Here is a 288358-nt window from a genome sequence, read left to right as displayed (position 1 = left end):
CACACTCCGCCTTCACACAGGAGAGTAACGTGTGGACTGACAATGACACGCATTATCCAGGTCACTTTCACATACCTGTCTACATTAGTCGGGTCGACAAGGATGGATTGATACCCAGGTGTTGTTTTGATCCAGAATCCCCATCATGATTAACCAATAAAGAAGAAATACCGAAATTCGTCAAAAGTTACGGGAACGGCACACGTATTTAAAATACAAACATGTCAACAATGGGCGGTTGACGATGGTCCGCTGTACGTTGTGATAATCAGGACCGCCTATAACGCCATTGCGCCATGCTGGATCAGCGAGGCTGTGCAGTGTGTATTATGGGCTTTTCGTTTTTGTAAGTATTGTAATAGTTTGTACAATATACAGTTAAATACTGTTTACACCACAAGGTGTTTTACCGACAAGTTGACTGATACAGCTTCTACAAGCAAACCTATGTTAGATCAGATGTACTTAACATTTGGTGTACTGTTTTTGTTTGGGTGTGGTATGTTAAGTGTCAATAGTAAATGGTACGTTTTTTCTCTCGCAAATTTGGCTTTGAGAACAAAAAGACACTTATGAAGAAAAGTACTCTTACGTAATGAAAAGAAGATTTCCAGGCTGGAGAACATTAAAAACCGACCTGATTGCAGCATTCATTTCCATTTATTTCATAATGCAGACCAAACGCGGAAACGTACTAAGTGCAAAGCGGAAGGGGTGCAATATAACATAGAGCACATTAACCTGAAAAATCACCACCAAGTCATTTTGTTATTTCCATTTACGTGCACATGTTTAGAATGCATAACACCGTACACACCGCACATCCCCTAATCCACACACATGAGAGTAATCCAGGTCACTTTCACAGCCCTTTTTCTACATCAGTCGGCTCGACAAGGATGGGTTGATACCCGTGTGTTGTTTGATCCAGAATCCCCAAATGGTTTTAAACCAAAACAGGAGAAATACCTAAATTCCTGTAATCGGTTTCTTTTTGCTGATGTACGCTCACTTAAGGACGATCTCCAAATGGATACCGTGGATTATACTTGCGCAAATGTACGGCTAATGAAGGGAATACAGCATTTGCCAAGTAGGTACTTCAAGTAAATGATAGTAAAAAAGTTTTAAACGTAGTGACAGAGGCAGCACCTTGAAAAAGTATACAATCTTGAATTGCAGCATGTGGCACACGGAATAACATTTAACCTGTTTAATTTTCACACAGAGTGGATGCATAATAAATAGAAACTTCGGTAACCTATTTATCTCACCTAAACATATTCATCTCAGCATCCACTTGACGATGAAGCTGAAACTTAAAGTCCCTGCCCCCACTACCGATAACACCTGAATTTTTTCAGGGTGTTGGCCATTACTTGGTCATTCTATGCTCAAAATGTAATGAAGGTTGGCACATGTGTAGGCAATAGTGGGTCTCAAAACATTATGTTCCGTTTTTGTGATATTTTCAGTTATGACCTTGATCAGAACTTTGAACCTCAACCATGCTGAAACGCATGGCCCTTACTCGGTCATTGTTGTACAAAATATAAGTTAAATGAAATTTGGCATTTAGTTTGTTGTGTTGTATTGCCACATTCTGAAACTGTCAATATTTAATATATGCTGTTTACTATGCATATTGAGAAAATAACACTTCAGCAACGAGATGGTTTTAATTGTCACCCCAAAAATCTTTTAAGGCCCTTAAAGGATGACACTTTAGGATCAAGAAACGATATGACTGCCAAAGTAGAACTTAAGTACTCTATCATTCATCTACTCAAATGCGTGATCGTATTTACCAATATCTTCATCAACGGTCATATGTGCCTTCAAATCAAACCTTAAAATAGCAGTTTTCAATCAACACCTTCGCCATTAATCATCTCGTATATTAAACGTTTCGACTGTTTCTCACATTTTCATTTGTATTACATATGTGTATCCTTGTTAAAGGGGATTAAATTAAATCCTGTGAGGCATCAATACCAAAACAATTGAAAGTTCTAATTTGCAGTATTCGTGAGTTTGCTGATTTCTGTTACATTTTGATTTGCAGATTGGAAGCTGATCATACCACTGCTGCTGCTTACCTCATACACAGCGTGCGACATTAGCAATCATTCGTCAGTTCAAGGTGTGCAATATTTTGTAGCTGAATTTTAGCAGCAAAGCATTTTCGCTGTTTATCAAAACGACGATATATTTGTGACTGTTTCGACTGTTAGTATGGGATTTATGTTCAAATTCCATCCCTCTTTTCTGAAAACTAAAAACCATGAGTCGAAACGGTAACGATATTCGTTAATTTAAGCCCAAAAGACATAATAAAATTCCTTTCGATACTATACCAAGAGTTGAAACATGTATTAAAGTAATTACCTTATCACCGATTTAATATATTCGAGTCCTTATTAAACTCTCATTATATGATATTGTGTTGCGGACAGTTTAATCCATTTGCCATATTTACAAACATTTTATTAACAGGTCAAGATGGCTAATGCTTAAGTGAAGACAATACAAAGCATTAGTAATTTTCATACTTTAGATTAATAAAATGGTGAACTGTAATATTACAATTTGTAAAGTGGACGTGTAACTGTAGAGACTGTTGAACTTGCTCAGGTTATTCATACTTTGTGATGGTACACAACATCTATGTCAGCTTAGCTGGATTTAGACACGTTTCAAAATGATAGCTTTATTTAAAAGAGAATATCAGGTAGACTGCAGAAGTTGGATCCCCAAACCAGGAGTTTATAGTATTAACGTTTATCGTATTTACGGAAGTTCACGTATCAAAAACGTTCCACGCATGCATTCTTTGTTATTTACAATCGAAGCGAGAGGATACTACGGGCGCTATTTTGTTGCCAAACGCTGTCGTCATATAATTATATCAGTTTGAAAAACTGGGAGTAAGAATAAGAAAAAAGAAAAACGAGGGGATAAAGGGGTGTGGAACCCTCCTTTTTTAATAAAATTGACCAGTGAACACTGCTGTAATTTTTATGGACCATGGATACTGACGTCAAACGCGAGAGAAAGCTTCCTCGACATTGCATTTTAACATGGTCATTCTATGTAAATTTAAACCGTTTATATCGCTAAACTCTTCAGGTGGCAAAACGACAAGATTACAGCTGTTCATGTTCCAACTCTTTCGCTTCTGTGAAATGAATCACCGTCCAATGCTTTAGTACCGTCATCGGCTGCTGACTGTGACCTATCAAACAATCTGAAGCAATAGAGTTGGTGCGTTTGGTTCTCACTGCTACGTCTTGACTCCATTGCCACATTTAGTTCGTTGGTTTGTTTGTAGTTTAACGCCGCGCTCAGCAATATTCCAGCTATATGACAGCGGTCTGTAAATTATCGTGTCTGGACCAGACAATCAAGTGATTGACATCATGAGCATCGATACACGCAATTGGGATCACTGACATACATCAACCAAGTCAACGAGCCTGACCACCCGATCCCGTTAGTCGCCTCTTACGACAAGCGTAGTCACCTTTTACAGCAAGCATGGGTTGCTGAAGATCTATTCTACCCCGGATCTTCACGGATCAATTATCACAATGAGACAGGGCTCTATAGTAGTAGATCCTTTATATAGAAACAACACCAAAACAACAAACATAAATATAGGCGAACACGAGCACAGTTTTAATCGTAAAACTCTTGGCTGCTCATGGCAGCCTAATCATTACGGAAACCGCCGAAATGGGGACCAACATACTGCAGTCGACACAAGAATATATGTAGATATGACTTTGTAAGACATTGCCCTGGGGTATAAAGATAATGTATACCATAGTCACGACAGCTAGCACTGACGTGTCCACTTTTCCATAACTATAGTGCTTTAACAATTATGTTCAACTTTGCTTTATTAACATATTGACGGGTGGGTTTTGTGTGAATGGATTATATATATTAAAAATAGGACAGTGTTAAGTAAAACATATTTAACCGGATTTAATTGCTGTAATTATTATAAACTGACGTCCAAAAGAAACTTTACCAGAGTTTGAAATCACTCTTGCTCAAAAACAACAAAACATACATGCATGAAGTAAAGTGTATTAAGAAGATCAATATATCAACATAATCAACACTGAAACTCGAGCTTTCAGAATCATGGACAATAGGCAGAGTACATAAACAATCGCTCACGTTCAATAACAAGTCATTAGTAGCGTGTGTGACCACCAAATGCCTCAATACACCCAAAAACTCTTCGACGCACAGAAAAAGTCAGTCATCTGATGAGGTCACGTGGGATTTGACGCAATTCTTCTTGGAGGGCTAAGATCAGTTCCTGCCGGTTGGCTGGAGAGTCTGGTCGTTGTCGAACACGACGATCCATCAAGTCCCAGAGGTGTTGGGGTACATGTCGGGTGAGCGTGCAGGCCACGGCAGGTCGTTGACGTTGTTGGCTGCGAGGAGGTTAGTGACAATTCTGGCTGTATGGGCTCTAGCGTTGTCATGCTGATAAATGACACCACGTGGCTGCTGTTGGAGAAATGATAGGACAACTGGACGAAGAATGTTATCCATGTACCGCTGAGCTGTCAAGTTGCCGTCAACGATGACCAGCGGTGTCCTCTCCTGCCCACAGATCCCTCCCCACACCATGACACTTCCTCCACCATATGGTACGACTTCCTACACGCAACACGCCACCGTTCGTTCACCCCTTCGGCTGTAAACACGTTGTCTTCCATCAGCCCTAAACATACAGAATCGACTTTCGTCAGTGAAGACAACCCACTGCCAGTCACGTCGTTGCCAACGTCGTACAGTCCGGGCCCATCTCAATCGCAGACGACGATGTTGCGCTGTCAATAATTCCATTAGCCCTGAGTCTCCTGGCCCCAGTATGTCGACTAACCCTGTGACCTAAGGCATTTGTCGCCGATGACGTCACTGTCATCATGGGGCGTGGTCACCCTGGGTCTGCCTGTTCTTGGCCTGTCAGCAGTCCCCATATGTGTCTGTAACGTTGCATCAAGTTGGTAACGGCAACACGGGAGCAACCGAGGTTCGTGCATTATGGGCGTGGGTGGCTTCCATCTGTACCATACCCAAGGCTCGTTCACGTTGTTCGAATGTGAGTCGTGGCGTTTCTTTTGTGTTTTTTTTATCACTGTGGATGTCTGACTTGCCCTTGCAATCGTTTTATACCCTTATCCGCACGTGCATTTGCAGTGGTCAGTTGTGCTCGTGTTTTTTCACTTTTTCGCGTGTTATCTCGCAAACATGTAACAGACGATTAACATTTTCTGCATACACTATGGTTGTATTTAGGTTATGTGTTTTAGATAGGCTTCATCGAAAAAAAAATATACTTTGTCTGAAATTTATATTTTCAGTTGGTAAAGTTTCTTTTGGACGTCAGTTTATATAGATATGATGTGATTGTAACTCTAAGACTGAACATACTCGAGTCGCCACATACGTGAACTGCTCAAGAATGATGGACTGTTATCTTTCAAAAATACATAATGAATTAACATAAAAATTGCTTCGTAGTTGTATTGTCTGATTTGATAGTAATGTGTTTAATCATCGAGATGCAACCAGTTATAGTTAATCCCCATTACCAATTGTTAGAAGAAGCATAGACAACATTGCTGTTCTTCATCGCATAGGACTAAACCACGCAAGCTGTCAGTTATAGGGCAACACGACATGTATCTATGGACATATAATTGCCTTTGCAAATGCAAGCAGAAATTCCTATTCACATGCACATGCAACAAGAAGGAGAGCACAGTTGATGCCCATGGGGATGCCAATTTTTGCCTTATTGTCTTATTCCCAAACTTTACATATGCCTTGCGTTACACAACAAACAAACAAGACATATATATGTTATCAATGATGAAGTCCAGCATTTCACACATTGTTTTCCCCCGTAAAGTTCAGAGGGCATTTGCTTTTATTTTTTACAAATGAATCTGATACGCTGAAATAAGATATGTAACTATATGTATGGTCACCACGTTTTGTAACCAAAGCCTCATGGGTCAATGAATGAAGTTTTTCGTCAAGTTTGTCATGTGGGACAGTGGTGTAGAGAGTTAAAAAAACAATTGTTTTGACGGAATCAATTCTTAAGCAAATCCATTGCGTTTTTGAGAATCCACATGGTATTTATTCCTGTAGAGGAAGCTGAAGGGTGGATAGACGTGTGGATGTGGATCTGTGCCCTGACATTAGGTGGCATCTGTTACAGTGGACGTCTGTGGAGGCAACTGAAGGGTTGAGACAGGTGTACATGGGGAACTGTTCCCTCACATTAGGTGGCATCTGTTACATTTGACATCTGTAGAGGAAGCTGAAGGGTTGAGACACGTGTAGATGTGGAATTGTTCCCTCACATCAGGCTGCACCTGGTACAGTGGACGTCTGTAGAGGCAACTGAAGGGTTGAGACACATGTAGATTGGAAACTGTTCTCTCACATTAGGCTGCACCTGGTACGTCGGTCCTCTGTGGAGGAAGCTGAAGGGTGGAGGCACGTGTAGATGTGGAACTGTTCCCTCAGTAGCCGCTCATAATCATGCAAGGATAAGGCATCCTCGTCATTGATGGCAGCACAAGGTGCATCACTGATGTCACAGGATAGTCTCTCGCCCACCACAGTGAGATATTCAGCAAATCTATAATTACAAGGTAAAACGTATATCACAAATTGTACCTTACATATGAAATTGACTTGCACAGACAGTGGAGGATACATGTATGTTGTTTAAATGCGGCTGGTAATACAACCTATTTTATATGAAGGGAAACCTTTTTGTTCATCTCCGACTTAAAACAAACACAACTTTAACTACATTTTCCCATCGTTCTGTAAAAAGCATACATGGCATACATTCATTTGATTAATTAGTGAGTGAGTGCGTGAGTGAGTGTGGTTTTACGCCGCTTTTACAAATATTCCAGCAATATCACGGCGGGGGACACCAGAAATGGGCTTCACACATTGTACCCATGTTGGGAATCGAACCCGGGTCTTCGGCGTGACGAACCAACGCTTTAACCACTAGGCTACCCGACCGCCCCCATTTGAGTAATTACCATCACAAGATACACATGGAAATACAGCCATTGTTTTATTTAACTATTGTATTATCATTGTCTCAGGTAACTCAAATTATGTTGCTTCACATTAAATAGAAACAGGAGAAATATCGGTGGGATTTTTCCAACGATATGAAGTTACCCCGAGACCTAATTATAACATACAACTCAAGTATTTCACCTGCAACAATACAAAATGTATGTACCTTCTGCTGTGACCATCTGAAAGTAAAGAAACGTTGTACGTGTCAAATTCTTTAATGAATGAAACTTCGCGCAAAACATATATTTTAACCAAAAAGACAACACTGGCGAAACAAGACTTCAGCGTTTCTAGATACTTGACAAAAGGTGAACATAAGGTTGATTGAATTGTAAGAGAGTAATTTGTTCCCTTACCTTTCACGTTCTTGCAGACAAGAATAGCAACTGCTGCCACCACAACCGCCACAGCCGTGAGCATGACAGAGTAGACAGCTACAAGAGGGGCGATGTCGTCTACGTTCACCGCTTCTGGTGTAAGACAAAAGTTACACACATGTATAGTTAATATGATACTTCACAGGAAAATGTCTACCGTGCAGTGACATGTCTCAAACATTAGGGATTAATGTCGTATGAAATGACAATGCGTATGACCAAAACACATATCCGTTCCTCGAACATGGCGTATGTTTAAAGGTGTCATCAAGGGATCAAATTATAGCTTTTAAAATAACATGATATGACTTCGGGATATCTGCTGATATTTGAAGACTATTTAACGTATTTTATGATAGTTATTGTATAATTGTTATTGTTTTATCTAAATATCCAAATGAATAATCAAGGGATTTGTGTGCATTTTAGGTAATCAGATAATCATTTCGCATAAAAGTATAATAAAACATTTGTTTAAGTATATTTACCTAAAATGCGGAACAGTTACATCAAAAACACCCTTTCACAAATAGATCAGAACGTTCGCATATATGTATACTAACGGGGGGAAATAACTGTGCTTCCTATGAAGTGATGTAAATGTTACGTAATTAAAAATTTAATATGGTTTGGACATTCGTCTGACCAATTTTTTAACATAACAAATTCATTCACAAAACCCATAATTGGGAAAAGGAGACAGAGAAACACGCCTTAAAAGAGGGGTGCTGTAACCACTCAATTAACAATGGGCTGTGACCACCATTTGCGTTGATGCATGCGAGGCAGCGACGACGCCTTAAAGAAGCAAGATGATTGAATACAACCTTGGGATATTGTTCCAAATGTCCAGCAAAGATTGTGTTCCCTGAACCGACTGGGCACGAATTTGTCTCAACCAAAGAATTGTCCGAGCAGTTCATGTGGCAGTTTGGTATCGATTCCGTCGATACACAAACCGAATTGCTTGTTTCGTTGACGTGAAGTCACACGTGGCATTACTGTTGCGCTGCTGCAGACAACGTCTCAATAGAAACAATATTGTGTTTCAGTGAACATTAAAGTGTCTTCAAACTTTTTTTGAGCACTTGACAGCTTAACATTCATTGTGAACTGTTTACATTAAAAACACGTGTGTGAGTATCATGCTCCCAACAAATATCCCAATTGTGCGCCGTGTATGAAATTTCATGTGCAATTGTGAATCACGACATTAAAGTCGATGATATGTCTTCATGGATATGTATTGAAAGATGTATTATTTAAATTCAGAATAAATTAATTTTTAGTGAACTTTATATGAAGCAAAGGTATTTTATACCCGTTAATGTGTTTCTCTCATGATTTAATATCCAGTGTCATTCCATGAATGCCGGTAAGCAAATGGTAATTATTTTCCTCTCGTCTTATACAGTATACCATCTTTGATGATTTGACTCCAGGGCCCACTTGCACAAAACGATCTTAATGCTACGACCATTGTAAGCCTATGTTAAAGTATGGTAGTTACGATCATCTCAGCTCTAAGATCGCTTTGAGCAAGTGGGCCCTGATCTAACGACTTATTGTAAGTCAACCTATCTCCCGTCTAAAGCCGAAAGGCTAAGACCAGGGCCCATTTGCACAAAGGAATCTTAGCGCTAAGATGATCGTAACTCCCATACTTTAACAAAGGCTCACAATAGTCTTAGCGCTAAGATCGCTTTGTGCAAGTGAACCCTGGTCATTACACAATCAAACCGGTAGACAACCTAAAGACACCAACCTTCTATCTCCTGGTAGCTCCCATCTTTGTCCTCATCCCGGACATATGAGACCACGCTGGTGACAATGAAAATTAAAAAGATTGAAATAAGAGATAAGTTAGCCTACAGATAAGCTGTGATACATTTTCAAGTTACATTGTGTTAAACAGCTTGTATATAGTTTCGCCGTTATATCCACGCAAGGCCATATCATTGCGTAGAGAGTAACTTTTTATTCATTTCACTTGAAGATCGATGGCAGATACTCACCAATTTTGAATGGATCCCCCCTCTGAAAGTTACAACGTTGGGCAGGTAATTATGTATACAAAATACAACATGAATAACAGATGACTCATTGTCATTGCATATCTTGAACCTAATGGTATATAGGTTGAAGTATGCTGTGATATGTGACTCGTTTCCTCTTTCGGGATTAAGAAGTTTAAATAAAGCTGCACTGAGGTAAAAGAGCCAGTGTGACTCGTGATTTTAAAAGGTGAATCAGTGCTAAACGTTTCTCAGAAGTCAGAAACAAATTAATGTTATATTAGTGATAAGTTATGACTTAACATAATGTCAATTTAAAGTTATCCAAATCAAAGAATATGAACTGTTTTCAAGAAAGGATTGATTACATTTTCATTCGCGATTACCCTGTGAAATTTAGGAAACGTCATCCTGTATAATTGACATGGCGTTGCAATGATTTTATTATTATTAATTTTGACACCAACCTTCTATTTCCTGGTAGCTTCCGTCTGTTTCCTCGTCCCAGGTATATGCGACCACGCTAAGGGAGAGGAACGTTTAAAATGATTGAAGCAGAAGGAACTAACCAAGGCAAATTAACTGTATAGATACAGTGTTATTGAAATCACTGTTTTTTACATGAACTTTTTACCCTTTTGACTTGATGAATAGCAGATACTCACCGGTTATGAAGGTATCCACTCTCTGAAAGTTATAATTGTGTGTAGATAATTACGGATACATATTTCAAGATAAATAACAGATAAATTAAATAATCATATCATTGCATACAATTGATATGTTAATAAATAATTTGAACTTTGGACTACACTATCTGCCTGTTTATCCTAGTTTTAGAAAAAGTGACAAAAGAAGTAGTACTAATATCATAAAGGCACTATATATAAATATATATACTGGCAGAAGGCCCAGCTGTGCTATACATTTGTTCGAAGTAACAACATGACATTGCATTGCAAATTAAACTGAGGTTTTCTATCATACCTACAAAGAATTCCCTGGTAACATGGATATAACTCAACGTCCCCTGCCGATCGTTAGATGTTCACAGCAAAGTCACACAGAACACAAATGTTCAGAAATATGGAACTGACAAAAGTGCCAGACCAAACATCGTCTAAATTACTAAAATAAATTCAAATAGCTTTGCATCATAAATGAAAAAAGTCAGACTATCTCGATTACTCTTTCGTTAGGTCATTTGGGTATATAGACATTGACTAAATGTATACATGCAATATTTATTTATGTTCCATTGTCGTGCTGTTTATGAACAGTTCATGCAGTCATGACAGTCATGTAAGAGAAATGATGAGATGCTATATTGGGTTGATTGACACTGTCAAGTACATATCATCCCAGTTGCCTTTTAATTCATCTCATCACCTGATCTAACTTTTCAAGTGAGCTTTTTATTCCATTCTTAACATCTTCTCTGACATACAGTAAACTACGTTTATAACGAATACGCTTATAACGAACTGACGGATATAACGAACTATTTTTTTAGTCCTGTCCTTTTGCTGTGTATATTCCATACATTTGCTTAACTACGGTTATAACGAATTAAAATAGTTCGTTATAACCGTATTTTACTGTACTGTATTTATTAGAGTGAAAGGTTATGTAACCTCATTAGTAATACTGTTCCTAAAACGCCTCTCTTAGATTCCCCTTCCTCAAACAGACTCGCTTTTGATCCATGATGATTACTGATAATGGCCATCAAGGACAGGGAAACATTGCCGTCTCTTCGTTTATTCAAAGTCAACTATAGGGAAGAAACCTAAACAACTGATTATTAATAATAAAGATGATCATTACAACCCCTCCTCTCCCGACCCACACACACACACGACCCTCATCAAGACCGTCAATTTCATGTTGTTTTATTGGTATGACACGGAGGTTAACAACAACCTAAAAAAAGCTGTTCATCCAAATAAATACTTAAGACCACAGTGTCGTCCTTGTTGCGCGTATTTCGTATTTATAATAATATATTTTTCATTTGTTGCCTTTACTCTAATATTGAGACTCGAATGAAGCATTTCCGCGTGACGACACACACCCTTAGCTGTACACGCCACATAACGTGATTGACGGCAGGAAGACTTTGAACCCAGAATATCTTGTGTACAATTTGAGGTCAGGAAAGATAATTGTTTCGTTGACATGATTCGATGAGAAAAATACACGACTCATTCGTAGTCAACGTAAGTGATGGGCGGTTTCTGATATCTTGATCTATGGTCACTTATGCCGGCCTACACTGTCTGTTGCATGTGGAAACAACCAATTTCTTCACATGCTGTAAATCTTGAAATTAACGCAAGCGTATAATAAATGCGAGTGGTGTCTCCAAATGTGCATCCAACAATAAGACCACCTCACTGCATACTTTGGATAGCGGAAATACCAACCTGAATACAAGCAGAAACACGGTTTATTGAGCAGCAGTTGTAACAAGTATATAACAATGTCAGTCAAAGAATAGGAATTACACAATAGGCATCCCGTGAGTTATCACTGCTGTGGTCAAAAGTTCTACCCGCTCGTGTCAAGCTTGTCCAGTCGCATTGATATTGAGTTGCATTTTTGGTTAGGGTGCAGCAGTCCCATTTATTTGGAGACGCATTAATTTCCAGATTTACAGTATTCATTTTGAAAATAAACCTAGAGTAATTGATATAGAGCTTACGAACGTTGATTGGATACTTGTAATACGCAATCGGATCCGAACGCGTTAACTCTTTACACTCTCTAAATATTTGTTCTTAACGTTTTCCGCTTGTAATATTCTGCCACACTTGCTGGTAATAATGTAGAAACCGCGACACGTTTTTCAGCAACGTTAAAGAAGTAAGATCAATATTTGATATTGCCAAACGGGCGGCTTTCCGAAAGAAGTGTTTCTAAATATTTCGTTCGTGGTAATGTGGTCATATGCAAAGTTATGGCCTAAAGTAGATTCGATACCGTCGGTGGACAAATCAGAATACAGGATTCTAAAATATTATGGTAAAACAGTTAATATGACTCTCACGTTGTGCGCATTCACTCTCACACAACTTAGTATTACCTTCACGTGTCTGTTTTCTACGAACAACACATATGACGACCACAGCGATGGCGACGATCAGGACAGAACAGACAGCAGCCACAGCCACGACCCATGCTCCAGTTACAGCTGGTGCTGATGCTGGAAATTGCAAAATGGTAAACGTGCAGTTTTTATGTTTCTAATCTTGTTTTCCCTTGCAAATACAACTTCTAGGAATGAGTGTGTGTGTCTGTGTGTGCGTCTGTGTGTGTGTCTGTGTGTGTAAGAGTGTGTATGTGTGTGTATGTTTGTGTGTGAGCGTGTGCAGGGCTTAGCAAGATTGGGTGAATGAACATGGAATCAATCATGATATGTTTTTCCAAATAAATGCTTTCATGCTACGGATTCTGTTACTACAGTCTATCACAAGATAAGTTGTGAAATTCTTACAGAAAACCCCCAGCGTCAGGTCGCGGGATGTACTTCCATGTGTATTGTTGACGTGACACGTGTACTGTCCAGACACAGACATGTCTACAGCTGGTATATACAACACAGCCTCCCTCTGTCCCGTGATCACCCTCTGTCTGGATGTGTCCCACCAGGTCACAGTGCAAGCGGGGTTACAGTCAGCAGAACATCTCACTGTGAGAGGGTGACCGTCTACTGCAGACACGTTGTCTCTGTTGCCACTAAATTGTACTGTGTCGGGTCCATCTGAATAACATAAATAATTTGATTTTTTGGCCTACCACAGCAGATACCTGTTATTGGTGTTGCCATTGTAATTATTTTGCAGTGATTTGTGTTGATGTGCATACCAAGTTAATCCTATAACGCAATATTATATCATTTCTTTGATATTTGTTGGTTACACACTGAATTCTGAATTTACTTATTGTTTCAATTTGGAAGTCAACACGTTACAATATTATATATGTATATAATATGTATATGTATATGTGATTTAACGGGAATCATGGAATTATGCTTTGTAAGTAATAGGTAAGATGTAATTACTATTAAGTTTATGTAGTTTAATTTCAATATAGTCTTACGCTGTATATCCAGCGTCAGGTTCCATGATGTATTCCCATGTGTATTGTTGACGTGACAGATGTACTCCCCAGACACAGATCTGTCTACAGCTGGTATATACAACACAGCCTCCCTCTGTCCCGTGATCACCTTCTGTCTGGATGTGTCCCACCAGGTCACAGTGCAGGCGGGGTTACAGTCAGCAAAACATCTTACTGTGAGAGGGTCACCTTGTACTGCAGACACGTTGTCTCTGTTGCCATTAAATTGTACTGTGTCTGGTCCATCTGAAAAACATAAATGATTTGATTTTTTGGCCTACCATAGCTGTTACCTGTGATCGTGTACTTTACCATGGCTGTACATCCCTTTCCATATTCATTAGCGATCTCTGCCAAAAGCAGAGTCAATTGTACGATTCCGACTATATCATGAACATGTTTATAAGAATAAATATCAAATAGTGAAGGTACCGGCCTTAAACACTATCACGTGTTTTGACAAAACAGCTTCTCTACTCACACAGAACAGTCAGAGTGTATCCCTGACTCCAGTCTGACAGGACGCCCTCTTCTTCCGACTGACATGTGTAGACACCCTTGTCCTCCTTGGTGACGTTGTCTATAGTCAGGACTGCCCCCTTCACGTGTACTCCGCTCTCCACCCTCCTGTTGTTTCTCCTCCAGATGTAGGACGTGTTCAGGGTATACGGGTACAGAGACCGGTCTAGAGGAAGACTCCGGGAGGTGGAGGAGCAGGTCAGCGTCACAGGACTACCTGATACAGGGTCGGCCGATGTCGTCCTGATGTTCGGTTGTGATGGTTTCTCTGAGAGCAACGTGACAAAAGAACTGTCTGATATCTGTCGGCATTACTGCATGGCATAATAATGAAACGCTAGGTAAATAATGTACATATACACTTGTCAGAATGTTTGTTGGATTCGAATATTAATTCAAATCAGTCAGTGTGTCTAAAAACTTCTATGTGATCTTTGACCTGTTTCCTATTCATTCCCGCGAAAGCCAACAGATATTAAACGAATGAATAGGGAATTTACAAAGCATTGTCAAACTACTGTTTTGTTGACAGAGCATCTGCCTGGATATTCGTTCCCATGCCACGTGATAACAAAAGACGTTAAAATATGGTATTTGATGTTACCCTGCCTGAAGCTCGGCATTAAGGGTATAAGACAAGGACTGGTCGGCTCTGAGTGAGTATATATATCTGAGTGAGAATACTGTATCTGAGTGGAGTATACATGTTAATCTGTGACATGGTATTTCCCCGACTAGCACTATTTAACCAGATTCAGTCCTGACTTAAGAAAGCAAGCACGCACGCACGCACACACGCACGCACATCTCAAATGGATGTGACTGATCCATCCTCCATTATCCAGTGTATTATATCTCTATTCTATCACCAGAAAAATCGTAATAGTTGCCCCACAAATGTTTACTAAGTACAAATACCCAATAATCCATTGTTGGTGCTAATACCCTCGCTGTCTTAATCTCCACAACGACTTCTTTTAAAATAACATTGCCTTTAACTAAACTTCTAAACTGACAGAAAATATCTCTTCAGTTGATATATGTCTCCTAAGATCATTTACATGTCTCGTACAATATTCTTTTTATCGTGTCTCAAAAACGAGCGTTCAATATGGAATTGTCTATTTGGGCGATAAACTGATCATACTCAGATTATCTCGATACTTACGCAGTACAATGAGAAGCTGAGTCCACGTGTTAGCAGACCTGTCCTTGTTGTAGGCAACACACTGGTACACTCCGGCGTCCTGCACGTCAACACTGTGGAACGTGAGACTGACTAGCGTCCTTCCTTGCAGGGGTGGAGTGACACTCAGCTGAATCCTTGTCCCGTTCTCTGTATGTGTGTTGATAGTTGGAAACACATGTGTATAGTCACCCACTAAGAATAGGACCTTGGATTCATTAGGCCTGATCTTCCCATTAGAAGGTGTGATAGACTTGATCTTAAACTCCGGGACTTCTTGATGTACATTCCAGGACATGTGGACTCTTTCCCCGACACGGGCAACAGTGTTGTTCTGGGAGGCTGAAACAACACATTAGAAACATCACTGTACAGTTAGTGAAGGGAAATGTAACTTCAGAACTATAGGTCAATGATTTACCTGACGTCCAGAGCAGGTTTAACATTACTGACTATAAACATTTCCATTAATATTTTCTCCTATTTACCTTCTTGCATTTACGCACGAACATAAATTATTGTGTGCAGTGAGGCTAAGGCTATAGTATTCTATCAAGTCCTGATTCCATCTTATCACCCCAGCGATAATATATGCGATACGTCCACAACCTGTAAAGGGCCTGAAATTATTATCATTAAACGTGTGCTTTGTATTTATGAGTGTTTACTAGTCTATTTTGAACATTACGAAATTTACGGGACTTAGTAATGACAGGTTCAGAGTGTTCCATATGTTTTGGTTACAGGGGAGAGGTGGGTGAGGTGAAATGGGGTTTAACGTCGCGTCCAAGATTATTGCACTTATATAGCGACGTGCATGCACGTGTGTGTGTGTGTGACTGCTTGTACTAGACCGGACTGATGCCGATTTATAGTGCTAGCCCACTGATATACCATGCCGCAGTTTAACATGAATACCCTACTCAGACACAGTATACTTACTCCGAGCCGACCAGTCCTCGTTTTAGCCCCTTAATGCCGAGCGCCAGACAGGGTAACAACAAGTACCTTCTGTTAACGTCTTTGGGTATGATCCGGCCGGGGATCGAACCCCGGACCTTTCGCTCTCCGGGCGGACGCTCTACCACTAGACCACGGAGGCGGTCGTTACAGGGCAGAAGAGGTTTCTGTCAGATATAACTGTCAGCTCTGACACTGAAGGGTTGTTCTTTTGTTTACAGAGTTTCCAGGAATATTGAATTGCGCAACCTCGTACTGGACCTGAGATGTCTTTACATTTTAATTCAGCTTTGAACTTTATTTTAGTTTTAGTTTAGTTTAGGCGTGTCAGCTTCCGATGGGAGGTAACCCCTATGTGATGCATGTCCAATATCTGTGGTGAGCAGCATGGATATGGTGCCGACAAATATATGCTGACGGATATGATAGCGAAAATGAGATTCGAACACACATTTGTCTGATTATTGAACGACCAAGGGACGGATTTCTACACAGCTACTGCAGTGCCGGAGACTACTGGTTCAACAATATCCACCTCTTTATAAACAACTAATGTGTGCGTCATTATAACCCTACGCCGAAATCCAACAACATACAACAACGTTTTCTGACATAGTTGTGGTCTAGTTGTAGAGCCAGGGACCGGAAGGCCCTTGGTTCCATAACCGTCCAAATCATAGCAAAATACGTCAAAAGAAGGTTATTGTTGTTTCTCTGTTGGTAGCTAAAACAAGGTGGAAAAGTGAAGAAAACCATTCACCTACATGCTGCCGTGCTAGAGCAACGGAAAATAAGATGCACACTGACGAAACTAAGCATGTCAAAGGAATTCCGTACACTCCCTACGGGTGACGATGTTAAAACAGTGTTTCAAGTGGTCATTTAAATACTGTTATACATGGTATATATGTTCTAGATGTATCTGGGATTCAAACTGAATGCGAAGGGAAATTTTGTAGTGGGAAATATGCAAATAGGACCGTCTCACTATATGCCCGAGACACATTATGAGCTGATACAGGCGATGAGTAAAAGGTAAAAGTACTTACTGACAAATGGAAATAATCCTCCGTACAAGATCACTGCTTCAATAACATACATATATGTCATAATTATGTCAGATAATTAAGGGTTGAGAGAGATTGCAGAACGTGTTCACATGCAAACAGCTGAATTTCCACACTGTCGGGATGTTATGAAATATTTCCGTGTTAACGGGTGTGATTTCCATGCGTGTAATTTGCATTAACACACATTTAATATTTTGCGAGCTGACGTATGCGCATTGATTAAACGTCTCAACACCAGCAATTCATAGCTACGTTATTAACACCATAGTTTCAACTTATAACAAGAAGTTCTCTTAAAAATGATATATTCTATGCAAAAAAAGTAGAGGATATTTATTGTGTACCCAACCTGAACACGAAAATACGAGAAACAAATTTTGCTGGGGACCTAATGTAGATTCGGGAAAAGAGTGAATGAGTTAGGTTTTCAGTTATATGACTTGTCAGCGGATGCGGGTGAGGAGGGAAAGACATACATGTAAGTGATGCAGGTCTTAGGCGTTTACAACGATTGCAAGTATTGTGCTCAAACGATAGGTTCCTGGCACGCTTAAGGGACGTAATTTGGCGAATTGTCCCCACACTTTTGTCATGGAGCCCACTGACCTACAATCAGGGGATAACAATACGTGTTACACCAGCTTGGTGCCGTTTCGTGACAACAGTGGTAAACAGAGAGACACACAAGATGTGTTCTGTATCCACCGGGCTGTCGTTATACACTGAACAACAAAACTTTCTGTGACATCAGATAAGATAAGATTTAATACAAAGTTATGTTTTTTACCAAATCTGAAACAATTTCGGTTTACAACAGATAAAAGACTCCTGTAAGTGTTCAAATGGATTAAATTGCCTTACTGACTTAAGAAAATTGCGTGATTTCATAAAAAAAAAACATGAACATGCCAAAATGTCAATTTACAAATCAATAGTATGTGTGTCCACCTCTGGTTGCGATGCAAGCAACACATCTTCGACTCATGGAATAGTCCAGGCGTCGCACAAAGTCCTGTGGGATATCTGTCCATATCTGCTGGAGCATGTTTCGAAGTTCCTGGAGTGTCTGTGGAGCATGTGGTTGACGTCGAAGGCGCGATCCATCTCATACCACATGTGCTCGATTGGTGAGAGATCAGGGGAGCGAGCCGACCAGGGGATGACATTCACTTTGTTTTGTTGAAGAGAACCCTGAACAAGTCGAGCAATATGACGCCGGGCGTTGTCATGTTGAAAGGTAATGCCTGGGCCATGACGACGCAAAAACGGTTGAACAACAGGGACAATGTTCCCGTCGCGGTAGCTCTGTCCATTGAGATTTCCCTCTACCACCATCAAACGGGTCCTCTGTCTTGCTGTAATCCCCAACCATACCATAACGCTGCCGCTCCCGAACCGATCTTCTTCCATGACACAATGATTGACGTAACGTTCACCTCGACGTCGGTACACTCGAATCCGTCCATCGCTGTGGTTAAGGTGAAACGAGACTCCTCAGTGATTAGAACATGTCCCCACTGCATGGCCGTCCAGCGTAGACGCTGTCTGCACCACTGGTGACGTGGTTGACGGTGGTTTCCTGTCAAAATGGGACGTCTGGCGGGTCTTCTGTCGACAATCCCTGCAAATCTGAGGCGGCGACGTACGGTTTGTAAAGATATTCGTTTAAGGCCAGGGATACTTCTTGCAGTCACTGTTGCTGGCTGGAATCGATTTCGTAGGAGTGTTGCTCGAATCCAGTTGTCTTGTCAATTATTGGTTACGCGGGGGCCTGCCACTCCGAGGATGGCCTCTGACTGCATTCGTTTGTTGCCAACGTTGCCATAAACACCAAATGGTGTTTCTGTGGACGTTAAATTGTCTTGCAACTTCACGTTGACTCGATCGTGCTTCAAGCATTCCAATGGCTCGCAGACGCTCATTTTCGGACAGGCGTGGCATATAGTAATGTTAAATAATTTGTTGTTTTTCTGACAGGTTGTCAGCACGATGCTAAACAATGCATTTGGAATCCCGTTAACGCACATGTTTTTATACCGGTTCTTGGGTAGTGAAATGAATGGAGCTTGCATAAAAGTCAACTTTTGCATGGAATGCATGCTTTTCTGTAGCAGTTGCGTTTTGATTCCATACATGTACTACAATATTGAAAACCAAACTTTACTTGTTTGAAAAATACACGTAAATATTGGTGTCACAGGAACTTTTGTTGTTGAGTATATTAATATATAATGTATAATTGTATAGCGCGCAGTTTCCAATTTATAACAGTGGTAGACGGTTAACTGTTAGTTAACTGTCACATTAACATCTTCTACCGGGTACCCATTCAACTGATGGGTAAACAGAGTTCACTTGCCTAAGGCGACTCCAGAGGGGACGTGGCAAACACGATAAATCATTAGACTACTCTCCGTCACTCTCTTTCTGAACGTCACCTGATGACAAGTTGCCACCACATGCACAATTAACAAGGCATTTCGTCCAAATAATGTATGTCTTTGAAACATTTAGACCCATGCTGATTAAAAGCCAGAAAGCTTAGAGGAGCCATCTTCAACTCAAATATTTACATGAGATTCCCCACATCAAACATGTATGCTTCATTAATTACATATACCGTTGCTTGTCTGAAACAAATATATGGATCACGAGATTCGTATGCAAGAAGAAGGAAAGAGAAACACATATGATCAAAACGTTATCTTTCTGATTGAATAACTATACATTGTTTTATATCAACCGAATGTTACGGAATGTAAGCAATATCAATATTTTCTTGTCATTTTGTTGTGAGATATGTTAATGGTACATGTAGGCATTCCTCGAGATACATCCATCCCAGGAACTGTCCATTTTCTCTGCGTCATCATCAGTTGTCCGTTTTGTGAGTGTATATTTGAAACAGGAGGTTTTAATGAAACCAGTTGCCTGTTCAACACTCGGATTAATTTTAAATACAAAGTTTCACTGATATGTGATGTGTAAACTTAATCATTATATTTAAGTTGGTTGGTTGATTTGTTGTTTAACACCGCACTCAACAATATTCCAGCTATATGACGGCGGTCTGTAAATAATCGAGTCTGGACCAGACAATCCAGTGATTAATATCATGTGCATCGATCCACGCAATTGGGATCGATGACATGCATCAACCAAGTCAGCGAGCCTGACCACCCGATCCCGTTAGTTGCCTTTTACGGCAAGCATAGGTTGTTGAAGACCTATTCTAACCCAGATCTTCATGGGTCTATATTAAAGTTACCATTCACACTGGAATTATAGAGAGTTCACATGGAGAATCAATACAGTAAGTTTATCTGTATATGAGGCGACCATCAGTACAGTACACGTAGCGTCGTGCAAGGTCATTAGAATGGAATGCTTTTGACTTTGAAAATTGAAAGTGTAACTTCCTCATTTTCTCATCTTATTTGACCCTATGGGTATGACGTTAAACCTGGGAAAATCCGCTCTACTCTCCCTCTAGTTTCCTGGTTGAAGCCTTATTCATTCGGTAATCAATGTCAAGCGTACATACGTTAAACTTTCAGCTTCCTTATTCATTTTAGTATGAATGATATGAACATTTTGTTCAGGGGCATTTAGCCTGGGCGAAATATTTCCGGTGAAACAGTGACGCCAGACACCAACTGGGGTAAAACGAGAGCAATGAAACAAACACCACATATTTTCATATATTCATACATTTACACTTATCAAAGGGGTACACAATCTGGACTACCAGTTGTTGGACTTCCATTGTTTTGTGAAGGCCTCGATGGCTGAGTGGGTTAGATCGCAGAGTTTGTGTGCTGGCGATTAAACCAACCAAGAAACTACCAAGAAAGTGTTATCCAAAATATAACATTTGTTACCAGATAATTGTTCTTGATTTTTGAGGCATTTGCCAATACTATTAGGTATTAACGTGTTAACGTTCTTTCAGAGAACTTGACAAGAGTAATTAACATTAAGCTGATTCCACTGTTCACTAAATACGATTAGTGTCAAAACATAAATTCAATGGGGAAAGAAAAAGAAAAGAAAAAAGTGTTCCTAGTTGAAGACCATCAAGATGGATAAGGGGAGACGACCCTGCCACGGCTAATTAACCCGAAGCAACATCTAACTACCTCAAGTGCCTCTGTGAGTGAAATATTGATGGCTGATTTTAACATCTTCAGTTTGAAATCATCAATGGGGATGAGGTGCTAAAAAATACTTGTTTGGTTTAGTCATCTCTTGATTACTACATTCTTGTACTCATTTTCATAACCGCTTTTTGAACAACCTCTATGTTTTCTTGCCTGAAATTGACATTGAAGTAGATGTTGTCTGTCGGTCCTTCAGGGTGGTCTGTTTCAAAGCGTGGCATGTCGATGTACAGAGGTCATGCTGTGCAACTACAAAATGGGGATTTTCCTCTGACGTTTATGACGGTGAACTTCCCCAGTTGGAGTAAATGAGTGAGTGAGTGAGTTTGGTTTTACGCCGCTTTTAGCAAAATTACAGCAATATCACGGCGGGGGACACCAGACGTGGGCTTCACACATTGTAGCCATGTCGGGAATTGAACCCTGGTCTTCGGCGTGACGAGCAAACGCTTTAACCTCTAGGCTACCCGACCGCCCCTTGGAGTAAATGATCATCCTTCATAAAGTTAGTGTGTGCCACTGCTGAAAGTTCAACCATTACTGTTAACTGTTCGAGTATCTACTGGTTGTAGGTTTGAATCCCAGATTTGCTTTCATTAAGATCCTTGGTTTCTCGGGTACAACACCGTGCTCGTGGGTTTCCTGAAAGTAGGAAACACCTACAGCCAGCATAACTTGGGGCCTCCCTCACACAATAAGTTAATAATGTTCCGACTTGTTCTGAATTATATATTTTAAAGTGGAGTATCACGTTTTGAAAAAAATATACTTTTTGTGCAGTTGACAGCATCTCTCTCACGCGAGTACTGCTACTGTAATTGTCCCAGAGTGCTGCCTTTGCTCAGGTTTCTGTGTACTGGTGAATCACAACATGATAAACACAATGCAGACACATTTACACAAAATCACAAAGTACAGCACTATAATCAAAATATGTGATAATAGCTGTCACCTTACTACAACAATAGGGGCACCAGTCGTCTAAGGCGCCGTGATTCGCTGTGCAGAGTTGCGTCCCTTAGGCACGCCAGAAACCGATGATTGTGGGTTTTGAATGCCCGATTATGTTTCTAGGTTTGTCAGCACCATACCCGTGCTCGTGGGTTTCACCGAAGTGGTAAACGTCTGAGACCTGCATCACTTCAGGCTTTCCTCCCACATAAAGCTGACACGCCGTGATATAACTGGAATACTGTTAAAAGCGGCGTTAAACCCAACTCACTCACTCAACAACGATGTTTAATATTTGGTAAGACATAAAGGAGAGACGCACAATATGGCAATCTCTCTCTCTCTCTCTTTGTATATAAACTGACATCCAAAAGAAACTTTACCAGAGTTTGAAATCACTCTTGCTCAAAAACAACAAAATATACATGCATGAAGTAAAGTGTATTGAGAAGATCAATATATAAACATAATCAACACTGAAAATGACAATCCTACCGACCCCCCAAAGTTTGGTGTGGTACAAAACTCGAGCTTTCAGAATCATGCACAATAGGCAGAGTACATAAACAATCGCTCACGTTCAATAACAAGTCATTTGTAGCGTGTGTGACCACAAAATGCCTCAATACACGCAAAAACTCTTCGACGCACAGAAAAAGTCAGTCGTCTGATGAGGTGACGTGGGATTTGACGCCATTCTTCTTCCAAGGTCAGTTCTTGCCGGTTGGCTGGAGAGTGTGATCGTTGTCAAACACGACGATCCATCAAGTCCCAGGGGTGTTCTATGGGGGACATGTCGGGTGAGCGTGGTAGGAGAAATGGTAGGACAACTGGTCTAAGAATGTTATCCATGTAACGTTGAGCTGTCAAGTTTCCGTCAACGATAACCAGTGGTGTCCTCTCCTGCCAATAGATCTCTCCACCATATGGTACGACCTCCTGCACGCAACACGCCGCCGTTCGCCGTGGGTGACTCCCATCTGTACCATAACCAAGGCTCGTTCACGTTGTTCGACTGTGAGTCGTGGCATTTCTTTTGTGTTTTTTTGTTACTGTGGACGTCTGACTTGCCGTTGCAATCGTTTTATACCCTTACCTGCACGTGCATTTGCAGTTGTCCGTGGTGCTCGTGTTTTTCACTTTTTCGCGTGTTATCTCGCAAACATGTAACAGACGATTAACATTTTCTGCATACACTATTGTTGTATTTAGGTTATGTGTTTTAGATAGACTTCATCGAAAAAAACATTATACTTTGTCTGAAATTTATATTTTCAGTTGGTAAAGTTTCTTTTGGACGTCAGTTTATATAGATATTAACATAAACATTGCTTCGTAGTTGTATTGTCTGATTTGATAGTAATGTGTTTAATCATCGAGATGCAACCAGTTATAGTTAATCCCCATTATTAATTGTACGAAGAAGCATAGAAAACATTGTTCTTATTCATCGCATAGGACTAAACCACGCAAACTGTCAGTTATAGAGCAACACGTCATGTATCTATGGACATATAATTGCCTTTGCAAATGCAAGCAGAAATTCCTATTCATATGCATAAAGAAATAGATGAACAAGAAGGAGAGCACAGGTGATGCCCATGGGGATGCCAATTTTTTGCCTCAATGTCTTATTCCCAAACATTACATATGTGTTGCGTTACACAACAAACAAACAAGACATATATGTTATCAATGAGGAAGTCCAGCATTTCACACATTGTTTTCCCCTGTAAAGTTCAGCTGGCATTTGCTTTCATTTTTGACAAATGAACCTGATCCGCTGAAGTAAGATATGTAACAATATGAATGGTCACCACGTTTTGTAACAAAAGCCTCATGGGTCAATGAATGAAGTTTTTCGTCAAGTTTCTCATGTGTGACAGTGGTGAAGAGAGTTAAAAAAACAAATTTTTGACGGAATCAATTCTGAAGCAAATTCTTTGCGTTTTTGAGAATCCCTATGGGTATTAATTCCTGTAGAGGAAGGTGAAGGGTGGACAGACGTGTGGATGTGGAACTGTTCCCTCACATAAGGTGGCATCTGTTACACTGGACGTCTGTAGCGGCAACTGAAGGGTTGAGACACGTGTGGATGTGGAACTGTTCCCTCACATTAGGCTGCATCTGTTACAGTGGACATCTGTAGAGGAAGCTGAAGGGTTGAGACACGTGTAGATGAGAAACTGTTCCCTCACACCAGGCTGCATCTGTTACAGTGGACGTCTGTAGAGGAAGCTGAAGGGTTGAGACACGTGTAGATGAGAAACTGTTCCCTCACATTAGTGTGTACCTGGTACAGTGGACGTCTGTAGAGGAAGCTGAAGGGTTGAGACACGTGTATATGTGGAACTGTTCCCTCACATTAGGCTGCACCTGGTACGTTGGTCCTCTGTGGAGGAAGCTGAAGGGTGGAGGCGCGTGTAGATGTGGAACTGTTCCCTCAGTAGTCGCTCATAATCATGCAAGGATAAGGCATCCTCGTCATTGATGGCAGCACAAGGTGCATCACTGATGTCACAGGATAGTCTCTCGCCCACCACAGTGAGATATTCACCAAATCTATAATTACAAGGTAAAACGTACACACAAATTGTACCTTACATATGAAATTGACAGTGGAGGATACATGTATGTTGTTTAAATGCGGCTGGTAATACAACCTATTATATGAAGGGAAACCTTTTTGTTCATCTCCGACTAAAACAAACACAACTTTAACCACATTTTCCCATCGTTCTGTAAAAAGCATACATTCAGTGAGTAATTACCATCACAAGATACAAATGGAAATACAGCCATTGTTTTATTTAACTATTGTATTATCATTGTCTCAGGTACCTCAAATTATGTTGCATCACATTAAATAGAAACAGGAGAAATATCGGTGGTTTTTTTCCAACGATATGAAGTTACCCCGAGACCTAATTATAACATACAAATCAAGTATTTCACCTGCAACAATACAAAATGTATGTACCTTCTGCTGTGACCATCTGAAAGTAAAGAAACGTTGTACGTGTCAAATTCTTTAACGAATTAAACGTCGCGCAAAACATATCATTTCACCAAAAAAGACAATACTGACAAAACAAGACTTCAGCATTTCTAGATACTTGACAAAAGATGAACCTAAGGTTGATTGAATTGTAAGAGAGTAATTTGTTTCATTACCTTTTACGTCCTTGCAGACAAGAATAGCAACTGCTGCCACCACAACCGCCACAGCTGTGAGCATAACAGAGTAGACAGCTACAAGAGGGGCGATGTCGTCTACGTTCACCGCTTCTGGTGTAAGACAAAAGTTACACACATGTATAGTCAATATGATACTTCAAAGGAAAATGTCTACCGTGCAGTGACAAAACTCAAACATTACGGATTAATGTCGTATGAAATGATAATGCGTATGACCAATACAACTATCCGTTTCTCGAACATGGCGTATTACATAACCCAGGTAATGATTCACGATGGCTAATATCTTTAAAGGTGTCATCAACAGATCATATTATGGCTTAAATAACACGATATGACTTCGGGATGTCTGCTAATATATGAAGACTATTGAACATATTTTATGATAGTTATTGTATAATTGTTACTGTTTACCTATATTTACCTAAAATGGGGAACAGTTACATCTATAAAACCCTTTCACAAATAGACAAGAACGTTCGCATACGTGTATTCTAACGGGAAAAGTAACTGTGCTTCATGTGAAGTGATGTAAATGTTACGTAATTAAAAACTGAATATGGTTTTGACATTCGTCTGACCAATTTGTTATCATAACAAATTCATTCACAAAACCCAAATTTGGGAAAAGGAGACAGAGAAACACGCCCTAAAAGAGGGGTGCTGTAAACACACAATTAACAACGGGGTGTGACCACCATTTACGTTGATGCATGCGAGGCAGCGACGACGCCTTGAAGACGCCAGATGATTGAATACAGCCTGGCGATGTTGTTCCAGTTTGAAATGTCAAGCAAATATTGTGCTTACTGAACCTGCTGCGCACTAATTGGTCTCAACCAAAGAATTGTCCGAGCTGTTTAAGTGGCAGTTTGGTATCGATTCCTTCGATACACAAACCAAATTGCTTTTTTTGTTGACGCGAAGTCACACGTGGCATTAGTGTTGCGCTGCTGCAGACAACGTCTCAATAGAAACAATATTGTGCTTCAGTGAACATTAAAGTGTCTTCCAACTTTTTTTGAGCACCTGAGCGCTAAACTCTCATTGTGAACTGTTTACACTAAAAGACACCTGTGTGAGTATCATGCTCCCAACAAATATCCCAATTGTGCGCCGTGTATGAAAATTCATGTGCAATTGTGAATCACGACATTAAAGTCGATGAGATGTTTTCAGGATATGTATTGAAAGATGCATTATCTAAATTCAGAATAATTAATTTTTAGTGAACTTTATATGAAGCAAAGGTATTTTGTACCCGTTAATGTGTTTCTCTCATTATTTAATGTCCAGTGACATTCCATAAATGCCGTTAAGCAAATGGTAATTATTTTCCTCTCGTCTTATACAGTATGCCATCCTTGACGATTTGACTCCTGGTCCTAGCCTTTCGGCTTTAGACGGGAGATAGGTTGACTTACAATACGTCGTTGGATCAGGTCATTACACAATCAAACCGGCAGAAAACCGAAAGACACCAACCTTCTATCTCCTGGTAGCTCCCATCATTGTCCTCATCCTGGGCATATGAGACCACGCTGGGGACAATGAATATTAAAAAGAGATTGATATGAGAGACAAGTTAGCCTAAATATAAGCTGTGATACATTTTCAAGTTACATTGTGTTAAACAGCTTGTATATAGTTTCGCCGTTATAGCCACGCAAGGCCATATCATTGCGTAGAGAGTAACTTTTTATTCATTTCACTTGAAGATCGATTGCAGATACTCACCGATTTTGAAAGGATCCCCCCTCTGAAAGATACAACGTTGGGCAGGTAATTATGTATACAAAATACAAGATGAATAACAGATGACTCCTTGTCATTGCATACCTTTAACCTAATGGTAAATAGGTTGAAGTATGCTGTGATATGTGACTCGTTTCCTCTTTCGCGATTAAGAAGTTCAAATAAAGCTGCACTGAGGTAAAAGAGCCAGTGTGACTCGTGATTTTAAAAGGTGAATCAGTGCTAAACGTTTCTCAGAAGTCAGAAACAAATTAATGTTATATTAGTGATAAGTTATGACTTAACAGAATGTCCATTTAAAGTTATCCAGCTCAAAGAATTCGAACTTTTTTCAAGAAAAGGTTGCTTACATTTTCATTCGCGATTACCCTGTAAAATTTAAGAAACGTCATCCTATATAATTGACATGGCGTTGCAATGTCTAATTATTATTTACGACACCGACCTTCTATTTCCTGGTTGCTTCCGTCTGTTTCCTCGTCCCGGGTATATGTGACCACGCTAAGGGAGAGGAACGTTTAAAATGTTTGAAGCAGAATGAACTAATCAAGGCAACTTAACTGTATAGATACAGTGTTATTCAAATCACTGTTTTTTACATGAACTTTTTACCCTTTTGACTTGATGAATAGCAGATACTCACCGGTTATGAAGGTATCCCCTCTCTGAAAGTTATAATTGTGTGTAGATAATTAGGGATACATATTTCAAGATAAATTACAGATAAACTAAATAATCGTATCATTGCATACATTTGATATAAAAATAAATGATTTGAACTTCGGACAACACTATCTGCCTGTTTATCCTAGTTGTAGAAAAAGTGTCAAAGAAGTAGTACTAATATCATTAAGCCAGTGTAAATATATACTGGCAGAAGGCCCAGCTGTGCTATACATTTGTTCGAAGTAACAACATGACATTGCATTGCATATTTAACTGAGGTTTTCTTTCATACCTACAAAGAATTCCTGGTAACTTGGATATAACTCAACGTCCCCTGCCGATCGTTAGATGTTCTCAGCAAAGTCATACAGAACACAAATGTTCAGAAATATGGAACTGACAAAAGTGCAAGACCTAACATCGTCTAAATTAATACAATCAATTCAAATCGCTTTGCATCATAATGACAAAAGTCAGACTATCTCGATTACTCTTTCGTTAGGCCATTTGGGTATTATGACATTGACTAAATGTATACATGCAATATTTATTTATATTCCATTTGTCGTGCTGTTTATGAACAGTTCATGCAGTCATGACAGTCATGTAAGAGAAATGATGAGATGCTATATTGGGTGACATATCATCCCAGTTGCCTTTTAATTATTCGCATAACCTGATCTAACTTTTCAAGTGAGCTTTTTATTCCATTCTTAACATCTTCTCAGACATACAGTAAACTACGTTTATAACGAACACGCTTATAACGAACTGGCGGATATAACGAACTATTGTTTTGGTCCTGTCCTTTTGCTGTGTATATTCCGTACATTTGCTTACAACGAACTACGGTTATAACGAATTAAAATAAGTGGTCCCTTTGAGTTCGTTATAACCGTATTTTACTGTACTGTATTTATTAGAGTGAAAGGTTATGCATGTAACCTCATTAGTAATACGGTCCCTTAAACGCCGGTCTCAGATTCCCCTTCCTCAAACGGACTCGGTTTTGATCCATGATGATTACTGATAATGGCCATCAAGGACAGGGACACATTGCCGTCTCTTAGTTTATTCAAAGTCATTTACAAGGAAGAAACCTAAACAACCAGTAATATTAATAATAAAGATGATCATTACTACCCCCTCTCCCGACCCACACACACGACCCTCACGAAGACCGTCATTTTCATGTTGTTTTATTGGTATGACACGGAGGTTAACAACAACCTCAAAAAAGCTGTTCATCCAAATAAATACATAAGACCACAATGTCGTCGTTGTTGCGCATATTTCGTATTTATAATAATATCTTTTTCATTTGACTGCCTTTACTTTAATATTGAGATTCGGATGAACCATTTCCGCGTGACGACACACACCCTTAGCTGTACACACCACATAACGTGATTGACTTCAGGAAGAATTTTAAACCCAGAATATCTTGTAAAAAATTTGCGGTCAGAAAAGATAATTGTTTCGTTGACATAATTCGATCAGAAAAATACACGACTCATTCGTAGTCAAGGTAACTGAAGGGCGGTTTCTGATATCTTGACCTGTAGTCACTTATGCCGGCCTACACTGCCTGGTGCATGTGCAAACAACCAATTTCTTCACATGCTGTAAATCTTGAAATTAACGCGAGTGTGAATCAAATGCGAGTGGTGTTTGCTCGTATTAATTAACTTCGCATTGATGTCTCCAAATGCGCATCCAACAAAAAGACACTGCACACTTTGAATAGCGGAAATACCAACTTGAATATAAACACAAACATGGTTTATTGATCAGCAGTTGTAACAAGTATATAACAATGTCATTCAAAGAATAGGAATTACACAATAGGCATCCGGTTAATTATCACTGCTGTGGTCAAAAGTTCTACCTGCTCGTGTCAAGCTTGAGTCGCATTGATATTGAGTCGCATTTTTAGCTAGGGGCCGGCAGTCGCATTTATTTGGAGACGCATTAATTTCCAGATTTATAGTATTCATTTTGAAAATAAACCTAGAGTAATTGATATAGAGCTTACAAACGTAGAGTTGATACTTGTAATACGTATTCGGAACCGAACGCGTTAACTCTTTACACTCTCTAAATATTTGTTCTTAACGTTTTCTGCTTGTAATATTCCGCCACACTTGCTGGCAATAATGTGGAAACCGCGACACGTTTTTCAGCAAAGTTAATGAGGTAAGATCAATATTTGATATTGCCAAACGGGCGGGTTTCCGAAAGAAGTGCTTCTAAATATGTCGTTCGTGGTAATGTGGTCATCTGCAAAATTATGGCCTAAAGTAGATTCGATACCGTCGGCGGACCAATCAGAATGCAGGATTCTAAAATATTATGATAGAATAGTTAATGTGACTCTCACGTTGTACACAATCCCTCTCACACCACACAGTATAACCTTCACCTGTGTGTTTTCTACGAACAACAAATATGACGACCACGGCGATGACGACGATCAGCACAGAACAGATAGCAGCCATGTAGACGATGGAAGCGACGCCAGCTTCAGTAACCTCACGTGCTGGAACATTAAATAAATTAACAAAAGCATTGTTTATGATTCTAATGTTTCCGATATATAACATATGGAATAAACAGTCACTTAAATGTGTGTGTGTGTCTGTGTCTTTGTGTGTATGTTTGTGTGTGCGCGCGTGAATTAACATGGAATCAATCATGATATGTTTTTCCAAATAAATGCTTTCATGCTACTGATTCTGTTACTACAGTCTATCAGAAGCAAAGTTGTGAAATTCTTACAGAAAACGTCCAGCGTCAGGCCCCGTGATGTATTCCCATCTGTATTGTTGACTTGACACGTGTACTGTCCAGACACAGATCTGTCTACAGCTGGTATATACAACACAGCCTCCCTCTGTCCCATGATCACCCTCTCTCTGGATGTGTCCCACCAGGTCACAGTGCAGGCGGGGTTACAGTCAGCAGAACATCTCACTGTGAGAGGGTCACCTTCTGCTGCAGACACGTTGTCTCTGTTACCATTAAATTGTACTGTGTCCGGTCCATCTGAATAACATAAATAATTTGATTTTTTGCCTATCATAGGTGATACCTGTGATCATGAACTTTACCATGGCTGTACATCCCTTTCTATATTCATTAGCGATCTCTGCCAAAAGCAGAGTCAATTGTACGATTCCGACTATATCATGAACATGTTTATCAAATAGTAATGATACCAGACTCAATCACTAACACGTGTTTTGACAAAACAGCTTCTCTACTCACACAGAACAGTCAGAGTGTATCCCTGACTCCAGTCTGACAGGACGCCCTCTTCTTCAGACTGACACCTGTAGACACCCTTGTCCCCCTTGGTGACGTTATCTATAGTCAGGACTGGTCCCTCCATTTGTACTCCGCTCTCCACCCTCCTGTTGTTTCTCCTCCAGGTGAAGGACGTGTTCAGGGTATACGGGTACAGAGACCGGTCTAGAGGAAGACTCCGGGAGGTGGAGGAGCAGGTCAGCGTCACAGGACCACCTGATACAAGGTCGGCCGATGTCGTGCTGATGTTCGGTTGTGATGGTTTCTCTGAGAGCAACGTGACAAAAGAACTGTCTGATATCTGTCGGCATTACTGTATGGCATAAAATTGAACTTCTAGCTAAATAATGTACATACACACTTGTTAGAATGTTTGTTGGATTCGAATATTTATTCAAATCAGTGAATGTGTCTAAGAACTTCCATGTGATCTTTGACCTGTTTTCTATTCATTCCCGCGAAAGCCAACATATATTTAATTGATGAATAGGGAATTTACAAAGCATTGTCAAACTACTGTTTTGTTGACAGAGCATCTGCCTCGATATTCGTTCGCATGCCGCGTGATAACAAAAGACGTTAAAATATGGTATTTGATGTTACCCTGCCTGAAGCTCGGCATTAAGGGTATAAGACAACGACTGGTCGGCTCTGAGTGAGTACTAGTATATATATCTGAGTGAGAATACTGTATCTGAGTGGAATATTCATGTGACTCAGTGACATGGTATATCCACCGACTTGCACTATTACACCAGATTCAGTCCTGGTTTATGAAAGCACGCACGCACGCACGTACGCACGGACGCACGCACGCACGCACGCACATCTCAAATAGATATAACTGATCCATCCTCCATTATCCAGTGTATTATATCTCTATGCTATCACCAGAAATGGGGCACGGGTGGCCCAGTCGTCTAAGGCGCTACAGAAATCTATGGTTGTGGGTTCGAATCCCGGTTCGCCCCGATTATGTTTCTAGGTTTGTCAGCACCATACCCGTGCTCGTGGGTTTCACCGAAATGGTAAAGGTCTGAGACCTGCATCACTACGGGCTTTCCTCCCACATTAAGCTGACACGCCGTGATATAACTGGAGTACTGTTAAAAGCGGCGTTAAACCCAACTCACTCACCCACTCACTCACTGAATCGTAGTAGTTGCCCCTCAAATGTGTACTAAGTACAAATACCCAATCACCAATTGTTGGTGCTAATACCCTCGCTGTCTTAATCTCCACAACGACTTCTTGCAAAAGAACATTGCCTTCAACAAAACTAAACTGATAGAATATATCTCTTCAGTTGATATATGTCTCCTCAGATCATTTCCATGTCTCGTACACTATTCCTTTTATCGTGTCTCAAAACCGAGCGTGTCTATCGTGTTCAATATGGAATTGTCTATTTGGGAGATAAACTGATCATACTCAGGTCATCTGGTTACGTACGCAGTACAATGAGAAGCTGACTCCACGTGTTAGCAGGCCTGTCACTGTTGTAGGTAACACACTGGTACACTCCGGCGTCCTGCACGTCAACACTGTGGAATGTGAGACTGACCAGCGTCCTTCCTTGCAGGGATGTGACACTCAGCTGAATCCTTGTCCCATTCTCTGTATGTGTGTTGATATATGTAAACACATGTGTATTGTCCTCCACATCGAACAGGAACTTGGAATGATGAGGCCTGAGCTTCCCATTAGGTCTGACAGACACAATATCAAACTCCCGGACAGCTAGAAGTACATTCCAGGACATGTGGACTCTTTCCCCGACACGGGCAACAGTGTTGTTCTGGGAGGCTGAAACAACACATTGGAAACATCACTATACAGTTGGTGAAGTCAAATGTAACTTCAGAACTGTAGGACAATGCTTACTATGACTGCATCAGATTTACCTGACGTTCAGATCAGGTTTAACATTACTGACTATAAACATTTCCTTTAATATTTTCTCCTATTTGCCTCCTTGCATTTACGCACGAACATAAATTCTTACACAGCATTAGTTAAAATGTTGGTATCAGACATATAACAAACAACAATTATCAAGTTATTTTTGGTCCACGAGACCCCGGACTTTGATTCTTCATTGAAACGAGTACGGAACTACATGGGATGTACTCTACCGTGTGTGAGTAATGTGACATACTGACGGTGCATCGTCACATTTCGCTTTCCACAAACTTAAATCTGAAAAAATGTGGACTGAGTTGACCTGAATGTGTACGTTGAGGCTGAGGGTACGACTCACTTATATTATTCTATCAAGTCCTGATTCCATCTTATCATTCACGCGATAATATATGCGATACGTCCACAAGAGCCTGAAATTATTATTAAACGTGTGCTTTGTATTTATGAGTGTTTACTAGTCTATTTTGAACATTACGAAATTGGACTTAGTAATGCAAGATCCACAGTGTTCCCTATGTTTTGGTTACAGGGGAGAAGAGGTTTCTGTCAGATATAACTGTCAGCTTTTACACTGAAGGGCTGTTCTTTTGTTTACAGGGTTTCCAGTAATATTGATGTGCGCAACCTCGTACTGGACCTGAGGTGTCTTTACATTTTAAATTTTAACATTTTAGCTATGAACGCTATTTTAGTTTTAGTTTAGTTTAGGCGTGTCAGCTTCCGATGGGAGGTAACCCCTATGTGATGCATGTCCTATATTTGTGGTGAGCCGACAAATATATGCCGAAGGATATGATAGCGAAAATGAGATTCGAACCCACATTTATCTGATTATTGAACGACCAAGGGACGCATTTCGACACAGAGAATTGCAGTGCTGGAGACTACTGGTTCAACAATATCAACCTCTTTATAAACAACTAATGTGTGCGTCATTATAACCCTAAAAGAAGGTAAGTGTTGTTTCTCTGTTGGTAGCTAAAGGTGGAAAAGTGAAGAAAACCATTCACCTACACGCTGTCGTACTAGAGCAACGTAAAATAAGATGCACACTTACGAAACTAAGCATGTCAAAGGAATTCCTTACACACCCTACGGGTGATGAAATTAGTCCAGTGTTTCAAGTGGTCATTTTAATACTGTTTTGCATGGTATATATGTTCTAGATGTATCTGGGGTTCAGACTGAACGCAAAGGGACATTTTGTAGAGGTAAAATATGCAAATAGGACCGTCTCAATATGGGCCCGAGACACATTATGAGCTGATACAGGCGATGAGTAAAAGGTAAAAGTACTTACTGACAAATGGAAATAATCCTCCGTACAAGATCACTGCTTCAATAACATACATATATGTCATAATTACGTCAGATAATTAAGGGTTGAGAGAGAACGTGTTCACATGCAACAGCTGAATTTCCACACTGTCGGGATGTAATGAAATATTTCCGTGTTAACAGGTGTGATTTCGATGCGTGTAATTTGCATTTACACACATTTAACATTTTGCGAGCTGACGTGTGAGCATTGATTAAACGTCTCCACACCAGCAACTCATATCTACGTTATTAACACAAGAGTTTCAACTAATAACAAGAAGTTCTCTTACATATGATATATTCTATGCAAAATGGTAGAGGATATGTATTGTGTTCCCAACCTGAACACGAAAATACGAGAAACGAATTTTTTTCTGGGGACCTAATGTAGATTCGGGAAAAGAGGGAATGAGTTAGGTTTTCAATTATATGACGTGTCAGCGGATGCGGATGAGGAGGGAAAGACATACATGTAAGTGATGCAAGTCTTAGACGTGTACAACGAGTGCAAGTATTGTGCTCAGATGATAGGTTCCTGGCACGCATAAGGGACGTAACTTGGCGAATTGTCCCCACACTTTTGTCATGGAGCCCACTGACCTACAATCAGGGGATCACAATACGTGTTACACCAGCTTGGGGCCGTTTCGTGACTACAGGGGTAAACAGAGTGAGTGAATGAGTTGTGTTTAACACCGCTTTTAAAAGTATTAAGTTATATGACAGTGTGTCAGCTTAATGTGGGAGGAAAGCCCGTAGTGATGCAGGTCTCAGACGTTTACCACTTCGGTGAAACCCACGAGCACGGGTACAGTGCTGACACATCTAGAAACATAATCGGGGCGAACCGGGATTCGAACCCACAATCATAGGTTTCGTGCTCGCCTAAGGGACGCAACTCAGAGAGACACACAAGATGTGTTCTTTATCCACCGGGCTGTCGTTATATACTGATTTAAGCAAAGTTATGTTTTTTACCAAATCTGAAACAATTTCGGTTTGCAACAGATAAAAGACTCCTGTAAGTGTTTAAATGGATTAATTTGCCATACTGACTTCAGAAAATGCGTGATTTCATAAAAAGCATGAACATGCCAAAATGTCAATTTACAAATCAAGAGCGCGTGTGTCCACCTCTTCGTCTCATGGAATGGACTAGGCGTCGCACAAAGTCCTGTGGGACATATGTCCATATCTGCTGGAGCATGTTTCGAAGTTCCTGGAGTGACTGACGAACACGTGTTTGACGTCGAAGGCGCCGATCCATCTCGTACCACATGTGCTCGATAGATGAGAGATCAGGGGAGCGAGCGGGCCAGGGGATGACATTCACGTTGTTTTGTTGAAGAGTATCCTGAACAAGTCGAGCAATATGGCGCCGGGCGTTGTCATGTTGAAATGTAATGCCTGCGCCATGACGACGCAAAAACGGTAGAACAACAGGGACGATGATCTCGTCGCGGTAGTGCTGTCCATTGAGATTTCCCTCTACTAATATCAACCGAGTCCTCTGTCTTGCTGTAATCCCACCCATTACCATAATGCTGCCGCCCCTGAACCGATTTTCTTCCATGACACAATGATCACCTCGAATCCGTCCATCGCTGTGGCTGAGGTGAAAACGAGACTCTTCAGTGAATAGAACATGTCCCCACTGCATGGCCGTCCAGCGTAGACGCTGTCTGCACCACTGTAGACGTGCTTGACGGTGGTTTCCTGTCAAAATGGGACATCTGGCGGGTCTTCTGGCGATAATCTCTGCACATCTGAGGCGGCGAAGTACGATTTGTGAAGATATTCGTTTAAGGCCAGGGAAGCTTCTTGCAGTCACTGTTGCTGGCTGGAATTGATTTCGTAGGTGTGTTGTTCGAATCCAGTTACGCTTTATTTGTATTGGTTACGCTTGGCCGGCCACTCCGATGGTCTCTGACTGCATTCGTATGTTGCCAACGTTGCCATAAACACCAACTGGTGTTTCTGTGGACGTTAAATTGTCTTGCAACATCACCTTGACTCGATCCTGCTTCAAGCATACCAATGGCTCGCAGACGCTCATTTTCGGACAGGCGTGGCATTTCGTAACGTTGAATAAATGCGTAATTTTGTTGTTTTTCTGAGTGGTTGTTGTGAGCACGATGCTAAACAATGCTTATGAAATCCCGTTCACTCACATGTTGTAATACCCATTCTTGGGTAGTGAAATGCATGGAGCTTCCATAAAAGTCAACTTTTGCATGGCATGCATGCTTTTCTGTAGCAGTTGCGTTTTTGTGACTTGATTCCATACATGTACTACAATATTGAAAACCAAACTTTACTTGTTTGAAAAAATACACTAAAATATAGGTGTCACAGGAACTTTTGTTCTTGAGTATATTAATTTATAATGTATAATTGTACAGCGCGCAGTTTCCAATTTGCAACAGCGGTAGACGGTTAACTGTTAGTTAACTGTCACATTAACATCTTCTACCAGGTACCCATTCAACTGATGGGTAGACAGAGTTCACTTGCCTAAGGCGACTCCAGAGGGGACGTGGCAAACACGATTAATCATTCGACTACTCTCCGTCACTCTCTTGCTGAACGTCACCTGATGACAAGCTGCCACCACATGCATAATTAACAAGGCATTTCGTCCAAATAATGTATGTCTTTGAAATATTTAGACCCATCCTGATTAAAAGCCAGAAAGCTTAGAGGAGCCATCTTCAACCCAAATATGTACATGAGATTCCCACATCAAACACGTATGCGTCATTAATTCCACATACAGTTGCTTGTCTGAAACAAATATATGGATCACGAGATTCGTATGCAAGAAGAAGGAAAGAGAAACACATATAATCAAAACGTTATGTTTCTGATTGAATAACTATACATTGTTTTATATCAACCGATTGTAACGGAATGTAAACAATATCAATATTTTCTTGTCATTTTGTTGTGGAATATATTAATGGTACATTTCCTCTGCGCCATCATCAGTTGTCCGTTTTGTTGTGAGTGTATATTTGAAACAGGAGGTTTTAATGAAACCAGTTGCCTGTTCAACACTCGGATTAATGTTAGATACAAAGTTTCACTGATATGTGATGTGTACTTAGCAATATTCCAGCTATATGACGGCGGTCTGTAGATAATCGAGTCTGGACCAGACAATCCAGGATTAATATCATGAGCATCGATCTACGCAATTCGGAAACAATGACATGCATCAACGAAGTCAGCTAGCCTGACCACCCGATCCCGTTAGTCGCCTTTTCGACAAGCATAATCGCCTTTTACAGCAAGCATGGGTTGCTGAAGACCTATTCTACCCCGGATCTTCACGGGTCTATATTTAAGTTACCATTCACACTGGAGAGATCACATGGAGAATCAATAAAGTAAGTTTATCTGTATATGAGGCGACCATCAGTACAGAACACGTGGTGTCGTGCAAAGTCATTAAAATGGAATGCTTTTGACTTTAAAAATTGAAACCGTAACTTCCTCATTTTCTCATCTTATTTGACCCTATGGGTATGACGTTAAACTTGGTAAAATCAGCCCTACTCTCCCTCTAGTTTCTTGGTTGAAACCCTATTCATTCGGTAATAAAGGTCACGCGTACACACGTAAAACTTTCAGCTTCCCTGTTCATTATAGTATGAATGATATGAGCATTTTGTTCAGGGGCATTTAGCCTCGGCGAAATATTTCCGGTGAAACAGTGACACATGACACACACTGGGTAAAACGAGAGTAATGGAACAAACACCACATACTTTCATATAGTCATACATTTACACTTATCAAAGGGCTAAACAGAGTACGCAATCTGGACTACCAGTCGTTGGACTTCCATTGTTTTGTGAAGGCCTCGATGGCTGAGTGGGTTAGATCGCAGAGTTTGTGTGCTGGCGATTAAACCAACCAAGAAACTACCATGAAAGTGTTATCCCAAATATAACATTTGTTACCAGATAATTGATCCTGGTTATTGAGGCATTTGCCCATACTATGCGGTATTAACGTGTTAACGTTCTTTCAAAGAATTTGACAAGAGTAATTAACATTAAGCTGATTCCATTATTTACCAAATACGATTAGTGTCAAAACATCAATTCAACCGCTTTCATTTTCATAACCGCTTTTTGAACAACCTCTTGTCTTTCTTGTCTGAAATTGACATTGAAGTAGATGCCGTCTGTCATTCCTTCAGGGTGGTCTGTTTCAAAGTGTGGCAAGTCGATGTACAGAGGTCATGCTGTGCAACTACAAAATGGGGATTTTCCTCTGACGTTTATGACGGGGAACTTCCCCAGTTGGATTAAATTATCATCCTTCATAAAGCTAGTGTGTGCCATTACTAAAAGTTCAACCAAGACAGCTAACTATTCGAGTATCTACTGGTTGTAGGTTTGAATCCCAGGTTTGCTTTCATTAAGATCCTTGGTGTCTCGGGTTTCAACACCGTGCTCGTGGGTTTCATGAAAGTGGGAAACACCTACAACCTGCTTAACCTGGGGCCTCCCTCACACAATAAGTTAAATAATGTTCCGACTCGTTCCCACGTATATTATAAAGTGGATTATCACGTTTTGAAAAAATATACTTTTTTGTGCAGGTGACAGCATCTTTCTCACGCGAGTACTGTACTCATTGTCTCAGAGTGCTTTCTTTGCTCAGGTTTCAGAGTACTGGTGAATCACAACATGATAAACACAATGCAGACACATTTACACAAAGTCACACAGTACAACACTTTAATCAAAATATGTGATAATAGCTGTCACCTTACTTCAACAATAGGGGCACCGGTGGCCCAGTCGTCTAACGCGCCGCGATTTGCTGTGCAGAGTTGCGTCCCTTAGGCACGCCAGAAACCTTTGATTGTGGGTTCGAATGCTGGTTCGCCCCGATTACGTTTTTTAGGTTTGTCAGCCACCTATCCGTGCTCGTGGGTTTCACCGAAGTGACAAACCTCTGAGACCTGCACCACTTCGGGCTTTCCTCACACAATTACCTGGCATGCTGTGATATGACGAGAATACTGTTACATGTCGAGCAATATTCCTGCAGCTCCAGCCTTTGGTGATGACATTTCACAACTTTTGTGGTACATTTGAGCATGCCCTTTCTACCAAGAGTTAAAGATTTTACTTAGAAGTGGTTTTTTCTAGGTCACAACATTCAAAGCAAAGTTTTTCATAAATGTTTTATGGCCGATAGCTGGAGGACGCTTCCAAATTTGACGCATCGGACACATCTGATGCAATGCCCTATTTTGACTTGTACCATATGCTCCAGTGATTTTTCAGGTGAACAGTTACTGAATACTGTTACTGTCAAAACATCACTTTAATGGGGAAGAAATACAAAAAGTGTTCCTGGTTTAACATGATAGAGATCGGTGAGGGGAGACAAATCTTCCACGACTAACAACGACTCGAATCAACACCTGACCCATCATTCCGAGGCAAGGCAGTTAAAGGGGCATCGGGGGTAGGAACTACCGCATTCTGAGTGGGCAGAGCTTATACGATTGTTCTGACAGGTCAATATAACATCAGGCTATATATACTTACTTTTTTATGCAAATATAAGTGGTAGTTAGAAGTCAATTCTGTACTCTACTGGGAGACAATGAAGATATTGTAAGATGAGGTATGTTTCGGAGACATTAACGGCCGCTCCCAGTAGTGATCCAAGATGCTGACAAAGGATGAATTGCAGTAATCTTGTTTTGAAATAACGAGCATAAGAAGTCTGATTGTCTTTCTGTAACGGATCCTGCAACAATATCTGGTGAAAATCTGCACAAACATCAAAATAAATGAGAAATACAAAATTTTGCCCTCAATAATAACAAATTAAGGAGACTAAAGAAAACAAGCGACAGCATCCATAATCGTGAGGAATCCATCATACAATCAGTGTCCTTTGTACAATTCCGACTGTATCATAAGTATGTGTTTATACAAACTATCAAATAGTCATGATATCATGTGTTCGCGAATAGTGGAAGATATTCTATGGCACCCATCACAAAGACATGAACGCCTCATGACAATGTACAAAAAGTCCATTGTTCACCGAAACAAACACATGAACATGTGGTAAATTCAGAATAGGTAATTGCATTACAAATCATTTTGACACTAATGCGTCAGTTTGCTTAAATCACATGAATGCCTCAGTTTGCTTTTATCTGGAAAGGCTTTTGTCGCTTTGTATATGTATTTGGATCTACAAGTATTGCACAGTAATTTCACCTGAATGTGTCTTACTTCCATCTCTCGGTTGACAAGACACCAAGATGATTGATGTTGTCATTAGGTATATGGACGTTTCTCCAAATGCCTTATATGAGAAGGTAAAATCCATTTGAAAACAATTTTATATCGATGAAAGGAAATATTTTACATTGATAAGGAAATGAAAAAGCGATACAAAGTGCAATAAATTTGTTATAATTGTTATTATTGTTACATTTTCCTTCTTTAAAATAGCATTTCACTTGAAACTTTGATAATCAAATTTCCCTGCCATGAACTATATCTATACATGTACCTGCATAACACATTATATCCTTTGCAAAAGCAAATAATTTGGGAGATAACAAGCTTGCACAATAAAATTATATATACATAATCAATGATATAACAAGCTAACTATATGAAACAATTTACAGCAAGACATACGAGTCAGGTAATAGAAACGTGTGTAAAAGGTTTTGTAGTTGAGAAGGACATTATAACAAACTGTTCAACTTGAACACAGTGCCAAAATGTAAATGACCACAAACACAGAAATGGTCATGTTGTGAGTCCTGTGATGGCATTCGAACCACGGACCTTTTGATTACATGACCAAAGAGTCGAAAAATATAGAAATTAATTCAACAGGATTATTGGCCGATAATACTTTTCTGACATTTTTTACACCTTGCAGATAATATTGAAAACTACATGGCAACACACAGAGCAATGATCAAAATGAACAAAAAGGGCATTACAGCGAAGAAGGCAGTCGTTGTAAAGTGGAGGATACGATACAGAGCTGTCTAGATGTAGAAGCGTTCATCTGGCTGGAGAGCATCGTAGTCAACTGTAGCATCACCAGTCGTAGCATGCCTGTTTTTTTTGGGGAAAAGTCCAATTGTCTGTTTTTAAACTCGTCAATACGAGGTAATTCCATTGGAGATGTTTCAGTGTAACCTACATTTAATGGGAGAAAACTCCGGTTGGACTAGCCCTCTATTTTTTGCTTGCTAAATGGGGCACTGTCATTTTTTATGTTTGTTGTGGATGGCATCGTGTTGATAACCGCAATGTTTGCAGTTGTGTTTTGTTTTTAAATAAAATGGATAATAATTATTGGTAAAAGAAAATAAGCCAAAAAGATGCGTCTCCTTCAATCTTGGGGCAAATCTAGATCTTTCTTCAGATCTTTCTTTATACTTTGAAATGGAATAAGCATTAAAAACATTCTTTATTAAATTTATGTCTCTGTCAAATTTGGAGCCCAAACAAATAAACCCCAAAACATTCATGGATCGTTGTTAACGCTTAAGGATTTATCATTTTCACTTGTTAATTTAAGCAAGACACGTGTTCTTGAATGTTAACCCGGTGTATAGCTATAGGGTGGCAGTTATACAGATTCATTCAATGCCAAAAGGTTATATCATTTTGTCCCAGTTTTAACATTTTTTCCGATTTTCCGAGAGACGAAGAAAACTTAGAAATGACAAAGTAGAAATAGTATATGAGAGCACAGAAATAATAGCATTACTTCCGTTTAGAATGAACTTTTTTATCAAATGTCTTTACCTTTTACAATGTCTAAAGTAGAACTTCTTCCAAATTGAAAGTGCGTTTTATAATGTTCGAAACAACATATTCTTTTCTAAATGATACTGAATGTTTTCACGTTTGTTAGATAAAATGTACAGAGATCTGATGACCCCTACGATATGCGCTTTCATTATTTTCTGTTTTGATGTTTTATGTACCCTAAATTCCGATCTCTGAAAAGTACAATCGAGACTTGTTATTCTCCGTCGTTGACGTTTTATAATTAATTAAAAAACAAGAATATCCATGTGATTTCAGATGTGTTTTGCCATGGGTCTGTGGCTTGTAGTTAGATATACTCAACAACAAAAGTTCCTGTGACACCAATATTTTAGTGTATTTTTCAAACAAGTAAAGTTTGGTTTTCAATATTGTAGTACATGTATGGAATTAAGTCACAAAACCGCAACTGCTTCAGAAAAACATGCATTTTATGCAAAGTTGACTTTAATGCAAGCCCCATGAATTTCACTACCCAAGAATGGATATAAAAACATGTGAGTTAACGGGATTCCATATGCATTGTTTAGCATCGTGCTGACAACAACCACTCAGAAAAACAACAAAATAACGCAATTATTCAACATTACGAAATGCCACGCCTGTCCGAAATCGATTGCAACAGTGTCTGCAAGAAGCATCCCTAGCCTTAAACGAATATCTTCACAAACCGTACGTCGCCGCCTCAGATGTGCAGGCATTGTCGCCAGAAGACCCGCCAGACGTTCTCTTTTGACAGGAAACCACCGTCAAGCACGTCTACAGTGGTGCAGACAGCGTCTACGCTGGACGGCCATACAGTGGGGACAAGTTCTATTCACTGACGAGTCTCGTTTTCACCTCAGCGACAGCGATGGACGGATTCGAGTGTACCGACGTCAATGTGAACATTACGTCAATCATTGCATCATGGAAGAAGATCGGTTCGGGGGCGGCAACGTTATGGTACAGGGTGGGGTTACAGCAAGACAGAGAAACTGTTTGATAGTGGTAGAGGGAAATCGCAATGAACAGCGCTACCGCGACGAGATCATCGGCCCTATTGTTCTACCGTTTTTGCGTCGTCATGGCCCAGACATTACATTTCAACATGACAACGCCCGGCCTCATATTGCTCGACTTGTTCAGGATTCTCTTCAACAAAACAACGTGAATGTCTTCCCCTGGCCACCTCGCTCCCCTGATCTCTCACCAATCGAGCACATGTAGGATGAGATGGATCGGCGCCTTCGACGTCAACTACGTGTTCCACAGACACTCCAGGAACTTTGAAACATGCTCCAGCAGATATGGACAGATATTCCACAGGACTTTGTGCGACGCCTAGTCCATGCCATGAGACGAAGATGTGTTGCTTGCATCGCAACAAGAGGTGGACACACGCGCTATTGATTTGTAAATTGACATTTTGGCATGTTCATGGTTTTTGTTATGAAATCACGCATTTTCTGAAGTCAGTATGGCAAATTAGACCATGTGAACACTAAGGGAGTCTTTTATCTGTTGCAAACCGAAATTGTTTCAGATTTGGTAAAAAACATAACCATGCATTAAATCTTATTCAATGTCACAGGAACTTTTGTTGTTCAGTATAGTATTGCTTGTGTGGATTGGTGCTGTATTGTTAAGTATCGTAATTATTATTATCAGGCAAATATAAGTTCAAAAGATATTTGTATGTGACTTCTGCTTGGGAGCAACATAATATATATATAACTTTTTAAGCCAGTTTCGTTTTGTAACATCAGGTGCACCTATACAATTGTACAAGTTTTTGTGTGGCAAATAACTTAATTGCTAAAAGCTACACATTGACTTTGATTTTAAATAGAAAAAAATGTTTGTGATATTCTTTCGTGAGTGAGTGAATGACGGCACCGATAAATTAAGTAAGTGTATTTCAGTTCTGTCATGGCTTTATAACTGACCATAGTCCGCAGTGTTGCAGGACCCTCACCACTTTATTAAAACCCTCGATCACAGGTTGAGTGTTGATAAACCTAGAAACATAAGCAGTGCGAATCTAGGAAACGAAACTCAGGTTCATATGATTCTTGCATGCTCAAGGAAGCAACTCTGTGAATTAGACACCACCCACTTCCCGTAACCTGCAAAAAGACCCGTTCCCCTATCGATCAAATGATATATGCGACAATGCGACAAACAAGTCAGAATGCACGTAAAGATTGAGGTACTGTGAAAGACAATAATCCAGAGTTCTTAATCAGTTATGGCAATATGTGATCATATTGAAATGTATATTGTCATTTCGACTTTAGAAAACACATGGATAACAGAATTGTGTCGTGTGAGTTGTAGTTGTTAAAATCAGATAATCTGTATTACACTATCAACTTAACTGTAAATATAGACCCGTGAAGATCCGGGGTAGAATAGGTCTTATGCAACCCATGCTTGACATAAAAGACGACCATGCTTGTCGTAAGAGGCGACTAACGGGATTGGTTGGTCAGGCTCGCTGACTTGGTTGATGCATGTCATCGATCCTAATTGCGTGGATTGATGTTCATGATGTCAATCACTGGATTGTCTGGTCCAGACTCGATTTTTTACTGATCGCCGTCATGTAGCTGGAATATTGCTGAGTGAGGTGTAAAACAGCAAACACATAATGAAGTGAAGAACAGCAGTAACTCACCAGTTATGAATGTATTCCCTCTCTGAAAGTAATTGTCTCCAGATAATTATGGATACATATTTCAAGATAAATAAGAGATAAACTAATTAATAATTTCAGTGCATACTTGTGAAATGATATAAATTGAACTTTGCACAAAAATATAGCCCTTGATATCCTTGTTTAAGAAAAAGTGTCAAAAAAGTAGTACTGGTATGATAAAGCCAGTATAAATACTAGTATCTACTGGCAGAAGGCCCAGCAGTGCCATACATTTGTTCGAAGTAACACCATAACAGACAGAAAAGAGATCAATGGCATTGTATATAAACTGTTTTTTCTATCACCACAAAGAAGGGTTGGCTGATGTGCATACTCTTGTAACATGGATATGACTCAACGTCCCCTGCCGGTCGTTACATGAACACAGCAAATTCATACAGAACACAAATGGTCAGAAATATGGAACTGACAAAAGTGCCAGACCAAACATCGTCTAAATCACTAAAAAAAACATTCAAATTGCTTAGCATCATAAATGAAAAAAATCAGACTATATGGATTACTCTTCCGTTTAATAGAGTGAAAGGTTATGCATATAACCTCAGTAATATACTGTTCCTAAAACGCCGGTCATAGATTCTCCTTCCTCACACAGACTCGGTTTTGATCCATGATGAATACTTATAATGGCCATCAAGGACAGGGAAACATTGCCGTCTCTCCATTTATTCAAAGTCAACTACAAGGAAGAAACCTAAACAACTGATTAGACCCAGAAATATTAATTATAAAGATGATCATTACAACCCCCCTGCCGACCCATACACACACGACCCTCATCAAGACCGTCATTTTCATGTTGTTTTATTGGTATGACACGGAGGTTAACAACAACCTCAAAAAAGCTGTTCATCCAAATAAATACTTAAGACCACAGTGTCGTCCTTGTTTGCGCGTATTTCGTATTTATAATAATATCTTTTTCATTTGATTGCCTTTACTTTAATATTGAGACTCGGATGAACTATTTCCGCGTGACGACACACACCCTTAGTTGTACACAACACATAACGTGATGACTTGAGGAAGAGTTTTAAACCCAGAATATCTTGTGTACAATTTGAGGTCAGAAAAGATAATTGTTTCGTTGACATGAGTCCATCAGAAAAATACACGACTCATTCGTAGTCAACGTAACTGAAGGGCGCTTTCTGATATCTTGACCTGTGGTCACTTATGCCGGCCTACACTGCCAGGTGCATGTGCAAACAACCGATTTCCTCACATAGGGATGAGATCATCATGACAGATCACCACATCATCCACAGGAGGGTCACAGAAAAGTACTACCGTGAAAACATACTTGCGACTATCGTGCTGCCAACTGCACGGTTCGCCTTCAAATTTGATAAGACCATAGTCGGATTGTAACAGCGTCCTTGCCTCAACAGAACATTGCTATATGACAACGACCAGCACTATATGACACATTAGCCTTCACTGGGCCTTGTGCTTCAAGGGATAAGGATAGGAAACCCAAAATGACAACTGGTTTAACAAGGGCGTACCACGTCAATCAACGAATGTTTGTTGAATCGTGGTTGGTATTCCCGTTATATAGACGCACATGTAGCAAATGCATTCTGGCGACTGGCATGCACCTCTGTTTTACTCCAGGACATGATCATGAACTCGTGATAATCGTGATTTGTAAAATTCTTCCTCGTTATAATTTATTCATAACCAACATTTGTATAGTTACTGTATATTTGTCCACAGGAGCTCATGTACACTCAATGTTATGGGACAATAAAAGTATAATGTTCAATGTATTATAATTAAATTTTCGTTGTGTTCATTGAAATTCCTGCATTCTGATTAGCTGAATTGGTCATGTGTTATTGCATTCATTTCCAAATGAATGTAAAAAATTAAGCCACGCCAACCGCGGCGCAACACTTTTATTACTGCGGAATGTCGGGGAATCCCAATATTGCAGTCGAGAGAATTCCCTTTCTGCTCACGTGTATCGTCATGCACAGGACATTTAGCGACTTTCATGCATATTCATTGTCCAAACTACCCTTTGAAACCAAAGGCCGAGAATGAATGAAACAGCAACCGTGCAGTCTCGCTCGCCTGTTTTTTTCCCGGTCGCCTCGGTTCAACTTTTATGTCTTCGGGTTTAATTTCTAACTAGCATTTCTCCAACTGTGTTTTACCGTAATCAGGGAAGTAATGTTCGAATCACACAGTAAATGACTATGTTGTTTGAAACAGCGACCTTCTCTCAGACATATTTCTTCCGGTTCGTTACAGTCTGACTGTTGCAGTTCTTTTCGCCTCTTGCCTTAATTGACAGGTCCAATGACCTCTCCGTTGATTGGCTACTGACTGTGTAGGCGTGTCAAGTTATGTGCATAAATTAAACGATCACCTGATTCATGTTACGCCACTGTATGTATTCCTTCACCTGGAATGTTTATTAATGTCGTCACTTTTGTCTGTTTTGATATACATGTATGCAACTGTTTTGGGTTAAACTATTGTAGATAAAACATGTTTTACGTTGTCGAATTTAATTATAAGGATTGACTGTATAAAAAATACACAGTCAATCCTTAAATGTATTTCCTTCCTGTAGGAACGTGTAATGACATAGCTAGTGAAATAACAATTATATACATTTAGGTAAATATAGTATTTCATCATTAAATAGGACATATAACATAAACAAACTGTTGTTTTTTCTATATTTTATTTCTAAATTGCTTCAAACATATATATATATATATACATATAATAGTTGATTGAAAGAACCATCAACCTTTCAAGATATGATAGAAACGAAGCATTCGACATGACTCGTGTACTGTAACAGGAATAACATAACTAAACATAATTTGAAACACATAGCGAGACGGATATATATATTCGAAAATAACAGAGCATGTCGAGTTATGGTAATTGATGAAAAAGAAACAGGAAGAAACTAGGTTAAATATGACAACTTGACAGAACATGTTGGCGGTGCAAGACGGTTTCATGATCCCCTACTTTTGAGAGGTGAGGTGAAATTAGGTTTAATGTCGCGTCCAAGATTATTGCACTTATATAGCGACGTGCATGCACGTGTATGTGTGTGTGTGGCTCCTTGTACTAGTCCGGACTGATGCCGATTTATAGTGCTACCTCACTGAGATACCATGCCGCAGTTTAACATGAATACCCCGCTCAGACACAGTATACTGACTCCGAGCCGACCAGTCCTTGTTTTAGCCCCTGCCGAGCGCCAGACAGGGTAACAACAAATACAATCTGTTAACATCTTTTTGTATGACGCGGCCGGGGATCGAACCCCGGACCTTCCGCTCTCCGGGCGGACGCTCTACAACAAGACCACGGAGACGGTCACTTTTTGAGAGAGTATATAAACCCAAATCCTACAAAGCAGCTAACTCAAATTACATCAATTTTACTATGTTTCCTTAAACCACTGACAACCCTCTCCCCCAGATGACACATATTGTTCTAGTAGCACCCATCACGTAGTTTATTATGGGTACTCTGCTGTCTACATTCATCCTCATCATCTCTCAGGTTATCGGGGGTGCCCGGAGGTAGGAATTACTAGAAGCGCTCGTAAAATCGTTAACACATCGCCAACACTAAACTACAAGCTAACGAAGAGTAAGCTGTAACCTACCACTTGTTATGTTGTGGTAACAATATGCAGAAAGTTTCTACAGATATGAACGATACAATACAGATAGCTAGAAGCATGCTTAAGTTTTTAACATGGTTGCAGGTGTCATTTGTAGTATCACTTGATCTGTAAACAAAATAAATAAACAACTTTTGATACAATAAACCACATATATAGATATCCTGTAGGTTATAACGGTGTTATTCATGACAAATGCGTAATGTGTTCATCAAATACATTGCTTGTTTTTGTTGTAGTTAGTGACTAGTGATTTGTTTGTCTGTTTGTTATTTATCGCCGCACTCATCAATATTCCAGCTGTATGACGGCAGTCTGTAAATAATCGAGTCGGGACCAGTCAATCCTGTGATTGATATCATGAGCATCGATCCACGTATTTGGGATACGATGACATGCATCAACCAAGTCAGCTAGCCTGGCCACCACTTACGACAAGCACAGTCGCCTTTTATGGCAAGTATGGGTTTCTGAAGACCCAGGATCGTCACGGGTCTAGTGACTCGTGACATGTTGTTCATATAAATCACATGCTACTTCTCTATAGTTGACAAGAACAACATGCGGAAATTCTTCAAATATGGCCCACAATATCGTGAACAGCCTGCTTTCAGTTGGGATCACAAATTTAAAATAATTTTAATGCTGTCGAAGCGCATGCCCTAAAATGGACTATTAGAGAGGATGAACCTGTTGAATGTCTTTCAGTCAGTGCGTGATGTTGTCATTGGAGAATGCATACTCTGAAAAGGGGCAAATAGAATTGGAATGCATCCAGTCTGTTCCAGTCAGCTGTGATGCCCTACATGAACAGTTTGTAGCTGTTCCAACTGACAAATAACATAATCATTATATGTAAGCCTAAGAACATGAATTGTTTTATCAAAGACCTTGATATAGGTGACAGATCAAATATTGCCAAATATCTGCCGAAACCATGCATCAATACTGTCAACTTTTAGCTTAACCCTAAAACCTTATGACATCTCCTTTCCTCTCTAGTTCTGGATTCCAAAGCACCATAAATATCATCACAAAGAGAGATATTGCAGGGTCCAGCAAATAATAATAGTCCACTTGTAGAGAGCCACACACGCAAGGTATGCTCGAGGCGCTACATTAGTATTATCTTGATAAATGGATCAATGTGCACTCGATTTGCATTCTCAGCTCCCTTGGGAGTAAACAAGAAGGTTAACAGTCACGTTAACATCTCATCCTACCGGGTATCCATTCCCTGCTGGGTGAACAGAGGCATATTTTGAACAAAGTCACTTGCCCAAGGACACACTGCATTTTGCTACATATGCTTCAGTCTGTGGCAGGACTTGATTTGTCAAAAATAAATGCAAATGTCATCTGAAATCTACCGTGAAAAAAGAGATTTATAGCCGAATGTGTTTCCGTATTGTAAATATCATATCATGATGACGTCACAATCAAATGACATAACTAACGTCTCTGCTACTAAAGCTGGTTAGCAGTACTTTCCACAGTACAGTACACTGGTCATTACTGTTAAGGACTGTCACGCGAGATGGCATCTAGGTTAGGCACGTAGGGCAACAGGGAAATGTTTGTGTCTTTTAGCCGAGGTCACATGTAGTGAGCCATTAGATATTTGACTTGCGACTATCGAGACAGATGCTATATAGAATTTAGTGTTTGTTTGTTTGTTTGTTGTTTATCGCCGCACTCAGCAATATTCCAGCTATATGACGGAGGTCTGTAAATAATCGAGTCTGGGCCAGACAATCCAGTGATTGACATCGTGAGCATCAATCAACGCAATTGGGATACGATGACATGCATCAACCAAGTCAGCAGGACTGGATTTGTCTAAAAACAAAACAAATGTCATCTAAAATTAACCGAGAAAAGGAGATTTATAACCGAATGTGTTTCCGTATTGTAAATATAATATCAAGATGACGTCACAATCAAATGACAAAACTAATGTCTCTGCTACTAGGTGAGGTGAGGTGAAATAGGGTTTAACGTCGCGTCCAAGATTATTGCACTTATATAGTGACGTGCATGTACGTGTGTGTGTTTGTCTGGCTGCTTGTACTAGTCCCAACTGATGCCGATTTATAGTGCTAGCTCACTGAGATACCATGCCGCAGATTAACATGAATACCCCACTCAGACACAGCATACTGACTCCGAGCCGACCAGTCCTCGTTTTAGCCCGTTAATGCCGAGCGTCAGACAGGGTAACAACAAGTACCATCTTTTAACGTCTTTTGGTATGACGCGGTCGGGGATCGAACCCCGGACCTTCCCCTCTCCAGGCGGACGCTCTACCACCAGACCACGGAGGCGGTCTCTCTGCTACTAAAGCTGGTTAGCAGTACTTTCCACAGTACAGTACACTGGTCATTACTGTTTAGGACTGTCACGCGAGATGGCATCTGGGTTAGGCACGTAGGGCAACAGGGAAATGTTTGTGTCTTTTAGCCAAGGTCACATGTAGTGAACCGTTAGATATATGACTTGCGTCTATCGAGACAGATGCTATATAGAATTTAGTGTTTGTTTGATTGTTTGTTTGTTGTTTAACGCCGCACTCAGCAATATGCCAGCTACATGACGGAGGTCTGTAAATAATCGAGTCTGGACCAGACAATCCAGTGATTGACATCGTGAGCATCGATCAACGCAATTGGGATACGATGACATGCATCAACCAAGTCAGCAACTATATCGTGCTGACTCAGGGGTTTGAGTATAAAACTCTCTCTACTATATGTTGAGAAGTATGCCTGAACGTGTCACCCGTGTGCAAAATACGCATAATGGAAAGCGCAAGTTAAATCTCCAACAGTAAGTGAACGCGTTACTCGGCGGCCATGTTTAAAGTGTATGAACGACTCGAGGATGTCTGTGTGAATAAATTATATGTTTATTCAAGACATGTTTCTGTTCATTATGAAGAGTTGTGATACAACACCTTATGTCATGTAAGGCTGTTGTATAAAGCAAACCTTATGTCCTCCTTCTTTGACTCAACCATATCAGGGCTAACAGGTATAATGGGATACACATGTTTGGGTAAACGGGAACACTGAACAAATTTCGCATTTGATCTCGTCACCAACCAGCTCACATAGTCAATACAAGGAAGTATGAACTATTTTATATGTTATTTCTATTTTGACTACAACATGTGTCACGCTTGTCGAGAGGCTTCCTCGTGTTTATCAACTGGTGCATTTTTGTGAGCTTGTGAAAAGGAAGTTTTACATTGTATCAAGCTCAACTCTCTATGTGTAAAATACATGAGTACACATGACTAAGCTATCACATGGTTTTACCGTGACTGCCATAATTATCAAAAACACACGAGTAGATAATGACATTTCTACATTTAGGGTGGTCGGGTAGCCTAGTGGTTAAAGCGTTCGCTCGTCACGCAGAAGACCCGGGTTCGGCTCCCGACATGTGTACAATGTGTGAAGCCCATTTCTGGTGTCCCCCGACTTGATATTGCTGGAGTATTGCTAAAAACGGCGTAAAACCATAATCTCTCACTCACCCATTTCTGCATTTAACTATAACTGCACACTAAATTGAATGAGTGAGTGAGTTTGGTTTAACGTCGCAATTGTAGATGTGTTTTCTGGTGTTTTGAGGTGCAGTATGTCATTATAGTTTAATCCATTTGAAGGTGTTCAATGTTTGGTGAGGGAGTGAGTGAGTTGGGTTTAACGCCGCTTTTAACAGTATTCCAGTTGAATCACAGCGTGTCAGCTTAATGTGGGAGGAAAGCCCGAAGTGATGCAGATCTCAGACGTTTACCACTTCGGTGAAACCCATGGGCATGGGTAACGGTGATGACAAACCTAGACACATAATCGATGCGAACCAGGATTCGATCCCCCAATCAAAGGTTTCTGGTGTACTCAAGGGACGCAATTTTGCACAGCCAATCGCGGCGCCTAAGACGAGTGGGCTACCCGTGGTCCCCACTAAATAGAAACTGAAACACATTACATCACCGTCACCGTGCTCTAGCATGAGAAAAAGGGTTATACACATAAAACAAAAGTTGAAAGATGAACAGCTAAGATTAAATTGCAGGCAAGTCAACTTCAACATAATTAAACATCATAAATATTGAAGCTGATACACATGGATCACATTGTGTTCTAGTACTGTACTGACTTGTGTCTAGGGAGCCAGGTATGAAACCGTGAGCCAAAGAAACAAGGCATGAATGAACAATTACTTTTCTCTGATATATATTTTGGTAAACTGAGCACATTCTAATGTTGCTTCTAATGTTACTCAAGTACGTCACATGGTACTGACGCCTGAGGTTTGGAAAGCGGCAAAACATACACAAATACACGCTGAATAAATTACACTCTTTTATGGGTGACGGGCAATTGCTTAAACCACATGGCTTACACAACCGCGCCTTGTGTCGATGACAATGTGTGTGTGTGTGGTAGTGCGTGCGTGCGTGCGTGCGTGTGTGCGTGCGTGCGTGCTTGTGTGCGTGTATGTGCATGTGCGTATCGATTGAAAATAGCAGTATGTGCGTCTAAAAGTTGTATCGATGAAAGCTATCCTTATTTGCGTGTTGCAGCGATGTCAGGTAAGACAATCTTTCCTGCAAACTTAGTTTTGTCCTTGTTTTGCAGATAGCCAGTATTGACATGCGTTAATTTCCCTACAAATATTGCAATAAGGCAAGATCAGTTGATTAAACATTTATTATCAGTCTATCGACACAGATGCTATAAAGAAATTTACTGTATATTCGTTTGTTTCTCAAATTGAAGAATGCTTGATCGCAAATCGTCAGCTGCGATCCTAAGCTGCCTACCTTCAAATGCCTGGTTCAAATCCACCCCAGGATGCTATCATAGATACATCACTGTAACTGTAAACTGTCGAACATATTGAAGGTTGCCAATTACTGAGTATTCATGATGGCTAAAGCGATTCAATCCTAACTTTCTTTCTTGGAATCCATTGGACATATGAATGTGACATTCAAGTGATTTATTTCATAGGTTCTTTTATAAAAGGCTTAAAATAGGCAATATCAGTATCATAAATACAAAGAGCATGTCCTCACTACAATTGTGAATTGTCAGAAGCGTACGTCAGAAGGAAATAGAAACGAAATAAGAAAGGTTTAAAATACATTCATTTATCTCTTTGTATCAGTTGAAGTATTAATACATAAAAGGAAAGACCATGAGTGATAATTTCGACCTCAATGTCCTGTTATTTTGTTTATGTTGTGAAAGTTCACTAACTGTCATGTGTGTGAATAGTACAATCAGAACCGACACTAACATATATCATCAACAAACGCTTGAAACAATTATTAATTTACGCGGTTTTTTTAATGTCAGCTTATAATGTTAGTTTTTCCACTGAAGTGACTATTCAAAGTCTACAAATAAAATATGACATATATATTCATATATGACATACCCATGTACCATCCAAAATGATTATGTGATACAATTTGCAATAAAGTTTAAAATGTTGCATATTCCAGATTTCCTTGTTAAGTTAATTTCGATATTTCCATTTCAGTACTTGAAAAAGAAACCTTTGAACTGGAATTATTTAATAACCCTGTTCTAAACTTTATCTGTATGTATACATATGATCCATTTTACCCATTTCCTTTTTAAAAAACAGCCAATTTCGTAGGAAACGAAAACTGGCACAATGAAAGCAAATATTAATCATCAAGAATAAAACAAGGATATCAGTGTGGAACTATTTACAGTAAGACAATGCGAAACCTATAGAAATCAATTAAATCGGATAATTGGTTAAAAATAAATCATAGAAGGCTTCCAGAGACCCTCACATAGTAAACGATGCCAAATAATAAATGAAAACAAACACAGTAATGACCACAGATGACAATTACAACAATGAAGGCATAAAAGAACTAGTTGCACCAATATGTACACATATAAACAAACATAATCAATATAAAACTGTTGAAAAGAAGAACCATGTTTGGAGGTCTGCAACTGCTACAAGCTATGTTCTATAATACTGTTAAAAGCGATAATATTTCATAAATGTTAATGTCAATGTCATGTTCCGCTTGATATATCGAAACAATGCATATGACCCGTCAGGGCCTCAAGCTTTCCTTGCATCGCACATCAGGGTAAACGTTTCCCTTTGGCTGTTCCCTCACATGTTACTGTGGTCTTCTGTAGAGGAAGCTGAAGGATTGACAGACATGTTGATGTGGAACTGTTCCCTCACATTTGGCTGCACCTGGTACAGTGGACGTGTGTAGAGGAAGCTGAAGGGTTGAGAAACGTGTAGATGTGGAACTGTTCCCTCACATTTGGCTGCACCTGGTACAGTGGACGTGTGTAGAGGAAGCTGAAGGGTTGAGAAACGTGTAGATGTGGAACTGTTCCCTCACATTTGGCTGCACCTGGTACAGTGGACGTGTGTAGAGGAAGCTGAAGGGTTGAGACACGTGTAGATGGGAAACTGTTCCCTCACATCAGGCTGCACCTGGTACAGTGGACGACTGTAGAGGAAGCTGAAGAGTTGAGACACGAGTAGATGTGTAACTGTTCCCTCACATTTGGCTGCACCTGGTGCAGTGGACGTCTGTAGTAGCAACTGAAGGGTTTAGACAGGTGTACATGGGGAACTGTTCCCTCACATTAGGCTGCACCTGGTACAGTGGACGTCTGTAGAGGAAGCTGAAGGGTTGAGACACGTGTAGATGGAAAACTGTTCCCTCACATTTGGCTGCACCTGATGCAGTGGACGTGTGTAGAGGAAGCTGAAGAGTTGAGACACATGCAAATGGGAAACTGTTTCCTCACATAAGGCTGCACCTGGTACAGTTGACGTCCATAAAGGAAGCTGAAGGGTTGAGACACGGGTAGATGGGAAACGGTTCCCTCACATAAGGCTGCACCTGGTACTGTGGTCCTCAGTAGAGGAACCTGAAGGGTTGAGACACGTGTAGATGTGGAACTGTTCCCTCAGTAGTCGCTCATAATCATGCATGGATAAGGCATCCTCGTCGTTGATGGTAGCACAAGGTGCTTCACTGATGTCACAGGATAGTCTCTCGCCCACCACAGTGAGATATTCACCAAATCTATAATGACAAGGTAAAACGTATATCACAAACTGTACCTTGCATATGAAATTGACTTGCACAGACAGTGAAGGATACATGTATGTTGTTTAAATACGGCTGGCAATACAACCTATTTTATGATGAAGGGAAAGAAATTATCCATCTCCGACTTAAAACAAACACAACTTAAAAATTGTCCAACCCTTCTGTACAAAACATACATAACATACAGTCATTTGAGTAATTACGATCACAAGATACAAATGAAAATAGAGCTATTGTTTTATATAACTATTGTATTATCATTGTCTCAGGTAACTCAAAATTATGTTGCTTCACATTAAATAGAAACAGGAGAAATATCGGTGAGAGTTTTCCAACGATATGAAGTTACCCCGAGACCTAATTATAACATACAACTCAAGGATTTCACCTGCAAAAATTCAAAATATATGTACCTTCTGCTGTGACCATCTGAAAATAAAGAAACGTTGTACGTGTCAAATTCTTTAACGAATGAAACTTCGCGCAAAACATATATTTTCACCAAAAAAAGACAACACTGATAAAACAAGACTTCAGCATTTCTAGATACTTGACAAAAGGTGAACTTAAGGTTGATTGAATTGTAAGAGATTAATTTGTTCCCTTACCTTTTACGTCCTTGCAGACAAGAATAGCAACTGCTGCCACCACAACTGCCACAGCCGTGAGCATAACAGAGTAGGCAGCTACAAGAGGGGCGATGTCGTCTACGTTCACCTCTTCTGGTGTAAGACAAAAGTTACACACATGTATAGTCAATACGATACTTCACGGGAAAATGTCTACCGTGCAGAAACATATCCCAAACATTAGGGATTAATTTCGTATGAAATGACAATGCGTATGACCAATACAACTATCCGTTTCTCGAACATTGCGTTTTACATAACCCAGGTTATGATTCACGATGGCTCACTTATATGTTTAAAGGTGTCATCAAGAGATCATATTATGGCTTTTAAAATAACACGATATGACTTTGGGATGTCTGCTGATATATGAAGACTATTTAACCTATTAACCAAGGGATTTATGTGCATTTTAGGTAATCAGGTTATCATTTCGCATAAAAGTATAATTAACATTTGTTTAAATATATTTACCTAAAATGCAGAACAGTAACATCTATAAAACTCGTTCACAAATATAAAAGAACGTTCGCATATATGTATTCTAACGGAAAAAAGTAACTGTGCTTCATATGAAGTGATGTAAATGTTACATAAATAAAAATTGAATATTGTTTGGACATTCGTCTGACCAATTTTTTATCATAACAAATTCGTTCACAAAACCCATAATTGGGAAAAGGAGACAGAGAAACACGCCTTAAAAGAGGGATGATGTAAACACTCAATTAACAACGGGGTGTGACCACCATTTGCGTTTATGCATGCGAGGCAGCGACGACGCCTTGAAGACGCCAGATGATTAAATACGGCCTGGGGATGTTGTTCCTAATGTCAAGCAAATATTGTGCTCCCTGAATCGGCTGCTCACCAGTTGGTCTCAACCAAAGAATTGTCCGAGCTGTTCATGTGGCAGTTTGGTATCGATTCCGTCGATACACCAACCGAATTGCTTGTTTTGTTGACGTGAAGTCACATGTGACATTAGTGTTGCGCTGCTGTAGACAACGTCTCAATAGAAACAATATTGTCTTTCAGTGAACATGTAAGTATCTTCCAACTTCGTTTTGCGCCATTCTTGTTCGCGGCTTACCCACGGCACGTAGACGTTAATTTTATGAGCACTTGACAGCTAAACATTTATTGTGAACTGTTTACATTAAATAACACGTGTGCTCCCAACAAATATCCCAATTGTGCGCCGTGCATGACAATTCATGTGCAATTGTGAATCACGACATTAAAGTCAATGAGATGTCTTCATGGATATGTATTGAAACATGCATTATTTAAATTCAGAATAAATTAATTTTCAGTGAACTTTATATGAAACAAATTTATTTTTTACCCATTAATGTGTTTCCCTAATTATTTAATGTCCAGTGGCATTCCATGAATACCGTTAAGCAAATGATAAATATTTTCCTCTCGTCTTTTACAGTATGCCATCCTAGATGATTTGACTTCTGGGCCCACTTGCACAAAACGATCATAGTGCTACGACTATTGTAAGCCTATGTTAAAGTATGGTAGTTATGATCATCTTAGCGCTAAGATCCCTTTGTGCAAGTGGGCCCTGGTCTTAGCCTTTAGGCTTTAGACGGGAGACAGGTTGACTTATAATAAGTCGTTAGATCAGGACCCACTTGCACAAAGCAATCTTAGCGCTAAGACTATCGTAAGCTTATCTTAAAGTATGGGAGTTTTAGCGCTAAAATCGCTTTGTGAAAGTGGGCCCTGGTCATTACACCATCAAACCGGTAGACAACCTAAAGACACCAACCTTCTATCTCCTGGTAGCTTCCATCATTGTCCTCATCCCGGGCATATGAGATCACGCTGGTGACAATAAATATTAAAAAAGATTGAAATAAGAAACAAGTTAGCCTACAGATAAGCTGTGATACATTTTCAAGTAACATTGTGTTAAACAGCTTGTAAAAAGTTTCGCCGTTATGGCCACGCAAGGCCATATGAGTGTAACTTTTTATTCATTTCACTTGAAAATCGATGGCAGATACTCACCGATTTTGAATGGATCCTCCCTCTGAAAATTATAACGTTTGGCAGGTAATTATGCATACAAAATGCAAGATGAATAACAGATGACTCCTTGTCATTGCATACCTTTAAACTAATGGAAAAAAAGGTTGACGTATGCTGTGATATGTGACTCGTTTCCTCTTACGCGATTAAGAAGTTTAGATAAAGCTGCACTGGGGTAAAAGAGCCAGTGTGGCTTATGATTTTAAAAGGTCAATCAGTGCTTAACGTTTCTCAGAAGTCACAACTTGACGACAGAAACAAATTAATGTTAGTAATAATTTATGACGTAACAGTATGTCCATTAAAAGTTATCCAAATCAAAGAATACGAACTGTTTTCAAGAAACGGTTGATTACATTATTCATTAAATGATTCGCGATTACCCTGTAAAATTTAAGAAGCGTAATCCGATATAATTGCAATGGCGTTGAATGGCTAATTATTTTTTACGACACCAACCTTCTATTTCCTGGTAGCTTCCGTCTGTTTCCTCGTCCCGAGTATATGTGACCACGCTGAGGGAAAGAAATTCAAAATGATTTAAGCAGAAGGAACTAATCAAGGCAAACTAGTCATCAGATAATCTGTGATACACTATCAGTTTAACTGTATATATACGGTTTCATTCATCTGATTATGCAAGGTCAGTGACATGATGGACAGCATGTACTCACCGGTTATGAATGTATCCCCTCTCTGAAATATAGAAATGACTTTAGATAATTATGGATACATATTTCAAGATAAATAGAAGATAGACTAATTAATTATTTCATTGCGTATTTGTGAAATGATAATATATATTTATTTTATTCCATTCTTAACATCGTGTCTGACCTACTGTATTTACGAGAGTGAAACGTTATGCATATAATCTCAGTGGTAATACTCTTCCTTAAACGCTGGTGTCAGAATCACTTTCCTCACACAGACTTGGTTTTGAATATCAAGGACAGGGAAGCATAGCCGTCTTTTCGTTTATTCAAAGTCAACGACAAGGAAGAAACCTAAATAACTGATAAGAACCAGTAATATTAATAACAATGATGATCTTTACAATCCCCCTCCCAAACCAGACACACACTACCCTCAGCAAAACCGTCATTTTCATGTTGTTCTAATGGTATGACTCTGCGGTTAACAAAAACAACAATAACAACAACAACAACAACAACAACCTTACACAGCTATTCATCCCATTAAATAGTGAACACAACAATACCGTCCTTGTTTCGCGTATATCGTATTGTTCATTTTTTTCATTTTATTGATTCTACTTTAATATTGAGACTCGAACTATTCCCGCGTGATGACACACACACTTAGTTGTACACACCACATACCGTGATTACATTAAACTCCAGGAAGAATTTTAAACCCAGAATATCTTGTACAATTTAGGTCAGGAAAAATAATTGTTTCATTGACATGAATCGATCAGCTGAAAACAGGACTCATTCGTAGTTAACGAAACTGAAGGGCGGTTTCTGATATCTTGATGAATGGTCACAAATGTGAGCAACGGCCAACAATGCCTGGTGCAAACAACCAGTTCATTCATGTATTCATTAAGAAGATAAACCTAGGGTGTTTGATATAGAGCTTTCGAACGTAGATTTGAAACTTGTAACATATATTAGAAACCGAACGCGATAACTCTTTACACTCTCTAAATATTTGTTTTAACGTGTGTCTCCTGAAATATACTGCCACATTAACTGGTCATAATGTAGAAACCGCAACACGTTATTTAGCAACGTTAATGAAGTGAGATCCATATTTGAAATTGCCAAGCGGGCGGGTTTTCCCAAAAAGTGCTTCTGAATATTTTGTTCGCGGTAATATGGGCTTCATGGCCTAAAGTGGATCCAATACTGCTGGGGACCAATCAGAATGCAGGATTCTAAAATATTATGGAAGAATACTTAATGTGACTCTCACGTTGTGCTCATTCACACTCACACGACACAGTATTACCTTCACGTGTCTGTTTTCTACGAGCAAGAAATATGACGACCACAGCGGTGACGACGATCAGGACAGAACAGACAGCAGCCACAGAGACGGTCGAAGCGACGCCAACTCCAGTAACCTCTCGTGCTGGAACATTCAAGATGCAATACTCTCATGTGTGTGTGTGTGTGTTCGGCGCTTGATCCATATTGTTAAATGAATGGGAGTGGGTGGTACAATGAGAACGGCTGATCCTCGGAATATATCATACCACAGCTATTCTGTCTCTGCACATGTTTTGCCAGGTGTGGTGTTCTTTCTTGTTGTGTTTATCGGTATCCTTATACTGAATAAGCTATGTTTCACACGAAATAAGGTTGAATATTTATGTGTCACATGGTAATTTAAATAATGCATTAATGACATACTCGTTTCAATAATAACTCTGAAATTTCGCAACAACAGCGTTTACGGCAGCTGAAATAAATATATGTTTGCATGCCACTGACACTGTTACTAAAGTCTGTCGCTAATGTTGTAGGAGTCTTACAGAACACTTCCAGGGTCAGGTTCCGTGATGTGTTCCCATGTGTGTTGTTGACGTGACAGATGTACTGTCCAGACACAGATCTGTCTACAGCTGGTATATACAGCACAGCCTCCCTCTGTCCCGTGATCTCCCTCTGTCTGGATGTGTTCCACCAGGTAACAGTGCAGGCGGGGTTACAGTCAGCTGAACATCTCACTGTGAAAGGGTCACCTTCTTCTGCTTTTAGCCTGTCACTTGCACCGTTAAACTGTATCTGGTCAGGTCCATCTGGAATGTTTGATGTACTATTGCCAGTAGTTCCACACTGTATTACTAGCTAAACGGAAAATGCTACTGAACGTGATGGCGGTTCATACTGTGATGTACGAGTACAGTTTGGTTTTGTAATATATATGTAAATAGCGAATTAAACGTGCAGTTTGTTTCTGACATGTGTGTGACTACTGGAAATACACATGTGACATGGGCCAATGTTGTACAAGAGGGAGGGGTAGTATGGGGAAGGAGGAGTGAGTGAGTGAGTGAGTTGGGTATAACGCCGCTTTTAACATTATTCCAGTAATATCACGGTGTGTCGGCTTTATGTGGTACGAAAGCCCGAAGTGATGCAGGTCTTAGACGTTTGCCACTTCGGTGAAACCCACGACGATGGGAGCGACACCAGCTTTAGTAACCTCACCTGCTGGAACAATTAATGAATAACAAAAGCATTGTTTAGGATTCTAATGTTTCCGATATATAACACATGGAATAGGGAGCCACTTTAATTTGTAAATGTGGTGAACTTCAGCAAAATTGTCGCAAATCTTACGAGTTATCGGAACAGTTTCGTTTGTCGAATTAGGTAGTAAATAAACAATCGATTTCTGTCTTTAATACAGATCTTTGTTACATTGATTTTGAATGAACAAAAACGCTTTGCCATTTGAAAGAATCTCAAGAATCACATTGACGTGATGTCACATCATCAGAATAAAGTCAATATTACCTGTTTAAATGATTTATCATCTCTTTGGATTAGAGAAAGTTGAAATGAATGAAAATGAAATTGGTTATTACAGGAGTTATCCAAATAAATGTTATAGATTCTGACAATCACCAGCAATGTTGTATAAGTCTTACAGAAAACGTCCAGCGTCAGGCTCCGTGATGTATTCCCATGTATGTTGCTGACGTGACACGTGTACTGTCCAGACACAGATCTGTCTACAGCTGGTATATACAACACAGCCTCCCTCGGTCCCGTGATCACCCTCTGTCTGGATGTGTTCCACCAGGTAACAGTGCAGGCGGGGTTACAGTCAGCTGAACATCTCACTGTGAAAGGGTCACCTTCTTCTGCTTTTAGCCTGTCACTTGCACCGTTAAACTGTATCTGGTCAGGTCCATCTGGAATGTTTGATGTACTATTGCCAGTAGTTCCACACTGTATTACTAGCTAAACGGAAAATGCTACTGAACGTGATGGCGGTTCATACTGTGATGTACGAGTACAGTTTGGTTTTGTAATATATATGTAAATAGCGAATTAAACGTGCAGTTTGTTTCTGACATGTGTGTGACTACTGGAAATACACATGTGACATGGGCCAATGTTGTACAAGAGGGAGGGGTAGTATGGGGAAGGAGGAGTGAGTGAGTGAGTGAGTTGGGTATAACGCCGCTTTTAACATTATTCCAGTAATATCACGGTGTGTCGGCTTTATGTGGTACGAAAGCCCGAAGTGATGCAGGTCTTAGACGTTTGCCACTTCGGTGAAACCCACGACGATGGGAGCGACACCAGCTTTAGTAACCTCACCTGCTGGAACAATTAATGAATAACAAAAGCATTGTTTAGGATTCTAATGTTTCCGATATATAACACATGGAATAGGGAGCCACTTTAATTTGTAAATGTGGTGAACTTCAGCAAAATTGTCGCAAATCTTACGAGTTATCGGAACAGTTTCGTTTGTCGAATTAGGTAGTAAATAAACAATCGATTTCTGTCTTTAATACAGATCTTTGTTACATTGATTTTGAATGAACAAAAACGCTTTGCCATTTGAAAGAATCTCAAGAATCACATTGACGTGATGTCACATCATCAGAATATAGTCAATATTACCTGTTTAAATGATTTATCATCTCTTTGGATTAGAGAAAGTTGAAATGAATGAAAATGAAATTGGTTATTACAGGAGTTATCCAAATAAATGTTATAGATTCTGACAATCACCAGCAATGTTGTATAAGTCTTACAGAAAACGTCCAGCGTCAGGCTCCGTGATGTATTCCCATGTATGTTGCTGACGTGACACGTGTACTGTCCAGACACAGATCTGTCTACAGCTGGTATATACAACACAGCCTCCCTCGGTCCCGTGATCACCCTCTGTCTGGATGTGCCCCACAAGGTCACAGTGCAGGCGGGGTAACAGTCAGCAGAACATGTCACTGTGAGAGGGTCACCTTCTACTGCAGACACGTTGTCTCTGTTACCACTAAACTGTACCGTGTCTGGTCCATCTGAATAACAGAAATAATGTTATCATTTTCCTGTCATAACTGATGGCCACACAGCCATAGCTGTCCAGCTGTTGTCGTCATCAAGGTGATGCCAGGTTAGAATGACCGTCCCCAGCAACCTATGCTATTCGTGAGAGGCGACTTTAAAGATCGGGTGGCCGTGGTGGTCAGGCCCAGTGACTTGGTAGATAACCATCATTCGAGGACGTGGGTCGTAGTTCACAATTTCAATCACTGGTTTGTCTGGTCAAGACTGGCCGCCGTCATAAAGCTTGGATATCGCTGGTCTTTCAAGTGTAAAAGTCAGTATCGCTAGTGTTGGGGGTCACAAGGTCATGTACCATAAGTAGTCCGCCACAAGAATGAACCCAACTTTAGAGCGTTGTCGTCCCCAACCCTTGCCAGGATGGCCGAAGCAAATAACGGTTTTTACTTTGATCAGCCATAGGGTAAATAACATACAAGTCAACGAACTTGTCAGCAAAAACGCTGGCCCGCTGCATCCAAAAGCAATGTACGGTGACAACATGTCTTGACCATCCTACCGACAGCCTCTTCTAAAGTTCCTCGAACCATTTTATTTATCAAGCTTCAAGTTTCCATGGCAACCTTTCGCGAAATACCTAATTTTTGTTAGTGTTGCTCCTACTTTGATTTTGGTTGCCCATGAAAGTATTTTACTTGACACCATCTATTATAATTATAATGGTTGAACCAAGTTCAAAATTAATAATATCACAGTACATTGAACACATATGTTAGGCCCCATTACTGACTATACACCTAGGCCAAATTGCAATACATTTTGAAAGAAGAGGGACGATTAATAATCTTAAATGTGTTTCTAAATATGGTTGACGTCGTGGCCATGTGTTACATCGGATCGGAGTCCCAGGGCACTGTAGAAATATAAAAACTAAGATCATTGTAGCCTTGTAGATCAGAAGTAATGTTGAATATGCAAATGATACTGATGGACGGGCGGACAACTAATCACGCAATATGCCCACTGGACTTTCCGTCAGGTGGGCTAAAATCATCCATGAATTGCATCATGACTGCCATCTAAAGTAGAGAGTGTGAATACAATGCCATGTACGTACTCACGTACTCACTCACTGTACCATTGAAAGTAGAACAAGAAAGGGATTTCACAGTGTACATATTGTTTACCTAAAAGTCTACCTGTACACGGTATCATGTAGTTCCGTATATCCAGACATTTTACACAATGAAAAACAATATTAAACAATAGCATAAACGATATGCACCTTCTGTACACGATACTTTTAATATCAATTCCACACAAACTAACTAAGACTCACACAGAACATTCAGAGTGTATCCCTGACTCCAGTCTGACAGGACGCCCTCTTCTTCAGACTGACACGTGTAGACCCCCGCGTCCCCCTTGGTGACGTTGTCTATAGTCAGGACTGCCCCCTCCACGTGTACCTCGCTCTCCACCCTCCTGTTGTTTCTCCTCCAGGTGTAGGACGTGTTCAGGGTATACGGGTACAGAGACCGGTCTAGAGGAAGACTCCGGGAGGTGGAGGAGCAGGTCAGCATCACCGGACTACCTGATACGGGGTCGGCAGATGTCGTGCTGATGTTCGGTTGTGATGGTTTCTCTGAGAACAGTGTGAAAGAGAACTATCTAATAATTGTCTGCTCGCTGTATGACATAAAAGAGAACCTTAAGGTAAAGAATGTGTACACACACTTCGTCGGGACTCAAACCCACTTTTCACAACGTTAGCTGGACTGGAATATTTATTCGAATCAGTCAATGTGTCTGTAACAATCCCCCCTGGAAGATCCGGGTTTGAATTCATTCGTCTTGCATGAGGTGACTTGGTTGATGCATGTCATCGTACCCGTCTTACGTAGATCGATGCTCATGTCAGTCACTGGATTGTCTGGTCCAGACACGATTATTTACAGACCGCCGTCTTATAACAGGAATTTTGCTGAGTGCGGCGTTAAACAACAAACATCTTAAGATCATATGTGATTTTCTATCCATTTCTGCGAGAGTCAATAACTGTTTAGGGAATAAATACTGAATTTACAAATTAATGTCCAAGTACTTTTTACCGCCTCTGTGGACTAGTGGATAGAGCGTCTGTCCGGAGGACGGAAGGTCGGTGGTTCGATCCCCGGACGCGTCAGACCAAAAGACGTTAAAAGATGTTACCCTGCCTGGCGTGTGTGCACGTCGCTATGTAAATGCAATATTTTTTAACGCGACTTTAAACTCTATTTTACCTCACTTTACCTCAGTCATATGCATGTTTATTATTTTACTCAACAAATGCCAATATCCAAATCACTCTCTATGATAGATGTGGTTGTTGACAACAGATAGCAGTCACAGTTAGCCCATCCTCACTTATCACTTGTATTATGTCGCCATTCTTTTACCTTGATTATCGATGATATAGTTTGCCACACACACGTGTTCGAAGTATAAATGCCATTTCTGGTGCACTCCTCGCTGTCCTACCATGTCCCCACAGATCAATCTTAAACTCATAGGGCGGTCGGGTAGCCTAGTGGTTAAAGCGTTCGCTCGTCACGCCGAAGACCCGGGTTCGATTCCCAACATTGGTACAATGTGTGAAGCCCATTTCTGGTGTCCCCCGCCGTGATTGCTTGAATATTGCTAAAAGCGGCGTAAAACCAAACTCACTCACTCACTAAACTCATAATGGAAAACTCATCTTTAGTTGTGGATAAATTTACCCTTGCATCATTTACAAGTCAGGTACAATATTCCTTTCATTGTATTTCAAAAACGAGCGTTCAATATGGAATTGTCTATTTGGGCGATAAACTGATCATACTCAGATCATCTGGTTACTTACGCAGTACAATGAGAAGCTGAGTCCACGTGTTATCAGACCTGTCACTGTTGTAGGTAACACACTGGTACACTCCGGCGTCCTGCACGTCGACACTGTGGAATATGAGACTGACCAGCGTCCTTCCTTGCAGGGATGTTTTGACAGTCAGCTGAATCCTTGTCCCGTTCCCTGTATGTGTGTTGATAGATGTAAACACATGTGCATTGTCCTCCACGTCGAACAGGACCATGGATTCATCAGGCCTGAGCTTCCCATTAGGTCTGACAGACACAATCTCAAACTCCGGGACAGCTAGAAGTACATTCCAGGACATGTGGACTCTTTCCCCGACACGGGCAACAGTGTTGTTCTTGGAGGCTGAAACAACACATTAGAAACATCACTATGCAGTTGGTGAAGTCTAATGTACCTTCAGAACTGTAGGACAATACCCACTGTTTCAGATCCACCTTATGTTCACGTGTTTTCATTATTATTTCCCATTGTATAATTATGTAAAAGTATGTGAAAGGCTGAAACAAAACATTTGGAGTAATAATGCAGGATCTAGTTGATAAAGCAAATGTTGTCTTCATCAGTTTATTACAGTTTTACAATGACAAATGCAATGTAGCATGAAGTCTACCTGATGCCCGAAAGACATTTAAATGGAATACTTAGTGCCGGGCAGCCAAAGCAGTAAAATGTTCGCACACCCCGACGATAATGGTTCTTTCACAGGCCATCTCTTGTTTTATGTAGTCCGTCATTGTGTTGCTAAATTGACGCAAATATCCAAGTCACCAGCTACTCCCTAACATGTGTCTAGTGCTATTTGTATCATTTGTGACCCACCAGGCGGCAAGGGTCCTTATGAGTGATAGGATACACTTGTGCTATGACGACATAAAGACGTTTGACATCAACGTTTTTCAGGGTGTGAGTGAGTGTGGTTTTACGCCGCTTTTAGCAATATTTCAGCAATATCACACCAGAAATGCACTTCACACACTGTACCCATATCGGGAATCGAACCCGTGTCTTCGGCGTGACGAGCGAACGCTTTAACCACTAGGCTACCCGATTACCCGTATTTCAGGGGAGATAGCAACGTGTGCGGACTGTATGAACATATCTTATTCTTCTCACGTTAGTTCGTAATATGTGATAAAAACATTATTTCAAAACCATTCATCATATATGTCTACTTTCAGTTGATCAGACATTATGTCTAAAAACTGAATGATTACATAAACGGTTATACGTCGGAAAATGTGGCCAATGTTTGATATCATGTATCTGGATTTTTGTGCTCCGAAGACACTGAAGTTTTGAATTATAATGACAAGTCAAAATGTAATTTTATACCCACAGGGTCCCATTTTGCATGGTTGGTCACATTTATTGCTAATGCTTGTGTGCATGAGGATCCGGTTCAGAATAGGTCTTCAGCAACCCGTGCTTGTTGAAGAGGCGACTAACGGGAGCGGGTGATCAGGCTTGGTTGATGCATGTCATCGTATACCAATAGATTTGATGCTCATGATGGCAATCACTGGATTGTCTTGTCCAGACTCGATTTGTTACAGACCGCCGTCATGTGGCTGGAATATTATTGCTGAGTGCGAAAGAAACAAACAACTGTGAACTGTTGTGACCTTTTCGCTTTGAATTTTACATCCCGAATCTAATTCTATCGGAAGAGGCGACTAAAATGGATGACATCGTTGATTTCGTGTCATAGTGTCCCGGTTGCGTTGCTCATAGTATCAGTCACTGGTTTGCATGGCCCATTAAGCTGAGTGTTGCGTAAATCAAGTAACAAAAAATGGCCATTCTCTACAAACCAATACATGAAAAATCAGGAATAATTATTGGTTTTGAAATGTTACTTTGCTCATTAGACGAAGCTCTCATTCTTGATTCAAGGGCACAACGGAATGATCAGATGGTATCTGGAAAGGTAAACACTTACCAGCAAACTCCAAAAAAATTCCATACAGAATCACAGCTTTTAGACAACGAATATACAAAAACATTTTGATCACAGTTTACATGATCTAGTTTGATGGCTGACAGAAAAACTAAAATACTACATAAGGTTTTCCAAACTATTTGTGAGTCAGGAGTGTCATGAAATATTTCCGTGTAACAATGAATGGGTCAGCGCTCGAGGTGCTAACATTACTTTATGACGGAAATTGAAACAAGTGAATAGATTCATCTGCAAAAGCAATGCATCTGCCATGCATAGCGACACCAAATCTAAATACCTTCAATATGTGATACTGGCATCTCTTACAGTTTAAACTCTGTATGTCCTGCATTTGAAATTCGTACTTTGTTGCTAGATAATTTTATTTACACTAAATGTGGCAGATAAAGATCTATTCGATTGTGAATGACTGTCCCAGGCTTGTGGCTTACATTACAGTGAAGATTATGTAGTAACCAGTGAAGCAAACATTCGGATCGTATGTGTTTAGGAATAGTGGTGTTGTTTTGTGAGGGGGATATATTTTATTGCCTGAAACAATAATACTGTATTTAATACAGCATGGCGTGAAAAGTCCTTATCAATTAACCGGTGTGTAAAAAATACTTGCTTATGCAGCTAAAAACTTGGAACAGAATGTGTGATGTTTTATATTAATACTAATATGAAAGGTTATACGTTGTCTAAAACTGAAGAAGTATGTATGTGTACCGAGTGATGTCTTTGATGGTGTAGTATGAAGCGACAACATTGACAAGACATTCCCAAGTTATTTCAGAAGCACCGAAATGTGATTTGATGTATTGCAAATGTAAATTGTCATTCCGAGTTCATTATTCCTATCTATCAAACGAGTGAGTTAGCATGTTGGGTTTGACGCCGCTTTGTACAATATTTCAGTTATGTCACGGTGTGTCCGATTCATGTGTGTGTACAGGTAGTGGGCAAAAGTGAGCGTGATGCATGTCTGGGACGTTTACCATTTTGGTGAGACCCACCAGCACGATTGTGGTGATGACAAACCTTAAACCTCATGAGACAAACCTCAGAGTGAATCAGGGATTCGAAATCACGATCATAGGCTTCTGGCATGCCTAAGAGACGCAACTCTTCTTAGAATGTGCCCTAATAGAAACCTAGGTCACCCGTGTCCGCATATGATGAAAGAAACTACTTAGTCATAATATGTCACTGAATTCAGGTTATGCTTCATAGTTACCATATGTTTGTATTGTTCGCATATACGTATCTATATTCAAAACGGGAGCAGCTTGGAATGTTGCGTGTCATGTTGTTCATTGATCATTTAGCAATGGGTCTGCACCAGCACTGTTAACGAGTCTTTTCTGTTTCCATACATGATGATTTATCAGTCGTGCACTGATAGGAAATGTCTGGAGGACGTTTCGTAACACGTGACCTACATGCACACAACGACGCCATTCGTGAATATGCACACAAGAAACGGTAGGTTTGTTATTGTTCAATCCTTAAGTTTTAGTTCGTTTTATACAATAATTTCAGTCATATCAGTGCTGTGTAGTAATATGGGGTACCTTTAACAGGTATTATGGACTGAGCAGTGTAGTACTCGGGACGCAAATAAAAGCTATTTGGTACGCACATTGAACACTTAAAGAATAATAATGATATACGGAAATTATTATTTTCATAAACCTCTTTATAAGTATTTTGACAGGAATGTAACTTCAAATTTCACCTTCTATGATCTAGGAACGTTTTCTGTAGGTTTTCGTTCTGCTTGACACCATCGCTATCTGTGAAAAGTAGGGCTGAACCTAGTAGCTTATATCAAAACATGGCGTGTATATTCTCGACTTCATATATAGGACCCGTGAAGATCCGGGGTAGAATAGGTCTTCAGCAACCCATGCTTGCCGTAAAAGGCGACTATGCTTGTCGTAAGAGGTGACTAACAGGATCGGATGGTCAGGATCGCTGACTTTGTTGATGCATGTCATCGTATCCCAATTGCGTTGATCGATGCTCAAGAAAACAATCACTGGATTGTCTGGTCCAGACTCGATTATTTACAAACCGCCTTCATATAGCTGGAATATTTCTGAGTGCGGCGTAAAACAATAAACCAACCAACCAACTTCATGTATAGCACGTCGACAAGTTGGTAGAAACCAATAAATAAGCAAAGGCTATCTATGCTATATTGGCTGGTGCGAATCATGTTTCAATAATGGATGTTTAACCATGTATTGAATTTACACTGTTTATTGTCGGTACAGAAAATTGAATTTGAGGATGAAGTTATAAATCAGTTTAATCAATCCTGTCTCCTTTTTCAGTGGAATATCTGGCAATATGCCTCCACCTGTGGCTTGCTATTTCCTATTCAGGTATGTCGATTAATAAACTGATTTAAAATTACCTTTTGGTGAATTTGTCTATCTCTGAAGTCTTTCAGGAGATATTTATAAAGTAAAAATAATGACGCTCGCTGACAAACGGAAAAGTTTATTCAAGTGTCAAAATTCACCGTTTTGGAGTGTTGTTAAAACATTGTTACAGTTGAGGTCTGAATATAAGGACTTGAATAAGCTCACCTTTGCAAGATCAAAGGAGTTGGTAACAAACCACAGCCATGTATGATACATTTTCGATAGATGCTTGCATCAATTCTAGAAACATGTGAATATCCCAAATGTATATTGGAGTGTCATCAATCTGAGGCACACGTAAAATCTCTTTATTCGTCAAGCTTCTTCTGATCAAACAACACTGCCAACAATTAATCACATTTGTCAGCGAAGTATGAACATAAATTCATCCTGTTAACATGTATTTTGTGGTTGACATCGGTCATAATTTGATCTTAATGGAACCATGGGTTAAGACTTAGGTCCTCAGCAACCCATGCTTGTCGTAAGAGGCGACAAACAGGATCAGGGGGTCAGGCTCACTGACTTGGTTGATGCATGTCATCGTATCCCAGTTGCGTGGATCGATGCTCATGATTTCTATCACTGAATTGTCTGGTCCAGACCTGATTGTTTACAGGCCGCCGTCATAGAGCTGGAATATAGCTGAATGCGGCGTTAACAAACAAACGACTAAGAGGGTTTTTTTTAGTTTATAAGAAGAGATGAGGATACAGAGATACGTAATTCATGTCTGCACGAACGCGTCGACGTTGGGAAATGAATCAGTTGACAATGAAAATGCCATGCGTTACCTCCCTTGAGCGTGTAGGTATTTTTGCATACGCGGTCGGACGGCGCAGTGAGTGGATTTGAATACCTGAAAAGTAGCTCGATATGCGTGCATTGAGCCCTAACGTTTATCACTTGGGGATCTTATTATTTCTATTTATCCATGTCCATCTTGGTAATATGTAATACATCTTGCTACTAACTTGTGTATAACCCTTTTATTATTTCTACTTCAGCAATCCCCACAAAGGATATGGGAAATGTACAAACGTGTGAAGGAAAAACAGAATATTTTCCCTAGATCAATGATACTCAAAATCTTCGAAAAGTTCGATATGATTTTAAAAACAAAAATATTGCAAATTCATTCCGTCCAAATTTCTCATCGGTAAGTTCTTTTTATTACTTCTTTAAATCAAATAGATAACTATATACAGGATATCCTTTAATGGATTCCAATGTGAAGGTCAAGTGCTGAAGTCACGAGAAATATAAGCATGAAAACGTTCTATAGTTAAAATATAATTATAAATCTTATATCTTGTGGTCAGTGGCCGTCAAAGGTTGTACCATAAAAGGATGTACCATATATTTAGCCTTTATGGCTATCAACATAGATAACAAATAAATAGACATGACTGTTTCTTTAGTGGGTGAATTAATATGTTGATTTATTTCTAAATTTGCGTCATATATGAATTTCTTTACTGAGTTGACATTAGTTTGCTTGACCAGTACCGTTAATATCCTAGAACCTTAGCAACTACTCCGGAAACTAGTAGGAAGTTCGCTGGTATAACATGTCCTTCTAGTCTAGTATGATATGTTTCTGAAGTTTTGATTTGATTTTGATATCTCAATGAAACCTTGTCCAAGGAGGTTAACTATCTTCAGATATAGTGCTTGTATTAATCTTTCCGTGTTCCGCGTATGTTTTGAGGTTTATCTGAGTAGCTGCAGAATAAAACGATGTTACAAATGACGCAAAATGACAAAACATAAAATGTTTAATTCTGGTGCTGTCTTACTCTTTTTAACTTAACATCACGACCGCAAAATTTCCGTCCCGAAACATTTTATTATTTCTGCTTGAGGGTTCGAAACCAATACAGGCAACACACCACATGTAAACAACATACAAATGAGCATAGGAAATCATGGTTACTGGTGGAGCTTGTAACATTGTACGGTCATCTGAAACGCTAACATATTCTACAAATCTGCTCTATGACTATAAACATATGGATTTGAAGCTAAAACTTTAGCGTTTTGGGGAATTTCGATCTGATTTTTAACATAGTCGCATCACGTTTGGCCATATGTAATATGACTGTATAATGCGCTAAAAAATTGATTGTCGTCTATGTTCAATCATCGCATACTCTTTGACCTTTATAAACAACTGTGCATGTCACAGGAACCATTGTGAAATGGTTGTTTGCTACACTTTTCAAACATATATTCCCATACTGCTAAGATAGTACTAGTGGTACACAGTGTCGAGTCAAAGGTGCGATACAAAAGCATTGGGTGGAACATGTTCCATGTAATATTAGTTGGTGTGTATCTTGTTGCAGGTGAAATTCACAGGTGAAACACTGAAATACCGTCTACGTGTATTGGAAGAAGACGACATCGTTGCATTTCAAATAGATAATGTAACGACGGCAGACAGTGGGGAATATAATATCAGTTTGACCTATATCAACGGGGTCAAGAAGGGACGCATTGGACGTTTGGACGTGAAAGGTAATTGTTAACGTTGTGCTGATAGAAGTAATAATTATTTCAAGAGGTAGTCGAACCCTGTCACATCCGTGGGACGTAACACTACACATTGAGATGCGGCTCCTCAGATATGTGGAGCCTTAAAGCTGTTACAAACAATCATGGTCTAAAGATTAAAATGTCCTCTAATAATGGATTTGTCTACGACCCCACGAACGTGTGGAACACAATGTGTCCTTGTGTCATGTGTATTTTCTGTGAAATATTTCTGTTGAGTTGACACAAACTATTGCTCATCTTTGGAATTAATTAGAATCAACCATGAAATATATTGTAGTCATGATTGAAGTTCAAGTGCTGCATGCTGTTGCAATTAATTATACCATAATTGTTGAATTGAATAATTTAATTGACATAACGAATTTCAGTCTTGCAATTTCATGACAAAGCTCTATGATATTATATTGCAGAAAATGTCTTAGGGAACTTCAACATAACATGTGAAAACGACACAGAGACAGTCGTCTGTACATGTGGGAATAAGACTGGCAGCGATCTGTACACATGGGTAAAAAAACACTATTTTACTTACGTATTGTAACAGAATTTACAGAATATATCTTAATAGCTTCGCTCAAAAATGTATTGATTTTGCAACGGTATATTTGCAAAGTATATGTTCATTGACACTGGCACTGATTTTCCCTTATCTAATCTATTGGCTCTACTAAACATGAAGTTATGCCATTGTAAATCCTTTATCTGTTTAAATGTCACATGATTTTTCAATAACGAAGCAGCTCACTGTTTGGAGATTTCTATTGATACATATTTGTAACATCATGTCAATTCCTAACAAGTAGTGTTCTCATATGTCATTTGATGACGTTAAAGGTCTGTTCACTCGGTGGAAAGCAAAACGAAATTGTATGCACCATATCTTGTGCATATATGTTTGGATTTTTTGGCAATTCATGGCTGAGCTTGATACATCCACAAAACTCAAACATCCATACACACACAGCTCCGTCGTGCATACACGTTCACTTAGTCATGCATACACGTACCACTCACTCATGCATACACACACCACTCAGTCATGCATACACACACCACTCAGTCATGCATACACACACATCTCAGTCATGCAAAAAGAGACAACTCTCAGTGATTCATACACACACCCCTCAGTCAAATATATACAAGCAGCTCACTCATGCACACACACACATTCCAATCATCTATACAGACGCATCTCAGTCATGCACACACACGCATTCCAATCATCTGTACAGACGCATCTCAGTCATGCACACACACACATTCCAATTATCTGTACAGACGAACCTCAGTCATGCACATACACACACATTCCAATCATCTGTACAGACGCATCTCAGTCATGCACACACACACACTTTCCAATCATCTGTACAGACGCATCTCAGTCATGCACACACACACACATTCCAATCATCTGTACCAACGCATCTCAGTCATGCACACACACATTCCAATCATCTGTACCGACGCATCTCAGTCATGCACACACACACTCAATCATGAATATACACATATCTCAGTAATGCATTCACACATCACACAGTTATGCATTCACACACATCTAAGCCATGCATACACATATATCTCAGTCATGCATACACATACAGCTCAGTCAAATATAAACACACAGTGCAGTCATGCATACCACACACACATCTCAGCCAGGCATACACACACCACTTACGAATACACATACAACTGCTTACATGTACCACTCACTCACGCATACATATACCATACACACATGCATAGATATACCACTCAGATAGGCATACACATACCACTCAGTTATGCATACACACACCACTCACTCATGCATACATGTACCACTCAGCCAGACACACACACACCACTCACTCATGACTGCATACACCACTCACTCATGCATACACACACTACTCACTCATGCATACATGTACCACTCAGCCAGGCATACACTCACCACTCACTCATGCATACACACATCACTCACTCATGCTTACATATACCACTCACTCATGCATACATATACCACTCACTCATGCATACATATACCACTCACTCATGCATACATATACCGATCAGGCAGGCACACACACACCACTCACTCATGCATACACACATCACTCACTTATGCATATAAATACCACTCAGCCAGGCATACACACGCCACTCACTCATGCATACATAAACCACTCAGCCAGGCATACACACATCACTCACTCATGCATATAAATACCACTCACCCAGGCATACACACGCCACTCACTCATGCAAACACACACCGCTCACTCATGCATACACACACCACTCACTCATGAAAACACACACAACTCATTCGAGCACTCAGACGTATTTCGGTCATGCAAAGACACACACACACACCTCAGACACTCATGCACACAACTCAGTCATGCAAGCACTCACCACTCAATCATGCATACAAATTTATCCCAGACGAGCATACACACACATCTCAGTCATGCATACACACATAACTCACTCATGCATATATACACGAATCTCAGTCATGCATATACACACCACACACTCATGCATACATACACCTCTCTGTCATGCATTCACACACCACTCAGTCATGCATACCCACGCCACTCAGTTCTCCAAAGACACATTAGTCAGCTATGCATACACGCATCACTCAGTCATGCATACACACGCCACTTAGGCATGCATACACACCACTCAGTATTGGTTTCCAACCTTCAAGCAGAATAAATAAAATGTATGTTTCTGGACGGAAATTTTGCGGTCGTGATGTTAAGTTAAAAAGAGTAAGACATACCACAATTAAACATTTTATGTTTTGTCATTTTGCGTCATTTGTAACATCGTTTTATTCTGCTGCTACTCAGTTAAACCTCAAAACATACGCGGAACACGGAAAGATTAATACAAGCACTATATCTGAAGATAGTTAACCTCCTTGGACAAGGTTTCATTGAGATATCAAAATCAAATCAAAACTTCAGAAACATATCATACTAGACTAGAAGGACTTGTTATACCAGCGAACTTCCTACTAGTTTCCGGAGTAGTTGCTAAGGTCAAGGATATTAACGGTACTGGTCAAGCAAACTAATGACAACTCAGTAAAGAAATTCATATTTGACGCAAATTTAGCAATAAATCAACATATCAATTCACCAACTAAAGAAAGAGTCATATCTATTTATTTGTTATCTGTGCCATAAAGGCTAAATATATGGTACATCCTTTTATGGTACAACCTTTGACGGCCATTGACCACATGATATAAGATTTATAATGATATTTTTAACTATAGAACGTTTTCATGCTTATATCTCTCGTGACTTCAGCACTTGACCTTCACATTGGATTCCATTGAAGGATATCCTGTATATAGTTATCTATTTGATTTAAAGAAGTAATAAAAAGAACGTACCGATGATAAATTTGGACTGAATGAATTTGCAATATATTTGTTTTTAAAAACATATTGAACTTTTCGAAGATTTTGAGTATCATCGTTCCAGGGAAAATATTCTGTTTTTCCTTCACACGTTTATACATTTCCCATATCCTTTGAGGGGCTTGCTGAAGTAGAAATAATAAAAAAGGTTATACACAAGTTAGTAGCAAGATGTATTACATATTACCAAGATGGACATGGATAAATAGAAATGATAAGATCCCCAAGTGATAAACGTTAGGGCTCAATGCACGCATATCGAGCGACTTTTCAGGTATTCAAATCCACTCACTGCGCCGACCGACCGCGTATGCAAAAATACCAACACGCTCAAGGGAGGTAACGCATGGCATTTTCATTGTCAACTGATTAATTTCCCAACGTCGACGCGTTCGTGCAGACATTAATTTACGTATCTCTGTATCCTCATCTCTTCTTATAGACACCCTGCACACCCCTGATACACATGCATGCACACTTGCATAAACTAAAAAAAACCCCTCTTAGTCGTTTGTTTGTTAACGCCACACTCAGCTATATTCAAGCTCTATGACGGCGGCCTGTAAACAATCGAGTCTGGACCATGGAGTATCATGTTCTCATATTAATTGTCATAATTTACAAGATTGTTGTGTTATTGTGCATTTCAGAGGTAAAAAGTATAACACACATAACTCGTCATCAAATAAAACGAATCTAACCAGTAACTGTGTCACATCATTCAGCGATGCACATGCGTTCTGCTAAGTATGATTGACGCGTGTGTATGTATGGCTGAGTTGTGTGTGTGCATGGTGGAGTGTGTATGACTAAGTTGTAGGTATGTATGGCTGATTTGTGTGTGTGTGTGTGTGTGTGTGTGTGTGTGTGTGTGTGTGTGTGTGTGTGTGTGTGTGTGTGTGTGTGTGTTGTGTGTGTGTGTGTGTGTGTGTGTGTGTGTTGTGTGTATCATTGGCTCTGTTCCTCTGTATGCATGACTGAGTTGCGTGTATGCATAATTAAGTTGTGTGTAAATATGACTGAGCTGTTTGTATGCATGACTGACTTGTGTGTATGCATGGCCGAGTTGTATGTTTGACTGAGTTCTCTGTGTGCATGGCTTAGTTTTCTGTGAATGAATGACTGATTTCTATGTATGCATGGTTGAGTTGAGTGTATGCACAACTGAGTTGTATGCATGAATGAGTTGTGTGTATGCATGGCTTAGTTTTCTGTATGCATGACTGAGTTGTGTGTGTGCATGACTCAGCTGTATGTACGCCTGTCTGGTTTTATGCATGATTGAGTTGTGTGTTTGCATGACGGAGATTTGTGTATGCATGGCCGAGCTCCATGTATGTGTATGCATGGCTGAGTTGTAGGCATGACTTCGTTCCATGTATGTATAACTGGCTTGTGTGTATGCCTGCCTGAGTTGAGTCTTTGCCTGAATGAATTGTTTGTATGCCTGTTTAAGTTATGCACAACTGAGTTGTATATATATAACTGAGTTGTGTGTATGCCTGTTTACATTTTGTGTATGAATGACTGACTTGTGTGTATGCAAGACTGGGTTGTATATATATGACTGAGTTGTGTGTATGCCTGTTTACATTGTGTGTATGAATGGCTGACTTGTGTGTATGCACAACTGAGTTGTATATATATGACTGAGTTGTGTGTGTGCCTGTTTAAATTTTGTGTATGAATAACTGACTTGTGTATATGCACGACTGAGTTCAGCGTATGTATAACTGAGTTCCATGACTGAGTTGTGTGTAAGCATGCCTTAGTTTTCTGTATGCATGACTGAGTTCTATTTATGCATTACTGAGTTGTGTGTGTGCGTGACAGAGTTGTATGTATGCATGCCTTAGTTTTCTGTATGCATGACAGATTTCTGTGTATGCATGGCTGAGTTGTGTGTATGCATGGCTAAGTTGTGTGTTTGCATGACTGAGTTGTATGTATGGCTGGTTGAGTTGTATGTATGCATGGCTTAGTTTTCTGTATGCATGACTGAGTTGTGTGTATGCATGGCTGAGTTGTGTGTATGCATGGCTGAGTTGTGTGTATGCATTACTGAGTGGTGTATGAATGTATGAGTGCGTGGTGTGTTTATGCATAACTGAGTGGTGTGTGTGCGCATGACTGAGTGGTGTATGTATGCATGAGTGAGTGGTGTGTGTTACAGATAACGGAGCCAAGGATACACACAACTCAGCCACACACACACACACACACAGCTCAACCATGCATATGTAAGAGAATGCATGTGCATCGCTGAATGATGTGACAACACAGCTACTGGTTAGATTCAGTTCTGCATGCACACACCACCCAATCATCCTTACACACACATCTCAGCCATCCACACACACACACCTCAATCATGAATACACACACCACTCATTCATGCACTCAGACGTATCTCAGTCATGCAAAGACACACACATCTCACTCATACATGCACACAAAACTCAGTCATGCATACACACACCGCCCATCATGAATACATATATATCTCAGCCTAGTACACACACACATCTAATGAATGCATACACACATAACTCACTCATGTATACATACACGCATCTCAGTCATGCATACACACACCACTCACTCATACATACATACACCACTCACTCATGCATACACACACCACTCACTCATGCATACATACACCAATCACTCATGCATACACACACGCATCTCAGTCATGCATACACACACCACTCACTCATACATACATACACCACTCAGTCATGCATACACACACCACTCACTCATGCATACATACACCACTCACTCATGCATACACACACCACTCAATCATGCATACACACACCACTAACTCATGCATACATACACCACTAACTCATGCATACACACACGCATCTCAGTCATGCATACACACACCACTCACTCATGCATACACACACCACTCACTCATGCATACACACACCACTCACTCATGCATACATACACCACTCACTCATGCATACACACACCACTCACTCATGCATACATACACCACTCACTCATGCATACACACACCACTCACTCATGCATACATACACCACTCACCCATACATACATACACCACTCAGTCTTGCATACACACACCACTCACTCATGCATACACACACCACTCACTCAAGCATACACACACCACTCACTCATGCATACATACACCACTAACTCATGCATACATACACCACTCAGTCATGCATACACACACCACTCACTCATGCATACATACACCACTCACTCATGCATACACACACCACTAACTCATGCATACATACACCACTCACTCATACATACACACACCACTCACTCATGCATACATACACCACTCACTCATGCATACATACACCACTCACTCATGCATACACACACCATTCACTCATGCATACATACACCACTCACTCATGCATACACACACGCATCTCAGTCATGCATACACACACCACTCACTCATACATACATACACCACTCAGTCATGCATACACACACCACTCACTCATACATACATACACCACTCAGTCATGCATACATACACCACTCACTCATGCATACACACACCACTCACTCATGCATACATACACCACTCACTCATGCATACATACACCACTAACTCATACATACACACACCACTCACTCATGCATACATACACGCATCTCAGTCATGCATACACACACCACTAACTCATACATACACACACCACTCACTCATGCATACATACACGCATCTCAGTCATGCATACACACACTACTCACTCATGCATACATACACCACTCACTCATGCATACACACACCACTCACTCATGCATACATACACCACTCACTCATGCATACACACACCACTAACTCATGCATACATACACCACTAACTCATACATACATACACCACTCACTCATGCATACATACACCACTCACTCATGCATACACACACCACTAACTCATGCATACATACACCACTCACTCATGCATACATACACCACTCACTCATACATACATACACCACTCACTGATGCATACATACACCACTCACTCATGCATACATACACCACTAACTCATACATACATACACCACTCACTCATGCATACACACACCACTCACTCATGCATACACACACCACTCACTCATGCATTCACACACCACTAACTCATACATACATACACCACTCACTCATGCATACACACACCACTCACTCATGCATACATACACGCATCTCAGTCATGCATACATACACCACTCACTCATACATACATACACCACTCACTCATACATACACACACCACTAACTCATACATACATACACCACTCACTCTCGCATACACACACCACTCACTCATGCATACATACACCACTCACTCATGCATACACACACGCATCTCAGTCATGCATACACACACCACTCACTCATGCATACATACACCACTCAGTCATGCATACACACACCACTCACTCATGCATACATACACCACTAACTCATACATACATACACCACTCACTCATGCATACATACACCACTCACTCATGCATACATACACCACTCACTCATACATACATACACCACTCACTCATGCATACACACACCACTCACTCATGCATACATACACGCATCTCAGTCATGCATACACACACCACTCACTCATACATACACACACCACTAACTCATACATACATACACCACTCACTCATGCATACATACACCACTCACTCATGCATAGATACACCACTCACTCATGCATACACACACCACTAACTCATGCATACATACACCAGTCAGTCATAAATACACACACCACTCACTCATGCATACACACACCACTAACTCATGCATACATACACCAGTCAGTCATAAATACACACACCACTCACTCATGCGTACACACACCACTTACTCATGCATACATACACCAGTCAGTCATAAATACACACACCACTCACTCATGCATACACACACCACTAACTCATGCATACATACACCAGTCAGTGATAAATACACACACCACTCACTCATGCGTACATACACCACGCACTCAAGCGTACACACACCACTCACTCATGCATAGATACACCACTCACTCATGCATACACACACGCATCTCAGTCATGCATACACACACCACTCACTCATGCATACATACACCACTCAGTCATGCATACACACACCACTCACTCATGCATACATACACCACTCACTCATGCATACACACACCACTCACTCATGCATACATACACCACTCACTCATGCATACACACACCACTCACTCATACATACACACACCACTCACTCATGCATACATACACCACTCACTCATGCATACATACACGCATCTCAGTCATGCATACACACACCACTCACTCATACATACATACACCACTCACTCATGCATACATACACCACTCACTCATGCATACATACACCACTCACTCATGCATACACACACCACTCACTCATGCATACATACACGCATCTCAGTCATGCATACATACACCACTCACTCATGCATACACACACCACTAACTCATGCATACATACACCAGTCAGTCATAAATACACACACCACTCACTCATGCGTACACACACCACTTACTCATGCATACATACACCAGTCAGTCATAAATACACACACCACTCACTCATGCATACACACACCACTAACTCATGCATACATACACCAGTCAGTGATAAATACACACACCACTCACTCATGCGTACATACACCACGCACTCAAGCGTACACACACCACTCACTCATGCATAGATACACCACTCACTCATGCATACACACACGCATCTCAGTCATGCATACACACACCACTCACTCATGCATACATACACCACTCAGTCATGCATACACACACCACTCACTCATGCATACATACACCACTCACTCATGCATACACACACCACTCACTCATGCATACATACACCACTCACTCATGCATACACACACCACTCACTCATACATACACACACCACTCACTCATGCATACATACACCACTCACTCATGCATACATACACGCATCTCAGTCATGCATACACACACCACTCACTCATACATACATACACCACTCACTCATGCATACATACACCACTCACTCATGCATACATACACCACTCACTCATGCATACACACACCACTCACTCATGCATACATACACGCATCTCAGTCATGCATACATACACCACTCACTCATGCATACACACACCACTAACTCATGCATACATACACCACTCACTCATGCATACACACACCACTAACTCCTGCATACATACACCACTCACTCATGCATACACACACCACTAAGTCATGCATAGATACACCACTCACTCATGCATACATACACCACTAACTCATACATACATACACCACTCACTCATGCATACATACACCACTCAGTCATGCATACACACACCACTCACTCATGCATACATACACCACTAACTCATACATACATACACCACTCACTCATGCATACACACACCACTCACTCATGCATACATACACCACTCACTCATGCATACATACACCACTCACTCATACATACATACACCACTCACTCATGCATACACACACCACTCACTCATGCATACATACACGCATCTCAGTCATGCATACACACACCACTCACTCATACATACACACACCACTAACTCATGCATACATACACCACTCACTCATGCATACATACACCACTCACTCATGCATACACACACCACTCACTCATGCATACATACACGCATCTCTGTCATGCATACATACACCACTCACTCATGCATACACACACCACTCACTCATGCATACATACACCACTCACTCATGCATACACAAACCACTAACTCATGCATACATACACCACTCACTCATGCATACACACACCACTAACTCATGCATACATACACCACTCACTCATGCATACACACACCACTAACTCATGCATACATACACCACTCACTCATGCATACATACACCACTAACTCATGCATACATACACCACTCACTCATGCATACATACACCACTAACTCATACATACATACACCACTCACTCATGCATAGATACACCACTCACTCATGCATACACACACCACTAACTCATGCATACATACACCACTCACTCATGCATACATACACCACTAACTCATACATACATACACCACTCACTCATGCATACACACACCACTCACTCATGCATACATACACCACTCACTCATGCATACATACACCACTCACTCATACATACATACACCACTCACTCATGCATACACACACCACTCACTCATGCATACATACACGCATCTCAGTCATGCATACACACACCACTCACTCATACATACACACACCACTAACTCATACATACATACACCACTCACTCATGCATACATACACCACTCACTCATGCATAGATACACCACTCACTCATGCATACACACACCACTAACTCATGCATACATACACCAGTCAGTCATAAATACACACACCACTCACTCATGCATACACACACCACTAACTCATGCATACATACACCAGTCAGTCATAAATACACACACCACTCACTCATGCGTACACACACCACTAACTCATGCATACATACACCAGTCAGTCATAAATACACACACCACTCACTCATGCATACACACACCACTAACTCATGCATACATACACCAGTCAGTCATAAATACACACACCACTCACTCATGCGTACATACACCACGCACTCAAGCGTACATACACCACTCACTCATGCATTCATACACCACTCAGTTATGCATACACACACATCTTAGTCACACATACACACAACTCAGTCATACATACACACAACTCAGCCATGCATACATACAACTCAACCAGCCATACATACAACTCAGTCATGCAAACACACAACTCAGCCATGCATACACAGAACTAAGGCATGCATACATACAACTCAGTTATGCATACATAGAACTCAGTCATACACACACACAACTCAGTCATGCATACAGAAAACTAAGGCATGCATACATACAACTCTGTCATGCACACACACAACTCAGTAATGCATAAATAGAGGACTCAGTCATGCATACAGAAAACTAAGGCATGCATACACACAGCTCAGTCATGGAACTCAGTTATATATACGCTGAACTCAGTCGTGCATAAACACAAGTCAGTTATTCGTACACAAAGTTTAAACAGGCATTCACACAACTCAGTCATATATATACAACTCAGTTGTGCATACACACAAGTCAATTATTTATACACATAACTCAAACAGGCATACAAACAATTCATTCAGGCAAAGACTCAACTCAGGCAGGCTTACACACAAGCCAGTTATACATACATGGAACGAAGTCATGCCTACAACTCAGCCATGCATACACATACATGTAGCTCGGCCATGCATACACAAATCTCCGTCATGCAAACACACAACTCAATCATGCATACAACCAGACATGCATACATACAGCTGAGTCATGCACACACACAACTCAGTCATGCATACAGAAAACTAAGCCATGCATACACACAACTCATTCATGCATACAACTCAGTTGTGCATACACTCAACTCAACCACGCATTCATAGAAATCAGTCATTCATTCACAGAAAACTAAGCCATGCACGCAGAGAACTCAGTCAAACATACAACACACACACACAAACACAGAAAATCAGCCATACATACCTACAACTTTGTCATACACACTCCATCATGCACACACACAACTCAGCCATACAAACACACAAGTCAACCATATGTAGCAGAATGCATGTGCAACTCTGAATGATGTGACAACACAGCTACTGGTTAGATTCGTTTTATTTGATGACGAGTTATGTGTGTTATACTTTTTACACCCTGAAATGCACAATAACACAACTTGTAAATTATGACACTTAATATGAGAACATGATACTTCATATGATTACATTATACATACATATGGTGTATGCATACGTCAAAATCAATCTCTATATGTATATGTCAGAACATGATACGTCATCATAATTACATTATACATACATATAGTGTATGCATACGTCAAAATCAAAACACTTCTTAGGTCATGGAAATTATTCTAAATGTACAATAAAACTAGCTTCACTACACAATGCTCTTGCACGTGTGGACATTATAATCAAATCAGTGCTATTGTTTATACATATTAACAGATCTGAACACATCACTACCATAAAACACAATAAATTACTAAACATCCTAAAACTATCATAAATGTCCACACACTTACGATACATTTTTAACACATATATGATAATAGCCTCATAAACATATTCAAATAACATCCTGTCCAGGAGAATCAGACATTGATTAAGGCTCTCACACATCATTACAAATACCTTATTTAACGTACACCCATTTATATAATATTATTTATGAAAAGATAGGTTTATATATGTTGACATGTTTAATTGGAAATATACCCTTACTTTACAAAATCTGTAAAATGTGCCCACTTGCTGTGGTCTGTCAGTGACTTGTCAGTGTTGTGACTGAGGTGCAAATCAGGGTTAAAAAGCATGAAAAGCTGACCCTAAGGAAAACAATAGTCTCAACCACTCAACCAGAACATTTTCCATTTCATTGGAGCTGATAGGGTAGTGCCTGACCCAAGCATAACAAAGTAAAAAGGTGTAGTAACATCTCTTCATTAAAATCCCCTTAAATATATACAGTAAAAATTTATACTTAATACTAAAACTAAATACTAAATACTAATACTAAATACAAAATACTAAATACGAATATCAAATACTAATACTACTATTAGTTATTAATATTATCATTAGTAATAATACAAATAACTAATTCTAATACTAACTACACTGTGTATTATATACACTCTATACTGATACTGACACTAAGTGATTTACTAGTTACAAAACCTGTAACTGCCACACACTTCCCCTCCCTGTTTAATGACGTCCTCGTCATTCTTGCTTACCAGCTACCAAGTTGACCAACGGATTCAGTGCCTTCTCTGATCTGCCTGCAATTACACCCTTAACCATGGTGATGCTGCTGCTGCTGATGATGATTGAGATAATGCAGACATTACATAATCTCCATTGATCCGCCATGCTGGTCTTATTCTCTCTCTGGTAGCTCTCCTTGGTGCTGGTATAGGTGGGACCACTACCTTGGGTTGGGTCTGTGTGTCAACAGGACCGTCTTCAGGAGTCGGTGGTTCATTCTGTGAAGAGTCTGCATCCAGCTCGGTTCCTTGGGCGCCAGAACTGTGGACATCTTCAGCAGGATCTACCACGTCCTCTTCTCCTGTCATGACCTCATCCAGAACAGCACTGTTTTGTGCTTCTCCATCAGTCGGCCTGTAATCTGAATTATCAATTGACACTGACGTGTCTGTCGGGTCACGAGAAACAATAATGGTGATGTCATCTGTTTCTCCTTCCTGGTCCTGATCTTCGTCGGACATGGGACTCCTGTGGTCCTTGGGGGATTGTCCAAGCAGTGTCCTGTCCGAATGTCTCAGCTTAGGAATGGTAAGGAACTGATGGTCAAAAAAAGATTCCTATGTAGTATACGGTTTCCCCCCATCTCCACGCTCTTTCTGTACAACATAAACTGGAGTGTTGGAGTTTGGCTGTTTAATAACAATATGCACATCCTCCTCCCACTTGTCTGACAGTTTATGTTTCCCATCGAATGCCACCTTTTACAACAGTTCCCTATCTGCAACTTCCAGTTGGTTGCTCTCGCTCGGTAGTCATAGTTTGACTTGCGCCTTGTCTGAGACTTCTTAGCATTGGCAGACGCCAGCTCATAAGCCAGTTGTAGATTGTCCTTGAGATTCTTGGTGTATTTATACATAGATCTCGACTTCTGTGGCTCAATATCTAAAGCAAATGCCAAGTCAACTGGTTATCTTGGAGTTCTCCCAAACATCAGATTGAATGGTGAATAATTTGTAGCCTCATGCCTTGTGCTGTTGTATGCATGTACCAAAGGTCCAACGTGGCTCACCAATCCTTCTTGCCCTCTGGGTAAAATGTTCCAAGAATGTTGAGAAGTGTCCAGTTAAACCGTTCGCACATGCCATTACCCATGGCATGATAGGGCGTAGAGCGAGACTTCTACATGTTGGTCATCCTAAACAGTTTTTTCATAAGAGCTCCATCAAAATTGGCACCTTCATCTGAATGAATGCACACAGGTAATCCATAATGTATCACAATGTCGTGAAAAAATACATTAGCGGTGGTCTTGGCAGCCATGTTTCTGGTTGAATACGCCTGTGTATATCTGGATGAAGTGATCAATGACTACAGGAATATGTTGTTGTCCACCCTTGGATGGTTCCAGTGTCAAAAAGTTCATACAGACTAGTTCCAGAGGTTGTGATGTCTGTATGTTCACTAATGGAGCCCTTCCTCGGGTAGTCCTGCGTCTAGTACACCGTTCACAATTCTGTACATGCTTCTCAATATCCTTTGTCATCCAGGTCAGTAGGCTTTAATTAGTGATGCTGTCCAATGCTCCGACTTGCTAAGTCCCCTGCTGGCACAAGCAATCACTCGTGGCTGTCCATTCTGTTGCTGGTATAGCACTGCTCCAAACCATGACTGCTGGCATCTGTGTGCAGTTCAAAGGGAGGGAATAATCCTAATAACCAAGAACTGGAGGTTTGGTAGACACGTTTTTGAAAGGCACTCTCCTGAGTCGGTCCCCTCTGCCATTGAACTTGCTCCATCTTAGGAATGTGACATTTCTTTCGATGAGTCTTTGGCATTAGTTCTGATAGAGGCTTGGCAATTTTGGAAAAAGTTCCTCAAACTTCCTATAGTAACCAGCAAATCCAAGGAATTTTCTGACGTCCTCTGGTGTGCAAGGTGTGTGTCAGTCCTGAATCTTGTTTATCTTTTCTGGATCTGCCTCAGTTCCATTTTCAGATACAGATACTCTTGAAAAATTGGCATTACTTCGGGGCAAGCTTCAAACCACATTCCCTCAATCTCTGTAGGACACGTTCCAATCGCTCTAGATGTTTCTCAAATGTTCTTGAAAATAAAATCAGATCATCAAGATAGATTAGACATATATCAAGATGTAATCCAATGAGACACTGTTCCATTAGACGTTGGTAAGTCGTCGGCGCGTTGCACAAACCAAATGGCATACGATGGTATTAAAGAATCCAAGAGGTCCAATTGTGAATGCTGTACGCTGCTTATGGTCCTTCTCCAACTCAACCTGGTGGTAACCACTCTTCATGTCCAGGACACTGAAATATTTCATCCCTCTGAGACAATCCAAGAGTTCTTCAATCCGGGGAAGAGCGTAGGAATCCTTGATGGTCCTACGATTCAACTGTCTGAAGTCAACACAACTCCTTGATATGGCTTGCCAGTGGGCGGACGTTGTAAAGTAACTGGTTGGAGTTCACAAGGAATTGCTCTCGGTTGTATCACAACAGAACGCGTGGTAACATTAGCAATGTGCACGTCTATGAATCCAGGATAACTGATGTAATACTCAATTATTATAGGGGCTGTCCAAATCCAAGGGCACAAACTCTTGGACATCTAACTCCTTTGGTAATGTGGCCTCTTAGTATTAAGCACATTCGATATCCAATATTTCTCTGAAGGGCACCTGGACACCAAAGATACTGATGCTCCTGTATCCAACAATGATCTGACCTGTGTATCTCTCATATATAAATCAACCTCATTCGTATTCCCAACTACTCCCACAGGAAATCTGTCCCCTGCCCATAGGCCTGATGTGTTTAAAGTCCTCCCACGACGACTGTGCTCGAGTCTCACTCGGCATCAATACTGGTAATGGCCTCCCTGTCCACATCGCCAACACTCTGGATCAGCTGCTTGACTTCCTGCACGTTGTGATGAATAAGGCGAATATTCAGTTTGGCATTCTGGTCTTGGGTTCTTACAGTTGGAGGGCTGTTGACTCCTCCACTGGTTATCTCCCCTTGTCACTTGTCGATTGTCCTGGAAGGTTCTCCAACTCTGTCCTCTTTGTGTATGATAGTCTTCATATCAGACATTTCCTTCTTCCATTTTGGTTCAGGTTCTCTTGGTAGTACAGGCCTGTTTCTGTTGGCTAGCTTATGTGGCGCTATGTTGATCTGCCTCGTTCTCACGGAGTGCTTCCAGTAAGTCCACAAAGTTATGGATGCTGTCAAGCGTGTGGCCATATATATTTTTCAAAGAGGATTTAAGTCCAGTCCACAGCATAATATGGAGCATCTCACCCCGTGTCTCATACGTGATGGAGTTATCCCTCATGGCCCTTGAAAGAAGTTCCTCTAGTCTACAGTTCCATACAGAAACATCCTCTTTCTCTTCCTGCCTAGCGCTGTAGAAGAGTGCCATACTGCACTCTCTCCTCTCCACGACACAAAACACGCTCTTGAACTTTCTAAGTAAGTCAGTGGAACTGACGCCTGGTTGCATGTGAACGGCAATCCTGGCCGCCTCCCCCTAAGGAATCTCTTACAGTTTGGTCTTTAGAGGTATTAAGCCTCAGGGGAATAAACCGTGTTTTTAATGAGACAATCTACATGATATCTCCAGACTTCAAAAGATGTGTCTTTGCCAGATTTGTCACCGCTCAAATATGGATGTCTGGGAAACTTCTGATACATGTAGGTAGGCATGCCTGATGGTGGCTTTGGAGCTGTAGCTTAGGCTATTCCCTCCTTGGATTCCTCCTCTGATTCGACTGCAGAGTATTGCTTCATCCATGCTGCAAAGTCCTCTGGGGTGTCTGCCTTGGGTTTAACACCTAACTTCTAGAATGTCATTACAATATTCAATTCATCACCGGTGAGTTCCATCCTTATAAATAAACACTTGTCCAAGACTCTCGAGACGAATTGTTCACAATGACTATCAGAGTCAACGACTAAAACACAACTGAAAACCACGCAGAGTGTAAAACAGTGACAACACACAGTAGACGCACAGTGTGTACCTGTGTACGGTTTGTGTTTAAATTTGGTTTAAAATGGTTTAAGTAAACATAGTTGACGTCCAACTATAGTACTCTGTACAGTGTAAGTATAGAACAGTTAATGTGAAAGCAGTTTCAAAAGTTACCTTTTATGACCCGATATTACCACCTCTTAAGGAACTATCACAACATTACACTGTCACTTATTAAAATCAATTACTTCACCTCATCACCCTCTTGTGGTTATGGAAGTGTAATGCAGTTGTACATGCGACAGCAACACATTGTAATGATGGCATGATATCTGAAACGGAAACACCATGTAAGGTAGGTATAAGTAGTACTAAGTAACTGTACATGAATAAGTCACTTATTACTTATTACTTAATGTGACTTCTGAATGTGTTACTTCATGGCTAACTAATGCAAGGTTAAATATCCAACTACTACTAAATATAACACCAGTAATACTGAATGAATATGATACTGTACCGTGATATATATATCCAACTTGAGTTCAACCCCAGTGACTAACCAATAACTAAGGGCCAACTGTAAAACAATAATCCCATTAGATATACATGAGCCAAAACAATACTAAATTATTAAATAGCAAACGTTAGTATGCATTATGAGTGATTATGACGTGCCATATTGCCTGTTCAGTTAAGTGTTCTGTCTGTTGTCAATGGTAATGAAAAAACAATAAGGAAACCTACATGCCTATATAAGGGAACGTATACTACGTAGCTTTAGGGTAAGTTAGGTTTGTGTTTCTTTTCTTTTGAGCGAAAGTTAATAATTTAGTTACTCACCCACACAACACAAGACACATTCAAACTAAACTTGAAACTAACAAACTTGTAATATGCCAGCATGACTGTAATGAACCATGGTATACCAAAGCATGGGACACTAATCATGTCACGACAAACATAATAACGCGTACGCTTATATGACAATACGTATGTTAGATAACGCGAAAGACTGGAATAATCCACTATTCAAACACTATTGCATCCCGGGCAAACCATCACTGTTCTCATCCACATTTAGTTGTTGGATTCACACTCAATCATCAAGGTCCTCGCTGGGGGCTCCACTTTGTAGCTGATTGCACGTGCATCGCTGAATGATGTGACAACACGGCTACTTGTGTGATTCGTTTTATTTGATGACGAGTATGTGTGTTATGCTTTTTACACCCTGAAATGCACGATAACACTCAATAAGAATCTTGTAAAGTATGACAATTAAAATAAGAGCATGATACTTCATTAGGATCATATTTACAGATCTGAACATAGCACTATAAATAAATAAATTACTAAACATCCTAAAACTATCATAAATGTCCACACACTTACAATACATTTAACACATATATGATAATAGCCTAATAAACATATTCAAACAACACCCTGTCCAGGAGAATCAGACATTGACTTAATCTCTCACACATCATAACAAATACCTTATTTAACGTACACATATTTATATGATCTTATTTATGAAAAGATAGGTTTATATATGTCTGCGTATTTAATTGGAAACATACCTTCACTTTATATAATCTGTAACATGTGCCCACTTGCTGTCGTCTGTCAGTGACTTGTCAGTGTTGTGACTGAGGTGCAAGTGAGGGTTAAAAAGAATGCAAAGCTGACCCTGAGGAAAACAATAGGATAAACCACTCAACCAGAACACTTGCCCTGGCTGACACAATGGAGCTGATAGGGTAGTGCCTGACCCAAGCATAACTAAGTAAAAAGGCGTAGTATCACCTCTTCATTAAAATCCCTAAACTAATACTGCAAACTAATACTGCAAACTTATACTAAATATACTTATACTAATATTAATACTAATACTAATAACTAATGTTAATACTCACTACACTATGTATTATATATACTATATACTAATACTGACACCAAGTGATTTACTGGTTAGTTGACAGTCAAACAAAACCTGTAACTGCCACACATACACAAAACTCAGCAATACATACATAGAACTCAGTCAAGCACACACACAACTCAGTCATGCATACACATAACTCAGCCATGCAAACACAAACTCCGTCATGCATATACACAACGAAGCCATGCATAAACAGAACTCCGTCGTGCATGCACACAACTAAGCCATACATACACACAACTCAGTCACGCATGCAGCTCAGTTGTGCATACACTGAACTCAGTCGTGCATACACACATCTCAGTCATGCATGCAGCTCAGTTGTGCATACACTTAACTCGGACGTGCATATACACAAGTCAGTCATGCATGCAGCTCAGTTGTGCATACACTTAACTCGGACGTGCATATACACAAGTCAGTCATGCATGCAGCTCAGTTGTGCATACACTGAACTCAGTCGTGCATATACACAAGTCAGTGATTCATACGGATAACAGCAAATCATATAATGATACATGATTTACGAGAAAAAAAGTCATAGGCCTCATAGTTTTAGGAGATGGAGCATTTAACATTAACATAGACAGGGTATGTGCAGGAAATAAAGAGTGAATAAGGCAGTGTGAATTAACAGAGGAGATCATTTGCTGTATTACAGTACGCAAAGAAGCAGAACTACCTTACCCATAACAATTCCAGTGACCTTGACTTTCAATGACGGTAACCTTACCACTTCGTATGTACACAATGTTTATGGTTTCTTGATGTATCATGAATATTATGTATTTTGAGTGCAATAATAATATCCCGGACTTTTTAGCATAATAGAACACATTTGAACACCCTGGGTGAGTGGAATGTGACCTTGACCTTATAGATTTTGTTGTGTTTTTTTTAAATATTTGGGAGTTTTTCGAGAGTGATGCCATCAAACTGAAAGTATGTTGTCGATTATTAAAGTAGATGGAGAAAGACATATAGCTGCATTATATTGCAGACTGGTTTGAACATATTTTATTCACAATTGTGAAATGGATTGGATACAAGTTACCCAACCTAGAAACTGCTCTTCATACAGTTGTGATTTACTTAATGTCATTCATAGGTATTGTTTGAACTAACGATACGGCATCTACAACGCGCGGATATGCTGGAAAGTGGTAGAAGTCAGTCAGTGATTAGCAGACAATGGAAAAGCTAGCAACAAACCCAAGTCGTTGACGATTGACCAATTTAGGCCATTCCAGGCAAAAGAAAAAGTACAGGATCGAGGGAACCGAAACCAGGCTCTTAACATTTTTCTTTACTCAAAAGAGGCAGACTATCTGCACTTGTACACAGCAGACGTAATTTCGAAATTAACATATCATTTTTAGGTCTTTGAAGGGCAACCAATAGTGATACCTGAAATGACCAGAAACGAATCCAAACTTGAATTGGGAGTCTTTCCAATAAACGGGTCAGTTTTCTGCAAACGCCGTTCCGACTGTAAAACGTCAAATACCTTCTACTTCAAATCAGGTAAGTCAACAAATGTCTTGCGGAAACGCTATTGCAAAGAATATTTGCTCTATACAGGTTCTCTTACCAGAATTACCATGCAAGTAATTTCTGCCTCGTTGTTAAATCTTGTGTCTTATTTATATTAAATGCTTCAAATCCTTGGCATGGCTTTTGAAATTTTCGTCATCCGAATGTCTTTCTTTTGAGAAATTGTTTCACCCTTTGCACATGTTCGTTTTCTCGTTTCTACATGAATGATAACTTATACACAACGAAACAATACAGAGTTAGACAATTTGTCTGAGACTAAGAACAAGTTTCCATTCGTGAGGGCAATATGATGTTTTATGGACCCAAGATACTGATACTGCCCAAAGCTAACAACAAGCGAATCCGATGTCACGGGAAGCAACAAAAGATGCTGCAGAACAAGTCTCGCTGATTTGCTGAAAATGTTTCTCGCCTTTGAGTCCATTGGCTTTTCCATTCGGATATTTGCGTACGCGATCTAAGAGATACCATGTATAACTTACATTTTTTCATAAAATAGTATTTCACGACATTAGAGTTGATGTAATAGATAAAAGATAATAGCTAGAACCCAATGGCTGTAGGACGATCGCAAGGGTGATGTGCCATCATGTCATTCACATAGTCTTTAAACTCGGTATATAACAGACTGGAAAGTTTTTAGCAGTATGGGGAATCCATTATTTATAACTTTCTTTTCATTCAAGAGACGTACACGTATGATGTATAGTGTTTACATCCGTGGCATTCTTCAAGCACATCATCTCTTGTGAATTTTGGGACAAGTATTTGTGAACTATTACAAGAAACAGAAATACCGTGCCGGTTGAGCATTGGTATGTTAAACCACAATAAGGCACTTTGTCTGTCCTCCTGAAAATCAAGTGAGCTTATTTCGTGTGCTGTTGTTCCATCTTCTTTCATAAACATAAATTTCTTAGCAGCCACTTGGCCAATATAGCTGAAACTTCCCACGAATACTTACACCCCAATTTGTTCAAAGTGTAATGAGATTTGGGATTTTAGTTTGGCTCAACATTTATGTACCGTTTTTCTCTGCGATTTAATTTTGACAATGATTTGATAATTTGCACTTCGATTAAACTGAAACGTCCTTTAGTCATTACTCATTGTAGTTAGTTGTGGAACTTGACACATATGTTTTTTTTCGCTATATTTTATTGCAGTATTTTAGATTTTGACAGCACTTTGACCATACACTCAAGTACTATATATTGGCTATCTTCCCTTGAAAGTACCATCATGTGGAAACCAATCTTTGGAATATGTCTTTCTCCTAATGATGACATATTTTGTTCAAATCCTTAGATTTTAGTGTACTTCTACTACTACTACTACTACTACTACTACTACTACTACTACTACTACTACTACAATTTCACCAAGATAAAATGTTCAAATAGATGACATACAGTGTAATCCCGACTGGTTTACAAGAAAGTAAATGTTCACTGGGTTGTATAAAGTGTAGTTTGGGTCCAAAATATTAATTTCAAGATCCTCAATTGTGCGTTGCTAGCTTAATCATCTCCGTTGATATCCACCTAATGCATGATGGGTTGACGGAGCACAAACACGTATATACCTGCTCATGACCTTATGTTACATATAATGTGTATATGTAAACGGAAAACATGCACTTATTTGCCTGCTCACTACCTTATGTTACACATAATGTGTAGATGTAAACGGAATACATTCACATATTTGCCTGCTCACTACCTTATGTTACACATAATGTGTAGATGTAAACGGAATACATGCACATATTTGCCTGCTCACTACCTTATGTTACACATAATGTGTAGATGTAAACGGAATACATTCACATATTTGCCTGCTCACTACCTTATGTTACACATAATGTGTAGATGTAAACGGAATACATGCACATATTTGCCTGCTCACTACCTTATGTTACACATAATGTGTAGATGTAAACGGAATACATGCACTTATTTGCCTGTTCACTACCTTATGTTACACATAATGTGTAGATGTAAACGGAATACATGCACTTATTTGCCTGCTCACTACCTTATGGTACACATAATGTGTAGATGTAAACGGAATACATGCATATATTTGCCTGCTCACTACCTTATGTTACACATAATGTGTAGATGTAAACGGAATACATGCACTTATTTGCCTGCTCACTACCTTATGGTACACATTATGTGTAGATGTAAACGGAATACATGCACTTATTTGCCTGCTCACTACCTTATGGTACACATTATGTGTAGATGTAAACGGAATAGATGCACTTATTTGCCTGCTCACTACCTTATGTTACACATAATGTGTATATGTAAACGGAATACATGCACTTATTTGCCTGCTCACTACCTTATGTTACACATAATGTGTAGATGTAAACGGAATACATGCACTTATTTGCCTGCTCACTACCTTATGTTACACATAATGTGTAGATGTAAACGGAATACATGCACATATTTGCCTGCTCACTATCTCATGTTACACATTATGTGTAGATGTAAACAGACCACATACATGTATACTCATATACTTGCTCACGGTCTTGTATTTCTGTTTTTCGTCCTCATTTGTGAGAGAGTGTGTTTATTACGGTAAAGGCGCCACCGGCCCATTATAATGAAACTTGACATAATAAGCGCTGACGCGCCATATAATATGATTACAGTCTCTGTTTATACAAATATCAAATGATGGACATCCATATTATGCAAAATATTTACTACGTTTCTTTAAAGCTAAAAAGATAAATTTAGCCAAATTATTTATGACCGTGATTTTCCGTGATGTGAATAATAAAATAAGCTTATTGTTACATGGGAATTTATAATAAAATTCTAGAATAAGACTTTCTTTTAAGTCCTGATAAAATGGACATTCAAGACAAAAATGTAGTTCTGATTCAATATTAGGTATTACACAAAAGGGACAAAGGCGATTCTTACGGTCAAGTTTGAGACGTCGACCGTACTCAATCATTAGGCCGTGGTTGGAACAGCGGAACTTGCATAATGCTATGCAATAAGCTTTTACATTAATTACATTAAAATAATCTTCTTCGCTTAACTGCACCTTAATTTGTCTGTACATTTCAAGTTTAGAATATTTACCAAAGTCTGTTAGCCAATTTTGAACGTCAATGTCAATACATCTTTGTTTAAACTCAACTAGAAATTGTTGGACATTGACAACACGCTGTTCCATCCATACCTGTCCAAAACCATAAGTGAACAATAGATTTTTTACTTTTAGTGCCCAGCAATCTAAATTTTTCTCTGCTTAACTATACTGATATCTATATACATTGTACAATATTATATTTTCCCTTTGCCTTATGCACCTCATCCAATATTTAACTATCTTAATGTGTTTATTGACATTCAAAGAGTACCTGTAAAGCTCATCACGAGCTACAATGTTCGGAGTCGAGACAGAAAGTCTTAGTATTTGTTTACAAAACTTATCCTGAACATGAAGACTATTAGGCGAAGAGTGAAAACCCCAAACTTCGGCTCCATATAACAAAATAGGTACAATTTTTACATAAAAAATATGCAATAAGACCTTAAGTGGTAAACTATAAAAATCCTTAATTGATGATCTAGCAAATGATAACACTTTCCATGCCTGTTCAGCTAATATTTTCTGTGTAATATACCAACTGCCAGAACTAAAAAAAAGAAAGCCCAAGTATTTATACGATTTAACGATTTCTAGGTTTTCTCTACCCAAATTAAATTTCTCATATTTCCTCAATCTCCCAGCTTTTCTAAATACAATAACTTTACTTTTATCTGACAATAGGAATCTTGTTTGTTAATTCTAATTTGCAATCACAATGGTGTAGTGACAAACAAAACAATGTCGTCTGCGAAAAGCAAAAATAAACAACTCAATTAAGTCTAAACTTATACATCTTTGACCGTTTATGGCTAGAAATTCCACCAAATCATTGATAAAAAAAACAAAACAAAAATGGAGATAACTGGCATCCTTGACGTACCCTATATGCACAATCAAAGAATGGAGTGTAACCCTTTTCAAGCGAGACACATGCCTTTACTTTTATATACATATTTCTTAATAAATTATACATTCTGCCTTTAACATTACCGGACCAGAGTTTGAATAAAAGACTTGTCCTGTCTACAGAATCAAAAGCTGCTTTCAGGTCAATGAAGGCACAGTAAAGGCGACCCTTATACAACGAGAGATATTTATTGATAGCTGTGTTTGAAATAAAGATATTATCAGTAGTTTGGAATCCACGTCTAAAACCTGCTTGTTCCGGAGTGAAAAACTGTTCCTGCTCTCCCCATCTATACAACCTATTACTAATAACTTCAGCAAGAATCTTCCCAGAAACTTCCAATAATGTAATAGGACGATAATTAGCTGGTAGACTAGAACTGCCCTTCTTATGCAAGGGTAATATAATACCTAACGTCCAGTCAGACGGATACGTGCCCGAATATAAAATTGCATTAAACAGAAACTGTAGCATATATATACACTGTTCGGCGACATTCTTGAAAAACTTGATACTAATACCACTGAAACCTGGGCCTTTACCAGACTGCATACCAGATATAACATCAGTAACCTCCTGGATAGATATTTCCTTGTCAAGGAAGTCATCATCTACAGTTGATAAAACAAGATTTTTATCAATAGAATCAACATAAGATTTTACAACATCATAGAACTCAACTTCAGTCTGGGAAGTTTGAAGCCCATTGAGCCCACTCGGAGTGCTTAATATGACTAAATCCCACGTATGTCTTTTGTTTTAGAGTTTTCCAGAATAGTTTGCTTTTCATTCCTCTAGAGCACTATTCAGTTTATCAACATAGTTTTGAAACTCAAGAAACCGTTGAGACGAACAAAGTTGTTTATATAACGACCACGCCTCCGTGTACCGCTGTCTATCAATACTACTGTTAGACGCATGAAAAGCACGGAGAAATCGACGAGCCTCACGACGAGCCATATCACATTCCCTATCCCATCAATTACCTCCCCTGCCAAGATGATAACCAGTAGAAACAACCGTCTTACAGTGATCAGCACAAGACAAACTTAGGGCTTCGGATAAATCACCATTGTTTACAAACAAATAAAACTGATCTATAACTGCAGAAGAGACATCATTCCATCTCGAGACAAATAAATCTTTACCTTCAGTTCTCCAATCATATTTAATTTTGGGAATCAGAATATCGTTTTCATGAGAGTTGCTTTTATCTTCATTAAAAGAAAGTGAATAAACAATAGGTAAATGTGAAGATTCAACCTGGTTACCAACATCAAAACCTGCAAACAACTGGAATGAGGTTTTTTTTGTACATAAAACGTAATCAACGTTTGCTATACATGTAATTTTACCAATACCTTTATCATCAAAAAGACGACTATTACATATTTTAAGACTATTACCTTTACAAAGTTTCAACAAATCAAAACCTCTTATGTTTATTATACAGTCTTGAGACAGACGTGGTTCAAAGTTATCATCACTTTGATAGTTCATATCATCGTCGATTGGGAGATGGGTTGGGTCATCACTTTCAATAACATCAGAGTTAACACCATTGCCAGTCCTAGCGTTGAAGTCACCTTATAATTATATGACAGTTCGGATCATTCAATCGAAAATTTGCAATGTTTTCTTCTAAAAACTCAAATATTTGTTCGTCAGCGTGTTTACTCAATCCTGCAGGTGAATAGTAAACAATACCAAAATACAACACTGGAACTAAATCTGGAAATTGAATTTTCAACCACATTATATCATTGCAACAGCTTGTCAACATTGTCATGAGATTTAAAATATTGTTCTTAACAAAAACTGATATTCCACTAGAATTGCGAAATGCACCAGGAGATTTTTTTCTCAACTGTGTAAAATTAGGAATGTTAAAGGTGTCCTCATTACACGCCCAAGTTTCAACAAGAGCTATAATACTGAAAGATTTCACAAAATCTATAAAGGATGTATGGAACTTATGTTTAAGTCCCTCAATGTTCCAAAAAAGCACATATAGGTTGCTGTCAATCGAGGCTGGCCTTGGCCACACCCCTATTTATAAGTAGACTGGCGAGTATAGTAAGGAGCTCTCTTCCACGATTTCAGGGTAGAAACTAGCTCGATGTCGTCTCCCGCGTCGTTAAGTTTGTACATCTCGTTGTCGATCTGGAGCTTGTCGAACTTTATTGTCGCGAACTTATCTTCTGCTCTAGCTTGATCCAGGAAGGTTTTAAGGTTTCAGCGAATAGAGCGGACTCTTCCAGTAAAGCCTTGTGATATATTCACTGAATGACCCTTCAACTGTTTAGTAGCCTGCAAGATCGTCATCTTTTGTTGGAATGTTTTTACTGTTACTAAGATGGGACAACTGCCACGTGAATTAGAAGGGATACGTTTCACTCGCTCAAACTCAATAGGATCAGATATTTTCATAGTGTTTGTAAGCACATCAGTTACCTTAGAGGCGGTGTCGTCGTACGATTCTCTTGCAGACTCGTCAATGCTGAAGAAAAGGAGTTTTTTCTGGCGTGAAGCATTTTCAAGGGAGTCCAACTTCCCAGCAAGGTTAGTAATGGTGTTTCGTAGTTCGATGTTTTCTTCTTTTAGATCACCAAACGTAGTTTCGACAGCGTTGATTTTATCCGTGAGTTTCAAGAAATTGTCCTACAATTCCAACCGCATATCTTTCACCTCTGACCGCATGTCTTTCATTTCCGACCTCATGTCTCTCAGTTGACGCATAAGTTCTGTCGTTGAAAATTCTCCCTCTAGCAACGTTGTTTGCTTCTTCGGTGGGCCAGGGTCCTGCTCTACGTCGTTGGACAGTATGAGTAACAGAGTCGCAAGTAGACAGACTGTGACTGCGTGTCTCGCCCACGGCACGCGCAGCACGTGCATATGCATGGCCGACCTTCGTTTTGCCTTTTTGAACATGAGATGGATATATATATTGGTTGAAAAGAGCCAATTTTCGTACGAAAAGTATGAAAGTCACAACCCTTGTTTCTTTTGTGTCGACCATACAAGTTTATGTCCTGGAATTATCATTCACACAGCCATGTTTACCTCTGAAAACTCCAATTTCACCGGAACTCTGTGTCCTGCGTCCTGCACCAACAACCGCTAGGTGGCGCCCCACTAGTGCTAGTTTGATCGATTATATTTTAGCTTCTTCGTTTACTCCCATGAGAACTCCAGCCGTAAGAACTGCAGCCCAAAGTAGATGCCGGTGTTATGTAACCACAACTGGCCTACCCCTATCAGTGATAATGGAATAGCCCCTCCAGTTACCCATTAGAACTTCAGTAATCTCTTTGAATAATGATAAGAAATATAAGAAAATAAATATACTGATTAAATAAATTAAATAAGCCAACATTGAATTCCCCGATGCAGTTGTGAAAGGGTGCTTCTTCCACTTTGCACAAGCCATCTAGAGAAAGACTCAAAGTCTAGGCCTTGCTGTATTATACACAGAAGACCCTGAGGTCCAAAAATGGATTCGGAGAGCAGCTGGACTTCCTCTCCTCCCTGTCAACCTGGATAGAAGCCACGGAAGCGAATCTTGGGGCGCCACAATGTCTATGTTGTGGCATAAACCTCATCTCGACTAAAGGTCTTTGTTCCCTATCTGTCTATGGAACCACTACCCGACAACTCGATCAAGAACAAACTAAAGATTCTATTCCAAACTCAATAAATCCTTGTCTTATCATCACCGGAACCTCTCCTGATTTTCTGACATAATCAGTTCCATTGAGAAGTGTGAACGTGCCACATTGAACTAGATTGATATTTCGGTGCTGCCCAACGAAGCTATAGAGAGCGCAGTTTTGAAAGACTGAAAGTTCAACTGCAAAGACAAGAGAAAACTTCTCTACAGTACAGTGAGCTAGTAAGGTGATCTTGGCTGGCTCTGTTGTATATAGAGAGTATGTGACAACTTGAATGCATAGATTGCTGACTTCGACTTCGTTAAATTGTATGTATGAATGTCATGTTATCATGTATGTAAGAAGGTGAATAAAGTGCACAATAAGACACCAAGTATCATGTTGTTCTTAAGGGAGTAAAAAGCGGGCCAGTCCATTAACATAAAGGTGGTAAACACCAATCGCCCTGACCACTAGATAATAACTTTTGTTATTTTAAGCTGCAGTTATTTTGGGATGTAGTGTGATACCATGTCGTACTGAATCTACACATCTTCTATTGACGTTTCCTTACGATAATCATTCACTGAAGCAAAAAACAAAATCATCTAAATTTGTTTGGGAAGAATTGATGAATAAATCTGTGGATACAGCATTTACAAATATTGACATAAGTATTGAGTATATAGTGGAGTGGTTGTAAGTTGACAAAAGGGAGAAAGCATCAACAGATGGTTTGATGACGATCGCCTGAACAAAGATAGACGTTTTGAATAATTTTAGAAACTATGAAGATACAAATTCTCTAGGAGACTACAATTGCAGTGGAAACAAGTATAACGCTACTTGCAAACACCAGAGAAAAGATAATCTGAAACGAAATGCCACAATTAACAGCGGCTTAAATACTTGAAACAATTGTTTTTCATTCGTCGATATTGACTGCTAAGAATACACAACACAAAGAAATCCTCATGTACAATCTGTAACTGAGATTCTCGATTCACCAATATGTAAGAATGATATACTGGAAAGTATACAACATCTTAAACAAATCACTTTGACGACACAATACTCTACCTGAACTGTTTAAACATGCAGCATCCCTATTACTCCCTCATCTCGAACTCCTATTTTATGTACATGTAGTATCAGAACAAACGGACGTTTCCCTGATTGATGATCAATTGGCGTAATAGTACCTATACATAAACAGGTGAACTGAACGATATGGATCCTTTTAGAGGTATTGCTCTTCTAAGTATACATGTGTATACATGTGTATGTATGTATGTATGTATGTGTGTGTGTGTGTATGTGTGTGTGTATGTTTATATGTGTGTGTGTATGTATGTGTATGTATGTATGTATGTATGTATGTGTGTGTGTGTGTGTGTGTGTGTGTGTGTGTGTGTGTGTGTATTCAACGAGAAAACCGATTTTGTCAAACTAATGCAGCCTGAAGAATTTTGAAGACGAGTAACATTTTTATTTTGCGTGCGCAATACACACACCATTAAGACATACATATCTACCAGATTACTATTATGATGACCCAAATTGTATCAAATTTGCGTCCTTGTTAACTCGTGCTAATAGTTGACGTTTACAAAACTTATATATTTTATTCATCATGCAAACCAGAAAAAGCATTCTCTCACAGAAATAAGCATGCAGCACATCTCAGCAGTAATAGGTCTGTGGCCTCTTCAGTACCAAATAAAATTGAGATATGTACTTGCATATTCTCATCAATCCCAAAATTATTAAATATAACATGGCTTGCATGTTCTAATAAACGACACGTCCTTTTATTATCCGTTAAGGTAAATACCTTAAAAGATATTTGTTTTACATTTAGCCTCAAGGTATGTCATAAAAATGTGCATGATTGCTGATGAAAGATATTTATCAGATACGACAGCATGACAGCAGGTGAGATATGCTCCTGGTTATTTTGCTTTTAGATATTAGTTTGCATTTTTCGCCTGATAGTCTCCCATCTGCAACAACAAAAGTGGAGTGATGAGTTCCATGTCTGATATGTAACTGTTACAAACGTCAGTGGACACACAGTTCGAGTAATGATTTATGTATTCCATATATCAACACACAAAACAATAAAAACATTAGTCGAATATTGTTGGAATATTGTTAAAAACGGCATTAACCATAGTTACACAATTGATGGCAATTTTTGTGCATCAGGTTGTTGCTTGTTATTGGTGAATTGTAACCAATGATGACAGATATTATATAATTTGACATTTTGACACTTACTTATTTCCTTTTTGTTTCAGGTGAAAGAACGACAATACCCACTCTCACTCCAACAGGTTTGTTTTTTCCACTTTAGTTTTGTATGCTGTATGACTTCGTGTAAAAAAGCATTTGAATAACCACACGATCTGAGACTAATTGCAGTTTTGATTAGTGTAAGCAAATATAAAAACGGAAAAAATGAAACCTAGCATCATTTAAAGTTCAATAAAAAAATATATTTTCTGAAATTAAATAAAACATCTCCTCGACTTTAAGGTTGTGTTTCCCAATTTGCACGTGCATGTTTATGCACGGCGCACAATTTGGATGTTTGTGTGTTTGTTGGGAGCATGATACTCTCACGTATTTTAAATGTGTACAACACACACTGATTGTTTAGCTATCAGGTGCTAAAAAAACCCTTTTGTTTAAGCGTAAATAACGCTTAGGCAAAACCACGGCTTGCTGAAAATCAAAGTGTTAGCGCCGTGGGTAAGCTGCAAACAGGAGTTGGGCAAAAGGAAGTTGCCAGACAATTAAATGTTCATCGAGACACAATATTATCTCTTTGGAGACGTTATCTGCAGCAGACTAACACTAGTGACTTACCGCGTAGCGGTCGACCACGTGTGACGCCACGTCAACAAGACCACCGAAATCGGTTGGTGCATCCACCGAATCGATACAAAACTGCCACTTAAACTGTTCCTGGGTTATGACCAATAAGGGGCAGAACCGTATGCAGCCGGTTCAGGGAGCACAACATGCGGCCCCGACGTCCAGCGATACGCCAAATTTTGCTTCACCGCCTGGCACCACAAGCTTGGTGCATACCACATTTGAGGTTCAAAAGACCAGACTGGAACTATATGACGAGTCCAGGTTTCATCTTTACAGCTCTGATGGTCGTGCAAGGGTCTTCAGGCGTCTGGGAAAACGTTTTAAGCGACGCTTGCGTTACTCAGCGTCGTCAGGTTTGGGCGTTGGAAGTGTATTGGTACGGGCTGGCACCACAAGTCATGGGAGGGAACACAACTCATCATTGTTAATGGCAATTTTAATGGCGTACGCTACGGGGAGGACATCGCTCAAGATCATGTTGTACCTTTTGCTCTAATGCAGGGACGTAACGTCACGTTGCAGCAGGATTCCCGCCAATACGTTGCACGTTTTTTCACAGACTTTTGAGGCAGTATGACATTGCTGTACTGCCATGGCCAGCTGTTTCTTCGGGCCTCTCCCCCACAGAACATGTCTGGGATGAGCGAGAACGACACCTACGACATGACCAGACCCAGCACGTAACGCTAGCTCAGTTGGACCAATGCTTGGTTGACATTTGAAATAACATCCCGAAGGCTATTTTCAACCATCTAGTGTATTCAATGCACCCCGCTGACTCGCCTGTATCAACGCATGTTCACATCCGATATTGACATTATTAATTGAGTTGTTACACCATCCCTCGTTTAGGTCGTTTCTCTCTGTCTCCTGGTACCAGGTATGGGTTTTATCAATGAATGTGTTAAATGTGATAAAACATTGATCAGACAAATGACCAACTAATATGTTGTTATGTTCAATAACATAACATTTACACCACTTCATATGAAGTTACCGTTACTTGTTTTGTTAGTATTCATTACATGTGTTGTTGTGTGTGATTTTATATAGGGTCAGTAGGGCTGGAACCGAGATGGTTTTGTCTTCTTGTTCCTCTAAAAATCTGAAATGTGTCCACTATGTCTGGTAACGCTCTTGTCATTTATTGCAGAAGATACCAACATGATAGTTCTTGGAGTTCCGATAGCTTTTGGTGTTATTGCCCTTCTTGGAGTACTTGGATTTCTATACTGGAGACGAAAAAAGAGGTAATCCACAATTAATGAAATCAGTGGAACTTTGAGTAGGCTCTGATTATGGTATCGTGAAGAGTACGTAACCTTGCTATATTTCAAACTGGGATTGTTAGAAAGTCTAACAACTTCAATTTCATATAGGATATATAACTTCTTAGAAAAGGTACCAAGTTTTCGTTACATAATTCTTGCGAGTCGAGCTCATAAAGCTACAATTATCTGGACAAGGTATTGTGTAAATGGCAACATATTGTCAGGAACTGATTTTATTTCTTTATCCACAGGAAACCGAACCAAATCACACAAGACAGGGAAGCAAGTGCACCGATGACGTAATGCATACCTACTCTCGTGCTCAATAAGTATGCCTCTCCAGTGATCTCAAATGATGGAAGTGGAACCTAAAGTGATCTGAACGTGACGAAAGAAGAGCAATTAGATATTCTAATTTGTCTGCGTTATTTAAAGGATACATCCTCTTGATGTTTTCTTAATGGGATTAGCATGTGGAATGTCTTTCATATTTCATGCCCCCATGGTGTAATGTCCACACTGGTGTATAACTGGGGAGTGTAGCACTTGTTAACTACGTCATCCTGCTCAGTACGAATGTAACCGCGAGGTCGTGACATATTAGCATTCACAGTTATGCCAAGTAATGTTTCTGTTTCCCATCGTGCATTGGGCAAAGGGAGCTTACCCATTTAATGAAAGTCCATAATTGTCTCAATGGACGTATTGTTTAGTTTTCAGCCACCCATGGACTCCTTTATCAACCAAATTTTCAATATTTGAGTCACGTGTAATTGCACGTGAAAAAGTCTTTCATCTTCGAGGCTGCAATTTAGCTTGGTGTCCGCAGGTTTATTTCTGGTTCCATGGCATCAAGCCACATTCACCTGATTCTAGAAAGGATCTTCAAGATCATATTTTGTAGGACTGTGACGCACGAACCAGTCATTGAAATATTGAGTAAAGCCTTACGCTGTCCATTTGACATGATGACACGCAAGCACCAACCCTAACCACCCTGTCAATCTAAGTCGCCTCCGACGACAAGCATATGTTGATGGGGACTAATTCTACCTCAATCCCTACGATGGTATTTTCGTTTCAGACTAGATCCGGATGCATGTGCTTTCAGGACTTTATTTTGCATCTATTTGTATCTAAATACATTGGTTTCAACAACAATTTGTTCATCTTCTCAAAATCATATTCCAGAGGTTCTTTCCCTAAATGAGGATAGATTGTGTATGAATGTCACGAAGTACTTGTACCATTCAAATACATAAAAAACGACCAAAATCTCTACTACTGAAATCTCTACTAAAAGCAGAGTCCATTGTACGATTGCAAGTGTATCATGTGCATGTGTTCTGAACATAGAGTTGTAGCTATATATAGATGGTCCTCACGTTTAGTAACAGATACCTCATGGATCAAGGTACGAAGTTTTTCCACTAGTCTCAATTTTAAGAGACATTACATGTAAAGATATGTCACAGTGTCAGAATGAAAGCCATCAACACCAACATCATAGTGCAAATCTAAAAGGACCTCTCATTTCATATTTATATCAATGAAAACTACACATGTGTGTTGGAAAGTCATGACTGACAGAGTGTGTTTATAAGCAGCACAGAATATCATGGGGAGGACCTTCACACATTGCACATACCACCCCTTCGCCTCTTTACTTCCTTGATAACGCACGGGTAAAATCAATAACCCACTCCTTCTCCAGATGTAAATAGGGATCACAGATCTCCGTACAATTAAAGCTAATTATAGCTGTGAGCTTTCCCTGTATTTGCATACACAACTTAGATCTTATATTTAGGTGCCCTTCCTTTTCATGTTATTGAATGTTCTGTACGTGCTTACATTGCAATAAGAATGAAACTAGTCAGTTTTCATGGAATAGTTGTAACATTGTTACTGTATAATGTAATATTGAATACACCTTTTTTGCTATACGATGTTTCTTTGTTCTTTTGTTTGTTATAATAATAAAAGTGCGAATAGAAAATCAAGAACGTGCATCCAAGCATTGCCTAACACACAGATACATACATGTATCTACACTTACTACTCAGACGTTTCTGGACATTTTAAATTCTTCGTTTCAATCTCAGTTGTGAGACATACTTGATATCACTCTGGATTCCTATGACATGGTGATTCAAAATGTGACACCATATATGATTTAACGAATGGAGATAAATATCAACTGTATCATTCATTTTGTTTCAATATATCTATATATAGTTATTGCGCGCTCGGCGACTGTCCGTCCGTTCTAATCTGATACATTTTCTAAGCCCAACCTAAGAACCAGTACACCGACTCTGTCCATGGATGACCCCTGCAACAGCGTGATTTCAAATCGTGAGGCCGGGATAGTTTTTCTTATGATTCCTGTCTGCATATAGCTCATTATGAGAAATTCAAAGTGAACTTAATTCATGAGTTTTCTGTAGTCATCAATACATCCGTCAATTTGCCAGCACTGAACACGAAAGCTCGTTTTCTCCATAACACAGAACACGTTACCCATCTTCCTGGATGAATCGAAATATAATTTGACATTATTGGTAAAACCTTCGCATTTAACACAAATCTTCGCTCAGCGACACTTATTTTTAGGGTATCTGTAAGACCAATGCAATCATCACAAATTCAAAATAACTTGATCACAGTTCCTAAGCTTATATATTTTTCCACACCAAACACATGTTCGTCTATTTTTAGCTTCATTTGGTGAAGCTGGATAATTTTAAGCGTCATGAAACTCAAAATGGATCCCTAACTGGATTCTGGCTTTGAGTACGCTTGTTTGCTATTTAGGTAGCCTTCTCTCACATGTTTTCCCAAAACTAAGTAACAATTAAATGGGTGTCTCTATAGATGGATCGATGTAGAGTCAGTTCATTTAATATTATAACAGCTAACTAACTATAGACAGAAAGCAATTTTGCCTTCTACATCAAGATATACTGTTTACATTGTCAGTGGTAAGTCCAAACAATGTCGTCCAAGAACTTGAATCTAACTTTTGACTGATTGTATCAAAATGGCCAGCGTAATTGGTACATGTGATATTTTTGCAAATGTGTATTGTCAAAGGTAGTTGACCAGTAATACTCCAATGCACTTAGCAGATGGTTTGTGTATTTTTAGGTCTGTCTAATGATGATAGCAAAACATACAGTAAAACGTTATCGCATTTCAAAGCCTTAGTGTAAAAGTCCTAGCAATGTGTATACATTTTTTTATCTTTGTTATATGGGTACTTTGTGTGAAGCCCATATTGCTGGAATATTGTTAAAATCGGCTTAAAACACTCACTTTTATGGTACGGATATATCAGGTAATTAAGGTAAGTTACACGACGCTCACCACTCCGTCCTAGAATATGTATATATTTTAACTCAGAACATGGCCGCCCAAGCAGCCATGTTGAAATTGTAATCGTGTCACACTTCTCAACATTTCAGAGCTTTGAAGCATGCTATTATGTTGTGATGGTACCTTGATATTACTTTAACTCAAAACCTCTTGAAGTTAAGAAACACCAAGTGTGTATAACGTTTGAACTTTGTAGGCATAAATGAATGGACATGTTATCTGAATGTGAAATGATTTTGATCTTGATACACTGCCACTCTGTGTTTATTCGAATTATCTAGATCATGGGCCTACGATCTCCTTAGCGGGCGAGAACATCCCTTACGACACTGTGGCAATCGCTGTAATTATTCCTGTCCTCACCATCGCTATCGTCGCTGTCACGACATCCTAGGTAACATATTTCTTTTGCAGTAAACATCCGTTGAAGCAAGCGTTTTGTAATATACAGTCAAATTTAACAACCTTTAACGTGTTTAGATAGTTGACCTTTCCTTTACAAACGTTTACGATGCAACAGATTAAATAGGACGACTAAGGTTATACAAACAATCAGTGTAAATATTAATACCAAAGAAACATCACAGATATGTAAAATAAGTTCAGTCAGTTTATCCTCCATATTTCACGTTTTCTACTTGCTCGATTTGTTCAGATCTATTTAGATTCGCAGTTGCGCTGTACAGAAACTATATTCAACATACAGCAAGACTTCTTGAAAGTTGAACTAAATAATATCTGTGACGTTGATAAACGTTGGACAGGTGATGACCTACTCTGTTTGGTAAATCATGTTGTTTGATTGACAGGTGGCGATGGGTGTATTGTGTACGCGCTGAAGATGTGCAAACAATAATCTTTACAAATGTTTGGTGGTACAGATAAAATAATTCATCCATACTTTCACATACATAATCAAATTCGGGGTAACAGACGGCAATCAGGAAACTGTTCTCATACACATAAAGCATGTAACTAATGCTAAGAAATACCAGGCGTTCGCGAAAAGGCGAGCATATTCTGCCCCGCTTGTGGCACCCGTCACAAACGCCTGAAAAGTCAGTTGTTCACCTGAAAATATATATACACGAAATGTATTACACTGAACATATATACTGATAAACCTATGCAACAGTCATTTCACCATTTTTTGCAGACGTTGATTGCTACACTATAATAGAAAAGCATGGGCTGTTTTGTTGGAATCGTGTTATGGTAAAAATCTAATTCATTTCACACGTTATTATATTTTGTGAACGTACAATATGTTCCTGTTAAAAGGTAGAACTAGTTCCTGATAAACCGGTTAAGTTTTGTTTGTGTAACAACAACATTTTCAACAGGTCCATGTCATTACTTTTAGCTCACTTTGGCTTACTCAAAAGGGGCTTACGTTTTTGTCCATCAATGTGACCTAAATGTACTTCAAATTAGTATCTTTTGTCACTTTTTAGATTTTTCTGCATAAGGCACGTTCTATTTACTGGCTGTGATTTAATGTTTAGTACAGAGTTTATTTTGTTGTGATGGAGAACAAATAAAGTGGGTCCATTGTTCGATTCCGACTGCATCATAAACAAGTGTTTTCCAATCTCTATCAAACTCTGATGCTACCAGTAGTGAAAAGTCGGGAGTATCCTGCCACACTGGTGGCACCCTACATAAACACATGAAAGGCAAGTCAAGTATTTCATTGGTCTCCTTTATTTCTAGTCCAGGTGGGTCAATCAGTGGAAGGGAATCGGCTATTTTACCGTTATTGAACAATATGAGTTCATCGATATACATGAAGTTTACGTTCTTTGCCAATTTCCCGTGTTTTGAAATTGCCTCTCCGAGAAGATATTCCGATATATATGCATAAAGAAAAGACTGGAAAAGAGAAGACGACAGTTGGTGAACCTCAGTTGATGCCACTCCTTGCCTTAATGTACTGTCCCCAAATTTCACATTTCTATTAGGAAGTCCAGCATTTCACATATTGTTATATCATATACACATATTCTTTAAAAAAGTAGTGGATACTCGGAAATAACTTAAAATGTCCAAAATTGTAAAAGATATTAGTTGACGTTTTTGGATCTTTAGTGCCTTATACCGCCACGATTTGTCAAACATTCATTCACTCGACGAGGAATACTACGTTTGAGGGAGTCTGGTCCACTCCTCTTCCAGCCCCTGGCCAAGTTCAGACAACGTGGTCTGCGGCATATGACGTTGACGCACACGTCACCTTATCATGTCCCAGACGTGTTCAATGGGGGAAAAGTTTGGGCTCATTACAGGCTGTGACATTCTATGGATGTTCTGCTGCTGGAGGTGAACATTGGCGATTCGTGAAAGGGCGTTGTTGTCTAGAAAGACAAAACGTCGAACTACAACCCTTGCAAACGGGACAACAACGAGTGTCAGAATGTTGTCCCGATAGTATTGTCTAGTGACCCTTTCTTGCACAATATGTTGGTTCCTTGGTTTGTTGTTTTACGCCGCACTCTGCAGTATTCCATCTATATGCCGGTGGTCTGTAAATAATCGTGTATGGACAAGACAATCGATCCACGCCATTGGGATCGATGACATGCTTCAACAAAGTCAGCGAGCCTGACCACCCGATCCCGTTAGACGCCTCTTACGACAAGAATAGTCGCCTTTTACGGCAAGCATGGGTTGCTGAAGTTCTATTCTATCCCATATCTTCACGGGTCGCACAATATGTAGTGGGGTTTGGTATGTCATAGTGATGCCAGCTGACACCATAACCGATCCACCGCAAAATCTGGCATGTGATCCCAGGTTAACACTGGCGTGACACGACCACACCTAGCAAGGACGTGCAAAGTGAACTCGTTTTCGACTCTGGTTCGGATCAATCGATCCTGTACTCTTGTCGTTGACCTGGGACACCCTGAACGAGTCGATCGTTAACAATTTTGGTTTGCTGTCAAAAGTGCTAATCACATACTGTGAAGCATTGTCCATATTGGCCACTGTAACCGTACAGTTTTCAGCATGCCAAAAGCCCGAAGGCGCTCAGCGCTTTGCAGAGCAGCATCGCTATTTCATACACCAATGAAATGAAGTAAATCGCAACTGTATGACAAGCAGAATCAATAAGAGGGACAGAAATAATGCTCCACTGAGTAAACAACCTTCCTTGAAAGTGTCAAACACTTTGAAATTTCCCGTCTTACCCCTGTCGTCATTCAAGATCGTTGCTCGGTAATAACATATACAGTAAACTACTGTTATAACGAACTAATTTTAGTTCGTTATAACCGTAGTTCGTTATAAGAACATATACAGCATGACTACAGCAAGTAGTCGGGACCAAAAAGTAAGTTTGTTATATCCGTCAGTTCGTTATAAGCGTGTTCGTTATAACCGTAGTTTACTGTACTGTCAAACGTCACTACCGGTTGTTATGTCTTCCAAATTCGTTCATTATTATCATACAGCTGTAACTGGAAACCAATATATCTTACAAATTGGCAAATATTTACTTATTTACGAGTATCCCTACTCTTATATATTGGTTAGTGTTATCGATGTGATAAACCAGTCCGATAAACTTAATAATCAAGATCCGATAAATATGCAAATGAGGTCATCAAAAACATGACATTAAGAGATTATTACCCTCATGCGTTTTCGTATTGTAAATATCATATATAGGGAAGAAGAAATATGTATTGTTATCGCAAATGGCTCGCACAATACACTTTTTGTTCTTAATATATGATATTTACAATACGGAAACACATTCGGCTATAAGTCTCTTTTTCTCAGTAAATTTCAGATGACAGTTGCTTTTATTTTTGACAAATTCAGTCCTCCCCCAGACTGGCGCACATGTAGCAAAATGCGGTGTGTCCTTGGGCAAGTGACTTTGTTCAAAATATGCCTCTGTTCACCCAGCAGGGAATGGATACCCGGTAGGATGAGATGTCAATGTGACTGGTAACCTTTTTGTTTACTCCCAATGGAGCTGAGAATGCAAATCGAGTGCACATTGATCCATTTACCAGGATAATACTAATGTAGCGCTTCGAGCGTACCTTGCGTGTATGGCTCTCTACAAGTGGACCATTATTATTTGCTGGACCCTGCAATATCTCTCTTTGTAATGATATTTATGGCGCTTTGGAATCCAGAACTAGAGAGGAAAGGAGATGTCATAAGGTTTTAGGGTTAAGCTAAAAGTTGACAGTATTGATGCATGCTTTCGGCAGATATTTGGCAATATTTGATCTGTTACCTATACCAAGGTCTTTGATAAAACAATTAATGTTCCTAGGCTTACATGTAATGATTATGTTATTTGTGGCCTTGTCAGTGGGAACAGCTGCAAACTATTCATGTAGGGCATCACAGCTGACTGGAACAGACTGGATGCATTCCAATTCTATTTACCCCTTTTTCAGTGTATGCATTCTCCAATGGCAACATCACGCACTGACTGAAAGACATTCAACAGGTTAATACTCTTTGATGGTCCATTTTAGGGCATGTGCTTCGACAGCATTAAAAATGATTTTAAATTTGTGATCCGAACTGAAAGCAGGCTGTTCACGATATTGTGGGCCATATTTGAAGAATTGCCGAATGTTGTTCTTGTCAACTATAGAGAAGTAACATGTGATTTATATGAACAACATGTCACGAGTCACTAGACCCAGTACGATCCGGGGTATAATAGGTCTTCAGCAACCCATACTCGCCATAAAAGGCGACTGTGCTTGTCGTAAGAGGCGACTAACGGGATCGGGTGGTCAGGCTCACTGACTTGGTTGATGCATGTCATCGTATCCCAAATGAGTGGATCGATGCTCTTGATATCAATCACTGGATTGTCTGGTTCCAGCTCGATTATTTACAGACCACCGTCATGTAGCTGGAATATTGCTGAGTGCGGCGTTAAATAACAAACAAACAAACAAATCACCAGTCACTTACTACAACAAAAACAAACATTGCATTTGATGAACACATTACGCATTTGTGATGAATAACACCATTATAACCTTTAGGATATTTTATATATGTGGATTATTGTACCAAATTTTGTTTATTTATTTTGTTTACAGATCAAGTGATGCTCCGAATGGCACCTGCAACCATGTTGAAACTTCAGCATGGATCTAGCCATTTGTATTGTACCGTTAATATCTGTAGGAGCTTTCTGCATATTGTTACCACAGAATAACAAGTGGTAGTTTACAGCTTACTCTTCGTTAGCTTGTAGTTTAGTGTTGGCGATATGTTAACGATTTTACGAGCGCTTCTAGTACTTCCTACCTCCGGGCACCCCCGACAACCTGAGAGATGATGAGGATGAATGTAGACAGCGGAGTACCCATAATAAAACCACGTGATGGGTGCTACTAGGACAGTATGTGTTATCTGGGGGAGTGGGTTGTCATTGGTTGAAGGAAACATCGTAAAATCGATGTAATTTGAGTCAGCTGCTTTGTAGGAGAGTATGATTGATATCTTTATTTGTTGTTGAGTTTTGAGGTTATTTCACAGTATTGTAGTAAAGGATAGTTATTAAAGGCAAAGGTAACCGTGAATATGTTCCATTTATCATTTAAGTTTTAGAGGAACCTAACTCTTCTCTTCTATACTTTCATTTTGATTCCAACTTCCACTGAAACAGTGCTAACCTACCCTGATACATATGTCCTGAAAAGTAGCTTTGTGGTTTTGCCAGATTGTTTCAAGACAATTGAGTATGTGAAGTTTTACAGTCATCATGTTATCAAAACATTTTAATGTTTGTGTGTGATCGCATTTATTTTTACCTGGGTGTATATACTCTCTCAAAAAGTAGGGGCTCATGAAACATAAAACTTAGGATCAGTCGTTGGAAGAAAGATCATACAGTTCCTCCGTGCACGTGGGGAGGGGTTCGTTCTTGATTTCGACACTTCAGAAAAAGGTCGTCAGATGTCTCTGGGCCATTAGTATTGTAGATTTCCATTATCCACAGTAACACATAAGCTTTCTACTCTTGCACGAATGCAGTATGTGTGATCAGAGTGGGAACTCGAATTGGACCATGCCACGACGTACAAACGAATGTTTTGACTAATTGTGAGGCATTACACATTTTTGATCAAGTCACCCCAAACTTTCATTTGTTTACCTTCACACTCCTGTAGTCTTGCTTGGTCGCTAACTTTACACCGTCTTGCACCGCCAACATGTTCTGTCAAGTTGTCATATTAAACCTAGTTCCTCCTGTTTCTTTTCCATCCATTACCATAACTCGACATGTTCATGTTATCATTGGTTATTTTCGAATATATATATCCGTCTCGCTATGTGTTTCAAATTATGTTTAGTTATGTTATTCCTGTTACAGTACACGAGTCCTGTCGAATGCTTCATTGCTATCATATCATGCAACGTTGATGGGTCTTTCAATCAACTATTTTATATAAATGTTTAAAGCAATTTTAGAAATAAAATATAGAAAAAACTACAGTTTGTTTATGTTATATGTCCTATTTAATGATGAAATACTATATCTACCTAAACGTATATAATTGTTATTTCACTAGCTATGACATAACACGTTATGCCGGAACTAATGGTTTCCTACAGGAAGGAAATACATAATACATTGAACATTATACTTTTCTTGTCCCGTAACATTGAGTGTACATGTGCTCCTGTGGACAAACATACAGTAACTATACAAATGTTGGTTATGAATAAATCATAACGAGGAAGAATTTGACAAATCACGATTATCACGAGTTCATGTCTTAGAGTAAAACAGAGGTGCATGCCAGTCGCCCAGAATGCATTTGCTACATGTGCGTCTATATAACGTGAATACCAACAACGATTCAACAAACATTCGTTGATTGACGTGGTACGCCCTTGATAAACCAGTGGTCATATGGGTTTCCTATCCTTATCCTTTGAAGCACAAGGCCCAGTGAAGGCTAATGTGTCATATAGTGCTGGTAATTGTTATACAGCAATGTTCTGCAGAGGCAAAGACGCTGTTACAATCCGACTATGGTCTTATCAAATTTGAAGGCGAAACGTGCAGTTGGCAGCAGATAGCCGCAAGTATGTTTTCACGGTAGTACTGTTCTGTGACCCTCCTGTTGATTATGTGGTGATCTGCCATGATGATCTCATCCCTACCCCATAACTCAACCACCGCCATACCTGTCATTTTTGCAGATGTCGGCGTTACGTCTTTGGTACGTCTCCAAACACGGTCCCGCCTGTCACGGAAGTGTAAGGTGAACTTGATTCGTATGGCGACATTTTACATGCATTTCTTCTATTCGTCCAGTGCCTACATTGTCTGCACTTCTGGCTATCAGTCAAACGTGGGATTACATGTGGTCGTGGAACACGCAGATGAGCTGCATGAAGTCGAATGATCTACCGGAAAACACCAGTAATCATTGGCCGTTTATTTTCTATATTCAACAGAGCCTGGGTCGTGCGAATGTCCTGAACATAATTGATCTCTTGGGTTTAGAATCTGTTCCAATATCTGCTTATCACACAGATTGTGACAAACTGAGTGTTGTGACAAAACTAACTGCGCATTTATTAAGTGACCTTACATTCAGTGGTATTATTTCTTATTGCAACCTCCGTCGTTTCGGAACAAAACGTGTATCATTCAGCAATATCCCAGCTATATGGTGGCGGCCTATAAATAATCGAGTTTGGACCATAGAATACAGTGACTGACATTATGAGGAACGGTCAACATCGTTCAGTAAGATGACATACTCTCAGTCAAGTAACCAAGCCTTACAACCAATCTTTTCAGTGACCTCATGCTATTTAATCACAGTTTTGACATTATGTATATAGATCGAGATGTACATGTGTCGATCGTTTCAGTATTACGTACCTACACAGTGATCACCCGTGTAATAACATTTCACATTTATTGCACATTATGTAATATCGACACCTGCGGCCGGGACGATGTTTTGCATCAGCTGGTCTTTCGAATGGGGGCCTCGGTAACACTGTGCAACTGTCTACTCTACTCCGGATTCTCCAGAAAACACCAGTAATGCATACGCACTACGAACGCATATAAAAACTGTATCATCAACATATTTTTCTTTATTATATCCGGAGGTAATTTTTCGTGCTCCGAAAGTGGTGTAGCCTAGAGGTAATTAGAACAAATTCCATATCAGATAAATAAACTAACAAATCCCTTTCCATATTCATAAGAAATCTCTGCTCACATTCCACATGTCCATTTTCCAAAGGTCAGAGAACCTTGCTGATTTTACTGACTTGTCACAGAGAAACAATTTGTTGTGGTCACTCAAGTTTTTTGTTTTCCTATGTGATATCCGGTAATGTCCACAATAAAGGATTTCATTATTACGCAATTCCTTCTATGTGAGGCTCAAACGTATCATTCAACCCTCGTTCTACAAGTAAGTTTACAACAGCTTCTACTGCCACAACAAGTAGTTGATGACTAAACTCCGTGAATGTCTTATGGGAACGTAAGAACTTAAAAGAATGCCGTGGCATGTAGCTAGCTACTTATCCAAGTTTATACTTCATTTGTTGAACTGTCACATCACTAATATGTCATTACTGGGACTGTTATTTTTTGTGATTCCATGGTCGTTGTTCACGTGAACAATTGATTTGCCTTTGCATGTGTTTGCATGGGTGCTACTGGTGGGGCAGGTTACCCTCATCTTTTCGCGAATACCCTGTATCATCACGATTATTAAGTGATTCATAAACACATCCGTGATATAGAGATTTCTTATGATTATGGAAAGGCATTTGTTGCTTTTATTAATAATTATTTATATTATACAAGTATCAGTTCCTCAACAGCCACTTTATTTTAATGAGACCTCAAAATACCTTCAAAGATTCATAAGTAAATCAAGAAGAGGCGCCTCTGCAGTATTTGGTTACACTATAGGATTAAGTTGAGGTGAAATGGTGTTTAAAGTCTAAAGTCATTTTCCTTTTAGGGTTAACAACAAATAGAGTATTACGGTCAACGTTAAATCTAGCTAATGTTGTTTAATATTATTATGCATGTTTACTAGATGTCAATAGAATTGTTCCATGATGTCAGGGGTCATGTTTAAAGCTGTTCGAGGGATTGTTTTGCATATTGTATGTGCTTTGAGAAGTGGTACCGGACAACTCTCTACGATGAGTGAGACCCGTCGTTTGTTTCACTTTTATTTCCCTTGCTTTTTCTGAATAAATATATTTAGCGCGCATGCACCGAATTGTAAAATGATGTGAAGTTGATATATATACGTTGATGATAAAATGAAAATTCGTATTTACAGGAGTTGTACAATTCCTGGTTAGTCTGTATCTTATAGTAATCACAAGGTTCAATGTTACATATATTTCCAGTCTTATATGATACTGTCTTGTATCAGCAGTAGTTACATTACATATTGCCTAAACTCAAGATTACAACGTAAAGATCTAAATTAGATATACATATGTGATAGTTACTATAATGATGATCATTTCAGAAATCTAGAAATATCGATTCAATGTGGGTACTGTAAGATGCACGTAGCCTGTCCTGTACTCGGCAATGGCGCACTAATCAGCTTCAGTTTCCATGAGTCAATGAAACATGGGCAAGTTTGTTAATATCAAGGAAGTATTATTGCAAACGTGTCAGTTTAAGCGATCTAGCGTCACGCACTTGGTGAAGTTGGTAGCCCAGTGGTTAAAGCTTTGCCTCTTCATACCAAAGACCAGGATAAGATACCCAACATAGACGTAATACGTGAACCCCATGTCTGGTGTACACAGGGATCGATATGGTTGAAACATACATACGAAAACTGTGTTTGCATGAGCGGTCGTCGGGAAAACTAATTAACAAGTTAATTCTGCATAAAATTAATTCTGCATAAAGCGTAACCATCATGTTTGGTTGTTTGTGGTTTAAAGCCGCACTTAGCAATATTCTAGATATACGACGGCTGTCTGTAAATAATCGAGTCTGGACCAGACATTCTACTGATTAACACCATGAACATCGATCAACGCAGTTGGGATACGATGACATACATCGACCAAGTCAGCGAGCCTGACCACCCGATCCCGTCAGTCGCCTCTTACGACAAGCATAGTCGCCTTTTACGACAGGCATGGGTTGCTGAAGAACAAATTTAACCCTAATGCCTAATCTTTGTATACGGAAAAGAACGCGTTTCATTTCATTATAAAACACACACACGCACGCGCGCGCGCGCACACACACACACACACACACACACACACACACACACACACACACACACACACACACACACACACACACACACATACATATGGGCTGCATATAGACTTGGTGAGAGTCCTGAGCTGATAACAAGCCTTTACCTGCCTGACTGCCAAACTCTTTCAGCTTCATTTTACTGAGAAGCTGAGACTTCGATGTAGTAATTTTCTATTTTTGTATCTTCAACAGTTGATGCCTTGATCATATAGTGAGGAACTCTGTTTTGTTATCCTTCAACTTAACATTAGAGGTGGGTGTTGATGCGATATTAAATTGCAAGTCACCTTTTGTAAATGATACTGCTGCATTCCCAAAAGGACATGAGGAAAAAAAGAATGAGAGAATATTTCATTAAGGAAATATTTATATAAAGTTGCAATGTTTAAAATTGACATTAATGTTACATATTCCTTTAACAATTTTCCTTGTAAAGAGGAACTTGGAATCGAGACAAAATGAAGGCACACACCCATGAAAACAATAACGTTATTTCATTATTTTGTTTGAATTAACTTACCCTAGATTCTGATTTTCTTGAAATATAGACAAAACTTGACTTATAATAACACAGTAATTTCAGTAAAGGCATTCTGAAATGCTCTTGATTAGAATTTTAACCATTTTCTCCCGACGAAGTAATTCCACTAATTACTATGATCAATGATTATCTTTGTGTAAATATATCCACCCACCCCTCACTTTTTGCCCCTAATATCAATTTAATTAAGAGCCCATTTAATTGTCATTGGTACATGACAGATGCCGGAAGTTTGATTTTCCTTCTGACATATGACATATAAACACAACACTACTTACTGCTAGAGAAGGACAGACTTATTAGACAGAAGTTCTCTCATCAAGCTGGAGTTACTGTAACAGCCAGGATGACTTGTGCTTTCGATTTTGTGGGAGCCGAGGGGAAATGCCATCTTCCATGCTATTGTTTTGATAATAGTTGACTCTGTGTGTGATTGTCCGGACCATATCTCTCAAACTAGTATGTATTTTTGACACTTTGCACACACAAAGACCAGTTTGTGAACTGGTGCCTTATGCTATTTAGGGGTTTTCAGAATTCATATTTTTTTTCTGTTTCCACGGTTACAACTTTGAATCGCTCAAATATAATAAAATACAGCTTCTAAGTAAGAAAGTAAGAAAGTGTCAATGAGCTCATCCAGAGTCAAATTATGGATGATGTTCCATCCATGAGTATTGTCCAGAGATATATTAACGGGAACCCTAGTCATTTCAGCTATAGGAATGAAATTACCATCTTTGTTGCGTGACACATACTAAATGAATGGATTACAAACTCGCTCAAACTTTGCACATTGCACATGTATAGCTCACTGTCCACGGTGATACATCCTGGTGACTGGCATGCCAATTTTGCAAACATTCAATCACTATCTGTTAATTATTTATATGATATATAAAATAAAATATACATCGAAAATCACTTTTGCGTTTCTTTTTTGCAGTGTATGTAACAGCATTGTCCACATGTCTATCAGAATACTCTCACTGTATCAGCCCTCTAGTGTTAACACCTTATTACGCTAACGCATTCCAAATCAAGGTAAACAACAGGTAAATGTAATATTTATTGAAAAACTTATATTTTACAAAATGATTGTTGTTCACATAATGTTGTATAGGAAATATAAGATAGAAGCTTCAAGGTTACAAGCTACCGCCTCGATCAGCGATGACAACACACAGTAACTACATTTTTTTCTTTATCATTAGTCTTCATCACTGCATTGCATAAACTCGGCCATTCGCAAGTTCTGCAATGGACAAGCAAGTGCGTTGACGTGATATATCACACGACACAATCAACCATATTCCATAAATGTTAATATCAAACGCCAGGATCTCGCAGGATCCTTGTATCACACATAGGGGTATCTATGGCTGCACATGGTACTGTGGACCTCTGTAACAGGAAGCTGGAGAGTGGAGAGACGTGTAGATGTGGAACTATTCCCTCAGACGAGGCTGCTCCTGGTACTGTGGTTCTCTGTTAGAGGAAGCTGAAGAGTGGAGAGACGTGTAGATGTGGAACTGTTCCCTCATACGAGGCTGCACCTGGTACTGTGGTTCTCTGTTAGAGGAAGCTGAAGAGTGGAGAGACGTGTAGATGTGGAACTGTTCCCGCACACGAGGCTGCTCCTGGTACTGTGGTTCTCTGTTAGAGGAAGCTGAAGGGTTGAGAGACGTCTGTGGTCCTCTGTAGGGGAAGCTGAAGGATGGAGAGACGTGTAGATGTGGAACTGTTCCCTCACATTAGGCAACACCTGGTACTGTGGTCCTCTGTAGAGGAAGCGGAAGGGTGGAGAGACGTGTAGATGTGGAATTGTTCCCTCATATGAGGCTGCGCTTGGTGCTGTGGCCCTCTGAAGAGGAAGCTGAAGGGTGGAGAGACGTGTAGATGTGGAACTGTTCCCTCATACGAGGCTGCACTTGGTGCTGTGGCCCTCTGTAGAAGAAGCTGAAGGGTGGAGAGACGTGTACATGAAGAACTGTTCCCTCTACCCTCACATAAGGCTGTCCCTGGTACGGTGGTCCTGTGTAGAGGAAGCTGAAGAGTGGAGAGACGTGTAGATGTGGAACTGTTCCCTCAGTAGTCGCTCATAATCATGCAGGGATAAGGCATCCTCGTCATTGATGGAAGCGTACGGTGCATCACTGATGTCACGGGATAGTCTCTCTCCCACCACAGTGAGATATTCACCACATCTATAAATACAACATAACACTTTCATAAACTACAGATGACTTTGACTTCCACAAACGTTGAATGATACATGTGTTAAATTGAGGTTGGCAATGCAAATACGCAATATATTTATATAGTAATATTTGCCCACCTTTCGCAATATAAAATACCAAATACAGGCATTGTTTATTTAGTTATCAGATAACTTGTGTAAATGATGTTTCACACAATAGAAAGCACCTGAACAAGTGGTTCAGTTGGGGCTTGTCCTAATTGCAGTTAATCAATAGTTTAGACCTAACATACAAAACTCTGTCAATTTACCCGAAGCATAATAAAATGCATGTACCTTAAGCTGTGTCCCTCTGGAAGTAAAGAAAGGTTGAACTTGTCAAATTATGTAACGAATAAGACTTCGCGCAATGAGCTTTCTTTTACAAAATACGAACAGGGCTGACGAACCCAAGACTTCGGCGTTTCTAGATATTTTAAAAAGGTGAACTTATGGTTGGTTTCATATTAAGAGAGTTATTTGTTTACTCACCTTTCACGTCCTTGCAGCCAAGAATAGCAACTGCTGCAACAACAACTGTCACAACCGCGAGCATAACAGAGTAGACGGCTACAATAGGGACGATGTCGTCTACGTTCACATCATCTTCTGGCGTAAGACAAAGGTTACTCACATGTACATGTATACTCAACATGATAATTCTCATGAGAATGCCAACCATGCATTACCATATTGCAACCATTGGAGATTAACAACCTAATATTTAATGTTTATGTTAATATACATTTTAATTATGGGATATCAGGAATGTCCATGGAACAAACTTTCTCTTGGGGTAACCTGGAACAATTAGCAAACTACGAACCCTTTTTTTAAGCTGAGGAAACCCTGACTACATCACATAAAAGTGCAAAAAGAGAAGCGAGCAATGAGCAATGGATGAGGGATCGATTGTTCCTCATCACTCCAGCTTGGAAATGGTGTAAGACGAAACGTCGCTAAATGAAATAAACCAGAATTTGTCAACCATAAAGTTGTATGTTTTGTTTTTCACTCACCAACTACTAGAATGCCTATGACCGTTATCCAGGCCCACGGATTGGTTTCTCAAACATGGCGTATTACATAACCCATGTAATGTTTCATGATGGCTCATTTCTATGTTTCAGAAGTGTCATTACAATATATTATGGCTTTTAATAGTAAAAATGTAATACCGTAAGGTTGTGAAATGGGAATGAATTTGATTTGACTCTTAGTCTAAGCTTCCCGGCTTCAGAAGGGAAATAGATTGACTTAGATTGATTGAAGTCGTTAGCATAGTACCACACACATCAGTTCGAGTTGCGCGGTCATTACACAATCATACCAGTAGATAACCTGAAAACACCAACCTTCTATCTCCTGGTAGCTCCCTTCATTTTCCTCATCCCGGATATATGAGACCACGCTGATGGAAATGAATAATAATATTAAACATGATCTCGGACCGGATAATCTGTGATACACTATCAATTTACATTGTGCTCCAAACTGTCTATAGTTTCACTCTCATAGCCATGCAAAGTCATATCACTGTGTAGAGTGTAACTATTTATTCACTTCACTGGAGGATTGATGATAGATACTCACCGATTATTAGTGTATCCTCTCTCTGAAAGTTACAATGTTGTGCAGTTAATTAGGTATATGAACAACAAATGACTCTTTATCATTGCATAGCTTCAAACTAATGGTAAATAGTTTCAACAATGATATGTGACTCCAGCGTTATCCAAATCATTTGAAGGATAAGCAAGCACCATTTATCAACAGTGGTGCATGTAATGCTTCGTGATGACCTCTTTTAAAGTTTATCCAAATTAATTGAAATTTCTTGTCAAATGCTAATTTTGACACCAACCTTCAATTTCCTGGTAGCTCCCGTCTGTTTCAGCGTCCCGGGTATATGCGACCACGCTGAGGGAAAGAAATGTTGAAAGTGACTGGAATCGAAGGAACTAATCAAGGCAATTAGCAAGCAGATAAATTGTGACACAATCAATTTAGATTCGTTCCAAACTGCATAGATACAGTTTTGTTCCTTTAGCCATGCAAGGTGAAATCGCAATGTTTAGGTGAACTATTCACCCACCTCACTTGATAGATAGCAGATACTCACCGGTTATGAATGTTTCCTCTCTCTGAAAGTTAGAGTTATGTGTAGATAATTATGTATACAGATTTCAAGATAAATAACGGATCAACTAATTACTCGTATCATTACATACCTTTGAAATAATAGTTAATAATTTGAACTTTGCATAACATGTCATGTGCCTGTTAATCCAAATTTTAGAAAAAACGCGCCAAAGAAGTTCTCCTTGTTATGAAGCCAGTGTAAACACCTGCAGAAGCCCGGCATTGTAGTTTCAAATAATCTTTTCTATCACAACTAACAAAGAATGGTTAGCCGATGTGAATGACCTAAAATAAATATAACTCTATCTCAACTACTCTTTCATGTTGGCAAATATGTTAGAGAGATGAAATGCTGAGATGACATATTGGGTTTAACGAGAGGATAATAATAATAATAATAATAATTTGCATGTTTAAACACTGTCCTGTTATTCGCTGGAATAATTCAAATCATTTTACATTATAAATGACAAAATTCAAACTATCTCGGCTGCTCTTTCATTAAGTCATTTGGGCAGTAGAAAATGGAATGTATATATCCGATATTGATTCGTATTTCTATTGTCGTACTGTTTATGATTAGTTAATGCATACCATGACGGCTATGTTCATCAATATCATTTTCATTTGAAAGCTTTTACTTTAATACTGAGACAGTATTTCATTTGAAAGCTTTTTCTTTAATACTGAGACAGTATTAAAGTAAAAGCTTTCAAATGAAAATGATATTGATGAACACGCTATACGTGAAACATGGAAGACATTATATAATCGTTGTTACCGTCAGTGTTATTCTATAAAACCAGCATGTCAATGACGGTTTGGTGATAGGTGGAATGTGTGGGGCTTGACATATGATATCAGTGGATTTATTCTTCAACTATATAGTTTACTTCCTTGTTTTTTATTTTGAATAAACGAAAAGAAGGCCATGTTTCCCTGTCCTTGATATTCAGCAACGAACGATTTTCGCATAACGTCACACAACCCTAACTATACACATCACGTATCGTTATTGCATTAAATCTTCATGAATAACTTTGAACCAAGAATATATAGTGTACAGTTTGCAATTAGAAAAGAAAATTGTTTCGTTGACATCAGTCGATCAGGTGAATACACGACTCATTCGTAGTTAATCTAACTGAAGGTCAGTTTCTGATATCTTGACCAAGGACCCAGTGGTCAAAAATGTGAACAACGACCTACGCTGCCTGGTTTATGTGCACACAACCATTTACTTCACATATCAAATTTAGGAGATAAACCTAGTGTGTGTTTAATATAGAGCTTTTGAAAGTAGATTTTATACCTGATTTTTTTATTCGAAACCGAAAGCAATAGTATTTGTACGTCATGTTTTCCGCCTGTAATATTCTGCCACACGTGCTGGGGATAATGTAGAAACCGCGACACGTTATTCAGCAACGATAAGAAAGTAAGATCAATTATTGATATTGCCAAACGGGCGGGTTTCCGAAAGAAGCGCTTCTGAAATTTTCGTTTGTGGTAATGTGGTCATCTGCCACACCCAAATCATGGCCTAGAGTAGATTCGATACGGCGGACCAATCATAATGCAGGATTCTAAAATATTATGGCAGAATCTTTAATGTGACTCTCACGTTATACAAAATCCCTCTCACACCACACAGTATTACCTTGACCTGTCTGTTTTCTACGAACAACAAATATGACGACCACGGCGATGACGACGATCAGCACAGAACAGACAGCAGCCACGGGGACGATGGAAACGGCGGCAGCTTCAGTAACCTCACGTGCTGGAACATTAAATAAATAACAAAAGCATTGTATAGGATTCTAATGTTTCCGATATATAACACATGGAATAGGCAGTCACTTTAATTTGTAAATGTGGTGAACTTCAGTAAAATTGTCGCAAATCTTACGAGTTATCGGAATAGTTTCGTTTGTCGAATTAGGGAGTAAATAAACAATCGATTTCTATCTTTAATACAGATCTTTGTTAATTTGATTCTGAATGAATAGAAACGCTTTGCCATTTGAAAGAATCTCAAGAATCACATTGACGTGATGTCACATCATAAGAATATGGTCAATATCACCTGTTTAAATGATTAATCATCTCTGTGGGTTTAGAGAAAGTTGAAATGAATGAAAATGAAATTGTTCATTACAGGAGTGATCCAAATAAATGTTACAGATTCTGTCTATCACCAGCAATGTTGTAGAAGTAATGTTACAGATTCTGTCTATCACCAGCAATGTTGTAGAAGTCTTACAGGAAACATCCAGGGTCAGGTTCCGTGATGTATTCCCGTGTGTGTTGTTGACGTGACAGGTGTACTGTCCAGACATAGATCTGTCAACAGCTGGTATATACAACACAGCCTCCCTCTGTCCCGTGATCTCCCTCTGTCTGGATGTGTCCCACCAGGTCACAGTGCAGGCGGGGTTACAGTCAGCAGAACATCTCACTGTGAGAGGGTCACCTTCTACTGCAGACACGTTATCTCTGTTACCATTAAACTGTACCGTGTCTGGTCCATCTGAATAACAGAAATAATCTTATCATTTTCCTGACATAACTGATGGCCACACAGCCATAGCTGTCCAGCTGTTGTCGTTATCAAGGTGATGCCAGGTTAGAATGACCGTCCCCAGCAACCTATGCTATTCGTGAGAGGCGACTCTATAGATCGGGTGGCCGTGGTGGTCAGGCCCAGTGACTTGGTAGATAACCATCATTCGAGGACGTGGGTCGTAGTTCACAATTTCAATCACAGGTTTGTCTGGTCAAGACTGGCCGCCGTCATAAAGCTTGGATATCGCTGGTCTTTCAAGTGTAAAAGTCAGTATCGCTAGTGCTGGGGGTCACGATGTCATGTACCATAGGGGCGGTCGGGTAGCCTAGTGGTTAAAGCGTTAGCTCGTTACGCCGAAGACACGGGTTCGATTCCCGATATGGGTACAATGTGTGAAGCCTATTTCTGGTGTCCCCCGCTGTGATATTGCTGGAATATTGCTAAAAGCGGCGTCAAACCTCACTCACTCACTCATGTACCATAAGTAGTCCTCCACAAGAATGAACCCAACTTAAGAGCGTTGTAGTCCCTAACCCTTGCCAGGATGGCCGAAGCAGTGTCGGTTTTTACTTTGATCAGCCATGGGGTAAATAACATACAAGTCAACGAACTTGTCAGCAAAAACGCTGGCCCGCTGTATCCAAAAGCAATGTACGGTGAGAATTTGTCTGGACCATCCTACCGATAGCCTCTGCTAATGTTGCTCGAACCATTTTTGTATTCAAGCTTCAAGTTTCCATGGCAACCTTTCGGGAAATACCTAATTTTTGTTATTGTTGCTCCTACTTTGATTTTGGTTGCACATGAAGGTATTTTACTTGACACCATCTATTATTATATAAAGGTTGAACCAAGTTCAAAATGTATAATATCACAGTACATTGAACACATATGTTAGGCCCCATTACTGACTACACCTAGGCCAAATTGCAATACATTTTGAAAGAAGAGGGACGATTAATAACCTTAAATGTGTTTCTAAATATGGTTGACGTCGTGGCCATGTGTTACATCGGATCGGAGTCCCAGGGCACTGTAGAAATATAAGATCTAAGATCATTGTAGCCTTGTAGATCAGAAGTGATGTTGAATATGCAAATGATACTGATGGACGGACGGACAACTAATCACGCAATATGCCCACTTGACTTTCCGTCAGGTGGGCTAAAATCATCCATGAATTGTATAATGACTGTCATCTAAAGGAGAGAGTAGAATACAATGCCATGTTCGTACTCACAAAGGTCACTGTACCCTTGAAAGTAGAACAAGAAAGGGATTTCACAGTGTACATATTGTTTACCTAAAGGTGTACCTGTACACGGTATCATGTAGTTTAGTATATCCAGACATTTTACACAATGAAAAACAATATTAAACAATAGCATAAACGATATGCATTATATATAAACATGCACCTTCTGCACACGATGCTTTTAATATCAAATCCACATAAACTAACTTCGACTCACACAGGACAGTCAGAGTGTATCCCTGACTCCAGTCTGACAGGACGCCCTCTTCTTCAGACTGACACGTGTAGACACCCTTGTCTCCCTTGGTGACGTTGTCTATAGTCAGGACTGGTCCCTCCACGTGTACCCCGCTCTCCACTCTGCTGTTGTTTCTCCTCCAGGTGTAGGACGTGTTCAGGGTATACCGGTACAGAGACCGGTCTAGAGGAAGACTCCGGTAGGTGGAGGAGCAGGTCAGCATCACATGACCACCTGATACAGGGTCGGCAGATGTCGTGCTGATGTTCGGTTGTGATGGTTTCTCTGAGAACAGTGTAAAAGAGAACTATCTAATAATGGTCGACTCACTGTATGACATAAAAGAGAACCTTAAGGTAAAGAATGTGTACACACACTTCGTCGGGACTCAAACCCACTTTTCACAATGTTAGCTGGACTGGAATTATTTATTCGAATCAGTCAATGTGTCTGTAACAATCCCCCCTGGAAGATCCGGGTTTGATTTGGTCTTGCATGAGGTGACTTGGTTGATGTATGTCATCGTACCCGTCTTACGTAGATCGATGCTCATGATGTCAGTCACTGGATTGTCTGGTCCAGACACGATTATTTACAGACCGCCGTCTTATAACAGGAATTTTGCTGAGTGCGGCGTTAAACAACAAACATCTTAAGATCATATGTGATTTTCTATCCATTTCTGCGAGAGTCAATAACTGTTTAGGGAATAAATATTGAATTCACAAATTAATGTCCAAGTACTTTTTACCGTCTCTGTGGACTATTGGATAGAGCGTCTGTCCGTAGAACGGAAGGTCGGTGGTTCGATCCCCGGACGCTTCAGACCAAAAGACGTTAAAAGGTGTTACCCTGCCTGGCGCTCGGCATTAATAGAACAAAGACTGGTCGGCTCGGAGCCAGTATACTGTATGTAAGTGGAGTACCCATGTTAAATATGTGGAATGGTTTCTCAGTGGGCTATAAAACTGGCATTAGCCCTGACTAGCACACACACACACACGTGCGACTTTAATCTCTATTTTACCTCACCTTACCAAGCGCTGTTTATTAGCCTCAGTCATGTTTATTATTTTCCTCAACAAATGCCCATATCCAAATCACTCTCTATGATAGATGTGGTTGTTGACAACAGATAGCAGACACAGTCACAGTTAGCCCTTCCTCACCTATCACTTGTATTATGTCTCCATTCTTTTACCTTGATCATCGATGATGTAGTTTGCACCACACACTTGTTCGAAGTATAAATGTCATTTCTGGTGCACTACTGGCTATCCTACTATGTCCCCACAGATAAATCCTAAACTCATAGGGCGGTCGGGTAGCCTAGTCGATAAAGCGTTCGCTCGTCACGCCGAAGAACCGGGTTCGATTCCCGACATGGATACAATGTGTGAAGCCCATTTCTGGTGTCCCCCGCCACGATATTGCTAAAAGCGGCGTAAAACCATACTCACTCACTAAACTCATAATGGAAAACTCATCTTTAGTTGTGGATGAATTTACCCTTGCATCATTTGCAAGTCAGGTACAATATTCCTTTCATTGTGTCTCAAAAACGAGCGTCCAATATGGAATTGTCTATTTGAGAGATAAACTGATCATACTCAGATCATCTGGTTACTTACGCAGTACAATGAGAAGCTGACTCCACATGTTAGCAGACCTGTCACTGTTGTAGGTAACACACTGGTACACTCCGGCGTCCTGTACTTCAACACTGTGGAATGTGAGACTGACCAGCGTCCTTCCTTGCAGAGATGTATTGACAGTCAGCTGAATCCTTGTCCCGTTCTTTGTATGTGTGTTGATATATGGAAACACATGTGTATAGTCATCCACGTTGAACAGGAGTTTGGATTCATTAGGCCTGAGCTTCCCATTAGGTCTGACAGATTCAATCGCAAACCACGGGGCAGCTGGAAGTACATTCCAGGACATATGGACTCTTTCCCCGACACGGGCAACAGTGTTTTTCTGAGAGGCTGAAACAACACATTAGAAACATCACTATACAGTTGGTGAAGTGAAATGTAACTTCAGAACTGTAGAACACTTACTATGACACCTGCAGATATACCTGATGTCCCCAGCAAATTGAATATAACTAACTATAAAGTTTGGGTTATTATCTGCTATAGTACTCAAAAGATGTTGAGGACCACCAGATTCTTTCACGGCATGACAGATTAAATATAGTAATCTGAAATAATCGTGTGGTCTAACTACTTGCAGTTTTTCACAAACATAATGACTTTCACAACATCTGACAACAGTTGTATGCATGAGAGGCTGAAACAACACACCGGTAGTCATAAATGTATTATTTAGTTGATGAAGTACATTTTGATTTCATCAGTTTATAACACATGCCATATGCAATAAAGCATGCAATCTACCTAATGCGCTGAAGTCATATAAATGAAAAACTTGGCGTCGGGTAGCCAAGCCAAGCCAAGCCAATATTCGCTCATCACGCCGATGATACTTCTATTACAATTTCACCTGTTTTTTTATGTATCCCATCGTTATATAACTGAAATATCACTTAAAAGTGGCATAATAACCCAATCACCAACCCCTCCTCCGTGTGTTGGCTGCTGTTATTTGTATAATTTATTGTTAATGCATGTGCTGTTACTCATAAAACATCTATCGCAGTAGCAACCTTGTGAATCCGAAGCCGCATGGACAAACGTGTTTACAACACGGGGCCTATGTAAAGATATGAATATTCGTATTACAGTATATCTGGGCTTTAGATCTTCTCTTTGTCGATGCTGTTAGTGGAAGCCTAAAATTTTCTTTGAATTCGACACCACGATTCTATATCCCTTTTCATATGTGTGCCTGTCAAAAGAAGCGATTAAAACGGATCGGTGGTCAGGCTCAGTGACTCAGTTAGTTGCGTGTTATCATGCCCCGTTGCTCATGGTATCAATCACTGGTTTTCAGTCCATTTCGCTGAAATACTACTGATTATTGCGTAAAACAAATACCGGTAACAAAAAATGACCTTTCTCTACTTACCAATACACGAGAAAACAGGATTGAACTTTAACTTCAAATGATATTTTGTTTGACGAAGATATCAATTTTTTATCAAGGGCTGAAGTTCATAACCCACATGCATAATCAGAAACACTTACCCGCAAAATTCAATAAGCCTCCATATAGAATTACAGCTTCTAGACAATAAATATATAAAAACATTTTAGTAACGGTTTACATTCATCAGGTGTGTTGGCTGTCATAGAAACTGCAAGACTACATGTCGTTTTCCAAACTATTTGTGAGTCAGGAGTGTCATGAAATATTTCCGTGTTAAAATGCGTCAGCGTTTATTAAATAAGTTTTACTTTATGGAGGAAACGAGTATCGAAATTGACACGTTTGAACAGTGTATAGATTAATCTGCCGAATAACATTTATGTTATAAACATTCAAAGGCATGCTCACCATTAACATATATCACTGGAATCGATTCCGTTCTGTATTGGAAAGTATAATTTAAAACGGATAATGCACCATATACACGAATACTGGTTATTGAAAATGTAACATACTTGTTGTCTTGAAATAGTTAAAATCTTTATACATTAGGAGCACAGCTGTCTTAGCCTGAGCAGCAAGCGTTTTGCAGGTCCTTGACCAATTTAACCTCGAAGAAAACATTAAACCTAAATATTTATAATAGGAAACAACTCTCATGTTTACATTACGAAACGACATTTTTTCCTTTTGCGCAGCTACACCACATTTCTAAATACAACTATATTTGACAAGTCTAGGTTTAGCGCTAGCCCCCAAGAGCCACACAACGTTTGAAGAGCGTCCAGTTTCTTTTGCAGACCATTTAATGATTAAGAAAAGATAACTTTATCATCAGCAAATAATAGCAGAAGTAGATCCTTAATTTCTTGAGTTACAAATATCCCATTGCTGTATTTCTCATAAATAGCATCAACAAGTTCATTAATAAGAAAGGGGGCGGTCGGGTAGCCTGACGGTTAAAGCGTTCGCTTGTCACGACGAAGACCCGGGTTCGATTCCCGACATGGGTACAATGTGTGAAGCCTATTTCTGGTATGCCCCGTCGTGATATTGCTGGAATATTGCTAAAAGCGGCGTAAAACCATACTCACTCACCCATTAATAAAAAACAAGAAAAGTTGTTGACACAAGGCGCAGCCCTGTCGCACACCTGCATCTCTGTCCATACTGTCGGAAATATACCGAAATCTAATACCTTATTAAACAAGTCTCTCAAATAAGCAACTAAGAAAGCACCCCAGGATTTAAATAATTCCGGGAGGAATACCGTCTTTACTGGCTACCTTGTTCAATTTAAATAATTGATACACTTTAGTACTATTTGTTAATGATCGATAAACACTTGCTGATGATATAGTCGGAATCGTACAATGAAAGTAATGTTTTTTGTGTGTCTTTTATTCACTTATGATGCATATGTTGAACGAAACCCATGAGAACAGGTACGGTGGTGACAAACCTAGATACATAATCAGGGCAAATCAGGGATTCGAAATGACGATCATAGGTGTCTGGCGTGTCTAAGAGACACAACTCTGCAAATCGAATGCGCCACCATTGATTACTGGGCCACCCCTAACAGAAGGTACTTTATCATTATGGCGATAACGTACTTTCATCGTATGTTTGTATCATCTGTATATTCGTATCTATTCCAAATAGATCGCTGCATATCACACTGCTCCGACACCGAGGCTTTCACGTTAATTAGCAAACATTGATCATATAACCAAGAGAGCTGCACCAGCAATGTTAGCATTCCTTTTCTGTTTCAACACCATGATTTAGCAGAAGGGATATGTCCTGGTGACGTTGCGTAACACGTGACCATTCTACACAGAAGACGCTATGCGGGAATATGCACATGGGGAACGGTAGGTTTGTTATTGCTCAATACTTACGTTTTAGTTCCTTTTATAATATGATTACAGTGATATCAGTGCAGTATAGTAATATGAACAAATGATCGTTATTGTACACGTCCCGCGATGGCGCCAGTTGTCATAGTGCCGCCACATGTGAACAGGAGGGTTGAACCTAGTAAAGCGTTTATCAAAGCATATGGCGCACAAAGTATCGACTTCATTTGTGAGGCGGATAACGTCGCGTTCAAGATAATTGCACTTTCATAGCGACATGCATATGTGTGTGTGTGTGTGTGTGTGTGTGTGTGTGTGTGTGTGTGTGTGTGTGTGTGTGTGTGTGTGTGTGGCACGTCGACCTGTTAGTAGAAACTGATTCATAATCCAGGAATAAAGGTCTATGTTTATAAAAGTAGGGTTAATCGTGTGTGAAAAATGGATGTTTAACCCTGTACTGATTTTATACTGATTATGTCAGTACTAACTTGAGGATCACGTGATAAACATGCCACCTAATCAATCCTGTCTCCTTTTCAGTGGAGTGTCTGGTACTTTGCCTCCTACTATGGCTTGCCACTTCCTATTCAGGTATGTCAATCATTGAATCGATTTGAAATAAGCTATTTTTATGAAATAGTCTATCTCTTTTGCCCTGCAAAGTGTTTTTGGTGGTGCCTCACTGTGCCGTATTTATTGGTTGAGAAATAATACATCTATTGGTAGATTCGTAATATCTGTCATTGCCCGCCGCGTCAGTGCGGGCAGGCATGATCAATGTCACAGCGATATAGCGTAATCACTTACCTGTGCGGTTACCTGGTCGATCGAGGCAGGTATGAAAACTCTGGAAGTTAGATGGGAGAACGTAGTGCGTCTCTCCGATGTGGATGTTTATAAATTGTGTGACAGGTTGGGGGAAGGAATGGTTCAAGAACTGTTTCTTTTCTATGCATAAATCAAAAGCATATATAATGCATGCTTTCAAAATAGTGCGCATGGAAATAGATGATCTAATGTTGTTGCAATCCTAACCAACATTGTTGTGGGATATTGTAGTGTTTTCATATAATATTGAGGTTGTTTTTCCCCTTTTATTCATATATTTAGTTTATTGATTAATTACTGAAGACTTATTTGTTCATGTGTTCAGGGAACATTGATAATAAGGTATTGTATGCGAGGGAGACTTTAAATGTTTCACTTTTCAGTTTGACTAACTAAAATATCAAACTAAAATGTTATTTACTAGGTGCTTGTCTGTTCGATTTGTGATAAAATCAAAAGAACCACAATAAAAACCTGAACAAATCTAAAGTTTGAAATAATAATTATTGATTGGCATTACTTGGAAGTTGACGGATGACAAAGTAGACACAATTTATGGATAACAACTTCTTTATTTGACAACAATATAAGGATCTAATCGGAGAAGTTGTTTTATCATCCAAAACTGGCTCCCACAGGAGATATCGCTTGGGTGAGATGAAGCTTTACCTACATTGTAGATATCGCTGCTATGAAATGGCATCACAATGCTATGCTTTGTAGTTACCATGACGTCACAATCAAATGACATCACTAATGGCTCTGCTACTGAAGCTGTTATCAGTACTTTTCACACTTAAGACACTGCTTATTACTTCTACAAGCGGAAAAAGTTGGAAGAATGATGTTGGATGATAAACAAAATCTCACCCTCGTGTCTGTTGATATCAAATATATCAACACTCGTTGATAAAAGCCACATAGTTTTTCCACTTTTATCAATGAGTGATATCAAAAGACACTCGTGTGAGATTCTCAATGTCCATAAGTTGTGTCTACTTTGAAATAATAACTGATGAAATCCAAAATATGACCTGCAAGCAGCTGCTGATGAACGTCAACTGCCTGGCCAGGATAGCTTCAACAGTTAAAATATTATGTTCCACAAATTTGTTTTCGTTGACAGTCCCTGAGATAATATGATAGATTTAAACACCACTTAACCATTCAATAAAAACAATTTCCTGCGTCTGATCTGTTACACAATGTCTCTTTTCGAGGATACAAAAAAGGGCTATTTTCAAAATTCTACCTGTGCTTGCCACCTGTTTGGCGGGCTACATTTGGGTGGCTACGTTTGTTCATTCACTACTGTAGGGTTAAGGTATCTTTTAAATATGGCAAAGCATTTTGATTGAATACAAACTTTCCTTTCATCAGTTTTCACCTGTCTGTGTTTTTTTCAGAAGCAGCATATTTTTGAGTATTGTTGCGGAAAGGCGGCTGCTTCGATTAGCTATCAACCATGGTGATTTGCTGCAGTGCTTCTAACAGATACATGTATTGTGCATTCGGGAATATCAAGTTCTCTGTGGATGTATATTTCACTGCACGGCCTTAACTTTAATAAAAGGACAACGAGAAGCTTAACATGAATTTTAAAAGCACAAGATATATGCCTATTTGTTGGTGTAAAAATTATTAAAAACTTATTTTGACAATTTCACTGTCATGTGAATTCATCAGTGTGTTGCTAATAGATCATGTTTGTTATGGCTCCTAACTGGCAAGGTAGCATATTCCTGTCAGCTTCTCCGCCTGCTGTAGGGTTACAAGGTGAGGTGAAATGGGGTTTAACGTCGCGCCCAAGATTATTGCACTTATGTAGCGACGTGCATACACATGTGTGTGTTTCTGTGGCTGCTTGTACTAGTCCGGACTGATGCCGACAGTGCTAGCTCACTGAGATACCATGCCGCCGTTTAACATGAATACCCCACTCAGACACAGTATACTGACTCCGAGCCCACCAGTCCTTGTTTTAGCCCCTTAATGCCGAGACGCCAGACAGGATAACAAGAAGTACCATCTTTTAACGTGTTTTGGTAGGACGCGGCCGGGGATTGAACCCCGAACCTTCCGCTCTCCGGGCGGACGCTCAACCACTAGACCACGGAGGCGGTCTGAAGGGTTACAAAGGAGGGTGTACACCAAGTAGTATATGCAGTCCCGGGTCTGTGCCAGTGAGCAATGCTGGAGAGAAATCCAACTTTAGTTGATTTTTCATTATGTTCAAATGTTTGCATGGCAACATGTATTCATTTATGTGTGGTTGAATATATTTTAGTTACAGTCCCGACATGGTACAATGTGTGAAGCCCATTTCTGGTGTCCCTCGCCGTGTATTGCTGGAATATTGCTTAAAGCGGCGTAAAAACTCACTCACTCACTCACTCACATGGGTACAATGTGTGAAGCCCATTTCTGGTGTCCCTAGCCATGATGTCGCTGGAATATTGCTAGCAGCGACGTAAAACATCACTCACTCACTCACTCACTCACTCACTTTCTGCCTAAAGTCAGTTTACAATGAAGTATGTTGGGTTTTGGAGTAGGTTTTCATGGGTGTGCCTGCGACTCTCTTTTCAAACAAACCAAACGTTTATTCATTTGGCATATTGGTGACATACTTTCAATAAAAGTATACTCACTGCCAAAAGAGTGAGTGAGTGAGTGAGTTGGGTTTAACGCCGCTTTTAACAGTATTCCAGTGTCAGCTAAATGTGGGAGGAAAGCCCGAAGTGATTCGGTGAAACTCACGAGCACGGGTATGGTTCTGAGGAACCTGGAAACATAATCGGGCCGAACCGGGATTTTAACCAACAGTCATCGGTTTCTGGCGTGCCTAAGGGACGCAACTCTGCACAGCAAATTGCGGTGCCTTAGATGACTGGGCCACCCGTGCCTCTACCGCCAAAAGAAATACTAACCGTAGAAACATAAACATAAAGTATGTTTAGATGAGATGTTTCCAATGTGAACCACTTCATGACAAAACTAACAATCAGTCAACTGTTACCACAGAATGACTTTATTCTTATCACGATATGCTGCATGTGATTTCCAAACTTACACGCTAATCCTGCACGAGACAAAAAGTGCATCTTGAGTCATGGATCTATGACGTCACATGTGATGCATACATGAGCATCGGTTCATACGACATATCAGTATTTTTGTTTGTGGATTGAGTGAGTGAGTATGGTTTTACGCTGCTTTTAGCAATATTCCTGGAATATCACGGCGGGGGAGACCAGAAATGGGCTTCACACATTGTACCCATGTCGGGAATCGAACCCGGGTCTTCGGCGTGACGAGTGAACGCTTAAACCACTGGGCTACCCGACTGCCCCGTTTGTGCACTGAACCAATCTTCAACAAACATGTATGATATTTGCGTTTCTTTTGGCGGTGAGTATTTATGATTTACTGAACTTGAATAGCCAATCCTGCACAAGACAAAAGGTACATCTCGCATCATAGATCTATGATGTCGCATGTGATGTATTTCTGAGCATCGGTTCACACAACATGTGGAGTGTGTCAGTGTACAACTGTGGAGTAGTAGCCTGAACTATATTTTCCAGGTTTGTTCTCAGTGAAACCTGTTACTTCCCTTCACATCATGGTGAGACCTTGACTACTCAGTGAAACCTGTTACTTCCCTTCACATCATCGCAAGACCTTGACTACTCAGTGAAACCTGTTACTTCCCTTCACATCATGGTGAGACCTTGACTACTCAGTGAAACCTGTTACTTCCCTTCACATCATGGTGAGACCTTGATTATTCAGTGAAACCTGTTACTTCCCTACACATCATGGTGAGACCTTGACTACTCAGTGAAACCTGTTACTTCCCTTCACATCATGGTGAGACCTTGACTACTCAGTGAAACCTGTTACTTCCCTTCACATCATGGTGAGACCTTGACAACTCAGTGAAACCTGTTACTTCCCTTCACATCATGGTGAGACCTTGACAACTCAGTGAAACCTGTTATTTCCCTTCACATCATGGTGAGACCTTGACTACTCAGTGAAACCTGTTACTTCCCTACACATCATAGTGAGACCTTGACTACTCAGTGAAACCTGTTACTTCCCTTCACATCATGGTGAGACCTTGACTACTCAGTGAAACCTGTTACTTCCCTTCACATCATGGTGAGACCTTGACTACTCAGTGAAACCTGTTACTTCCCTTCACATCATGGTGAGACCTTGACTACTCAGTGAAACCTGTTACTTCCCTACACATCATGGTGAGACTTAAACTACTCAGTGAAACCTGTTACTTCTCTTCACATCATGGCGAGATCTTGACAACTCAGTGAAGCCTGTTACTTCCCTTCACATCATGGTGAGACTTCAACTACTCACTGAAACCTGTTACTTCCCTTCACATCATGGTGAGACCTTGACTACTCAGTGAAACCTGTTACTTCCCTTCACATCATGGTGAGACCTTGACTACTCAGTGAAACCTGTTACTTCCCTACACATCATGGTGAGACCTTGTCAACTCAGTGAAACCTGTTACTTCCCTTCACATCATGGTGAGACCTTGACTACTCAGTGAAACCTGTTACTTCCCTTCACATCATGGTGAAACCTTGACTACTCAGTGAAACCTGTTACTTCCCTACACATCATGGTGAGACCTTGTCAACTCAGTGAAACCTGTTACTTCCCTTCACATCATGGTGAGACCTTGACTACTCAGTGAAACATGTTACTTCCCTACACATCATGGTGAGACCTTGTCAACTCAGTGAAACCTGTTACTTCCCTACACATCATGGTGAGACCTTGACTACTCAGTGAAACCTGTTACTTCCCTTCACATCATGGTGAAACCTTGACTACTCAGTGAAACCTGTTACTTCCCTACACATCATGGTGAGACCTTGTCAACTCAGTGAAACCTGTTACTTCCCTTCACATCATGGTGAGACCTTGACTACTCAGTGAAACCTGTTACTTCCCTACACATCATGGTGAGACCTTGACTACTCAGTGAAACCTGTTACTTCCCTTCACATGATGGTGAGACCTTGACTACTCAGTGAAACCTGTTACTTCCCTTCACATCATGGTGAGACCTTGACTACTCAGTGAAACCTGTTACTTCCCTTCACATGATGGTGAGACCTTGACTACTCAGTGAAACCTGTTACTTCCCTTCACATCATGGTGAGACCTTGACAACTCAGTGAAACCTGTTACTTCCCTACACATCATGGTGAGACCTTGACTACTCAGTGAAACCTGTTACTTCCCTTCACATCATGGTGAGACCTTGACTACTCAGTGAAACCTGTTACTTCCCTTCACATCATGGTGAGACCTTGACTACTCAGTGAAACCTGTTACTTCCCTTCACATCATGGTGAGACCTTGACTACTCAGTGAAACCTGTTACTTCCCTTCACATCATGGTGAGACCTTGACTACTCAGTGAAACCTGTTACTTCCCTACACATCATGGTGAGACCTTGACTACTCAGTGAAACCTGTTAGTTCCCTTCACATCATGGTGAGATCTTAATTTGAGTGCACTGTGACACAAGGTGAGACATTGAATGCATGCCTTTGTCGAGGAGACGGTCGTCATCACCTATATTAGAATAACATTCAGCAATTACTTCAATTTAGACTCATTAAGGATTAGCCCCTGTTTACTGTTGTTAATACTAAACATTGTACCAAATAATAAAGGTATTAGCAATTCATCAACTTGGAATAAAATGGATGGACTTTTCTTAAGCATTAGGGGGTGCATGGGTGGCCCAGTCGTCTGTAACACCTACTCATAAGTCTCCATTAGCACCAGCAACTACCCCAGGTACTTTTCTATTACATGACCACAGTATTGGCCCAACGCCAGTTCATTTATTCTAAAATCTCTTCCCAAGGGCAGTTACGATGCATGTACAATTGTATGCTGCAAGGTTTTCACACCCAAAGCAGTAAATATTCATATATACAATCAGTTTGGAAGCTGCGATTATTTCCAAGCTCACAATGGATTTTCCATCCAGGGTAGCCTTGAAAGCCGCTGGGTCATCCATGTCATGGGAAAGTATGGCCCCAGCATGCGTATGAAGTGATCAGACTCCTTTGAGATATCAGTGAAACACCCATTAAGTACATCGATTTTCCGTGCTGGTTCTATTAGAGTTGCATTATGTCATTCTGTCTGATTGGATTATTCCTAGCTTCATGTGCTGCTGTACGATGTACAGAGAAAACTCATGACTGGCACTTATCTTAGATGTTTTCTCTAAAGGACCCAACAGCATATTATATACCACCCCTATTCCATCTCTCATCCCCTTCTCGCCTCTATCAGCCTATACCCTTCCCCATCTCTGCTCTATCAGCCATACTCATCCCCTTCTCGGTTCTATCAGCCATACTCATCCCCTTCTCGGTTCTATCAGCCTAAACTCGCCCCCGTCTCAATTCTAGCAGCCTACACCCATCCCCTTCTCAGCTCTAGCAGCCTATACTCTCCCCCTTCTCGGCTCAATCAGCCTATACTCATCCCCTTCTCGGCTCTATCAGCCTATACTCATCCCCTTCTTGGCTCTATGAGCCTATACTCATCCCCTTCTCGGCTCTTTCAGCCTATACTCATCCCCTTCTTGGCTCTATGAGCCTATACTCATCCCCTTCTCGGCTCCATCAGTCTATACTCATCCCCTTCTTGGCTCTATGAGCCTATACTCATCCCCTTCTCGGCTCTATCAGCCTATACTCATCCCCTTCTTGGCTCTATGAGCCTATACTCATCCCCTCTCGGCTCTTTCAGCCTATACTCATCCCCTTCTTGGCTCTATATCAGCCTATACTCATCCCCTTCTCTGCTCTATCAGCCTATACTCATCTCTTTCCCAGCTCTATCAGCCTATACTTGTCCACTTTTCAACTCAAGAAGACTTGAGGGTTCCTTAATGATCAAAGATTCCCTCACAGAATGTATTTAACCAGATCCATGACTTTATTTCTGGACCACATGTGAGTCTGTCTAAGCTGTTCTGTCAATAAGTAGACAGGTGCTTTAGGCCCTACATATATGAAAACATGGTGAAAAGTACACCCACACACCTGCAAAATGCCCACACCCACTGGGACTCACTGTCCACTCACACACACACCTGCACACACCTGCACACACCCACACCCACTGGGACTCACAGTCCACTCACCCACACACCTGCACACCCCCACACCCACTTGGACTCACAGTCCACTCACCCACACACCTGCACACTCCCACACCCACTGGGACTCACTGTCCACTCACCCACACACCTGCATGCTCCCACATCCACTGGGACTCACCCACACACCTGCACACTCCCACGTCCACTGGGACTCACTCACACACCTGTACACTCCCAAACCCACTGGGACTCGATGTCCACTCACCCACACACCTGTATACTCCCACACCCACTGGGACTCACTGTCCACTCACCCACACACCTGTACACTCCCACATCCACTGGGACTCACTGTCCACTCACCCACACACCTGCACACTCCCACGTCCACTGGGACTCACCCACACACCTGCACACTCCAACACCCACTGGGACTCACTGTCCACTCACTCACACACCTGCACACTCCCACATCCACTCGGACTCACTCACACACCTGCACACTCCCACACCCACTGGGACTCACTGTCCACTCACCCACACACCTGCATACTCCAACACCCACTGGGACTCACTCACACACCTGCACACTCCCACACCCACTGGGACTCATTGTCCACTCACTCACACACCTGCACACTCCCACGTCCACTGGGACTCACTGTCCACTCACTCACACACCTGCACACTCCAACACCCACTGGGACTCACTCACACACCTGCACACTCCAACACCCACTGGGACTCACTGTCCACTCACTCACACACCTGCACGCTCCCACATCCACTCGGACTCACCCACACACCTGCACACTCCCACTCCCAGACCCACTGGGACTAACTGTCTACTCACCCACACACCTGCACACTCACACTCCCACACCCACTGGGACTCACTGTCCACTCACTCACACACCTGCACACTCACACTCCCACACCCACCAGGACTCACTGTCCACTCACCCACACACCTGCACACTCCCACACCCACTGGGACTCACTGTCCACTCAACCACACACCTGCACACTCCCACACCCACTGGGACTCACAGTCCGCTCACTCACACACCTGCACACTCACACACCCACTGGGACTCACTGTCCACTCACCCACACACCTGCACACTCCCACACCCACTTGGACTCACTGTCCGCTCACTCACACACCTGCACACTCCCACACCCACTTGGACTCACTGTCCACTCACCCACACACCTGCACACTCCCACACCCACTGGGACTCACTGTCCGCTCACTCACACACCTGCACACTCACACACCCACTGGGACTCACTGTCCACTCACCCACACACCTGCACACTCCAACACCCACTGGGACTCACTGTCCAGTCACCCTTACACCTGCACACTCACACACCCACTGGGACTCACTGTCCACTCACCCACACACCTTCACACACCCACACCCACTGGGACTCACTGTCCACACACCCATCATACAGTCCAACTATGATTTGGAAGGAAACAGATGTTTTCAGAACTAACACCCATATGGTTGTATGTGTAGCATGCACATATATAAGGCTAAAACCAAACCTACAACCACACTTACAATCACAGATACGACAAAACAACAACACCTACTACAGCTACAATCACATCTACAACCAGACCTACTACCACAGCTACAACCACACCTACTACCACAGCTACAACCAGACCTACAACCACAGCTACAACCACACCTACAACCACACCTACAACCACAGCTACAATCACATCTACAACCACACCTACTACCACAGCTACAACCACACCTACTACCACAGCTACAACCACACCTACTACCACAGCTACAACCACAGCTACAACCAAACCTACTACCACAGCTACAACCAAACCTGCAACAGCTACAACCACACCTACTACCACAGCTACAACCACAGCTACAACCAAACCTACAACCACAGCTACAACCAAACCTGCAACAGCTACAACCACACCTACTACCACAGCTACAACCACAGCTACAACCAAACCTACAACCACAGCTACAACCAAACCTGCAACAGCTACAACCACACCTACTACCACAGCTACAACCACAGCTACAACCACACCTACTACCACAGCTACAACCACACCTACTACCACAGCTACAACCACACCTACAACCACAGCTACAACCACACCTACAACCACAGCTACAACCAAACCTACTACCACAGCTACAACCACACCTACAACCACAGCTACAACCACACCTACTACCACAGCTACAACCACAGCTACAACCACACCTACTACCACAGCTACAACCACACCTACTACCACAGCTACAACCACACCTACAACCACAGCTACAACCACACTTACAATCACAGATACGACAAAACAACAACACCTACCACAGCTACAATCACATCTACAACCAGACCTACTACCACAGCTACAACCACACCTACTACCACAGCTACAACCACACCTACAACCACAGCTACAACCAAACCTACTACCACAGCTATGTAGTAGGTGTTAATTCTGCAGCTTGTAAATATGTTAGTATTTTTAGTGTAGATAAAGTATCATGTCTTTTCTATTTCAGCTTGTTGATTCAACAGAGGGTTGTGTCATTTCCTGGTTTCTATCTATCATTAGTTGTGTCCTTATCAGTATTTGCTACTGATAACTTTCTACTGGGTCAAAGGTCAATGGTCCAGTCTATTTTACTTCCAAGGGTGTTTTGTTCTATTGTTTGCTCGTCATTAGGGTTACCTGTTGTGAGCCAATTAGTATACCTTTCAATTCAAATCCCTTTCTCACCTGCCATTGCTAATCTTATGCTGCACACACCCACCTGCACTGCACAGCAATGGATTGAGGATCAAGTTATCAAGGTTAGTAATCATAATTAATCTGTATCAATCTAAACATTATAATTTCAATCATTAGTATAAATCAAGTAATAAATGATAAAATGTGTTTTAAATAACTTGTAAACATAAACAAACGATAGGTTGAGTGAATGAGGTGAGTGTGATGAGATTAGGGTCTGATTCATGAGTATTGCTTATCTATACATATATTTTATATTTCAATGTATTGGTTATTTGGTATTTTGTGTATTTTGGTATTTGATGCATATTTGCTATTATTTAGTAAATCTGGTGTATTTCTAGACTTTGTACATATCTCTCTAGATGTATGCATGTATTTATTGATAGTTGTATGAATGAATGACTGAAGTTGTATTTCAGTGATGCATGTATATGCCGTGATTATATATGTTATTTACAATATTATAATTAATATTGTATCTGTATTTAGTTTCATGTGACTGTCGAATGAGACGACTGGCAGAAGGCATGTTACACTCTCGTGTCACACTCGGACATGAGTACAGAAATTCTCCGAAGTGTCCCAAAAGCACTCTTCAACTTGGATAGGATGTCTGTAATTGAAGCTTTGTGACCAAGCTTCATTGCTGAAAGAGCAGCTTCACCCTTGAGGGATTTCCGTATGGCTTGTAGAATCACCTCATTGCTGTGTGTTTTGGCCTCAATCAAGCAGTCGACCTCATATCGCCAAAGGTCATATTCACTATCCTTGCCTGGCTCCCCACTAAATACTGTTAGTTTAGGGAAGCTGTGATATGCGTGAGTACTGACACTCTTCTGTTGTGTAGTACTACTCGTCGGAGCAACATCATCCACTGAAGCACTAACTCCAAGATCAACTTCCTGTTTAATTATAACTTCCTGTTCTGAGACAGAAGTGATCCAGTCTTTGAAACCCTCCACTGTATCAGCTTTAGGTTTCAATCCTGCCTTCTCAAAGGCAACAATCATCTTTTCCATTTCCTCTTTGCTGAATTCCATTTTGTAGATTCACCAGTGAAATTACGAAGACAAACTCCTGTGTGAAAATGTAGCACAAAGTAGAAATGCACAAACAGAAAAAAATATGGTGAATGGTGAACAGCACAAACAACGGAGTTTGTGGTAGAAGTAATAAAGGGTAATAGACTAACAGCACAAACCAACTGTTTGTGTGCGAGGGAATATGTGGAAAGCTTACATGCTTGTAAGTGAGTGAAAAATACACTAATACCACGTGGCAACTAATGACTAAGTACTAAACTAAGAATGAAACCTTAATTGAGTACTCAAACTAAACTAAGTAAGTACTTACATCTAAACTAAGTAAACTAAAGTAAACTACCTGAAGTGCACATCACTAAACTAATTGAGATTAAGTAATAAACATAATTAAATTCAGAGAAGATTGCAAAAGAATAACACAAACACCCAAGTTTTATATTGTATTCAATGTAAAAACACGGAATGCAACATCAAATTTCAACAGCTCTGCCCGAAAATATCACGTCAAGCTGATGCAACACTGCGTGACAACAACGCGACAACACGAGCACACAACATACGACCAGAGAAATGCGAGAAACGCGACAAAAAATAAACAGAACACCTTGTGACCAGATGCAAAATATAAACCAAAAAACAGAATACAAGAACCAAAAGCACAAAAGCCCAACTAAATGTCGACGAGGGGATTTGGGATGTTATATACCAGGAGCAAGATGGGGTATCTAGAGTTATAGCCTACGCCAGTAGAGGACTCACACGCTCGGAACGGAACTATTCAGCTCACAAATTGGAATTTTTGTGCCTCAAGTGGAGTGTTACCGAAAAGTTCAATGACTACTTATATGGAAACGAGTTTTTAGTCTTTACAGACAACAACCCACTTACGTATGTGTTAACTACTGCAAAGTTAGATGCCACAGGACACAGGTGGTTGGCTGCTTTATCCATGTACAACTTCACCATCAAGTACAGACCTGGAAAGTCTAATGCGGATGCAGATTCCTTGTCAAGATTGCCAGTTTGTGAAGAAGTCAGCAGTGAAGTTGTTCACGCCATCTGTGGGAAAGTGCAGGTGTCCAGCTTGGTCGAGACCATCTGTTTGTCTGTTAATAGCATGTCCCAGGATGATGTTTCTGTTGTTGAGGAACAATGTCGAACCAATGCCAAGGAGTGGAGTAAGACTCAGCGTAGAGACCCAGACTTGTTAGACATTATTGATTCTCTTGAATCAGGACAGAGATTGGACCGCAAGATGTACAGAGATAATCCTGTTATGACTGGTCTGCTCAAGAACTACAATCATTACAAGCTTATTGAGGGTGTTCTCCTCAAAGTTACTGTGACAGCAGATGGTACTCAGGAACAGCTAGTTTTGCCTTCAAGATGTAGACTTGCTGCACTCCGTAGTTTGCATGATGACTCGGGACATCCTGGCAGAGACCGCACTTTATCTCTTTTAAGAGAGAGATTCTATTGGCCAGGCATGGCACAGGATGTTCAGAAACACCTAGAGTCTTGTGACAGATGCTTAAAGAGGAAGGCGACCACTGACAAAGCACCACTAGTTAACATCGTGACCACACAGCCCCTAGAGCTGATATGCATGGACTTTTTGACTATCGAGGCATCCAAAGGAGGTCACCAGTATGTGTTAGTGGTCACCGACCACTTTACCAGATATGCACAGGCCTATTCATGTCGGAATACCTCAGCAAGAACAACAGCTGAACTATTCTTCAACCATTTTGTTGTACATTATGGTCTTCCACAGAGAATACATTCCGACAAGGGTGCCAACTTTGTAGGAAACCTCATGACTGAGTTGTGCCACCTTTTGCACATTGAGAAATCTTCCACTACCCCATACCACCCTATGGGTAATGGGATGTGCGAACGATTTAATAGGACTTTGTGTAACATGCTCGGTACTTTAGATCCTGAAGCAAAGAAAGACTGGAAGACACATGTTGGGCCATTAGTGCACGCCTACAACAGCACAAGGCATGAGTCTACTGGGTACTCGCCTTTTTATCTTATGTTTGGCCGACACCCAAGGCTTCCAGTCGATGTTGCTTTTGGTCTTGACATACAGCCAAGCAAGCCAAGAACAACCTTACAGTATACCAAATCCTTGAAGGAAAGGTTGGACCAGGCCTACAAGTTAGCATCCCAAAAGGCAGATCAATCTCGTAGTCAACAGAAGGATTTCTACGACAAACGTGTGAGAGCTGCAGTTCTGGATGTTGGCGATAGGGTGTTAGTACGAGTTGTGGCTTTTGAAGGACGTCATAAGATTCAGGACAAATGGGAAGGTGACATTTATGTTGTGATCCATCAGCCTAAAGCTGATATACCTGTCTACACTGTCAGGAAGAAAAATGGACAAGGACGCACCAGGACCCTGCATAGAAATTTGTTACTTCCTGTGAGTTCTCTTCCACGTCAAGACGTCACACCACCTAAGCCTGCTCCCAGAACTAGTGTTCCTAGACCAACAGTAGTTCCTAGAAGATCAAGGAGAATCCAAGGACAAGACCCAGATTATGATGAAGATGAGGATGATGACTTCATAGTTGTTTCCACTCCATCACAGCCGTCAGTGTCAACTTCTAGAGAAGATGATAGGCCAACTGAGGTTAGAGTAGATGAAGATAGAGCTTCTACTTCAAGTGATCAGGATGTGGAAGAGCCTGCAGATTCTGTTCAGGAACAGGATCAAGAGTCCGATGTGGATCAGGCTGAGGATCAGTCATCAGAATCTGCAACCTCAGACACAGCTTCTGTACCAGAGGATGTCACTCCTGCAGTTCAAGACCAGGATCTAGAACCGATTAGAGGATGTGACAACTCAGTTCCCCAGGTAGCTCCTAGACCAGTACCAGCTCCTAGACGCTCTACCCGAGAACGGAGAAAGCCTCAGTGGATGCAATCTGGAGATTACGTAATGTCTGCTATCACTGATGTTCCAGAGGACTGGAGAAGTCGAGCTGATTATCTACTTTCACTGATAGGTACAGGAGTTGTAAATGACGTCACAGCCAAGAGTATGCTTTTGTCCCTTATTTCCGGTCATGACAAATGATGAGGACATCATTTTGCCGAGGGGAGGAAGTATGTAGTAGGTGTTAATTCTGCAGCTTGTAAATATGTTAGTATTTTTAGTGTAGATAAAGTATCATGTCTTTTCTATTTCAGCTTGTTGATTCAACAGAGGGTTGTGTCATTTCCTGGTTTCTATCTATCATTAGTTGTGTCCTTATCAGTATTTGCTACTGATAACTTTCTACTGGGTCAAAGGTCAATGGTCCAGTCTATTTTACTTCCAAGGGTGTTTTGTTCTATTGTTTGCTCGTCATTAGGGTTACCTGTTGTGAGCCAATTAGTATACCTTTCAATTCAAATCCCTTTCTCACCTGCCATTGCTAATCTTATGCTGCACACACCCACCTGCACTGCACAGCAATGGATTGAGGATCAAGTTATCAAGGTTAGTAATCATAATTAATCTGTATCAATCTAAACATTATAATTTCAATCATTAGTATAAATCAAGTAATAAATGATAAAATGTGTTTTAAATAACTTGTAAACATAAACAAACGATAGGTTGAGTGAATGAGGTGAGTGTGATGAGATTAGGGTCTGATTCATGAGTATTGCTTATCTATACATATATTTTATATTTCAATGTATTGGTTATTTGGTATTTTGTGTATTTTGGTATTTGATGCATATTTGCTATTATTTAGTAAATCTGGTGTATTTCTAGACTTTGTACATATCTCTCTAGATGTATGCATGTATTTATTGATAGTTGTATGAATGAATGACTGAAGTTGTATTTCAGTGATGCATGTATATGCCGTGATTATATATGTTATTTACAATATTATAATTAATATTGTATCTGTATTTAGTTTCATGTGACTGTCGAATGAGACGACTGGCAGAAGGCATGTTACACTCTCGTGTCACACACAGGGTATGTTTTGTATATAGTTTATCTATATAATATGTTCATGTTGTGCATTCATTATGCATAATATGATTATGTGATGATTTAATGCTTTCCTCAGTTATGCGTTTAATAATGTGTAATTATATTGTCTTTGTATATGAAGGTACATCTGCACTGATTAGATATCGAGGCAGAAATATATTTGCGTATCTGCTGTAATGATGTAATCAGTTATTAAGAAGCAGATCGATACTTTACATTTAATGTGTTATTGTACATTTATTCTGAAACATGTGATATATTGTGATTTTAAATTGTTTCAGGAGTGTCTTCTATATGCCTTGCTGAATAAACTGAATTTTCTCACAACCCCGTGGACTGTAATCTCTTGCGACTAAGGATTACACATAAGGTCTACAACAACCAAACCTGCAACAGCTACAATCACAGTTTCAACCAATGCTACAACCACAGCTAAAACTACAGCTACAATCACACCTACAACCACACCTACAACCACAGGTACAATCACAGCTACAACCACACCTACAACCACACCTACTACCACAGCTACAACCACACCTACAACCACAGCTACAACCAAACCTACAACAGCTACAATCACAGTTTCAACCAATGCTACAACCACAGCTAAAACTACAGCTACAATCACTTCTACAACCACACCTACAACCACAGCTACAACCACAGCTACAATAACACCTACAACCACAGCTACAACCACACCTACAACCACACCTACAACCACACCTACAACCACACCTACAACCACAGCTACAATCACACCTACAACCACAACCACAGCTACAACCACATCTACAATCACAGCTACAACCATACCTACTACCACAGCTATGACTACAGCTACAATCACAGCAACAACCACACCTACAACCACAACTACAATCACAGCTACAACCACAGCTACAACAACACCTACAACCACAGCTACAATCAAACCTACAACCACACCTACAAATTGCAGCTACAACCACACCTACAACCACACCTACAATTACAGATACAATCACACCAACAACCACTGCTACAACCACACCTACCACAACTACAACCACAGCTACAACCACAGATACAACCACAACTACAACCAACCCTACAACCACAGCTAAACAACACCTAAAACCACATATACAACAACAGCTACGATCACAGTTACAACCACACCTTCAACCACACCTACAAATAAGAGCTACAACCACACCAACCACAGCTACAACCACACATACAATCACGACCACAGTTACAATCACAGCCACAACCACAGCCAAAAATCAGGGGTACAACCACACCTACAACCACACCTACAACCACAGCTACACCCACAGCTACAAACATAGCTACAACCACAGCTACAAATAACAGCTACAACCACAGCTAAAATCACAGGTACAAACACAGCTACAACCAGATACAACCACGCCATCAACCACACATACAACCACAGCTAAGATCACAGCTACAATCATACGTACAACCACGCCTACAACCACACCAACAATCACAGCAACAACCACAGCTACAACCACAGCTACAGTTACAACCACACCTACAAATCAGAGCTACAACCACACCTACAACCACAGCTTAACAACACTTACAAGCACAGATACAATCACACCTACGATCACAGCTACAGCCACAGCCACAACCACGCATACAACCACACCTACAATCACAGCTACAACCACAGCAACAACAACACCTTCAACCACAGCTACAACAACATTTTCAACCACACCTACAATCACAGCTACAACCACACCTACAACCACAGCCACAGCTACAACCACACCTACAACCACAGCTGAACAACACCTACAAGCACGGATACAATCACACCTACAATCACAGCTACAGCCACAGCTACAACCACACCTACAACCACAGCTGAACAACACCTACAACCACACATACAACCACACCTACAATCACAGCTACAACCACAGCCACAACCACACATACAACCACACCTACAATCACAGCTACAACCACAGCTACAACAACACCTTCAACTACAGCTACAATCACAGCTACAACCACAGCCACAGTTACAACCACACCTACAACCACAGCTACAAATCAGAGCTACAACCACACCTACAACTACAGCTATGACCACAGCTGCAAACAAACCTACAACCACAGCTACAACCACAGCTACAATCACAGCTACAACCACAGCCACATTTACAACCACACCTACAACCACAACTACAACCACAGCTACAATCACAGCTACAATCACAGCTACAACCACACCTACAACCACAGCTAAACAACCCTTACAACCACAGCTACGTTCACAGCTACAACCACAGCCACAGTTACAGCCATGCCTACAACCACAGCTACAATCACAGCTACAACCACACCTACAACCACAGCTACAATCAAATCTTTAGCCATAGCTACAAATCAGAGCTACAACCACAGCTACAATCACAGCTACAACCACAACCACAGCTACAAATCAGGGGTACAACCACACCTACAACCACAGCTACAACCACTGCTACAACCACAGCTAAGATCACAGCTACAACCATAGCCACAACCACAGCTACGATCAGACCTACAACCACAGCTACAACCTCAGCTACAATCACACCTACCACACCTACAACCACAGCTACAACCACACTTACAATCACACCTACAACCACGACCACAGTTACAATCAAAGCCACAACCACACCTACAACCACACCTACAACCACACCTACATCCTTAGCTACAATCACACCAACCACACCTACAACCACATCTACAACCTTAGCTACAACCACACCTACCACAACTAAAACCACAGCTACAAGAACCACAGCTACAAATCACAGCTACAACGACAGCTACAACCACGGTTACAATTATAGCTACAACCACACCTACAGTCACACCTACAACTGCAGTTACTGTCACACCGACAACCACACCAACAACCACAGCTACAACCACACCTACAACCACACCTACAACCACAGCTACAACCACACCTACAACCATAACTACAGTCACACCTACAACTACAGTAACTGCCACACCTAGAGGCAAACCTACAGTTACTCCTACAATCAACGTACAACCACGGCTACAACCACACCTACAACCATAACTACAGTCACACCTACAACCATAACTACAGTCACACCTACAACTACAGTTACTGCCACAGCTACAACCACACCTACAACCACACCTACAACCACAACTACAGTCACACCTACAACTACAGTTACTGCCACACCTAGCGGCAAACAAACCTACAGTTATACCTACAATCAACGTACAACCACATCTACAACCACACCTACAACCATAACTACAGTTACACCTACAACTACAGTTACTGCCACACCTAGAGGCAAACCTACAGTTACTCCTACAATCAACGTACAACCACATCTACAACCACACCTACAACCACGGCTACAACCACAGCTAGAACCACACCTACAACAGCTACAATCACATCGACAACAGCTACAATCACACCTACAGTCACACGTACATTTTTAATCAGCAACCATCGCGGCTTAGATGTACAACTACTCAAATAGTATAGTAATATGACTCCGACTAGTTTAATACAGTAATAGCTGATATGATACAGTACGACTGCGGACGTTCTGTCGCCCTTTACAACAGATCCTAGGACGTTGCCTATGCCCGGGTATCTAGACTCTTCACTTTGCCGCGTTGGTTGTGGTAAATGTTGATTGGGTTATTTATATTTAAACTCCCAATAGCCTGCTTGACATACATTTTACCAGGCTCAGCCCCGTGATAGTGAATAGCCTTCATTGTACACATATCCAGTGGTGTATGTTTGATTCGTGTAGTATTTTGTCTAAAACACTGAAACATCGAACATCAACACACTGAAACAACAAGCATGTGTCGTGTGCACGAAAGAGTCCTCCATTGTTGCAATATTGAACAGTCGATGTATATTTGAAAATCAATATACTGCTGCATAAAATGAATGGTTTCGTGGAAACAAAGTACATGGGAATGTGACAGCTGTGCAGTCCACGTATACAACGCATATGGTGTAGCATAGTGTATACTGTGGAATGAGTGTTGCATGTGCGGTTTCCAAATGAGGTGAAATGGGGTTTAACGTCGCGACCAAGATTATTGCACTTATATAGCGACGTACATGCACGTGTGTGTGTGTCTGCTTGTACTAGTCCGGACTGATGCCGATTTATAGTGCTTGCACACTGCTTGCCACAGTTTAACATGAATACCCCACTCAGACACGGTATACTGACTCCGAGCCGACCAGTCCTTGTTTTAGCCCGAAATGCCGAGCGACAGACGGGGTAACAACAAGTACCATCTTAAAAGTTTCTGAAGACTTTAATTAATATATTTCGGATAGAGAAATCAATTGCACACAAAAACAATACAATAAGACAGTTTGACAGAAAATGGAAAGATTTGGCAAATGAATTGTCTAGTTGATATGTCTCTGTTTTTTTTGTTTTGGTTTTTTTTATAGTTTTTTTTATGTGCTGTAAGGATTTAACTTCCCACCTAGTTAATAAACATGGCAAATGTAGCCTGCCCGTTTCACCATTTGTAAACATTGCTATACACCTGTAGCCAACTTAAACTTGCTGACTTGCTGTCTGCTGCATATGTATGTATACCACAAGACGCACTATTCAATAGGGAATCATACATACACACTAGTATCATAAAGGTCATTTTTTATGTTTGGTATATTCTTGTAATGCGTGGGCATGTTGAGCATATTCACAAGAGCATGCATGAGTGTGCGGGTTTAGACCTTCACATCCAATGTCAGGGTAACCTCCCAAAACCCCTACATCCCATTTCCCCTACAGCTTAAGACAACAAAGTTCACGGTCCATGGCACTGCTAATCCCTAGTCTGTTACCTATTTCATACGATGGAACATCCCAAGAAACACGAATGGATTGAGATAAACAATTGACATAACAAACTCAACATTGGGAAGACCAGCCATGTTGATGTCATGTTAGTCTTACTTACTTACTTACTTTGGAGATTTAACGTGCGCTTTAACGTCATGTTAGTCAGTTTCAAGTATCTATATACTAAACCTAGCCATCTCAACTGTAAATCGTCTCATCTCAGTTTCTCAGTGTAATAATTGTTTCTTCCTATTGTTATTTTTGTAATTTCTAAAAATTGTCTTCTCATCATGCAGGCATCTTTCATTACACTTACATTAATTCTTTTTTTTAAAAACCTTCCTTTAAGTCCCCTAATCCCCAGAAAGCTCTACCCCTTTCATTTCCACTACCTCTACTCCAGACCTTAATCTCTCCTTTAGGTGAGTTCATAATGCCAGACAGGTAAATGACGCGTGTATAACTATGTAATGTCATATACTGAATTGAATAAAAAAATATTTAAAAAACAAAACAAAACAAGTACCATCTTTTAACGTCTATTGGTATGACGCGCTTCCAAATGTATTGTGTAAGTACTAATCAACAGGGAATCATACATACACACTAGTATCATAAAGGTCATTTTATATGTTTGGTATATTCTTGTAATGCGTGGGCATGTTGAGTATATTCACAAGAGCATGCATGAGTGTGCGAGTTTAGCCCTTCACATCCAGTCATGTTTCCGATTGATTCATGTGTCGAGAATAGATCGCATGTGAATTGATCGTTTGTACTTTTGACTTCTCTTTGTGAGTCACGACTTTTGACTTCCCTGTTGGAGTCAGGGATGTATTATGTAGCGTGCATGCATATGACTAAGTAAGAATAATACTTGAGGCGTTAACTGTGGAGATGTGTGGTCTTGGGACGTCAGGAAGAAAAAAACCACGTGCACACTTTACACTGACTTAAGTTTAGAACATGTAATCATAATCTACCTATTGAGCCTGCATGGAAGATGGAGAAAAATACATTTAACCGAAAGGAAATGCCAACTTTGCAAATTATCTGACATAGGTGATGAATTTCATTATTTGTTTATTTGTCCATCTTTAGAAAACGAAAGAAAACATTTTTTACACAGATTCTACTACATTAAACCCAATATGCATAAAATGAATTTACTTTTCAATAATTCACGACTAGGAACAACAAGAAAACTGTCCAAATTCTGTAAAATCATCATGTCATTGTTTAAACCTATCAAGTAACTCTCCCTCTTATTGAATTGCACATATATTGCTACCCCAGTAAATCTATATAAATATACATGCATACTCGGCCAAGATGTTTTTGTATATATTCTATATTTATATGTATATGTATTATGTTGTTGAAATAATTTTGTACCTCTGATGCCGCTGATAGCGGCCTGAGTGTGAATAAAGTTCAGTTCAGTTCAGGTAATCAGGAGGGGTGGTCGGGTAGCCTAGTGGTTAAAGCATTCGCTCGTCACGCCGAAGACCCGGGTTCGATTCCCGACATGGGTACAATGTGTGAAGCCCATTTCTGGTGTCCCCCGCCGTGATATTGCTGGAATATTGCTAAAAGCGGCGTAAAACCATACTCACTCACTCAGATAATCAGGATACGGCAACCAGTAATCAGTCCATTACAATCTCCTCTCACAATTTGCAACACAGAGTGAGTGAGAGAGTTTCGTTTTTACGCCGCTTTTAGCAATATTCCAGCAATATCACGGCGGGGGTCACCAGAAATGGGCTTCACACATTGTACCCATGTCGGGACTCGAACCCGGGTCTTCGGCTGCAAGACAGAGCGATATGGTTATGCATGTATTGTATTATGATGGCGTTGGAAGTTATTACTGAACTATACCGAGATAAGATGTTTGAAGTATATCAGCGAGTGAGTGAGTATGGTTTTACGCCGCTTTTAGCAATATTCCAGCAATATCACGACGGGGGACACCATAAATGGGCTTCACACATTGTACCCATGTCGGGAATCGAATCCGGGTCTTCGGCGTGACGAGCGAACGCTTTAACCACTAGGCTACTCGACCGCCCCTTGAAGTATATCAGAAGAGGAGAGTGATGGGGTGACTGCTAGAAGAATGAAGTTTTGGAACAAAGGAGATACATTGTTGTTATCAAATTTCCCATTTTGTCCTTATAATGTTTTCCTGATTGTGACAATGATCTACATTGATCTGTAGCACTTTTTTGCTTAATGTAAACGTACATCTAATGTGTTTGTGGTATTGTATATGCAACATGCACAACATGTTGTATGTAACCACTAGTTATATGTGTGATTTCTCATTCTAATGTGGGGCGGTCGGGTAGCCTAGTGGTTAAAGCGTTAGCTCGTCACGCCGAAGACCCGGGTTCGATTCCCGACATGGGTACAATGTGTGAAGCCCATTTCTGGTATCCCCCGCCGCGATATTGCTGGAATATTGCTAAAAGCGGCGTAAAACCTCACTCACTCACTCATTCTAATGTTTCCGGTATTACAATCTTGATTTCCCTTGGGGTTTTAGTTACATTGTCTGCTGTAACTATAAACCACTTGGTCCTTGGGTACAACACACCTTCTTAAAATACCAACGCTGCACATTCTCATGATGGTCATATTAATTACGTTCATGAATAAACTAATCCGCTATATCAAATTAAAGATTGTTGAGAAATATGCTCCATAACCGCAGAGGTAAGAGACTCAGTCGGGTATAAAAGCGGAATCTAACATACACTCTGAGATGAGGTGAAATGGGGTTTTAACGTCGCGTCCAAGATTATTGCACTTATATAGCAACGTGCATGTACGTGTGTGTGTTTGTGTGGCTGCTTGTACTAGTCCGGACTGATGCCGATTTATAGTGCTAGCTCACTGAGATACCATGCCGCAGTTTAACATGAATACCCCCACTCAGACACAGTATACTGACTCCGAGCCGACCAGTCCTTGTTTTAGCCCCTTAATGCCGAGCGCCAGACAGGGTAACAACAAGTACCATCTTTTAACGTATTTTGGTATGACGCGGCCGTGGATCAAACCCCGGACCTCCGCTCTCCGGGCGGACGCTCTACCACTAGACCACGGAGGGGTCATATACACTCTGAGAGACTCCCGACCTGTAGATCGGTATGCATGTGTCGGTGAAGAGAAACTACCAAATTTTTAACCATATTTTATGAATATATTCTGGGACTTCAGTAGTAAAAGACATGCACTTTCCTGACGCCTGTTTCCAGCAAATACTGGGAAAAGTAATCTGGCACATGTCCATGGATACAAGTTTTATGTTTGCTTGGTATTCTGGATGTATTGACCAAAACACGGTGTAAAAATAAATTCTTCGTTTCCTCCTTTCAGAGAAAAATGTGCATGTTTGGAAAAAGTGACGGACAAAATATCTTGCCTTGCCACCCACCCCTAGAATATTAACTCATCGCTCCTTAATGATATGGTCAGATAGGGATTCAGAACTGCACCGTGAACCTGTCACGCGGACACAACTACAGAAACCACCTTTGTGTGGTTGATGTCTTTTCAAATGGAAATTAATGTTTTGTGTGATTGAAATTAAACGGAATATCTGTTTGTACCGATAGCTAAATGAAGGTTTCTGTTTCAGACTGTCTGCCTGGTCCACGTGTGAATCACGCAACACGTGGCAGATGCTTCCTTCCCCAGGATTCATGACGTGGAGTTGTGTTGAATAAATCATGTCCAAACAGTCTCATATTCACTATCATATCATATATAAATTATGGATAAGATGTGCTTGTCATACAACTGTTTCTAACATAGTTTATTATGTGCTTCAGTGTTCAAGTGAGTTTTCCGAAGTTGAGAAAAGGGATATTTTCATTGCAGTGAACATAACACTTGATATTTCACTGCTGTGATCGTAACACTTTGACGGAACTATTGTCATACAAGAGTAACCTTCCCTAACATTGTCTTCCTTTATCGTATATTCTGACCCCTACACCAACTGTTGACTTCCTTTTTATGTTAGTTCCACATTTACGAGGCAAAATAATGACAGATGGCCATTTATGGAGTTAATATACCTTCTTGCCATTTGTTATTCTCTTGAAAATGTTTCGTTATAAACTGTAAATTTCTCATTTAACTTGTCAATCGAGTCTGTACTTTTCGCACAGCGCCAGTTTTGTTACTTGACCAGCGTGTATTCTTTCGCTTGCAACAGCGGCCTCGTAGTTTTCAAGAATATTTTTTGTTATTGTTGATTTTTCTATATAATAATAATATCTATATGCATGATACAGAATTTTCGTGACCCTACATTTTTAGTCTCAAATACAAGAGCTGGTTAACTGTCCCCGAGTGTTAGGTAGGGAGAATTTACGTTTCAAGGTTTTACATTTGTAATGAAATAATTAAATTTACCAGTGTACAGCTACACAAAAAAGTATATAATAAATAGGATATTCCGCATGTCTCATGAAATATCACGTTTCTCTCATATCGTGGCGGGCAAAAGGAAATATTTCACTCGACACATGAAATTTCCTCAATGTATATGTTTCCTTACATTCGCAACCATGAATCTTATCAAAGAAGCCCTGTCGACTGAACCCACACCACCCGGTTTCTACATGCTTGCAAGGCCCGTCTGTGTTGGAGAAGGAAATCAATTACAGCATCAATGAATAATGAACCGGGAAGTATTCCACTTTCAGCAGTAGAATATCAACCAGGTTGGCTGTTTGAGGTAGTTTCGCGTGTGTAAAGTCAAACGAGGGGGACAGATGACATATTTCCTGTTGGACAGGTCAGTGCGGGCCGACACAAGGAAGAAGATGTGACCTTCATGACCTGCCTGCTCTGAAATGTTGTGGCAGTTTTACAAAAGCAGTAGTAATGCATATTAACATAATGATTAAGTATGTTTATACATTATGTTCATGAATGTCCTGAATGAAGGAAATTATGAAATATAAAGCTCTTTTTTGTTAAAATATTTGGTTTCTTCAACAAGGGCGTAGTCGACATGTGCGACATTTGTTGGGTTTACTTGGGTGTTGACCGCCGTCATATAGCTGGAATATTGCTGAGTGCGACAATCCATCCAACCAACTTGGGTGTTCTTAAGCAAAGAAAGATGTCACGTTTGTTCGTTTGTTTGTTTGTTTGTTTGTTTGTTTGTTTGTTGTTTAACGCCGCACTCGGCAATATTCCAGCCATATGAAGGTGTTCTGTAAATAATCCTGTCTGGACCAGACAATCCAGTAATTGACATCATGAGCATCGATCCACGCAATTGGAGTCGATGACATGCATCAACCAAGTCAGCAAGCCTGACCACCCGGTCCTGTTAGTCGCCTCTTACGACAAGCATAGTCGCCTTTTACGGTTGCTGAAGACCTATTCTACAACGGATCGTTACGGGTCCTGTCACGTGCAGATCATTCGTTGCCAGCTGGTATTGGTGGTAGTGATATTGTATTCATGTGGGTTATCATGACCTGAAATAATCGATGTCTAGTTATATGGCTATGGAGTATTAATGATATTTTACTTATGTAGGATGTGTTGTCATGACAACGAGGTCCGCTGCCATGGTAACTATCCCATCATTAGCAGATTATCCATAGAATTACGTGCTCGATGGGTCTTGGAAGAGAAAATAAAGCATGAGATACCTGTGTAGGATGTGTCTTTGAATTGTTTTCTACTTTCATACTGCATGCACGAATAGATCCACTATGTAGTCTGTACATGTGCCACGAAGCGATCTTAGCACTACGAATGTCGTAAATCAGCCTTAAAGCATGGGAACTGTGCAGGTGTGTCTTAAAATCGCTCTATAGACCAGGGCCCTGATATTGAGGTGATGTCACGAAACTACAACTAATATATAACTAAACATTCTACACTTGTTAGGGCTAGAATAGGTCTTCAGCAATAAAAGCCATAAAAGGCCATGCTTGTCGTAAGAGGCGACTAACAGATAGGGTGGTCAGACTCGCTGACTTGGTTGATGCTTGTCATCGATTCCAATTGCGTGGATCGATGCTCATGATGTCAATCACTGGATTGCCTGACGCAGACTCGATTATTTACAGACCGCCGTCATATAGCTGGACTATTGCCCAGTGCGGCGTTAAACAACAAACAAACAAAACAAACAAACCCAATTCACTCAACGAACATCCAGGTAAAAAACAATGAACGAGTAACACAAGGATATTTAAAAACAGTGATACCTCGTTAATCCGGACAGTGGTGTCCGCATTAAGCCAGCCCTGTCTTGGGAAATAATGGTTATGAAATAATATGCCTTGTACTTTTTATCCCGTTGGTCACCTCTTTCGACAGCTGAAGACTAATTCTAACCCGGATCTTCACGGAGCCCACTTTGTATTTATGTACCCAGCAGTGTTTAAGGAAACCGGCTGACGGAATAACGAAGTGTCAATGTATGTATTGGTAGCACTGCCAAGTGTAACAAAAAATGTAAGACTCGATTTGCTCAAGCATTTATTTCCGATAATAAGTTATTGCAAAATAGCAAATAAAGAATAAAAATAATCTGACAATTTTCACATTCAGTCATGAAGATATTGAATACAAATAAGCGCTGGTAACCAAAAGACTAGACTATGTACATGCTTGTACTGGGCGGTTCTAGTATATATACCAATTAAGTACCACCTGATGCAAAATCAAATTTTGAAAAATATAATGACTAACCTTAGTTTGAAACCCAGTTGAAAACCTTTTGGGTTACTATATGAGGATCAATTAAGTACCACCTGATGCAAAATCAAATTTTGAAAAATATAATGACAAACCTTGGTCTGAAACCCCATTGAAAACCTTTTGGATTACTATATGAGTATCAATTAAGTACCACCTGATGCAAAATCAAATTTTGAAAAATATAATGACAAACCTTTTGTCGTGTTTCCAACAACGAACCACCCCAGTCAAAATTTGATTTAATCACATATCGGAAAAGTTTTGTGGTGCTTTAATGAAGCCCATGCGTAAATATTTTAATATACATCAACAGGTAACCACATACAGCGTGTGTATGAATAATACTGTTCACATTTGATTTGGTTCTGTATCCCTGATTTTGTGATGTCGACATGGCAGCATCATGAGTATCATCATGAACAACAGTAACACGAACACCTCCTGACTTTGTGATGTCGACATGGCAGCACCATGAGTATCCTCATAAACAACAGTAATACGAACATCGCCTGACTTTGTGATGTCGACATGGAAACATGAATATCATCATGAACAACAGTAATACGAACAACGCCTGACTTTGTGATGTCGACATGGAATCATCATGAATATCATCATGAACAACAGTAACACGAACAACGCCTGACTTTGTGATGTCGACATGGCATCATCATGAGTATCATCATGAACAACAGTAACACAAACAACGCCTGACTTTGTGATGTCGACATGCCAGCATCATGAATATCATCATGAACAACAGTAACACAAACAACGCCTGACTTTGTGATGTCGACATGCCAGCATCATGAATATCATCATGAACAACATTAACACGAACAACGCCTGACTATGTGATGTCGACATGGAATCATCATGAGTATCATCATGAACAACAGTAACACGAACACCTCCTGACTTTGTGATGTCAACATGGCAGCACCATGAGTATCCTCATAAACAACAGTAACACGAACAACGCCTGACTTTGTGATATCGACATGGAAACATCATGAATATCATCATGAACAACAGTTACACGAACAACGCCTGACTTTGTGATGTCGACATGGCAGCAACATGAATATCATCATGAACAACAGTAACACGAACAACGCCTGACTTTGTGATGTCGACATGCCAGCATCATGAATATCATCATGAACAACAGTAACACAAACAACGCCTGACTTTGTGATGTCGACATGCCAGCATCATGAATATCATCATGAACAACATTAACACGAACAACGCCTGACTATGTGATGTCGACATGGAATCATCATGAGTATCATCATGAACAACAGTAACACGAACACCTCCTGACTTTGTGATGTCAACATGGCAGCACCATGAGTATCCTCATAAACAACAGTAACACGAACAACGCCTGACTTTGTGATATCGACATGGAAACATCATGAATATCATCATGAACAACAGTTACACGAACAACGCCTGACTTTGTGATGTCGACATGGCAGCAACATGAATATCATCATGAACAACAGTAACACGAACAACGCCTGACTTTGTGATGTCGACATGGCAGCATCATGAATATCATCACGAACAACAGTAACACGAACAACGCCTGACTTTGTGATGTCGACATGGCAGCATCATGAATATCATCATGAACAACAGTAACACGAACAACGCCTGACTTTGTGATGTCGACATGGCAGCACCATGAATATCATCACGAACAACAGTAACACGAACAACGCCTGACTTTGTGATGTCGACATGGAAACATCATGAGTATCATCATGAACAACAGTAACACGAACAACGCCTGACTTTGTGATATCGACATGGAATCATCATGAATATCATCATGAACAACAGTAACACGAACATCGCCTGACTTTGTGATATCGACATGGAATCATCATGAATATCATCACGAACAACAGTAACACGAACAACGCCTGACTTTGTGATGTCGACATGGCAGCATCATGAATATCATCATGAACAACAGTAACACGAACAACGCCTGACTTTGTGATGTCGACATGGCATCATCATGAATATCATCATGAACAACAGTAACACGAACAACGCCTGACTTTGTGATGTCGACATGGAATCATCATGAATATCATCACGAACAACAGTAACACGAACAACGCCTGACTTTGTGATGTCGACATGGAATCATCATGAATATCACCACGAACAACAGTAACACGAACAACGCCTGACTTTGTGATGTCGACATGGCAGCATCATGAATATCATCACGAACAACAGTAACACGAACAACGCCTGACTTTGTGATGTCGACATGGAATCATCATGAATATCACCACGAACAACAGTAACACGAACAACGCCTGACTTTGTGATGTCGACATGGCATCATCATGAATATCATCATGAACAACAGTAACACGAACAACGCCTGACTTTGTGATGTCGACATGGAATCATCATGAATATCATCACGAACAACAGTAACACGAACAACGCCTGACTTTGTGATGTCGACATGGAAACATCATGAGTATCATCATGAACAACAGTAACACGAACAACGCCTGACTTTGTGATATCGACATGGAATCATCATGAATATCATCATGAACAACAGTAACACGAACAACGCCTGACTTTGTGATATCGACATGGAATCATCATGAATATCATCACGAACAACAGTAACACGAACAACGCCTGACTTTGTGATGTCGACATGGAATCATCATGAATATCACCACGAACAACAGTAACACGAACAACGCCTGACTTTGTGATGTCGACATGGCAGCATCATGAATATCATCATGAACAACAGTAACACGAACAACGCCTGACTTTGTGATGTCGACATGGCAGCATCATGAATATCATCATGAACAACAGTAACACGAACATCGCCTGAATTTGTGATGTCGACATGGCAGCACCATGAGTATCCTCATAAACAACAGTAATACGAACAACGCCTGACTTTGTGATGTCGACATGGAATCAGCATGAATATCATCACGAACAACAGTAACACGAACAACGCCTGACTTTGTGATGTCGACATGGCAGCAACATGAATATCATCATGAACAACAGTAACACGAACAACGCCTGACTTTGTGATATCGACATGGCATCATCATGAATATCATCATGAACAACAGTAACACGAACAACGCCTGACTTTGTGATGTCGACATGGCAGCATCATGAATATCATCATGAACAACAGTAACACGAACAACGCCTGACTTTGTGATGTCGACATGGCATCATCATGAATATCATCATGAACAACAGTAACACGAACAACGCCTGACTTTGTGATGTCGACATGGCAGCATCATGAATATCATCATGAACAACAGTAACACGAACAACGCCTGACTTTGTGATGTCGACATGGAATCATCATGAATATCATCATGAACAACAGTAACACGAACAACGCCTGACTTTGTGATGTCGACATGGCAGCATCATGAATATCATCATGAACAACAGTAACACGAACAACGCCTGACTTTGTGATGTCGACATGGAATCATCATGAATATCATCACGAACAACAGTAACACGAACAACGCCTGACTATGTGATGTCGACATGGAATCATCATGAATATCATCATGAACAACAGTAACACGAACAACGCCTGACTTTGTGATGTCGACATGGCAGCATCATGAATATCATCATGAACAACAGTAACACGAACATCGCCTGAATTTGTGATGTCGACATGGCAGCACCATGAGTATCCTCATAAACAACAGTAATACGAACAACGCCTGACTTTGTGATGTCGACTTGGAATCAGCATGAATATCATCACGAACAACAGTAACATGAACAACGCCTGACTTTGTGATGTCGACATGGAATCAGCATGAATATCATCACGAACAACAGTAATACGAACAACGCCTGACTTTGTGATGTCGACTTGGAATCAGCATGAATATCATCACGAACAACAGTAACATGAACAACGCCTGACTTTGTGATGTCGACATGGCAGCAACATGAATATCATCATGAACAACAGTAACACGAACAACGCCTGACTTTGTGATATCGACATGGCATCATCATGAATATCATCATGAACAACAGTAACACGAACAACGCCTGACTTTGTGATGTCGACATGGCAGCATCATGAATATCATCATGAACAACAGTAACAGGAACAACGCCTGACTTTGTGATGTCGACATGGCATCATCATGAATATCATCATGAACAACAGTAACACGAACAACGCCTGACTTTGTGATGTCGACATGGAATCATCATGAATATCATCACGAACAACAGTAACACGAACAACGCCTGACTTTGTGATGTCGACATGGAAACATCATGAGTATCATCATGAACAACAGTAACACGAACAACGCCTGACTTTGTGATATCGACATGGAATCATCATGAATATCATCATGAACAACAGTAACACGAACATCGCCTGACTTTGTGATATCGACATGGAATCATCATGAATATCATCACGAACAACAGTAACACGAACAACGCCTGACTTTGTGATGTCGACATGGCAGCATCATGAATATCATCATGAACAACAGTAACACGAACAACGCCTGACTTTGTGATGTCGACATGGCATCATCATGAATATCATCATGAACAACAGTAACACGAACAACGCCTGACTTTGTGATGTCGACATGGAATCATCATGAATATCATCACGAACAACAGTAACACGAACAACGCCTGACTTTGTGATGTCGACATGGAATCATCATGAATATCACCACGAACAACAGTAACACGAACAACGCCTGACTTTGTGATGTCGACATGGCAGCATCATGAATATCATCACGAACAACAGTAACACGAACAACGCCTGACTTTGTGATGTCGACATGGAATCATCATGAATATCACCACGAACAACAGTAACACGAACAACGCCTGACTTTGTGATGTCGACATGGCATCATCATGAATATCATCATGAACAACAGTAACACGAACAACGCCTGACTTTGTGATGTCGACATGGAATCATCATGAATATCATCACGAACAACAGTAACACGAACAACGCCTGACTTTGTGATGTCGACATGGAAACATCATGAGTATCATCATGAACAACAGTAACACGAACAACGCCTGACTTTGTGATATCGACATGGAATCATCATGAATATCATCATGAACAACAGTAACACGAACAACGCCTGACTTTGTGATATCGACATGGAATCATCATGAATATCATCACGAACAACAGTAACACGAACAACGCCTGACTTTGTGATGTCGACATGGAATCATCATGAATATCACCACGAACAACAGTAACACGAACAACGCCTGACTTTGTGATGTCGACATGGCAGCATCATGAATATCATCATGAACAACAGTAACACGAACAACGCCTGACTTTGTGATGTCGACATGGCAGCATCATGAATATCATCATGAACAACAGTAACACGAACATCGCCTGAATTTGTGATGTCGACATGGCAGCACCATGAGTATCCTCATAAACAACAGTAATACGAACAACGCCTGACTTTGTGATGTCGACATGGAATCAGCATGAATATCATCACGAACAACAGTAACACGAACAACGCCTGACTTTGTGATGTCGACATGGCAGCAACATGAATATCATCATGAACAACAGTAACACGAACAACGCCTGACTTTGTGATATCGACATGGCATCATCATGAATATCATCATGAACAACAGTAACACGAACAACGCCTGACTTTGTGATGTCGACATGGCAGCATCATGAATATCATCATGAACAACAGTAACACGAACAACGCCTGACTTTGTGATGTCGACATGGCATCATCATGAATATCATCATGAACAACAGTAACACGAACAACGCCTGACTTTGTGATGTCGACATGGCAGCATCATGAATATCATCATGAACAACAGTAACACGAACAACGCCTGACTTTGTGATGTCGACATGGAATCATCATGAATATCATCATGAACAACAGTAACACGAACAACGCCTGACTTTGTGATGTCGACATGGCAGCATCATGAATATCATCATGAACAACAGTAACACGAACAACGCCTGACTTTGTGATGTCGACATGGAATCATCATGAATATCATCACGAACAACAGTAACACGAACAACGCCTGACTATGTGATGTCGACATGGAATCATCATGAATATCATCATGAACAACAGTAACACGAACAACGCCTGACTTTGTGATGTCGACATGGCAGCATCATGAATATCATCATGAACAACAGTAACACGAACATCGCCTGAATTTGTGATGTCGACATGGCAGCACCATGAGTATCCTCATAAACAACAGTAATACGAACAACGCCTGACTTTGTGATGTCGACTTGGAATCAGCATGAATATCATCACGAACAACAGTAACATGAACAACGCCTGACTTTGTGATGTCGACATGGAATCAGCATGAATATCATCACGAACAACAGTAATACGAACAACGCCTGACTTTGTGATGTCGACTTGGAATCAGCATGAATATCATCACGAACAACAGTAACATGAACAACGCCTGACTTTGTGATGTCGACATGGCAGCAACATGAATATCATCATGAACAACAGTAACACGAACAACGCCTGACTTTGTGATATCGACATGGCATCATCATGAATATCATCATGAACAACAGTAACACGAACAACGCCTGACTTTGTGATGTCGACATGGCAGCATCATGAATATCATCATGAACAACAGTAACACGAACAACGCCTGACTTTGTGATGTCGACATGGCATCATCATGAATATCATCATGAACAACAGTAACACGAACAACGCCTGACTTTGTGATGTCGACATGGAATCATCATGAATATCATCACGAACAACAGTAACACGAACAACGCCTGACTTTGTGATGTCGACATGGCAGCATCATGAATATCATCATGAACAACAGTAACACGAACAACGCCTGACTTTGTGATGTCGACATGGCAGCATCATGAATATCCTCATAAACAACAGTAATACGAACAACGCCTGACTTTGTGATGTCGACATGGCATCATCATGAATATCATCACGAACAACAGTAACACGAACAACGCCTGACTTTGTGATGTCGACATGGAAACATGAATATCATCACGAACAACAGTAACACGAACAACGCCTGACTTTGTGATGTCGACATGGAATCATCATGAATATCATCACGAACAACAGTAACACGAACAACGCCTGACTTTGTGATGTCGACATGGCATCATCATGAATATCATCACGAACAACAGTAACACGAACAACGCCTGACTTTGTGATGTCGACATGGAATCATCATGAATATCATCACGAACAACAGTAACACGAACAACGCCTGACTTTGTGATGTCGACATGGAATCATCATGAATATCATCACGAACAACAGTAACACGAACAACGCCTGACTTTGTGATGTCGACATGGAATCATCATGAATATCATCACGAACAACAGTAACACGAACAACGCCTGACTTTGTGATGTCGACATGGAATCATCATGAATATCATCACGAACAACAGTAACACGAACAACGCCTGACTTTGTGATGTCGACATGGCAGCATCATGAATATCATCATGAACAACAGTAACACGAACAACGCCTGACTTTGTGATGTCGACATGGCAGCACCATGAGTATCATCATGAACAACAGTAACACGAACAACGCCTGACTTTGTGATGTCGACATGGCAGCATCATGAATATCATCATGAACAACAGTAACACGAACAACGCCTGACTTTGTGATGTCGACATGGCAGCACCATGAGTATCATCATGAACAACAGTAACACGAACAACGCCTGACTTTGTGATATCGACATGGCAGCATCATGAATATCATCACGAACAACAGTAACACGAACAACGCCTGACTTTGTGATGTCGACATGGCAGCACCATGAGTATCCTCATAAACAACAGTAATACGAACAACGCCTGACTTTGTGATGTCGACATGGCATCATCATGAATATCATCATGAACAACAGTAACACGAACATCGCCTGAATTTGTGATGTCGACATGGCAGCACCATGAGTATCCTCATAAACAACAGTAATACGAACAACGCCTGACTTTGTGATGTCGACATGGAATCATCATGAGTATCATCATGAACAACAGTAACACGAACAACGCCTGACTTTGTGATGTCGACATGGAATCAGCATGAATATCATCACGAACAACAGTAACACGAACAACGCCTGACTTTGTGATGTCGACATGGCATCAACATGAGTATCCTCATAAACAACAGTAATACGAACAACGCCTGACTTTGTGATGTCGACATGGAATCATCATGAATATCATCACGAACAACAGTAACACGAACAACGCCTGACTTTGTGATGTCGACATGGAATCATCATGAATATCATCATGAACAACAGTAACACGAACAACGCCTGACTTTGTGATGTCGACATGGCATCATCATGAGTATCATCATGAACAACAGTAACACGAACAACGCCTGACTATGTGATGTCGACATGGAATCATCATGAATATCATCACGAACAACAGTAACACGAACAACGCCTGACTTTGTGATGTCGACATGGCATCATCATGAATAACATCATGAACAACAGTAACACGAACAACGCTTGACTTTGTGATGTCGACATGGAAACATCATGAGTATCATCATGAACAACAGTAACACGAACAACGCCTGACTTTGTGATGTCGACATGGAAACATCATGAGTATCATCATGAACAACAGTAACACGAACAACGCCTGACTTTGTGATGTCGACATGGAATCATCATGAATATCATCATGAACAACAGTAACATGAACAACGCCTGACTATGTGATGCCGACATGGCAGCAGCATCAGTATCATCATGAACAACAGTAACACGAACATCGCCTGAATTTGTGATGTCGACATGGAATCATCATGAATATCATCACGAACAACAGTAACACGAACAACGTCATCATTGGGCACCCGTTGCCCAGTCACATTCGCTTATCATATGTACACAATTTATTAACGACATATTTGAAAATATTTGAAGATCAAACATGTTCTATGTACAACGCTCCTTCTTCAGTGACACCTCCCTCGTAAGACTGAAATACTGGTTTCTGTATCACATGCAGACCTTGTTAAACAACAACCTTAGCTAACACCCAATTCTGATTGTAATGAGATTGTGTTGAGCAATTAATGATAAATGAGCAAAGAATAAAAAGTTAAAAGTATATGAATTATATATTAAACGTGTAAAAATGTATTTACAAGTATATCTGACACTATTCCGAAAACAAACGAAATCAACCCGTGAATTGATCTTACAAACGATACACTCATCTCAGAGTGTCGGGGAAACTGGTGAACTTCAACCCGTAATGCTAAAGTCCATATGGACAGAGGTTGACTAGACTTGCTTTGTACTACACTAAGGTAGTCAACAGAATACCTGCCGGTGTAACATGTGAAAACAACACAAATATAACAAAAAGTAAAGCTGTTTGCAGTAACGGGGATATCAAAACACATATTGGCATGATTGCAGTAGCATGATAGAAAACTACTCACCAACTTATGAACACCATTATGCCAAGACTTATAGCAACACCAAGATGCCATGCCTTATAAGAACATCAAGATGACAAGCATCATATGAACTCCAAGATGCGAAGCCTTTGATTACAGCATGAGGCCAAGTCTTACAATAACAATGGCAGGATGTCAAGTCTTATACAAACACCAAGATGCAAAGTCTTACTATCAACGAACACATACGTTGTGGCGATATTTGTTAAAGAGAGATCAGATAAACATAGTGGGTATTCCGTATGTACAGTCCTATAGACGCTGTGGGCATTTCTAATATACAGTCATTGTAGGTATTTCATATATACAGTCATGGTGGGTATTCGATACGTAGAGGCACACAGTCATGGTGGGTATTTGATACGTAGAGGCACACAGTCATGGTGGGTATTCCATATATACAGTCAAACAGTCATGGTGGGTATTCGATACGTAGAGGCACACAGTCATGGTGGGTATTTGATACGTAGAGGCACACAGTCATGGTGGGTATTCCATATATACAGTCAAACAGTCATGGTGGGTATTCGATACGTAGAGGCACACAGTCATGGTGGGTATTCGATACGTAGAGGCATACAGTCATGGTGGGTATTCGATACCCACCATGAGGTTACAGCAACAGTCAAACAGTCATGGTGGGTATTCGATACATAGAGGTACACAGTCTTGTTGGGTATTCCATATGAAAAGTCATGGTGAGTATTTGATTGGTACAGTCATGGTGGGTATTCCATATATACAGTCAAACAGTGATGGTGGATATTCGATAGGTACAGTCAAACAGTCATGGTGGGTATTTGATGGGTACAGTCATGGTGGGTATTCCATATGAAAAGTCAAACAGTCATGGTGGGTATTTGTTTGGTACAGTCATGGTGGGTATTCCATATATACAGTTAAACAGTCATGGTGGGTATTCGATACGTAGAGGCACACAGTCTTGGTGGGTATTCGATACGTAGAGGCACACAGTCATGGTGGGTATTCGATACGTAGAGGCATACAGTCATGGTGGGTATTCGATACGTAGAGGCACAGTTATGGTGGGTATTCGATACGTAGAGGCACACAGTCATGGTGGGTATTCGATACGTAGAGGCACACAGTCATAGTGGGTATTCGATACGCAGAGGCACACAGTCAAGGTGGATATTCGATACATAGAGGCACACAGCCATGGTTGGTATTCGATACGTAGAGGCACACAGTCATGGTGGGTATTCGATATGTACAGGCATACAGTCATGGTGGGTATTTGATGGGTATAGTCATGGTGGGTATTTGAGCGGTACAGTCGTGTCGGGTATTTGAGCGGTACAGTCATGGTGAGAATTCCATATGAACAGTTATGGTGGGATTCCATATAAACAGTCAAACTGTCATGGGGGGTATCCTATATGAACAGTCAAACAGTATGGTGGGTATTCCATATATACAGTCATACAGTTATGGTGGGTATTGCATATGAACAGTCAAACAGTCATGGTGGGTATTCCATATATACAGTCAAACAGCCATGGTGGGTATTCCATATATAAAGTCATACAGTCATTGTGGGTATTCCATATATACAGTCAAACAGTCATGTGGGTATTCCATATATACAGTCAAACAGTCATGGTGGGTATTCCATATGAACAGTCAAACAGTCATGGTGGGTGTTCCATATGAACAGTCAAACTGTCATGTGGGTATTCCATATATACAGTCAAACAGTCATCGTGGGTATTCCATATGAACAGTCAAACAGTCATGGTGGGTATTCCATATGAACAGTCAAACAGTCATGGTTGGTATTTGATATATACAGTCAAACAGTCATGGTGGGTATTCCATATATACAGTCAAACAGTCATGGTGGGTATTCGATAGGTAGAGACATATCCGTAACAAAACAAGTATCACATCTTCAAACCAAAGTTACATTGGAGTAGGGAGATCAAGTTGTTCACTTGACAATTGAACATGTTTCATTATCATACCTCCATGTCAGAATGATGAGATCTAATTGGTTCACGTGATCTTGATAAAATACAATGTTTCCCGCCTGGGAGGGAAATAAATTGATCAGCGGGAGATTAAGTCTCTTATACCTCTTCACGAACAAGTCAGGCTGCACGTGGATTTCTGACAGCTAGAACAAATCCCTTATAACCCGCTTCGAAGCAAAAGACCACAATCTTTTTCCGAGTCAATGAAAGTCACGTGGCATTATAAGTTTACATCAGCTCAATCAAACAGCTGTTTTCTATCAATTTTGAATTTATTTTAATTCTTTAACTGTGTCATATTAAAACATGTCGGTAAGATAATTCCGTTGTAGCAGGATCACTCAGGATACATGGGGGTTTATGCGTCCCACAAGTGGGATAAAACCCAACGACGGAGGCATAAAACCCCCACGTACCCCTCACGATCCTGCCACAAGTTATAGCATATACACATATTTACATGACGATGATACTGCTGAAGTAAAGGATGAAGTAAATGTGTACCATCTACATGATGGAAATATCAGACAAACAATTTTGAGCATTCTAGGCGCCTGTATCCAATTCTAAACTAATACATTGACTTCAAAATGCCAAACTTATACAGATGACCATAAAACGAAACATTTACATATAGATTCACACATTTACGTGTGGGTATTACTTTCTGTGGGCACAAATGAGATCAGATTTTCTCTACGAGATCAAGGTTATTGGTGTAAATGCATTGTGTCATGGATCTAATGCCTATTATATACTCGACTTCCGTTATATCGCACAAGGAAAATTAGGACGCTGTATCAAACTATTTTATTATTATTTATAATATTATGTATTTATGATTAATTGATTTGTTCTAAATACTATTATTAACTTTACTACCATTCCTACCACTACTACAACTACCACTACTACTACTACTACCACTAGTACCACTACCACTACCACTACTACCACTACTACTACTACCACTAGTACCACTACCACTACCACTACTACCACTACCACTACCACTACTACCACTACCACAACTACCACTAGCACTACCACTACCACTGCCACTGCCACTGCCACTACTACTACTACTACTACTACTACTACTACTACTACTACTACTACTACTACGACTACTACTACGATATTTCAACTGTTAAAACAATAATATTTTTTTCACCAAAATGGGATGATTGAGGTAGCTTTGTGGTTAAAGCGTTCGCCTCTCACGCCGAAAGCCCGGATTCGTTCTATGTCGGTCTTTGCTTCGAAAATTATTTATTTAAGCATTATTATTTATCATTACTTATAATAATATGTATTTATGATTGATTGATTTATTCTAAATACTATTATGAACTTTACTACCATAGCTACTACTACCACTACTACTACTACTACCACTACCACTACCACTTCTACCACTACCACTACCACTACTACTACTACTACTACTACTACTACTACTACCACTACTACTACCACTACTATTACCACTACCACTACTACTACCACTACCACTACCACTATCACTTTTACCACCGCTACCACTACCACTACCACTACCACTACTGCTACTACTGCTACTTCTACTACTACTACTATATTTAAACTGTTCAAAAAATCATATTTCTCCCCAAAAAGGGATGATTGAGGTAGCTTTGTGGTTTAAGCGTTCGCCTCTCACGCCGAAAGCCCGGATTCGTTCTATGTCCGTCTTTGCTTCGAAAATACATGAGAGAAACCTGGCTTTGTTCACTTTAGAATCTTCCATGTAATCATTTGTTACATTTGTTACGTTGTTGTTTGGATCAATATCAGTGGAAATAAACAACCGATTCGTGATAACGGTAGGATCACATTTGGGTAATTAGACGAAATAGAAGTCGGCAGATTCATAACTGTGTACGAGGGTTGATCAGCGTAATGCCTTCAACTATTTGTATTATTATTATTATGATTATTATTGTTATTGTTATTATTATTATTATTATTTTATTTTTATTTATCATTACTTAAAATATACCTTCAAAACTGTCACTACGAACAAAATTATAATGTCAACTGAAATATATAGGCTTTAAGTAAGAATTGATCGCCATTTAAAGTGCCGTATAAAACTTAAATGTCAATACAGCTCGGACACAACCTTAAATAAACACATAAGGGTGTATTATCGTATTGTTAACTTTGTGTAAATTAAAAGCACATTAGAAAGGAAAAATGAACGTTCAAAAGTATAATATGATAAAAATATAGACAACCGTATTCCTCATGTGAGGGTGATATATCTATATTTATACATAATATATATGAATATATATTTTATAAATATTAATCTCAAATACTAAACATATTGGTGAAGCGTTTTGTTTTTTTAAATGATGTGAAAGCTAACATATGTACAGATTCACTTTAGTGTCATCTCTATATACAAATGCCGTGAAAGTTGTCTGACTTAAATCTCAATTTGGTATGGTTGGGTACGGCAGTCAGGCTGATTTAGGTTTAAAAAAATAATTTATAACTAATGACGTCAAGTTGATATATATTTCATCATGGAGGTGCAGGAATTGAATCTAATGAAAATGTTTCTGAATAACGGTTAACTTTAGATCGTAATATGAATTCAAAACGTCCAAGAGAGAAATTAATATTTCAATGCAATAATCTCGTAAACATCGAAACAAAACCTTAATATTCTCAGGTTTTGTTCATCTTCATTCCCAGAAGTTCTGCCTGCGGCGCTCCTCCCACTCCTCCTCCTCAACCTCCCAGATCTTGTCCGGCATCTGTGGCCCGGGGGTGAGGGATAAGTCTATCTCCTCATACACCACGGGCTCCTCCCTGCTGTGTATGACGGACATGCCGTCAATCAGGGTGGGCGGGGCAAGGTCAAGGTCGGCATACGTCAGACCGTCTTCGTTCTGAAAGCGTAACAAACTTCACTAACAACCGTCTAACTTTCTTTTAGAGTAAGTTTATCAGTGAATATACGTATAAATCCACCTTCAGTTACTGGACCTACCGTTTCACCACGGTTGTTACTTTCTGCTTTGAATTGGTCTGGGAAGTTGATGAGAACTGCTCTCTCATGCTGGAGATAACAAAAATATATATGATCTTAGAGATCTCCTCAATAATCTGAAAAAACATATTATGTAATTTATTTTGGGGCAGTCGGACACGCCGTAAGGTAGCGTCAGTCAGGGCGTAATAACCACGTCATGTTTTAAGCATCACCTCAGTTGAGACTTACTGCCCACAAGTAAAAAATAACAGGCCAAACCTTCTCTTCTGCCCCTCTTTTTGTTCACCTTGGCATACAGGTCTGGAGGCAGAAGCAAACACAATCATAAACAAATAACAACAACGAAATAATAATATCTATAGTTTTGTTTGTTGTTTGTGGTTTAACGTCGCGAAATACAAGCTGTGAGACGGCTATATGTAAATCATCGAGTCTGGACCACACAATCCAGTGATTGACATCACGTGCATCGATCTACGCAATTGGGATGCAATGACATCAACCAAGTCAGGGAGCCTGACCACCCGATCCCGTGAGTCGCCTAACGACAAGCATAGTCGTCTTTTACGGCAAGAATAGCTAGACGAAAACCAATTCTAATCCAGATCGGGGTAGTATCAATGGTAGATGCCTGAGGCAATGGTTACGTAACTGTGTCGATTTCTACTTTGAAATCTTATCCATTTACGAAACGGCTTATCATGCACAGCATCGCGTCCCAAATGCGTAGATCGATGATGTTCATGTCATTCACTGGACTGTCTGATCCAGACTCGATTATTTACAAACCGCCGTCAGATAGCTGGAACATTGCTGAGTGCGGCATTAAACAACAAACAAACAAAACATTAGTCGTTCTCGTGCCCGTGGTCATAGTGAGCATTTTTAGAGAATGGTTTGTATGTTTTATATGTTATAGTGGTGCTTTATGTTTGCTTAATGTATCTGGCGTGGCTTGTTGGTGAATACATGATAGAACAGTGAGGGCTATAGTGTTGCTAATACCGATTTCCCCCTCAAGAGGTGTTCAAAGTTTGAGATACGGTGTTTTCCAGAGCCAGCGGAACATTTGACGTAAATTCATAAAACTCTCATGAACGTTTATTCTGTAGTAAACGACCTGCTATCACCCATAAACATATACCAGACATGACATGACAAACTGCTAACAGCCTTAATAATGCTACGTTGCACCGACTGCATGGGTCATGTGTAAGGGACTGTACACGACATTTACAGTGTCATATCTGAATAGCTTCCTTGTTTGCGAATACTATTCTTCTAAAAGGAACTTCAATGTCAGCTAACATATTTGTTAGAGGGTTCATCTTGTTTCTAATATTTGAATACATGACTACGTCTTCACCGTCCTTGAACGATGTTCTCAGGTCCTCTTCCGGGCGAACAGGAAGATAAAAGAGTCATGGATGCATGATTTAAAAGCGATATTGATGAGAGGCAAAGGATTTCAAGTAGAAGGAATCCGAAATCAAATACAGGGAAGGAAGGAGGGTGTGGGTGTGGGAGGGGGAGGGGGTGGGGGGTAGGGGGGGGGGGGGGATGGGAGAGGGATGTATTGCTGCCGGTTAGACACACATCCTTAAACAATTTCATGTTGAGTAACGATAAACTAAATATCACATGATGTATTTGGGAGGATAACCGCTGAATTCTACAAGAAGCCAAACATTTTCTCCTCTTGTTAATGTGCTTCGTGGTGACTTAGGATATAACAACGTACTTAAACTTTCGTCAAGTTTCTTTGTTTGTTGTTTAACGCCGCAGTCAGCAATATTCCAGCTATAAGACGGCGGTCTGTAAATAATCGAGTCTGGACCAGACTATTCAGTGATCAATATCATGAGCATCGATCCAAGCAATTGAGATCGATGACATGCATCAACCAAGTAAGCGAGCATGACCACCCTATCCCGTTTTAGTCGCCTCTTACGATAAGCATAGTCACCTTTTACGGCAAGCATGGGTTGCTGAAGACCTATTCTACCACGGAATCTTTCGCCCAGTGCATGTACCAATTCAATACTGTAATTTGTGTTAAAGCATTCCCTACCCTATATATGTCGACTGATCAGAGTGCTATCCATATCCAGCTGTTATCAGCAACAATTTCGGTTGCTTGTTTTATTATTTTATTTAACTTAACATTCAGACATATTCCAGCTTTGTGACGACGGCCTGTAAATAACAGAGTCTTGACCAGACTATCCAGTGATTGACATCATGAGCATCGACGCAGTTGAGATACGATGACATGCATCAACCGTCAGCGAGACTGACCACCCGATCCCGTAAGTCGCCTCTTACGACAAGCACGGGATGCTGAAGACCTGTTCTTACCCGGATCATCTGGGTGGCAGTGTCAGTTAAAAGTGTGGCTAAACAATGAGATCAATTACGGGCTGACCATTCAATAATAATAAAGCTTCTTATCTCCAACCAACTCCAACAAACTCTCTAGCAAACGAATCAAAAGTGTCAAAATAATGTCATATCTTAATTTTGTTCGAAAAATCGATATGTTTCTGAGGAAATGAAAATGAATCTCAAAACGAATTAAGATAAAATTATATACATTCATATATCACAAGCGTGTGTTTATGAATCACTGGATGGTATGAACGAATTTACGCGTTAATTCTACCGAAGCTATTAATACGGCCTCCGATACAGTTGATACACTTGTCTGCATATACTGTTGTAATGGGGATATAATCATTTCTAATGCTTACCCGTATCATTTCTAATGCTTATCTGCAAATTCTAGAACTAATCCCATAACTGTAATCTCGTGAGATAAATCTGTAAGTGAAACTTCTATACTTGAACCTGTATATGTAGCTTCTAGAGCTAACCCCTGAACTGTACATTCCACAGCTAATCCTTTAACTGTAGCTTCTAGAGCTAACCCCTGAACTGTACATTCCACAGCTAATCCTTTAACTGTAGCTTCTAGAGCTAACCCCTTAACTGTACATTCCACAGCTAATCCTTTAACTGTAGCTTCCAGAGCTAACCCCTGAACTGTACATTTCACAGCTAATCCTTTAACTGTAGCTTCTAGAGCTAACCCCTTAACTGTACATTCCACAGCTAATCCTTTAACTGTAGCTTCTAGAGCTAACCCCTGAACTGTACATTCCACAACTAATCCTTTAACTGTAGCTTCCAGAGCTAACCCCTGAACTGTACATTTCACAGCTAATCCTGTAAATGAAGCTTCTAGGGCTAGCCACTGAACTGTACATTCCACAGCTAATCCTTTAACTGTAGCTTCTAGAGTTAACCCCTGAACTGTACATTCCACAGCTAATCCTTTAACTGTAGCTTCTAGAGCTAACCCCTTAACTGTACATTCCACAGCTAATCCTTTAACTGTAGCTTCTAAAGCTAACCCCTGAACTGTATATTCCACAGCTAATTCTTTAACAGTAGCTTCCAGAGCTAACCCCTGAACTGTACATTTCACAGCTAATCCTTTAACTGTAGCTTCCAGAGCTAACCCCTGAACTGTACATTCCACAGCTAATCCTTTAACTGTAGCTTCCAGAGCTAACCCCTGAACTGTACATTTCACAGCTAATCCTTAAACTGTAGCTTCTAGAGTTAACCCCTGAACTGTACATTCCACAGCTAATCCTTTAACTGTAGCTTCTAGAGCTAACCCCTTAACTGTATATTCCACAGCTAATTCTTTAACTGTAGCGTCTAGAGCTAGCCCCTGAACTGTACATTCCACAGCTTATTCTTTAATTGTACCTTCTAGAGCTAGCCCTTGAACTGTACATTCCACAGCTAATTCTTTAACTGTAGCTTCTAGACCTAACCCCTGAACTGTACATTCCACAGCTAATCCTTTAACTGTAGCTTCTAGAGCTTACCCCTGAACTGTACACTCAACAGCTCATCCTTTAACTGTAGCTTCTAGAGCTTACTCCTGAACTGTACATTCCACAGCTAATCCTTTAACTGTAGCTTCCAGAGCTAACCCCTGAACTGTACATTCCACATCTAATCCTTTAACTGTAGCTTCTAGAGCTAACCCTGAACTGTACATTCCACAGCTTATCCTTTAACTGTAGCTTCTAGAGTTAACCCCTGAACTGTACATTCCACAGCTAATTCTTTAATTGTAGCTTCTAGAGCTAACCCCTGAACTGTACATTCCACAGCTAATCCTTTAACTGTAGCTTCTAGAGCTAACCCCTGAACTGTACATTCCACATCTAATCCTTTAACTGTAGCTTCCAGAGCTAACCCCTGAACTGTACATTCCACAGTTCATCCTTTAACTGTAGCTTCTAGAGCTAACCCCTGAACTGTACATTCCACAGCTAATCCATTAACTGTAGCTTCTAGAGCTAGCCCCTGAACTGTACATTCCACAGCTAATCCTTTAACTGTAGCTTCTAGAGCTAACCCTGAACTGTATATTCCACAGCTAATCCTTTAACTGTAGCTTCTAGAGCTGACCCTGAACTGTACATTCCACAGCTAATCCTTTAACTGTAGCTTCTAGAGCTTACCCCTGAACTGTACATTCCACAGCTAATCCTTTAACTGTAGCTTCTTGAGCTCACCATTGAACTGTACATTCCATAGCTAAACCTTTAACTGTAGCTTCTAGAGCTCACCTCCGAACTGCACAGTCCACAGCTAAGTCCACAGCTCAATCTGTAACTGTAAGTTTATAGCTTGAACTATAGCTTCTAGAGCTTCTAGAGTTAAAACCTGTTACTGTATGTTCTTGTGCTTACCATGTGACTTTAACACGTTGTGCTTACCATTTGACTGTAACATCTTGGGCTTACCTTGTGACTAAGATCTAGATAAGTCCTTGCCCTGTGACAGTAACTTTTAGAGCTTACCCCGTAAGTGTAATTTCTTGAGCTAAACGTGTATCCATAGCTACTTGAGCTAAACCTGTAGCTATATGTTCTCGTGCTTACCATGTGATCGTAACGTCTAGTTCTAACCCTGAGGGCCCTCTGATACATTCAATGTAACCGTCTGGTTTTACTGTTGTAATTGGGGATATCATAATTTGGACTAGCGATGGCTCTGACAGAAGCATCCGACTGTGATGTCATCCTTGAAGGAGGAAGTCACAGAAAGTCACCTCTGACATACTTGAAACATAATGGCATGTAGGAATTACGAGGGGTTGCCGAAACGTTCTGAGCCCAACTGTGAAGGATGTATGGCACACCCTTTACAGTTTACATGTATTATACTTTCCTTATATATATTGTATGTATTTGTATTAACCGACAATTCAATACCATAGCAAGACCTGCCATACTTACCGCTGGGATCTTCCTGAAACTGTCCTTCATTGTCACCCATATTTGCGTCGCCAACTCTGAAAAGAGAGTCATGTGAAGTGAAGGAAGAAGTGACACACAATTTACTTTGTTATACATTACAAAGCTTTAGCTTTCGACTCTAGTGTTTACCCTGTAGCTATAACGTCTAAAGCTAACCCTGTAGCTGCTGTTACATCTAGTTTTTATGCTATACCTGTAACTAAAACATTGTAGAGGTAGTCCTGTAACATTACCTTGTAATGGTAACCCTCTAAGATAAGCTTGTACAGGTAACCCTGTAACTTTTACTTGTTCAGGTAACCTTGTAACCTTTACTTGTTCAGGTAACCATGTAACTTCTACTTGTTCAGGTAACCTTGTAACCTTTACTTGTTCAGGTAACCATGTAACCTTTACTTGTTCAGGTAACCCTGTGACCTTTACTTGTTCAGGTAACCCTGTGACCTTTACTTGTTCAGGTAACCCTGTGACCTTTACTTGTACAGGTAACCCTGTAACCTTTACTTGTTCAGGTAACCATGTAACCTTTACTTGTTCAGGTAACCATGTGACCTTTACTTGTTCAGGTAACCCTGTAACCTTTACTGGTAGAGGTAACCATGTAACCGTTACTTGTAGAGGTAACCCTGTGACCTTTACTTGTACAGGTAACCCTGTAACCTTTACTTGTCCAGGTAACCATGTAACCTTTACTTGTTCAGGTAACCATGTAACCTTTACTTGTTCAGGTAACCATGTAACCTTTTCTTGTTCAGGTAACCATGTAACCTTTACTTGTATAGGTAACCATGTAACCTTTACTTGTTCAGGTAACCCTGTAACCTTTACTGGTAGAGGTAACCATGTAACCGTTACTTGTAGAGGTAATCCTGTAACCTTTACTTGGACAGGTAACCATGTAACCTTTACTTGTATAGGTAACCCTGTGACACTTACTTGTACAGGTAACTCTAGAATATTAACTTGTAGATGTATGCACTATTCTTCTCACAGTTCTTTAAATGTTCTGCCGTCAACAGTTACCCGCTGGAACAGTGTATCAGTCGTGGAAGGAAGAGCCCATACCTGTATACTTCACTTCCTGAAATAGATAATAAATATCCCAGTAAATGAACACGTTCAAAGCAAATTATGAATTTAAAAGTATTCAGTATTTGCAGAACTTGTAGTAAAACAACTGACTATAAATGCCTGGCACAATTCAGATTCTATTCTCTCAATCATTACCAAGACAATACCTTTCTTGATTCTGTTTTTGTAAGCAACGACGACGACTAGTACAGCGATGACGACGATCAGGACAGAACAGACAGCAGCCACGTAGACGATAGGAGCGACGCCAGCTTCAGTAGCCTCACGCGCTGTTACATTCAAAATATAACAAAAACATTGTCAAGGATCCTAATGTTCCCGATGTAAACATGGAATAAGCTGACATTTTAATTTGAATATATGGTGAAATACAGTACAAGTGTGGAAAATGTTAGGAGTTATTGGAACAGTGTATTTTTTGACGAATTATGTATTACGTAAACAGTGAGTTACTGTCTTCAATGCAGAACTATTTTTATTTAAGTTTGAAATAAAAGAACTGTTTTTGACATTTGAAGAACCTGAAAGTTCCTGATCAAAAGTTCGTGTTATAATGACTCATTATTTTGAATCTCTTTTGGTTTAGAGAAGGTGAAATGAATGAAAATGAAATTGGTCATTAGAGGAGTTATCTAAATAAATGTCACCAGCAATGTTGTAGAAGTCTTACAGGAAACTTCCAGCGTCAGGTTCCGTGATGTATTCCCATGTATGTTGTTGACGTGACAGATGTACTGTCCAGACACAGATCTGTCTACAGCTGGTATATATAACACAGCCTCCCCCTGTCCCGTGATCACCCTCTGTCTGGATGTGTCCCACCAGGTCACAGTGCAGGCGGGGTTACAGTCAGCAGAACATCTCACCGTGATAGGTTTCCCTTCTTCTGCCTTTAGCTTGCCACTTGCACCGTTAAACTGTATCTGGTCAGGTCCATCTGGAATGTTTAATGTACTATGGTCAGTAGTTCCACACTGTATCACCAGCTAACAACGGAAAATGCTACTGAACGTGATACCGGTTCGTTCTGATCCTGAATACTGTGATGTACGCGTACAGTTTGGTTTTGTAATATATGTGTGTGAATAGCGAATTAAACATGTGCAGTTTGTTTCTGTGACATGTACGTGTGTGACTACTGGAAATACACATGTGACGGAGGGGCCAAAATTGTACAAGGGGAAGGGGTAGGATGGGGAGTGAGTGAGTGAGTGAGTGAGTGAGTGAGCTGGGTTTAACGCCGCTTTTAACAGTATTCCAGTTATATCACGGTGTGTCGGCTTTATGTGGTAGGAAAGCCCGAAGTGATGCAGGTCTCAGACGTTTACTACTTCGGTGAAACCCACGACGATGGGAGCGACACCAGCTTTAGTAACCTCACGTGCTGGAACATTTAATAAATAACAAAAGCATTGTTTAGGATTCTAATGTTTCCGATATATTACATATGGAATAAGCAGTCACTTTAATTTGTAAATGTGGTGAACTTCAGTAAAATTGTCGCAAATCTTACGAGTTATCTGAACAGTTTCGTTTGACGAATTAGGTAGTAAAAAACCAATCGATTTCTATCTTTAATACAGATCTTTGTTAAGTTGATTCTGAATGAACAGAAATGCTTTGCCATTTGAAAGAATCTCAAGAATCACATTGACGTGATGTCACATCATCAGAATATAGTCAATATTACCTGTTTAAATGATTTATCATCTCTGTGGGATAAGAGAAAGTTGAAATGAATGAAAATGAAATTGGTCATTACAGGAGTTATCCAAATAAATGTTACAGATTCTGTCTATCACCAGCAACGTTGTAGGAGTCTTACAGAAAACTTCCAGCGTCAGGTTCCGTGATGTATTCCCATGCGTGTTGTTGACGTGACACGTGTACTGCCCAGACACAGATCTGTCTACAGCTGGTATATACAACACAGCCTCCCTCTGTCCCGTGATCACCCTCTGTCTGGATGTGTCCCACCAGGTCACAGTGCAGGCGGGGTAACAGTCAGCAGAACATCTCACTGTGATAAATTTCCCTTCGTCTGCCTTTAGCCTGTCACTAGTGCCGTTAAACTGTATCTGGTCAGGTCCATCTGGATTGTTTGATGTACTATGGTCAGTAGTTCCACACTGTATCACCAGCTAAACGGAAAATGCTACTGCACGCGACAGCGGATCCTTCTGATCCTAAACAATGTGATGTACGCGTATAGTTTGGTTTTGTAATATATGTGTCTGGATAGCAAGATAAACATGTGCACATTGTTTCTGTGACATGTACGTGTGTAACTACTGGAAACACACATGTGACGGAGGGGCCAATACTGTACAAGGGGGAGGGGCAAGATGGGGAAGGAGGGATGAATGAGTGAGTGAGTGAGTGAGTTGGGTATAACAACGCTTTCAACATTATTCCAGTTATATCGCGGCGTGTCAGCTTAATGTTGGAGGAAAGCCCGAAGTGATGCAGGTCTCAGACGTTTACCACTTCGGTGAAACCCACGAGCACAGGTATGGTGCTGACAAACCTAGAAACATAATCGGGGCGAACAATCATTGAGTTTCTGGCGTGCCCAAGGGGCGGAACTCTGCACAGCAAATCGCGGTGCCTAAGACGACTAAGCTTCTGGAAGGAGTGATGAAAAGGAGAGGTACAGTGAAGGGTTGAGAAAGAGGAAACGCTGTAATTTTCACGATCAATTGTCAGTGTTTCTAGTTAAGGGAATACCCGATCATAAAATATTGAGGTTATACACACTTTGCATGATGATTTCAATAGTGACCTTGACCTAAACAGTCAACTCATCTTATTACAGTGTAATCACTTCTTAATATTTAGTGTTGCTTAAGAGTATGTTAGTAAGTATGAGATAGACGAAATTGGAGCCAACACGTTACAAATGTTTTCGTTGTAACATGTGCAATGACAAGATCTTATTTCATGTTTATGACGGGTGGTGAGGTAGCCTAGTGGTTTAAGCGTTCGCTCGTCACGTCGAAGACTCGGGTTCGATTCCCACATGGGTACAATGTGTGAAGCTCATTTCTGGTGTCCCCCGCCGTGATATTGCTGGAATATTGCTACAAGCGGCGTAAAACCATATTCACTCACTCATGTTTAAGGCGGGTCCTCTGAAGTGTTTTAAAGAATATATCCAACGTTTTCTGAGGAGAGGATATTGGCACTAAGATTTACTTAAATCTAAAAATGTTCTTCTGCGGTGGACATTTGAATTTGTCGAGCTTTCAAAGAAGAACGTGGATGAAGAACCTGGTATGTGAACATGAAATTGATATGTTCCATAAATCTTGAGTAGAATAAGTTTCATTGCTAACAGACGGACCGACCTGTGGACAAAGGACGTCGGACGAGGCCCATTTTATAATTTCACACTGACAAAAAAGGGATCGTTTAATTGGTGATTAGCAACAGTGCATATGGCGTACATATTTAATGGTACCTGCAAGGAATTCTTCCAGGTAGAATGTACTCAAGCGGAAAGTATTCTCCGACAAGGAATGCAGAAAGCACGTATTGCAGTGTAATGGGTAATAGGATCCGGTGCTACCCTTCTATGTTCATGGTCCATAAATGATACAATCAGGAACCTGAGATATCGTTCTTATCATTTTATCATCCAAAACTGGCTCCCACGGGAGATATAGCTTGGATTAAATCAAGCGTTATCTACACTGTAGATATCGCTGCAATGAAATTACATCACAATGCTTTGCAGACCATTGTGACGTCACTGGTTACCATGACGTCACAAACAAATGACATCACTAATGGCTCTGCTACTGAAGCTGTTAGCAGTACTTTTTACACTGAAGACACTGCTAATTACTGTCTACTAATTGAAAAAGTTGGAAGAATGATGTAGGATGATAAATATAATATCACCCTCGTGTCTTTTGATATCAAATGTATCAACACTCGTTGATAAAAGTGGCAAATATCCTAAGCAATCCTTGGAATCTCTCCACTTTTATCAACTCGTGTTGATACATTTGATATCAAAAGACACGAGGGTGAGATTCTCTATATACCACCACGTTGGTCGGTATATGACCATTACTCAGCAATGTTTGTTCAAAATGTCATAAACTTGGTATATGTTTAGTTGATAGTGGGTCTCATACGTTCCGGTTTTCGCAATATTATAAAATTTGGCCTTTGTTTTCACCTTTGTGTTTTACCAAGCTCATACATTCTCAAAACATGCATATTTGACTCTGTATCATTCTCTGAAATTGCCAGACTGAGGAATATGAACTTAAGCATCCATGCGTCTTCTTATGATGTAACGTTCAAACTATATAGTTTAGCATTAGGTGTTGAACCCCTGTATTTATACTGAGTGTTAAGTGTCTGTCTTTATTGATAATAATAACTCCGGACAACATATCTAGGTGAGCTACATTGCTGTGACACTATTGTTATAGTGATCATGCATGTTCGGTATGTCCTCTGAAACTGTAGGCCCATGAAGCTGAAACTTTGGCTATTTATTCTGATCCGACCCACCAACATACTTTGAAAATAATAATTCACGGTATGAAGGCTCTTTGTACACAATACATATTACTTCAGCCAATACAGTTCTTACAAAACTGTCACTCACGACCGCAGTTGAAAAGATGAGGTATATTTTCGTCTTATACCCTAAATAAGGTACGTTCTTACTCACAGTGAACCTCCAGTACATGTCCGTGACTCCAGTCAGACTTCGGCCCCTCCTCCACAGCCTGGCAGGTGTAGATGTCTCCCTGGTTCTCTCTGCTGATGTGGGTTATTGTCAGGTCATCTCCGCCTGTGTGAGACCCGTCACCAGATTCTAGCAGGGTCCTGTTCCTCCTCCAGGTGTAGGTCATGGTCAGTGGGGGGTGGTCTAGGGGCAGACTCCGGGAGAAGGAGGAGCATGTCAGGGTGACATTCTCCCCTGATACAGCTGAGGGAGGTCCTGTGATAGAAGGTGTGGTCGGCTTCCCTATTAAAATATTATTACCTCAACGTGTTAAACCACAGTACTAGGATCATAACACAAGTGTCAATAAACAAGGCTTTACTGTGTTGTGTTGATATTTTCATTACGGTAGCATTCGAAACCCATTGTCATTATTTACCTGTTGAGTGTATTATGAATATTACAAAATTAAACCATGGCCATAATATTGCGTCGTTTCATATATCAAGTACATAGAGTAAATGAGTGAGTATGGTTTACGTCGTTTTAGGAATATTCCAGCAATATCACCGCGAGGGACACGAGAAACGGTCTTCACATATTGTAGCCACGTGGGGAATCGAACCCGGGACTTCAGCGTGACGAGCGAAAGCTTTAACAACTATGCTACCCCACCTCACCAAGTAAATGGAAATCGAAATTTACAATCTTTTATCATGATGTACTAGACATGATATTACGCCATCTCTATTTATCTTATAACCAACGGCCGTTTGAGTGCATTTCCCCAGATCATGTCAGTATTCAATCGTTATATCTCAAATTGAAATATCAAGTTCCAATTCACCTTTCTGTTGAGGGAATCAGTATGTTTTTCAGTTCTTATCTTCAATATGTTGTTCCGTAAACTTTATCTTGGAGGCCATGGCAGCTTTCTTTTTAAATCTTACAATTCGAAAGGATAGCGATAATGACACAACGGCACAAGTGATAAATGTGACGTCCATGATGTCGCCATGCAAAACACCTAAACACTCCTGACCCAATGTGTATGAAACATTAAAAAGTAATATCCCACTCCTATGTTTATACTCCTAACGGTTTTACTTCCTTCACAACTGAAGCGTCTGCTACCAGTGATTTCTTTCTGACATTGTTTAATCATTACGGTGCAGTTTTATGCACTTTCATCTCTTGAAATATTCTTCTGTTGATCCCACGTAATACTTACGTGACAAAACGAGGATCTGCCTACATCCGGGAATTATCTGCTTTTCGCTTCCTTGACAGTAGTAAGTACCAGCGTCCTGTACAGTAACATTGTAGATGGTAAACCTCAGCTGTCCGGTCTGTGATAGTGAGTCCTCCCCTGTGTATCTGATCCTGGTTGTGTAGCCGGTCCGACTGGTGTTGCGTACCTCTACTCGGTGTGACTTAGGCACGACCACTAACAGTAATACATTTACCGAACCTTTTCTCCGTACGTTATATAGGTAGCTGACATTAGCTGGGTTCAGGGTCATGTCAACATCGTAGCCTGCACGTGTGACAGTGTAGGGGTAGTCAGCTGTCACGGAGGCAAGAGCTGCACACAAAACAAATAATAATAATTAAACTTATGCTTATTAACATTTGATAGAAATTGTAAATTTCGCGACTTATTAATGCGAAATACGAATACGAAGCACAGCTCAATATATAATGCCAAGATCTGTTGTGAAGACCGATACATACCACACACATATATCCCTCCAGACACCATGAAAAACAGAAACATAGTCACCAGCGTGTTGAGTTAATACTGAGTTGATACAATTTGTAATTTGTCTGTAAAGCTTCGAAAATTTAGTTTCACTCGATGATATTTCCCTGCAAAAGTAGGTCACTTCCCCTTGTACGTGAAGTTGTGAAATTAGATTACTGTCTGGAAGCCATACGTTTCTCTGTGGTTATGTACCCCCTGGAGACCCGGGTAAGAATCAATCATAATCACGTTGCTGTTCGTTTTGAAAAACTCACTTACTTGACTGATTGATGCCACTGATCGAGGCTCGTGCTTTTAACCACTGGTTTGCCGCACCAAGACTTGATTGTTAACAGGCAGCCATCATGAGTCTGGAATACTGCCGACTGTGAGGTGAAACAACAAAATCAAAAACAGGCAGAGTGCCGTAGTAATGAGTGATTATATCATTTCACTACATGCAGTATACAGTATACCACGTGTCGCGTGCGGTCACGACGCTCTGAAAGTAGTTTATCAATCATCTTTGAGGCAATAAAGATAAACGACAAAGGTATATCTTGTTGAATCTTAGTTATTTAACAATGCAGTAACGCCTTATCAGTTACCAGTTCAAACAAATCGTAATCTTAATTCTCTGTTGACTACAACCCTGTCTAAGCACAAACGCGTAGTAGACGTAACAACGGTGCTTACGCAGCCGATAGCGAGTACCAGTTTGACTTTTAACGTTCTATTTAGAGGTCACAAAGTGCACCTGCAGAAATTGTCTCACCACGATGTAGTTTATCGTGAAGGTAATACACTTTTAGTGAACTTGGAGTTGGGTGATATCGGGCGTTGTAATGTTCTTCAGTCCTCTTCAGACAGTTTTGGAAAGAATTTTGTTTCTAGCTTCACCGTTTTGTGAATTGTGTTGAAATAGTCCGACGGTGTAGGCTCATTCTTAATTCTTCGAATTCGGTCAAAATGAACCATGTAAACTGTACATGTTCGTTCGGCGAAATATATAATCAGCTGTATTTACATATTTTATTAGTTTACTGTCTAAACTACTTTCAGTACAAATAACAAATTAAAATAATTTCAGTTTGTTTTCCTTTGTTTAGTTGGAATTCTCACCGTTAAAATACAAATTGAGTTCTTGTGATCGAAATGTTAACGAATGAATGTAGCGAAAGTTGTCAGGTAGCAGTCAGGTCTCACAATCAGCCAATCAAATAGCACCACCTGGGCTAACAAATAGTGTTGCATATGAAGATAGTGTAGTATGTGTGAGTTAGGTGGGTTTAACGCTGTATTACCGTATTACATCTATATTACGGCGTGTCAGCTTACCATGGGTAGAAAGCCCGAAGTGATGCAGGTCTCAGACGTTTATCGCTTCAGCAAAACCCACCAGCCATGGCATGTTACTGACACTCCTAGAAAAATAATCTGGGCGAATCGGGATTCGCACCACATTCACAGGTAACAGCTTGGTAAGGCAATTGAGACGTATTCGTGACCAGTTTGCTGAGGAAGTAGATTCGTTGACCTGGCACATGAACCGTGACAATTTCCGTATCAGCCATGCCACCAAACAGAGTTGTGTGACATATGCCAGATGTTACCACAGCAGACGACATCACTTCAAGTGACGAGAGCTATTGCATTATGCTATCATCTAAAATATCAGAGGTATCATCATTGACATATGCCAGTAGTGACAAAAGTTCAACCAGCAGCAGCACAATGTTACTACATGACTAGGTGCCCCACATGACAACCAGTCTGCCTACAACCGTCCATACGTCACTGTATACGGAAATGGGATATGTGCTGTGGAAATGTTTGTTTAAAGGATATTTGCTTTGTTAATCATTTAATGTAATCAATACGAAACCAAATATGTGGTATGAGGAAGTGTTAACATATGATATGCATAAGAAATTGTGACGAGTAAGTTTATGAGCAAGGCAGTTGGATGGATTAAGTCTCTTTGAACAGTGTTTCACTTATATGGAGGCGTCGCAGGTCGTCAGTGTTTTGGTGACATAAAAGCGACAAAACCATCTCCATATTCATACGAAATTGCTGTTAAATCAAAAACCGACTACAACATAAGCATATATCTTTGGTTATGAATCACTTTGTAGTGAGTAAGTTGGTGAGTAAAAACTGGCTTCACTCGTCCCATGTGGTGAACCGAGCCCTGTCCTTCAGGGTTATGATCGAATTCTTTAAGCATAAGACTATAGGGGCGCAACGTTTCATCATTTGATAACACAGACATGAGCACACTTGGGCTCTAATTTGGCACTACATGTAAGTTTTCCAGGTGTTCTGAATGATTACAGGGATACCATGTCACACGCTTTAATGTCTTGCGTTTTGTGACGCTACAGGGAAACGACAACTGGTACATGTTTTCCCTGATCGATATATGCAGTGTGTGTGAGAGAGGGGGCGTGCTAAAATATTTAAGTGAAAGCGTGTAACGCACCGGGTGCGTCGATAAAACATGGGCGGTATACACGTACGAGTTACCTCCCTCTAAACTTTTTAAACATCTTAAGCTGCCACAGCGGTGCGCAAAATACTTTGTTGGATCTAGTGCTGCTTTAATGAGTTTAAGCTCTATCATAGCGTGTCTGCTTAGTGTGAGTAAATTGGAAATCATGACTTTAGGATATATGCACGCAACTCTTTTCAGCAAATTACGGCGCCTTATACCACACGTAAAACGGATATTTATTCATCTAAACTTTGACTTTTTCATACGAAAATATTAAAATCAAAATCAAATATAATATACGTTCAAACGATCAGCCAATCAGTACATGCTGCAATTTGAACTACATAATGCCTGTCAGATATTGCAGCAAAACAAGAGGATATTTTAAGGTTTCTTTAAACACTCCAATGACTGTGGGGACAGGTAAGGAGTTAGAAACCGGGTTAGAATTAAACTCCCAGACCCTCTGTTTATTGCTTGTCGTAAATGACTCAACTGATTGCCGTCGTGCACCGAGGACGTGGATTATTGTTCACGTTAGTACAAGCTAACGAAGAGTAAGCTGTAAACTGCCACTTGTCATTCTGTGGTAACAATATGCAGAAAGCTCCTACAGATATGAAATATACAATACAATTGGTTAGAAGCATGCTGAAGTTTTAACATAGTTGCAGGTGTCATTCGTAGCATCACTTGATCTGAAAACAAAATAAATAAACAAAATTTGGTACAATAAGCCACATAAGATATCATAAAGGTTATAACAGTGTTATTGATGACAAATGCGTAATGTGTTCATCAAATACAATGTTTGTTTTTGTTGTAGTTAGTGACTAGTGATTTGTTTGTTTGTTATTTAACGCCGCACTCAGCAATATTCCAGCTGCATGACGGCGGTCTGCAAATAATCGAGTCGGGACCAGTCAATCCAGTGATTGATATCATGAGCATAGGGATACGATGACATGCATCAACCAAGTCAGCGAGCCTGACCACCCGATCTCGTTAGTCGCCTTTTATGGCGAGTATGGGTTGCTGAAGACCTATTCTACCCAGGATCGTCACGGGTCTAGTGACTCTTGACATGTTGTTCATATAAATCACATGCTACTTCTCTATAGTTGACAAGAACAACATGCGGAAATTCTTCAAATATGGCCCATAATATCGTGAACAGCCTGCTTTCAGTTGGGATCACAAATTTAAAATCATTATTGATGCTGTCGAAGCACATGCCCTAAAATGGACTATCAAAGAGGATGAACCTGTTGAATGTCTTTCAGGCAACGCTGATGTTGTCATTGGAGAATGCATACTCTGGAAAGGGGTAGATAGAATTGGAATGCATCCAGTCTGTTCTGTGATGACCTACATGAACAGTTTGTAGCTGTTCCCACTGACAAGGCCACAAATAACATAATCATTATATGTAAGCCAAAGAACATTAATTGTTTTATCAAAGACCTTTGTGCAGGTGACAGATCAAATATTGCCAAATATTTGCCGTAACCATGCATCAATCCTGTCATCTTTTAGCTAAACCCTAAAACCTTATGACATCTCCTTTCCTCTCCAGTTCTGGATTCCAAAGCACCATAAATATCATTACAAAGAGAGATATTGCAGGGTCCAGCAAATAATAATAGTCCACTTGTAGAGAGCCATACACGCAAGGTACGCTCGAAGCGCTACATTAGTATTATCCTGATAAATGGATCAATGTGCACTCGATTTGCATTCTCAGCTCCCTTAGGAGTGAACAAGAAGGTTAACAGTCACATTTGCATATCATCCTACCGGGTATCCATTCACTGCTGGGTGAACAGAGGCATATTTTGAACAAAGTCACTTGCCCAAGGACACACCGCATTTTCCTACATGTGCTTCAGTCTGGGGGAGGACTGAATTTGTCAAAAATAAAGCAAATGTCATCTGAAATTTACCGAGAAAAGGAGATTTATAGCCGAATGTGTTTCCGTATTGTAAATATCATATCATGATGACGTCACAATCAAATGACATAACTAATGTCTCTGCTACTAGATGAGGTGAGGTGAAATGGGGTTTAACGTCGCGTCCAAGATTAGTGCACTTGTATAGCGACGTGCATGTACGTGTGTGTGTTTGTGTGGCTGCTTGTACTAGTCCGGACTGATGCTGATTAATAGTGCTACCTCACTGAGATACCATGCCTCAGTTTAACATGAATACCCCACTCAGACACAGTATACTGACTCTGAGCCGACCAGTCTTTGTTTTAGCCCTTAATGCCGAGCGTCAGACAGGGTAACAACAAGTACCATCTTTTAACGTCTTTTGGTATGACGCGGTTGGGGATCGAACCCCGGACTTTCCGCTTTCCGGGCGGACGCTCTACCACTAGACCTCGGGGGCGGTCTCTGTGCTACTAAACCTGGTAAGCAGTACTTTACACAGTACAGTACACTGGTCATTACTGTTTAGGACTGTCACGCGAGATGGCATCTGGGTTAGGCACGTAGGGCAACAGGGAAATGTTTGTGTCTTTTAGTCAAGGTCACATGAAGTGAAACGTTAGATATTTGACTTGCGACTATCGAGACAGATGCTATATAGAATTTAGTGTTTGTTTGATTGTTTGTTTGTTGTTTAACGCCGCATTCATCAATATTCCAGCTACATGACGGAGGTCTGTAAATAATCGAGTCTGGAACAGACAGTCCAGTGATTGACATCGCGAACATCGATCAACGCAATTGGGATACGATGACATGCATCAACCAAGTCAGCAACTATATCGTGCTGACTCAGGGGTTTGAGTATAAAGCTCTCTCTACTATATTTTGAGAAGCATGCCCGAACGTGTCACCCGTGTGCAAAATACGCATAATGGAAAGCGCAAGTTAAATCTCCAACAGTAAGTGAACGCGTTACTCGGCGGCCATGTTTAAAGTGTATGAACGACTCGAGGATGTCTGTGTGAATAAACTATATGTTTATTCAAGACATGTTTCTGTTCATTATGAAGAGTTGTGATACAACATCTTATGTCATGTAAGCCTGTTGTATAAAGCAAACCTTATGTCCATCTTCTTTGACTAAACCATATCAGGAATAACAGGTATAATGGGACACATATGTTTGGGTAAACGGGAACATTGAACAAATTTCGCATTTGATCTCGTCACCAACCAGCTCACATAGTCAATACAAGGAAGTATGAACTATTGTATATGTTATTTCTATTTTGACTACAACATGTGTCACGCTTGTCGAGAGGCTTCCTCGTGTTTATCATCTGGTGCATTTTTGTGAGCTTGTGAAAAGGAAGCTTTACATTGTATCAAGCTCAACTCTCTATGTGTAAAATACATGAGTACACATGACTGACCTATCACATGGTTTTACCGTGACTGCCATAATTATCAAAGACACACGAGTAGATAATGACATTTCTACATTTAGGGCGGTCGGGTAGCCTAGTGGCTAAAGCGTTCGCTCATCACGCAGAAGACCCGGGTTCGGCTCCCGACATGGGTACAATGTGTGAAGCCCATTTCTGGTGTCCCCCGACTTGATATTGCTGGAGTATTGTTAAAAACGGCGTAAAACCATAATCTCTCACTCACCCATTTCTGCATTTAACTATAATTGCACACTAAATTGAATGAGTGAGTGAGTTGGGTTTAACGTCGCAATTGTAGATGTGTTTTCTGGTGTTTTGAGGATGGGTGCAGTGTGACATTATAGTTTAATCCATTTGAACATGTTCAATGTTTGGTGAGGGAGTGAGTGAGTTGGGTTTAACGCCGCTTTTAACAGTATTCCAGTTGAATCACAGCGTGTCAGCTTAATGTGGGAGGAAAGCACGAAGTGATGCAGGTCTCAGACGTTTAAGACTTCGGTGAAACCCACGGGCATGGGTAACGGGGATGACAAACCTACACACATAATCGATGCGAACCAGGATTCGATCCCACAATCAAAGGTTTCTGGTGTACTCAAGAGACGCAATTCTGCACAGCGAATCGCGACGCCTAAGACGAGTGGGCCACCCGTGGCCCCCACTAAATAGAAACTGAAACACATTACATCACCGTCACCGTGCTCTAGCATGAGGAAAAGGGTTATACACATAAAACAAAAGTTGAAAGATGAACAGCTAAGATTAAATTGCAGGCAAGTCAACTTCAACATAATTAAACATCATGAATGTTGAAGCTGATACACGTGGAACACTTTGTGTTCTAGTACTGTACTGACTTGTGTCTAGGGGGCCAGGTACGAAACCGTGAGCCAGAGACACAAGGCATGAATGAACAATTTCTTTTCTCAGATATATATTTTGGTAAACTGAGCACATTCTAATGTTGCTCCTAATGTTACTCAAGTACTCACATGGTACCGACGCCTTAGTTTTGAAAAGGGGCCAAACATACACAAATGCAAGCTAAATAAATTACACTCTCTTATGGGTCTCACATTGTACTCTTGTGGGGTATAGAACCCGGGCGTTTGGCGTGACGAGCAATTGCTTAAACCACATGGCTTACACAACCGCAACTTGTGTCGATGACAATGTGTGTGTGTGTGTGTGTGTGTGCGTGCGTGCGTGCGTGCGTATGTGTGCGTGTATGTGCGTGTGCGTGTGCGTATCGATTGAAAATAGCAGTATGTGCGTCTTAAAGTTGTATCGATGGAAACTATCCTTATTTGCGTGTTGCAGCGCTGTCAGGTAAGACAATCTTTCCTGCAAACTTAGTTTTGTCCTTGTTTTGCAGATAGCCAGTATTGACTTGCGTTAATTTCCCTACAAATATTGCAATAAGGCAAGATCAGTTGATTAAACATTTATTATCAGTCTATCGACACAGATGCTATAAAGAAATTTACTGTATATTCGTTTGTTTCTCAAATTGAAGAATGCGTGATCGCAAATCGTCAGCTGCGATCCTAAGCTGCCTACCTTCAAATGCCTGGTTCAAATCCACCCCAGGATGCTATCATAGATGCATCACTATAACTGTGGTTGATAGTGTGTCGAACATATTGAAGGTTGCCAATTACTGAGTATTCATGATGGCTAAAGCGATTCAATCCTAACTTCCTTTCTTGGAATCCATTGGACATATGAATGTGACATTCAAGTGATTTATTTCATAGGTTCTTTTATAAAAGGCTTAAAATAGGCAATATCAGTATCATAAATAGAAAGAGCATGTCCTAACTACAATTGTGAATTGTCAGAAGCGTACGTCAGAAGGAAATAGAAACGAAATAAGAAGGGTTTAAAATACATTCATTTATCTCTTTGTATCAGTTGAAGTATTAATACATAAAAGGAAAGACCATGAGTGATAATTTCGACCTCAATGTCCTGTTATTTTGTTTATGTTGTGAAAGTTCACTAACTCTCATGTGCGTGAATAGTACAATCAGAACCGACACTAACATATATCAACAACAAACGCTTGAAACAATTATTAATTTACGTGGGTTTTTTAATGTCAGCTTATAATGTTAGTATTTCCACTGAAGTGACTATTCAAAGTCTACAAATAAAATATGACATATATATTAATATATGACATACCCATGTACCATCCAAAACGTGAAATGATTATGTGATACAATTTGCAATAAAGTTTAAAATGTTGCATATTCCTTCTTCGCACAGATTTCCTTGTAAACAGCAGTGACATCATCAGAAGTTAATTTCGATATTTCCATTTCAGTACTTGAAAAAGAAACCTATCAACTGGAATTATTTAATAACCCTGTTCTGAATTTTATCTGTATGTATACATATATGATCCATTTTACCCATTTCCTTTTTAAAAAGCAGTCAATTTCATGGGAAACGAAAACTGGCACAATGAAAGCAAATATTTACCATCAAGGATAAAACAAGGATATCAGTGTGGAACTATTTACAGTAAGACAATGCGAAACCTATAGAAATCAATTAAATCGGATAATTGGTTAAAAATAAATCATAGAAGGCTTCCAGAGACCCTCACATAGTAAACGATGCCAAATAATCAATGAAAACAAACACAGTAATGACCACAGATGACAATTACAACAATGAAGACATAAAAGAAATAGTTGCACCAATATGTACACATATAAACAAACATAATCAATATAAAACTGTTGAAAAGAAGAACCATGTTTGGAGGTCTGCAACTCCCACAAGCTATGTTCTATAATACCGTTAAAAGCGATAATATTTCATAAATGTTAATGTCAATGTGATCTTCCGCTTGATATATCGAAACATTGCATATGACCCGTCAGGGCCTCAAGCTTTCCTTGCATCGCACATCGGGGTAAACGTTTCCCTTTGGCTGTTCCCGCACATGAGGCTGTACCTGGTACTGTGGTCTTCTGTAGAGGAAGCTGGTGGATGGACAGACATGTTGATGTGGAACTGTTCCCTCACATTTGGCTGCACCTGGTACAGTGGACGACTGTAGAGGAATCTGAAGGGTTGAGACACGTGTAGATGTGGAACTGTTCCCTCACATTTGGCTGCACCTGGTACAGTGGACGTGTGTAGAGGAAGCTGAAGGGTTGAGACACGTGTAGATGGGAAACTGTTCCCTCACATTTGGCTGCACCTGGTACAGTGGACGACTGTAGAGGAATCTGAAGGATTGAGACACGTGTAGATGTGTAACTATTCCCTCACATTTGGCTGCACCTGGTACAGTGGACGACTGTAGAGGAATCTGAAGGGTTGAGACACGTGTAGATGTGGAACTGTTCCCTCACATTTGGCTGCACCTGGTACAGTGGACGTGTGTAGAGGAATCTGAAGGGTTGAGAAACGTGTAGATGGGAAACTGTTCCCTCACATTTGGCTGCACCTGGTACAGTCGACGACTGTAGAGGAATCTGAAGGATTGAGACACGTGTAGATGTGTAACTGTTCCCTCACATTTGGCTGCAACTGGTGCAGTGGACGTCTGTAGAGGAAGCTGAAGGGTTTAGACAGGTGTACATGGGGAACTGTTCCCTCACATTTGGCTGCACCTGGTACAGTGGACGACTGTAGAGGAATCTGAAGGATTGAGACACGTGTAGATGTGTAACTGTTCCCTCACATTTGGCTGCAACTGGTGCAGTGGACGTCTGTAGAGGAAGCTGAAGGGTTTAGACAGGTGTACATGGGGAACTGTTCCCTCACATTTGGCTGCACCTGGTACAGTGGACGTCTGTAGAGGAAGCTGAAGGGTTGAGACACGTGTAGATGGGAAACTGTTCCCATCTCATTTGGCTGCACCTGCTGCAGTGGACGTGTGTAGAGGAAGCTGAAGAGTTGAGACACATGCAGATGGGAAACCTTTCCCTCACATTAGACTGCACCTGGTACAGTTGACGTCCATAAAAGAAGCTGAAGGGTTGAGACACGTGTAGATGGGAAACGGTTCCCTCACATAAGGCTGCACCTGGTACTGTGGTCCTCAGTAGAGGAACCTGAAGGGTTGAGACACGTGTAGATGTGGAACTGTTCCCTCAGTAGTCGCTCATAATCATGCATGGATAAGGCATCCTCGTCGTTGATGGTAGCACAAGGTGCATCACTGATGTCACAGGATAGTCTCTCGCCCACCACAGTGAGATATTCACCAAATCTATAATTACAAGGTAAAACGTATATCACAAACTGAACCTTGCATATAAAATTGACTTGCACATACAGTGAAGGATACATGTATGTTGTTAAATGCGGCTGGCAATACAACCTTTTATATGATCAAGGGAAACAAATTATCCATCTCCGACTTAAAACAAACACAACTTTAACATTTTCCAACCCTTCTGTACAAAACATACATAGCATACATTCATTTGAGTAATTACCATCACAAGATACAAATGAAAATAGAGCCATTGTTTTATATAACTATGGTATTATCATTGTCTCAGGTAACTCAAAATTATGTTGCTTCACATTAAATAGAAACAGGAGAAATATCGGTGGGAGTTTTCCAACGATATGAAGTTGCCCCGAGACCTAATTATAACATGCAACTCAAGTATTTCACCTGCAAAAATTCAAAATATATGTACCTTCTGCTGTGACAATCTGAAAATAAAGAAACGTTGTATGTGTCAAATTCTTTAACGAATGAAACTTCGCGCAAAACATATATTTTCACCAAAAAAAGACAACACCGATAAAACAAGACTTCAGCATTTCTAGATACTTGGCAAAAGGTGAACATAAGGTTGATTGAATTGTAAGAGAGTAATTTGTTCCCTTACCTTTTACGTCCTTGCAGACAAGAATAGCAACTGCTGCCACCACAACCGCCACAGCCGTGAGAATAACAGAGTAGACAGCTACAAGAGGGGCGATATCGTCTACGTTCACCTCTTCTGGTGTAAAACAAAAGTTACACATGTATAGTCAATACGATACTTCACGGGAAAATGTCTACCGTGCAGAGACATATCCCAAACATTAGGGATTAATGTCGTATGAAATTACAATGCGTATGACCAATACAACTATCCGTTTCTCGAACATGGCGTTTTACATAACCCAGGTTATGATTCACGATGGCTCACTTATATGTTTAAAGGTGTCATGAAGAGATCATATTATGGCTTTTAAAATAACACGATATGACTTCGGGATGTCTGCTGATATATGGAGACTATTTAACCTATTAACCAAGGGATTTATGTGCATTTAAGGTAATCATATGATCATTTCGCAGAAAAGTATAATTAACATTTGTTTAAATATATTTACCTAAAATGCAGAACAGTAACATCTATAAAACTCTTTCACAAATATAAAAGAACGTTCGCATATATGTATTCTAACGGAAAAAAGGAACTGTGCTTCATATGAAGTGATGTAAATGTTACATAAATATAAATTGAATATTGTTTGGACATTCGTCTGACCAATTTTGTATCATAACAAATACATTCACAAAACCCATAATTGGGAAAAGGAGACAGAGAAACACGCCTTAAAAGAGGGGTAATGTAAACACTCAATTAACAACGGGGTGTGACCACCATTTGCGTTGATACATGCGAGGCAGCGACGACGCCTTGAAGACGCCAGATGATTGAATACAGCCTGGGGATGTTGTTCCAAATGTCAAGCAAATATTGTGCTCCCTGAACCGGCTGCTCACTAGTTTGTCTCAACCAAAGAATTGTCCGAGCTGTTAATGTGGCAGTTTGGTATCGATTCCGTCAATACACAAACCGAATTGCTTGTTTTGTTGACGTGAAGTCACACGTGACATTAGTGTTGCGCTGCTGTAGACAACGTCTCAATAGAAATAATATTGTGTTTCAGTGAACATATAAGTATCTTCCAACTTCGTTTTGCGCCATTCTTGTTCGCGGCTTACCCACGGCACGTAGACGTTAATTTTATGAGCACCAGACAGCTAAACATTTATTGTGAACTGTTTACATTAAATAACACGTGTGGGAGTGTCATGCTCTAAACAAATATCCCAATTGTCCGCCGTGCATGAAAATTCATGTGCAATTGTGAATCACGACATTAAAGCCAATGAGATGTCTTCATGGATATGTATTGAAACATGCATTATTTAAATTCAGAATTAATTAATTTTCAGTGAACTTTATATGAAACAAATTTATTTTTTACCTGTTAATATGTTTCCCTAATTATTTAATGTCCAGTGGCATTCCATGAATGCCGTTAAGCAAATGATAATTATTTTCCTCTCGTTTTTTTCAGTTTGCCATCCTTGATGATTTGACTCCTGGGCCCATTTGCACAAAACGATCATAGTGCTACGAATATTGTAAGCCTATGTGAAGTATGGTAGTTACGATCATCTTAGCGCTAAGATCCCTTTGTGCAAGTGGGCCCTGGTCTTAGCATTTCGGCTTTAGACGGGAGACAGGATGACTTATAATAAGTCGTTAGATCAGGGCCCACTTGCACAAAGCAATCTTAGCGCTAAGACTATCGTAAGCCTATCTTAAAGTATGGGAGTTACGATCATTTTAGCGCTAAGATCGCTTTGTGCAAGTTGGCCCTGGTCATTACACCATCAAACCCGTAGACAACCTCAAGACACCAACCTTCTATCTCCTGGTAGCTCCCATCTTTGTCCTCATCCCGGGCAAATGAGACCATGCTGGTGACAATGAATATTAAAAAAAGATTGAAATAAGAGACAAGTTAGCCTACAGATAAGCTGTGATACATTTTCAAGTTACATTGTGTTAAACAGCTTGTATAGAGTTTCGCCGTTATGGCCACGCAAGGCCATATCAGAGTAACTTTTTATTCATTTCACTTGAAGATCGATGGCAGATACTCACCGATTTTGAATGGATCCTCCCTCTGAAAATTATAACGTTGGGCAGGTAATTATGTATACAAAATGCAAGATGAATAGCAGATGACTCCTTGTCATTGCATACCTTTAAACTAATGGTAAATAGGTTGACGTATGCTGTGATATGTGACTCGTTTCCACTTACGCGATTAAGAAGTTAAGATAAAGCTGCACTGGAGTAAAAGAGCCAGTGTGGCTTATGATTTTAAAAGGTGAATCAGTGCTTAACGTTTCTCAGAAGTCACAACTTGACGACAGAAACAAATTAATGTTAGTGATAAGTTATGACTTAACAGTATGTTCATTAAAAGTTATCCAAATCAAAGAATAAAAAACTGTTTTCAAAAAACGGTTGATTACACTATTCACTAAATGATTCGCGATTACCCTGCAAAATTTAAGAAGCGTAATCCGATATAAATGCAATGGCGTTGAATGACTAATTAATATTTACGACACCAACCTTCTATTTCCTGGTAGCTTCCGTCTGTTTCCTCGTCCCGAGTATATGTGACCACGCTGAGGGAAAGAAATTCAAAATGATTTAAGCAGAAGGAACTAATCAAGGCAAACTAGTCATCAGATAATCTGTGATACACTATCAGTTTAACTGTATATATACGGTTTTATTCATCTGACTATGCAAGGTCAGTGACATGATGGACAGCATGTACTCACCGGTTATGAATGTATCCCCTCTCTGAAAGTTAGAAATGTCTTTAGATAATTATGGATACATATTTCAAGATAAATATAAGATAGACTAATTAATTATTTCATTGCGTACCTGTGAAATGATAATATATATTTATTTTATTCCATTCTTAACATCGTGTCTGACCTACTGTATTTACGAGAGTGAAAGGTTATACATATAATCTCAGTGGTAATACTCTTCCTTAAACGCTGGTGTCAGAATCACTTTCCTCACACAGACTTGGTTTTGAATATCAAGGACAGGGAAGCATAGCCGTCTTTTCGTTTATTCAAAGTCAACGACAAGGAAGAAACCTAAATAACTGATAAGAACCAGTAATATTAATAACAATGATGATCTTTACAATCCCCCTCCCAAACCAGACACACACTACCGTCAGCAAAACCGTCATTTTCATGTTGTTCTAATGGTATGACACTGCGGTTAACAAAAACAACAATAACAACAACAACAACAACAACAACAACCTTACACAGCTATTCATCCCATTAAATAGTGAACACAACAATACCGTCCTTGTTTCGCGTATATCGTATTGTTCATTTTTTTCATTTTATTGATTCTACTTTAATATTGAGACTCGAACTATTCCCGCGTGATGACACACACACTTAGTTGTACACACCACATACCGTGATTACATTAAACTCCAGGAAGAATTTTAAACCCAGAATATCTTGTACAATTTAGGTCAGGAAAAATAATTGTTTCATTGACATGAATCGATCAGCTGAAAACAGGACTCATTCGTAGTTAACGAAACTGAAGGGCGGTTTCTGATATCTTGATGAATGGTCACAAATGTGAGCAACGGCCAACAATGCCTGGTGCAAACAACCAGTTCATTCATGTATTCATTAAGAAGATAAACCTAGAGTGTTTGATATAGAGCTTTCGAACGTAGATTTGAAACTTGTAACATATATTAGAAACCGAACGCGATAACTCTTTACACTCTCTAAATATTTGTTTTAACGTGTGTCTCCTGAAATATACTGCCACATTAACTGGTCATAATGTAGAAACCGCAACACGTTATTTAGCAACGTTAATGAAGTGAGATCCATATTTGAAATTGCCAAGCGGGCGGGTTTTCCCAAAAAGTGCTTCTGAATATTTTGTTCGCGGTAATATGGGCTTCATGGCCTAAAGTGGATCCAATACTGCTGGGGACCAATCAGAATGCAGGATTCTAAAATATTATGGAAGAATACTTAATGTGACTCTCACGTTGTGCTCATTCACACTCACACGACACAGTATTACCTTCACGTGTCTGTTTTCTACGAGCAAGAAATATGACGACCACAGCGGTGACGACGATCAGGACAGAACAGACAGCAGCCACAGAGACGGTCGAAGCGACGCCAACTCCAGTAACCTCTCGTGCTGGAACATTCAAGATGCAATACTCGCATGTGTGTGTGTGTGTGTTCGGCGCTTGATCCATATTGTTAAATGAATGGGAGTGGGTGGTACAATGAGAACGGCTGATCCTCGGAATATATCATACCACAGCTATTCTGTCTCTGCACATGTTTTGCCAGGTGTGGTGTTCTTTCTTGTTGTGTTTATCGGTATCCTTAAACTGAATAAGCTATGTTTCACACGAAATAAGGTTGAATATTTATGTGTCACATGGTAATTTAAATAATGCATTAATGACATACTCGTTTCAATAATAACTCTGAAATTTCGCAACAACAGCGTTTACGGCAGCTGAAATAAATATATGTTTGCATGCCACTGACACTGTTACTAAAGTCTGTCGCTAATGTTGTAGGAGTCTTACAGAACACTTCCAGGGTCAGGTTCCGTGATGTGTTCCCATGTGTGTTGTTGACGTGACAGATGTACTGTCCAGACACAGATCTGTCTACAGCTGGTATATACAGCACAGCCTCCCTCTGTCCCGTGATCTCCCTCTGTCTGGATGTGTTCCACCAGGTAACAGTGCAGGCGGGGTTACAGTCAGCTGAACATCTCACTGTGAAAGGGTCACCTTCTTCTGCTTTTAGCCTGTCACTTGCACCGTTAAACTGTATCTGGTCAGGTCCATCTGGAATGTTTGATGTACTATTGCCAGTAGTTCCACACTGTATTACTAGCTAAACGGAAAATGCTACTGAACGTGATGGCGGTTCATACTGTGATGTACGAGTACAGTTTGGTTTTGTAATATATATGTAAATAGCGAATTAAACGTGCAGTTTGTTTCTGACATGTGTGTGACTACTGGAAATACACATGTGACATGGGCCAATGTTGTACAAGAGGGAGGGGTAGTATGGGGAAGGAGGAGTGAGTGAGTGAGTGAGTTGGGTATAACGCCGCTTTTAACATTATTCCAGTAATATCACGGTGTGTCGGCTTTATGTGGTACGAAAGCCCGAAGTGATGCAGGTCTTAGACGTTTGCCACTTCGGTGAAACCCACGACGATGGGAGCGACACCAGCTTTAGTAACCTCACCTGCTGGAACAATTAATGAATAACAAAAGCATTGTTTAGGATTCTAATGTTTCCGATATATAACACATGGAATAGGGAGCCACTTTAATTTGTAAATGTGGTGAACTTCAGCAAAATTGTCGCAAATCTTACGAGTTATCGGAACAGTTTCGTTTGTCGAATTAGGTAGTAAATAAACAATCGATTTCTGTCTTTAATACAGATCTTTGTTACATTGATTTTGAATGAACAAAAACGCTTTGCCATTTGAAAGAATCTCAAGAATCACATTGACGTGATGTCACATCATCAGAATATAGTCAATATTACCTGTTTAAATGATTTATCATCTCTTTGGATTAGAGAAAGTTGAAATGAATGAAAATGAAATTGGTTATTACAGGAGTTATCCAAATAAATGTTATAGATTCTGACAATCACCAGCAATGTTGTATAAGTCTTACAGAAAACGTCCAGCGTCAGGCTCCGTGATGTATTCCCATGTATGTTGCTGACGTGACACGTGTACTGTCCAGACACAGATCTGTCTACAGCTGGTATATACAACACAGCCTCCCTCGGTCCCGTGATCACCCTCTGTCTGGATGTGCCCCACAAGGTCACAGTGCAGGCGGGGTAACAGTCAGCAGAACATGTCACTGTGAGAGGGTCACCTTCCCCAGCAACCTATGCTATTCGTGAGAGGCGACTTTAAAGATCGGGTGGCCGTGGTGGTCAGGCCCAGTGACTTGGTAGATAACCATCATTCGAGGACGTGGGTCGTAGTTCACAATTTCAATCACTGGTTTGTCTGGTCAAGACTGGCCGCCGTCATAAAGCTTGGATATCGCTGGTCTTTCAAGTGTAAAAGTCAGTATCGCTAGTGTTGGGGGTCACAAGGTCATGTACCATAAGTAGTCCGCCACAAGAATGAACCCAACTTTAGAGCGTTGTCGTCCCCAACCCTTGCCAGGATGGCCGAAGCAAATAACGGTTTTTACTTTGATCAGCCATAGGGTAAATAACATACAAGTCAACGAACTTGTCAGCAAAAACGCTGGCCCGCTGCATCCAAAAGCAATGTACGGTGACAACATGTCTTGACCATCCTACCGACAGCCTCTTCTAAAGTTCCTCGAACCATTTTATTTATCAAGCTTCAAGTTTCCATGGCAACCTTTCGCGAAATACCTAATTTTTGTTAGTGTTGCTCCTACTTTGATTTTGGTTGCCCATGAAAGTATTTTACTTGACACCATCTATTATAATTATAATGGTTGAACCAAGTTCAAAATTAATAATATCACAGTACATTGAACACATATGTTAGGCCCCATTACTGACTATACACCTAGGCCAAATTGCAATACATTTTGAAAGAAGAGGGACGATTAATAATCTTAAATGTGTTTCTAAATATGGTTGACGTCGTGGCCATGTGTTACATCGGATCGGAGTCCCAGGGCACTGTAGAAATATAAAAACTAAGATCATTGTAGCCTTGTAGATCAGAAGTAATGTTGAATATGCAAATGATACTGATGGACGGGCGGACAACTAATCACGCAATATGCCCACTGGACTTTCCGTCAGGTGGGCTAAAATCATCCATGAATTGCATCATGACTGCCATCTAAAGTAGAGAGTGTGAATACAATGCCATGTACGTACTCACGTACTCACTCACTGTACCATTGAAAGTAGAACAAGAAAGGGATTTCACAGTGTACATATTGTTTACCTAAAAGTCTACCTGTACACGGTATCATGTAGTTCCGTATATCCAGACATTTTACACAATGAAAAACAATATTAAACAATAGCATAAACGATATGCACCTTCTGTACACGATACTTTTAATATCAATTCCACACAAACTAACTAAGACTCACACAGAACATTCAGAGTGTATCCCTGACTCCAGTCTGACAGGACGCCCTCTTCTTCAGACTGACACGTGTAGACCCCCGCGTCCCCCTTGGTGACGTTGTCTATAGTCAGGACTGCCCCCTCCACGTGTACCTCGCTCTCCACCCTCCTGTTGTTTCTCCTCCAGGTGTAGGACGTGTTCAGGGTATACGGGTACAGAGACCAGTCTAGAGGAAGACTCCGGGAGGTGGAGGAGCAGGTCAGCATCACCGGACTACCTGATACGGGGTCGGCAGATGTCGTGCTGATGTTCGGTTGTGATGGTTTCTCTGAGAACAGTGTGAAAGAGAACTATCTAATAATTGTCTGCTCGCTGTATGACATAAAAGAGAACCTTAAGGTAAAGAATGTGTACACACACTTCGTCGGGACTCAAACCCACTTTTCACAACGTTAGCTGGACTGGAATATTTATTCGAATCAGTCAATGTGTCTGTAACAATCCCCCCTGGAAGATCCGGGTTTGAATTCATTCGTCTTGCATGAGGTGACTTGGTTGATGCATGTCATCGTACCCGTCTTACGTAGATCGATGCTCATGTCAGTCACTGGATTGTCTGGTCCAGACACGATTATTTACAGACCGCCGTCTTATAACAGGAATTTTGCTGAGTGCGGCGTTAAACAACAAACATCTTAAGATCATATGTGATTTTCTATCCATTTCTGCGAGAGTCAATAACTGTTTAGGGAATAAATACTGAATTTACAAATTAATGTCCAAGTACTTTTTACCGCCTCTGTGGACTAGTGGATAGAGCGTCTGTCCGGAGGACGGAAGGTCGGTGGTTCGATCCCCGGACGCGTCAGACCAAAAGACGTTAAAAGATGTTACCCTGCCTGGCGTGTGTGCACGTCGCTATGTAAATGCAATATTTTTTAACGCGACTTTAAACTCTATTTTACCTCACTTTACCTCAGTCATATGCATGTTTATTATTTTACTCAACAAATGCCAATATCCAAATCACTCTCTATGATAGATGTGGTTGTTGACAACAGATAGCAGTCACAGTTAGCCCATCCTCACTTATCACTTGTATTATGTCGCCATTCTTTTACCTTGATTATCGATGATATAGTTTGCCACACACACGTGTTCGAAGTATAAATGCCATTTCTGGTGCACTCCTCGCTGTCCTACCATGTCCCCACAGATCAATCTTAAACTCATAGGGCGGTCGGGTAGCCTAGTGGTTAAAGCGTTCGCTCGTCACGCCGAAGACCCGGGTTCGATTCCCAACATTGGTACAATGTGTGAAGCCCATTTCTGGTGTCCCCCGCCGTGATTGCTTGAATATTGCTAAAAGCGGCGTAAAACCAAACTCACTCACTCACTAAACTCATAATGGAAAACTCATCTTTAGTTGTGGATAAATTTACCCTTGCATCATTTACAAGTCAGGTACAATATTCCTTTCATTGTATTTCAAAAACGAGCGTTCAATATGGAATTGTCTATTTGGGCGATAAACTGATCATACTCAGATCATCTGGTTACTTACGCAGTACATTGAGAAGCTGAGTCCACGTGTTATCAGACCTGTCACTGTTGTAGGTAACACACTGGTACACTCCGGCGTCCTGCACGTCGACACTGTGGAATATGAGACTGACCAGCGTCCTTCCTTGCAGGGATGTTTTGACAGTCAGCTGAATCCTTGTCCCGTTCCCTGTATGTGTGTTGATAGATGTAAACACATGTGCATTGTCCTCCACGTCGAACAGGACCATGGATTCATCAGGCCTGAGCTTCCCATTAGGTCTGACAGACACAATCTCAAACTCCGGGACAGCTAGAAGTACATTCCAGGACATGTGGACTCTTTCCCCGACACGGGCAACAGTGTTGTTCTTGGAGGCTGAAACAACACATTAGAAACATCACTATGCAGTTGGTGAAGTCTAATGTACCTTCAGAACTGTAGGACAATACCCACTGTTTCAGATCCACCTTATGTTCACGTGTTTTCATTATTATTTCCCATTGTATAATTATGTAAAAGTATGTGAAAGGCTGAAACAAAACATTTGGAGTAATAATGCAGGATCTAGTTGATAAAGCAAATGTTGTCTTCATCAGTTTATTACAGTTTTACAATGACAAATGCAATGTAGCATGAAGTCTACCTGATGCCCGAAAGACATTTAAATGGAATACTTAGTGCCGGGCAGCCAAAGCAGTAAAATGTTCGCACACCCCGACGATAATGGTTCTTTCACAGGCCATCTCTTGTTTTATGTAGTCCGTCATTGTGTTGCTAAATTGACGCAAATATCCAAGTCACCAGCTACTCCCTAACATGTGTCTAGTGCTATTTGTATCATTTGTGACCCACCAGGCGGCAAGGGTCCTTATGAGTGATAGGATACACTTGTGCTATGACGACATAAAGACGTTTGACATCAACGTTTTTCAGGGTGTGAGTGAGTGTGGTTTTACGCCGCTTTTAGCAATATTTCAGCAATATCACACCAGAAATGCACTTCACACACTGTACCCATATCGGGAATCGAACCCGTGTCTTCGGCGTGACGAGCGAACGCTTTAACCACTAGGCTACCCGATTACCCGTATTTCAGGGGAGATAGCAACGTGTGCGGACTGTATGAACATATCTTATTCTTCTCACGTTAGTTCGTAATATGTGATAAAAACATTATTTCAAAACCATTCATCATATATGTCTACTTTCAGTTGATCAGACATTATGTCTAAAAACTGAATGATTACATAAACGGTTATACGTCGGAAAATGTGGCCAATGTTTGATATCATGTATCTGGATTTTTGTGCTCCGAAGACACTGAAGTTTTGAATTATAATGACAAGTCAAAATGTAATTTTATACCCACAGGGTCCCATTTTGCATGGTTGGTCACATTTATTGCTAATGCTTGTGTGCATGAGGATCCGGTTCAGAATAGGTCTTCAGCAACCCGTGCTTGTTGAAGAGGCGACTAACGGGAGCGGGTGATCAGGCTTGGTTGATGCATGTCATCGTATACCAATAGATTTGATGCTCATGATGGCAATCACTGGATTGTCTTGTCCAGACTCGATTTGTTACAGACCGCCGTCATGTGGCTGGAATATTATTGCTGAGTGCGAAAGAAACAAACAACTGTGAACTGTTGTGACCTTTTCGCTTTGAATTTTACATCCCGAATCTAATTCTATCGGAAGAGGCGACTAAAATGGATGACGTCGTTGATTTCGTGTCATAGTGTCCCGGTTGCGTTGCTCATAGTATCAGTCACTGGTTTGCATGGCCCATTAAGCTGAGTGTTGCGTAAATCAAGTAACAAAAAATGGCCATTCTCTACAAACCAATACATGAAAAATCAGGAATAATTATTGGTTTTGAAATGTTACTTTGCTCATTAGACGAAGCTCTCATTCTTGATTCAAGGGCACAACGGAATGATCAGATGGTATCTGGAAAGGTAAACACTTACCAGCAAACTCCAAAAAAATTCCATACAGAATCACAGCTTTTAGACAACGAATATACAAAAACATTTTGATCACAGTTTACATGATCTAGTTTGATGGCTGACAGAAAAACTAAAATACTACATAAGGTTTTCCAAACTATTTGTGAGTCAGGAGTGTCATGAAATATTTCCGTGTAACAATGAATGGGTCAGCGCTCGAGGTGCTAACATTACTTTATGACGGAAATTGAAACAAGTGAATAGATTCATCTGCAAAAGCAATGCATCTGCCATGCATAGCGACACCAAATCTAAATACCTTCAATATGTGATACTGGCATCTCTTACAGTTTAAACTCTGTATGTCCTGCATTTGAAATTCGTACTTTGTTGCTAGATAATTTTATTTACACTAAATGTGGCAGATAAAGATCTATTCGATTGTGAATGACTGTCCCAGGCTTGTGGCTTACATTACAGTGAAGATTATGTAGTAACCAGTGAAGCAAACATTCGGATCGTATGTGTTTAGGAATAGTGGTGTTGTTTTGTGAGGGGGATATATTTTATTGCCTGAAACAATAATACTGTATTTAATACAGCATGGCGTGAAAAGTCCTTATCAATTAACCGGTGTGTAAAAAATACTTGCTTATGCAGCTAAAAACTTGGAACAGAATGTGTGATGTTTTATGTTAATACTAATATGAAAGGTTATACGTTGTCTAAAACTGAAGAAGTATGTATGTGTACCGAGTGATGTCTTTGATGGTGTAGTATGAAGCGACAACATTGACAAGACATTCCCAAGTTATTTCAGAAGCACCGAAATGTGATTTGATGTATTGCAAATGTAAATTGTCATTCCGAGTTCATTATTCCTATCTATCAAACGAGTGAGTTAGCATGTTGGGTTTGACGCCGCTTTGTACAATATTTCAGTTATGTCACGGTGTGTCCGATTCATGTGTGTGTACAGGTAGTGGGCAAAAGTGAGCGTGATGCATGTCCGGGACGTTTACCATTTTGGTGAGACCCACCAGCACGATTGTGGTGATGACAAACCTTAAACCTCATGAGACAAACCTCAGAGTGAATCAGGGATTCGAAATCACGATCATAGGCTTCTGGCATGCCTAAGAGACGCAACTCTTCTTAGAATGTGCCCTAATAGAAACCTAGGTCACCCGTGTCCGCATATGATGAAAGAAACTACTTAGTCATAATATGTCACTGAATTCAGGTTATGCTTCATAGTTACCATATGTTTGTATTGTTCGCATATACGTATCTATATTCAAAACGGGAGCAGCTTGGAATGTTGCGTGTCATGTTGTTCATTGATCATTTAGCAATGGGTCTGCACCAGCACTGTTAACGAGTCTTTTCTGTTTCCATACATGATGATTTATCAGTCGTGCACTGATAGGAAATGTCTGGAGGACGTTTCGTAACACGTGACCTACATGCACACAACGACGCCATTCGTGAATATGCACACAAGAAACGGTAGGTTTGTTATTGTTCAATCCTTAAGTTTTAGTTCGTTTTATACAATAATTTCAGTCATATCAGTGCTGTGTAGTAATATGGGGTACCTTTAACAGGTATTATGGACTGAGCAGTGTAGTACTCGGGACGCAAATAAAAGCTATTTGGTACGCACATTGAACACTTAAAGAATAATAATGATATACGGAAATTATTATTTTCATAAACCTCTTTATAAGTATTTTGACAGGAATGTAACTTCAAATTTCACCTTCTATGATCTAGGAACGTTTTCTGTAGGTTTTCGTTCTGCTTGACACCATCGCTATCTGTGAAAAGTAGGGCTGAACTTAGTAGCTTATATCAAAACATGGCGTGTATATTCTCGACTTCATATATAGGACCCGTGAAGATCCGGGGTAGAATAGGTCTTCAGCAACCCATGCTTGCCGTAAAAGGCGACTATGCTTGTCGTAAGAGGTGACTAACAGGATCGGATGGTCAGGATCGCTGACTTTGTTGATGCATGTCATCGTATCCCAATTGCGTTGATCGATGCTCAAGAAAACAATCACTGGATTGTCTGGTCCAGACTCGATTATTTACAAACCGCCTTCATATAGCTGGAATATTTCTGAGTGCGGCGTAAAACAATAAACCAACCAACCAACTTCATGTATAGCACGTCGACAAGTTGGTAGAAACCAATAAATAAGCAAAGGCTATCTATGCTATATTGGCTGGTGCGAATCATGTTTCAATAATGGATGTTTAACCATGTATTGAATTTACACTGTTTATTGTCGGTACAGAAAATTGAATTTGAGGATGAAGTTATAAATCAGTTTAATCAATCCTGTCTCCTTTTTCAGTGGAATATCTGGCAATATGCCTCCACCTGTGGCTTGCTATTTCCTATTCAGGTATGTCGATTAATAAACTGATTTAAAATTACCTTTTGGTGAATTTGTCTATCTCTGAAGTCTTTCAGGAGATATTTATAAAGTAAAAATAATGACGCTCGCTGACAAACGGAAAAGTTTATTCAAGTGTCAAAATTCACCGTTTTGGAGTGTTGTTAAAACATTGTTACAGTTGAGGTCTGAATATAAGGACTTGAATAAGCTCACCTTTGCAAGATCAAAGGAGTTGGTAACAAACCACAGCCATGTATGATACATTTTCGATAGATGCTTGCATCAATTCTAGAAACATGTGAATATCCCAAATGTATATTGGAGTGTCATCAATCTGAGGCACACGTAAAATCTCTTTATTCGTCAAGCTTCTTCTGATCAAACAACACTGCCAACAATTAATCACATTTGTCAGCGAAGTATGAACATAAATTCATCCTGTTAACATGTATTTTGTGGTTGACATCGGTCATAATTTGATCTTAATGGAACCATGGGTTAAGACTTAGGTCCTCAGCAACCCATGCTTGTCGTAAGAGGCGACAAACAGGATCAGGGGGTCAGGCTCACTGACTTGGTTGATGCATGTCATCGTATCCCAGTTGCGTGGATCGATGCTCATGATTTCTATCACTGAATTGTCTGGTCCAGACCTGATTGTTTACAGGCCGCCGTCATAGAGCTGGAATATAGCTGAATGCGGCGTTAACAAACAAACGACTAAGAGGGTTTTTTTTAGTTTATAAGAAGAGATGAGGATACAGAGATACGTAATTCATGTCTGCACGAACGCGTCGACGTTGGGAAATGAATCAGTTAACAATGAAAATGCCATGCGTTACCTCCCTTGAGCGTGTAGGTATTTTTGCATACGCGGTCGGACGGCGCAGTGAGTGGATTTGAATACCTGAAAAGTAGCTCGATATGCGTGCATTGAGCCCTAACGTTTATCACTTGGGGATCTTATTATTTCTATTTATCCATGTCCATCTTGGTAATATGTAATACATCTTGCTACTAACTTGTGTATAACCCTTTTATTATTTCTACTTCAGCAATCCCCACAAAGGATATGGGAAATGTACAAACGTGTGAAGGAAAAACAGAATATTTTCCCTGGATCAATGATACTCAAAATCTTCGAAAAGTTCGATATGATTTTAAAAACAAAAATATTGCAAATTCATTCCGTCCAAATTTCTCATCGGTACGTTCTTTTTATTACTTCTTTAAATCAAATAGATAACTATATACAGGATATCCTTTAATGGATTCCAATGTGAAGGTCAAGTGCTGAAGTCACGAGAAATATAAGCATGAAAACGTTCTATAGTTAAAATATAATTATAAATCTTATATCTTGTGGTCAGTGGCCGTCAAAGGTTGTACCATAAAAGGATGTACCATATATTTAGCCTTTATGGCTATCAACATAGATAACAAATAAATAGACATGACTGTTTCTTTAGTGGGTGAATTAATATGTTGATTTATTTCTAAATTTGCGTCATATATGAATTTCTTTACTGAGTTGACATTAGTTTGCTTGACCAGTACCGTTAATATCCTAGAACCTTAGCAACTACTCCGGAAACTAGTAGGAAGTTCGCTGGTATAACATGTCCTTCTAGTCTAGTATGATATGTTTCTGAAGTTTTGATTTGATTTTGATATCTCAATGAAACCTTGTCCAAGGAGGTTAACTATCTTCAGATATAGTGCTTGTATTAATCTTTCCGTGTTCCGCGTATGTTTTGAGGTTTATCTGAGTAGCTGCAGAATAAAACGATGTTACAAATGACGCAAAATGACAAAACATAAAATGTTTAATTCTGGTGCTGTCTTACTCTTTTTAACTTAACATCACGACCGCAAAATTTCCGTCCCGAAACATTTTATTATTTCTGCTTGAGGGTTCGAAACCAATACAGGCAACACACCACATGTAAACAACATACAAATGAGCATAGGAAATCATGGTTACTGGTGGAGCTTGTAACATTGTACGGTCATCTGAAACGCTAACATATTCTACAAATCTGCTCTATGACTATAAACATATGGATTTGAAGCTAAAACTTTAGCGTTTTGGGGAATTTCGATCTGATTTTTAACATAGTCGCATCACGTTTGGCCATATGTAATATGACTGTATAATGCGCTAAAAAATTGATTGTCGTCTATGTTCAATCATCGCATACTCTTTGACCTTTATATACAACTGTGCATGTCACAGGAACCATTGTGAAATGGTTGTTTGCTACATTTTTCAAACATATATTCCCATACTGCTAAGATAGTACTAGTGGTACACAGTGTCGAGTCAAAGGTGCGATACAAAAGCATTGGGTGGAACATGTTCCATGTAATATTAGTTGGTGTGTATCTTGTTGCAGGTGAAATTCACAGGTGAAACACTGAAATACCGTCTACGTGTATTGGAAGAAGACGACATCGTTGCATTTCAAATAGATAATGTAACGACGGCAGACAGTGGGGAATATAATATCAGTTTGACCTATATCAACGGGGTCAAGAAGGGACGCATTGGACGTTTGGACGTGAAAGGTAATTGTTAACGTTGTGCTGATAGAAGTAATAATTATTTCAAGAGGTAGTCGAACCCTGTCACATCCGTGGGACGTAACACTACACATTGAGATGCGGCTCCTCAGATATGTGGAGCCTTAAAGCTGTTACAAACAATCATGGTCTAAAGATTAAAATGTCCTCTAATAATGGATTTGTCTACGACCCCACGAACGTGTGGAACACAATGTGTCCTTGTGTCATGTGTATTTTCTGTGAAATATTTCTGTTGAGTTGACACAAACTATTGCTCATCTTTGGAATTAATTAGAATCAACCATGAAATATATTGTAGTCATGATTGAAGTTCAAGTGCTGCATGCTGTTGCAATTAATTATACCATAATTGTTGAATTGAATAATTTAATTGACATAACGAATTTCAGTCTTGCAATTTCATGACAAAGCTCTATGATATTATATTGCAGAAAATGTCTTAGGGAACTTCAACATAACATGTGAAAACGACACAGAGACAGTCGTCTGTACATGTGGGAATAAGACTGGCAGCGATCTGTACACATGGGTAAAAAAACACTATTTTACTTACGTATTGTAACAGAATTTACAGAATATATCTTAATAGCTTCGCTCAAAAATGTATTGATTTTGCAACGGTATATTTGCAAAGTATATGTTCATTGACACTGGCACTGATTTTCCCTTATCTAATCTATTGGCTCTACTAAACATGAAGTTATGCCATTGTAAATCCTTTATCTGTTTAAATGTCACATGATTTTTCAATAACGAAGCAGCTCACTGTTTGGAGATTTCTATTGATACATATTTGTAACATCATGTCAATTCCTAACAAGTAGTGTTCTCATATGTCATTTGATGACGTTAAAGGTCTGTTCACTCGGTGGAAAGCAAAACGAAATTGTATGCACCATATCTTGTGCATATATGTTTGGATTTTTTGGCAATTCATGGCTGAGCTTGATACATCCACAAAACTCAAACATCCATACACACACAGCTCCGTCGTGCATACACGTTCACTTAGTCATGCATACACGTACCACTCACTCATGCATACACACACCACTCAGTCATGCATACACACACCACTCAGTCATGCATACACACACATCTCAGTCATGCAAAAAGAGACAACTCTCAGTGATTCATACACACACCCCTCAGTCAAATATATACAAGCAGCTCACTCATGCACACACACACATTCCAATCATCTATACAGACGCATCTCAGTCATGCACACACACGCATTCCAATCATCTGTACAGACGCATCTCAGTCATGCACACACACACATTCCAATTATCTGTACAGACGAACCTCAGTCATGCACATACACACACATTCCAATCATCTGTACAGACGCATCTCAGTCATGCACACACACACTTTCCAATCATCTGTACAGACGCATCTCAGTCATGCACACACACACACATTCCAATCATCTGTACCAACGCATCTCAGTCATGCACACACACATTCCAATCATCTGTACCGACGCATCTCAGTCATGCACACACACACTCAATCATGAATATACACATATCTCAGTAATGCATTCACACATCACACAGTTATGCATTCACACACATCTAAGCCATGCATACACATATATCTCAGTCATGCATACACATACAGCTCAGTCAAATATAAACACACAGTGCAGTCATGCATACCACACACACATCTCAGCCAGGCATACACACACCACTTACGAATACACATACAACTGCTTACATGTACCACTCACTCACGCATACATATACCATACACACATGCATAGATATACCACTCAGATAGGCATACACATACCACTCAGTTATGCATACACACACCACTCACTCATGCATACATGTACCACTCAGCCAGACACACACACACCACTCACTCATGACTGCATACACCACTCACTCATGCATACACACACTACTCACTCATGCATACATGTACCACTCAGCCAGGCATACACTCACCACTCACTCATGCATACACACATCACTCACTCATGCTTACATATACCACTCACTCATGCATACATATACCGCTCACTCATGCATACATATACCACTCACTCATGCATACATATACCGATCAGGCAGGCACACACACACCACTCACTCATGCATACACACATCACTCACTTATGCATATAAATACCACTCAGCCAGGCATACACACGCCACTCACTCATGCATACATAAACCACTCAGCCAGGCATACACACATCACTCACTCATGCATATAAATACCACTCACCCAGGCATACACACGCCACTCACTCATGCAAACACACACCGCTCACTCATGCATACACACACCACTCACTCATGAAAACACACACAACTCATTCGAGCACTCAGACGTATTTCGGTCATGCAAAGACACACACACACACCTCAGTCACTCATGCACACAACTCAGTCATGCAAGCACTCACCACTCAATCATGCATACAAATTTATCCCAGACGAGCATACACACACATCTCAGTCATGCATACACACATAACTCACTCATGCATATATACACGAATCTCAGTCATGCATATACACACCACACACTCATGCATACATACACCTCTCTGTCATGCATTCACACACCACTCAGTCATGCATACCCACGCCACTCAGTTCTCCAAAGACACATTAGTCAGCTATGCATACACGCATCACTCAGTCATGCATACACACGCCACTTAGGCATGCATACACACCACTCAGTATTGGTTTCCAACCTTCAAGCAGAATAAATAAAATGTATGTTTCTGGACGGAAATTTTGCGGTCGTGATGTTAAGTTAAAAAGAGTAAGACATACCACAATTAAACATTTTATGTTTTGTCATTTTGCGTCATTTGTAACATCGTTTTATTCTGCTGCTACTCAGTTAAACCTCAAAACATACGCGGAACACGGAAAGATTAATACAAGCACTATATCTGAAGATAGTTAACCTCCTTGGACAAGGTTTCATTGAGATATCAAAATCAAATCAAAACTTCAGAAACATATCATACTAGACTAGAAGGACTTGTTATACCAGCGAACTTCCTACTAGTTTCCGGAGTAGTTGCTAAGGTCAAGGATATTAACGGTACTGGTCAAGCAAACTAATGACAACTCAGTAAAGAAATTCATATATGAGGCAAATTTAGCAATAAATCAACATATCAATTCACCAACTAAAGAAAGAGTCATATCTATTTATTTGTTATCTGTGCCATAAAGGCTAAATATATGGTACATCCTTTTATGGTACAACCTTTGACGGCCATTGACCACATGATATAAGATTTATAATGATATTTTTAACTATAGAACGTTTTCATGCTTATATCTCTCGTGACTTCAGCACTTGACCTTCACATTGGATTCCATTGAAGGATATCCTGTATATAGTTATCTATTTGATTTAAAGAAGTAATAAAAAGAACGTACCGATGATAAATTTGGACTGAATGAATTTGCAATATATTTGTTTTTAAAAACATATTGAACTTTTCGAAGATTTTGAGTATCATCGTTCCAGGGAAAATATTCTGTTTTTCCTTCACACGTTTATACATTTCCCATATCCTTTGAGGGGCTTGCTGAAGTAGAAATAATAAAAAAGGTTATACACAAGTTAGTAGCAAGATGTATTACATATTACCAAGATGGACATGGATAAATAGAAATGATAAGATCCCCAAGTGATAAACGTTAGGGCTCAATGCACGCATATCGAGCGACTTTTCAGGTATTCAAATCCACTCACTGCGCCGACCGACCGCGTATGCAAAAATACCAACACGCTCAAGGGAGGTAACGCATGGCATTTTCATTGTCAACTGATTAATTTCCCAACGTCGACGCGTTCGTGCAGACATTAATTTACGTATCTCTGTATCCTCATCTCTTCTTATAGACACCCTGCACACCCCTGATACACATGCATGCACACTTGCATAAACTAAAAAAAACCCCTCTTAGTCGTTTGTTTGTTAACGCCACACTCAGCTATATTCAAGCTCTATGACGGCGGCCTGTAAACAATCGAGTCTGGACCATGGAGTATCATGTTCTCATATTAATTGGCATAATTTACAAGATTGTTGTGTTATTGTGCATTTCAGAGGTAAAAAGTATAACACACATAACTCGTCATCAAATAAAACGAATCTAACCAGTAACTGTGTCACATCATTCAGCGATGCACATGCGTTCTGCTAAGTATGATTGACGCGTGTGTATGTATGGCTGAGTTGTGTGTGTGCATGGTGGAGTGTGTATGACTAAGTTGTAGGTATGTATGGCTGATTTGTGTGTGTGTGTGTGTGTGTGTGTGTGTGTGTGTGTGTGTGTGTGTGTGTGTGTGTGTGTGTGTGTGTGTGTGTGTGTGTGTGTGTGTGTGTGTGTGTGTGTGTGTGTGTGTGTGTGTGTGTTGTGTGTATCATTGGCTCTGTTCCTCTGTATGCATGACTGAGTTGCGTGTATGCATAATTAAGTTGTGTGTAAATATGACTGAGCTGTTTGTATGCATGACTGACTTGTGTGTATGCATGGCCGAGTTGTATGTTTGACTGAGTTCTCTGTGTGCATGGCTTAGTTTTCTGTGAATGAATGACTGATTTCTATGTATGCATGGTTGAGTTGAGTGTATGCACAACTGAGTTGTATGCATGAATGAGTTGTGTGTATGCATGGCTTAGTTTTCTGTATGCATGACTGAGTTGTGTGTGTGCATGACTCAGCTGTATGTACGCCTGTCTGGTTTTATGCATGATTGAGTTGTGTGTTTGCATGACGGAGATTTGTGTATGCATGGCCGAGCTCCATGTATGTGTATGCATGGCTGAGTTGTAGGCATGACTTCGTTCCATGTATGTATAACTGGCTTGTGTGTATGCCTGCCTGAGTTGAGTCTTTGCCTGAATGAATTGTTTGTATGCCTGTTTAAGTTATGCACAACTGAGTTGTATATATATAACTGAGTTGTGTGTATGCCTGTTTACATTTTGTGTATGAATGACTGACTTGTGTGTATGCAAGACTGGGTTGTATATATATGACTGAGTTGTATGTATGCCTGTTTACATTGTGTGTATGAATGGCTGACTTGTGTGTATGCACAACTGAGTTGTATATATATGACTGAGTTGTGTGTGTGCCTGTTTAAATTTTGTGTATGAATAACTGACTTGTGTATATGCACGACTGAGTTCAGCGTATGTATAACTGAGTTCCATGACTGAGTTGTGTGTAAGCATGCCTTAGTTTTCTGTATGCATGACTGAGTTCTATTTATGCATTACTGAGTTGTGTGTGTGCGTGACAGAGTTGTATGTATGCATGCCTTAGTTTTCTGTATGCATGACAGATTTCTGTGTATGCATGGCTGAGTTGTGTGTATGCATGGCTAAGTTGTGTGTTTGCATGACTGAGTTGTATGTATGGCTGGTTGAGTTGTATGTATGCATGGCTTAGTTTTCTGTATGCATGGCAGAGTTGTGTGTATGCATGGCTGAGTTGTGTGTATGCATGGCTGAGTTGTGTGTATGCATTACTGAGTGGTGTATGAAAGTATGAGTGCGTGGTGTGTTTATGCATAACTGAGTGGTGTGTGTGCGCATGACTGAGTGGTGTATGTATGCATGAGTGAGTGGTGTGTGTTACAGATAACGGAGCCAAGGATACACACAACTCAGCCACACACACACACACACACAGCTCAACCATGCATATGTAAGAGAATGCATGTGCATCGCTGAATGATGTGACAACACAGCTACTGGTTAGATTCAGTTCTGCATGCACACACCACCCAATCATCCTTACACACACATCTCAGCCATCCACACACACACACCTCAATCATGAATACACACACCACTCATTCATGCACTCAGACGTATCTCAGTCATGCAAAGACACACACATCTCACTCATACATGCACACAAAACTCAGTCATGCATACACACACCGCCCATCATGAATACATATATATCTCAGCCTAGTACACACACACATCTAATGAATGCATACACACATAACTCACTCATGTATACATACACGCATCTCAGTCATGCATACACACACCACTCACTCATACATACATACACCACTCACTCATGCATACACACACCACTCACTCATGCATACATACACCAATCACTCATGCATACACACACGCATCTCAGTCATGCATACACACACCACTCACTCATACATACATACACCACTCAGTCATGCATACACACACCACTCACTCATGCATACATACACCACTCAGTCATGCATACACACACCACTCACTCATGCATACACACACCACTAACTCATGCATACATACACCACTAACTCATGCATACACACACGCATCTCAGTCATGCATACACACACCACTCACTCATGCATACACACACCACTCACTCATGCATACACACACCACTCACTCATGCATACATACACCACTCACTCATGCATACACACACCACTCACTCATGCATACATACACCACTCACTCATGCATACACACACCACTCACTCATGCATACATACACCACTCACTCATACATACATACACCACTCAGTCATGCATACACACACCACTCACTCATGCATACACACACCACTCACTCAAGCATACACACACCACTCACTCATGCATACATACACCACTAACTCATGCATACATACACCACTCAGTCATGCATACACACACCACTCACTCATGCATACATACACCACTCACTCATGCATACACACACCACTCACTCATGCATACACACACCACTAACTCATGCATACATACACCACTCACTCATACATACACACACCACTCACTCATGCATACATACACCACTCACTCATGCATACATACACCACTCACTCATGCATACACACACCATTCACTCATGCATACATACACCACTCACTCATGCATACACACACGCATCTCAGTCATGCATACACACACCACTCACTCATACATACATACACCACTCAGTCATGCATACACACACCACTCACTCATACATACATACACCACTCAGTCATGCATACATACACCACTCACTCATGCATACACACACCACTCACTCATGCATACATACACCACTCACTCATGCATACATACACCACTCACTCATGCATACATACACCACTCACTCATACATACACACACCACTCACTCATGCATACATACACGCATCTCAGTCATGCATACACACACCACTAACTCATGCATACATACACCACTCACTCATGCATACATACACCACTCACTCATACATACACACATCACTCACTCATGCATACATACACCACTCACTCATGCATACATACACCACTCACTCATGCATACACACACCATTCACTCATGGATACATACACCACTCACTCATGCATACACACACGCATCTCACTCATGCATACACACACCACTCACTCATACATACATACACCACTCAGTCATGCATACACACACCACTCACTCATACATACATACACCACTCAGTCATGCATACATACACCACTCACTCATGCATACACACACCACTCACTCATGCATACATACACCACTCACTCATGCATACATACACCACTAACTCATACATACACACACCACTCACTCATGGATACATACACGCATCTCAGTCATGCATACACACACCACTAACTCATGCATACATACACCACTCACTCATGCATACATACACGCATCTCAGTCATGCATACACACACCACTAACTCATACATACACACACCACTCACTCATGCATACACACACGCATCTCAGTCATGCATACACACACCACTCACTCATGCATACATACACCACTCACTCATGCATACACACACCACTAACTCATGCATACATATACCACTCACTCATGCATACACACACCACTAACTCATGCATACATACACCACTAACTCATACATACATACACCACTCACTCATGCATACATACACCACTCACTCATGCATACACACACCACTAACTCATGCATACATACACCACTCACTCATGCATATATACACCACTCACTCATACATACATACACCACTCACTGATGCATACATACACCACTCACTCATGCATACATACACCACTAACTCATACATACATACACCACTAACTCATACATACATACACCACTCACTCATGCATACACACACCACTCACTCATGCATACATACACGCATCTCAGTCATGCATACATACACCACTCACTCATGCATACATACACCACTCACTCATACATACACACACCACTAACTCATACATACATACACCACTCACTCATGCATACACACACCACTCACTCATGCATACATACACCACTCACTCATGCATACACACACGCATCTCAGTCATGCATACACACACCACTCACTCATGCATACATACACCACTCAGTCATGCATACACACACCACTCACTCATGCATACATACACCACTCACTCATGCATACACACACCACTCACTCATGCATACATACACCACTCACTCATGCATACACACACCATTCACTCATACATACACACACCACTCACTCATGCATACATACACCACTCACTCATGCATACATACACGCAGCTCAGTCATGCATACACACACCACTCACTCATACATACATACACCACTCACTCATGCATACATACACCACTCACTCATGCATACATACACCACTCACTCATGCATACACACACCACTCACTCATGCATACATACACGCATCTCAGTCATGCATACATACACCACTCACTCATGCATACACACACCACTAACTCATGCATACATACACCACTCACTCATGCATACACACACCACTAACTCATGCATACATACACCACTCACTCATGCATACACACACCACTAAGTCATGCATAGATACACCACTCACTCATGCATACATACACCACTAACTCATACATACATACACCACTCACTCATGCATACATACACCACTCACTCATGCATACACACACCACTCACTCATGCATACATACACCACTAACTCATACATACATACACCACTCACTCATGCATACACACACCACTCACTCATGCATACATACACCACTCACTCATGCATACATACACCACTCACTCATACATACATACACCACTCACTCATGCATACACACACCACTCACTCATGCATACATACACGCATCTCAGTCATGCATACACACACCACTCACTCATACATACACACACCACTAACTCATGCATACATACACCACTCACTCATGCATACATACACCACTCACTCATGCATACACACACCACTCACTCATGCATACATACACGCATCTCTGTCATGCATACATACACCACTCACTCATGCATACACACACCACTCACTCATGCATACATACACCACTCACTCATGCATACACAAACCACTAACTCATGGATACATACACCACTCACTCATGCATACACACACCACTAACTCATGCATACATACACCACTCACTCATGCATACACACACCACTAACTCATGCATACATACACCACTCACTCATGCATACATACACCACTAACTCATACATACATACACCACTCACTCATGCATACATACACCACTCACTCATGCATACACACACCACTAACTCATGCATACATACACCACTCACTCATGCATACATACACCACTAACTCATACATACATACACCACTCACTCATGCATACACACACCACTCACTCATGCATACATACACCACTCACTCATGCATACATACACCACTCACTCATACATACATACACCACTCACTCATGCATACATACACGAATCTCAGTCATGCATACACACACCACTCACTCATGCATACATACACCACTCACTCATGCATACATACACCACTAACTCATACATACACACACCACTCACTCATGGATACATACACGCATCTCAGTCATGCATACACACACCACTAACTCATGCATACATACACCACTCACTCATGCATACATACACGCATCTCAGTCATGCATACACACACCACTAACTCATACATACACACACCACTCACTCATGCATACATACACGCATCTCAGTCATGCATACACACACCACTCACTCATGCATACATACACCACTCACTCATGCATACACACACCACTAACTCATGCATACATACACCACTCACTCATGCATACACACACCACTCACTCATGCATACATACACCACTAAGTCATACATACATACACCACTCACTCATGCATACATACACCACTCACTCATGCATACACACACCACTAACTCATGCATACATACACCACTCACTCATGCATACATACACCACTCACTCATACATACATACACCACTCACTGATGCATACATACACCACTCACTCATGCATACATACACCACTAACTCATACATACATACACCACTCACTCATGCATACACACACCACTCACTCATGCATACACACACCACTCACTCATGCATACACACACCACTAACTCATACATACATACACCACTCACTCATGCATACACACACCACTCACTCATGCATACATACACGCATCTCAGTCATGCATACATACACCACTCACTCATACATACATACACCACTCACTCATACATACACACACCACTAACTCATACATACATACACCACTCACTCATGCATACACACACCACTCACTCATGCATACATACACCACTCACTCATGCATACACACACGCATCTCAGTCATGCATACACACACCACTCACTCATGCATACATACACCACTCAGTCATGCATACACACACCACTCACTCATGCATACATACACCACTCACTCATGCATACACACACCACTCACTCATGCATACATACACCACTCACTCATGCATACACACACCACTCACTCATACATACACACACCACTCACTCATGCATACATACACCACTCACTCATGCATACATACACGCATCTCAGTCATGCATACACACACCACTCACTCATACATACATACACCACTCACTCATGCATACATACACCACTCACTCATGCATACATACACCACTCACTCATGCATACACACACCACTCACTCATGCATACATACACGCATCTCAGTCATGCATACATACACCACTCACTCATGCATACACACACCACTAACTCATGCATACATACACCACTCACTCATGCATACACACACCACTAACTCCTGCATACATACACCACTCACTCATGCATACACACACCACTAAGTCATGCATAGATACACCACTCACTCATGCATACATACACCACTAACTCATACATACATACACCACTCACTCATGCATACATACACCACTCACTCATGCATACACACACCACTCACTCATGCATACATACACCACTAACTCATACATACATACACCACTCACTCATGCATACATACACCACTCACTCATACATACATACACCACTCACTCATGCATACATACACGCATCTCTGTCATGCATACATACACCACTCACTCATACATACACACACCACTCACTCATGCATACATACACGCATCTCAGTCATGCATACACACACCACTCACTCATACATACACACACCACTAACTCATGCATACATACACCACTCACTCATGCATACATACACCACTCACTCATGCATACACACACCACTCACTCATGCATACATACACGCATCTCTGTCATGCATACATACACCACTCACTCATGCATACACACACCACTCACTCATGCATACATACACCACTCACTCATGCATACACAAACCACTAACTCATGCATACATTCACCACTCACTCATGCATACACACACCACTAACTCATGCATACATACACCACTCACTCATGCATACACACACCACTAACTCATGCATACATACACCACTCACTCATGCATACATACACCACTAACTCATACATACATACACCACTCACTCATGCATACATACACCACTCACTCATGCATACACACACCACTAACTCATGCATACATACACCACTCACTCATGCATACATACACCACTAACTCATACATACATACACGCATCTCACTCATGCATACACACACCACTCACTCATGCATACATACACCACTCACTCATGCATACATACACCACTCACTCATACATACATACACCACTCACTCATGCATACACACACCACTCACTCATGCATACATACACGCATCTCAGTCATGCATACACACACCACTCACTCATACATACACACACCACTAACTCATACATACATACACCACTCACTCATGCATACATACACCACTCACTCATACATAGATACACCACTCACTCATGCATACACACACCACTAACTCATGCATACATACACCAGTCAGTCATAAATACACACACCACTCACTCATGCATACACACACCACTAACTCATGCATACATACACCAGTCAGTCATAAATACACACACCACTCACTCATGCGTACACACACCACTTACTCATGCATACATACACCAGTCAGTCATAAATACACACACCACTCACTCATGCATACACACACCACTCACTCATGCATACATACACCAGTCAGTCATAAATACACACACCACTCACTCATGCATACACACACCACTAACTCATGCATACATACACCAGTCAGTCATAAATACACACACCACTCACTCATGCGTACACACACCACTTACTCATGCATACATACACCAGTCAGTCATAAATACACACACCACTCACTCATGCGTACATACACCACGCACTCAAGCGTACACACACCACTCACTCATGCATACATACACCACTCACGCATGCATACACACACGCATCTCAGTCATGCATACACACACCACTCACTCATGCATACATACACCACTCAGTCATGCATACACACACAACTCACTCATGCATACATACACCACTCACTCATGCATACACACACCACTCACTCATGCATACATACACCACTCACTCATGCATACACACACCACTCACTCATACATACACACACCACTCACTCATGCATACATACACCACTCACTCGTGCATACATACACGCATCTCAGTCATGCATACACACACCACTCACTCATACATACATACACCACTCACTCATGCATACATACACCACTCACTCATGCATACATACACCACTCACTCATGCATACACACACCACTCACTCATGCATACATACACGCATCTCAGTCATGCATACATACACCACTCACTCATGCATACACACACCACTAACTCATGCATACATACACCACTCACTCATGCATACACACACCACTAACTCCTGCATACATACACCACTCACTCATGCATACACACACCACTAACTCATGCATAGATACACCACTCACTCATGCATACATACACCACTAACTCATACATACATACACCACTCACTCATGCATACATACATCACTCACTCATGCATACACACACCACTCACTCATGCATACATACACCACTAACTCATACATACATACACCACTCACTCATGCATACACACACCACTCACTCATGCATACATACACCACTCACTCATGCATACATACACCACTCACTCATACATACATACACCACTCACTCATGCATACACACACCACTCACTCATGCATACATACATGCATCTCAGTCATGCATACACACACCACTCACTCATACATACACACACCACTAACTCATGCATACATACACCACTCACTCATGCATACACACACCACTAAGTCATGCATAGATACACCACTCACTCATGCATACATACACCACTAACTCATACATACATACACCACTCACTCATGCATACATACATCACTCACTCATGCATACACACACCACTCACTCATGCATACATACACCACTAACTCATACATACATACACCACTCACTCATGCATACACACACCACTCACTCATGCATACATACACCACTCACTCATGCATACATACACCACTCACTCATACATACATACACCACTCACTCATGCATACACACACCACTCACTCATGCATACATACACGCATCTCAGTCATGCATACACACACCACTCACTCATACATACACACACCACTAACTCATGCATACATACACCACTCACTCATGCATACATACACCACTCACTCATGCATACACACACCACTCACTCATGCATACATACACGCATCTCTGTCATGCATACATACACCACTCACTCATGCATACACACACCACTCACTCATGCATACATACACCACTCACTCATGCATACACAAACCACTAACTCATGCATACATACACCACTCACTCATGCATACACACACCACTAACTCATGCATACATACACCACTCACTCATGCATACACACACCACTAACTCATGCATACATACACCACTCACTCATGCATACATACACCACTAACTCATACATACATACACCACTCACTCATGCATACATACACCACTCACTCATGCATACACACACCACTAACTCATGCATACATACACCTCTCACTCATGCATACATACACCACTAACTCATACATACATACACCACTCACTCATGCATACACACACCACTCACTCATGCATACATACACCACTCACTCATGCATACATACACCACTCACTCATACATACATACACCACTCACTCATGCATACACACACCACTCACTCATGCATACATACACGCATCTCAGTCATGCATACACACACCACTCACTCATACATACACACACCACTAACTCATACATACATACACCACTCACTCATACATACATACACAACTCACTCATGCATACATACACGCATCTCAGTCATGCATACACACACCACTCACTCATGCATACATACACCACTCACTCATGCATACATACACCACTAACTCATACATACACACACCACTCACTCATGGATACATACACGCATCTCAGTCATGCATACACACACCACTAACTCATGCATACATACACCACTCACTCATGCATACATACACGCATCTCAGTCATGCATACACACACCACTAACTCATACATACACACACCACTCACTCATGCATACATACACGCATCTCAGTCATGCATACACACACCACTCACTCATGCATACATACACCACTCACTCATGCATACACACACCACTAACTCATGCATACATACACCACTCACTCATGCATACACACACCACTAACTCATGCATACATACACCACTAACTCATACATACATACACCACTCACTCATGCATACATACACCACTCACTCATGCATACACACACCACTAACTCATGCATACATACACCACTCACTCATGCATACATACACCACTAACTCATACATACATACACCAATCACTCATGCATACACACACCACTCACTCATGCATACACACACCACTCACTCATGCATACACACACCACTAACTCATACATACATTCACCACTCACTCATGCATACACACACCACTCACTCATGCATACATACACCACTCACTCATGCATACATACACCACTCACTCATACATACATACACCACTCACTCATGCATACACACACCACTCACTCATGCATACATACACGCATCTCAGTCATGCATACACACACCACTCACTCATACATACACACACCACTAACTCATGCATACATACACCACTCACTCATGCATACACACACCACTAAGTCATGCATAGATACACCACTCACTCATGCATACATACACCACTAACTCATACATACATACACCACTCACTCATGCATACATACATCACTCACTCATGCATACACACACCACTCACTCATGCATACATACACCACTAACTCATACATACATACACCACTCACTCATGCATACACACACCACTCACTCATGCATACATACACCACTCACTCATGCATACATACACCACTCACTCATACATACATACACCACTCACTCATGCATACACACACCACTCACTCATGCATACATACACGCATCTCAGTCATGCATACACACACCACTCACTCATACATACACACACCACTAACTCATGCATACATACACCACTCACTCATGCATACATACACCACTCACTCATGCATACACACACCACTCACTCATGCATACATACACGCATCTCTGTCATGCATACATACACCACTCACTCATGCATACACACACCACTCACTCATGCATACATACACCACTCACTCATGCATACACAAACCACTAACTCATGCATACATACACCACTCACTCATGCATACACACACCACTAACTCATGCATACATACACCACTCACTCATGCATACACACACCACTAACTCATGCATACATACACCACTCACTCATGCATACATACACCACTAACTCATACATACATACACCACTCACTCATGCATACATACACCACTCACTCATGCATACACACACCACTAACTCATGCATACATACACCTCTCACTCATGCATACATACACCACTAACTCATACATACATACACCACTCACTCATGCATACACACACCACTCACTCATGCATACATACACCACTCACTCATGCATACATACACCACTCACTCATACATACATACACCACTCACTCATGCATACACACACCACTCACTCATGCATACATACACGCATCTCAGTCATGCATACACACACCACTCACTCATACATACACACACCACTAACTCATACATACATACACCACTCACTCATACATACATACACCACTCACTCATGCATACATACACGCATCTCAGTCATGCATACACACACCACTCACTCATGCATACATACACCACTCACTCATGCATACATACACCACTAACTCATACATACACACACCACTCACTCATGGATACATACACGCATCTCAGTCATGCATACACACACCACTAACTCATGCATACATACACCACTCACTCATGCATACATACACGCATCTCAGTCATGCATACACACACCACTAACTCATACATACACACACCACTCACTCATGCATACATACACGCATCTCAGTCATGCATACACACACCACTCACTCATGCATACATACACCACTCACTCATGCATACACACACCACTAACTCATGCATACATACACCACTCACTCATGCATACACACACCACTAACTCATGCATACATACACCACTAACTCATACATACATACACCACTCACTCATGCATACATACACCACTCACTCATGCATACACACACCACTAACTCATGCATACATACACCACTCACTCATGCATACATACACCACTAACTCATACATACATACACCAATCACTCATGCATACACACACCACTCACTCATGCATACACACACCACTCACTCATGCATACACACACCACTAACTCATACATACATACACCACTCACTCATGCATACACACACCACTCACTCATGCATACATACACGCATCTCAGTCATGCATACATACACCACTCACTCATACATACATACACCACTCACTCATACATACACACACCACTAACTCATACATACATACACCACTCACTCATGCATACACACACCACTCACTCATGCATACATACACCACTCACTCATGCATACATACACCACTCACTCATGCATACACACCACTCACTCATGCATACATACACCACTCACTCATGCATACACACACCACCCACTCATACATACACACACCACTCACTCATGCATACATACACCACTCACTCATGCATACATACACGCATCTCAGTCATGCATACACACACCACTCACTCATACATACATACACCACTCACTCATGCATACATACACCACTCACTCATGCATACATACACCACTCACTCATGCATACACACACCACTCACTCATGCATACATACACGCATCTCAGTCATGCATACATACACCACTCACTCATGCATACACACACCACTAACTCATGCATACATACACCACTCACTCATGCATACACACACCACTAACTCCTGCATACATACACCACTCACTCATGCATACACACACCACTAAGTCATGCATAGATACACCACTCACTCATGCATACATACACCACGAACTCATACATACATACACCACTCACTCATGCATACATACACCACTCACTCATGCATACACACACCACTCACTCATGCATACATACACCACTAACTCATACATACATACACCACTCACTCATGCATACACACACCACTCACTCATGCATACATACACCACTCACTCATGCATACATACACCACTCACTCATACATACATACACCACTCACTCATGCATACACACACCACTCACTCATGCATACATACACGCATCTCAGTCATGCATACACACACCACTCACTCATACATACACACACCACTAACTCATGCATACATACACCACTCACTCATGCATACATACACCACTCACTCATGCATACACACACCACTCACTCATGCATACATACACGCATCTCTGTCATGCATACATACACCACTCACTCATGCATACACACACCACTCACTCATGCATACATACACCACTCACTCATGCATACACAAACCACTAACTCATGCATACATACACCACTCACTCATGCATACACACACCACTAACTCATGCATACATACACCACTCACTCATGCATACACACACCACTAACTCATGCATACATACACCACTCACTCATGCATACATACACCACTAACTCATACATACATACACCACTCACTCATGCATACATACACCACTCACTCATGCATACACACACCACTAACTCATGCATACATACACCACTCACTCATGCATACATACACCACTAACTCATACATACATACACCACTCACTCATGCATACACACACCACTCACTCATACATACATACACCACTCACTCATGCATACACACACCACTCACTCATGCATACATACACGCATCTCAGTCATGCATACACACACCACTCACTCATACATACACACACCACTAACTCATACATACATACACCACTCACTCATGCATACATACACCACTCACTCATGCATAGATACACCACTCACTCATGCATACATACACCACTAACTCATGCATACATACACCAGTCAGTCATAAATACACACACCACTCACTCATGCATACACACACCACTAACTCATGCATACATACACCAGTCAGTCATAAATACACACACCACTCACTCATGCGTACACACACCACTAACTCATGCATACATACACCAGTCAGTCATAAATACACACACCACTCACTCATGCATACACACACCACTAACTCATGCATACATACACCAGTCAGTCATAAATACACACACCACTCACTCATGCGTACATACACCACGCACTCAAGCGTACATACACCACTCACTCATGCATTCATACACCACTCAGTTATGCATACACACACATCTTAGTCACACATACACACAACTCAGTCATACATACACACAACTCAGCCATGCATACATACAACTCAACCAGCCATACATACAACTCAGTCATGCAAACACACAACTCAGCCATGCATACACAGAACTAAGGCATGCATACATACAACTCAGTTATGCATACATAGAACTCAGTCATACACACACACAACTCAGTCATGCATACAGAAAACTAAGGCATGCATACATACAACTCTGTCATGCACACACACAACTCAGTAATGCATAAATAGAGGACTCAGTCATGCATACAGAAAACTAAGGCATGCATACACACAGCTCAGTCATGGAACTCAGTTATATATACGCTGAACTCAGTCGTGCATAAACACAAGTCAGTTATTCGTACACAAAGTTTAAACAGGCATTCACACAACTCAGTCATATATATACAACTCAGTTGTGCATACACACAAGTCAATTATTTATACACATAACTCAAACAGGCATACAAACAATTCATTCAGGCAAAGACTCAACTCAGGCAGGCTTACACACAAGCCAGTTATACATACATGGAACGAAGTCATGCCTACAACTCAGCCATGCATACACATACATGTAGCTCGGCCATGCATACACAAATCTCCGTCATGCAAACACACAACTCAATCATGCATACAACCAGACATGCATACATACAGCTGAGTCATGCACACACACAACTCAGTCATGCATACAGAAAACTAAGCCATGCATACACACAACTCATTCATGCATACAACTCAGTTGTGCATACACTCAACTCAACCACGCATTCATAGAAATCAGTCATTCATTCACAGAAAACTAAGCCATGCACGCAGAGAACTCAGTCAAACATACAACACACACACACAAACACAGAAAATCAGCCATACATACCTACAACTTTGTCATACACACTCCATCATGCACACACACAACTCAGCCATACAAACACACAAGTCAACCATATGTAGCAGAATGCATGTGCAACTCTGAATGATGTGACAACACAGCTACTGGTTAGATTCGTTTTATTTGATGACGAGTTATGTGTGTTATACTTTTTACACCCTGAAATGCACAATAACACAACTTGTAAATTATGACACTTAATATGAGAACATGATACTTCATATGATTACATTATACATACATATGGTGTATGCATACGTCAAAATCAATCTCTATATGTATATGTCAGAACATGATACGTCATCATAATTACATTATACATACATATAGTGTATGCATACGTCAAAATCAAAACACTTCTTAGGTCATGGAAATTATTCTAAATGTACAATAAAACTAGCTTCACTACACAATGCTCTTGCACGTGTGGACATTATAATCAAATCAGTGCTATTGTTTATACATATTAACAGATCTGAACACATCACTACCATAAAACACAATAAATTACTAAACATCCTAAAACTATCATAAATGTCCACACACTTACGATACATTTTTAACACATATATGATAATAGCCTCATAAACATATTCAAATAACATCCTGTCCAGGAGAATCAGACATTGATTAAGGCTCTCACACATCATTACAAATACCTTATTTAACGTACACCCATTTATATAATATTATTTATGAAAAGATAGGTTTATATATGTTGACATGTTTAATTGGAAATATACCCTTACTTTACAAAATCTGTAAAATGTGCCCACTTGCTGTGGTCTGTCAGTGACTTGTCAGTGTTGTGACTGAGGTGCAAATCAGGGTTAAAAAGCATGAAAAGCTGACCCTAAGGAAAACAATAGTCTCAACCACTCAACCAGAACATTTTCCATTTCATTGGAGCTGATAGGGTAGTGCCTGACCCAAGCATAACAAAGTAAAAAGGTGTAGTAACATCTCTTCATTAAAATCCCCTTAAATATATACAGTAAAAATTTATACTTAATACTAAAACTAAATACTAAATACTAATACTAAATACAAAATACTAAATACGAATATCAAATACTAATACTACTATTAGTTATTAATATTATCATTAGTAATAATACAAATAACTAATTCTAATACTAACTACACTGTGTATTATATACACTCTATACTGATACTGACACTAAGTGATTTACTAGTTACAAAACCTGTAACTGCCACACACTTCCCCTCCCTGTTTAATGACGTCCTCGTCATTCTTGCTTACCAGCTACCAAGTTGACCAACGGATTCAGTGCCTTCTCTGATCTGCCTGCAATTACACCCTTAGCCATGGTGATGCTGCTGCTGATGATGATGATTGAGATAATGCAGACATTACATAATCTCCATTGATCCGCCATGCTGGTCTTATTCTCTCTCTGGTAGCTCTCCTTGGTGCTGGTATAGGTGGGACCACTACCTTGGGTTGGGTCTGTGTGTCAACAGGACCGTCTTCAGGAGTCGGTGGTTCATTCTGTGAAGAGTCTGCATCCAGCTCGGTTCCTTGGGCGCCAGAACTGTGGACATCTTCAGCAGGATCTACCACGTCCTCTTCTCCTGTCATGACCTCATCCAGAACAGCACTGTTTTGTGCTTCTCCATCAGTCGGCCTGTAATCTGAATTATCAATTGACACTGACGTGTCTGTCGGGTCACGAGAAACAATAATGGTGATGTCATCTGTTTCTCCTTCCTGGTCCTGATCTTCGTCGGACATGGGACTCCTGTGGTCCTTGGGGGATTGTCCAAGCAGTGTCCTGTCCGAATGTCTCAGCTTAGGAATGGTAAGGAACTGATGGTCAAAAAAAGATTCCTATGTAGTATACGGTTTCCCCCCATCTCCACGCTCTTTCTGTACAACATAAACTGGAGTGTTGGAGTTTGGCTGTTTAATAACAATATGCACATCCTCCTCCCACTTGTCTGACAGTTTATGTTTCCCATCGAATGCCACCTTTTACAACAGTTCCCTATCTGCAACTTCCAGTTGGTTGCTCTCGCTCGGTAGTCATAGTTTGACTTGCGCCTTGTCTGAGACTTCTTAGCATTGGCAGACGCCAGCTCATAAGCCAGTTGTAGATTGTCCTTGAGATTCTTGGTGTATTTATACATAGATCTCGACTTCTGTGGCTCAATATCTAAAGCAAATGCCAAGTCAACTGGTTATCTTGGAGTTCTCCCAAACATCAGATTGAATGGTGAATAATTTGTAGCCTCATGCCTTGTGCTGTTGTATGCATGTACCAAAGGTCCAACGTGGCTCACCAATCCTTCTTGCCCTCTGGGTAAAATGTTCCAAGAATGTTGAGAAGTGTCCAGTTAAACCGTTCGCACATGCCATTACCCATGGCATGATAGGGCGTAGAGCGAGACTTCTACATGTTGGTCATCCTAAACAGTTTTTTCATAAGAGCTCCATCAAAATTGGCACCTTCATCTGAATGAATGCACACAGGTAATCCATAATGTATCACAATGTCGTGAAAAAATACATTAGCGGTGGTCTTGGCAGCCATGTTTCTGGTTGAATACGCCTGTGTATATCTGGATGAAGTGATCAATGACTACAGGAATATGTTGTTGTCCACCCTTGGATGGTTCCAGTGTCAAAAAGTTCATACAGACTAGTTCCAGAGGTTGTGATGTCTGTATGTTCACTAATGGAGCCCTTCCTCGGGTAGTCCTGCGTCTAGTACACCGTTGACAATTCTGTACATGCTTCTCAATATCCTTTGTCATCCAGGTCAGTAGGCTTTAATTAGTGATGCTGTCCAATGCTCCGACTTGCTAAGTCCCCTGCTGGCACAAGCAATCACTCGTGGCTGTCCATTCTGTTGCTGGTATAGCACTGCTCCAAACCATGACTGCTGGCATCTGTGTGCAGTTCAAAGGGAGGGAATAATCCTAATAACCAAGAACTGGAGGTTTGGTAGACACGTTTTTGAAAGGCACTCTCCTGAGTCGGTCCCCTCTGCCATTGAACTTGCTCCATCTTAGGAATGTGACATTTCTTTCGATGAGTCTTTGGCATTAGTTCTGATAGAGGCTTGGCAATTTTGGAAAAAGTTCCTCAAACTTCCTATAGTAACCAGCAAATCCAAGGAATTTTCTGACGTCCTCTGGTGTGCAAGGTGTGTGTCAGTCCTGAATCTTGTTTATCTTTTCTGGATCTGCCTCAGTTCCATTTTCAGATACAGATACTCTTGAAAAATTGGCATTACTTCGGGGCAAGCTTCAAACCACATTCCCTCAATCTCTGTAGGACACGTTCCAATCGCTCTAGATGTTTCTCAAATGTTCTTGAAAATAAAATCAGATCATCAAGATAGATTAGACATATATCAAGATGTAATCCAATGAGACACTGTTCCATTAGACGTTGGTAAGTCGTCGGCGCGTTGCACAAACCAAATGGCATACGATGGTATTAAAGAATCCAAGAGGTCCAATTGTGAATGCTGTACGCTGCTTATGGTCCTTCTCCAACTCAACCTGGTGGTAACCACTCTTCATGTCCAGGACACTGAAATATTTCATCCCTCTGAGACAATCCAAGAGTTCTTCAATCCGGGGAAGAGCGTAGGAATCCTTGATGGTCCTACGATTCAACTGTCTGAAGTCAACACAACTCCTTGATATGGCTTGCCAGTGGGCGGACGTTGTAAAGTAACCGGTTGGAGTTCACAAGGAATTGCTCTCGGTTGTATCACAACAGAACGCGTGGTAACATTAGCAATGTGCACGTCTATGAATCCAGGATAACTGATGTAATACTCAATTATTATAGGGGCTGTCCAAATCCAAGGGCACAAACTCTTGGACATCTAACTCCTTTGGTAATGTGGCCTCTTAGTATTAAGCACATTCGATATCCAATATTTCTCTGAAGGGCACCTGGACACCAAAGATACTGATGCTCCTGTATCCAACAATGATCTGACCTGTGTATCTCTCATATATAAATCAACCTCATTCGTATTCCCAACTACTCCCACAGGAAATCTGTCCCCTGCCCATAGGCCTGATGTGTTTAAAGTCCTCCCACGACGACTGTGCTCGAGTCTCACTCGGCATCAATACTGGTAATGGCCTCCCTGTCCACATCGCCAACACTCTGGATCAGCTGCTTGACTTCCTGCACGTTGTGATGAATAAGGCGAATATTCAGTTTGGCATTCTGGTCTTGGGTTCTTACAGTTGGAGGGCTGTTGACTCCTCCACTGGTTATCTCCCCTTGTCACTTGTCGATTGTCCTGGGAGGTTCTCCAACTCTGTCCTCTTTGTGTATGATAGTCTTCATATCAGACATTTCCTTCTTCCATTTTGGTTCAGGTTCTCTTGGTAGTACAGGCCTGTTTCTGTTGGCTAGCTTATGTGGCGCTATGTTGATCTGCCTCGTTCTCACGGAGTGCTTCCAGTAAGTCCACAAAGTTATGGATGCTGTCAAGCGTGTGGCCATATATATTTTTCAAAGAGGATTTAAGTCCAGTCCACAGCATAATATGGAGCATCTCACCCCGTGTCTCATACGTGATGGAGTTATCCCTCATGGCCCTTGAAAGAAGTTCCTCTAGTCTACAGTTCCATACAGAAACATCCTCTTTCTCTTCCTGCCTAGCGCTGTAGAAGAGTGCCATACTGCACTCTCTCCTCTCCACGACACAAAACACGCTCTTGAACTTTCTAAGTAAGTCAGTGGAACTGACGCCTGGTTGCATGTGAACGGCAATCCTGGCCGCCTCCCCCTAAGGAATCTCTTACAGTTTGGTCTTTAGAGGTATTAAGCCTCAGGGGAATAAACCGTGTTTTTAATGAGACAATCTACATGATATCTCCAGACTTCAAAAGATGTGTCTTTGCCAGATTTGTCACCGCTCAAATATGGATGTCTGGGAAACTTCTGATACATGTAGGTAGGCATGCCTGATGGTGGCTTTGGAGCTGTAGCTTAGGCTATTCCCTCCTTGGATTCCTCCTCTGATTCGACTGCAGAGTATTGCTTCATCCATGCTGCAAAGTCCTCTGGGGTGTCTGCCTTGGGTTTAACACCTAACTTCTAGAATGTCATTACAATATTCAATTCATCACCGGTGAGTTCCATCCTTATAAATAAACACTTGTCCAAGACTCTCGAGACGAATTGTTCACAATGACTATCAGAGTCAACGACTAAAACACAACTGAAAACCACGCAGAGTGTAAAACAGTGACAACACACAGTAGACGCACAGTGTGTACCTGTGTACGGTTTGTGTTTAAATTTGGTTTAAAATGGTTTAAGTAAACATAGTTGACGTCCAACTATAGTACTCTGTACAGTGTAAGTATAGAACAGTTAATGTGAAAGCAGTTTCAAAAGTTACCTTTTATGACCCGATATTACCACCTCTTAAGGAACTATCACAACATTACACTGTCACTTATTAAAATCAATTACTTCACCTCATCACCCTCTTGTGGTTATGGAAGTGTAATGCAGTTGTACATGCGACAGCAACACATTGTAATGATGGCATGATATCTGAAACGGAAACACCATGTAAGGTAGGTATAAGTAGTACTAAGTAACTGTACATGAATAAGTCACTTATTACTTATTACTTAATGTGACTTCTGAATGTGTTACTTCATGGCTAACTAATGCAAGGTTAAATATCCAACTACTACTAAATATAACACCAGTAATACTGAATGAATATGATACTGTACCGTGATATATATATATATATCCAACTTGAGTTCAACCCCAGTGACTAACCAATAACTAAGGGCCAACTGTAAAACAATAATCCCATTAGATATACATGAGCCAAAACAATACTAAATTATTAAATAGCAAACGTTAGTATGCATTATGAGTGATTATGACGTGCCATATTGCCTGTTCAGTTAAGTGTTCTGTCTGTTGTCAATGGTAATGAAAAAACAATAAGGAAACCTACATGCCTATATAAGGGAACGTATACTACGTAGCTTTAGGGTAAGTTAGGTTTGTGTTTCTTTTCTTTTGAGCGAAAGTTAATAATTTAGTTACTCACCCACACAACACAAGACACATTCAAACTAAACTTGAAACTAACAAACTTGTAATATGCCAGCATGACTGTAATGAACCATGGTATACCAAAGCATGGGACACTAATCATGTCACGACAAACATAATAACGCGTACGCTTATATGACAATACGTATGTTAGATAACGCGAAAGACTGGAATAATCCACTATTCAAACACTATTGCATCCCGGGCAAACCATCACTGTTCTCATCCACATTTAGTTGTTGGATTCACACTCAATCATCAAGGTCCTCGCTGGGGGCTCCACTTTGTAGCTGATTGCACGTGCATCGCTGAATGATGTGACAACACGGCTACTTGTGTGATTCGTTTTATTTGATGACGAGTATGTGTGTTATGCTTTTTACACCCTGAAATGCACGATAACACTCAATAAGAATCTTGTAAAGTATGACAATTAAAATAAGAGCATGATACTTCATTAGGATCATATTTACAGATCTGAACATAGCACTATAAATAAATAAATTACTAAACATCCTAAAACTATCATAAATGTCCACACACTTACAATACATTTAACACATATATGATAATAGCCTAATAAACATATTCAAACAACACCCTGTCCAGGAGAATCAGACATTGACTTAATCTCTCACACATCATAACAAATACCTTATTTAACGTACACATATTTATATGATCTTATTTATGAAAAGATAGGTTTATATATGTCTGCGTATTTAATTGGAAACATACCTTCACTTTATATAATCTGTAACATGTGCCCACTTGCTGTCGTCTGTCAGTGACTTGTCAGTGTTGTGACTGAGGTGCAAGTGAGGGTTAAAAAGAATGCAAAGCTGACCCTGAGGAAAACAATAGGATAAACCACTCAACCAGAACACTTGCCCTGAATGACACAATGGAGCTGATAGGGTAGTGCCTGACCCAAGCATAACTAAGTAAAAAGGCGTAGTATCACCTCTTCATTAAAATCCCTAAACTAATACTGCAAACTAATACTGCAAACTTATACTAAATATACTTATACTAATATTAATACTAATACTAATAACTAATGTTAATACTCACTACACTATGTATTATATATACTATATACTAATACTGACACCAAGTGATTTACTGGTTAGTTGACAGTCAAACAAAACCTGTAACTGCCACACATACACAAAACTCAGCAATACATACATAGAACTCAGTCAAGCACACACACAACTCAGTCATGCATACACATAACTCAGCCATGCAAACACAAACTCCGTCATGCATATACACAACGAAGCCATGCATAAACAGAACTCCGTCGTGCATGCACACAACTAAGCCATACATACACACAACTCAGTCATGCATGCAGCTCAGTTGTGCATACACTGAACTCAGTCGTGCATACACACATCTCAGTCATGCATGCAGCTCAGTTGTGCATACACTTAACTCGGACGTGCATATACACAAGTCAGTCATGCATGCAGCTCAGTTGTGCATACACTTAACTCGGACGTGCATATACACAAGTCAGTCATGCATGCAGCTCAGTTGTGCATACACTGAACTCAGTCGTGCATATACACAAGTCAGTGATTCATACGGATAACAGCAAATCATATAATGATACATGATTTACGAGAAAAAAAGTCATAGGCCTCATAGTTTTAGGAGATGGAGCATTTAACATTAACATAGACAGGGTATGTGCAGGAAATAAAGAGTGAATAAGGCAGTGTGAATTAACAGAGGAGATCATTTGCTGTATTACAGTACGCAAAGAAGCAGAACTACCTTACCCATAACAATTCCAGTGACCTTGACTTTCAATGGCGGTAACCTTACCACTTCGTATGTACACAATGTTTATGGTTTCTTGATGTATCATGAATATTATGTATTTTGAGTGCAATAATAATATCCCGGACTTTTTAGCATAATAGAACACATTTGAACACCCTGGGTGAGTGGAATGTGACCTTGACCTTATAGATTTTGTTGTGTTTTTTTAAAATATTTGGGAGTTTTTCGAGAGTGATGCCATCAAACTGAAAGTATGTTGTCGATTATTAAAGTAGATGGAGAAAGACATATAGCTGCATTATATTGCAGACTGGTTTGAACATATTTTATTCACAATTGTGAAATGGATTGGATACAAGTTACCCAACCTAGAAACTGCTCTTCATACAGTTGTGATTTACTTAATGTCATTCATAGGTATTGTTTGAACTAACGATACGGCATCTACAACGCGCGGATATGCTGGAAAGTGGTAGAAGTCAGTCAGTGATTAGCAGACAATGGAAAAGCTAGCAACAAACCCAAGTCGTTGACGATTGACCAATTTAGGCCATTCCAGGCAAAAGAAAAAGTACAGGATCGAGGGAACCGAAACCAGGCTCTTAACATTTTTCTTTACTCAAAAGAGGCAGACTATCTGCACTTGTACACAGCAGACGTAATTTCGAAATTAACATATCATTTTTAGGTCTTTGAAGGGCAACCAATAGTGATACCTGAAATGACCACAAACGAATCCAAACTTGAATTGGGAGTCTTTCCAATAAACGGGTCAGTTTTCTGCAAACGCCGTTCCGACTGTAAAACGTCAAATACCTTCTACTTCAAATCAGGTAAGTCAACAAATGTCTTGCGGAAACGCTATTGCAAAGAATATTTGCTCTATACAGGTTCTCTTACCAGAATTACCATGCAAGTAATTTCTGCCTCGTTGTTAAATCTTGTGTCTTATTTATATTAAATGCTTCAAATCCTTGGCATGGCTTTTGAAATTTTCGTCATCCGAATGTCTTTCTTTTGAGAAATTGTTTCACCCTTTGCACATGTTCGTTTTCTCGTTTCTACATGAATGATAACTTATACACAACGAAACAATACAGAGTTAGACAATTTGTCTGAGACTAAGAACAAGTTTCCATTCGTGAGGGCAATATGATGTTTTATGGACCCAAGATACTGATACTGCCCAAAGCTAACAACAAGCGAATCCGATGTCACGGGAAGCAACAAAAGATGCTGCAGAACAAGTCTCGCTGATTTGCTGAAAATGTTTCTCGCCTTTGAGTCCATTGGCTTTTCCATTCGGATATTTGCGTACGCGATCTAAGAGATACCATGTATAACTTACATTTTTTCATAAAATAGTATTTCACGACATTAGAGTTGATGTAATAGATAAAAGATAATAGCTAGAACCCAATGGCTGTAGGACGATCGCAAGGGTGATGTGCCATGATGTCATTCACATAGTCTTTAAACTCGGTATATAACAGACTGGAAAGTTTTTAGCAGTATGGGGAATCCATTATTTATAACTTTCTTTTCATTCAAGAGACGTACACGTATGATGTATAGTGTTTACATCTGTGGCATTCTTCAAGCACATCATCTCTTGTGAATTTTGGGACAAGTATTTGTGAACTATTACAAGAAACAGAAATACCGTGCCGGTTGAGCATTGGTATGTTAAACCACAATAAGGCACTTTGTCTGTCCTCCTGAAAATCAAGTGAGCTTATTTCGTGTGCTGTTGTTCCATCTTCTTTCATAAACATAAATTTCTTAGCAGCCACTTGGCCAATATAGCTGAAACTTCCCACGAATACTTACACCCCAATTTGTTCAAAGTGCAATGAGATTTGGGATTTTAGTTTGGCTCATCATTTATGTACCGTTTTTCTCTGCGATTTAATTTTGACAATGATTTGATAATTTGCACTTCGATTAAACTGAAACGTCCTTTAGTCATTACTCATTGTAGTTAGTTGTGGAACTTGACACATATGTTTTTTTTCGCTATATTTTATTGCAGTATTTTAGATTATGACAGCACTTTGACCATACACTCAAGTACTATATATTGGCTATCTTCCCTTGAAAGTACCATCATGTGGAAACCAATCTTTGGAATATGTCTTTCTCCTAATGATGACATATTTTGTTCAAATCCTTAGATTTTAGTGTACTACTACTACTACTACTACTACTACTACTACTACTACTACTACTACTACTACAATTTCACCAGGATAAAATGTTCAAATAGATGACATACAGTGTAATCCCGACTGGGTTACAAGAAAGTAAATGTTCACTGGGTTGTATAAAGTGTAGTTTGGGTCCAAAATATTGATTTCAAGATCCTCACTTGTGCGTTGCTAGCCGAATCATCTCCGTTGATATCCACCTAATGCATGATGGGTTTACGGAGCACAAACACGTATATACCTGCTCACTACCTTATGTTACACATAATGTGTAGATGTAAACAGAATACATGCACATATTTGCCTGCTCACTACCTTATGTTACACATAATGTGTAGATGTAAACGGAATACATACACATATTTGCCTGCTCACTACCTTATGTTACACATAATGTGTAGATGTAAACGGAATACATGCACTTATTTGCCTACTCACTACCTGATGTTACACATTATGTGTAGATGTAAACGGAATACATGCACTTATTTGCCTGCTCACTACCTTATGTTACACGTAATGTGCAGATGTAAACGGAATACATGCACATATTTGCCTGCTCACTACCTTATGTTACACGTAATGTGCAGATGTAAACAGAATACATGCACATATTTGCCTGCTCACTACCTTATGTTACACGTAATGTGCAGATGTAAACAGAATACATGCACATATTTGCCTGCTCACTACCTTATGTTACACGTAATGTGTAGATGTAAACGGAATACATGCACATATTTGCCTACTCACTACCTTATGTTACACATTATGTGTAGATGTAAACGGAATACATGCACTTATTTGCCCGCTCACTACCTTATGTTACACATAATGTGTAGATGTAAACGGAATACATGCACATATTTGCCTGCTCACTACCTTATGTTACACATAATGTGTAGATGTAAACGGAATACATGCACATATTTGCCTGCTCACTACCTTATGTTACACGTAATGTGTAGATGTAAACGGAATACATGCACTTATTTGCCTGCTCACTACCTTATGTTACACGTAATGTGCAGATGTAAACGGAATACATGCACATATTTGTCTGCTCACTACCTTATGTTACACGTAATGTGCAGATGTAAACGGAATACATGCACATATTTGCCTGCTCACTACCTTATGTTACACGTAATGTGTAGATGTAAACGGAATACATGCACTTATTTGCCTACTCACTACCTTATGTTACACATTATGTGTAGATGTAAACGGAATACATGCACATATTTGCCTGCTCACTACCATATGTTACACGTAATGTGCAGATGTAAACGGAATACATGCACATATTTGCCTGCTCACTACCTTATGTTACACGTAATGTGTAGATGTAAACGGAATACATGCACATATTTGCCTGCTCACTACCTTATGTTACACGTAATGTGTAGATGTAAACGGAATACATGCACTTATTTGCCTGCTCACTACCTTATGTTACACGTAATGTGTAGATGTAAACGGAATACATGCACTTATTTGCCCGCTCACTACCTTATGTTACACATAATGTGTAGATGTAAACGGAATACATGCACATATTTGCCTGCTCACTACCTTATGTTACACATTATGTGTAGATGTAAACAGACCACATACATGTATACTCATATTCCTGCTCACGGTCTTGTATTTCTGTTTTTCGTCCTCATTTGTGAGAGAGTGTGTTTATTACGGTAAAGGCGCCACCGGCCCATTATACATGAAACTTGACATAATAAGCGCTGACGCGCCATATAATATGATTACAGTCTCTGTTTATACAAATATCAAATGATGGACATCCATATTATGCAAAATATTTACTACATTTCTTTAAAGCTAAAAAGATAAATTTAGCCAAATTATTTATGACCGTGATTTTCCGTGATGTGAATAATAAAATAAGCTTATTGTTAGATGGGAATTTATAATAAAATTCTAGAATAAGACTTTCTTTTAAGTCCTGATAAAATGGACATTCAAGACAAAAATGTAGTTCTGATTCAATATTAGGTATTACACAAAAGGGACAAAGGCGATTCTTACGGTCAAGTTTGAGACGTCGACCGTACTCAATCATTAGGTCGTGGTTGGAACAGCGGAACTTGCATAATGCTATGCAATAAGCTTTTACATTAATTACATTAAAATAATCTTCTTCGCTTAACTGCACCTTAATTTGTCTGTACATTTCAAGTTTAGAATATTTACCAAAGTCTGTTAGCCAATTTTGAACGTCAATGTCAATACATCTTTGTTTAAACTCGACTAGAAATTGTTGGACATTGACAACACGCTGTTCCATCCATACCTGTCAAAAACCATAAGTGAACAATAGATTTTTTACTTTTAGTGCCCAGCAATCTAAATTTTTCTCTGCTTAACTATACTGATATCTATATACATTGTACAATATTATATTTTCCCTTTGCCTTATGCACCTCATCCAATATTTAACTATCTTAATGTGTTTATTGACATTCAAAGAGTACCTGTAAAGCTCACCACGAGCTACAATGTTCGGAGTCGAGACAGAAAGTCTTAGTATTTGTTTACAAAACTTATCCTGAACATGAAGACTATTAGGCGAAGAGTGAAAACCCCAAACTTCGGCTCCATATAACAAAATAGGTACAATTTTTACATAAAAAATATGCAATAAGACGTTAAGTGGTAAACTATAAAAATCCTTAATTGATGATCTAGCAAATGATAACACTTTCCATGCCTGTTCAGCTAATATTTTCTGTGTAATATACCAACTGCCAGAACTAAAAAAAAGAAAGCCCAAGTATTTATACGATTTAACGATTTCTAGGTTTTCTCTACCCAAATTAAATTTCTCATATTTCCTCAATCTCCCAGCTTTTCTAAATACAATAACTTTACTTTTATCTGACAATAGGAATCTTGTTTGTTAATTTTAATTTGCAATCCCAATGGTGTACTGACAAACAAAACCATTGCGTCTGCGAAAAGCAAAAATAAACAACTCAATTAAGTCTAAACTTATACATCTTTGACCGTTTATGGCTAGAAATTCCACCAAATCATTGATAAAAAAAACAAAACAAAAATGGAGATAACTGGCATCCTTGACGTACCCTATATGCACAATCAAAGAATGGAGTGTAACCCTTTTCAAGCGAGACACATGCCTTTACTTTTACATACATATTTCTTAATAAATTATACATTCTGCCTTTAACATTACCGGACCAGAGTTTGAACAAAAGACTTGTCCTGTCTACAGAATCAAAAGCTGCTTTCAGGTCAATGAAGGCACAGTAAAGGCGACCCTTATACAACGAGAGATATTTATTGATAGCTGTGTTTAAAATAAAGATATTATCAGTAGTTTGGATTCCACGTCTAAAACCTGCTTGTTCCGGAGTGAAAAACTGTTCCTGCTCTCCCCATCTATACAACCTATTACTAATAACTTCAGCAAGAATCTTCCCAGAAACTTCCAATAATGTAATAGGACGATAATTAGCTGGTAGACTAGAACTGCCCTTCTTATGCAAGGGTAATATAATACCTAACGTCCAGTCAGACGGATACGTGCCCGAATATAAAATTGCATTAAACAGAAACTGTAGCATATATATACACTGTTCGGCGACATTCTTGAAAAACTTGATACTAATACCACTGAAACCTGGGCCTTTACCAGACTGCATACCAGATATAACATCAGTAACCTCCTGGATAGATATTTCCTTGTCAAGGAAGTCATCATCTACAGTTGATAAAACAAGATTTTTATCAATAGAATCAACATAAGATTTTACAACATCATAGAACTCAACTTCAGTCTGGGAAGTTTGAAGCCCATTGAGCCCACTCGGAGTGCTTAATATGACTAAATCCCACGTATGTCTTTTGTTTTAGAGTTTTCCAGAATAGTTTGCTTTTCATTCCTCTAGAGCACTATTCAGTTTATCAACATAGTTTTGAAACTCAAGAAACCGTTGAGACGAACAAAGTTGTTTATATAACGACCACGCCTCCGTGTACCGCTGTCTATCAATACTACTGTTAGTCGCATGAAAAGCACGGAGAAATCGACGAGCCTCACGACGAGCCATATCACATTCCCTATCCCATCAATTACCTCCCCTGCCAAGATGATAACCAGTAGAAACAACCGTCTTACAGTGATCAGCACAAGACTGTATTATTGAATGAAACAAACTTAGGGCTTCGGATAAATCACCATTGTTTACAAACAAATAAAACTGATCTATAACTGCAGAAGAGACATCATTCCATCTCGAGACAAATAAATCTTTACCTTCAGTTCTCCAATCATATTTAATTTTGGGAATCAGAATATCGTTTTCATGAGAGTTGCTTTTATCTTCATTAAAAGAAAGTGAATAAACAATAGGTAAATGTGAAGATTCAACCTGGTTACCAACATCAAAACCTGCAAACAACTGGAATGAGTTATTTGTACATAAAACGTAATCAACGACACTCTGTCCGTTGTTTGCTTTACATGTAATTTTACCAATACCTTTATCATCAAAAAGACGACTATTACATATTTTAAGACTATTACCTTTACAAAGTTTCAACAAATCAAAACCTCTTTTGTTTATTATACAGTCTTGAGACAGACGTGGTTCAAAGTTATCATCACTTTGATAGTTCATATCATCGTCGATTGGGAGATGGGTTGGGTCATCACTTTCAATAACATCAGAGTTAACACCATTGCCAGTCCTAGCGTTGAAGTCACCTTATAATTATATGACAGTTCGGATCATTCAATCGAAAATTTGCAATGTTTTCTTCTAAAAACTCAAATATTTGTTCGTCAGCGTGTTTACTCAATCCTGCAGGTGAATAGTAAACAATACCAAAATACAACACTGGAACTAAATCTGGAAATTGAATTTTCAACCACATCATATCATTACAACAGCTTGTCAACATTGTCATGAGATTTAAAATATTGTTCTTAACAAAAACTGATATTCCACCAGAGTTGCGAAATGCACCAGGAGATTTTTTTCTCAACTGTGTAAAATTAGGAATGTTAAAGGTGTCCTCATTACACGCCCAAGTTTCAACAAGAGCTATAATACTGAAAGATTTCACAAAATCTATAAAGGATGTATGGAACTTATGTTTAAGTCCCTCAATGTTCCAAAAAAGCACATATAGGTTGCTGTCAATCGAGGCTGGCCTTGACCACACCCCTATTTATAAGTAGACTGGCGAGTATAGTAAGGAGCTCTCTTCCACGATTTCAGGGTAGAAACTAGCTCGATGTCGTCTCCCGCGTCGTTAAGTTTGTACATCTCGTTGTCGATCTGGAGCTCGTCGAACTTTATTGTCGCGAACTTATCTTCTGCTCTAGCTTGATCCAGGAAGGTTTTAAGTTTTCGGCGAATAGAGCGGAATCTTCCAGTAAAGCCTTGTGATATATTCACTGAATGACCCTTCAACTGTTTAGTAGCCTGCAAGATCGTCATCTTTTGTTTGAATGTTTTTACTGTTACTAAGATGGGACGACTGCCACGTGAATTAGAAGGGATACGTTTCACTCGCTCAAACTCAATAGGATCAGATATTTTCATAGTGTTTGTAAGCACATCAGTTACCTTAGAGGCGGTGTCGTCGTACGATTCTCCTGCAGACTCGTCAATGTTGAAGAAAAGGAGTTTTTTTCTGGCGTGAAGCATTTTCAAGGAAGTCCAACTTCCCAGCAAGGTTAGTAACGGTGTTTCGTAGTTCGATGTTTTCTTCTTTTAGATCACCAACCGTAGTTTCGACAGCGTTGATTTTATCCCTGAGTTTCAAGAAATTGTCCTTCAATTCCAACCGCATATCTTTCTCCTCTGACCGCATGTCTTTCATTTCCGACCTCATGTCTCTCAGTTCACGTATAAGTTCCGTCGTTGAGAAATCTCCCTCTAGCAACGTTGTTTGTTTCTTCGGTGGGCCAGGGTTCTGCTCTACGTCGTTAGACAGTATGAGTAACAGAGACGCAAGTAGACAGACTGTGACTGCGTGTCTCGCCCACGGCACGCGCAGCACGTGCATATGCATGGCCGACCTTCCTTCTGCCTTTTTTAACATGAGATGGATATTTATTGGTTGAAAAGAGCCAATTTTCGTACGAAAAGTATGAAAGTCACAACCCATGTTTCTTTTTGGTCGACCATACAAGTTTATGTCCTGGAATTATCATTGACACAGCCATGTTTATCTCTGAAAACTCCAATTTCACCGGAACTCTGTGTCCTGCGTCCTGCACCAACAACTGCTAGGTGGCACCCCACTAGTGCTAGTTTGATCGATTATATTTTAGCTTCTTCGTTTACTTCCATGAGAACTCCAGCTGTAAGAACTGCAGCCCAAAGTAGATGCCGGTGTTATGTAACCACAACTGGCCTACCCCTATCAGTGATAATGGAATAGCCTCTCCAGTTACCCTTTAGAGCTTCAGTAATCTCTTTGAATAATGATAAGAAATATAAGAAAATAAATATACTGATAAAATAAATTAAATAAGCCAACATTGAATTTCCCGATGCAGTTGTGAAAGGGTGCTTCTTCCACTTTGCACAAGCCATCTAGAGAAAGACTCAAAGTCTAGGCCTTGCTGTATTATACGCAGAAGACCCTGAGGTGCAAAAATGGATTCGGAGAGCAGCTGGACTTCCTCTCCTCCCTGTCAACCTGGATAGAAGCCACGGAAGCGACTCTTTGGGCGCCACAATGACTAGGTTGTGGCATAGACCTTATCTCGACTATGGGTCTTTGTTCCCTATCGGTCTATGGAACCACTACCCGACAACTGGATCAAGAACAAACAACAACTTAGAAGGATTCTATTCCCAACTCAATAAATCCTTGTCTTATCATCACCGGAATCTCTTCTGATTTTCTGACATAATCAGTTTCATTGAGAAGTGTGAACGTGCCACATTGAACTAGATTGATATTTCGGTGCTGCCCAACGAATCTATAGAGAAAACGATAGCGCAGTCTTGAAAGACTGAAAGTTCAACTGCAAAGACAAGAGAAATCTTCTCTACGGTACCTGGATGCCGTGAGCTAGTAAGGTGATCTTGGCTGACTCTGTTGTATATAGAGAGTATGTGACAACTTGAATGCAGAGATTGCTGACTTTGACTTCGTTAAATTATATGTATGAATGTTATGTTATCATGTATGTAAGACGGTGAATAAAGTGCATAATAAGACGTCAAGTATCATGTTGTTCTTATGGCAGTAAAAAGTGGGCCAGTCCATTAACATAAAGGTGGTAAACACCAATCGACCTGACCACTAGATAATAACTTTTGTTGTTTTAAGCTGCAGTTATTATGGGATGTAGTGTGATACCATGTCGTACTGAATCTACACATCTTCTATTGACGTTTCCCTACGATAATCATTCACTGAAACAAAAAACAAAATCATCTTAATTTGTTTGGGAAGAATTGATGAATAAATCTGTGGATACAGCATTTACAAATATTGACATAAGTATCGAGGATATAGTGGAGTGGTTGAAAGTTGACAAAAGGGAGAAAGCATCAACAGATGGTTTGATGACGATCGCCTGAACAAAGATAGACGTAGGGTTTTGAATAATTTTAGAAACTATGAAGATACAAATTCTCTAGGAGACTACAATTGCAGTGGAAACAAGTATAACGCTACTTGCAAACACCAGAGAAAAGATAATCTGAAACGAAATGCCACAATTAACGGCGGCTTAAATACTTGAAACAATTGTTTTTCATTCGTCGATATTGACTGCAAAGAATACACAACACAAACAAATCCTCATGGACAATCTGTAACTGAGATTCTCGATTCACCAATATGTAAGAATGATATACTGGAAAGTATACAACATCTTAAACAAATCACCTTGACGACACAATACTCTACCTGAACTGTTTAAACATGCAGCATCCCTATTACTCCCTCATATCGAACTCCTATTTAATGTACATGTAGTATCAGAACAAACGGACGTTTCCCTGATTGATGATCAATGGGCGTAATAGTACCTATACATAAACAGATGAACTGAACGATATGGATCCTTTTAGAGGTATTGCTCTTCTAAGTATACAAGTGTATACATGTGTATGTATGTATGTATGTGTATGTGTGTGTATGTGTGTGTGTGTGTATGTTTATATGTGTGTGTGTGTGTGTATGTATGTATGTATGTGTGTGTGTGTGTGTGTGTGTGTGTGTGTGTGTGTGTGTGTGTGTGTGTGTGTGTTCAACGAGAAAACCGATTTTGTCAAACTAATGCAGCCTGAATAATGTTGAAGACGAGTAACATTTTTATCTTGCGTGCGCAATATACACACCATTAAGACATACATATCTACCAGATTACTATTATGATGACCCAAATTGTATCAAATTTGCGTCCTTGTCAACTCGTGCTAATAGTTGACGTTTACAAAACTTATATATTTTATTCATCATGCAAACCAGAAAAAGCATTCTCTCACAGAAATAAGCATGCAGCACATCTCAGCAGTAATAGGTTTGTGGCCTCTTCAGTACCAAATAAAATTGAGATATGTACTTGCATATTCTCATAAATCCCCAAATTATTAAATATAACATGGCTTGCATGTTCTAATAAACGACACGTCCTTTTATTATCCGTTAAGGTAAATACCTTAAAAGATATTTTTTTACATTTAGCCTCAAGGTATGTCATAAAAATGTGCATGATTGCAACAAAAAAAAGTGAAGTGATGAGTTCCATGTCTGATATGTAAATGTTACAAACGTCAGTAATGATTTATGTATTCCATATATCAACACACAAAACAATAAAAACATTAGTTGAATATTGTTGGAATATTGTTAAAAACGGCATTAACCATACTCACACAATCGATGGCAATTTTTGTGCATCAGGTTGTTGCCTGTCATTGGTGAATTGTAACCAATGATGACAGATATTATATAATTTGACATTTTGACACTTACTTATTTCCTTTTTGTTTCAGGTGAAAGAACGACAATAACGACTCCCACTCCAACAGGTTTGTTTTTTCCCCTTTAGTTTTGTATGCTGTATGACTTCGTGTGCAGTTAATGTTGTCTAAGATGGTTCCATTGTTACGGACAATACTATCATCCATTTCGCAGATAGTATTACATTACCATTCACGACTTCTAAATGAAATGCTCTGTTTAATGACAAGAACCATTGTTAAAAAAGCATTTGAATAACCACACGATCTGAGACTAATTGCAGTTTTGATTAGTGTAAGCAAATATAAAGGAAAAAATGAAACCTAGCATCATTTAAAGTTCAATAAAAAAATACATTTTCTGAAATTAAATAAAACATCTCCTCGACTTTAAGGTTGTGATTCACAATTTGCACGTGCATGTTTATGCACGGCGCACCATTTGGATGTTTGAGTGTTTGTTGGGAGCATGATACTGTCACACGTATTTTTAATGTGTACAACATACACTGATTGTTTAGCTATCAGGTGCTAAAAAAACCCTTTTGTTTAAGCGTAAATAACGCTTAGGCAAAACCACGGCTTGCTGAAAATCAAAGTGTTAGCGCCGTGGGTAAGCTGCAAACAGGAGTTGGGCAAAAGGAAGTTGCCAGACAATTAAATGTTCATCGAGACACAATATTATCTCTTTGGAGACGTTATCTGCAGCAGAACAACACTAGTGACTTTCCACGTAGCGGTCGTCCACGTGTGACGCCACGTCAACAAGACCACCGAAATCGTTTGGTGCATCTACGGAATCGATACAAAACTGCCATATTAACAGTTCTTGGGTTATGACCAATAAGGGGCAGAACCGTATGCAGCCGGTTCAGGGAGCACAACATGCGGCCCCGACGTCCAGCGATACGCCAAATTTTGCTTCACCGCCTGGCACCACAAGCTTGGTGCATACCACATCTGAGGTTCAAAAGACCAGACTGGGACTATATGATGAGTACAGGTTTCATCTGTACAGCTCTGATGGTCGTGCAAGGGTCTTCAGGCGTCTGGGAAAACGTTTTTAGCGACGCTTGCGTTACTCAGCGTCGTCAGGTTTTTGGCGTTGGAAGTGTATTGGTACGGGCTGGCACCACAAGTCATGGGAGGGAACACAACTCATCATTGCTAATGTCAATTTTAATGGCGTACGCTACGGGGAGGACATCGCTCAAGATCATGTTGTACCTTTTGCTCAAATGCAGGGACGTAACGTCACGTTGCAGCAGGATTCCCGCCAATACGTTGCACGTTTTTTCACAGACTTTTGAGGCAGCATGACATTGCTGTACTGCCATGGCCAGCTGTTTCTTCGGACCTCTTCCCCACAGAACATGTCTGGGATGAGCGAGAACGACACCTACGACATGACCAGACCCAGCACATAACGCTAGCTCAGTTGGACCAATGCTTGGTTGACATTTGAAATAACATCCCGAAGGCTATTTTCAACCATCTAGTGTATTCAATGCACCCCGCTGACTCGCCTGTATCAACGCATGTTCACATCCGATATTGACATTATTAATTGAGTTGTTACACCATCCCTCGTTTAGGTCTTTTCTCTCTGTCTCCTGGTACCAGGTATGGGTTTTATCAATGAATGTGTTAAATGTGATAAAACATTGATCAGACAAATGCCCAACTAATATGTTTATATGTTCAATAACATAGCATTTACACCACTTCATATGAAGTTACCGTTACTTGTTTTGTTCGTATTCATTGCATGTGTTGTTGTGTGAGATTTTATAAAGGGTCAGTAGGGCTGGAACCGAGATGGTTTTGTCTTCTTGTTCCTCTAAAAATCGGAAATGTGTCCACTATGTCTGGTAACGCTCTTGTCATTTATTGCAGGAGATACCGTCACGATAGTTCTGGGAGTTCTGATAGCTTTTGGTGTTATTGCCCTTCTTGGAGTACTTGGATTTCTATACTGGAGACGAAAAAAGAGGTAATCCACAATTAATGAAATCAGTGGAACTTTGAGTAGGCTCTGATTATGGTATCGTGAAGAGTACGTAACCTTGCTATATTTCAAACTGGGATTGTTAGAAAGTCTAACAACTTCAATTTCATATAGGATATATAACTTCTTAGAAAAGGTACCAAGGTTTCGTTACATAATTCTTGCGAGTCGAGCTCATAAAGCTACAATTATCTGGACAAGGTATTGTGTAAATGGCAACATATTGTCAGGAACTGATTTTATTTCTTTATCCACAGGAAACCGAACCAAATCACACAAGACAGGGAAGCAAGTGCACCAATGACGTAATGCATACCTACTCTCGTGCTCAATAAGTATGCCTCTCCAGTGATCTCAAATGATGGAAGTGGAACCTAAAGTGATCTGAACGTGACGAAAGAAGAGCAATTAGATATTCTAATTTGTCTGCGTTATTTAAAGGATACATCCTCTTGATGTTTTCTTAATGGGATTAGCATGTGGAATGTCTTTCATATTTCATGCCCCCATGGTGTAATGTCCACAGCTGGTGTATAACTGGGGAGTGTAGCACTTGTTAACTACGTCATCCTGCTCAGTACGAATGTAACCGCGAGGTCGTGACATATTAGCATTCACAGTTATGCCAAGTAATGTTTCTGTTTCCCATCGTGCATTGGGCAAAGGGAGCTTACCCATTTAATGAAAGTCCATAATTGTCTCAATGGACGTATTGTTTAGTTTTCAGCCACCCATGGACTCCTTTATCAACCAAATTTTCAATATTTGAGTCACGTGTAATTGCACGTGAAAAAGTCTTTCATCTTCGAGGCTGCAATTTAGCTTGGTGTCCGCAGGTTTATTTCTGGTTCCATGGCATCAAGCCACATTCACCTGATTCTAGAAAGGATCTTCAAGATCATATTTTGTAGGACTGTGACGCACGAACCAGTCATTGAAATATTGAGTAGAGCCTTACGCTGTCCATTTGACATGATGACACGCAAGCACCAACCCTAACCACCCTGTCAATCTAAGTCGCCTCCGACGACAAGCATATGTTGCTGGGGACTAATTCTACCTCAATCCCTACGATGGTATTTTCGTTTCAGACTAGATCCGGATGCATGTGCTTTCAGGACTTTATTTTGCATCTATTTGTATCTAAATACATTGGTTTCAACAACAATTTGTTCATCTTCTCAAAATCATATTCCAGAGGTTCTTTCCCTAAATGAGGATAGATTGTGTATGAATGTCACGAAGTACTTGTACCATTCAAATACATAAAAAACGACCAAAATCTCTATGAAATCTCTACTAAAAGCAGAGTCCATTGTACGATTGCAAGTGTATCATGTGCATGTGTTCTGAACGTAGAGTTGTAGCTATATATAGATGGTCCTCACGTTTAGTAACAGATACCTCATGGATCAAGGTACGAAGTTTTTCCACTAGTCTCAATTTTAAGAGACATTACATGTAAAGATATGTCACAGTGTCAGAATGAAAGCCATCAACACCAACATCATAGTGCAAATCTAAAAGGACCTCTCATTTCATATTTATATCAATGAAAACTACACATGTGTGTTGGAAAGTCATGACTGACAGAGTGTGTTTATAAGCAGGACAGAATATCATGGGGAGGACCTTCACACATTGCACATACCACCCCTTCGCCTCTTTACTTCCTTGATAACGCACGGGTAAAATCAATAACCCACTCCTTCTCCAGATGTAAATAGGGATCACAGATCTCCGTACAATTAAAGCTAATTATAGCTGTGAGCTTTCCCTGTATTTGCATACACAACTTAGATCTTATATTTAGGTGCCCTTCCTTTTCATGTTATTGAATGTTCTGTACGTGCTTACATTGCAATAAGAATGAAACTAGTCAGTTTTCATGGAATAGTTGTAACATTGTTACTGTATAATGTAATATTAAATACACCTTTTTTGCTATACGATGTTTCTTTGTTCTTTTGTTTGTTATAATAATAAAAGTGCGAATAGAAAATCAAGAACGTGCATCCAAGCATTGCCTAACACACAGATACATACATGTATCTACACTTACTACTCAGACGTTTCTGGACATTTTAAATTCTTCGTTTCAATCTCAGTTGTGAGCCATACTTGATATCACTCTGGATTCCTATGACATGGTGATTCAAAATGTGACACCATATATGATTTTACGAATGGAGATAAATATCAACTGTATCATTCATTTTGTTTCAATATATTTATATATAGTTATTGCGCGCTCGGCGACTGTCCGTCCGTTCTAATCTGATAAATTTTCTAAGCCCAACCTAAGAACCAGTACACCGACTCTGTCCATGGATGACCCCTGCAACAGCGTGATTTCAAATCGTGAGGCCGGGATAGTTTTTCTTATGATTCCTGTCTGCATATAGCTCATTATGAGAAATTCAAAGTGAACTTAATTCATGAGTTTTCTGTAGTCATCAATACATCCGTCAATTTGCCAGCACTGAACACGAAAGCTCGTTTTCTCCATAACACAGAACACGTTACCCATCTTCCTGGATGAATCGAAATATAATTTGACATAATTGGTAAAACCTTCGCATTTAACACAAATCTTCGCTCAGCGACACTTATTTTTAGGGTATCTGTAAGACCAATGCAATCATCACAAATTCAAAATAACTTGATCACAGTTCCTAAGCTTATATATTTTTCCACACCAAACACATGTTCGTCTATTTTTAGCTTCATTTGGTGAAGCTGGATAATTTTAAGCGTCATGAAACTCAAAATGGATCCCTAACTGGATTCTGGCTTTGAGTACGCTTGTTTGCTATTTAGGTAGCCTTCTCTCACATGTTTTCCCAAAACTAAGTAACAATTAAATGGGTGTCTCTATAGATGGATCGATGTAGAGTCAGTTCATTTAATATTATAACAGCTAACTAACTATAGACAGAAAGCAATTTTGCCTTCTACATCAAGATATACTGTTTACATTGTCAGTGGTAAGTCCAAACAATGTCGTCCAAGAACTTGAATCTAACTTTTGACTGATTGTATCAAAATGGCCAGGGTAATTGGTACATGTGATATTTTTGCAAATGTGTATTGTCAAAGGTAGTTGACCAGTAATACTCCAATGCACTTAGCAGATGGTTTGTGTATTTTTAGGTCTGTCTAATGATGATAGCAAAACATACAGTAAAACGTTATCGCATTTCAAAGCCTTAGTGTAAAAGTCCTAGCAATGTGTATACATTTTTTTATCTTTGTTATATGGGTACTTTGTGTGAAGCCCATATTGCTGGAATATTGTTAAAATCGGCTTAAAACACTCACTTTTATGGTACGGATATATCAGGTAATTAAGGTAAGTTACACGACGCTCACCACTCCGTCCTAGAATATGTATATATTTTAATACAGAGCATGGCCGCCCAAGCAGCCATGTTGAAATTGTTATCGTGTCACACTTCTCAACATTTCAGAGCTTTGGAGCATGCTATTATGTTGTGATGGTACCTTGATATTACTTTAACTCAAAACCTCTTGAAGTTAAGAAACACCAAGTGTGTATAACGTTTGAACTTTTTTAGGCATAAATGAATGGACATGTTATCTGAATGTGAAATGATTTTGATCTTGATACACTGCCACACTGTGTTTATTCGAATTATCTAGATCATGGGCCTACGATCTCCTTAGCGGGCGAGAACATCCCTTATGACACTGTGGCAATCGCTGTGATTATTCCTGTCCTCATCATCGCTATCATCGCTGCCACGACATCCTAGGTAACATATTTCTTTTGCAGTACACATCCGTTGAAGCAAGCGTTTTGTAATATACAGTCAAATTTAACAACCTTTAACGTGTTTAGATAGTTGACCTTTCCTTTACAAACGTTTACGATGCAACAGATAAAATAGGACGACTAAGGTTGCCAAACAATCAGTGTAAATATTAATACCAAAGAAACATCACAGAAATGTAAAATAAGTTCAGTCAGTTTATCCTCCATATTTCACGTTTTCTACTTGCTCGATTTGTTCAGATCCATTTAGATTCGCAGTTGCGCTGTACAGAAACTATATTCAACATACAACAAGACTTTCTTGAAAGTTGAACTAAATAATATCTGTGACATTGATAACCGTTGGACAGGTGATGACCTACTCTGTTTGGTAAATCATGTTGTTTGATTGACAGGTGGCGATGGGTGTATTGTGTACGCGCTGAAGATGTGCAACCAATGATCTTTACAAATGTTTGGTGGTACAGATACAATAATTCATCCATACTTTCACATACATAATCAAATTCGGGGTAACAGACGGCATTCAGGAAACTGTTCTCATACACATAAAGCATGTAACTAATGCTAAGAAATACCAGGCGTTCGCGAAAAGGCGAGCATATCCTGCCCCGCTTGTGGCACCCGTCACAAACGCATGAAAAATCAGTTGTTCACCTGAAAATATATATACACGAAATGTATTACACTGAACATATATACTGATAAACCTATGCAACAGTCATTTCGCCATTTTTTGCAGACGTTGATTGCTACACTATAATAGAAAAGCATGGGCTGTTTTGTTGGAATCGTGTTATGGTAAAAATCTAATTCATTTCACACGTTATTATATTTTGTGAACGTACAATATGTTCCTGTTAAAAGGTACAACTAGTTCCTGATTCGTAAAGGTATTCCTATAAACCGGTCAAGTTTTGTTTGTGTAACAACAACATTTTCAACAGGTCCATGTCATTACTTTTAGCTCACTTTGGCTTACTCAAAAGGGGCTTACGTTTTTGTCCATCAATGTGACCTAAATGTACTTCAAATTAGTATCTTTTGTCACTTTTTAGATTTTACTGCATAAGGCACGTTCAATTTACTGGCTGTGATTTAATGTTTCGTACAGAGTTTATTTTGTTGTGATGGAGAACAAATAAAGTGGGTCCATTGTTCGATTCCGACTGCATCATAAACAGGTGTTTTCCAATCTCTATCAAACTGTGATGCTACCAGTAGTGAAAAGTCGGGAGTATCCTGCCACACTGGTGGCACCCTATATAAACACATGAAAGACAAGTCAAGTATTTCATTGGTCTCCTTTATTTCTAGTCCAGGTGGGTAAATCAGTGGAAGTGAATCGGCTATTTTACCGTTATTGAATAATATGAGTTCATCGATATACATGAAGTTTACGTTCTTTGCCAATTTCCCGTGTTTTGAAATTGCCTCTCCGAGAAGATATTCCGATATATATGCATAAAGAAAAGACTGGAAAAGAGAAGACGACAGTTGGTGAACCTCAGTTGATGCCACTCCTTGCCTAAATGTACTGTCCCCAAATTTCACATTTCTATTAGGAAGTCCAGCATTTCACATATTGTTATATCATATACACATATTCTTTAAAAAAGTAGTGGATACTCGGAAATAACTTAAAATGTCCAAAATTGTAAAAGATATTAGTTGATGTTTTTGGATCTTTAGTGCCTTATACCGCCACGATTTGTCAAACATTCATTCACTCGACGAGGAATACTACGTTTGAGGGAGTCTGGTCCACTCCTCTTGCAGCGCCTGGCCAAGTTCAGATAACGTGGTCTGCGGCATATGACGTTGACGCACACGTCACCTTATCATGTCCCAGACGTGTTCAATGGGGGAAAAGTTTGGGCTCATTACAGGCCGTGACATTCTATGGATGTTCTGCTGCTGGAGGTGAACATTGGCGATTCGTGAACGGGCGTTGTTGTCTAGAAAGACAAAACGTCGAACTACAACCCTTGCAAACGGGACAACGAGTGTCAGAATGTTGTCCCGATAGTATTGTCTAGTGACCCTTTCTTGCACAATATGTTGGTTCCTTGGTTTGTTGTTTTACGCCGCACTCTGCAGTATTCCAGCTATATGCCGGTGGTCTGTAAATAATCGTGTCTGGACAAGACAATCGATCAATGCCATTGGGATCGATGACATGCTTCAACAAAGTCAGCGAGCCTGACCACCCGATCCCGTTAGACGCCTCTTACGACAAGAATAGTCGCCTTTTACGGCAAGCATGGGTTGCTGAAGTTCTATTCTATCCCATATCTTCACGGGTCGCACAATATGTAGTGGGGTTTGGTATGTCATAGTGATGCCAGCTGACACCATAACCGATCCACCGCAAAATCTGGCATGTGATCCCAGGTTAACACTGGCTTGACACGACCACACCTAGCAAGGACGTACAAAGTGAACTCGTTTTCGACTCTGGTTCGGATCAATCGATCCTGTACTCTTGTCGTTGACCTGGGACACCATGAACGAGTGGATCGTTAACAATTTTGGTTTGTTGTTAGCTATCAAAAGTGCTAATCACATACTGTGAAGCATTGTCCGTATTGGCCACTGTACCCTTACAGTTTTCAGCATGCCAAAAGCCCGTAGGCGCTCAGCGCTTTGCAGAGCAGCATCGCTATTTCATACACCAGTGAAATGAAGTAAATCGCAACTGTATGACAAGCAGAATCAATAAGAGGGACAGAAATAATGCTCCACTGAGTAAACAACCTTCCTTGAAAGTGTCAAACACTTTGAAATTTCCCGTCTTACCCCTGTCGTCCTTCAAGATCGTTGCTCGGTAATAACATATACAGTAAACTACGGTTATAACGAACTCAAAGGAACTATTAATTTTAGTTCGTTATAACCGTAGTTCGTTATAAGAACATATACAGCATGACTACAGCAAGTAGTCGGGACCAAAAAGTAAGTTCGTTATATCCGTCAGTTCGTTATAAGCGTGTTCGTTATAACCGTAGTTTACTGTACTGTCAAACGTCACTACCGGTTGTTATGTCTTCCAAATTCGTTCAATATTATCATACAGCTGTAACTGGAAACCAATATATCTTACAAATTGGCAAATATTAACTTATTTACGAGTATCCCTACTCTTATATATTGGTTAGTGTTATCGATGTGATAAACCAGTCCGATAAACTTAATAATCAAGATCCGATAAATATGCAAATAAGGTCATCAAAAACATGACATTAAGAGATTATTACCCTCATGCGTTTTCGTATTGTAAATATCATATATAGCGAAGAAGAAATATGTATTGTTATCGCAAATGGCTCGCACAATACACTTTTTGTTCTTAATATATGATATTTACAATACGGAAACACATTCGGCTATACGTCTCTTTTTCTCAGTAAATTTCAGATGACAGTTGCTTTTATTTTTGACAAATTCAGTCCTCCCCCAGACTGGCGCACACGTAGCAAAATGCGGTGTGTCCTTCGGCAAGTGACTTTGTTCAAAATATGCCTCTGTTTACCCAGCAGGGAATGGATACCCGGTAGGATGAGATGTCAATGTGACTGGTAACCTTTTTGTTTACTCCCAATGGAGCTGAGAATGCAAATCGAGGGCACATTGATCCATTTATAAGGATAATGCTAATGTAGCGCTTCGAGCGTACCTTGCGTGTATGGCTCTCTACAAGTGGACTATTCTTATTTGCTGGACCCTGCAATATCTCTCCTTGTAATGATATTCATGGCGCTTTGGAATCCAGAACTAGAGAGGAAAGGAGATGTCATAAGGCTTTAGGGTTAAGCTAAAAGTTGACAGTATTGATTCATGGTTTCGGCAGATATTTGGCAATATTTGATCTGCCACCTATACCAAGGTCTTTGATAAAACAATTAATGTTCTTTGGCTTACATATAATGATTATGTTATTTGCCAGTGGAAACAGCTACAAACTGTTCATGTAGGGCATCACAGCTGACTGGAACAGACTGGATGCCTTCCAATTCTATTTAACCCTTTTCAGTGTAGGCATTCTCCAATGACAACATCACGCACTGACTGAAAGACATTCAACAGGTTCATCCTCTTTGATAGTCCATTTTAGGGCATGCGCGTTGACAGCATACTCGTGAAGATCAAAGGTAGAATAGGTCTTCAGCAACCCATGCTTGCCATAAAAGGCGACTGTGCTTGTCGTAAGAGGCAACTAACAGGATTATACTAACACCATTATAACCTTTTCGATATCTTATATATGTGGCTTATTGTACCAAATTTTGTTTATTTATTTTGTTTACAGATCAAGTGATACTCTGAATGGCACCTGCAACCATGTTGAAACTTCAGCATGCATACAGCCATTTGTATTGTACCGTTAATATCTGTAGGAGCTTTCTGCATATTGTTACCACAGAATAACAAGTGGTAGTTTACAGCTTACTCTTCGTTAGCTTGTAGTTTAGTGTTGGCGATGTGTTAACGATTTTACGAGCGCTTCTAGTACTTCCTACCTCCGGGCAGTTCCCGACAACCTGAGAGATGATGAGGATGAATGTAGACAGCAGAGTACCCATAATAAACCACGTGATGGATGCTACTAGAACACTATGTGTCATCTGGGGGAGTGGGTTGTCACTGGTTTAAGGAAACATAGTAAAATCGATGTAATTTGAGTCAGCTGCTTTGTAGGAGAGTATGATTGATATCTTTATTTGTTGTTGAGTTTTGAGGTTATTTCACAGTTTTGTAGTAAAGGATAGTTATAAAAAGGCAAAGGTAACTGTGAATATGTTCAATTTATCATTTAAGTTTTAGAGGTACCTAACTCTTCTCTTTTATACTTTCAACTTCCACTGAAACGGTGCTAATCTACCCTGATACATATGTCCTGAAAAGTAGCTTTGTGGTTTTGCCAGATTGTTTCAAGACAATTGAGTATGTGAAGTTTTACAGTCATCATGTTATTAAAAAAAATTATGTTTGTGTGTGATCGCATTTATTTTTACCTGGGTTTATATACTCTCTCAAAAAGTAGGGGCTCATAAAACATAAAACTTAGGATCGATCGTTGGAAGAAAGATCATGCAGTTCCTCCGTGCACGTGGGGAGGTGTTCGTTCTTGATTTCGACACTTCAGAAAAAGGTCGTCAGATGTCTCTGAGCCATCAGTATTGTAGATTTTCATTATCCACAGTAACACGTAAGATTTCTACTCTTGCATGAATGCAGTATGTGTGATCAGATTGGGAACCATGCCACGACATGCCACGACGTACAAACGAATGTTTTGACTAAGTGTGGGGCATTAACCATTTTTGATCAAGTCATCCCAAACTTTCATTTGTTTACTTCACACTCCTGTAGTCTTCCTTAGTGGCTAATCTAACACCGCCTTACACTGCCAGCATGTTCTGTTAAGTTGTCATATTAAACGTAGTTTCTCCTGTTTCTTTTCCATCCATAACCATAACTCGACATGTTCTTGTTATCATCTGTTATTTTCGAATATATATATCCGTCTCGCTATGTGTTTCAAATTATGTTTAGTTATGTCATTCCTGTTACAGTACACCAGTCATGTCGAATGCTTCATTTCTATAATATCATGAAAGGTTGATGGTTCTTTCAATCAACGACTTTATATAAATGTTTAAAGCACTTTTAGAAATAAAATTTAGAAAAAACAACAGTTTGTTTATGTTATATGTCCTATTTAATGATGAAATACTATATCTACCTAAACGTATATAATTGTTATTTCACTAGCTATGTCATTACACGTTATACTGGAACTAATGGTTTCCTACAGGAAGGAAATACATAATGCATTGAACATTATACTTTTCTTGTCCCGTAACATTGAGTGTCCATGTGCTACTGAGGACAAATATACAGTAACTATACAAATACTGGTTATGAATGAATCATAATGAGGAAGAATTTGACAAATCACGATTACCACGAGTTCATGCCTTGGAGGAAAACAGAGGTGCATGCCAGTCGCCCAGAATGCATTTGCTACATGTGCGTCTATATAACGTAAATACCAACCACGATTCAACAAACATTCGTTGATTGACGTGGTACGCCCTTGATAAACCAGTGGTCATTTGGGTTTCCTATCCTTATCCCTTGAAGCACAAGGCCAAGTGAAGGCTAATGTGTCATATAGTTGTTGGTAATAGTTGCTGGTAAAGACGCTGTGACAATCCGACTATGGTCTTATCAAATTTGAAGGCGAAACGTGCAGTTGGCAGCACGATAGCCGCAAGTATGTTTTCACGGTAGTACTGTTCTGTGACCCTCCTGTTGATGATGTGGTGATCTGACATGATGATCTCATCCCTAACCCAAAACTGAACCACCGCCATACCTCTCATTTTTGCAGACGTCGGCGTTACGTTCTTTGGTACGTCTCCAAACATGGTCCCGCTTGTCAAGGAAGTGCAAGGTGAACTTGATTTGTATGGCAACATTCCACATGCATTTACTCTATTCGTCCAGTGAATACATTGTCTGTACTTCTGGCTATCAGTCAAATGTGGGATTACATGTGGTCGTCGAACACGCAGATGAGCTGCATGAAGTCGAATGATCCACCGGAAAACAACAGTAATCATTGGCTGTTTATTTTCTATATTCAACAGAGCCTGGGTCCTGCGAATGTCCTGAACATGATTGATCTTTTCGGTTTAGAATCTGTTCCAATATCTGCTTATCACACAGATTGTGACAAACTGAGTGTTGTGACAAAACTAACTGCGCATTTATTAAGTGACCATACATTCAGTGGTATTATTTCTTATTGCAACCTCCGTCGTTTCGGAACAAAACGTGTATCATTCAGCAATATTCCATCTATATGGTGGCGGCCTATAAATAATCGAGTTTGGACCATAGAATAATGTTATTGACATGATGAGGAACGGTCAACATCGTCAGGTACGATGACATACTCTCAGTCAAGTAACCAAGCCTTACAACCAATCTTTTCAGTGACCTCATGCTATTTAATCACAGTTTTGACATTATGTATATAGATCGATATGTACATGTGTTAATCGTTTCAGTATTACGTTCCTACACAGTGATCACCTGTGTAATAAAATTTCACATTTATTGCACATAATGTTATATCGACACCTACGGCCGGGACGATGTTTTGCATCAGCTGGTCTTTCGAATGGGGGCCTCGGTAACACAGGGCAACTGTACTGTGGAACGTCTACTCTCCTCCGGATTCTCAACAAACCACCAGTAATGCAGACGCACTACGAACGCGTATGAAAACTGTATTATCCGAAAGTGATGTAGCCTAGAGGTAATTAAAACAAATTCCATATCAGATAAATAAACCGACAAAACCCTTTCCATATTCATAAGAAATCGCTGCTCACATTCCACATGTCCACCTTCTAAAGGTCAGAGAACCTTGCTGATTTTACTGACTTGTCAACAATTTGTTGAGGTCACTCAAGTTTTTTGTTTTCCTATGTGATATCCGGTAATGTCCACAACAAAGGATTTCATTATTACGCAATTCCTTCTATGTGAGGCTCAAACGTATCATTCAACCCTCGTTCTACAAGTAAGTTTACAACAACTTCTACTGCCACATAACATTATTCACAGCAAGAAGTTGATGACTCAACTCTGTGAATGTCTTATGGGAACGTAAGAACTTAAAAGAATGTCGTGGCATGTAACTAGCTACTTGTCGAAGTTCATACTTCATTTGTTGAACTGACACTTTACTGATATGTCATTACTGGGACTTGTTATTTTTTGTGATTCCGTGGTCGTTGTTCACGTGAACAATTGATTTGCCTTTGCATGTGTTTGCATGGGTGCTACTGGTGTGGCAGGTTACCCTCATCCTTTCGCGATTACCGGTATCATCACGGTTTTTTAGTGATTCATAAACACATCCGTGATATGGAGATTTATTATGATTATGGAAAGGCATTTGTTACTTTTATTAATAATTATTTATATTATACAAGTATCAGTTCCTCAATAGCCACTTTATTGTAATGATACCTTAACATACCTTCAAGAAGAGGCGCGTCTGCAGTATTTGGTTACATTATAGGATTAAGTTGAGCTGAAATGGTGTTTAAAGTCTAAAGTCATTTTCCTTTTAGTGCTAACAACAATTAGAGTCATACGGTAAACGTTAAATCTGGCTAATGTTCTTTAATATCATTGTACATGTGCATGTTTACCAGATGTCAATAGAATTGTTCCATGATGTCAGGGGTCAGGTTTAAAGCTGTTCGAGGGATTGTTTAGCATATTGAATGTGCTATGAGAAGTGGTACCGGACAACTCTCTCCGATGAGTGAGACCCGTCGTTTGTTTCACTTTCATTTCCCTTGCTTTTTCTGAATGAATATATTTAGCGCGAATGCATCGAATGATGTTAAGTTGATATATATATACGTTGATGATAAAATGAAAATTCGTATATACAGGGGTTGTACAATTATTGGTTAGTCTGTATCTTATAGTTATCACAAGGTTCAATGTATACATATATTTCGAGTCTTGTGTGATACTGTCTTGTATCAGCAGTAGTTAAAATACATATTACCTAAGCTCAAGATTACAGCTCATCTAAATTAGATATACATGTATGACAGTTACTATAATGATGATCATTTCAGAAATCTAGAAATATCGATTCAATGTGGGTACTCTAAAACCAAGATGCACGTAGCCTGTCCTGTACTCGGCAATGGCGCACTAATCAGCTTCAGTTTCCATGAGTCAATGAAACGTGGGCAAGTTTGTTAATTATCAGGAAGTATTATTGCAAATGTGTCAGTTCACGCGATTTAGCGTCACGCACTTGAGGAAGTGGGTAGCCCAGTGGTTAAAGCTTTGCTTCTTCACACCAAAGACAAGGGTTAGATACCCAACATAGACGTAATGCGTGAACCCCATGTCTGGTGTACACAGGGGTCGATATGGTTGAAAAATATATACGAAAACTGTGTTTGCATAAGTTGTCGTCGGGAAAACTAATTAACAAGATGTAATTCTGCATAAAACGTAACCATCATGTTTGTTTGTTTGTGGTTTAATGCCACACTCAGCAATATTCTAGATATACGACGGCTGTCTGTAAATAATCGAGTCTGGACCAGACATTCTACTGATTAACACCATGAACATCGATCCACGCAGTTGGGATACGATGACATGCATCGACCAAGTCAGCGAGCCTGACCACCCGATCCCGTCAGTCGCCTCTTACGACAAGCATAGTCGCCTTTTACGACAGACATGGGTTGCTGAAGAACAAATTTAACCCTAATCCCTAATCTTTGTATACGGAAAAGAACGCGTTTCATTTCATTCATTATAAAACACACACACACACACACACACACACACACACACACACACACACACACACACACACACACCATTCGCTGTTTGGGCTGCATATAGAGCGGGTGAGAGTCGTGAGCTGATAATAAGCCTTTACCCGCCTGACTGCCAGGATCTCCCAGACTTTTTCAGTTTTATTTTACTGAGAAGCTGAGACTTCGATGTAGTAATTTTCTATTTTTGTATCTTCAGCAGTTGATGCCTTGATCCTATAGTGAGGAACTCGGTTTTGTTATCCTTCAACTAAGGTAGTTGACCGCCGCCATCTAAAATTGGCGGCCTCACCTTTTGTAAATGATACTGCTGCATTCCCCAAAAGTACATGAGGAAAAAAAAATGAGAGAATATTTCATTAAGGAAATATTTATATAAAGTTGCAATGTTTATACTTGACATTAATGTTACATATTCCTTTAACAATTTTCCTTGTAAAGAGGAATTTGGAATCGAGACAAAATGAAGGCACACACTCATGAAAACAATATTGTTATTTCATTATTTGTTTGATTTAATTTACCCTAGATTCTGATTTTCTTGAAATATAGACAAAACTTGACTTATAATAACACAGTAATTTCAGTAAAGGCATTCTGAAATGCTCTTGATTAGAATTTTAACCATTTTCTCTCGAAGAAGTAATTCCATTAATTACTATGATCAATGATTATCTTTGTGTAAATATATCCACCCACCTCTCACTATTTGCCCCTAATATCAATTTAATTAAGAGCCCATTTAATTGTCATTGGTACATGACAGATGCCGGAAGTTTGATTTTCCTTCTGACATATGACATATAAACACAACACTACTTACTGCTAGAGAAGGACAGACTTATTAGACAGAAGTTCTCTCATCATGCTGGAGTTACTGTAACAGCCAGGATGACTTGTGCTTTCGATTTTGTGGGAGCCGAGGGGAAATGCCATCTTCCATGCTACTGTTTTGATAATAGTTGACTCTGTTCACAGCGGTGTGATTGTCCGGACCATATCTCTCAAACTAGTATGTATTTTTGACACTTTGCACACACAAAGACCAGTTTGTGAACTGGTGCCTTATGCTATTTAGGGATTTTCAGAATTCATATTTTTTTTCTGGTTCCACGGTTACAACTTTGAATCGCTCAAATATAATAAAATACAGCTTCTAAGTAAGAAAGTAAGAAAGTGTCAATGAGCTCATCCGGAGTCAAATTATGGATAATGTTCCATCCATGAGTATTGTCCAGAGATATATTAACGGGAACCCTAGTCATTTCAGCTATAGGAATGAAATTACAATCTTTGTTACGTGACACATACTAAATGAATGGATTACAAACTCGCTCAAACTTTGCACATTGCACATGTATAGCTCACTGTCCACGGTGATACATCCTTGTGACTGGCATGCCAATTTTGCAAACATTCAATCACTATCTGTTAATTATTTATATGATATATAAAACAAAATATACATCGAAAATCACTTTTTCGTTTCTTTTTTTGCAGTGTATGTAACAGCATTGTCCACATGTCTATCAGAATACACTGTATCAGCCCTCTAGTGTTTACACCTTATTACGCTAACGCATTCCAAATCAAGGTGCAAATGCAACTATAGATATCAATTCACCGATCTAGTACTGGTGACCATGGTTGAGTGCATATCTTCAACAGAAAAAAATAATTGGGTGGGTGGAAAACGAGGTGGATGTTAAAGCAAGGGAAAATCTCAACTCCATGTAACAGGAGACAATTCAATAATTTTTCTGTCACGTGTCATTTTGAGAAACGAAAGTGATTGCTTGAAGTATGCATCTACAATATACATGAAGTGTACTTTAATTATATGAGACGGACATGAATGTGATTTCAGATGTGTTCTGTTCTGACAAGAGCGCAAGGGTGAGTGAGTGAGTGGATGGGATGAGTGAGTGGATGGATGAGTGAGTGGATGGATTGATGAGTGAGTGAGTGAGTGAGTGAGTGAGTGAGTGAGTGAGTGAGTGAGTGAGTGAGTGAGTGAGTGAGTGAGTGAGTATATATCATGTCCTGTCATTTTATTAAGTGGAAAAAGACTGAAGTGATGAGACCCACGATCATGGTTATTGTGTTGATCAACATAAAAACATAATACTCATGTCTGGGAAACGAACCCGGGATCATAACATTCCGGCCATGTCTCATAGTGCTGCAAGTGACATCAAAAGATCAAAATCCGGCAATATAGGAATTCCAACACATTCGGATCCTGGAACGGTTTAAGGATGCAACTATACACAGCGAGTATCTCATATAATAATGTTCATCTCTATCTTGTTATATATTAAATGTGACGTAGATGACGCGATACATTAATCAGTAGTTAATTTAAGAACCTACTTAAACTGTACATGTATTTCAGTAAGATCATGGCATTTCAACTTAATACGTTTTTGTATATCTTAACTGCGTTGGTGACACCCACGAACACGGTGGTGACAAACCAAGGATTAAAATCATGGCGTATCAGGGATAACAGAGCCATGGCAACAGTCAAATGCAGGGCCTTAGACGACAGGATCACCCGCTCCCTTAAGCTTCTTACTTGAATTAGCAAGTGCCAAGGTGCTATGTATATAGTGTTTCAGATAAATGAAAATATAACTATGAAAATATGCTGTGTGATGATCAAAAATAAGAAATAACAAATACAACAGGTAAATGTAATATTTATTGAAAAACTTATATTTTACAAAATGATTGTTGTTTACATAATGTTGCATCGGAAATATAAGATAGAAGCTTCAAGGTTACAAGCTACCGCCTCGATCAGCAATGACAACACACAGTAACTACATTTTTTTCTTTATCATTAGTCTTCATCACTGCATTACACAAACTCGGCCATTCGCAAGTACTGCAATGGACAAGCAAGTGCGCTGACGTGATATATCACACGACACAATCAACCATATTCCATAATTGTTAATATCAAACGCCAGAATCTCGCAGGATCCTTGTATCACACAGAGGGGTATCTATGGCTGCACATGGTACTGTGGACCTCTGTAACAGGAAGCTGGAGAGTGGAGAGACGTGTAGATGTGGAACTGTTCCCGCACACGAGGCTGCTCCTGGTACTGTGGTTCTCTGTTAGAGGAAGCTGAAGAGTGGAGAGACGTGTAGATGTGGAACTGTTCCCGCACACGAGGCTGCTCCTGGTACTGTGGTTCTCTGTTAGAGGAAGCTGAAGAGTGGAGAGACGTGTAGATGTGGAACTGTTCCCGCACACGAGGCTGCTCCTGGTACTGTGTTCCTGTTAGAGGAAGCTGAAGGATGGAGAGACGTGTAGATGTGGAACTGTTCCCTCACACGAGGCTGCACCTGGTACTGTGGTTCTCTGTTACAGGAAGCTGAAGAGTGGAGAGACGTGTAGAAGTGGAACTGTTCCCTCATACGAGGCTGCACCTGGTACTGGGGTCCTTTGAAGAGGAAGCTGAAAGGTGGAGAGACGTGTAGATATGGAACTGTTCCCGCACACGAGGCTGCTCCTGGTACTGTGTTCCTGTTAGAGGAAGCTGAAGGGTGGAGAGACGTGTAGATGTGGAACTGTTTCCTCACATAAGGCTGCACCTTGTACTGTGGCCCTCTGAAGAGGAAGCTGAATGGTGGAGAGACGTGTAGATATGGAACTGTTCCCTCATACGAGGCTGCACCTGGTACTGGGGTCCTTTGAAGAGGCAGCTGAAGGGTGGAGAGACGTGTACATGTAGAACTGTTCCCTCTACCCTCACATAAGGCTGTCCCTGGTACGTTGGTCCTGTGTAGAGGAAGCTGAAGAGTGGAGAGACGTGTAGATGTGGAACTGTTCCCGCACACGAGGCTGCACCTGGTGCTGTGTTCCTGTTAGAGGAAGCTAAAGGGTGGAGAGACGTGTAGATGTGGAACTTCTCCCTCTCATAAGGCTACACCTGGTACTGTGGTCCTCTATAGAGGAAGCTTAAGGGTGGAGAGACGTGTAGATGTGGAACTGTACCCGGACACGAGGCTGCTCCTGGTACTGTGGTTCTCTGTTAGAGGAAGCTGAAGGGTGGAGAGACGTGTAGATAATGAACTGTTCCCGCACACGAGGCTGCTCCTGGTACTGTGTTCCTGTTAGAGGAAGCTGAAGGATGGATAGACGTGTAGATGTGGAACTGTTTCCTCACATAAGGCTGCACCTTGTACTGTGGCCCTCTGAAGAGGAAGTTGAAGGGTGGAGAGACGTGTATATGTGAAACTGTTCCCTCACATTAGGCAACACCTGGTACCGTGGTTCTCTTTTAGAGGAAGCTGAAGGGTGGAGAGACGTGTAGATGTGGAACTTCTCCCTCTCATAAGGCTACACCTGGTACTGTGGTCCTCTATAGAGGAAGCTTAAGGGTGGAGATACGTGTAGATGTGGAACTGTACCCGGACACGAGGCTGCTCCTGGTACTGTGGTTCTCTTTTAGAGGAAGCTGAAGGGTGGAGAGACGTGTAGATATGGAACTGTTCCCGCACACGAGGCTGCTCCTGGTACTGTGTTCCTGTTAGAGGAAGCTTAAGGGTTGAGAGACGTGTAGATGTGGAACTGTTCCCTTATACGAGGCTGCACTTGGTGCTGTGGCCCTCTGTAGAAGAAGCTGAAGGGTGGAGAGACGTGTACATGTAGAACTGTTCCCTCTACCCTCACATAAGGCTATCCCTGGTACGTTGGTCCTGTGTAGAGGAAGCTGAAGAGTGGAGAGACGTGTAGATGTGGAACTGTTCCCTCAGTAGTCGCTCATAATCATGCAGGGATAAGGCATCCTCGTCATTTATGGAAGCGTACGGTGCATCACTGATGTCACGGGATAGTCTCTCTCCCACCACAGTGAGATATTCACCACATCTATAAATACACCATAACACTTTCATAAACTACAGATGACTTTGACTTCCACAAACGTTGAATGATACATGTGTTTAATTGAGGTTGGCAATGCAAATACGCAATATATTTATATAGTAATATTTGCCCACCTTTCGCAATATAAAATACCAAATACAGGCATTGTTTATTTATCTTTCAGATAACTTGTGTAAATGATGTTTCACACAATAGAAAGCACCTGAACAAGTGGTTCAGTTGGGGCTTGTCCTAATTGCAGTTAATCAATAGTTGAGATCTAGCATACAAACTCTGTCAATTTACCCGAAACATAATAAAATGCATGTACCTTAAGCTGTGTCCCTCTGGAAGTAAAGAAAGGTTGAACTTGTCAAATTATATAACGAATAAGACTTCTGCAATGAATTTTCCTTTACAAAATACGAACAGGGCTGACGAACCCAAGACTTCGGCGTTTCTAGATATTTTAAAAAGGTGAACTTATGGTTGATTTCATTTTAAGGGAGTTATTTGTTTACTCACCTTTCACGTCCTTGCAGCCAACAATAGCAACTGCTGCAACAACAACTGTCACAGCGGTGAGTATAACAGAGTAGACGGCTACAATAGGGACGATGTCGTCTACGTTCACATCATCTTCTGGCGTAAGACAAAGGTTACTCACATGTATACTCAACATGATAATTCTCATGAGAATGCCAACCATGCATTACCATATTGCAACCACTGGAGATTAACCACCTAATATTTAATGTTTATGTTAATATACATTTTAATTATGGGATATCAGGAATGTCCATGGAACAAACTGTCTCTTGGGATAACCTGGAACAATTAGCAAACTACGAACCCTATTTTTTAAGCTGAGGAAACCCTGACTACATCACATAAAATTGCAAAAAGAGAAGCGAGCAATGAGCAATTATGAGGAATCGATTGTTCCTCATCACTCCAGCCTGGAAATGGTGTAAGACTCTACATCGAAACGTCGCTAAATGAAATAAACCAGAATTTGTCAAGCATAAAGTTGTATGTTTTGTTTTTCACTCACCAACTACTAGAATGCCTATGACCGTTATCCCGGCCCACGGATTGGTTTCTCAAACATGGCGTATTACATAACCCATGTAATGTTTCATGATGGCTCATTTCTATGTTTCAGAAGTGTCATTAAAATATATTATGGCTTTTAATAGTAAAAATACATATAACTAAAGGATGTCTGCTGTTGGGATGAATTTGATTTGACTCTTAGTCTAAGCTTCCCGGCTTCAGAAGGGAAATATATTGACTTAGATGGATTGAAGTCGTTAGAAGAGTACCATGCACATCAGTTCGAGTTGCGCGGTCATTACACTATAATACCAGTAGATAACCTGAAAACACCAACCTTCTATCTCCTGATAGCTCCCTTCATTTTCCTCATCCCGGATATATGAGACCACGCTGATGGAAATGAATAAGAATATTAAACATGATCTCGGACGGATATGCTGTGATCACACTATCAATTTATATTGTGCTCCAAACTATATATAGTTTCACTCTCATAGCCATGCAAAGTCATATCGCTGCGTAGAGTGTAACTATTTATTCACTTCACTAGAGGATCGATGGCAGATACTCATCGATTATTAATGTATCCTCTCTCTGAAAGTTACAATGTTCTGCAGTAAATATAGGTATATGAACAACATATGACTCTTTATCATTGCATAGCTTCAAACTAATGGTAAAAAGTTTCAACAATGATATGTGACTCAAGCGTTATCCAAATCATTTAAAGGATAAGCAAGCACTATTTATCAACAGTGGTACATGTAATGCTTCGTGATGACCACTTTAAAAGTTTAAGAAACGTCTTCCAAATTAATTGAAATTTCTTTTCAAATACTTATTTTGACTTACGCCACCAACCTTCAATTTCCTGGTAGCTCCCGTCTGTTTCAGCGTCCCGGGTATATGCGACCACGCTGAGGGAAAGGAATGTTGAAAGTGATTGGAATAGAAGGAACTAATCAAGGCAACTAGCAAGCAGATAATTTGTGACACAATCAATTTAGATTGTGTTCCAAATTGCATAGATACAGTTTTATTCCGTTAGCCACGCAAGGTGAAATCGCAATGTTTAGGTGAACTATTTACCCACCTCACTTGATAGATAGCAGATACTCACTGGTTATGAATGTGTCCTCTCTCTGAAAGTTAGAGTTATGTGTAGATAAGTATGTATACAGATTTCAAGAAAAATAACGGATCAACTAATTACTCGTATTATTACATACCTTTGAAATAATAATAAATAATTTGAACTTTGCACAACATGTGTCTGTTTATCCAAATTTTAGAAAAAACGCGTCAAAGAAGTTCTATGTAGCCAGTGTAAACACCCAAACAAGCCCGGCATTGTAGTTTCAAATAATCTTTTCTATCACAACTACAAAGAATGGTTAGCCGATGTGAATGACCTGAAATAAATATAAGTCTATCTCGACTACTCTTTCATGTTGACAATTATGTTAGAGAGATGAAATGCTGAGATGACATATTGGGTTTAATGAGAGAATAAAAATAATAATAGAAATTTAATTTACATTTTCAAACACTGTCGGGTTATTCGCTGGAATAAATTCAAATCATTTTACATTATAAATGACAAAATTCAAACTATCTCGGCTGCTCTTTCATTAAGTCATTTGATTCGTATTTCTATTGTCATACTGTTTATGATTAGTTAATGCATACCTTGACGGTTATATTGGAAATTACTCAATATGGGGTTGAATGAAGGGAGAGTCAAGCTGACAATGTCAAGAATATATAAGTCCAGTTGCCGTTATTTTACCTCATCACCTCATCTACGTTTACAAGTGAGCTTATGTCATTGTGTTCCATTTTCAACATCTCTTCACTGACACACTGTTTTTATGAGAATGAAAGCTTATAATAATCACAGTAATGATAATCTTCCTCAAACGCTGGTGTCAGATTCCCCTTCCTCACACAACTTGGTTTTGATCCTTAACAGTGACTAATGCTGAATATCAAATATCACCAAACCGTCATTGTCATGATGGTTTTATAGGATGAGACTTAGGGTAACAACAACTATATATTGTCTTCTATGTTTCACGTATTTCGTGTTCATCAATATCATTTTCATTTGAAAGCTTTTACTTTAATACTGAGACTCGGACGAACGATTTTCGCATAACGTCACACAACCCTAACTATACACATCACATATCGTTATTGCATTAAATCTTCATGAATAACTTTAAACCCAGAATATATAGTGTACAGTTTGCAGTCAGAAAAGAAATTTTTTTGTTGACATGAGTCGATTAGGTGAATACACGACTCATTCGTAGTTAATCTAACAGAAGGTCAGTTTCTGATATCTTGACCAAGGAACCAGTGGTCAATAATGTGAACAACGACCTACACTGCCTGGTTTATGTGCACACAACCACTCACGTCACATATCAAATTTAGGAGATAAACCTAGTGTGTGTTTAATATAGAGCTTTTCAAAGTAGATTTGATACCTGAATTTTTTATTCGAAACCGAAAGCAATAGCTCTTTACACTCTCTAAGTATTTGTACGTCATGTTTTCCGCCTGTAATATACTGCCACACTTGCTGGGAATAATGTAGAAACCGCGACACGTTATTCAGCAACGTTAATAAAGTAAGATCAATATTTGAATTGCAATTGGAAGTGCTTCTGAAATGTTCGTTTGTGGTAATGTGGTCATCTGCCAAATCATGGCCTAGAGTAGATGCAATCGATATCTGTCTTTAATACAGATCTTTGTTTATTTGATTTTGAATGAATAGAAACGCTTTGCCATTTCAAGTAGTCCAAAGAATCACATTGACATGATGTCACATCATCAGAATATAGTCAATATTACCTGATTAAATGATTAATCATCTCTGTGGGTTTAGAGAAAGTTGAAATGAATGAAAATGAAATTGGTCATTACAGGAGTTATCCAAATAAATGTTACAGATTCTGTCTATCACCAGCAATGTTGTAGAAGTCTTACAGAAAACGTCCAGCGTCAGGTTCCGTGATGTATTCCCATGTATGTTGTTGACGTGACAGATGTACTGTCCAGACACAGATCTGTCTACAGCTGGTATATAAAACACAGCCTCCCTCTGTCCCGTGATCACTTGTACGCGTCTGGATGTGTCCCACCAGGTCACAGTGCAGGCGGGTTGACAGTCAGCAGAACATCTCACCTCGATAGGTTGCCCTTCGTCTGCCTTTAGCCTGCAACTTGTACGGTTAAACTGTATCTGGTCAGGTCCATCTGAAATGTTTGATGTACTATGGCCAGTAGTTCCACACTGTATCACCAACTAACAACGGAAAATGCTACTGAACGTGATAACGGTTCGTTCTGATCCTGAAAACTGTGATGTACGCGTACAGTTTGGTTTTGTAACATATGTGTTAATAGCGAATTAAACGTGCGGTTTGTTTCTGTGACATGTGTGTGACGACTGGAAATACACATGTGACATGGGCCAATGTTGTACCAGAGGGAGTAGTAGGATGGTGAGTGAGTGAGTGAGTGAGTGAGTGAGTGCGTGCGTGCGTGCGTGCGTGCGTGCGTGCGTGCGTGCGTGCGTGCGTGAGTGAGTGAGTGAGTGAGTGAGTGATGTATCATGTCGTGTCATTTTATTAAGTGGAAAAAGACAGAAGTGATGAGATCAACGATCATGGGTTATTGTGTTGATCAACATAAAAACATAATACTCATATCAGGGAAACGAACCCGGGAACCCGGGATCATAACATAATCGAACCAACAATCATTGGTTTCTGCCGTGCCCAAGGAGCGCAACTCTGCACAGCGAATTGCGGGGCCTTAGACGTCTGGGCTTCTGGGAAGAGCGATGAAAAGGAGAGGTACAGTGAAGGGTTGAGAAAGAGGAAACGCTGTAATTTCCACGATCAATTAAGGTCAGTGTTTCTAGTTAAGGGAATACCCGATCATAAAATATTGAGGTTATACACACTTTGCATGATGATTTCAATAGTGACCTTGACCTTGACAGTCATCTCATCTTATTACAGTATAATCAGTTTTAAATATTTAGGGTTGCTTAAGAGTATGCTGGTGCAGGACGTATGTGATAGAATTGGATAGTCAACATATAACAAATGTTTTCCTTTCTTTGAAACGGGATTACATTTGGTGAGAAATAATGACAGTAGCGCACAAATGGCAAGTCAATATTAGGTTAGAGATCTAATCAGAAACATTGCAAATAAAGGTTCATTTAAAAAATTTGGCTACGGTATTTTCATTCGTAACGCGAGAATGTTTAAAGGTGGTGTGATCGTAGTATACTGTGAAGACAGGTAAGACGTCCAGATCAGTATCACGCATAGACGCTTAGTTTAGGACCAACACACAATGGTCGAACTGTGAACAGCCAAGTGAATGCCTCCAAGCTAATCACAAGTGTTAAAGGAAGAGCACGACGCCATTGACGTCACATGTTCAGTGACAAGATTTCTATCAAATCTTATACATGTAGATGAGTCGTGTCTGGAGAGGTGTAGAAGACGATTTGGAAGACGATTTAGCATAGTAACCAAGCCACCGAGAAATCTGTTTAGAATATATCTTTTCTTCCGAGAATTTCAACACGTGCTATAGATATTCTAGGAACAACAATTTACCATATTGTAAACTATCAGTATTTGAAATCAGTACAAGGAAACAAATGCTTCAGAAAACAGTTCCATTCTGAAAACACCTTGAATGAACTTAATGAACTTAAGCATCTTCTTTTGATGAAATCATATTTCGTTCAATCTATATACTTTAGTTATTTTATCCTCTGTAATTTTGCTGAGTGTTGAGTGTGTCTTTGTTGATATCTAAAACTCTTAACTCCATATCCAGGTGAGCTAAAGTGCTTTTACTGTGTATTTTCATAGTGATCATGCATTTTCGATATTTAGAAACTGAAACTGTTGGGTCCATGAAGCTGAAACTTAGCATGACTCATTTTGGCTACAGTATCTTTAATTCCGATCCAGTCCGCCAACATACTATAATAATATGGTGTCTTTTATCCGGTCTACCAACATAATTCAGGACATGAAGATTTTTTATTCACAGTACATATTACTTCATCAAAAACTGTTCTCACAAAACTGTTTTTGAGAACCACAGTTGCAAAGATAATGTATACTTCGTTCTTATACCCTAAAAAAAGGTAAGTTCTTACTCACAGTGAACCTCCAGTACATGTCCGTGACTCCAGTCAGACTCCAGCCCCTCCTCCACAGCCTGGCAGGTGTAGATGTCTCCCTGGTTCTCTCTGCTGATGTGGGTTATTGTCAGTACATCTCCACCTGTATTTGGCCTATCACCAGATCCTAGCATGGTCCTGTTCCTCCTCCAGGTGTAGATGTCTCCATGGTTCTCTCTGCTGTTGTGGGTTATTGTCAGGACATCTCCGCCTGTGTGAGACCCGTCACCAGAATCTAGCCAGGTCCTGTTCCTCCTCCAGGTGTAGGTCATGGTCAGTGGGGGATGGTCCGGGGGGAGACTCCGGGAGGAGGAGGAGCATGTCAGGGTGACATTCTCACCTGATACAGATGAAGCAGGTCCTGTGACGTTAGGTCTGGTCAGCTTCCCTGTTAAATTATTATTATGTTTATATATTCAACCCTATTACTATAATCGTAACACGAATGCCAATCAACAAGGTTTTATTGTAATGTGTTGATGTTTTTATTGTGGCATTCGAAACTAATTATCATGAATGACCTGTTGAGTTTAAGTTCCCAGATAATATAGTGTCAGTGCTCCATAGTTATAACATGAAGTAGTGTCATCTCCTTTCCTAATATTCCTTAACGTTTTGTTGTCTTAATGTTTAAGTTCCCACACAACGCTAGGGTCCTACTGCTAATGACACTAGCAATATAATCGTTTCAAGGATATTTGTTCATGTTTGTGATTAATTACGGCATTGCAGTTTTATACCTATACATGTTTTTACATGTTATTCTGTTTACCCCATGTAATACTTACTTGATACAACGAGAATCTGTCTACTTCCAGGTATTATATGTTTATTGCCAAAGTGACAGTAGTAGGTACCAGCGTCATGTACAGTAACATTGTGGATGGTAAACCTCAGCCGTCCGGTCTGTGATAGTGGGACTTCCCCTGTGTATCTGATCCTGGTCGTGTAGCCGGTGTCACTATTGTTGAATACCCCTACAATCTGTGACTTACGCACGATCAATAACGTCGTTATGTTTACCGGAACATTCCGAGATACGTAATATGGGGTCCTGGCATTCGTTATGTTCATGGTTATGTTAACATCGTAGCAAGCACGTGTAACAGTGTGCGGGTATTCAGTTGTCACGGAGGCAAAAACTGCACACAAAACAAATAATTAGAGTTAGGCTTATTAACTGTTGATAGAAACATTAAATGTTGCAAATGATTAATACAAAAAACAACTTAAGCACAGCTCAATATAATTCCAAGTTCTGTTTACGAAGACAGATACATACCACACGCATAGAGTCCTCCAATCACCGTGAAAAACAGAAACATTGTCAGCAGCGTGTTGCGTAAAAACTGACAGATATAGTTTCTGATGTGACTTGTTTGTAATGAGTGCTAAAATGTAGTTTCACTCGATAATATTTCCCTATAAAAGTGGGTCATTTCCCGGTGTATCTTACGCCAATTGCTATGAACACATTTAGCATTTTGTGAAGATGTCTTCCGTGAAGGAAGCGGGTAGGGAATGATGCCGATCACTCTTTTGCATGTGGTAAGAGGGAATTAAATTGGATCGGGTGGTCAGACTCAATCCCAAATAATCATTACAAAAAGGAAGCTGAATCATAAACTGTAAGGAGTATTGAACGGTATCCTCCAAAAATATTTACATGCCAAAATTTCTGCTGATTAAAACAACAAACTTAAAATGGTCCAATGTACAATGTTATCTTTAAAATGAATCGGTCGGATTATGTCCCAAAACTTCTACACAAGATATAGATGTATATACTGGCTACTGTCTACGTGATAGAAGGAGGAAGATGAACCAAATAAAATAATAAGAGCCCAATGAAAATTATAGACAGTTTAAGTGTGTGTAAAGCATTTTCTAATAATGTATAACAGTTAAGCTGTTAATAATATATACGGACCTTATGAATAAGAAAAACGGAGTTTCACCTAGCCCAAGTCTAGAAAAGTTGCGATGCGAAGGAGGCGAGGTAGGCGAGGTAAGACTGTTGGTGAAGGCAATGTGTGTGGAAAGAACGTGTGTAGGTTGACCTTATTTATAGTTTTAGTGAAGAACGATTTAATCCAGTTGGAGTAAGACTTTTGAATAAGTGATTGGAAATTTAGGCTTTTAATGCTTTGTTTGGTGACAGTTTTAGAGGTGGAAATGTTTAATTCGGGGGATGTTTTATGCTTGCTAATTTGGCTGCAGTGTCGGCAGAGTCATACCCTGGTATGTCTTAGTTGCTAGGTAACCACAGTACTATTTTATTAAGTAATTCTGATGTAAGGTGGAGTTGTTATTTTTTAAGTCGGGTCGTTTTTTGGGGTATTTATTGTGAATATGTTTTAGGGAGCCAACAGAGTCAGAAATTATAAGAAAGTTGGTTTGGTTTACATTTTCGGGTTGGTGTAGTGCAACTGATATAGCCAGTAATTCTGCTGTATTTGAATTCGTATAGTTTTTAATAAAGATAAATAGTGGTTATTGTAATGGGTTGGTCTACAGGGATACCTATGCCCGTGTTTTGGTGTCTTGTGGTGCATCAGTATATATTTAGGTATGTGTTGGCCAGTTGGAATTGATGTGGTTGAGTATTTAAGGGTTTATTTCTGTTTTGGCGATGTTAGGTTTTGCTCATGATATATTATGTTACGAAGTATCTATGTCCGGTGGCGGTTTATCATGTATATATTGTTGTGGTAAAGGAGCATGTTGTAGGTGGTTTAGGTCGTGGGTGTGGAGGCGTTTGTATAGGTGTTATCTCGTGCCCCCAGCCCAGTAGTTTAAGCTAAATTGTTGTCTTCTGTAGTTGATAGATGTGGTGCCTGTCTATAGTAGGGGTGTGTTATGTGGACTACCAGTCCCTGCGACTACGGCTATTTTAAGGGCTTTATATTGAACAGAGTTTAATTTGCCATTACTGGTATTAGATAGTAACTGAGTGACTTAGTCAAGTTTTGAGTGTATGGGTGTTTTGTATATGTTTAGCAGAGTTTGTTTGTCAGCACCCAAGTCGGTGCAGCTGATGACCCGCATGTGATTTGAATCTTTTTTGACATGAGTTGAGGTGTCAATGTTAGATGTTGGACGAATGTAGTTAGTTTTGTTTTTTCCCGCCCTCAGCAACATTCCAGCTATATGACGAGGGCCTGTAAATAATCGAGTCTGGACCAGAAAATCCACTAGTTGACATCATGAGCATCGATCCACGCAATTGGGATACCATGACATACATCAACCAAGTCAGCAAATCTGACCACCCGTTCCCGTTAGTCGCCTTAAGACCTTTGCGGGTCTGGTCGAATGTAACTCCTTAGAATTTTACTTCTTCTTGGAAAATAATTTATTCGTTATGTAGGTGTAGTTTGGGTGTATAATTTGTCATAAAGGGATTTTTTGGTCTTTTTAGTATTGATTTGAAATCCCGATTTAGGAGACCATTTTTGGATGATATTTAGTGTAGATTGTATTTTAGGTTTAGCTTGCTTTATTGAGGTGGAAGAGGTCCAGGGAGAAATGTCATCTGCAAATTTTGCTGTTGATATTTTTTCATTTTGGATTGTGTTTAGAAAATCATGAAGTTAAAAAGGGTCGGCGACAGGATGGGGAGGGCCATTTTGTAATGGGTGGGTGTCAGATTATACTCAGATAGTGTGTCATGTGATTTAACTGTTATGAATCTGTCAGTTAAAAAGAGTGAATGAAATGTAGAATGCGCCGATTAATGGCTGTATTTTCCATTTTTGTATGAGACCGTTATGCCAAAACATGTCGAATGCCTTACTAAAATCTAAAAACACGGCCAGAGTGTATTGTTTTTGTGCTCGTGCTGTTCCGATATATTGTTCTAAATGTAAAATGTAGCCTGAAGTTTTTCTATTGGGTGTCAAGCCGCTCTGTTCAGGGCTAATTAGGTTTGTTTTTTTAAATTTCGAACTTGAGCCAGATTCCATAATTTTGCAAATATGAGAAGTAATGGAGATGGGGCGGTAGGAGTCATTTTTAGGTTTTCCAAGATTGAGGAATGGTACTCCCTTAGCATGTTTTCACCTTAGCATTGGATCCCTCCACCAAACCCCTGGCACCCACCACCCAAACACAACAAACAACACAACCACAGACCTCAATCCCCTAACTATCTGTCCACCGTTATCCCTCTACACTGTCTGTCCACAGTTATCCATCTACACTGTCTGTCCACAGATAACCCTCTACACTGTCTGTCCACAGTTATCCATCTACACTGTCTGTCCACAGTTATCCATCTACACTGTCTGTCCACAGTTATCCATCTACGCTGTCTGTCCACAGTTATCCCTCTACCCTGTCTGTCCACAGTTATCTATCTACACTGTCTGTCCACAGATATCCCACTACACTGCCTGTCCACATTTATCCCTCTACACTATCTGTCAACAGTTATCACTGCACACTGTCTGTCCGCAGTTATCCCTCTGCCCTGTGTGTCCACAGCTATCCCTCTACACCGTCTGTCCACAGGGATCCCTTTACACTGTCTGTCCACAGTTATCCCTCTACACTGTCTGTACACAGTCATCCCTCTACACTGTCAGGCCACAGTTATCCCTCTACACTGTCTGTCCACAGTTATCCCTCTACAATGTCTGTACACAGTAATCCCTCTACACTGTCTGTCCACAGTTATCCCTCTATAGTGTCTGTCAACAGCCATCCCTCTACCCTGTCTGTCCACAGTTATCCCTCTACACTGCCTGTCAACAGTCATCCCTCTATACTGCCTGTACACAGCTATCACTCTACCGTGTCCATCCGCAGTTACCCATCTACGCTATCTGTACACAGTTACCCCTCTACACTGTCTGTCCACAGTTATACCTCTACCCTGTCCGTCCATAGATATCCCTCTACCCTGTCCGTAGACAGTTATACCTCTACACTGTCAGTCCACATTTATCCCTCCACACTGTCTGTCCACAGTTATGCCTCTACCCTGCCTGTCCACAGATATCACTCTACACTGTCCGTCCACAGTTATCCCTCTACACTGTCGGTACACAGTTATCCTTCTACACTGTCTGTCCACAGTTATCCATCTACGCTGTCCGCCACAGTTATCCCTCTACACTGTCTGTCGACAGTTATCCATCTACACTGTCTGTCCACAGTTAACCTCTACACTGTCTGTCCTCATTTATCCCTCTACACTGTCTCTCCACAGTTATCCATCTACACTGTCTGTCAACAGTTATCCCTCTACACTGTCTGTACACAGTTATCCCTCTACACTGTCTGTCCACATTTATCCCTCCACACTGTCTGTCTACAGCTATCCCTCTACACTGTCTGTCCACAGTTATCCCTCTACACTGCCTGTCTACAGTTATCCCTCTACACTGTCTGTCCACAGCTATCCATCTACACTGTCTGTCTACAGTTATCCCTCTACACTGCCTGTCTACAGTTATCCCTCTACACTGTCTGTCCACATTTATCCCTCCACACTGTCTATCCACAGCTATCCCTCTACACTGTCCGTCCACAGTTATCCCTCTACACTGCCTATCCACAGTTATCCCTCTACACTGTCTGTCCATAGTTATCACTGCACACTGTCTGTCCACAGTTATCCATCTACACTGTCTGTCCACAGTTATCCCTCTACCCTGTCTGTCCACAGTTATCCCTCTACACTGCCTGTCAACAGTCATCCCTCTATACTGCCTGTACACAGCTATCACTCTACCGTGTCCATCCGCAGTTACCCATCTACGCTATCTGTACACAGTTACCCCTCTACACTGTCTGTCCACAGTTATACCTCTACCCTGTCGGTCCACAGTTATCCCTCAGCCCTGTCCGTAGAGAGTTATACCTCTACACTGTCAGTCCACATTTATCCCTCTACACTGTCCGTCCACAGATATCCCTCTACACTGTCAGTCCACATTTATCCCTCCACACTGTCTGTCCACAGTTATCCATCTACGCTGTCTGTCCACAGTTATGCCTCTACCCTGCCTGTCCACAGATATCATTCTACACTGTCCGTCCACAGTTATCCCTCTACACTGTCGGTACACAGTTATCCTTCTACACTGTCTGTCCACAGTTATCCATCTACGCTGTCCGCCACAGTTATCCCTCTACACTGTCTGTCGACAGTTATCCATCTACACTGTCTGTCCACAGTTAACCTCTACACTGTCTGTCCTCATTTATCCCTCTACACTGTCTCTCCACAGTTATCCATCTACACTCTCTGTCAACAGTTATCCCTCTACACTGTCTGTACACAGTTATCCCTCTACACTGTCTGTCCACATTTATCCCTCCACACTGTCTGTCTACAGCTATCCCTCTACACTGTCTGTCCACAGTTATCCCTCTACACTGCCTGTCTACAGTTATCCCTCTACACTGTCTGTCCACAGCTATCCATCTACACTGTCTGTCTACAGTTATCCCTCTACACTGCCTGTCTACAGTTATCCCTCTACACTGTCTGTCCACATTTATCCCTCCACACTGTCTATCCACAGCTATCCCTCTACACTGTCCGTCCACAGTTATCCCTCTACACTGCCTATCCACAGTTATCCCTCTACACTGTCTGTCCATAGTTATCACTGCACACTGTCTGTCCACAGTTATCCATCTACGCTGTCTGTCCACAGTTATCCCTCTACCCTGTCTGTCCACAGTTATCCCTCTACACTGCCTGTCAACAGTCATCCCTCTATACTGCCTGTACACAGCTATCACTCTACCGTGTCCATCCGCAGTTACCCATCTACGCTGTCTGTACATAGTTACCCCTCTACACTGTCTGTCCACAGTTATACCTCTACCCTGTCCGTCCACAGTTATCCCTCAGCCCTGTCCGTAGGGGGTTATATCTCTACACTGTCAGTCCACATTTATCCCTCCACAATGTCTGTCCACAGTTATCCATCTACGCTGTCTGTCCATAGTTATCCCTCTACACTGTCTGTCCACAGATATCACTCTACACTGTCCGTCCACAGTTATCCCTCTACACTGTCTGTCCACAGTTATCCATCTACACTGTCTGTCCACAGTTATCCCTCTACACTGTCTGTCCACAGTTATCCATCTACACTGTCTGTCCACAGTTATCCCTCTACACTGTCTGTCCACAGTTATCCCTCTACACTGTCTGTCCACATATATCCATCTACGCTGTCTGTCCACAGTTATCTATCTACGCTGTCTGTCCACAGTTATCCCTCTACCCTGTCCGTCCACAGTTATCCCTCTACACTGTCTGTCCACAGATATCACTATACACTGTCTGTCCACAGATATCCCTCTACACTGTCTGTACACAGTTATCCCTCTACACTGTCTGTCCACATTTATCCCTCTACGCTGTCTGTCCACAGTTATCCATCTACACTGTTTGTCAACAGTTATCCCTCTACCCTGTCCGTCCACAGTTATCCATCTACACTGCCTGTCCACAGTTATCCCTCTACACTGTCTGTCCACAGTTATCCATTTACACTGTCTG

The 288358-nt window shown here is 40.2% G+C and overlaps 5 protein-coding genes and 3 long non-coding RNA genes across 9 annotated transcripts; 3 read left to right on the top strand and 5 right to left on the bottom strand.

The window, feature by feature from the left end:
- Positions 1-24869: 24869 nt before the first annotated feature.
- Positions 24870-27820, bottom strand: LOC125381575. The gene is made up of 5 exons (XM_048398631.1): positions 27813-27820; positions 27193-27248; positions 25684-25797; positions 25490-25505; positions 24870-25071 (listed from the first exon to the last, which is right to left on the bottom strand). The coding sequence occupies exons 1-5, from the start codon at positions 27818-27820 to the stop codon at positions 24870-24872; spliced, it is 396 nt and encodes a 131-aa protein (XP_048254588.1).
- Positions 27821-53592: 25772 nt separating this feature from the next.
- LOC125381574 (neural cell adhesion molecule 2-like) lies at positions 53593-68790 on the bottom strand. The gene is made up of 14 exons (XM_048398630.1): positions 68541-68790; positions 66587-66943; positions 65045-65350; positions 63453-63719; positions 62331-62597; positions 61209-61475; positions 60683-60805; positions 59380-59401; positions 59165-59220; positions 58685-58706; positions 58443-58498; positions 56639-56752; positions 56444-56459; positions 53593-56003 (listed from the first exon to the last, which is right to left on the bottom strand). The coding sequence occupies exons 1-14, from the start codon at positions 68602-68604 to the stop codon at positions 55802-55804; spliced, it is 2139 nt and encodes a 712-aa protein (XP_048254587.1). The 5' UTR covers positions 68605-68790; the 3' UTR covers positions 53593-55801.
- A 967-nt stretch (positions 68791-69757) lies between these two features.
- On the top strand, positions 69758-115433 carry LOC125381506. The gene is made up of 8 exons (XR_007221815.1): positions 69758-70028; positions 70883-70933; positions 71983-72134; positions 73324-73495; positions 73945-74042; positions 94229-94373; positions 109903-110015; positions 114706-115433. It is a non-coding gene; the product is annotated as an uncharacterized LOC125381506 (long non-coding RNA).
- A 6123-nt stretch (positions 115434-121556) lies between these two features.
- Positions 121557-210456, bottom strand: LOC124123007 (pregnancy-specific beta-1-glycoprotein 8-like). The gene is made up of 12 exons (XM_048398106.1): positions 210207-210456; positions 208253-208609; positions 128870-129175; positions 127095-127361; positions 126489-126611; positions 124809-124830; positions 124551-124606; positions 124280-124301; positions 124042-124097; positions 123179-123295; positions 122984-122999; positions 121557-122654 (listed from the first exon to the last, which is right to left on the bottom strand). Exons 1-12 carry the CDS (start codon positions 210268-210270, stop codon positions 122453-122455), a joined length of 1608 nt encoding a protein of 535 aa, XP_048254063.1. The 5' UTR covers positions 210271-210456; the 3' UTR covers positions 121557-122452.
- Positions 130741-136258, top strand: LOC124123008. Of its 2 annotated transcripts, XR_007221817.1 has the most exons (5): positions 130741-130779; positions 133530-133532; positions 133736-133821; positions 134347-134397; positions 136041-136258. It is a non-coding gene; the product is annotated as an uncharacterized LOC124123008 (long non-coding RNA). The 2 variants fall into 2 exon arrangements; XR_007221816.1 differs by lacking the exons at positions 130741-130779; positions 133530-133532 and having other exon boundaries at positions 133546-133821.
- Positions 210457-211444: 988 nt separating the features above from the next.
- On the top strand, positions 211445-260267 carry LOC125381505. Its single transcript, XM_048398107.1, has 7 exons — positions 211445-211694; positions 212549-212599; positions 213649-213800; positions 214990-215161; positions 215611-215708; positions 243967-244111; positions 260135-260267. Exons 1-7 carry the CDS (start codon positions 211652-211654, stop codon positions 260245-260247), a joined length of 774 nt encoding a protein of 257 aa, XP_048254064.1. The 5' UTR covers positions 211445-211651; the 3' UTR covers positions 260248-260267.
- A 12174-nt stretch (positions 260268-272441) lies between these two features.
- On the bottom strand, positions 272442-275254 carry LOC124117865. Its single transcript, XM_046479891.2, has 3 exons — positions 275073-275254; positions 274879-274894; positions 272442-274550 (listed from the first exon to the last, which is right to left on the bottom strand). The coding sequence occupies exons 1-3, from the start codon at positions 275239-275241 to the stop codon at positions 274349-274351; spliced, it is 387 nt and encodes a 128-aa protein (XP_046335847.2). The 5' UTR covers positions 275242-275254; the 3' UTR covers positions 272442-274348.
- A 924-nt stretch (positions 275255-276178) lies between these two features.
- LOC125381507 lies at positions 276179-276750 on the bottom strand. The gene is made up of 3 exons (XR_007221818.1): positions 276727-276750; positions 276459-276523; positions 276179-276200 (listed from the first exon to the last, which is right to left on the bottom strand). It is a non-coding gene; the product is annotated as an uncharacterized LOC125381507 (long non-coding RNA).
- Between the last annotated feature and the right edge of the window lie 11608 nt (positions 276751-288358).

This window comes from Haliotis rufescens, unplaced genomic scaffold (assembly GCF_023055435.1).
Source record: "Haliotis rufescens isolate VD_foot unplaced genomic scaffold, xgHalRufe1.0.p SCAF_18, whole genome shotgun sequence".
Classification (NCBI taxonomy): Eukaryota; Metazoa; Mollusca; class Gastropoda; order Lepetellida; family Haliotidae; genus Haliotis; species Haliotis rufescens.
This window is presented reverse-complemented; position numbering and strand designations above follow the sequence as displayed.

Coding starts and splice junctions, on each gene's coding strand:
- LOC125381575 (XM_048398631.1), bottom strand. Junction 25,798..27,192: donor GAGCTACCAGGAGATAGAAG/GTTGGTGTCTTT, acceptor GTCTTACACCAG/AAGCGGTGAACGTAGACGAC.
- LOC125381574 (XM_048398630.1), bottom strand. CDS start 68,604: ATGTTTTTGTATATTCGTTGTCTAAAAGCTGTGATTCTGTATGGAATT. Junction 61,476..62,330: donor CCTGACGCTGGACGTTTTCT/GTAAGACTTATA, acceptor CAAACATTCCAG/ATGGACCTGACCAGATACAG. Junction 59,221..59,379: donor AGGGGATACATTCATAACCG/GTGAGTACATGC, acceptor TCTTTCCCTCAG/CGTGGTCACATATACTCGGG.
- LOC124123007 (XM_048398106.1), bottom strand. CDS start 210,270: ATGTTTTTGTATATTCGTTGTCTAAAAGCTGTGATTCTGTATGGAATT. Junction 127,362..128,869: donor ATACACTCTGACTGTCCTGT/GTGAGTCGAAGT, acceptor TCTGTTATTCAG/ATGGACCAGACACGGTACAG. Junction 124,831..126,488: donor TAGAAAACAGACAGGTCAAG/GTAATACTGTGT, acceptor TCTAACTTTCAG/AGAGAGGAAACATTCATAAC.
- LOC125381505 (XM_048398107.1), top strand. CDS start 211,652: ATGCACACAACGACGCCATTCGTGAATATGCACACAAGAAACG. Junction 215,162..215,610: donor TGGACGTTTGGACGTGAAAG/GTAATTGTTAAC, acceptor ATTATATTGCAG/AAAATGTCTTAGGGAACTTC. Junction 215,709..243,966: donor GCAGCGATCTGTACACATGG/GTAAAAAAACAC, acceptor TATCATTTTTAG/GTCTTTGAAGGGCAACCAAT.
- LOC124117865 (XM_046479891.2), bottom strand. CDS start 275,241: ATGAGAATTATCATGTTGAGTATACATGTGAGTAACCTTTGTCTTACG.